The sequence below is a fragment of the Ursus arctos genome, unplaced genomic scaffold (genome assembly GCF_023065955.2).
Source record: "Ursus arctos isolate Adak ecotype North America unplaced genomic scaffold, UrsArc2.0 scaffold_2, whole genome shotgun sequence".
Taxonomy (NCBI): Eukaryota; Metazoa; Chordata; class Mammalia; order Carnivora; family Ursidae; genus Ursus; species Ursus arctos.
Window position 1 is genome coordinate 69,628,053 of NW_026622874.1, and position 230,700 is coordinate 69,858,752.

The following is a 230,700-nucleotide window of genomic DNA, read 5'->3' on the forward strand; positions in this document are numbered from 1 at the left end:
CCCCTCGCGCGCCCGGCGCTCGCTCACGTCTCCTTGGCTCACACCCAGGTGGGTCCCCTCAGACAGGTGTGGCAGAGACCAGACGGGTCTCTGTGCCTTGGCTAGCTGGTGAATTACACTCAGGTGGTAGCAGTGCCAATGGCAATTGAGAAAAGAGGTTGTGGAGCGCGCCTGCCTGATTCAGATCCCCCGACCTCAGCCACAAATGGTCAGCTGACACCTGGCAAGAAGTCTTACCGCTCCCAGCCTCAGTTTCCTTATTTGTCAAACAGTGATAACTGCCCACAGCCCCAAGTGTTAGGAGGAGAGTTCTGTTGAGAATTTACACGAAGTACTTAGCACAGTGTCTGGACCAAATGTGCAGGAACTGGCCATCTAGGGCAGACAAAAAATCCTTTGAAACTAGTAACTCCAGGCCCTGGCACGGTAGAAATACTTCATGGCTGGTCATAAAAGCGGCTGGATTCTGGTTCAGAATAGCCATGTTACAGATTTCTGCCAGCATGTGCCCAGGTTAAATTGCGTGCCATGGGGTGCCTGGGTTAGACAGTGGCCCACCGTGCTCCCTGGTTAGGTGAGTGCCAGTCAAGAAGGCTGCATTTGAACGGACAGTAAACCGAGTCTGGCAGTGACCCAAATGGGGCCCCGACAGCTGGGAAGCTTCCGAGCCGCTTTAGAGGGTGGTGGGGGTGGGGCTGAACCCAGCCAGAAAGGAAGAGCAATGAGGTCTGAAGGGCAGGGAGGCAGGACCCCCCGCGGAGGACCCCAGTCCTCAGGCCAGTCCCTTCCCCACATGTTTTTATTTATAAAATAAGGACGCTGCTGTGAAGTTGATTCCCAAAGTCTTTTACTGCCCCTGGAACCCGGAGCATCTGCGAAACACAGCATCCTTTTGACCATCTCTTGTCTCTGCCACCAAAGGACTTCAGTTTCAAAGTGTTACAGGGACTCTAGGAAAATCTTATTCTTAACGAGGCATCATTAAGAATAAGGGGTGGGCTTAAGGGGGTCTGTGAATCCTCATAGCTTCTTTTCAAAATGTATGTGCATGTATGAATTTTTCTTTGGGAGGGCCTATTGCTTTCAGGGGGTTCCTGCATTCACTCATTCAGCAGATATTAACGTTCTCCCAGCTTTGGACGCCTGGTTCCGCTACAGTGATAAGAAAAGGGAAAAAACAAAATACAGCAAAGGTGCCTTTCTCTTAAGAGATGGGTCCTGGGGGGCACCAGGGACTCAAGTCCAGCCAGCTGACATTGGGAATAGGTATCAGGTGTGTGTGGGGGGGGGGCAGGGGTAGGGAACCCAAGGCCTGCAGAAACCGAACTCAGCACAGAGCTTACCCACCCACAACCCCTTCCCCGCAGCCCAAATGGGTCAAGGGCTCAGGAGGGGACCTTGTTGATCTCTCTGCTTTTGCCTGTTTGGGAACTCTGCCTGGAAGCCCTTTCCTTACTTCTCCCTATTACCTATCCCGACAGGGGGCTCTTACATGGGAGCTAAGCATGTTTTAGGGAATGTTCATGGCAGCATTTTTGCTATGGAGACAGCCCTAGAGACAACCTAATGGCCATGGGGAGACAGTGGTAAATAACCCATAGGGCATCCACACTAGGAGACCATGAAGCTGGAGACAAACGAGGGGCAGATGTGGACACACGTGGTCAGGCACCAGAAGTGCAAGGGAGAGAATATACGTGTATATGCATAGAAAGCTTCTGGAAGGATCCACAAGAAACTGTTAGCTGTGAGCCCCCTCAGGAGGGACAAGACAAAAATCTGAATTTTCATTGTATTCCCTTTTACAGTATTTGGATTTTATTTTTTTACCTATTTTTATATTTAAAAATCTCTTGATTTTATTTTTTACACATGCGTGAATTGCCTTTTTAGTTGCTTTTTAAAAACTTGTTTAAAAATGACCGAAGTCTGGCATTCCCTCTTCCCAGAGCCATCCCTGCTGTCCCGTCCTCTGCCGGCCCCCCAATCCAGGCTACATGCCCCTCTATCAGCACCCACCACACTCTATGGTAACTACCTCCTTTCTCTTCAGACTTTCTTACTGGACTGGGAAATACTGGTGGGTAAAGATTATGAAAGTCACGGAACTCGGGGACTAGAAGAACTTATGCTGAAGCAGGAAGCTGCTCTACCTTCAAGCTGCTGATTGTCTAAGAGCTGAGACAAAGATAAAACTATAAAGCCCACCTGGATGAGTCTGGGAAGAAGAGCCTTATCAGGGCTCCAACGATGGGGAGGAGCAGCCTGGGAGACCTGAGTTGGAGTCCTTGCTTGATCCCTTTCCCCTTTGTGCACGTGGGCAAATCATCTTGCCACTCTCAGACTCAGTTGTCCTCATCTGTGAAATGGGCACACAGCATTAGCATCAACCACAGAGGCTAAGCCTCCCATGTGTGAAGCACTTAGCACACCCCTGCAGTTAGTGATGGCTCAGCAAATGGGAGGGGGTTACATCTGTCACTGGGGGCTCCATGCTTGTGGGCCTGAGGGGTACAAGCAGTCACGGGAACTCCAAACTGTGTCAAAACTCTGGACTTCTCCTAATTGCCAAATCTTCTTTCCCACGCCTCTTAGAAAGGTGATGGTGGGGGGGGGGGGTCTGCGTGGCACAGTCAGTTGAGGGTCTGGCTCTTGGTTTAGGCTCAGGTCGTGATTTCATGGGTTGTGGGATAGAGCCCCATGCCGGGCTCCAAGTCTGGTGCAGAGTCTGCTTGGAATTCTCTCTTTCCCTCTCCCTCTGCCCCCGCCCTGCTCTCTCTCGCTCTCAAATCAATAAATAAAAAGAAAAAAAAAAAAAAAGAAAGAAAGGTGATGGCTCGCTTTGGGAAGGAAACCAGGCTAGGGACCTCCAGGTTAGCCTGCTTGCAGCTCAGTGGCTGATAACAGTCACGAAACTGCTGATATTCATGCCATTTCTCATTTATGGAGGACGGACTCCGTGCCAGGCAACATGGCATGTGCCCAACATGCCTCAGCTGATTAGTTCTCCCCAAGGACCCCCACTGGGCGAAGCAGGCCAGCCCTCCCCACCAGGGGCAAAGCTCTCTTAAAGCTCACTGAGGCCCTGAGAGGCCCAGTGCCCAGCAGGGCTGGTTCCTGGGTTCGCCTGCTCCAGCACCGAGCTTGGACCCCCACCCACCTCAACCCTCCCAGCCTCTCGCTGACTCAGCTGGGGAGAATTAGCAGATTCAGGGAGGAATTTGGGCTGTGCTTCACCATCCCTTCCTGCTCTGTGCTCTAAAATCTGGACTCGGAGCTGGTGCGGCTGTGTGTGCATACACACGTGTGCACGACACTCGTCTGTGGGCAGCCCGGATGGGGTGGGAGCTGTGTTCTGGCCCCGTGCATCCTCCTCTGGGCAGATGGGATTTGTTTGGTTCCGCGGAGCCCTCTTATGCCAAGTGACTCATCCCCTGGTCTACTGGGGGTGGGGGTTCGGGGGAGGGTGTTTGCTTTCCTGGGGTTTGCTTGATGGTTAGACCCACGGAGATGGCACCTGCAGGGCTCTCCAGTGCCCTGGCAACCAGGCCACCCTCGGTCCCTGAACCCAGTCCCCTCTCTGCAGCGGGGCCAGGCTGCTGACTCCCAGGAGGCCACCGCCTTCTGAAGGATCACCCACACCCTCCTTGTTTGCTGTCATTGTTTCCCCAGCAGTTGGAGAGGTGCTCACTCACTCACTCACTGGCTTGGGGTGTTTCTGTGAACCAGTTTGAAACAAGAAGGGCAGCATTCCCCCAGCCCCAGAGAGAGGGGTGTGTGGGACCAGCAGCCTGTTCCTAACCACAGTGCCTTCTCCTCCCATCCTCCTGTGGACAGCCATCACTGGTCTGCAACTGTGTGACCTCACACCCCACCTGAGCAGCATTTAAAAATGCAGATTCTAGAGTCCCCGGGTTGGGTGGGTCTAGAAGGGCCCAGGAATCTACGTGTTAACAAGCACCTACTCCCTGATTGCTGGACCACCCTGAGAAACACAGCTGCCAATAGACAGACGCAGCACAGGGCCCTGTCTACACCCACCTGGGAAGAGCCCACGGGCTGTAGCTTGAAGCCCACCTGGGTATGAATCCTGGCTCAGCCACGCACCCACCTGTGTGCCCTTGCTGGGGAGGCTTAACCTTTTGGGATCTCGGTCTCCCCATCTGTAAAATGGGAGCATGATGTGCACCAAGCACCTGGCATGGAGGCCCCCTCCTCACCACTCTTCAAGGGGACAGGAGGGGACTGGCCCAGCTTCACCCTGTGTTTTGTAACATGTATTTACTTTTCTTGCAGAACAATGCAAGGGATGGAAAAATCATGCTGGCTCTCCAGCCCAGCTGGGCTGACTCACACTCAGTCCTGGGCTGGGGGCCTGGTGAGCTCCCCACAACACCCCTGGGGCCAGAAGGGAGGCTGGACCCTAGCAGCAGGGGGAGGAAAGGGTCCATGGTGAGTCACCCACTCTGCCTGCCCCTGAGTCATCCCCCAAGAATGTGCCCCAGAGCCCTACCCGCTGGGGGGCCCCTGGCAGGCTGCCCCATCCCGGCCACCTCCCCACTGCCTGCCAAGCAGCCCCACCCTGCTGCTCTCCCAGAGAGCCGCTGCTCAGAGGACCCTCCTGCCAGCTCCCTCTGGATGCAGGTGTGTATCTGTGACAGCTGTGTCTGTTGTCAAAATATTGAAACAGCTCCTGACAGCGGCTGAACAGCGGCCACTCTGAAGCCCTGGTGCCCCTGGCAGCCCTGGCCCTTCCCCCAGTCCCAGCCACTGAGGGGTTAACCCTCGGCTCTGCAGGGGGACTCTCAGACCCTGCCTCACCCACTCTGACCCAGCCATACTAGCCCATCAGTCCATCTGGCAGATCCAGGCCTCATCTTGAACCCTGGATTGCTTTCCGGTACAACCTGCTCCCTCTCTCTGGACACCTCATTTTTTAAGCCCATCCCTCGGTCTGTCAGCCAGGTCAGAAGGGCCTCCCAGTGAGGAGGTCATGCTGTCAGGGCAGAGAGTGGAGCTGGGTGGGACCGGACAGGCTCTGCCAGGACTGGGATCCCCGCAGGACAGGCTGCCCAACCCTACCCCAAAACTCTTGTCCTCCCCTAAACGCCCAACCTTTCTTCCTCCCACCCCGCCTTGTGGGGCCCTGCCAGGGCTCACGCTTCCCTGACCGGTAGGGCTGCATTTCTGGGGCCAGTGTCCAGGGTGTGGCCGCCCCTGGGGCTGGCCCAGGTCAGAAGGTCAGAACCCCATTCCCTCCAGAGCCTGGAGGCCTGAGTGATGGGCAAGCTAGGCCACAAGGGGCAGAATCAAATCAGGTTTTAGTCTGAAGCCAACCTGGGTTTGAATTCTGATTCTGCCATGTACCCAGCTGTGTGACCTTAGGCTAGTGGCTTAACCTCTCTGAACCTCAGTTTCTCCATCTGTAAAATGAGGAAGAACCAGTAAGTTAAGATGTCAAATCCTAGCTCCTTTGTTTCCTAGCTATGTGACCCTGGGGAAATGTTTTCACTTCTCTGAACCTCAGCGTCTCCACCTGCAAAATGGGAATACTCTGACACCTGCTCCACAGGGTCTTGAAAGGATTCTGTGAAGTAAGACATGTAGTAATGACAATCACAACTTCTGCTGAGCAATTACTATATGCTAGGCCCTGTGCTAAGTGCTTGGCCTATGGATTCCAGCTTGATTGAGGTGTGATGGACGTACAACAAAGGGGACATATTTAAAATGTACCATCCAGGGTCACCTGGGTGGCTCAGTCGGTTAAGTGCCTGCCTTTGGCTCAGGTCATGATCCCAGGGTCCTGGGATCTAGCCCTGTGTTGGGCTCCAGGCCCAGTGGGGAGCCTGCTTCTCCCTCTCCTCCCTGCTTGTGCTTTCTCTCACTATCTCTGTCTCTCTCTCTCAAATAAATAAATAACATCTTTTTTTAAAAATTAAAAAAAAAAGTGTACCATCCAATGAGTTTCAACATCAGGACCCAACAGTGAAACCATGACCACAACAAAGATGACGAACTGGCCCTCCAACTCTCCCCACTTATCAGGTGTGGAAACCGAGGCTCCAAGATGTTAAGTGTCTGCTCAAGGTAGTCAGGAGAGGACTCAGGATTTAAACCCTGCAATCTGGGGTGCCTGGGTGGCTCAGACGGTCGAGCGTCCAACTCTTGATTTCAGCTCAGGTCATGATCTCAGGGTCCTGGGATCGAGCTCTGAGTTGGGCTCCCCGCTTAGTGGGGAGTCCGCTTGTCTCCCTCTCCCTCTGCCCCTACCTCCACTAGCCCTCTCTTATTCTCTAAAGTAAATCAATAAATCTTTAAAATATTAAAAAAAAAAAAAACCAAACTAACAACTGTGCAATCTGAGCCCTTGTCCCCACGTCTGCCACCATTCAGCAGGGTGCTCGACACAGAGTAGGCGCTCAATGTCACTACTGAACGAATGAACATGGGGGTCAATGCACGATAACAGTCTCGGGGAAGGTCCACAGAGGAGGACTGACCAAAGGTTAGTAAGTCCTGACTCAGAACTATGGTGAAGAGAAGGTGTTCATTCATTGATTCATTCATCCATTCATTCATTCATCAAATATTTATTGAGCACCTACTATGTGACAAGGCCTGTTGTAGGCACTCAGGATACAAGGTTGAGCACAACAGACAGGACTTCCTGCCCACAGGAAGCTTGCTGCAGAGGGCTGGGGACGGGGGATTGTGAGTTTAATGCCACCTGTGGGTGGAAGATGGCACCTGTCCTGGGTCCCCAGCGATGGAGCACCCCAGGCAAAGTCGTGGAGCAGGGGTCTGGAGACAACTGTGAGGAAGGCAGTCAGACCCGAGGCTGAGCGTGGTCGAGGCCCTGGCAAGGAAGGGGTGGGAGGCAAGTGAGGGACCCCAGTTCCCTCATCACACTCCCAAGCATCACTGGCATTTCCACAGGAATCAGGCTCCCCCTAACCCTTTGGGGGAGGATTTCCTTGCCTCCGCAGTGCCTCCCACACATTTACTCATCCATTTATCGGGCACCTACTGTGTGCCCAGCCCTGAGGATATAGCAGCTAACAAGATACAACCCACGTATTCTCAACCTGAGAAGGGAAAGAGAAAAGCAGACAGACAACACATTTTAAAGAAATGAAATAACCTAAATGCCCACCAAGGGCGCGGGGCGTGGCTGACAAATACTGAGGGAGACATTGGACAACGGGTGGAAGGGGACGGACACATGGGGGGTCTACAGGCCTCACAAGGAAGGAAGCGCTGGCTGTATTAAGTGAAAAAAGGAAGTGACCCACCACTGCATGTAGCCTCTTTTGCCATTTGTGATGTAAAATAGAGCTGCCCCCGCTGTATCCCTCCTGCCAGCCTAGGTCTGGGTCTGCCTGAGCCTTTTGTCCACTCTCTCTGCTGAGGTCGAACATTCCTGCCAGGGACCTGGGTGGCCAAGCCCCCATGCGCTGCCCTCCCAGGCCATTCTCTGGTCACCGGCTCAGGCTTAATCCCTCGCCTGGGCCCAGGCCCCGGGACCGATGAGTCAACACCAGTTGGCTCTGGACAAACACCCCCTCCTTCACCCCCGCCCCCGTTCAGTCCATCCTGTTCTCCGGAAAGGGCCCAGCCTCTGCTGGTCTAGGGGCGAATCTGGAGAAGCCCTGTCCAACGGCACTTCCTGAGATGATGGAAATATTCTGTGTACATGGGAGGCACAAGCCACATGTGTCTGTTGAGCACTTGAAATGAGTCCAAGTGAATTTTAAATTTTATTGTTTGTATTTATTATTTATATAAATATATGATATGTTAATATCCATGTAATTAATTTAAATTTAAACAGCTGCATGTGGTTGGTGGTTATTGCTTTGAGTGGCTCTGGAAAATAGATTGGACCCAGGCATAGAGGAGAAGCGGACAGCCCAGGACCCTGGCTTCTCCCCCAGGCAGGGGCAGCTGAGGCCTTAGAGACCGAGCTGGGTATGGGGGGGGGGACTCCCTTGGGAATCCCTTAATGTCTGCTCTGTTAATGGGACCAAGTGTAGGTTTTGGTGCCCGTGGCCAACCTCCTACCTGCCCGGCATCTTGGTCTGACCCCAGTGTGGTGGGCGGAATCATGACCTGGGCTGACCTCTTAATATTGGAGTGCCCAGGTCCAGCACCATAGTCCAACCTCTCTCAGATACCATTTTTCCCTCTGCCTATCCCTGCTGCCACCTGCACTGTTCTAGAGGAACCTAGGATGAGGGGTTGGTGTCACAGCTAACTTGCTGAAGGGCAATGGCAATGGCAATGCATCCTCCTTCCAACCCGGAGGAGTCAGAGTCCATAGCAGTCCTGGTCCTGGTCCCCCTAAGCACCGAGCTTGGGTGCAGGAAATTTGCTTTTGCAATGACAGGGGCAAGAGGGAGAATGTACCAGGAGGAGGCAAACCAACCCAAGGTACAACCACAGGTGGGCCCTGCAGTGGGCTAATGGTGGCCCCCCAAAAAAGGTAAGTCCAAGTCCTAACCCCCTGCAATCTAGGAATGTGACCTTATTTGGAAAAAGTTTCTTTCTAGAGGCAATTAAGTTAAGGATCTCAAGATGAGATTGTCCTGGATTTAGGGCGGGCCCTGCAGCCAATGACAACTGTCCTTATAAGAGAAAGGCAGAAGGAGATTTTCAACATGGAGACCCACTGTGAAAAGAAGGCCGCGCAGTGACCAGCGCAGCTAGAGATGGAGAGATGAGATCTGACGATACAGGCAGGAGCCACAAGCCAAGGAATGCCAACAGGCTCTAGGAGCTGAAAAGGCACGGAAATGGATTCTCCCTTCAGAGGTTCCAGAAGGAGCGAACCCTGCTGACACTCTGATGTTAGCCCAGTGAGAGTGATTTCACATTTATGATCTCCAGAATTGTCAGATAATAACTTTGTGAGTTGTTGGGTTTTTTTAAAGCAGCAGTAGGAAATTGATACACGAGGTTCCTTCTTCCCTTCCCCAAAGAGGGACTCTGTGTTGCCATCACCGTAACTTGGGGCCTGAGAAAGGTCATGGGTGAAAGCAGGAGAGTAGGGACTGGGGGAACACGGAGGAACCTCGGAGACACGATGCTCAGTGAGAGAAGCTAATCATGAGAGGCCACGTTGCATGTGATTCATTGATATGAAATGTCCAGAACAGGTAAATCCATAGAGACAGAAAGCAAACCAGTGGTTGCCAGGGGTTGGGGGATACATGGGGAGGGACTGCTAAAGGTTACAGGGTTTCTTTTTGGGGTGATGAAAATGTTCTAAAAACTGGTGGCGGTGGTTGAACCATTCTGCGGACATACTAAAAACCCCTGGCTCGTATACTGTATGTGGGTGTACTGTATGGTGTGAGAATTACGTCTTAATAAGCACAGTTATCACTTTCCTTCACTGCACCATCTCAAATGCCACCCTCTCCCAGAAGTCCCCTGGAAAACGGTCCTTCTCTCCTAGCTCACACTATTTACCCCTAACTTTTTTTTTTAATTTTCCCAACGTGATTTCTTGAATTGTTATGGTCAGATATACATAATATAAAACTTACATTTTACTAACTGGAATTAAGATTAAAACTTGAAAAAAAACCACCTTACCATTTTAACCATTTTAAAGTGCACAGTTCAGTGGGATCAGGTACATTCACGTTGTTGTGCAATCATCACCACCATCAAGCCCTACAACCTTCTCTCTCATCTTGCAAAACTGAAACCTGCCCCATTAAACATTAACTCCCCATTTCCCCTCCCCCCCGCACCCACCCTTTCACTTTCTGTCTCAATGAATTTGACCACTCTATGTCCTTCGTATAATTGGAATCAAACAGTATTTGTCCTTTTGTGACTGGCTTCTTTCACTGAGCTCAATGTCTTCAAGATTCATCCACGTTGTAGCATGTGACAGAATCCTCTTCCTTTTTAAGGCTGGACAATGTCCATGTTATCCCCACTTCAAAGGAGGGGACACTGTAGCCATATGCGCTGCAGGGACACCACAAGGTGGCAGGGCCAGAATTCACACCCAGGCCAACCTGACTCTAGCACCCACTGCTCCCCACTCTGCCACCCAGCCCCCTTCCAAGTGCCACACTGACCCCTGGTGCACCCTACCTTTGCTCCCTCTCTCTTTCCTCCTGACTGAGAGCTCCTGGGGCTCGAACAGCCTTTTACTCAACTTTGGACCCTGACCCCACCTGCAGCGCCTGGAGAAGTCCCAAAGCTTGTGTGGCAGCGACTAGACCTGGGGGTGGACTGGGGGTCTAAGTGCGCAGTGCCTGGCTGTGCAGCCTCCAGGATCAGGCCCCTCCAGACTCAGCCTCTTATTCCATCAAAGCTGCCCAATGACAGGGACCCTTGCATAGAGTTGCGCAGGTTACAGCCTGCACACCTGTACGTGGCCACCCTGCCAAGGACCCCTATGGCCCTCGAGATTCCCAAATCCAGGAGGTTCCTGAGACCTGTTCTGAGAAGGGAGAGGAAATAGAGGCAGCTCTGGGACAAATGAGATGTGGTGCAGAAAACAGATTGGGGATTGCTAGGGGCTGGGGGAGGGAGAAAGGAGGAGGGACTGCTTGATGGATACAGGTTTCCTTTTGGGGTGATGAAAATGTTCTGGGACTGGATAGTGGTGGATAGTTGCACAACCTTGTGAATGTACAAAAAACCACTGAATTGTACACTTAAAAATGGCTAAGATGATAACTTTTATGTATATTAACCACAATTTTAAAAATGCCCCAACCTCTCCAGCTTCAGCATCGTCCCAGGGCCCTCATGTATTCCAGGGCCCACATCAAGGGCCACTTGTGTCCCCACAAGGGTCTGGACTTTGGATCCTCTTACTCTCAACCCCCTCTTCACCCCATCAGTTCTTGGTGTCATACAAAGCTATCCAACTGAGGACATCTCCCCGCAGGACGCATTCTGAGGATATCTACATTTGGGCCCGGTGCTTTTTACTCAAATAAATGCATTACTAATGGTTGAATTTCCTGTGACAGGGGCCCATCTGTGGGGGAGATATTCAGAGATTTAGGGTGGGGTTTCTAGAGTTTTCAAAAATTACCTCGCCACAAGACAGCTTTGGCTTGGTCATTCCCGCAGGCCAAGTAGGAAGCAGCAGTTAGAGGTCGAAGGTCCCACCCCTGGGACTGACCTCTCACCTTCCCCGCCCGCCAGACCGCATGGAACCAGCCCATCCTTGGAGTACCTCCTTAGCCCAGAACAAGATGCCTGGATATCTTTACAGTCGAGGCTGGAAAATCATATCTTCTGGGTAATTCAGCTATAGTCCCAGGCAGAAGAAGGCACTGGAGAACTAGAGTCCTGGGTTTGAGTTTCTTAGTAGCTGTGTGACCTTGGGCAAGTTACTCAATCTCTCTGTGCCATAGTTTCCTTATCTTTAAAATGAAGATTAAAATAGTTTTGATCTTAAAAGTTCTTTTTAAAAAATTTAGATACTAATCATATAACATAACCACTAACCGTTTTAATATTAACCATTTCGATGTGTATAATTCAGTGGCATTGAGCGCATTCATAATGTTGGGCAACGACCACTCTACGGAGTTCCGAAACACTTCCATCACTGCAGGGGTTGATTTTGAGGATTAAATGTTTGTAAGGCCTTAGAACGGTGCCTGGAACAGCACGTGCCAAATAAATGCTCAATAGATGGTGGGAATAATTAGTAACAGAATGGTGCTCATAATAGGTAACACGTGCTGGGCTCTGCTATTATTAATTCGTTTCCCTCGAGCTGGAGGAGGAGGGAGTTAGGGTCTCCACTTTGGGCCGCATTTTCCACTTTGAGGTTTCCGAACCCACCCGGCAGTCGCCCCCCCTCCCCGCCGCGTGTCTCATTCCCACCGGTTGGGGGCGGGGGAGGCGCGGAAACTTGAGGCCTCCCCCGCAGTCTCAGGGCCTCTCCTCTCCTCCTGGGGCTCTTCCTGTCCCGCTCCCTGCAACTCCCACGCCCGCTCCTGCTCCCCCAAGCTGTCACCTTCTGTGGCAAAGGAGACACGTGTGTGGGTGGGTAGCCAAGATTCTGCCAGAACCGAAAGGGAGTGAATTGGAGTGGAAGCACACCCACATCTGGGAGGAGCTCTGGCGAGCGGACCTCCCCCGCGTATGAGCACGCCGCCTCCGGCTCGGGGCTGGCCTTTAGTCCGAGCACTCCAGGATCCCCAAGCGCTTGGAAGGACCCCCCACGATCTGTCAGCCAGCACCACACCTGTCCACTTAAAGAAGAATCACTTGGGGAACTTGTTAAACAGGAAGATTCCTAGACTCCTCTGAGCGGTGCCCGGGAATCTGCATTTTAACATGCACTCTGCTGAAAGGAGTCGGAGGAGCTGAAGGGTTTGGGACAGACTGCTCCGCCCCATCTTTCTAGGTGTAAACATCCCGCTCTGCGGTTACTTAATGCTAATTTAGCGCCTTCCGTGCTGTAACAACAGCTAAGTGTTAGTGCTCACTACGCGCACGGCACGGACGCCTAGGACAAGCATGCTAGTTTCCTTGCTCAGCTCCGGGTACCGCGAAACATCCGTGGACCCGGTCGCCTGCAACAACTCCCCTTGGTGTGAGGACCCTGGAGTCGTGGACTGTCGTTTGCTGCCACCTTGTGGCAGGGATGGCAACTTTGCGCTCCATTTCCATTGTTGGTAACTTTAATTGAAAAAAAGGCACTGAGCACCTACTGTGCGCCCGGTACCCAGTAAGGTCCTGCGGACCTGGGGGCAGATGAATAAGACAGACATGGTCCCTGACTTACGGAGCTCACAGTCTCCCGGGACAGTCAATAACGCACAAATAAATAAAATGAATGAATAAATGATTAGAGTGTGACACATGCTAGAAAGGAAACGAACAAGGGCTGATTACCATAGGATGCAAAGGCGTTTGTATTTGCTAAACAGAGCATTGTCACACCCTTTTCATGTCCAGGACTGTGGGCCACGCGAGGGCAGGCGCGTCTGCCTGATTCCCCCTTGTGAATGGGTGAAGTCCTCCAGTGCTGGCACATAGTAGGTGCTCAGTAAATGTCCAGTGAATGAATACACGAATGATAGGGTTGTCCAGAGCCAGCATGTTGGCTCTTCCAGGCCGGATAGGTGGGGAGTGGAAAGAGAGGGCTTTGGAAGGGAGGCTGGTTCCCTGGGGATCGTGAGAGGGCTAGATGGTTTGGATATGAGCTAAAAGGAGATGATGGCCAAATGTCACCCTCCCAGGGAGGCCCCAGTCCGTTCTGTTTTAAACTGTACCCTCGCTTCATTCACTTCTTGAAACTTTCCCTGCCTGCTTTTTTCTCCTTGGTATTTTTCTCCATCTTACATACTATTTGCCTTATTTATTTAATGTATGATCCCCCAGGAGTGTAAGCTCCAGGAGGGCAGGATTTTTGTGTTTTGTTCACTTAATGACTCTCCAGTACCTGGAAGGGCCTGACATTTAGTAGGTGCTCTGTAAGCCTACGCAGATGAATGAATGATGCATGAAGGGGCGGGGCTTGGGGCAGAGCCTGTAGGGCTCTAGAAGTAGCGCATGGGAGGGGCGGGGCTCAGAGACTAGGCGACCAGGGTAATCAGAGTATGAAAGTAAACCTTACTAAGAAGGGAGGGGGTGGGCGGGGCAAAGGTCCGCGTGGGGGCAGAGCTTGACTGGAGGTGGAGCCGTGGGGCGGGGTCTTCCCGGGGCTGGGCCATTTTCGAGGCTGGGAGTCTTCCGGGAGGGACCAGTGTGGGGGCGGGGCCTACCTGAGGCGTGGCCAATCTTGAGAAGGGGCCGGGCTGGGCTGAAGGCAAACGGGGGATAAATAAAGGAAGGGAGGGGCTAAGACTAGGGCGAGGCTAGGACAGGACCATTCACGGGCCCTGGAAATCTGGGCGGGACCGAAGCAGGGCGGCATGGGCGGGGCCAGGCCAGGGGCGGGGCCAGGCCGGATTCTCCGCTGTCCCAGGTCCTGGAGCACTCCCGCCAGGCAGGTCTCGCTCCCGCCCTGCAGGCCCCTCCCAGGCTGGCCGGGCCCCAGGAAGAGCAAGGCAGGACGCCCCAGACTGGGCGGCCGCGGTCGGGCCTCGCCCCAGACGCTGCGCTCCGGGCCAGGCGTCCGCGGGGCGCCCCGGCGGACTCAGCTCCGTACTGCCCCCGGGGCTACGTCCCCGGAGACTCGGAGGGCGAGGGTGAGTAGGGCTGCGGGAGCCTGCGAGTGCATACGTGTGTGCGTGCATGTGCATACCTGGTACGTGCGTGGAGTTAGGTAGGAGTGAGCTCCAAGGAGCTGAGTGTATGTGCAAAGTTGCATGTGTGTGAAGGGCAGTCCCGTGTGGGAGGTGGGTCGTGCATGTGTGCCCGTGTGTGTGTGTGTGACAGAGACAGTGCATGTGAAATTTAGTGAAGGCTGTGTGTTTATGTCAGGGTATCTTGGAGGAAAATGGGAAGGCAGATGCAATGATACTTGGGGATCTATAGGGTCATGACGTTTTTGGCGAGCTGTGGGGTGCGTGGGTGGGTGATGAATTGTGGGAGTATAAGAGTTGCAAATGTGTGTTTCCATGTGCTTGGCAGTGAGGGGTGCTGCTGGGGGCCTTGGTGTGAAGGGGTGGGGACTAAGGAAAGTTTGGGTACTTATTGCTCTTTGAGGGATGAGTGTGATCTGGAGCAGTGGGTAATGGACAGGGCAGGTGTTTGGGGCCTGGCTCAGAGTAATTTGGTGATCACATCAGCCCCTTTGCTTTAAGGGCTGGGGAAATGTGTGGGTGGAGACTGAGGGGGCTGGGCTTGCCCCTTGCTTGGGGAAGCAGTGGGCAGGGTTCTTGTTTCAGGTGGAGGGAGCTGCTAACTTACCAGTCACCTGTCACCCAGGCTCCGTGCTCACTCCTGCTTGGGTGGCCTCTGTTGGCGCTCCTGCAAGAACATGGTGCAGAAGTACCAGTCTCCTGTCCGCATCTACAAGTACCCATTTGAGCTGGTCATGGCGGTGAGTGACCCCTGATTCTGTGTGACTTTCCCTCATTTGTAATGAGGGTGGGACACCAGGGGATGATGAAGAGTCAGAAGCGATGGGTCCTTGCTGCAGCTCTGCTGTGCTCTGGCTGTGTCCTGTTGCAAAATTACTGAATTTCTCTGAGCCTTGGTTTCTTCATTTGTGAAATGGGGGATGATTATGTGCACTTCACACGGTTGTCATGAGGAATAAAGATTTTGTATATATAGGTTATAAATATATATATTATAATATATATTATAACGTAGGGGGATTGGAGGGTGGGGGGCAGGTGTACTACACAGAGCTTGGTCCATACCAAATAGACAATAATTGGCAGCTTAATAGAAATACTTGTCCTCCATCTAAGCCTCTAGCAGCTCACATATTCTAAGACCCTAGGACTCGTTCATTCATTCATTTAAAATAAGAAAGACACCGTCCCCACTTTCTGGGACAATCCAGAACCCTGTGGTTCTCTACCATGAAACTGAGACAAATACCTGTAAAATGGAAAACTAATACTCTTTCATTATTGCATGAGTTTAATAAGTGTAAATTTAATTTAGCATATTTAGGATTCTCAAAAATATTTGCAATTATTGCACTTTAAAACATGCCGGCTAAAGTAGCACTTAATTCTGTATTAATAAGACTAGTATCTTCCTTTCCCACTCCCCCTTCTTGCGTTCCCTCTCTCACTGGCTGTCTCTCTCTCTAATAAATAAATAAAATCTTTAAAAAAAAAAAGACTAGTAAAGTATTCACATTGATTTTACCAGAGTATGTTAAGCATATTTTGTACGCTTCCTGTTTCATAAATGAAGGCAGGACTCCCTTTACTCCCCTAGCTGTTAACAATCCCTAGGTATGGATGCATAGAGGCTTATGGGTACAGTAGGAAACAAAGGTTTTCAGATACTTATTATATGTATCTCCATTAATTTATTTGTATTTCTCAAAGGGACAGCCTTGCCCATGTTTCCTTATCTTCCATACAATCCTTGTTGGTGAAAGGGCCCCAAACCTCTGCAACTTACTGACAAAGTCATTTGCCGACTGTTTACAAAACATTATTGTCCCCAAAATAGCTGCATAACTCAACATAACTTGCATGCTGTGTGGGCACAAAAGTGTTTTTCTGCACTTAATGTCCGTCTTTGTTTCTCAGCTGAACACTTGCCCTTAGTCTGGGTCAGATGCCAGGGAAGTTTCAGATGGACTCAGCTATTCTCAGTGCATCCGAGTGACCAGCTGAGCTGGCCTTTGGTTTTTCTGTTTAACAAAACTGACTTGAGAATTGAAGCATTCCTTGCTGCAGAAGTCCACCAGCCACAAACACAAAAATGACTAAAACTGGGCTCAAGGAATTGGTTATAAAATAGCACTGAGCCAACCTTTCTAGACTGAGCTTAAAAAATTACCAAAAAAAGTTTTTTTTTCCTCTTTCATTTCAAAAATGTAACTAATCCAGTGAAGGGGTGTCTCTCTCCTTGGGCCAAATCCCCTGATGTGAATTCTGTTTCTGAAGGGTGGGATCCCAAGGACGTTTGCTTTCTTCTTTCTTGATTGTATTCTGTATTATTTGGTTCAAAACAGTGAGCTTGTATTATCTCGGTAAAATGAAGACAATGGAGGTAGCTGTGTATCCAAGGTTGGGGAGGTCTTTGGTCCCTTTGTATGTGGGGTCCCAGAAGGTGGTGGTGGGGTCTTCGCGCATAGAACACAAAGGCCATGTCTTGGACTTCAGACGGTGGTCCCTTGAGCACCGAAGTCACCACAAGACGGTGGTCCTCTGACCACTCTCTGGTCAGCCTACAGCCTGTTGTGAATGGATTCCGGGTTATCTGGGCTCTCCTCCCAGGCGGATGGTGGTGAAGAGCCAGATCCTTCAGCTGGGTCCCTGTTCCAGTTTCTCAGCTGTAAGATGGAGGATAATTAAGCCTCCTGCTCCTCTGAGAGTAGAAGTGAGGATTAAATGAAGGGACAAGGCCTAGTGCATTGTTCATGCTGGTGAAATATTGTTTAGGTTTATTGTTATTATTTATTGTTCTAACAGCTTTATTGAGCTATAACTTACACACCCAATTAAAAGGTACAAGTCAGGGGTTTTTAGTATTCATAGAGTTGTATAGTCATCACCACCGTCAGTTTTAGAACATTTTCATCGCCCCAAAAAGAAACCCTGTGCCCATTTGCTGTCCTCTCCAATCCCTACACCCTCAGCGCCTGACAACCACTAGTCTACTTTCTGTCTCTGTGCACTTGCCTGTTTTGGACGTTTCATGTAAGTGGAATCATAGAACATGTGGCCCTTGGTGATGGGCTTCTCTCACTCAGCATCATGTTTTCAAGGTTCATCCAAGGTTCCTTTTAATGGCTGAGTCATATTCCGTTGCCTGGATAGACCACATTTGTTTTCCACTCATCAGTGGATGGATGCTTTCCAATGTTGGGCTATTACGAATAACGCTGCTATGATCACTGCGGCCCAAGTTTTTGTGTGGACATACTCTTTCCGAAGAAATCCCTGCCATGAATGGTAGTGATCGTTTGTGGGTTTAGGCATATACTATTTTAAATGTTATTTAATAAACGTGTTCACAGTGCTTATGACGTCCCAGGCACTGTTCTGGGCCCCTTCAAATATTAAGTCATGTACTTCTCCTAAGCACCCCAAGAGATAGGTTCTGTGGGTAGCACCATTCTACTAGAGGAGGAAACTGAGGCATGGGAAGGATGAATGGATTGCCCGAGGCCACAAAGCAAACATGAGGCAGGTGGGGACTTAACTGCAGGCAGTTCAGCTCCAGAATTTACATTCCCAATCAGGAACTCTGTCATTTCTTAGAGCTGAGGATCTCAACTCCTTAGGGTGATATCTGGGCCCAGTGAGTGGTCTGGCTGGGATTGTTACCACCAGGACTGTGTCCTGAATGCCTGCACTCCATCAGGACCCCACAGAGGGGAGCACAGGCAGAACCCACAGACCCTGGCCTCCTGGGGGTGGGGGCAGCCGATGATGATGGAGCTCGGCAGCAGTTACCCACCAAACTCTGTGTGCCCAGCCCTTGAGGCCCGCTCAGAGGCAGGAACTTTCATGACAGCCTTGGCTGTAGTGGGAAGAAAAACTAAGGTTTACAGAGGGTACGGAGACTATCGCATAGGCAGTATATTCATTGGCTAGGGTTATGTAACAAAGCACCATGACTGGGTGGCTTAGAATGACAGAAATCTAGAGGCCAGCCATTGGAGATCAAGGTGTCAGCAGGACTGGGCTTCCTCTGAAGTGCTTTGGAAGGATCTGTTCCAGGATTCTCTCCTGGCTTCTGGTAGTTCTTGGCCTGTGGTGGCCTAACTCCTAACTTCACACGGCATATTTCCTGTGTGTGTGTGCCTCTGGGCACACAAATTTCCTTTTTCATAAGGAAGGACATCAGTCATATCGGATTTATAAGTACACTCTAGTGACCTCATTTTAGCTTGATTACCTCTGTAAAGACCCTCTTTCTCAATAAGTTCACATCCTGAGGTGCCTGGGGCTAGGACTCCAACATACCTTTTCTGGGGGGACATAATTCAGCCCATTAGGCTCAGTAAATGGCATCATCAGTAAATGACAGAGATTTGAATTTAGGGAAATCTGACCCGATAGCCTGTGCTCAGAGCCAGACTTTCCAGATGCTGGCGCCAATGTTCCGTAAACACCTGTGCACCAGCGGCCACAGCAGCTTCAGGAATGATCTGGCTGCCTCTTGTCCAGGCACTGCCCCGGGATCCCAGTGGGGCTCCCAAGCCCCGTGACTTCAGCTTGTCTCAGATTCTGCAAATCCAAAGAAGGAAGATGGCTGGGAGGAGAATTTCCTTAGCAGTAGGCTTTTCACACAGAGGAAGGGTTACGGAGGTGAGAGCTGTCGTCAGCAATTAAGTGTTAAAATATTTAAAGACCTGGCCTTTTGTATTGGTAAACAGCTTGTAATTTAGCAAATGGGTTATTAATAAGGAGCAGCATCTAGAGGTAAATCCTTGCAGGTCAGGCCAGAGCAGTTACAGTTGGACCCGTTGTTATGGACATAGTTTTAACAAAGCAGCAGGGGCCTTATTTAAATGAGTTTAAATTAGTTCCCTGGAGCCCATCATCTGATCCTGTTGCTAACAGATTAAGGGAAGCGACATTTTCCATCCTGGATTGCTTACAGGGACCTGGATTTGGGCTGGGAGAACACAGGCGATCCACTGCCCAGCAAAGTGATCTTAGGATTTCAGAAGCAAATTTTAGGTCCTCATTCATTCCTTTATGCAAATATTATTTCACACACATGTTCGTGTATGCAACCTACAGATATTTATTAAGTTTCACTGTGTGCTAAGCAGCATGCTAGGTGTAGGGGCTACAACATAGTGGATTCCTAGCCCTTTTTGAAATGCATCATGATTCCGTTCGTTTGTTTCCTTGCTTGTTTATATATGGGCCTTTCTCATTCAAGTAAGCTTCAGAAAGGTGGCGACTATGTCTATCTTGTTCTGGTTCTCCTGACACCATCCCTTCCTGCCCACACAGGGCTTGCAGTGTGTGTGTGTGTGTGTGTGTGTGTGTGTGTGTGTGTGTGTGTGTGTTTGACAGAGAAAGAGAGAGACAGGAACCAGGCAAATGCCATGTAGAATGATTCCTAATAGGGAATGCACAGGGTGCTGTAGGAACATGGGGAAGGGCCCATTGATCACCAGCCAAAGGTCTTTTAGGTCATTCAGGCTGAGCCTTGCCAAGGGCAGATGCGCCCACTGTCTGCAGAGAAGGAGGAGACCTTTCTGAAGAAATAAATGTGGCTCATTTGGGCTCCAGTGTGAATTAGAAAGTGATTGGCAGGCTCAATTTGTCTGTTCAAGGACCTTGGGAGCTTTGGAAGGCTTTAAGCATGAGTGACATGATCAGATTTAGGCTTTAAGTGGATTGGAGGGGGTTTTCCATCCCAGAAGCCAGGAGAACGTGGGGAAGCAGAGGTGACAGAGGCTGGGCACATTCCTGAGACACTTGAAAAATCTCAAATAGTGTTACCCTCCCATCAAGATCCTGACATACTGCTAAATGTCAAGATGCTCTGGGCTTGGCCTCTCTGTCTCCCAGCCCCTCCCTGAACTATCAAGGGCACCAGCTGATCCTGGAAGTTTGTGGGCACAGAGTGTGTTCAGAGGAGGAGAGTTTCCTCCAGCCTGCTCCCCATGCGTGGGTGAGGATCCAGGTTTGTGTGCAGTTGCTGGGCGGGGCGGCCAGGCTGCGTGTTCCACCCCGCAGTGCCGGAGAGGCCAGGCGTTCTGATGGGGTGACCTCACCAGGCAGAGACACAGTCCTGGCCTGGGCAGAGGGACATCCAAATCCGATTCTTGCAAAGAAGGGATAGAATAGGAACGAATACTACCTAGGCTCCACTAATGGCGCCCCATGCTACAGCCTCAGGACCGGGAAACTGAAAAGCAGGCAGAAGTATTCTCTGGCACCTTGTTTGGGGCTGATTGATCGGCCAAGAGGGGCGGCTGCACGCCTCTCATGACCACAGATGGGAACTACTCAGGCATTTATTCACCTGTGCCGTAGGCACCTGCAAGGACTCAGCTCTGGGGAGGTGGAGCATAAATGGCAATACACGGGCACAGGTTACCCGCTGGGCCTGCCACCGCGGACTGGCAGGTGCAGACGGAGCCCACTCATGGGGGATGGGGGTTCTGTGCTGCTCCACCTGCTCTTCCAGGCAGATCTATGTCAACGGTTCCAACTTCCTGCTTTCTTTCCCCAACACCTGCTCCTCCCTCCCTTCCTCCCCCCCTCCCTCCCTTCCTCCCTCTCTCCCTTTCCTTCCTTCCTTCCTTCCTTCCTTCCTTCCTTCCTTCCTTCCTTCCTTCCTTCCTTCCTTCCTTCCTCCCTCCCTCCCTCCCTCCCTCCCTTCAGCAAATATTGGCCAGGTGTCTAGAGCACCAGGTGTTGTACAAGGGCACTGGGGAATCCAGTGGCGAAGAAAACAGACATAGAGCCAGAGGTGCTGACTAGAAACAAACACACAGATACAACATTCTACTCCAAATCACAGTCGATGCTCCCAGCAGGGCTGTTAACCACACAGGAGATGGCTTACTCTTTTTTTCCAAAAACAACCAAATGTGATAAAATATACATAATGCAAAATTTCCCATCGTGACCATTTTTAGGTGTATGGTTCAGTTGAGCATTAAGCACATTCATCGTGTTGTGCAGCCCTCACCACCATCCATCCCCAGAACTCTTTCGTCTTCCCACACTGACACTGTGCCCCCATTAAACACCAACTCCCCGTCCCTCCTGCCCCTCCCAGCCCCTGGCATCCACCCTTCTAGTCTCTGCCAGCGAGTCTGACTATTCCAGGGACCTCATACAAGCGGAGCCTGGCAGTACGTGTCCTTTTGAGTCTGGTGCTTTCACTGAGCGCGATGTTTTTGAGGTTTGTCCGTCCTGTAGCAGGTGTCTGGGCTGCCTTCCTTTTTATGGCTGAATCATATTCCACCGTATGGACAGGCCACATTTCGTTTATGCATGCCTCCGTCCAAGGACACTTGGGATGTTTCTACAGTTTGGCCACTGTGAATGAATCTGTACAAATATCTGTTCAAGTCCCTGTTGGTTTCCTCTTGTCCATTTAAAAATGTCTACGATGTCATGTCTGGCCCTGTGCTTAGTGCCTTAAATGTATTACCTACCTTTAATCTTTACTGTAGTCCTTACGAAGTAGGTATCACCATCATTCTATCTTTCTCTCTCTTTTTCTTTTTTTTTTTTTGAGGGGACTGAGTCTCAGAGAGGTTAAGTCAAGGTCACCCAGCCGGCAAGTGGCAGAGGCAGCATCTAAACCTCATGCTTTGCTTCTGCCTGGCCACCCACACCTGAGCCTTGTCCCCTCACTGCGTCCAGGTGCCCTGGCTGCAGGGTCCTTCTGCCCCTTCGTCTCCATCTTTTGTGTCTGCGAGCCGGCTTTGACCTAGAATAGCAGCAGGTTGTCCAGCTACGGGACCCTGCAGCACACCCGTTTTTATAGATTGTATACAGCAGTCAAAAGGCTCCAGTGGTGTGTTGCCCTGGTTCTACCACAACCGCTACCCTTCATCAGCTGGGGTGACACTGCTGCCATCAGATGTTTGATGTGTCATCCCCCAAGCTCTAGCTAAGCAACTTGGCCAAAACTGGGGGGAATCCTACAGTAGAATATGATTCAACCATGAAAAGGAATGGAGCACTGACACCTGCCACAATGTGGATGAGCCTTGAAAACACGATGCTCAGTGAGAGAGGCCAGACGCAAAAGGCCACATACTGTATTGTTCCACTCCTATGGAATGTGCAGAAAAAGCAAATCTGCAGAGATGGAAGGTGAATTAGTGGTTGCCTAGGGCCGGGGTGGGGTACTAAGGGGTTGACTATAATGGATAGGGAATTTTTTTGGGGGGTGATGACATGTTCTGGAATTAGATGGTGGTGATGGACGCACAACTTTGTGAATGTGCTAAAACCCACTGAATCGAACACTTTAAAAGTGTGCATATTAGGGGCACCTGGGTGGCTCAATCGGTTAAGTGTCTGCCTTCTGCTCGGGTCATGAGCTCAGGGTCCTGGGATCGACTCTTACATTGGGCTCCCTGCTTAACAAGGAAGGCTGCTTCTCCCTCTGCCACTCCCCCTGCTTGTGCTCTCTCTCTCTCAAGTAAATAGCAAAATCTTAAAAAAAAAAAAGGGGGGGGTGCATTTTATGGTATGAGAATTCTATCTCAATTTAAAAAAAAAAGTTGGGGGAGCTGAGAGAATCGATACTCATCTGTCCTGGGGTCTCCCAAGCTTGCAGGGGGCAGGTGCGGGTCATCCAGGAAGGCTCCTGAGGAGCGTGACAGGAGGCGTGTGCCTTGTGGGAGGTCACACGGTGCTCAGTGTCCTGAATCCCGCCTGCAGCATGGAAAGGGAAGGCAAAGTACTGGGCCAGTTTGGATCTTCTTTCCACACTCTTGGTGGAAGGTTTGGGGTAAGCGGCTTCCAGCTTTTTTTGAATTTGCATGAGGAAGAGCAGGAAGGATGGAGGGGTTGGGGGAGGAGGCAGCAGCTGTCAAGTGATTAGCAGAAATAGCTTTTCTGTACTTTATAGAATCTCACTCTTTTTTAAAATTTAAATTTATTTAACAAATGCTTATGTAGAACGAACGCTGTGCCAGGCACTGTTCTCAGCGCTTTACAAAAACGGACTCCTTTATTCCCCCTCCACACATCCCACAACTCAGCAAGGTAGCTACTTTTCTCATTCTCCCTTTAACAAATGAGTACATTAAGGAACTGAGAGTTCGATAACTCGTTCAAGGCCACACATTTGCTAAGAAGCAGAGCAGAGATTTAGACCCAAGCCCCAGAGTCCGTGCCCTTAATGAGTATGGAATGCTGTCATTCACTCACTCATCATGTAAATGCCTACTGAGTGTTGACTGTGTCCTTTTGACAAGCCCCAGGGATTTGGTGGGAGGGGGAAAACTCACTGCCAGGGGCCGATGACTTCTTGTCAGCAGTTGTGATGCACTTGTGATGCACAAATGAAGGAAACGGAAACGGGAAACGGGTACAACCAGGTGCTCGTTGGGAATGAATTACTCTGCTTTACAGATGAGCCTAAAGGGAGAGAGCGGGACATGCCCATGCTCAAGGTTACCCAGCTGGAGGTAGGCAGGTCTGGCTAGGAGTCCAGCTGCCCATCTCCGCATGCTAAGTGTGTCACTGTGGATTTTTACAGGATGGAGGCCCAAGGGAGGCAGTCAGAGGAAGTTTCCACTGGTCTCTGCCTACCCCAGCTGTGGCCCTGCATGGGCGGGTTCTGGGCCTTGGACCAGCTTCCTTTCTGAGTGAGGAGGCTTGGGTGTCCCTCTCTAGCCACCTGGCAGAAAGGCTGTAACCGAATCCTTCTGCTACCTTGTGTTCTTGGGGGGGAGGCGGGCAAACCATGTGCTTGTTCAGCACAGAGCAGTTCAGGCCTGATTTGTGGGGACAGGAGCTCATCGGGAGTTTGCTGTAGACTGTTTGGTCCTATAAGACCCTGTGATGTGCCAAAGGCAAAGATGCCCCTGACTCACAGGTTTTAGGCCAGCAGGACTCAGCATTTCCAGATTATTGACACTTGTGATGTAGCCAAGTTCCCTGAGGAGCAGGACAGGGTGGTTCAGGGCTGGGGTCTAGGTCAGATGGGCCTGCACTCCAGCCCCAGCACTTACTGACTGTGTGATGCCTTCCCAAGCCTCAACTTGCCTATCTGTAAAATGGGGAAGTACTAGTTTCCATCTTGGGGCACTGTACAAAGAAATGATGTGGTTAATGCCCCATAAATATCGGTCTGGGCCTCACAACCCCAGGGACTCTCCAGCAGGAGATACAACACCAGGATGGGCTCTTTATTTAGGGGCCCCTGGCTTCCAGATGGGACCTGAGCTCTGACCGCTCCCTGCCCTAATGCCTGGCATAGCTCTGTCGTTGCTACTTGAGGAAGGTAGCACTTTCCCTTTCAGGGTCAGGGAAAACTATGCCAAAGCAGCCTCTGCTGCTGACCAGCTCTCCGCCCTCCACCGTTATCTGGCGGCTCCAGATGGAGCTCTTCTAACTAGAGGTTTGTTAAAACAGGAAGTCAGCCTGGTAAAGCTCAGTTGAACGCTCTGGCTCCCCAGCCTGTCATTCCCCTCCCGGGACACATTTTTTGGGGGCTTTTTGGATCATCGACAAGTTGAAATTATTTTTTTCTTTGCTTGTGGGCATTTATTAGTCCTACTGTGTGCCAAGAACCGAGACAGACACGTATGGGGTTAGTGCTACGGAAAAGCATGCAGCCCACGCCTTCGGCACGCCACATGCAAGCTAGGATATGGCTAAAGGATGTGATAAATGGTATCAAGGAAATGAATAGGCTTAAAGGACAGAATAGGGAAGGAGGCAGCCTTACAAGGGTGAAGGTGGGGGAAGATGTCCAAGGAAGAGGGACCAGCACGGATGAGTCCCTCAAGCCAGAGCATCTCCTCAACCCCCCATCCAGATCTCTTAACCCTCTGGAAGCCCCAGTTACTCAGGCCTCCCTCCTCCTTTACTGTCAGGTAAACTGCTTAGTGGTCCAAGGAGAGGGGACACCTCATGCAAAGGCCCTGTGGTGGGAACAGATGGTAGGTGCATTAGTGTCCTGGGGCTGACATTAGAAAGACCGCAAACTGGGTGGCTTAAACAGCAGAAACTTTTTACCTCACAGTCTGAAGGCTAGAAGGCTGAAATCAAGGTGTTGGCGGGATTGGTTCCTTCTGAGGGCTTGAGGGAGAGTCTGTTCCGTGCCTTTCAACTAGTTTCTGGCGTTGCTGGTAATCTTTGGCATTCCTTGGCTTGTACAGGAATCACCCAGACCTGTGCCTTTATCTTCACATGGTGTTTTCCCTGTATGAGTGTCTGTGATCAAATTTCCCCTTTTTGTAAGGACATCAGCCATATTGGATTAGAGGTCTCCGCCCCCCTCCAGTATGACCTCATCTTAACGAATGACATTTACAAGGACCTATTTCCAGATAAGGTCACATGCACAGATACTAGGTAAGACACATGAATTTTGTTGGTGGTGGAGGGAGAGGGGTTGGTGCATAACTGAACCCATAAGAATGTGTTCCCAAAACAGCAAGGCTGGTGTGGCTGGAGCAGAGTGAAGGTGTCTGGTGGGAAAGACTGCTTGGGGCCTGGTGGGCCACAGTATGGAGTGTGGGACATGTTCCAGGCATCCAGGCCTGTTCTGAGTATGTCATTTCATCTGGGAAGCAGGAGAGACTGTAGAATAGTTAGAGGGAGTGCAGAAATTCAGGGGAGGTGTGGCCACAGGAGAGTAGGAGTTGAAGTACTAAGGGTACAGAAGGGGGAAATACTGACCACTCGGCCCTGGGGACAATGCCTGGCTGTTGCCCAGGTGCCTAGAAGAACAGGCTGACTAATGAGCAAAGCCTTCCTGAGGGAATGGGGACTGGACCACGCTGAGATTTAAATTCAGGTTTACCAGTTTTCTCTGTGTGACCTTGGGTAAGTTACTTAGCCTCTCTGTGTTCCAGTTCTTTCATTTGTCAAATGGGAATCCACCCCATTTTACAGATGAGCAAACAGAGGCTCAGAAGGCCACTCAGTGAGAAAGTAGCAGAGACATGAACTGAGCCTGTCCAATTCTGGAACATGCACCCTACATTTGGTGACAAGGGAGTACTCAGATATGGCTGGTAGGGAGCTGTCTGCCATTCTTGCAAACCTGTGTTCTGCTGTTGTTTGAGTCTCGTTGCCTAGAGAATGAAAATTCTGGTTGCTTTAAATGAGCCGGGCTCTGCATAGGTAGCCAAGCTGGTTTCATACTCTGGGAGGCAAACTTGGTAGATACCCATTTTCCAGGTGGTGAAAGAGGCTTAGAGGAGGAAAGGACTTGCCTGTGTTGGGAGGAGGTGGAGCTGGGCCTCCCACCCCCGCAGCTGGCCACCGCCACAGGATCTGCCCACTTTGCTACACAGCTCCCTCCTCAGGGGGCAGATGCTTGCTGGGGGTGCACTCTCCGCTAGGGAACAAGGGCTCCTTATTCCAACCCTGCTGTGTCTGCTGTGTCTGTACAAGGCAACCAGGCTCTCCATATGGCAGGAAGACACACTGGGCTGGCCTTGTGGGGCCTGGGGTGACACCAAGGGCACCGGGCACCGTTCCCATTTCTCCCCCCCACCCTTCTGAGCTGAGCTGGGAGGAGCCCTGAGCGATGGGGGAGGAGGTGCTGTCCTCAGATGCCGGCACTATTTTTAGAGCTGCTTTGATCCCTATTGCCTGGCACGTGGGCTGTGACAGGCGCTTGGAGCAGACCCCACTTGGATACAGTCAGCCATGGATGCGGGCTTACCCCACAGTGGCTTTGCCCTATTACTTTTACTTCTGGAACTCGGCACAGACTCCTGTCCTCCAGTCTGGATGCTTTTTATTTCTTTTACTTTTCTAACTGCCAGAGCTATGTTGAGCACACATTGCCGAGTGGACATCCTTGGCTTGTTCCTGCTCTCGGAGGGAAAGTATTCCATCTTTCAGCATTGAGTATGATATTGACTGTGATTTATCAGACTGAGGAAGTTCCCTTCTATTGTTCATTTGTTCAGTGTTTTTGTCATGAAGAGGTGTTGGATTATGTCAAGTGTTTTTTTTCTGAAAGATGCCTTCTTTTAAAATGCCCCAGGCAGGCCCACTCTTCCTTCTGAGGATGAAATCTCAAATGCAGAGCCAATGAGTGACTTGTCAAATCATTGCTCATGCACTCGTGTGTCACGACTCTGAAACAGGTGTTAAAATGATGTCTTGTTGGTAAAACAGCAGTGGTCACTGCTCTTATTTTAGGCCAGGAATACACGTTTCTGCTCTTGTAAGTGAGACAACAGCCCAGCAGCAGGAGGGAGGAGGGTTGAACTTCAGGCTCCAGTAGCAGTGGACCCCTCTAGGGCCACCAGCCCCCTTGGCACTCATTCCTGCTCTGCCCCCCAGGCCTACGAGAAGCGCTTCCCCACCTGCCCACAGATCCCTGTCTTCCTGGGCAGCGAGGTCCTGCGTGAGTCCCGCAGCCCCGACGGGGCCGTGCACGTGGTGGAGCGAAGCTGCAGGCTGCGGGTCGAGGCCCCACGGCTGCTGCGGAAGGTGGGCAGGGAGGAGTGTCCCAGGGGCTGGGGGTGGGGAAGGCCCGCGGAGGAGGGGACTGGGAGGAGTGGTGGGAGGCCTGGGGACCTGGGGGCAGGTTCAGGTGGTGGACGGAGTGTGTGTGAGTGTAGGTGCCCGGATGGCACTGGGGTTGGGGGCGGCGGGGTCTGGGTCAAGGGCTGGAATGGGAAGGACCAAGGCCTACAGGCTGACTGATGGGCTGGGGACTAGGGCCAGGGCTAGTGGGCAGGTGCCGGGGGTCTCAGGGTCTGGGGGTGGAGAAGGGATCTGGGCCAGCTGGTGAGCAGGCCCGGGGTCTCGGTGAATCCCCATGTCCTGAAGCCCCCCCCCCCCCCACACACTGTTCTTCCCTTGCAGATTGCGGGCGTTGAGCATGTAGTCTTCATGCAGAGAAACGTGTTGAACTGGAGGGAGAGGACCCTCCTCATCGAAGCCCACAACGAGACCTTCGCCAGCCGCGTAGTGGTCAATGAGAACTGCAGCTACACTGTGAGCCTGCGCCCCCCCCCCCCCCATGCATCAGCCTAGCATCCCCCTCGTCTGGCCCCAGGGCCTTGTCTGATAAGATGCAGGACACTGGCTCACGTCTCCAATCAGATACACAGCTGATACTTTTTTAAGTGTTCTCAAATACTGCTTGGGACATACTTCACAAAATATTAGTCATTGTTTATCTGAAATTCAAATGTGGCATCCTGTGTTTTGTTGGTGAAACCTGGCAACCTGCCTCCCCCTTTCTCTTCTCTCTCTCCTTTCCTTCCTCCATGAAACGCACCCTCATTTAGTTTCTTCAGCTGTTTTAAAATGAGATTAATGATCGCACCTACCACATAGCTTGTGCTAAGGATTAAAGGAAATAAACTATCCAAACCCCTTAGAAGAGTGCCTGGCACATACTTAAAGCCCTGTAGGTGTGTTACCTTTTAATATAATTAAGGGTCATCATTATTGTTCTCCAGTACACACTGATGGAGCACCTACTATGTGCCAGGCACCCTGCCAGGGCACCCAGTGGTGGACGAGTTCGCCTGGCTATTGTGCTCACAAGAACTCCCATTCCAGTGGGAGACAGATAAGGAAAAAAAGTCCACATATACTTACAACTTTGTCCCAAGTGCTAAGAAGGGATCCAGCAGGCAGGATGTGGGAAGGGAAGGGGAGAGGCACTCTTAGGTAACAGTGTCCCTCAGGCCTCTCTGAGGAGGAACCGCTGAAGCTGAGAGCTGACAGGTGAGGTGAGAGGTGAGAGGTGAGAGGGCTGGGAACAGAGTTCTGGGGTGGGAACAGCATGTGTGAAGACCCTGAAGTGGATGAGTGGAGTCTGAGGATGGGGGCTGCAAGAGCAGGGTCCTGCTGGCCCAGGGGCTGGAGTGAGGGAGGAGTCTGGAGGCCTTTGCTGGGATGCAGCCCATCTCTGCCACTTTCTTGCTGAGTGATGTTGGGCAAGTTGCTTCCCCTCCCCAGGCCACCACTTACATATCTGCCAGCGGAACCTGCTTCATCAGGTGCCGGCAGGAGCAAACGTGATAATGTAGGTAAAGCCCCCTTAGCCTGTGCTAGATCCCAAGTGGTAGTTTTCATGATGATAAGTCCAACATCCTAACTATAGTGCATTAGAGGTATTCTGGGGGGAGCCTTCTCCATAGGGGGGCATTACCTTATTCATCTGGCCGGTCCCCAGCACTTGGCATGGTGCCTAGTATACAGCAGGTATCCAGTAAATGCCCATCGTTTTTTCTTTCCACATCTCCAACTCCTCTTGGGACCTTCTAGAAACTGGGCCCAGGATGTTCAGTTCTTACCTGTAGGAAAGAGTGGGTGGCAGTGTTTTATAAATCATTTTTAGTGCAGTATTTCTCAGAGTGAGTTTGGCCAACAGCTGCCCCAGCATCACCAAGGCTGCTTGGGAAATGCAGGTTTCCAGGCCCCGCCCTGGACCCATTCGGCCCAGGCATATGCATATTTAACAGACTCCCTGGTCTTGTTTCTGCCCATGGAAGTTCGAGAAGTACTAAGCCTGGGTCTGCATAGTAGTTGTGTCAACAAAGTTTGTCCTTGCTTATATCTGTTTTTTTAATAATAAATATATATTATATATAAATATAGAACATATATAAATACTTTAAAATATTTCTAAAATATATACTAGTTAGGTATAACTTGCTTATATATAATTATATATTAAATATATTACTCATTTAAATATATCATTATATAATAGTTTTTAAGGGAGAGGCCTGCAGATACCAGACCCACTTTCTTGGGTCCCTTCATAAGAAGGCTCTTTGTTCTCTAACACTTTGCATTGTTCTCTGGGCGAGGCTGCTGCACCCCCCCCCCCGGCTCCCCCCCAGGGTGCTGTCTGCTGTCTGCTCTGGCTGGGCCCACATCACGAAGAGAGCCCCAGGGGAGGGGGCATTGCATCCCCCACACTGAGACCTTGTCATCACCCCTGCCTGGCTTTCAGGTCCACCCCGAGAATGAAGAGTGGACTTGTTTTGAGCAGTCTGCCTCGCTTGACATCCGGTCCTTCTTTGGCTTTGAAAGTGCCTTGGAGAAGATTGCCATGAAGCAGTACACAGCCAACGTCAAGAGGGTAAGGGGTGGGCTCCTGTGTCAGTCACAAGGAGGAAGGTACACAAAACCCACTCTGCCACCTGACAACCCAAGTGACATGGGGCAAGATCAATCCTTAACCTTCCTTGGCTTCAGTCTTCTCATCCACAGAATGGGTATCCTCATAATGACCATAACACACAAGATAATGAGTGGAAACCACCTGGCCCATAATGGAGGTACCATAATCATTACCTTGAGGGTCCCTGATGTTTGGGGCTTGTGTAGTGAACTCTGGACAAAGGAAGGGCTTTCTGTGGGGCTTTGTCCTGGTTAAAATGGTTGCTGTGTAAAGATCTCAGACCCATCACTGAGGAGAGAAGCCTTTTCCTGTAATTCATTTTAATGATATATTTTATCCAACGTGTTATCCATAGAAAACTTATTAATGAACTATTTTACATTTTTTTGTTCTGTACAACTCTTGGAAATCCAGTTTGTATTTGACACTCACAGCACTTCTCCATTCGGACCGGCCACATTTCAACTGCTCAATAGCCACATGTCAGGGCTGGGACTGCAGCCAGGTGGGGTGACGCCCAGGCTGACGTGCTTACCCCTGCACTCCTGCCCTGGTGCTCATGTGCCGCTGATCTCTCTGGCTTCCAGGGGAAGGAGGTGATTGAGCATTACCTGAACGAGCTCATCTCCCAGGGCACCTCTCACATTCCCCGGTGGACGCCTGCCCCCGTCCGAGAGGAGGACGCCCGCTCTCAGGCTGGCCCAAGGGATCCTGGCTCCCTGGAGGCTGACAGGCCCGGCAGCGTCCCAGGCCCTGCTCCTGAGACAGTCCTTACAGAAGGTAGGTCCCTCGGGCGGAGGCCAGCTGGCCGGGTCTGTGCCCTTGGCCTCCCCCCAGCCACCCAGTCCCCCGAAGCCTGCTTAGGGTTTGCTCACTCTGTGGGGAAAGAATTGCTTCGGGTCCCCTTGGGAACAGGTCTGGGACTTGGAATGACTCAGCTTCCTCTCTTTCCTGCTGCTTCACCCTCTCTTCCTTCTGACCCAAGAGCCAGAACTGATTTATTTCTAAATCAGGAATTGACCTGATCTGGTGCCTCAGGGCTGCCCTTTTCTCTGTGTGGTTTTTTTTTTTTTTTTTTTTTTTTACTATTTTTAATTATATGAGTAATGCATGATGATGAAAAATTCAAATTTCTCGGAAGATGTAAATTAGGAAGTAAGACTCCTTTCTTCTCCCTCGAGGCCCTAATAGTTTTGTGTTTGTATTTCCTGAAACTATCTAGGCATATATATATATATATATATATATATATATATATATATATATACACACACACGTATATACAGGTATGCATATGTGTATAACTTACGTTGAATCAATGAGAGCATATTATACGTCCTACTGGATGTTTTGATTATTTTCACTTCCTAATGTTGCTTGAACAGCTTTCTGTATCATTGCTTCTGTCTCAGCACTTTGCAGTATTTCATGGTGTGGTTGTACCATAACTTGCTAATAAACATTTATTGATTATTGATTATTTTTAGTTAACTTAGCTAATCTTCTATTGATGGACATTTAGGTTTCTGGGTTTTTTTTATTTTAATTTTTCCCCATTTAAAAAATATAGTATATCTTTCTAATTAAGGTTGTTTTTATATTTGTATGAGCATATACATAGCATACATTTTTTTTAAGATTTTATTTATTTGACAGAGAGAGCGAGAGAGCACAAGCAGGGACATCAGTAGAGGGAGAGGGAGAAGCAGGCTCCCTGCCAAACAGGGAGCTCGATGTGGGGCTCAATCCCAGGACCCTGGGATCATGACCTGAGCTGAAGGCAGATGCTCAACCATCTGAGCCACCCAGGCGCCCTGTAGCATAAAATTTTTTAAGTTGAACTGTTGGGTCAAAGGTTATATGCAGCTGAAATTTTGGCAGATTTACCAATTAGGCATGCAAAGAGGTTGTACTAGTCAATGTTCCCTCCAAAAGTGCATAGCTATGTCTATTCCTCATTTCACTCCGGCTCCCCATGAGACTATTCAATGTTTTAAACAGAGGTGCCTGGGTGGCTCGGTTGGTTAAGCATCTGCCTTTGACTCAGGTCATGATCCCGGGGTCCTGGGATCAAGCCCTGAGTTGGGCTCCCTGCTCAGTGGGGAGTCTGCTTCTCCCTCTCCGTTTGTCTCTCTCCCTAACCCCCTTTGCCCCGCTTGTGCACTCTCTCTCTCTCAAATAAATAAATAAAATATTTTTTAAAAAATGAACTGAAAGCAAAAAGTGACCACTGGTAGATGAATGGAGCCAAATACTATTTTCTTGTGCTTAGTGACTCTGTGTTGCTTTTCTGCAAATCTCTGTTCTTGTACTTTATTTTCCTATTTGCCCATTGATTTCTCACTGGTTTGTAAGAGCTCTTTGTACTGAAGGCAATTAGCCCTTTGTCATATTTTAAACTTTTGTTGACATGGGAAATGTCCACAATATAATGTTAAAATTAAAAAAAAAGAACCCTAGGACACAAAACTACACATATCCCATGAATTCAGTTTCAAACATATGCTTGTGCTCACGATGATTCGGTCTTTCCTTTGGGGCCACTGAAGTGTAGGGCATAGGCCATGTAACCAATAATACATCTGGGGCAGTGTTTAAGAACAGAATTCATTCATTCAACAAATATTTATTCTGTACCAACTGTATATGCACTAGTTGGCTGCCGGGGTATGTGCACTCTTAAAATATTTTATAAAAATTAAAACTTCTGCCCCTTCTTGTGCATATTGTCCAGTGTTCATGCCCTGTGCCCTCCTCATTTTGCACCAGGCTTTTCCTTCCTTGTCCATCTGTGCTGTCCACCGGCAGGGCTGGTGCTCGGGATGGCTGGCGAGAGGCAGAGTCATGCCCCTTCCACCCTGCCCTGAATCACTGAGCCTTTGTGCTCAGGAGAAAGGGGCCTTCACAGCCGCATAGAGGCCGGAAGGATGCTGGTATCTCCTGCCTCCCTTGTGCTTTCTCCCTCATCCTCTCCACGCCCCCTTCCCATCTCCAGCATCTCCACTTCGGACCACTCTGAGGCTCCCCTCCCCCACCGCGAGCATCTCTCCTGCCTCTGTTTACCCAGATGCCTACTGACCTCCAGCCCTGGACTTTTTTTGTTTTAGAGGGAACCACTGGGGCCTGCTGCTGTCTGTGCACACATTCAATTTGTTTTCTTACTGTGCACACAGAGAACGAGCTGTGCCCATGGGGGCTGCTCTTTGTGGCCCACCTACCCACCGCTGTGATGCTCACATGCTGAGGTACCTCACCATGCCAGCATCTGCCACCCCAGCAGTTACGAGTGGGCATGGGGACCTCAGGTTGGAGCCCAGCCTCTAAATGTCACACATGCTGACCCCAAACAGCTCAATCGTGCAGCTGGATGGGACTGAACCCTGGGAATGATCCGTGCAGCTCCCAGGCTGTATTTTGGGGTCAAGGCTCTGTCTACAAAAAGCCTCAAACCCACAAGGGGGCTGGGAGGCAGGAAGGCAGGAAAGCAAAAGGAACTGTATCTACAGACCATCTCTTTTATGCTGGGTGCACCGCATGCCTTCACTTGCTACTTAACCTCTCTTGGCCTCAGTTTTGTCTTCCGAGAAGTTGGGACAGTAGTGTGCCCGCCTCACAGGGGTGTTGGAACAGTTCACTGAGATGATGCTTGACTAGAAACAATGAGCACATATTGTTAATAATCTTCAGAGGGCAGGACAGCTGCAGGGTCAAAGGACGTGTCACTTGCCACAGTGAGATCCAGGCTGGCCCCACTATGAGTTTTCAGAACCACCTTGGAAATGGGTTGGCAAGACCAGAGGACGTGGAACCCATGTGGCTGTTCTTCGGTGAAAGGGCCACTGTACTCGATGTTTCAGATCCAAGGCGGCCAGTAAGGCGAGCGTTCCAGAAAGGGTAGACCACGTGGAGAAGGGAGTGGCATTGCCTTCTGGTCCTGAACTCCCCCATCTTCTCCTGCAGGGGACAAGCTGGATGCAGACTACATTGAGAGGTACCTGGGCCATCTCACGCCCGTGCAGGAGAGCTGCCTGATCCAGCTTCGGCACTGGCTGCAGGAGACCCACAAAGGCAAGGTGGGTGCAGAGCTGGGGTCTACCAGGGCATGTTCAATGACAGCTACTCACTTCAGGCACTGGGGGAGGACAGGCCAGGTAAATACGCTGGAAACTTATATTTTGCCTTTCTTTTTTCTTTTTTAATTTCACTTCAATTTAATTAATATATACTGTATTATTAGTTTCCGAGGTAGAATTCGGTGACTCATCAGTTGCATACAACAGCCAGTGCTCATTATTTTAAGCGCCCTCCTTAATGCCCATCACCCAATTATCCCATCCCCCCACCCACCTCCCCTGTTTTGCCTTCTTTTTGTTATGTATTGTCTCATGCATCTATAACGCATGCTGTGCATACCACTGACCGCTGACATTTGAGGCTGGACAGTTCTTTACGGGCTGGGGCTGTCCTGCGCCCGGCATGGGTGCTGAGCAGCGTCCTGGCCTCCATCAGCAGATGCTAGGAGCTCTTCTCCCCAAGTTGTAAGAACCAAAAATGGCTCCAGACGCTAAGCCCCATCACATGAATGTCCATCGTGCATGTAGGTCCCAAGCATGGACTTGACCTTCAGCTTTGTTGACTAAGACTTTGAGCCCTCCCTTCCTTTCCGTCCTCTCCCCACGCTGGGGTTGGGGGCAGACAAGGGAGTTACTTTCACGTTGGGCTGTGCTTTAACCTGTCTGCCCCTGTTTTCTCATCTGTGAAAGGGGGATAATGCTGGCATATGCCATCTGGACTGAATTACAAGGGACAATGCACGTGAAGTGTCTAGAGTCGTGTGTCTGGTTCAGGATGAGCACTGATGGAAGGGGAGCTTTCGCTGGGGCTGAATTTCCCCTGCCTGTTGATACCTGCCTGAGGGAAGGAAGGAGAGCTGGCAGGTTCTTAGCTTGTCACCTCGGCATATTAGTTAGACTCTGAGTTCTGTGTGGTAGGAATGCAGCTTGAGTCGAGGCAAAAAATAAGGAGAGGAGTACTTATTGGCTCACATAACTGTTGAGTGGGGTGTATTAATTTTCTAGGGCTGCTGAAAGAAAATGCTACAAACTGAGTGGCTCAAAACAACAGAAACTTAGTCTCACAGTTCCAGAGGCCAGAAGTCTGAAGTCAAGGTGTGGGCAGGTTGGGTACTTCTGAAGGCTCTCAGGGAAGATCTGTGCCAAGCCTCCTCCCTCCTGGCTTCTGGCGGCTGCCACCAATCCTTGGCTTGTAGAAGCGGCGCTCCAGTCTCTGCCTCCATCATCATCTCGTGGGCTTCATCTCCCTGTGTGTCCTGTGTCCGTGTCCCAATTCCCCTCCTGGAGTAGGGCCCACCTACTCCAGTGTGACCTCATTTTAGCTAATTATATCAGTATAGACTCATTTACAAATAAGGTACCATGCTAAGGTTTTGGGTGGACAAGCATTTTGAAGGGATATCATTCAGCCTCGCACGGGGGCCATGCAACCTGTCTCGAACCAGGACTCACATGCAGCCAGGACCCCTGAGCTCTTGTATCTGTTTACTTCTGCTTCATCCCCGTCAGACTTACTTTCCTGTTGAGCTTGGAGCTGTGGCTGCCCGTGGCTTGCAGGCTCACCTTTGCCACTGCAGAGAAAGGAGTTCATGACCCGTCTTCTGATTTAAATTGCCCACGTGCTCTGATTGGGTTGTGCCACCCCTGAGGCCATGGGAGTGGAGTGCTGATTGGCAACACCAGCTAAAACCAGGATTGGTGCTGGGGAGTGGGGAAGAAAAGCAGCTCCCCCAAAGAAAAGAGGTACATGGAGGAACGTCAGGCAGCCAGAACTCACAGATTTTCCCCACAGCCCACCCCTAGACTATGTCATGGTTAAGCGTACGGTCCTTTTCCCAGCTAAGTATTTTGCAGATAAGGCAGGAAACTCATTCTCCATAATTTTGTCCACTGGGTTAGGAATACCATTCCACGGGCTTTCTCCTTCTTTCCTCAGATTCCCAAAGATGAGCACATCCTCCGGTTCCTGCGGGCTCGTGACTTCCACCTGGACAAGGCCCGGGAGATGCTGTGCCAGTCCTTGAGCTGGAGAAAGCAGCACCAGGTGGATCTCCTCCTTCAGACGTGGCGACCCCCTGCCCTCCTGGAGGAATTCTATGCAGGGGGCTGGCACTACCAGGACATAGGTGTGTCCCTTTACCTACGTAATGCAGAGCATACACTTTGGTCACTGCCAAAGGTGCTTTGAAGGCCACTCTTCATGTTGGCATCTTATTATTTTTCCTTTTGACTCTTCTGGACACCTGGATATGCCCTTGGGGTTCACCCAGCCATGAGGAAAGTAGGGCCGGAATCGACATTTGGGCTCGAAGCAACATTTCTCACTCAGTGGCAGCGTTAGCCCAGCCTTGCTTCTGATCTTTGGGACCCCACACATGATGGCTACATGAGTACGCATTAGTGCCCTGAGGCTGCCATAGCAAATCACCACAAACTGGGTGGCTTAAGGCCATAGAGATGTGTCTTCTCATCGCTCTGGAGGCAGAAGCCCAAACTCAAGGTGTGGGCAGGGCCATGTTCCCTGCAACGTCTCTAGGGGAGCATCTCTCCCTGCATCCTCCGGCTCCTGGGGGCTCCAGGCGTTCCGTGGCTTGTGGTCATGTCACCCCAATCTCTGCCTGTCTTTACATGACTTCCCTCTGGGTGTCTCTCTGTGTCCTCTCCTCTTCTTATAAAGACACCAGGTCATTGGATTTAGGGGCCACCCTGATCCAGTAGGATTTTATCTGGAGGTCCTTCACTAATTCCATCTGCAGTCTATTTCCAAATAAGGTCACATTCAGAGGTTCTGGGTGCACGTGAATTTTTGGAGGACACTAGTTAACCCACAACGAATAACTTCTCTCGGTTTCTTAAGCAGCCCCTGACGCCAGTGCCCATTATGCTTTTCAATGCCCTTTATGTAAAAACTCATATATACTGATTAGGGTGAGTGCTTGACTCTCCTGAAGAACCGGTTGGAGCACATTAATAACAGTCAATCCTCATTATTCATGGATTCCATATTTGTGAATTTGCCCACTCACCAAAATTTATTTGTAACCCCCAAATCAATACTGGGGGTGCTCTGCGGTCAGTTATGACCATGGGCAGAGTGGCAAAAAAATCAGTTGTCTGACCTGCGTGTCCCCAGGATGTCCTTCTGCTCTTGCTTCGGCTCTCATATTGTTAACAAGAGTCCTTTTTAAAGTCCACCTCATACTACTTTTTTTTTTTTTTTTTGCAATTTTGTGCCGTGTGTGTGTGTGTGTGTGTGTGTGTGTGTGATTTTTGCTGTTTAAAACAGCCCCCAGGCAAAGTGCACAAGTGCTGGCTAGTGTTCTGGAGCACAAGCAGGCTGCGATGTGCCTCACAGAGAAAATGTGTGTGTGATAAACTTCGTCCAGGTTTGAGTGTGGTGCTGCTGGCCGTGAGTTTGATGTTGATGAATCAACAACATAGCCCCCAAAAAGTGCCTTAATGACATGGCCTCTAAGGCTAGTGCACCTGAATTCAAGAAATTCAGGACAAGGTTACGTATCGACCAGTTAACAAAAATGTTATGTCTAGAGGTTCCCAGGGACCTCACCCCATAGTTTTCGGGGAAGTGATGCTTCACTGTTCCCTAAGTCAGTGTTCAAGGTGACTTTAGAAAACATCACTACCATGATAACAAGAATTCAGTGTATTCGTATTTACTTCCTTATTTTTCCTATTCACTTTGGTTTTCCTATTCACTTAAAGCTAAGAATCAACATTTTCCACTCTCTCCATATTCCTTCCTTACATGGTTTGTCCCTCCTTTTTAAAAAACCTTTAAAATAAGTGTTTAATTTTAGGACAGGTTTTCAGAAAAGTTGCTGAGGTCATAGAGAGAGTTGCCGCACCCCCTCACCCAGTTTCCTGTATGATGTAAATCCGTCTCTTTGACACTTGGACACTTTGCTTCTTCCACCATAACTAGTGTCAACCCCTCTTGGGAGCAGGCAGAGCGTTTGCAAATAAATGGACAGGAGGGGCAGGCTGAGTCACAGCCTGGCACAGCCTTCTCTGAGGAGAAGTTTGGGCCTGCCTTCTCACCAGCACCCCTGAAATAATGTCCCTTCTCTTTGCTCGGCCTGCCTCGCCTACAAAGACGGCCGCCCCCTCTATATCCTGCGCCTGGGCCACATGGACACCAAAGGTTTGATGAAGGCCGTGGGGGAGGAGGCGCTGCTGAAGCACGTGAGTCGGGGTCCCCACTCCCTGGATCCTGGGGTTGCCTGTGGGTGGAGCAGCCAAGTGAACGTTTGCCAGCACATTCTCTACTTTCCAGGTTCTTTCCGTCAACGAGGAAGGACAGAAGAGATGTGAAGGGAACACAAAGCAGTTTGGCCGTCCCATCAGGCAAGAACCCCTGCCAGGAGCAAATTCCCCCAAAATAGTAAAAACAGCAAAGGTTCATTGGGCATAGATGCTGGGCCAGGAAGCATGCTAGGTACTTTACAGAAATGTCCTCTCTTAATTCTTACAACGATCCTGTGAGGCAGGGACTGTTATAGTCCCTGTTCTTTGTGGAGGGGGAAACTGAGGCTCAGAGGGGCAATTTTCATCCAAGATTGTTGCTAAGTGGGTAAGTGGCAGAGCTGAGATTTGAACCTGGTCCTGTCTGCTTTGGGCTCAAGGACATGAACCCCTGTGCCACATCACCCCCTGGACCTTGCTTTGTGAGGCCAGCTCTGCCCGCCCTCAAGTGCCACCTTGACTCTGTCTCCCAGGCAGGGGTCACGGCACATCCAGTAAACCCTGTCCCTCTCTGACTTCCCCAAATTCCTCTGCCTGAACTCAGTTTCCCACATGACTACTTACAGTGGCACTGAACCTTTCTGAACTGTAGCTTGCTCGTCTGTAACGTGGGAATAATATCACCAGTCCCAGCGTTTCTTTATGCATCATCAAAAACAACGACCGTTGAGGGATAACGCAAATGCATGTGGAACACTCACTCTGCAGCAGGTGCTCTCCGAAGCACCTGATTTGTGTTGCCCTTATTACAGCCCGGGGGAAGGGGCAGGCAGCACCTGCCACTGTGGCTTTTTATCCTGAAGTAGCCTGATTTTGGGGAAAATTAAGTCCCTTTGTTGTTTGGGGCTTTCCTGAGGAGACATACATTGGTTGGGGTGGGGAACTGCTCAGTCAGGGTTCTGATCAGAAGTGGAATTCACCTGAGATGGCTCAGATGACAGGGTGTCACGAGGGACTCCTTGCAGTGGTGTGGGCTGGATGAAGGGAACAAAGGCAGGATGGAGAGGCTCCTGAGAACTAGCTGCTGCAGTAAAACAGTCATTTCCCTAATGAGTTAGTACCAATGAAATGGAGGCCCAGAGAGGTTAAGGAACTTGGCCAAGGCCACACAGCAGACGGCAAAGCTGGGATTTGAATCCGGGCTCTGGAGCATGTGCTCTTAGCAGTCAGCACCTTTTCAACAATTGGTAGCAATAACTGGCTTTTACTGCGTGCGTGCTATGGCCTGTCCCTGCAGAAAGCTTTACACATACCATCTCATTTAATCCTAACAACCGCTTGAGATGGGGACTCTTACTGTCACTGCCACTGTCTTGATGAGGAAGTTGCCCACATCACACAGCTCTCAGGGGTGGAGGTGACACCTGAATTCAGGTGCCTAGCCTCAGAGGTCTGAACCTCCTCACCACATGGCCTCCCCAGCCGAGGGTCAGGGGTGATAGGATCCACGAGAGTGTCCTGCCCCTCTACTCCCAGCCCTGCCTTCCTGAGCCTTTCCATCCATTCCTGTCTGCCAGCCCCCGAGGCCCCCTGAGGGTGTCAGGGGTCCTGGGAGGTGGCAGAGCAAGGTGGAGTGAGCAGTGCATGTTTTCTGAAGCTCTTGGACCTGCCTGGTGGACCTGGAGGGTCTCAACATGCGTCACCTATGGCGACCGGGGGTGAAGGCCCTGCTGCGGATGATTGAGGTGGTGGAGGACAATTACCCCGAGACCCTGGGCCGGCTGCTCATCGTGCGAGCCCCTCGTGTCTTCCCTGTGCTCTGGACGCTGGTGAGAGCGGGCGCCTGGGCCAGGCCCCTGCCCAGTGGAGACGGCTGAGAAGGGAGGGGGGGTTTCCTCGGCCTGTTTGTTCCGTGTCGTTTCTTCTAAGTCACAGCTTTATTGAGATAGAACTCATTTACCTTAAGGTTCACTCTCTCAAAGTGAAGAATTTGGTCGTTTTTAGTAGATTCACAGAGCTGTGCAACCATCCCACCATCTAGTTCCAGAACATGATCAGCACCCCAAAAGGAAGCCCCGTAGCCATCAGCAGCCCCCATCCTCCCCGCTCCCCAGCTCCTGGCAGCCGTCAATCTATTTTCTGTCTCTATGGATTTGCCTATTTGAGATATTTCATGTAAGTGGGATCATACGAGGCTTTTTGCATCTGATTACTCTCATGGAGTGTAATGATTTCAGATCCATCCATGGTGTAGCACAGATCAGTACTTCATTCCTTTATATATCTGAATACGATTCCACTGTATGGATAGACCATGATTTATGTATCTGTTGTTCTGCTTTGTCGATACTAGAGTCACACTCAGGACTGTACAGTGTTCCCGGGGCTCCTGGGAGTCGGCTCCGAGGAGTGTTGGGATCCTGTGCTGTAGGGATTTTAAAACTTTTTGCCCAAGACCCAGAGTAAGAAATACACGTTATGTTGCAACCCAACACATACACACACGTGCGTGCTCACACACACACACGCACACACTGAAACAGATCCACAAGTGATGGTCACCTTAACTCCATACAATACCCCTCTTCGCTCTTCTATTTCATTCCATTAAAAATAGGCTAGTCACAGTGTGCTGAATCAATCTCACGACCATGAGCAGGTTAGGTTGTCCCTGGCAGTTAAAAATCACTGCCCTGGGGCCTTGCTACTGGTCCACAGGCCCCTCTGAGGATTCAGTGCCCCCAGAAAACCAGAGAACTGCTGCTATAAATTGAGGTTCAATCAGGATAGACATTTGAGAGTTAAGTGGGTTCAGTGTTTCACTAAGCACTTACTATGTGCCAGACACCTTCCAGGCGCTGGGGATTAGGAGTAAACAAGCCAGCCACTGTGTCTCCCCACCCCTGTCCTGGGCCAGAGAGAGATAAAGCAGACAACCCCACACAAGCAAACGCTTCATATTTCCCTGTGACAAGGGTGTGAGGACAGTCAGGTTCTTGAAGAGGCTAAGTCAGGCAGCAGGTGACGCAGGGGGGTAATTTAGACTGGAAGTGAACTGAGGAAGGTCCCTCAGAGAAGGTGACTTGTGGCTGAGACCCTAGGAAGGAGCAGGAGTCATGCAGGGAAGGGTGGGGAGGAAGGATGGGCCAGGCAACCCACACAGCATGGGCAAAAGCCTAGAGGCAGGATTGTACTTGATGCTTTTGAGAAACTGAAAACCCAGTCCAGAATGGTTGGAGCAAAAAGGAGCAAAAGGGCCGATGGCCCTGGCAGAGGCTGGGAAAATGCTCAGGGACCAGTGTCTGCCAAGTCCAGGCTGTGGTGAAGGTGGGACTTTGTCCTGGGGCAGTAGGGAGCCATGGAGGATTGTCAGCAGGAGAGGATGTGAGCAGACTTCTGGGGCAGAACGTTCTCTGGCTCCTGTGGCTACTTCAAGGTTCTGTTGGGGCTGGACTTGGGAGCAGGAGCTGCAGGAAGGACAGGCAGGACCTGCTCCTGAAGCTTTTTATCTTTAAATATCCCGATCTTTGTGAAAATGAAGTTCCTTTGCTATTTGGAAACTTCTAAGAAGCTGTATATTGGGTGGCGGTGGGAGCCAGTCATTTAGGGTTTTGGCCAGAAGTGGGATTCACCCCAGTGGCTTGATGGGGATGTAACATGAAAGAACTCCTTGCAGAGGTATGGGCAGGATGGAGAGGCCCCAGGGGCTAGCCATTGCAGTGATCCCTGACCACCCCCGGGGGTTGGAGGGACAAGCGGAGGGGATGACATTGTTACCGAGCCCCATGAGAGCTGGAACGGGGTGGGACTGGGGGTGTCCAGGGGCACTGAGGTGGGAGGGACTGGGGGAAGAAGTACCCTGGCCTCTTTCTCTGTTTCCACCTCCCATCTCCTGCTGCTACCCCCCACCCCCCACCCAGTGGCCACACCAGATGGAAGCCAGTGGCACGGAGCCAGGCTGCCGAGGCCCGCAGGTGACCGCTTCCCGGGGTGGAGGCTGAAGGACAGTGACCACACAGGTGGGATTCCCAGTTCCCTGTTGATCCTTTGCCTGTGGCATTCCTCATTGAATTGGCTCGTGCCCTGACAATATCAAGTCCTTCCTTCCCGCCCCAACTATGTATTGAGTCAGCTACCACACCAGCACTGGGTGAGGGTGCTGTGAAAAACAATGGATCAACAAGCAGCTTAGCGTTCAGGGTTGAAATACTTTCCATCTGGGGTAAACCAAACAGGATCCATACAGTGGAATATTATTCAACCATAGAAAGGAACAAAGTAGTGACCCAGGCTACGATGTGGATGAACGTGGAAACCATGATGCTGAGTGAGAGAAGCCAGACACAAAAGGCCACGTATCACGTGATTCCATGTCTATGAAGGGTCCAGAACAGGCAAATTCATACAGACAGAAAGCAGATCGGTGGTAGCCAGGGGCTGGGCGAGGGGCACGGCGAGGGACTGCTGATGTGTATGAATGTGTAAAAGGAATGGGGTTCCTTCTGGGGTGATGAGAAAGTCTTAGAATTATGGGAAAGTGGTAGTTATACATCATAGTAAATGAACTAAAACCCACTGACCTGTTCACTTTATTTTTTTTTTTTTAAGATTTTATTTATTCGACAGAGATAGAGACAGCCAGAGAGAGAGGGAACACAAGCAGGGGGAGTGGGAGAGGAAGCAGCAGGCTCACAGCGGAAGAGCCTGATGTGGGGCTCGATCCCACAACACCGGGATCAGGCCCTGAGCCGAAGGCAGACGCTTAACCGCTGTGCCACCCAGGTGCCCCTGACCTGTTCACTTTAAAATGATTAGTTCTGGGCATCTGGCCAGCTCAATCAGAAGAGCATGCGATGTTGGGGCACCTGGGTGAGCATCTGACTTCGGCTCAGGTCATGATCCCGGGGTCCTGGGATTGAGCCCTGTGTCAGGCTCCCTGCTCATCGGGGAGTCTGCTTCTCCTTCTCCCTCTGTTGCTGCCCTCCTCCAGTCATTGAGTGTGCTCTCTCTTTCTCAAATAAATAAATAAAATCTTAAAAAAAAAAAAAAAAAGAACAGAAGACCATGTGAGGCTTGATCTCAGGATCATGAATTCAAAACCCACACTGGGTATAGAGATTACTTAAATTAATAAAAAATTAAACAATAATAAAATGCTTAATTCTTTATGAATTACATCTCAATATAAAACAAACAAAAACACCATGCCATCTTGTCTCCTCTCCCTCACTTCAGATCAGCCCCTTCATCAATGAGAACACCAGGCAGAAGTTCCTCATCTATAGTGGCAGCAATTACCAGGGCCCCGGAGGTCTTGTGGATTACCTGGATAAAGAAGTGATCCCTGACTTCCTCGGGGGAGAGTGTGTGGTGAGTGTGTGGCTGCAGGCCCTGGGCTGTGGCCTTGGAAGGAGCCAGAGATTGCTGGGGCACGGCTGCAGAGGCCAAAGGAGGCTGGAGTGGGGCCCTCCACTGTGTGTGTGAGGTGCTGGGAGCTGGAGAGGTCATGCTTTCTCTTTTGGGGGACAGGGCTTGTTTTCGAAGCTGCCCCAAAGTGAGGTGCATCCTCTCCAAAGGAAGGGCCTTACTTTGGTTCTTTCAAACATAGTGATCCAGATGGAAGTTTCTGGAAGCCCAGAGACCAGGCCAGTCAAAGGTTTACCTTGGTATTTCCCATTCAGTATGTTGCTAGGTAGCAGTCAGAGTTTACCTGCTGACTTTGCGCCCTCTGCTGTCGGGAGAGGTGACTCAAACATCCCAGTGGTCTGGACTCTGGAGCTGGTGTATCCAAAGGTACACCAAGGGTATTCCCAACCCACAGCCCCATAGAGTGGGAAGATCGGCCAAGGGGAGGGAGACACAGACCCCTTCTACTGCCTCCCCCTGGGGGTGAGATGACACAGGAAGGGGTGACCCTGGGTCACGACGGTCTTATCTCACCTGGCTGTGGGAGGGCAGGCCCCTCTCTCTTCTTTAACAGAATACCAAACTCCGAGCTTACATGATTTCTGAGTAAAAAAAAGGCATTTCCTAGGAATTCTGCCACGCTTGCCCATTTTCTCCACTTGTTGAGATACGTATGCAAGATTTATGTTTAGCAAATGGGCCTGTAAGACCAGCATGGTAATAAGAGACAAGAGCCTGGGGGGCCTGATAAACATGGGTTTGTGCCCAGGCTCAGCCACTTTCTGCTGTGTGATCTCAGGCAAGTGGCCTGACCTCTCTGAGCTTCCATCTTCCTCCTCTGTGAAACGGAAAGAATAACAGCTCCTACTGCATTGTGGTTCTGGAGAGTAAATGAGGTCATGGAAGCCCTGTACCCTACTCCCTAAGGAGTCGCTGTGACAAGTGCAGTTTCAGGGTGCATGGAGCACCCTTCTGTGGGTCAGCCACAGTGTCTTTTGTCTTTGTCCCCCAGTGTAATGTCCCTGAAGGAGGGCTGGTCCCCAAGTCCCTCTATCTGACGGAAGAGGAACAGGAGCACACGGACCAGCTGCGGCAGTGGAGAGAGACCTACCAGTCGGCCAGCGTGCTCCGAGGGGCCCCCCACGAGGTGCTGGGACCTGGCCTGGGAGGGCCCACTGGGCTGGGGTGCTGTCTTAGGCCAGGGTCCCCTGAAGCAGAGCCTGAGACCAGGGTTCTTGTGCCAGCGATTTGTTGAGGGTGAGCTCGAGGGAGAAACCTATAAGGAGAGGTGGGACAGGGTGGGTGTGGGGATGGATGTAAGCACAGGGGCGATGTAGCCGAGTCTTGCCCAGCCTGATCCAAGGGGAGCACTGGGCTGTGCAGAGCATGACAGATGGACAAGCCTTTTGTACTCTCGCATCCATCCTTGGCTGTGGGTCACCCACCCCATGACAGGGTGGGACCTCCCAGCCATTTCAGACACAGGCAGGTCCATTTGCCCAGAGCAGTTCTTAGACAGTGGAGGCTGGGGGCCTCAGCAGCCCATCCTCCCCACAGCGGGGACTGGAGACCCAGGTAGGTACCCCACAGCTGCTACTGCAGCTGACCTCCCCATCCCACCTCCCCACTCCCAGTGGGGTCCCCGACCCGACTCTCAGACTATCCCCTCCTCCCCTCGACCCATGCAGGTTGTGGTGGAGATTCTGGAGGGGGAGTCAGTCATCACCTGGGACTTTGACATCCTGAGAGGGGACGTGGTGTTCAGCCTGTACCACAGCAAGCAGATGCCCAAGCCTGGCCCCCAGGAGCCCGGGGCCAGGGCTGGCGGGCAGCTGACAGACAAAGGCTGGGTCCTAGGTGTGGATTATAGCCGTGTGGAAGCCCCTCTTGTCTGCCGGGAAGGGGAGAGCATCCAGGTTTGAACTCCTTTGTTCATGTATTCATTCATCATACAGGATTGAGTGTTCGCTGTGTGCCAGGGTTCTGGCCCTTGACCTCGGGGACCCTGTAGGACAGTCAGGGAGAAAGAACCGGGCAGATCTAGGACTCTGGGGACCCCAGGACCCCAGCCTCAGAATCCCCTGGGACTCTTGTCAAAGATGCAGACTGCCAGGCCCCATGCCAGGGGCGTAACTCAGAACCCCTGGGCACGAGGCCTGGACTCTGCATCCCTCACCCTCTCCCAGTGATTTCTGATGTGTTAATTTCAGAACCTATGCAGCAGAGACGCTCTAAGTCTGGGGACAGAACTCAGATGCGTTTTGCAACATGAACCCTCCTGCTACTCACATGCTCCTCGAGGCCAGTGCTCGCAAGTCTTAGATCCCCAGCTCTACTCACTCACTCACACTGCACAGACTCCAGGGAGCATGGCGGATCTCACCCAGGGTCCCTGAGCAGCAGGCTGTCTTGCACCTCACACACCAGCACCCCTAGCCCTCCCTGAAGTTGCTCTTATTCCAACACCTCCATGCTCACTGTCCAGGCCCTCCACTAATTCTAACCAACCTGCCAGCTCCCTGCCAGATCCCTCCTGGGGCAACAGAATAAAAGCCCAACAAAATCCAGGCATTTCACCAACTGCACCTGTTCTCCTGCAACCACAGCCGCTTCCCAGGCCTCCACTTCCACCAGATCAGAGGGAGGCTCTCAGCGCCCACAGATACGGGGCTAATGGCAGAAGGGTCAAGGAGGACTTTGGGAGGCCCTGCGAGGAAGACTTGCTGGTGCATTGGTTTGGCAAGGGGCTCCTGTCTGTCGCCAGGCGGACCAGAGCCTCAGGCAGGGCTGCTGTGTTTCAGGGCTCCCATGTGACTCGGTGGCCTGGCATTTACTTGCTCCAGTGGCAAATGCACAGCCCCCCTGGCAATGTGGCCTGCAGCCTCCCAGGTGTAGAGGACGTCCTGACGGCCCTGCACAGCCCTGGCCCCAAGTGCAAACTCCTCTACTACTACGAGGTGCTGGCGTCTGAGGACTTCAGGTAGGAGCTGAAGTAGGGAGCCTGGGCAGGAAGGGCCCCCTACTGCCCTCCAGGCCACGCCCATAGCACTTCTGAGGCCCCTTCCTTCTGGGCGGGAGGACACTGGATTCATCTCCCCTACTTGCCTTTGAGCTTATCCAAGGGTGGAGCCCCAGCGCTGTTATGGTTAAAATTCTCCAGTGGTTCAGCACCTGCGTGAGCAGTTGGATCCAACACTATGTCCAAATGCTGCGTTAGCTACAGAACCTCCCCTTCAAAAGAAATTCTGGACAGAAGCCTAACATACCAGATCAATGGCTGGGAGCCCAAAGCCCTCCTATTTGGACCTCCTCTCACTCCTAGAAACCCATAAAACAGGGTTGGACTGTTCTAGAATATTCTAGAATAGTGTCTCACAGACCCCTCTCCCCAAATGTTGCTTTCGGAGAGGCAGGAAGTGTAGTGGTTAAGGGACCTCAAGCACTTCCTGGTGGCTGTGAGACCTCAGGCAAGTCACTTAAGGTGTCTGAGCCTCCACCGCCCCATCTGTTAAACGCGGACTGCTGAAGCCCTTACATCATGGGGTTGTCATCAGAAAGAAATGGTTGGGGGAAGCCTGCCCTTCACTGAGACATACAGTAAGCACTTGATAGCAAAAATGAAGCAGAGGGTGAGGAGATGGAGCAGATGGTTTCTTCAAGGCTTTACATTTTATCTTTTAAAAACAAATGCAATTTTGCATCCTGCTTCATGACATATCTGTGGTAGTTTCCTTTTTTTTTTTTTAAGTAGGCTCCACACCCAGTGTGGAGACCAACATGGGGCTTGAACTCACAACCCTGAGATCCAGATCTGAGCTGAGATTCAGAGTCGGACACTTAACCAACTGAGCCACCAAGAGCCCCTGTTAGTTTCCTTCTAAAAATGATGCTTTATATTCTTTATATTCAATGCCCTCCTGGGTTTTGCCTCTGTATCCATATGCCAGGGGGAGCTCCAAGTCCCCTAAGGGCACAAGTAGGCCCGTGTGAGAGATACTGGGCCAGTCCCTTACTCCAAAGACAGCCCCACAGCACGGGAGGGCTGGTGATTTCCTCTTTGGGAAACAGCTTGTTTTGCCCACTGGGCACCAGTGCAGGGAACAGACACCGTAGACACCAGCATCTGGGGCTGCTGCCTCTAGGAGGGCAGGTGGAGGCTGAAGGGTGGGCCAGAAACTGCTTGCCAGCCTGTCGGGTCTGGTCCGTGTGGGGGAACCTTGCTGCTCTGACCTTCAACAGCTCACAGAGAACCAGTTCAAGGGCCAGTTCCTGGCTGTCCTCAGTAGGCAGGGGTTGGGCTGGGCCCTGGGGAACCAGACACACAGGGTCCCCCATCCCGCGATCACACCTGTACAAAATTATGATCAGCAGTGGATGCCGCGACGGTATTCCAGCCTGGGGTCCTTGCCCAAGGTCACAGAGCCAGGAGGTGCCAGAGGTCTCAGCAGTTGTCAGAGCACAGGACACGGGGCCTGGCACAGGGTAAGGGGGAGGTACCTGGGAAGTGACACTGGAGTTGGACCTAGGTGGGCTGCACACACATCACCTGGAGGGGGGTGGGGGGCTGTTCTCAGAAAGCAGACTGTGGCTCTGGTGCAGCGGAAACTCTTCAGCTCTAACGAGCTGCAGGAGGCTGCCGTGCCGGTCCCCACACCACACTTCCAGTAGCCAGACCCTAAAGCTGCACTGGCCAGCCAGGTAGCTACTAGCCACATGGAGCAATTTAAACTTAGTTATTACAGCTAAATAAAAGTAAAAAATCAATTCCTCAGCCGCACAAGCCACAGTTTGAGTGCCCAGTAGCCCCACGTGGCTGATGGCTGCCACACTAGATAGCACAAAGGTGGAATGCACCCGTCATCACAGAAGGTTCTCCTGGCAAAGTTAACAGGCGGGAGAGACCGGCACAGGTTCCAAGACAGGGGAGGAGAGTTTCAGAGAAGCTCAAAGGAGGCTACAGGGGTGGGGTGGGGTGAGGCTAGAGATAGGACCAGGGACTGCCCAGTTTGTGGGGCACCCTCTGGGCCAGGCTAGGTCCCCAGCTCAAGGAAGCCCCTGAATGGTGTGTGGCAGGCTGGGATCGTGGGGGTGGGGCAGGAAAATGGGTGGAGCCTGCTTTCTCACGGTAACTTCACTTGCTTTTCCCTCTGTACTTGCCCTCTGTGCCTGGGGTGGTTACCAGCCTTGTGGAAAGAGCCCTGGGGCCTCATTTGCAGCATCACCAGCTTTTCCACTGCTGTATGTGGGCCCCAGGGCTGTGTCACCACCAGAAGGTAATGTGCGTGCGACGCCCTTCCTCTCCAGGGGCTCCATGTCCAGCCTGGAATCCTGCACCAGCGGCTTCTCCCAGCTCAGCGCCACCACCTCCTCCTCTTCTGGCCAGTCCCACAGCAGCCCCCTGGTCTCCAGATAGCTGGGACTGAGCCCTGTGGGGCAGCCTGCTTGCCTCCCACGTCTGCAAGTGTCCATGGGGTCTGGGACCATGTGGGCTGCAGCCCTGGGTCTGGACACTGACTAAATTGGGGCATCTGGAGCCAATGGCAATGATCAGCTCATGCACTCTCGAGGATGCAAGGACAGAATGATCTCCTTTGAGCTTCATGTAAGGAAAAGCCAAGGAGTGGGTGGGCCACCTTTGGGTTGGCCTGGTCTGGGAGCTCAGGGATGTCATCAGGCTCAGCATCCCCTCTCCACCTCTGGCTCTGCTTTCCCTGGGGTAGCCTCCTCAGGTGCCCTCCCCACTCAGGGGACCCCATCACCATTAGGCTCCCTCCCTTCCCCCAGCTCAGCTTCGGAAGAAAACCTCTCTCCCTCAAAGTTCCACGCAAGCTCCCAGAATGGAGTCTAATCAGCCTGCCAGGGTCCCACGCTGGTCCCTGAACCAATCACAGTTTCCAGGGGAAGAGAGAACACTGATTGTCCGATCTGGACCAATCACCATAGGGGGATGGGGTTTCAGTGATTGGTCCACCTGGACCACATGCCTGTTCCTGAAGCCAACCACCTGGCTTGAAAAGCCTAAGGAGTTTGCCTCTAGGAATACCGGGGTACCCCACAAGAAGAGGGAAAGAACACTGGGTTGGCAGAAATGACCGTTTTCACATCTGATTCCATAACGATGCCCTGTGTTCCAAGACATGCATGGTGCGCAATTATATGAGTTACAGGCTCCACTTTCTGTGGGGAGCAGCCCACCTGGACCTGAAATCCATTCTCCCAGCACTTGCCTAGGAAGTCAACCTGACCACCACTGACTTGAGGAGGGTGGAGAGGCCCAGGCAAGTGATGAAGTGGTTCTGGCTGTCTTTAAACTCCTCTGGAGGTCCTGTCCCCCCCTGCCCCTTGGAGCTGTTTAATTATGACTTTTTTGGTTGTAAGTCACAGAGACCTACAGAGACAGTAACCAGTCATCATCACATGCAAGTGGCCAGTCCAGGAGTCCTTGCTTCAGGTAAGGCTAGATCCAGGATCTCTACATGGCATCAGGACCCCCCTGTGGGGAGGAGGAGGTTGTGACTTTGTTGTGTCTGCCCTAGGGCAAATCTTACCCCTGGAACCGGCCTCAATAATGACAGAGTTCCTGCATAGGAAAGTTTTGGGTATCCTTGGGGCTTGAGGACACTTCTCCTTTCCTTTCCTGGGCTTCCAAAAAAGGCAGCAAGGCAGAGGTTACTAACTGGCAGCCTGCAGACTGATCTGACTTTTGTTTTTTGCCTATAGAGGGATTTAAAAGTTGGGGCATTTCACACAGAAATCAGGCTGTCCTGCTTCCCTTAGGCATTTGGGACTGCTGGCAAAATGGACCATTACTGCCATGTAAAGGCAATACCACTGTGCCCCTTCATAGGGCCACCCCAGTTCTCACCCCTCTATCAACCTGGTCCATGTCACTCACTCCCATTATCTGCCTGGGAGGGACCTCACGGATATGGCTCAGTCAACAGCTGGGGGGCCAATCTGGGGCCAAATGGCTCAATGGTACTCTTCTCTTGTAGCCGTGCTTACAGCTGGGGGTCATATCTGGTCAACACCCAGTCACTGGGCCTTGCCGGAGGGGTAGGCTTACAACCATGGGGTTCATGCTTCCATGTAGTCTCAGCATGATGCAGCAAGGAGAGCAAGGACTTCCTTGCATACCAACCTCACCCCCAAACCTGGAGCAGAGGGAAGGAGACACCTTCTAAGAGACATCCTTCTCCCTGCAGGGAGGGATTCTCATCCCTCACCTTTTGCTCCTTAGGTATAGGAACAAAATCCAAAACCACATCCTGCATGAAGGTGTGTGAGCACATGAGGGAGAGAGGTAGGGGGAGACTGGAGACATTCTCAAAGCTAATATTCCCATGTCACCAGGCATTTAGGTGAGGAATTTGAGATCTTTTCACCAGTCTTTCGATGAGTTTCTAGCCTGTCTCTAAAACCCAGGTGCACTCTAGAAGCATTCTGGGGTAAGCTGCCCTAACACTCCCCACACATTAGTTGTCTAGGACTAGCACCAGGGAAAGATGAAGAAGCCTTTCCTTGACTTGGGGTTATACTTGGCTTGACAACTGGAACCTGGATCTGCTGTGAACAGTCCAGCCTGGACAAAAGGGATGAGCTTCAGGCCCTCTCAGTTCTCCCCTTGAGAGCTCATTCTTTCTCCGTTGGGAAAACTCCAGCTCAAACTGGCTTACAAAGGGAATTCCCTGGGTTCTCTAACTGGGATGGCTAAGGGCTTGCTTGCTTCAGGTACAGCTGGATCCAGGAGTGCAGTGTCCTCAGCCTCATGTGCTCATCCTCTCAACCTCACCCAGACCTCCTGGCTCTGTGTCTCTTCTCACACTGGTCTCATCCTCTCCTCCACCTGGAGGGAAAGGTGGCTGCCAGCAGCCCCAAGCCTACAACCACAGGGCTCACAATCTCTAAGGTTGAGAGAATTCTCCATCTCAGATCCCACAGAAGGTCTGACTGGCCCTGTTTGAGTTGAGCGCTCGCTCCTACAGATGTACTGGCCAAGGGGCTGTGGGTCCTGTGATTGCCATTTCCTCCAGAAGCAACGGTGGGATAGGAGAGAGCAGATCACCCCAGGACAAGGGAAGCTCGGACACAGAAGCAGCAGGCAGCCATGGTGGCATCTGCTGCAGTCCACCCCCCCTTGCTGGAGGTCTCTGGGGTCCAAGCTGGAGCTTTATCAATCAATAGGTCTTTCCTGACTTTGGGAGGCATGAGATTAAAAATCCAAGGAAGGGCTGCCAAGTTCCTGGCTTCTGTATTTCCCTAGACCCCAGGGTTGGAAGCTCCTTGGCTTGGTTTCTTTCTCCCTCTTGCTCATGAACCTGTTGTGACCAGGACATAAACAACCCACTAGCAAAAGGATCCTGCCTACACACTGTGTTTAGGAGCTTACGTCTTAAAATTTAGATGGGGCAGGGTTTAAACCCCAGCCACCTTTTCACTAGCTGTGTAACTTCCAGCAGGTGACTTAACTCCCTTGTGCCTCAGTTTCCTCATCTGTAAAATGGGGATGTGCCTACCTCATTCACTGGGTTGTCGTGGGACAAGTGAGAGCAGCTATAGAGTCCACAACCCCAGTGCCCAGCACAAAGAAAGCACATGATAAATGTCAGAGGTGATCCTGATGATTTAAGGCTTCTCAACCAAACACTCCAGACTCCTTCCTAAGGATGCCTGCCTGTCACTGTTTCTCCTGGGACAGAAGGCTCAGCACCACGTACATATGGAGGAAAGTGGGTAGCAGGATATAACTTCCCTCTTACCTTCCCATTTAGAAACTGCTTGTGTTTTCTGAGCAAATCCACTAATCTGGAAGAGCATCATTCGGAGTGGTATTCCCAAAACTAGCTAGAGAATGTTCTTTCTACAGGCTGAAATACAGGGATTCTGAGAATTTTTTCTCCCACCCTGCACTCTGGAATTCCTCCTCCTGTAAAACCAAGTGTTCAATGAGAATACTGTAATTCTGTTCCGCACACTCTATTTCAGCCAGTAAAACACGATGTTCCTTGTTTGCCTGGTCATTTGCTCCCACCAAAAGCATTAAACGTTTTAGATTTGGATATACCTCAATTTGTCTACCTCCTAAAACCCTGGAGGTCTCCCTGGGCTTGTTCAAGAGTGACTCTGCTGTTGTTTATAAGACTCAGAAGCATTTTCAGCAGGGGTGGTATCACCCTCAAGGGGTTGTGAGTTGGTTCTTGGGGGAAAGGGAGCACATTAAAAAATCACATTTTTGTATATAAAGCACAGATATATGGGAGTAGTTCTTTAGGGCTGCCATAACAAAATCCCACAAACTTGGTAACTTAAAACAACAGGAACGGATTCCCTCACAGTTCTGGAAGTCAGAAGTCTGAGATCAAGGTGTTTCCTGACACTAGGGGAGGATCCTTCCTGCCTCTTGGAGCTTTTGGTGTCTCCCAGAACTCCTTGGCTTGTGGCTGCATTGCTCCTATCCTGCCTGTCTTCACATGGCTTCTTCTGTGTCTCCTGTCTTGTAATGACACCAGTCACTGGATTTAGGGTCCACTCTAAATCTAGTATGATTTTAGCTTGAGCTCCTTAACTCATTACATGTGCAAAGACTACTTTCAAAGACAGTCACATTCTAAGGTTCTGTGTGTCTGGATGTTAATTCTGGGGGGCGGGGATGGTATTCAAACCACTGCATATGCATAGGGTGCATAAACAGAGGTATACTTAGTTTGTCAGTGGTATTAAATGCAGATCCCCAGGCCCACTCGGCACTGCTGACTGGGAATCTTGAGGGTGGCTTCCTGGGATTCTACTTGCCAGGTATCCAGGTGAAGGTGAGGGCCCTGCCATCTATCTCTCTGGGCCACTCTGCCCTGCTCCCTGGGGTTTGACTTAAGTCCTAACGTTATGTCCAAGGACAGCCACAGTCCTGAGGTTGGGGGTCGGGTGGGGGGCCTGTCCAGGGCACCCCTGGTCCTTTATCGCAAGCTTCCTTGGGACACGGAGCAGGGGTGCTGGCTGCCACACACATCATGGGGTTCTGGAAAAGCTCTCTTGTTTTGGAGCAGAAGCCCAAGGACTGTCGCTTGGGGAGCAGAGGAGCTGTGGTTCTTTTGTGTAACTGCTCTAGGGCCCCCTGTCTATACCGGCTTTGGTTACCCAGCCCCACCCAACACATCCAACTGAGGGAGAGGAAGCAGCCCTTGTCTGCTTTGGTACAGTGCATGTATTCATTCTCTGGGACTTTTCCATGGATTTCTCTGCAACTGTGGGTAAGAGCTCTCAAAGGACCAGCCAGCTGACTCCTGCATGTGGCGGGGGTTGAGAAAGACAGAAGTCCCTGGGGCAGGCCAGCTGGGATCAGGTCTGAGCCATGAGTCACTGCTGACGTCTGTCCTGGGCAGAATCGTCTCCCCAGAAGCCCCCTGGGGTTTGAGGGGCCCAGAGAGGGCAGGTCACACCAGGGCTCCCTTATGACCCAGAGGCTGCCTCTGGGACCAATTCTTCCTCTGAGGCCAGGGGCCAGGTCCAAAGCAGACCACTGTGGCCTCCATGGAGGCAGGTCTCAGGGCACTAGCAACTGCTGGAGTTGGGGTAGGGCCTGGAAAGAGCTGGAAGGAAAAGTGCCAGGAAGCTCTCAGGGACATGAAAGGCGACTGTGGCTTTCAAACTTCTCTTCAATCCATTTCCCCTCTCCTCCCTTCAAGTGTAACTTGAAACCTCTGACTTCAGAGTTTCCTGGAGCCCAAGGTTTCTGAGACACCGACCCCTTTGCAAATCCAATGAAAGCTTGGGGCATCACACTTGAATTGTTCCCATATCAGGGCTCCTAAGAGCCTTTGAAAGCCCACCCCTTAAGCCCAGGATTGAACTTTTTTCTGGGGACCCTCCTGATGCTCAAATTTTATAAAGAGCATCCCAGCAGCCATATGTTACCATGGCAACAGGACTCTGGGGGTTCCAAGTCAGGCCACCAAGACATCTGGTCCACATTCTGTGCCCAGGGGTCTGCCATCACTACCATGAGGAGGGGAGGGGATCTTTGCACTGCCATAACTAGTCCATGTTAATCCCTGGCTAGCAATCCCAAAGCTTGATGACTTGAGCTCTTGTATTATTTGTCAACACGTGTCCCTACCCACCACCAAAGGGAATTGTCAGAATCTCAAAACACCTTCCTGCCTCTGCTCCATGTCCTACCTAAGCTCCGCAATGCCTGATTCCAAAATGTGCCTCTCCTCAAACAGTATGAGTGTTAGACTCTGTGGGTTGCCAGAGACCCCCAAATCCAACACAAAGTGCCTCAAGCAAAAATGGGGATTTACTGGTCCATGTAATTAGTCCAAGAAGGATACAGGCTTCAGGTATAGCTGGATCTAGGAGCTTAAATGATTGTCCCCCTTTCTCTTGATTTGGTTCTCCTTCACATTGGCTTCACTGTCCTTTTCCAAGTAGCCCACACCCTGACAATCTCAGCAAAGTGTTTTTCCCCAAATTCTAGCAGAAGTTCCAGGGTGGGCTCTGGTGAGCCAACTGGGACAGGGGACTACCTCTGATCCATTTATTCATGCCATCTGGGACTTGAAGGGATGGTACTAGCCAAACCAGAGGGATGGAGAATGGGTGAGAGGTAGTGCCCTAAAGGCAATGGGAGGGAGGCTCGTGGCCATGGTTCTCACTGTCCTGACCACCTTCACTGGGCATTCTCATTACCACTGGGAGGCGTCTGGATACAAGAAACTGCAAATTTTGGATGGCTACCTCTGGGTGCTGAAGCATACTCAGCCCCTGTGTAGGGCAGGCTGGACGTGCCAGGGAGTTAACCCCCCAAAGCATGATGAGAGTGTGTTGGCTGACCAACACCCCACCAGAGGCACAACCCCAAGACGTTCTCTGCATTCTCCCAGAGACCCCAGGTGATCAAGCCTGGCTGCCCACAGTGGGGAGCTGCTCACTAACGCACTGTGTACTGGCTGCCTTTCCTTCCTCACTTCCCTGTCCCCCACCAGGGCTTCTTCGGTCACCTCCCAAATAAACTACTTACCCCTCCATCCTTATCTCAGGTTCTGCTGCTGGGAGGGATCCAGCTGAAGACAGGGCATTTATTAAAAGAAGAGGGACTGGGTGTTGGGCAGGCACAATAGATACCCCTCTACAAAGAAGGGAGGGTGAATGTATCCTAGTCGCTGAACCAGGGACCCCTCCAGCACGTCATGATGGACCCTCTTCAGCTCCCTCTGGCCTAAAATCCACCAAGTCCATGCACAGCACCGTAACCTCCCAGCTCAGCTACCAGCCCAGCCAGGGACAGAGATGTCCTCTGCAGAGGTCAGAGCTTCCAGGACAAGGGTTTCTACAGCCTGTTGCCTCAGAACCCCTAAAGGTGCTCTCTGTAGATTCCCAGACCCCCTGCCCCTGACATTTTGATTCGACAGGCCTGGGACAGGATCTGAACATGTGCAATCATACAACATTCCTGGGGAATACACTCTGACCTGCAGCCAGCTCAGGAACTGTGTCTCAGGAACATGCCAACGTGATTCAAAGGTGTCTGGGAACTCCTCCAAGCTCTTGTCACTACTTCCTACCCTTGAACACTGGGAGCAAAACATCAAAGCAGCCCAGGGACCAGTTGTGCACTAAAAGAGAGCAAAACACAGGATGAGACTTCCAGGTAGAGTTGAAACACAAGGTCCCTGGAGGAACATGTGAACTTGGTTGTTTCCATTTCTGGAAGGAGGAATTACAACTTGAAGCATTTGCCTAGTTCGTTGGATGAGCAGCTGTCCTCAAGTTCCTCCTGGACATGCTGTGAATGCCCCCCGCCCCAAACCTGGGTCACAAGCCCAGAAAACAGGCTCAGTTAGGATGTAGGAATGACAGCAGCCTGGCCGTGGCTAGTGTGGGCTTCGGGTGATGGTTCACTAGGTGTAGGATCAACCATGCCCAAGGATACCGACAACTTGGCCTGTGGCTCCCACTGCAGGACCAAAACACAGCACTCCGGAGGGAGTATCACAGGCTGGCTCAGCAGCTCTCAACTTCAGGGGGAGACAGGAAGACACGCAGTCACATAGACCCATTCCTGCAGGAACTTGGGAGTCTGGGAAACTGGCCTGTGATATTTCACTTCTCAGAACCAAATTCTTCCTTTCTGAAGAGAAACTATATCATCAGGACAGCAGATGGACTGCAGGATGGGCTCAATGAGCCTCCTGGACTCAGGTCTCTTCGCAGCTCTTCTCACTACAGAGTGGGGTCTGTCTCCTTTCACCTTGAATCTGGGAGTCCTGGGGAACCAGCTGACAGAACATGGTGGAAACAAGGTCACGCCAGTTCTGAGCCGAAGCTTCTAAAGCCCCTGCATGCTTCTCTTCCAGGATGCCCGTCCCCACCTGGACCCCAAGACTGAACCAGCCTCCTGGAGGATGAGGCACTAGGTGGAGCTACGTCATCAGCTGCGGCCATCCCAGGCCAGACCCCAGTGGGCCCATTAGCTGTTGCAGACATACCAGTGAGCCCAGCTGAGATCAGTGACCCCAGCAAACATCAACAGATTCACCCAGTTGACCCCAGAATCATGAAAAATAATCGTTTTTCAGAAGAAGCAGTAACTGGTTGTTGTTTTAAGCCACCAAGTTTTGGACTGGTTACGCAGTACTAGATAGCTACTAGTTACATGACGTCTTAGTCTGCTCAAGCTGCTATGACAAACACCATACACTGGACAGCTTATAAACAGACACGTATTTCTCCTAGTTCTGGAGGCTGGAAGTCCAAGATCAAAGTGCGGCAAATTCAGTTCTTGGTGAGGACCCACATCTTGGCTTGCAGACAGCTGCCAGCTTGCTGTGTGTTCACACAGCCTCTTCTCTGTGCTTTTGTGGAAAGGGGGCCCTCCTGTCCCTTCCCCTCATAAGAGCACTAATCCCACCATGAGGGAACCACCCTCATGACCTTATCGAAAACTAATTAAACCAAAGGCCCCACCTCCAAATACTATCACATGGGTGGGGGAAGGGGAGAGGGTTAGGGCTTCAACATAGGAATCTTGGGGAGACACATTCAGTTCATAATGTGCATGAGTCTCTTTGAGGACCTCCGTCATCTCTCATCCCAAAAGATCTGCTGAGCACAGTGTAATATCCATTCATGGAAGGGGGGGTGCTACCAGGCACTTCCTGAATACCCTTCACGGCCACACGGTACAAACTCAGATACTCACGGGGCTGGCAGGCCATGGACTGCTGGGGCTGCGATGACCTGGAGAAGGCAGGCCCAGATGGGGACTGCGGATTCTCATTTCTGACAAGTCACTGCCCTGGAGGGACGTCGGCAGGGGCTGCAGGCTCACCCTCTTTTAAAAAGAAATATGAAACCTGAAATTGTTTATCTCTTGGCTTTTATACGCTGGTAACTAATTTAAATTCCATTAAGTCATGGTGCAGACTAAACCTTTTCCCTTCGAAACATGGTCCAGACAACCCCCCCCCCCCAAGTCTCAGCTTCACCTGGGAGCTTGTTAGAGATTCAGACTCCTGTACCCGACCCCGGGTCAGAATCTGCATTTTAACAGGATCTCTGGGTGACTCGCGTGCACCATAAAGTGAGAAGCCCTGGATTCAACAAACAGCTCAGGGAGCTGGGTGTGCTCTGGGCTGCCTGTTTATGACCCCGGAATTCAGATGAAGTAATCCCACCTATACCTAGGTACATCCAGAAATCCACAATTCAGGCTTTAGATGCCACCCAGGGAATCCTTTTATTACATCAATTTATTCAAGTGATAAAAAACCTCTCCTGGTGGCAGGATACCAAAATAGAAAGCTTGTAAACATGATTTCATCCCCCGCCCCTTCTAAGGAGCTTCCTGTGACAGAAAGTAGAATTCAAATTGGCAAATTCTGTGATGAGGTCTGTAGAAAAGGGTCCCATGACATGGCCATCGTCTCTGTAATCCATCCCTGTCCAGAGGGGCTGGCTGGACCCTGCCACTCAGTCACGGTGCGGTCATGGTCGTTCCATCGCTAGCAGCCCCTGCCTCAGGAGGCCAGAGGCTCTTTGCCAGCAGAGCAGGTCCTCGGAGGACAGGCGTCACAGGCAGCAGACACAGGCAGGCAGGGAAGGAGGAGTCTATCTCTGGGGAGCACAGTATTGCTAGGGTTGCATGTGTCACGGCAGGTGACCAGGTGAGGGCCCAGGGCCAGGTAAGGGGTTGAGGCACAGGTGCTATCAGAAGCTTGGCTTGGCACCGGGGCTGAGATCACCCAGACGGTCAGCGGCCTTGAAATTTCCCTTGCAGAAATCAGACCGTGTCGAAATGAGCCTTCAGAGCAGGCCACGACGGGCAGCTGGAGGCTTCAGTCCTTAAAGGGGTTGTGGGCATCACCCGGCTGTTCCTTCTCCGAGGCCAGGAGCTCCCCATTCATCTCCTGCAGTGGGTGGTAAACGTAGGCCCCATCCAGGTGCCGGCTCCGCTCCGCTCTTGAGCCAAGGAGCAAGGACACGTTCGCCACCATGCTGATCAGCAGAAGGAAAACTAGGGCCAGGGTGAGGGCCAGCCAGGTGGTCCTGGGTGCAGAAGAGAAAGCCTAAACAGGGGGTTGTTGGGCAGTGCTGGAGGGGTTTCCCTCCCTCCCCTCCACCAGAGCAGAGGCAGAGTCAGGGGCCTCCAGGGAAAACACAAATACTGTCCAGGAGCAAAATGGGCCTGGCAAGGCTGGACACACTCCAGACACACGTTCGGGGTGCAGTAATGACAGTCACTATGTGGCATGCAGGCCAGCCCTGCCACAACTCCTGAGACTTCAAGAGAAACCACAAAATTTTATGTGAACGTTACTGATTCTCAGATGTTGCCAATAAATCTTAAAATTTTTAAAAATTATGCAGGCGAAATAAAATACAGTTGGGGATCTAACGATGATGCCTGAAGATGCATCAGTTTGCATCCTGTGCTCCCGGGGGATGTTCCAGAAACCTCAAAGCAAATAGAGCAGGGAGAACTGCACCCCTTCCTCCCTCCTGTAGAGCTGGCGGGGTCTTTCAATGATCCTTGTTTTCCTCCTTCATGTGAATCTTTGGCTGAAGCCCTCAATGCAAAAGCAGACACAAACACACTGCTACGGGCAGGGGCATGCTTGTCAGCGCCTCCATGGCTCCCCTTCCCTTGCCGGCAACTGTCAATGGGTTCCAGGTCTGCACTGGGGAAGGAGGGGCTCAAAGTCTCACACCTGAGGAGCCTGAACTTAAGACCGGGGGCATGGAGCACCCAGGAGCCACTGTCACTGCTCTGGGTGCATTTTCAAAGCACATTTCCAGGGGTTTTCTTCAGGTGTGGTTCTGGGCCTTCAGAGCCTCACCCCAGGCTCACTGAGTCAGGACCTCCAGGAGGGACCTGGGATCTGTATTATTAATGATGAGACTGTCCTCTAGGACATCGCCAGGAGCTTTTCATTCATACCCATACCTGATCCCCACCTCCAACGTGGGTGGGGCTGGGCCGGCACCCAGAGCTGGGCCATGAGGTGAGAACTACAAGAAAAGAAGTTCTCAGAGTGGGGTCTCCATAGCAACAACATGAGCATCACCTGGGATAGCACTGGGAATGCAGATTCTCAGGCCCCACCCCAGACCTACTGATGCAGAAACTCCAGAGATGGGACCCAGCAATCTCTTCCAGCAGCCCCTCCCAGAGGTCAAGTTTGAGACCCACTGCACTAGAAAAGAGAGAGAAAGCCCACCACAAGGAGCACACAGAGGTGCTTGAGAAATGATGCGAGTTCCCTGGGGCTTGGCACTTCTGTACTGGGCACCAGGCACTGAGAAAGTCGCGAGTCTCACAGGGAAAGGAGCCCGCTGCCCTGCCCCCTCGACTCCCACTGGGGTGGTGACCAGGGTCCTTCTCAACATCTCCCAGGACCACTTTGGTGGTTGTGAGCATCAGCTGTGACTCTCCCTGTGCTTACATTGGAGAAACGTCACCTGGCTGCCCCGCTGACACCTAGCGTTACTGAGTCCCTGAGCAGAGGCCATGACTCACAGGTGGAGAGAGGGGGGATTTCCTCCCATCCCTGCCCCAAGTCCCACCAAATCTCCTACCCAGTGAGAAGGGAGACTTCTCCTGTTCTCAGGGTGGTCTCGGATGACAGGAGACACTGCTTCACTGCAAGACACCAGAGAAAAGCTGACATGCTGGGAGAGGAGGGGTGTGCCCCCTCTTGCCCCCAGGGGACTGGGAGGAGCCATACCTTGGGAGAGGATGCTGTTAAGGGCTGGTGCCTGGGCCAGGCTGCAGTTGCCAGTCTGGGGGTCACAGGGACACTGGTGCTCACACTTGCAAGGCCTCCGGCAGCCTGGCCCGTGCCAGCCGAGGGGGCACTCTGTGGAGAGGAGGCAGAAGTGGAGGCCTCAGTGGCAAGGCCTCTCTCTGCACGGACAGGATGGGCCCCAGATGTGTGCAGAGCTGGGCTGAAGCAGAAGTGCCCCCCCGGATCCCTCAGGCTAGACGTTGGAGATGCCCCGGGTGGCACTTCCTCCCAGCTGACTTGGGGCCCATCTATCTTACCGTGCTCACAGGTGTCCCCAATGAAGCCAGGAGGACAGGTGCAGGTCCCCCGGACCGGGTCACAGGCAGCTCCGTTCTGACACCAGCACTTCATGGCACAGTCCTCCCCAAAGGAGCCGTTGCTGCAAGCTGGCATGGGGAAAGGGGAGTCATTTCAAAATCCAACCCTGCCTCTCCTAGGTGAGGGCCAACAACACTGCAAACAGATCTCAGTCACCCCAAGTGGCCCTGTAGGTTCCCAAATTCTTCCAACAGAAAGTGAGGGAGAACCCACTTGAAGGCAGGCCCTGAGGCTGAGCCCTCCTGGAGCTTCCTGTCTAGATGGGGAGGTGGCCAGTGAGCCAGAAAGCAGATGTGATGTGCAGGTGGGGACAAGTGCAGCAGCAGCAGACCGCTGGAGGGGGTGGGGCGGGCAGGCCCCTGAGGACAGGGCAGTTAAGCTGGGGTTTGGAGGAGCAGAGCTGGGTCAGTGAGTCGGGGAGGGGCTGTAGCACCTGGCAGGTCAGGCTGAGGAGTCCATTTCTTTCACTTACTCAAAAGAAAGCCCTGAAGGCTTTGAAACTGTGGATGGCTACAGTGGGTTGAATTGTGTCCCCCCAAAAGATATTGTGTCCTAAACCTCAGAATCTGGGAACACGACTGCATTTGGACACAGAGCCTTTGCAGATACAATTAAGTGAAGATCTTAAGAGATGCGGACGCCTGGATTTAGAGTGGGCCCTAAATCCAATGATCTGGGGCCCGTGGAAGGGGATGGAGAGACAGACACGGGAGAAGGCGTGTGAAGATGGAGGCGGAGACCAGAGCGACGTGGCCACGAGCCAAGGAATGCCTGGAGCCACCAGGAGCTGGAAGGGGCAGGAAGGAGGCTCCCCTAGACCTTTCAGGAGTATGGGCCCTGCAGACACCTTGATTTTACAGTTCTGGCCTCCTGAGCTGTGACAGTGTAAGTTTCTGCTGTTTTAAGCCACCCCGTTTGTGGAATTTGCTGTGGCTGCTGCAGGACACTAACGCAGTGATTTACAGTCAGGCGAGAGCAGCGAACAGGAGGGAGATAAAGGCAGCTGCCACGCTCACCCTCTCCCCAGGTGGCCAGGGGTGGGGAGGCACCTGGCCTGGTGGCTTTTACCTTCACTGCAGTTGGACCCTGTCCATCCAGCTTCACAGCGGCAGCCAGCTGCCAAGACAAGACCAAGAGGGCCAGGTGAGGGCCTGGGCAGGGCCAGGGCAGTGAGAGCTGGGAGCCCCAGTCACAACTGCCGCCCCAGAGACCCCACTCACTCTCTGTGCAAAGCCCGTGCTGGCTGCAGTTGGCGGGGCCACAGTCCAGCTCGTTGCAGGCCACGCCCTGCCAGAAGTGCCCCGTGCACTGGCATCGCCCCTCCACACAGGTCCCGTGGCCACTGCAGTCAGGTGGCTGGCAGCGGGGCTCGTGCACACACACCACAGTAGCCACATGGCGTGGACAGCGCCACATGTTGTCCTGGCTGCGGGGCGACATGGCGTGTGAAGAGAGGCCAAGGCACTGACCATCCCCAGCGCACCCTTTCTACCCCCTACTATAGCCCCTGACGGCTGCCTCTCTCTCCACTCTCCCTTCTCTAACCTTTTATAGGTTCTTCCCACCCTGACAATTTCTTCCAACCCCAGGGCCTTTCCACATGCTGTTCTCACTGCCCAGAAGGTTCTCCAGGTCCTGCCTTGCTACCTCGACCTTCAGATCTCAGCTCAGGTTCCACTATGCTCAGAGAGGTCTTTGCTGACCTATTAACCCCCTTTCGTTGGCGTGGGTGGTACTGGTACAACGTGTATAGTTCAACTCTCTTCCTGTAAGCAATGAGAGGCAGGGATCCCGGCTCAAGGCTGAATCCTCAGGGCCTGGCACATAGTACGTGCTCAATATTTGTTGAATTAGATAGCTAGGGATAGGCCTGGACTTAGACCTCAAGAAGAGGGCTCTGGCATGCTTACCAGTGATCTGATGGGTAACTGGCCAAGGTACCATTGAGCACGAAGGTGGCGGAGCCCCCTCCATCCAGGTTGATGGCGTTGACCACGTCCTGTTTCAGCAAGAACTCTGCCATCTCCCATAGGTTAATGCTGTAGGACAAGAGCATTAATGCTGACCGTGTCCACTGCCTTTCCAAGGTGGACAGTATCACGCCCACTGTGGCAGACAAATTTCTAAATGGGCTTCCCCCAAAAATGTCCCATCTTAATCCCTGGAAGCTGTGTATATAATGAGAGATCACTCCCATGACTGTTATTTTATATGGCTCAGCTGTCCACAAGTGGGGACACCATCCTGGATTATCTGGGTGGGCCCAGTGGAATCACAAGAGCTCTTAAAAGCAGACCTTTCCCTGGCTGGTGGCAGAATGTGAAACGAGGGAGACTGGAAATACAAACGGAATAAAGGGACTGGACACATGTTTGCTGGCTTGAAGATGGGGAGGGTAACATGCACAAGAAGGAATGTGGGCAGCCTGAAGGAGCCAGGGTCCCCTGGCCAACAACCAGCAAGGAAACCCAGACTTCAGTCCTATAACCACGAGGAAGTGCACCCTGCCGGCAACCTGAATGAGCTGAGAGGATTCTTTTTCTGAAGCTCCAGATGACAGCCCAACTGGCACACGGCTTGATTTTGTCCATGGGAAAGCTCCAACATGGAACTCAGCTGAGCCCTCCAGACTTCTGACTGACAGAACTGTGAGCTAACAAATGGGTGCTGTTTGTGCTTGTTTGTTACACAGCTATAGCAGACTAACACGCTCTTTAGAAAGGAAGAAATTGGCTCAGAGAGGGTGAGAGACTTGTCTGTGGCCACAGAGCTAGCAGGTGGCAGAGCTGGGACTGGAACAGAGGTCTTCTCCCTGCTGACTTTGTAATTTCTTCCTATCACCCTATCCCGGACTCAGGAGAGCGGAGGCCTAAGCTGGGGAGACTGAGAGGGAGTGTGTAGAGGACAATGAGTTCTCAGACATGAGACAGATCTAGGGACTCTTTCTTGTGGGAAGGCAGTGAACATCCCCAGGGAACAAGTGGGAGTCCGAAGGGCAGCTATCAGTGGGCTGAAGTTCCTCAAAGCAGGACTCAGCCCAGGCCTGCTGTTCCCAGATCCTGGCACTCACCCCCGCTGCTCCGTCTGCCCGTCTGCATGGAAGAGCACCAGCTGCCCTTTCCGGTCATGTCCCACAGCTGTCCTGGCTGACATCACATTCACAAATTTGCTAAACGAACCTAAAAGAGAAGAAGCCTGGCTGATCACCTGGCCCTCTGGGAAGCCTCCTGGGCTCTGCCTGTTATTTTTGGCCAGTCCAATGCCACTCTCCACCTCCGGTCCATGCCATCCAGTGTCTCACTCAGACGTGTATTATCCTGCCTCTCCTCTGCCCCATCCCACTCAGTCTCCACATAGAGGTCAGATGGCCCTTCTTAGGTGTAAATTAAGTGACAGCAGCCTCCAGGGGAAAACCCTCTAATGGCTTCCACTGTTCTCAGCTCAAAATCCAAGGCCCAACATGGCCACTCTGGCCTGCTTCTCTCTCTCTCTCTTTTTTTTTAAATTTTCTTCTTTATTTATTTGAGAGAGACAGAGAGCGAGTGAGAGCACGAGCGGGGTTGAGGGGCAAAGGGAGAAGCAGACTCCCGGCCAAGCAGGGAGCCCAATGTGGGACTCAGTCCCTAGACTCCAGGATCATGACCTGAACCGAAGGCAGACACTTAACTGACTGAGCCACCCAGATGCCCCGGGTCTGCTTCTCCTACCTCATCTCTGGAGGCTCCCCTCTCACCACCCTGCAGCCACTTTTTGCTTTAGGGCTTCTACACCTTCTGTTCCTTCTGACTGGACTGTGCTTCTCCTCAGCCCTTCCTGTGGTTTGTTCTTTCCAATCTAAGGCAACTCCTCAGTGAGGCCTCCCTTGACTGCTCAGTCTAAAACAGCCATTTCCACATCAGGGCCATAACATCCTTTCCTACGCCAGTACTCCACATCCCAGAGGTTTTCAAACTGAATTACTCAAGGGGTTTGTTAAAACACACAGGTTTGGGTCTTACCCCCAGGGATTCAGGATTCTGATTCACAGCTCCTTTCCTCTACCTATTTCCTTTCCCCCAACTTTATTTTTCTTTCTTAGCACTTACCACTTACTTTCAGCAAATTACAAATCTATTTTCTTTGTTATGTATTCCCCAAGAGCAGGGACCTTATTTGTCATAATCCCCATGGATCCCCTGTACCTTGAATAGTACATACTCAAAGACTTAAGAATAGCTTCCCCCACCAGCCCAGCGGTCCTGGTTCTCAACAAGACTATGCCACACCCCGCCCCCAAACCTGTCTCCTGCGTCTCATCACACTCGGCCGCCTGGCTTTCGTTGATGTACACACTTCCATTGCGGATCAGCCACACGACCCCACTCAGCAGCTGCACAAATGGATTCTCATTGTCCAGCACCTCCTCCTCAGACAGGTACCTGGACACAGAAAAGGCATTAGATTCACTCACCAGCAGGGGCAACTGCAGGTTGTAGAGCTCCCTCCTACTTCCCCTCCTCAGGTTGGCTGCTTAATTCCTCCTGGTGTCCCAGGAACCATCCTGGTCCTGAGTGCAGCCTTTGTAAACAGTCTATGCATCCCAGTTACTACTTCATCTAATATAAACAACGATTCTCAACAGATTTCAAGTTCATCTCTGGTCTTCAACCTCCTAGGCCATCACTGTAGTGAAACCACCGTCTGATGCCTACTGACAACTCATAATTGGTCTCCTTACTTCTTTTTTTTTTTTTTTTAAAGATTTTATTTATTTATGTGACAGAGAGACAGCCAGCGAGAGAGGGAACACAAGCAGGGGGAGTGGGAGAGGAAGAAGCAGGCTCCCAGCGGAGGAGCCTGATGTGGGGCTCGATCCCATAACGCCAGGATCACGCCCTGAGCCGAAGGCAGACGCTTAACCGCTGTGCCACCCAGGCGCCCCCGTCTCCTTACTTCTACTCTGGTCCCTCCAACCCAGCCTTCTGCCAGGATTAGAGCTTGTTTTTATTTTCATTTTTTTAAAAAGATTTTATTTCTTTATTTGAGAGAGTGAGATGGAGAGAGAACACAAGCAGGAACAGAAGGAGAGGGAGAAGCAGACTCCCCTACTGAGCAGGAAGCCTGACACAGGGCTCGATCCCAGGACCCTGAGGTCACCACCGGAGCCAAAGGCAGACACTTAAGCAACCGAGCCACCCAGGTGCCCCTAGAGCATGTTTTTAAATAACCAAAGTCAGTCCTGTCATCCTCTGATACTCTGCTCCTTCCTTCAGTGCCTCACACACACCAAACCCTTGTGCACCTCTAAGCCTAGCACCTGCTGTTCCTTCTGACTGTAGTGCTCTTCCTCTAGTTCTGACCTTGGCTAATTTAGGATTAATCTTCAGGTTTCAACCCAGAGGTCACCTTCTCAGACAGGCCCTTCCCGTTCACCTTCCCTAAAATCCACATTCCTTTTTTTTTTTTCTTTTTTTAAGATTTATTTATTTATTTATTTGACACAGAGAGAGAGCCAGCGAGAGAGGGAACACAAGAAGGGGGAGTGGGAGAGGAAGAAGCTGACTCCCAGCGGAGAAGCCTGATGTGGGGCTGGATCCCAGGACTCTGGGACCACGCCCTGAGCCGAAGGCAGACGCTTAACGACTGAGCCACCCAGGCGCCCCTAAAATCCACATTCCATTTACATTGGTTTACCCTGTTCCTTGCTTCTTTTCTTTACATGCATGCAATCTAAATTTATCTTAATTATTTCCTGGCTTTTATTTATTTTTCCTAGTAATGGGAGAATTCCGTGAAGACAAAGGCTGTCTGTTTGTTCACTGCTATATCCCCAGTGCGCAGCATATTGCCTGACACAAAGCAAGCGCTCGTTGATACTGGGAGATGAACAAACACTGCAAGGAAAAGTATTACTATCCCCATTCTACAGAACGGAAACGGAGGTTCAGCTTTGTCAGGTGACTTGAACCCAGCACCACTGCTACAACCCAAATCTCAGGTCGTCTGCCCTCGATAGTCACGAGGCTCCCTGCCTCCTCACCCGGTGACCAGGGTCCCGTCGCGGCGGATCCCGAACTGCGCGTTCTGCAGCCCCCCGGCGCTGCTCACCCGGCGCCCGTCGCTCACCACGTTTCCCAGGCACTCGCCCGAGTCCATGCGGAAGAAGCCGCCGTTCTGGGCGACTCTGCAGCCGGCCGCCCGCGCCGTTTCCTCCACGGTGGCGCGGCGCCTGGAAGCGCAGCCGCCGGACCCACCGGGCTCCAGCACCGAGAAGGTGCGCAGGGGCTCTGCCACTCGCGTCAGGTGGCCAGACACCGCGCGGTCCGCGAAATGCGACACGAAGGTGCGTACCGCTGGGCCGCGGGTGCCGGGGGTCGCCGGGGTAGGTGGCCAGCTTTCGTGCTCGAGGCTGCCGGCGCGCACCCTTGAGCAGTCCCGCGCGGAGCGCGCGCGTGCGCGGGAGTAGGGCAACAGCAAGTCGTCGTCGCGGGAGGCCCTGCGTAGACACGGCGGCCGTGAGCTCGGAGAGCTGTGTCCCGGGCGGTGTACCCCCGAACCAGGCTCACCCCTCCAGACCTTTACTCACCCCCAGTCAACGCCGCTGGTCGCCTCCCGGAGGAAGCCGAGCAGCGCAAGGAGGAAGATAAGCCAGCGACCCATGGAGGCCGCCATGTTGGAACCGGGCCTCCGATCACGTGGGGTCGCCCCACGTGACTCACGATTTTTGGGGGGCCGATTTCGACCGGGACAGATAGTTTAGGCTTCTTTGAATATCGCGAGATCTTCTGTAATTCACTGTTTTTTTCCAGATGGTGCGTGGTGCTGGGGTAGTGGTGGGAACGTTTCGTGTTGATGTAATTTCAAGCATACCGGAGCTTCTAAGAGTAATGTAAAGAACTCCCACATACGTTCTATCTATACTTACTAGTTGTTAACTTTTATCCCATTTAGTTTATCATTTCAACTTCATTCGCATACTGCACCCCCCCCCAACCATTTGCAACCAAGTTGCAGACATGGGACCCGTCGCTTCACTACTTCACGTGTCTTTTAAGAACAAGGACATCTTCCTACATAACCACAGGCTAAGTAAAATTAAGACATTTTACATTAACAGCATTTAACTAATCCACAGTTTACATTCAAATTTGCCAATTTTCTGTATAATGTCCTTTAGAGCTGTTTCCCCCACATCCAGGGTCCAATCAGGAGTTGCATTACTTGTCACGTCTCTTCCGGTCTCCCTTATTCTGTAAGTTTCTCAGCCTTGGTCTCTTATGACTTTTGATGTAGTTTTGAATGTAGGTGAGGTCTGGAGCCCTACGGCCAAGAAAGAATTCTTGAGACATCTTTGGTGTAAAAAGGTGGTGTTATTGAAGCATGGGGACAGGACCAGTGGGCAGAAAGAGCTGGTGCACTGGGGTTGAGAGGAATGGCTGATTATATTCTGGGGAGTTGAGGGAGGTAAGGACAAAGGGAGGTGTCCAAAAGCACTTTCATATGCTAAAGAAGACTTTCGGGATAGTGGAGTTTGCTATTGTCAAGCTAAGGTTGTTTTTCCCTGTAGCAGAGCATTAACATTAAGATAGTTGGGAGATGCCAAAAGTCTTTAGCAATCAAGCCCAGACCTCCCACTGCCTCCGGAAGTCCTCTTTTCTCTACGCAAGTCACCTGGGAGATATAGATACAGGCAGTCTCTAGAAGAGTTCTGCCCTTTGGTCTCCTCCCAACTTTCTCATTCCTTTGACAAACACATAACAAGCACATAATATCTAAGCATATATGTCCCATGGAAATTCTCCATTTGCTGAGCAGCCTATTACATTAATTAAACAAGGAGGCCATTAGATTGATGTGGCTTTATGCCATGGCCGCTGTTAAAAGACAAAAGTCAACTGAGTAAATTTAAAGATCAAATTGACTTTATTCAACGATTCAAGAATTAGGCAGCATCCCATCTAGCAAATAGAAGCTCCGAAGAGCTGTGCAAAATGAAAGGCTTTTATAGGCAGAAAGGGAGTGAGACAAAGAGTGGATTGTTTCAGGCAAGGTCACCTTCCTTTGAGGGAAAGACAGGGGCCTATTGTGCAGATAGATGAGGTTGTGGGATATAGGTGAGGTTCAGTGGGGTGGAGTCCGGAGCTGCCGACCAAGAAAGAATTCTAGAGACGTCTTTTGCGCAAAATGGTGGTTTATTAAAGCACCGGGACAGGACCCATGGGCGGAAAGAGCTGCTCCGAAGTCATGAGAACTGGCCCATTATATACCCTCAAGTTGGGAGAGGGTTAGGGATAGCGTAAGCTTAAGGAATTTTGGAAGCAAGGTTTCCAGGACCTTGAGGGGGCTAGCTATTGTTGGGAAAAGGTCATTTATTACCGTCTAATAAAATCTTAGTCATGAGACCCTTCAGATGTATATCGGTGGGCCATATGCTTGGGGGATGACTGCTAACACATAACTTGGGGGGGGGGTAGAGATAAACGAAGTCTCCAAAGGAATTTTTATACGTTAAAGTAGACTTCCAGGATCCTGGTGGAGGGAAGGGGGTTAGGCTAGGACTGCCTTTGGCCTTTAGCAAAGTATTAACATCGAGGCTGCTGAGTTCCTAGAGGAATGTCACCGTGCTTGTTTCAAGGACTTATCAATGGGCGGTAGGTAGTAAGGAAATTTAATTGTGTCTACATACATTCCCTTCTAGAAGCTAGGTTACTGATAGCTTTGTTCTTGTAAACTGCTAAGACATTTGTAAACTGAGGGAGACTCAAGTCTTGCAAGATTGTGTTATCTATAGGTTAACTGTTTCTTTGTCCTTTAGGGCAGCCAGGAGTGCCTGAGGAATGTTGCATACATCCCAGGGGGAAGGGGTTGCAGGGTATCAGCTTCTGCTTTGTCCTCAGCTTGCCTTCCTTTCCCTCATCACAGATGACTTCACTAGGTGCTGACCAGGTCACTGACTGGTTAAAGGTTTCTTTCCTGAAAGAGGTTGAAACTATAGTTAAGTCAGATATTAAGTGTTGGTTGGCTGACATGGGGCTTGGCAAATGTTACTCTATTTTGGGCCTGTTGTCTCTCTTTTTTACTTTTTTTTTTTTAAGATTTTATTTATTTATTTGACAGAGAGAGACAGTGAGAGAGGGGACACAAGCAGGGGGAGTGGGAGAGGAAGAAGCAGGCTCCCAGCAGAGGAGCCTGATGTGGGGCTCGATCCCAGAACGCCGGGATCATGCCCTGAGCTGAAGGCAGACGCTTAATGACTGCGCTACCCAGGCGCCCCTCTCTTTTTTACTTTTTAAAAAACTAATCTCTCCATACAAGGTGGGACTCGAACTCACGACCCTGAGATCAAGCGGTGCGTGCTCTGTGACTAAGCCAGTCAGGCACTGTCTTTTTTTTTTTTTTTTTTTTTTCCCCTTTAACACTGCCTACAGAAGCAAACCAAGATGGGCATTAAGGAGGGCACTTGATGTAATGAGCACTGGGTATTATATGCAAATGATGAATCACTAAATTCTACCCCTGAATTAACACAGTATATGTTAACTAAGTTGAATTTAAATAATTAAAAAAAAAAAGAAGCAAACCAAAATCTAAGGCTGTAAATGCCTCAAGGTTATGAAATCAAAACCTAAGGATGACCAGTTGCAAACAGCTTTAACTAACACCCAACTAGGCATCAAGCTATAGGCAATCAATTTCTTTTCTTTGCTTTCTCACTTTCTTATTAGAAGTCTTTCCCCTGGCTCATATCCACTTCAATTTGGTACTGGCCAGTTCGAATTGATTTTTGCTCAAACTCTTAGTTAAAATTTTTAACTTTAAAAAAATTTTTAGTTTATCTTTCTAAGCCCAAACCCACAGTTCTAGCCATGCCAGCTAACTAACTCAGAGCTTTCTACTCTGCTCACATTCACCCTTCGTTAGGTACCTTTGTCTTCTCTCAGCTTCCTCATCTGGGTTCCACAGTCATTTGTAGATTGAACAGATTGAGCTCCTCCTATGTGCTAGATGCTGATGAAACCAACAGACCAGTCCTGCCCTTGTGGAGAGAGACACCAAATAACCCAAGTGTGGTGGGAAGAAGCAGGACGGAGAAAGAACAGGAGTGGCAGGGAAGGCCTCTCTAAGCCCATTTAGGCTGAGACGAGGGATAGGAGAAGGGGTAGCTGTGGGAGCTCAGGGGCCAGAGCCTTACAGGCAGAGGGCACCGTAGACCCTGGAGATGGCTGCAGCGCATTGACAGGGACCTGAGGCAGGCAGAGTATTAACATTTCTCCAGGAAGCCCCCAACTGTCTTCATGTTAACGCCTTACTGGAAGGAAAAACAACCTTAACTCAACAATATCCAGGCCTCCAGTGTCCTGTAATCTTTTTAGCATATGAAAGTGCTTTTGGATACCTCCTCCTGTCCTTACCTCCCCCAACTCCCAAGTATATATAATCAGCCATTCCTCACAGCTCCAGTGCAGCAGAGCTTTCTGTCCACGGGTCCTGTCCCCATCCTTTAATAAAACCACCTTTTTGCACCAAAGATGTCTCAAAAATTCTTTCTTGGCCAATGACTCTGGACCTCACCAACTTCCAAAATGACATCACTGTCAGATTATGGGTTAAGGGAAAGAATACCATGTCTAGGCAGTGCACCCAGTCTTGCCCATCACAATTGCAATCTGCATGATTATAACTGTTTATTTTTTTAAATTTATTTTATTTTTAAGTAATCTCTTCACCCAATATGGGGCTCAAACTCACAACCCCAAGATAAGAGTTACATGCTCCACTGACTGAGCCAGTCAGCTACCCTCTGATTAAAGCTGTTTCTTAAACGACCGAGCCACCCAGGTGGCCCCCCCTTTTCTTAATGTCTCTCCCACCTTGACTGTCATCTCTGAGGACAGAGACCATGTCTGCTTTTCATTACTTTACCCTGGCACATTGCACAGTCCTTGGCACACAGGCACTTCATGGATATTTCTTAAATGATGGGAACAGGGTTCTTGTTTGTTCTCAGCTGCATCTCGCATACCCAGAGCACAGCTTAGCACACTGTAGGTTCGCAACCGCTATTTACTGAAGGAATGGATGGGGTATTTGCCTGGGAATGACATCCTTTGCTCATAAATAATAGGTGACTGATAAAACCTCAGAGGCGGAAGTGGTGTGGATGCTGGGTTTTCTGAGAAACTCAACAGCTAACACCCACTGAGCTCATTTAAACCTCAGACACTATGTGAGGGGCTTACCCTGCAACATTTTATCTCAGGAATCCTAGAAGGTGGGTGTTATTGTGCTACCCTTTATACAGAAAAGGAAATGGAGGCACAGAGAGGACAAGCTACTGACCTAGGGTCACACAGCTGTTAGCAGCCGAGGCAGCTGGTTCTGAAGTTTGAGCTTACAACTTTTTTTAAATCTTAAAGGGAAATACTTTAAAAACACAATGATTCATTTAATGGAAATACTGTTTTACAGTGGACATTTTTATCTTCAGCGAGGGGCCTATCAGGAACACACTTTTGACAGGAACATTGCTGGAACACCTAAGATCACAGTGGGGTGAGTGTGAGCACCGAGGAGGGCATAGGGGAGCAAATTTTGCCACCCCAAGATATGCCTTTTTGGCATACTGATAAGCTGGTTATTTTTAAGAAATTGCAGACACAAGGAAAGCTCTGAAAACAGAATTTACCTTTTTGTAAGTGTGTTTTCATCTCATTACCAGAAAGAGGGGGACGGATGACTCTAAATCTCTAGAAACTGTTATCAGTAGAGACAGCATGGACTTAAATCTACTCTTGTTTACTGTGCTTTCCCCAGTAACCTCCCTTAACTGACTCCCCACCCCCAACATCTTCTCTCCTCTTTAGCTGGAGATGGTATTTAGGGAGAAGGCTTAGGCCATTGCAGGGAGTTACTCAGTTTTCCTGGGTCTCTCTCACATAGATAGTCAGTATGCATGTTATTAAACTTTTTTGTTGTTGTTGTTTTTCTCCTGATAATCTGTCTAATGTCAACTTAATTTCCAGACCAGCCAAAAGAATCTTGCAGGGTAGAGGAGCACGTGCTGGAGGGACATTACTTAGAGCCCTGGATGTACACAACCAAGGCCACTGCCCAATGTCAACTGTAGAAGTTCCCTTTATCTACCACTGGATGTCATACAGGTCCAGGCCTTGGGGACCCCACACTTCTCAGCCTTGGTGAACATCAGCATCCCTTGGGAGCTTGCCAGGGAGGCATGTCCCCAGGCCCCCCCTCCTGAGGGCTAAATGAGAATCTCTAGGGGCAGGGCTAGAGAATCTGCATGTTTGTTTGTTTAAAGATTGTATTTATTTATTTATTTATTTATTTATTTATTTATTTATTTGAGAGAGAGAGAGAGAAAGCGCAAGAGTGGGGAGGGTCAGAGGGAGAAGCGGACTCCCTGCTGGGCAGGGAGCCCAAGGCAGCACTCTGGGATTGTGACCTGAGCAGAAGGCAGCCGCTTAACTGACTGAGCCACCCAGGCATCTGAGAATCTGCATATGTAACAAGATTCCCCAAGCTGGTACTGATGTCGGCAGCCACAGGCCACACATTGAGAAACTCCTCTAGGAGGGTAGGGAGCCAGTGCTCAGTGTTTAGAACACAGGAAGTGAAGGCCCACCTCCACATCATATTAAATGCTCATGGGATTCATCTTCAGTGAGAGGCTGAGGTCTGGGGTGGAGGAGCGGTGAAGAGACTCATCCGTTGGTGTTTTTACCTCTTCTCAGTGCCCTACAGCAATCGTAACCCAAAGGCGTGACAATTCAGGTGGGTTCATCTTGCAAAATTTTCTTCCCATGTCCCAGTTTGTATTAGGATTCCCTTTTCCTGAGAGTGGCTTATAAACCCAGATTTCTGCTAGAGGCATTGCCCCCCCACCCCGCCCCCAGTTTGGTCACTTAAACCTTCTAAAAATGTATCAATGTCAGGCTCCAGTGACTAATCCATCCCAAATGCAGGAAGGACAGGGGGTGAGGCATAATCCCCCCTAATCCGGTTATGTGCCACCCACCCCTCTCTAGGCTGCGTGCCTGTCTTGGTAAACTTCGGTTTGTGACGCAGTGTGGAAGAAATCCTTGAAGCATATGGAGTGCCAAGTAGGTATTAAATTCTGGCCCTTGGTTGCTCAAGAAAACTAGCAACTCAAAAGCAAGTCAAACTTGTCAGCGAGATCCAGGACCATTTCTGTGTGCCTGACAACTGAAGAGCACTTTCAGGAACGCATTCAGGGGCACCAACAAAGAGGATCAGACAGAGGAGACTTAACTCCCCAGAGAAAGATTTAGAAGAACCACTGCCCCCACCAGATTATTGAGCTGATCACAGAAGGAGCTCGGAGCTTGAATTCAGATTGTCAAATACAACTCAATTGTCACCTAAGGATGATCTATTTTTCACTTCGAAGCAAAGCAAGATGATGGACTTAAAGAAACTTCCAGTCCAAAGGACTGGGTTTTTAGCTGAGTTTTCTACCCCACTCTCCTTTTGACATGCATCTGTCCATAGCCTGAAATCTGCACCACAGACAGTGCCTGGACCCATAAATTAATTAAAAACAAAAACAAAAAAAGAACTCTCATTGACATGTTCAGATATACTCACACTGAAGCAGAACACGAGGGAGGAAGTTGTTACAAGCTGGGCATAAGAGAAAAGTTGACAAGTCAGCTCTCCGTGCCCACTGCTTCAGGACAACCCCCCAGGTAATGTGACATCATCCCTCCTGTGGGGGGATAAGTGCCACTCACCTGGCACTTACTATGTTATAGGAATGGTTCTCAGTACCCTACAAAGATGATGGTCACAGCACTGCAAGTAATCCTGAGGCAGGTGCTGTAATTGTCCCAATTGTACTGATGAGGAAACAGAGTCGCAGAGACGCTAAATGACCTTGCCCGGGGACACAGAGCTAATTAGCAGGACAGCTGGGATTCGGACTCAGGGAGCCTAGGCACAGAGCCACACCATTAACCATGATGCCACACTGCCTTTCTGTAAAATGATGTGGCCATGAAAGGACGCGACATGGGACTGTAGAGTTCCTCGCACGGATATAAACATTTTACGAGCTGATCTTTTGTGACCATATCTCAAGTTCGGTCAGGACTTGAACTGTTACATTCAGAGACCCTTATTTCTCCCACCGGGAAGGGTGCAACAGTTGGGCATCTGAACAAACTGCCTTTAAGACTCAAGTTATGGGTCTCCTTGGAATTTGTGTCGTGACTTGAAACAGAGCCCTAGAAGTTGTCCCCACGGCTGAGAAACACGACTCAACTGCACTCTAAATTTATTCATCTGCTTCCACGCCTGGATCCCACGCCTGGATCCACCCCTACATCACCTTCCCTGGCCCTGCTCCCTGAGGGGATGAAGCTGGGTTGCTTTGCTAGTCTTTCTTCTGCCGCCTCCTTGTTGGCATTGCCCGGGCACCCAGGATTTAAGGGAGGAAGGACTGACTAAGGGCGTCTGGCTTCTGTTTCATCTTCCAGTGGCAGGTGTAGAAACATGTGTCTCAGTGACTGCGGGTGGCATCAGTGTGGACAGCCACAGTTCTCCATTTGCGGGGGGGTATTCCGCCAGGACGTAGAGGAAGCCCCCGAGGGCTGCCACAGCCATGGCTGTGTTGTGGGAGGAACAGCCATCTGCAGAGAGAGAGTCCGCCCTGTGAACACTGTGTGGTGGCCATAGTTCCGTAGTGAGTGCTTTTCAGATACTTCCCGGGCCAGCCAGATCCTGGGCCAGGCACCCATCCAGCAGTGCTGGCCATGAATGGCTCCCTTCTCCAGAGAAATGACCTCAGCCAGTTGGAGCCTCCTCATCGGACAGGTTATGCTTCATCCCAATGACTTACTAATACAGGACACAAATGCCCAGCCTCCCATCTCAGGAGGGTGACTCAGGTGCGATTTCCACTCCAGAGCTCCCTTCCCCTGGGATCTGACCTGAGGCCATACCCTTGTCCAGCTCCTTTCCACCTCCCCTTGCTCTCAGGCCCTGTGTGAGACCTTCTAGAACAACAGCCTATTGCCCGTTTTTGCAGATAGGGAAACTGAGGCTCAGGTAGCAGAGCTGAGCTCCCCAGCCCTGGGGACTCCACGGCTCATTTCTTGACCTTGATAGCCTCCCTCATTGCTGCATTAGTCTTGCCCTATCCCAGGTGACCCTGGGCACCTGCCTGACAGGAACCGCTTGGATGTTACTTAGTTCCCTAAACTCAAACTGGGCCACCTACCTTCTGTTTCTGAGCAGGTAGGAGGGAGCCAGGACTTTCCTCTCCCCTCACAGTCTTGGAGGAGGGAAGGACCCCAGCTAGGGCCTTTAGAGGGAGGGAGAATGCAGGTTTTAAGGAGCCCAATTAGCAACCCTAGCAGCTCACGCTATCCTGTGCCAAATACCGTGGGGAGTGCTTTGCACAGTGATCTGATACTAATCCCCAACATCTCTATGAAGGAGGCACTGTTAGGTCCCTATCTTACAGATAAAGAAACTGAGGCTCAGAGAGGTTGAGTGACCCCCCCCAGTGAGGAAGAAGCAGAAGCAGAGTCGAACTCTGACAGCATGATTTCAAATCCTGTGCTCTAAATCTCCATGCTGGCTGCCCCCTGCTCCACAGGTGTGCAGGGGGTGCGCGCCAGAAGGAAACAAAGCACCACTCCCTCCTGGGCAGTTTCCTAGACTGTCATCAATCTGCAGAGGCCCAGGAAGGACCTTGGGTCTTTTTGCAGCTCCGTCTCCAGCCCTCTGGTCTGTCCTAGGGTCCAGCTGTCTACCTCTAGGGAGCAGCCAGCTCTCCAGTGTGTGCACAGCAGACCCCCGACCGGCTGGCCATGGGTAGCCACAGCCCCCCATGTCAGGCAGGTCTACCCAGGGCCTCTGGAAGTCTCCTGAGAACTTCTCTCCCCTCCCCAGCCTAGCCTTTGGATTTGTGCTTCCACTCCCTTCTCTTGTCTACCTGCAGGCAGATGACGAGGCTACAGTGGGGCTCACTGGCAGACGCTTAGTTACTGGGATCATTCACCAACATATGCTGGGCACCTACTCTGGAGCTTTCCGGCTTCTGTTTTGCAGTTATTTATTTTGTACTAATAAAAAAAATGAATCAGGTCTTCTCTTCCTTCTTACTCCCTCTATCCCTCCCATATTAAATCTTGCCTTTCTTCCCTTCTCAATATAACTATATCTGATTCTCAGTTTCTCTGCACTGGTGAACTGACCACATAATTTATCATCTCAACCAGGACACTTTGGGAGTGAAAGCGGGCATTATTCATAATGGCTCCAGGACAACAGGTGTAAGCTGGGGACATCTGGACATGTGGCCATGGGGATTGCACTGGCCACTTGCCTGTTGGCTTGAAGATTCCCTCCTGCTCTTTTTTGCTCCAAACCACAGTGCACTGACCCTTCCAAACTACATTTCCCAGGATGCCTTGCCCATCACCTGATTAGGTTTGAACAACAGCAGACACAGGCCGAAGGAGGGCAGAAGACAGGGTATTTCTCCCCATTTTTGCTTCCTCCATGTCCAGCCCCTGCAGGCTCTGCTAACCCCACCTTGCTCCACAGTCCCTCCAGTTCTGCCTCCAGGGAGGGGAGTGGCTTCCTGCAGTGGTTAATCTCTGGGTTGTCTCACTTTTCTGGGTTCGTCTCTTGCAACACCCCTGAGAAGAGTTCCCTACATTAAATTCCCTCTGCCTCAAGTTCCTAGTGCTGGTTCTGTTTGCCTGACTTGACTTTGATGGAGAAGGGGTGATCTCTGTGATTTTCAGTAACACGCTGAAACTTCTTTTATGTTCCTTTCGCTGGAGACAAGATCTCTGGACTCCCACTTCCTACCCTGCCCTCCACCTCCTAGACCCAGCCCTGAAAGGGATGGCAAGGCACATTTCCACTGAGGTCAGTCTGTGTGCAGCCTTTCTGGGGTGTCTTGGTTTCACGCCCAGAAGGCCCCCGGGTATTTTCATTACCTGTAAATTGTTTTTCTCGCCTCTTCACTCTTCTCAAAACATGCTGTTGGCGTTGAATGGCTTTCGATAATTCTTCATCTTCAGCAGCTGGGAGGAGAGTTGAAAGGTGACCTTCTCGAGATGGATTTTCACACATTACTCACCAAACCTCCTCCCTCTCACGACACCTGAAGCAACTCAGGTCTTCTCTTGAATCCGGAGGTCCTTCCAGAAGGTTCCTTGAGCACCTGTCTGCAGATTCTCTCTACACACTGCCTAAATTTATCATCTACTGATGTTTCTCCAGTTGTGGTCCCCCAAACACCCACATCAGAACAGCAGGAGGAGCTTCTCAAAAATGCAAATTCCACAGGCCCACCTTCTACCTGCTGAATCTCTGTAGGTCTGGGGGCCTGAGAATCTTCATTTTATCAACTCCTTTATTTTAAAAATAGACTCTCTTACTCCAAAAGCTTTGCCTCCTTGAGCATCCCAAGCTTCAGCATTTACTGGGAGCCTCGTCTGTACCCTGCACAGGACAGGTGGTTTCCCACGTATTACATCTGCTCCTCATAGCTCAGGGAGGAGATTATTATACTCATTTATTTACAGATGAGGAAGTCAAGGCTCAGTAAGGTGAAGTGACTTACTGCGACGAGGACCAGCTGCCCAGTATCACACAGCTGGACAGGGGTTGTGTCCTCTCCCCCTCTGCTTCTATGTCATCCGCTCCAGCCATCTCCCCTGAATTTCCCACCCAAAGAACTTTCTTCCATATTCTTTTCTCAGCCTGTTGTCTCCTCCACAGCTCTTATCTGAACTTGCAATTATCTCGCTTATTGGTTAATTTAGGTGGTTTCTGCCTCTTTTCTTCAGGGCCCCAGTATTCCCCAGAGCCTAGAACAGTGCTCTGGCACAGAGCAGGTGCTCAGGGAACACTCACTGAAGCAATGGATTTGTTCATGCAGGTGCAGGGGGCCAACACCTTCCAACAAGACTGTCTCCCATCCTGCAAAGTTTTGGCTCCCAAAGGTCCAAGTCTATTTCCATGTGTGTGTGTTCACATGTGGGTTTGCATGTATATATGTGTGGCAAATCTCTGTCTGAGCCACTAGGACCACTGTATCACCTTTCTTCACTTGGCCTAGAAACCCAGCCCCCCACCAGCCTCCTGCTCCCAGCCAGGGTGAAAGTGCAGCTCACCTGGCCTCCCGAAGCATCCTTCCTGTGGCTTCTGCCAGTTGAGAATGGCCTCCAGCCACTGGAGCTTGTAGAAGTCCAAGAAGCCACTGATTCCACAAAACATAACTGGAAGCAAAGACAGAGGAACTTCTACAGGCCTGCCGCCCAGGCCCACCTGCTTCCACTGCCCAAGGCTGCACGGTGCCACCTGCCTCCTCCCGCTAGGGTGAGGCAGCACCAGGAGATGGGTGCTCAGGGCAGTGTCTGGAAGAAGGCAGCTCCCAGGCTGGGTGCTGCCTCCCATTTAGGGCCCTCATGGGAGTCACTGAAGAGTTAGGGTCAGTAGAGGGATCTAGACACTCAAGCCAAGGAGCAGCCACTCAGAGACCCCTTTTCTGCCTCATCTCAGAGGCTTCAAAGTCTGTTTGCCAGTCAGCTAGTTGGTCAGTTCAGAGCTCCATCGCTGGGTCAGCCTTTGGGGCAGGAAGCAGTTACATCGTGGCAGAGAAAATATAGGATGCCCAGTTAAATATGAATTTCCAAAAAACACAAATGCAAATTTTAAAGCATAAGCATATCCCAGGGGATGTTTAGGATATACTTATACTAAAAACATATTCCGTTTATCTGAATTTCAAATTTACTTGGGCGCCCTGTATTTTGATTTGCTAAATCTGGCAGCCCTACTGTGTGTGTGTGTGTGTGTGTACGCACCCTGCATTAGGCACACCCCTCTGCTTTGTCCCTACAGAGTAATGCCAGGGCTCACTGTTTTCCATGAAGATGTCCCGGGTGGGGTAAGCGTATCCGATGGCCTCAGCTCTCTGGTTCAGGTCCATCATGTTGGCACAAAAGAGGTTCATGTAGTGTTGGCTCTGGCGGAACAGTCCGCCTGTGCATCCCTTCTGAGGGGAAGAAACAGCCGGGAGGATGGGTGACAGACCCGCATGCTGCCACAGGGAAAGACTTGTAGTTCTGAGATGGTCTGGCAGGTGGTTGCCTTTGGGGCAGGTCTTTTCCCTTTTCCCAGAATTTCTTCCCCATCTACACCCCTGGACTGCTGGGGGCTCTGTCACTGGGGAGGATCATAAAGAGCTGAGTTTAAGTCCCACTCAGGAGCTGTGTGACCTTAGCCAGCTAAGTTAACCTTTCTGAGCCTTGAGGGTCTCAGCTACAGGGAAAGGGCGATGTGTCTGGGAGCCGCACCAGAGGTGCTCACTTGGATGGGTGGTACCATAGCTAGGAAGTGCCTGACACAGGCCTCACACTATAGCGACTTAGCCATTAGCTGCTGTCGTATTCAGATTCCAGGCTAACCCAGCTGGCTAGCTTCAGTGCTGCTCAAAAGTGTGGGCCATGGATTGGTCTCAGGGACAGGACAGGAGATGAGAAGGGGATGTGGCAATTTCTGTAACACTGTGTCAGAGTAGCTTTCTACCTGTCAAATCTAATAATCAAAATAATTTTCCTTGTAATTTGATTTTTATTGTATTTATAGAAACACTAGAAAGTGACAGCATGCAAATAAATAAAAAAAATTTTTTTTAAACCTAACTAAAACATTAAGTACCTTCTCAGCTAAGAATTTATGCACATGGATGAACATCTTTCAACAGAGATAATGAGCCTTATCTTTATCCATGAGGAAATATATGTGTTCAAAAATTATTATCGTTATTTATCGAAGTTTGAGCTCTTGGCTTGGAAGAGCATTGGGTGCTGCAGAGGTGGGTGTGGGGCTGGTTTGTCTTGGTTTGGTTTTCTGGAAGCTGCTACGGACCAAATGTTCTAAATCCTTTTCTATTTGTTATTGTTTACTGAGTTCTAGAAACCCAGTCCCCCACCAGCCTGAGTTCTTTCTGCTGCTTCTCTTTTACTCTTTCTCTTTGTTTTCCTGATGCCTCAGATCCAGTTCAGGACACAAAGCTCTCTGTCCAACTAGAATCCCAAATTCTCCCTAGTTTGGTTCAATGCGATAGCAGACAGATGGCAGGCTACTCTTACTTCTCCCTCCTGATGTCCAAAACGCAAGCCCAAAAACCCGCTTATTTTCCTGGTGTGTAGCATAAAAACCACACTGCCACAAGCCCCTTTGTGTCTTTCTCTCTCCTCTGTGTCTGTAGCTGGCCCACGTGGGGCACTTACCATTCTGGCCGAGAGGAAGAAGAGCAGCTGGTGGGACAGGCAGTAGCCGGAGCAGCCAGGCTTGGTCATGAGGGTCCTGCAGGAGTCCGAGAGCCTGCAGGGCTGACTGTTGTCTGTCCTGGGGAAGAAGGTGTTTGGGCCCGAGAGAAGGGTGCGCTAAAGGAAGCCTGAGGACATGGAGCCTTCCCTGGTCCCCGTTCCCCCACTAGTTATTAGAACTCCAGTAAGTTCCAGGCACCCAGCTGTGCTGGATAGAACACAGGTGTACTATGTCTTGATTTGCTAAATAATACCCCAGCACAGGGGAGGTGACCCTGGAGTTATCCTGGGTGGGCAAGCTCCAGGGGGCTGTGACATGCTATTGCTCCGTGGGAACCCCAAGTACAGTCTTTTCCAGCACTGCCCTACACAGCAGTTCTCTGAACCTAGAGCTGATTCAGGGCTTGCTGCAAGCCCACTGCATAGGAAGATGAAATGGTGAGCTTAACTAGGCTCTACTCCTGCTTGCAGAGACCTACAGCCCAGTGAGCATGGCAGAACCCTAGACAAATGTAAATTGTACCTATGGCTACCAGTGGTGCTAGGAGAGTCAGCCTACGATGGGAGGTCAGCCTTGTGCAGTGGGGTCAGGGAAGGTTCTGGAGGAAGGATGCTGGAGGTGGCCCTGAAGTGTAAGCAGAGTTACTTCAGCAAGGGGTGGGGTGGGGCAGCCTGGGAGGAGGCCCACAACTGCCTGCCGGGCACAGGCAAAGGTTTAGAAGTGGGACAGAGTAGGTCCTTTTGAGAGTCTGACAAGAGCCCCAGGGGCTGGACTAGAGGGGCCTGGAGACCTGGAAGGACAGCAGGAGCTGGGGCTTTGTTCTGAGAACAACAGGAAGCTTCACACTGAGGGTGGAATGCTCAGATATGGTTTTTGAAAGGATCCCTCTGATGTGAGAGACCAATGGGGTGGGGTGGGGGATTGCAGGAAGTGGGGTGGATGTCTGGATCCAGCTGGAAGTCTCCAATGGAGGTGGGGGCAGCTTAGGTGCAATGGAGGTGGGAGAGTTTGGTGTCAGGGTGCCTGGGAGGGGGGTGGCTGTCCCTGGTTTCACACAGATCCTTGGAGATTTGGAGAGTGAGTGGGACACGAGGACAACAGAAAACAAGTGGTTTTGGGTTTTTGGGAAGGGGGGCAAGTGCAGGGGGCCCACCCTGTTCCCAGCAGCTGCACAAGACACGAGTCACTGCGTTCCTCTGAGAAGGAGTCCTGTGGCTCAAACGTGGGGTAGACCATGGAGGCATCTGTGCTGGTCCAGGCATGTGGAAGCTTCCAGAACCCAGGCTGGATGGTCGGCTGGAATTCTGGCAGAGAGGTGGGGTGAGGGGAAAACATCCAGGAGCAGTGGGCCATGCCTTGCCTAACTGCACCCAGGCTCCTGCAGCCCAAGCCCAGGAACTGGGTGTCCCTTCCCCGGGTAGCCCTGACCATACACAAGCCTGCTCAGGGCTCTGAGCTTTGCCTGAGGGTTGCACATTATGTTTGAAACACATAGAAGAGGAAGCTCCTCTTCTAAAAAGAGTTCGTTTTATTTTTTCATTTTTTTTTTAAAAGATTTTTTTATTTATTTGACAGAGAGAGAGAGACAGCCAGCTAGAGAGGGAACACAAACAGGGGGAGTGGGAGAGGGAGAAGCAGGCTCCCAGAGAGGAGGGAGCCTGATGCGGGGCTTGATCCCAGGGTGCTGGGATCATGACCTGAGCCAAAGGCAGACGCTTAACGACTGAGCCACCCAGACGCCCCAAGAATTTGTTTTAAATCAATAGGAATTGGGGTGCCTGGGTGGCTCAGTTGGTTGGGTGTCTGCCTTGGCTCAGGTCATGGTCCTGGAATCCAGCCTCCCATTGGGCTCCCTGCCCAGCAGGGAGTCTGCTTTTCCCTGTCTCCGCTCATGCTCTCTCTCGCTCTTTCTCTCTCTCTCTCAAATAAATAAATAAAATCTTAAAAAAAAAAATCAATAGAAATAGTGTTGGGACAGGCTTTTGACCAAATTCACTGCAACCCATGAAAGCATGAGATATACAAAAAGGGTTAGTTGACTCCTTCGGTTTGGTTAGAAAGTGGAGCTCTTACAAAACAGATGCCAAGCAGGGTACCTGGGTGTCTCAGTTGGTGAAACGTCTGCCTTCAGCTCGGGTCATGATCTTAGGGTTCTGGGACGGAACCCGTTATCGGGCTCCCTGCTTGGTGGGGAGTCTGCTTCTCCTCTCCCTTTGCCCCTTCCCAGAGCTGTGCTCTCTGCCTCTCTCAAATAAATAAATAAATAAATACATACATACATACATACATACATACATAAAATCTTAAAACAAACAAACAAACCCAAAACCAGATACTAAGGGACTTTTTTAGGGTGACACAGGTTGGGATGGTCTTAAGGGCCAGGCCTGGGAGAAGATAGGGGACCTGGAGATCAGAGGTAGGGAGGGTTGGGGTGCAGTTAGGCGCAGCCAGGCTGTTGTCTGAGAAGGAAGGGTGTACTGGCTAACCATCTCCCCATTCACTCCCACACACCTGACTGGGAGCTGGGAGTCTAGGAGGCTGGACAGGCATGAGGGGATGGTTTTATAAGTCGTCTCCCTCTACCACCTCCAGGAATGATTCACACCAGGCTTACAGGGTGGGTCAGAGAGATATTGGCAGGATGCTAATATGTGGTGCACAAAGGGCTGAATTACTTTTGAGATATCCCACTCTCTGGGATAGACCAGACCCTCCCCTCTGGTCTAGGATGAAGGCTCTCAAGCCTGGGGTAAGCCGAACAAGGGGAGGCATGTTCCCTACTCCCAGACCACTGCCCCCTCCACTCCACCACTCCCTGTGTGGGTGGGAGAGGTCATCTCAACCTGGTCAAGGATGACCAAACATTCCCCAGAGTCAGCCTGTGGTGTGCTTGGCCCACAGGACTCAGTTGTTTACAGATTGTCCCAGAACCTCCCACACCCCAGGAGGAGTGCCCCCAGATGCTATGTTCCTGAAGAAATGGGATTCTACACCCTGCTGTTACCTCTTAAGTACTTGGGGTCACTCAGCCTGAGATAGAAGATGGATCTGTGAAGGAGAGGTGCCAGCTTTTCTGCCAGCTTCCCCACGCGCAGGCTCAGCCGTTGCAGCTGGGGGTCCCGGGCCCACTTTTCCTGAACACCTTTTAGCTGCACTGCAAAGGAAAAGACTTCATTCATTCCATCTCTTGACAAACCATTTGGACAGGAAAAATTATCCTAACTTAGAATGTTTATTGAGCCTCTCTGCCTCCTCCAGTTCCTGAGAGGAAAGAATTGGCTGAGCTTATTGGAAATTAGGCCTTGTGGGGCTCAGCTTGGTGACAGGGGGTCAGTTTGCTGGAAGTTGGCAGCTTAGAGTTTGATTTCTGGAAGTGGGCCTGAGTTCAGATCCTGACTCTAATACTTTCTTGTGGGTGACCAGAGAAAGATGTTTAATTTCTTTCCATTTTACTTTCTTCATCTATAAAATGGGGGTAATGATGGTCCTTATTTCTTGGAGTTGGGGGCTGTAAGGATTAAATGAACTAATGCATAGAGAGGACTTAGCATTGTCCACAGTGCAAAGTAAGCACTTAATAAAGTTTAGCTATAAGTATTAATCAGGGAGATCTAAGGTTTGCTCTACAGGAATGAGGAAGGGATTCAGATGCTGGGTGGAGAGCTGCTATGTACAGTTGAGCAGGTTGTACACTGCACAAGGGCAGCATCTATTCCTATCATGGGTTTCTTTTTTTTTCTTTCTTTTTTTTTAAATTTCATTCATTTTTTTAAAGATTTTATTTATTTATTTGAGACAGAGAGAGAGAGCACGAGCAGAGGGAAGGGCAGAGGGTGAAAGAGAAGCAGGCTCCCCGCTGAGCAAGGAGCCTGATGTGGGACTTGATCCCTTGACCCTGGGATCATGACCTGAGCCGAAAGCAGACGCTCAACTGACTGAGCCATGCAGGTGCCCCCTATCATGGGTTTCTATATGTATTAAGACAATTTTCCAGCAGATGGCAGGCAAGCGACTTGAGGAAGAACACATCTTTTTCTAATTTTCACACAGGTGCATTTTGGACTAGCAGTGGCTCTGCAGGGTTGGGAGAAAATGGTGATGGTGGGGAGATAAGAGGTGGTCGAGAGAGCAGATGTGAAAGAAAGCCTCAGCACAGGGCTGAGAGGGTGAGAGTTGTTTTTTGCTTCAGGTAGAACTTTGATGGGGAGGGCAGATGAGGTTTAGAGGGTGCTAAGCAAGTCTTGTTGGGGTGATGGGCTCTGTAGTGGTCTTCTTCAGGCTTCGCTCTCTCTCTGCACTTGAACCTAGGCTGTCTGCTTCTGAAGCCTTGTTCCAGACTGCCTGGCTTCACAGCAGATGGAGAGTACTGTGCTGGCACCCAGAAAGGGTAGCCAAGTAAGCAGTGAGGTGCACCCAAGCTGGCCTCATGGTGCTATTTCTCCCTGCCTGTGTGGCTGCTGCTGCCACCTTCTGGATCACCCTCCTGGCTGGCAGAGGCAGCTGGAGGGACCCTTTGTCTCTTAGGGTCAATGTCCACTTGTCTACCCCACGCAGAAAGGATCTGGGAGATCAGTGGGTATCTTGTTGCGACCGTACGCCCCAGAATGAGAACCTCTTCTCTCTGTCCCAGGAGGTTGAGAATAAAGATAGGACCCTCACAGCGAGTGCTGTGGCAGCCAGCCGGTTTTCACACCCTTTCAAGCCCCTCCTGCATTGTATGGGGCTGACCCTCGAAACCAATAAGAAATTGGGGAAATGATGGTGTGTGACCTCCAAAGCTTGGTTGTAAAAGACGTTGAGACTTCTACCTTGCTCTCTCTGAGGTCACTTGCTTTGGGGGAAGCTGGCTGCCATGTTGCAAGGGCACACAAGTAGCCGTATGGCGAGGTCACATGGTAAGTAGCTGAGGCCTCTACGCATTTGCCAGCACTAACTTGCCAGGTCTGGGAATGAACGGGCTCCCCTGGCCCCAGTCAAGCCTTCAGATGATCACAGCCCTGGCCGACATCTTGACTCCAACCCCATGTGAGACCCTGAGCCAGAACCACCCAGCCCACTTGTTCCCCCTGACAAACAGAAACTGTGAGATGGTAACTATTTTGTTGTTTTATGCAGCTAAATTCAGGGATAAGTTGTTATGCATCAGTAGGTTATTGCCAAGGGATAGGGCAGAGCTGTGGAGAGGAAAGAAGGGGGTGGCCCTGGTCTAAGGCTGTTGTGTGGTGTCGGCTTGGGCCACCGCTTCCCTCCTTCCCAGCCACCTTGACCCTGTAGTGATTCAGGCAACGGGCGCTGAGTCAGACAGAGCAGGGTTCTAAGCCCACCGCCTCGCTTGCTGTGTGACCTCGGACATTCTCTAAAGCCTGTCCCTCCATTGGTAAAAAGGGGATCATCATAATGAACTTACTTCAAGGATTGTGGGGGAAGTCGGCGAAATACCCCACGTGAGCGTTTACATTGTGCCAGTGCTTAGCAGGTACTTAGCGAACCTTATCTTTTATTATCTCACAGACCCCAGAAAGCACACAGCCAAGGGAACCACCTGCCTTTCCTTTTTCTCTCCATAAGGAAACAACAGGTCCGTGGGATGGCTGCTGACAAAAGCCTGTTGCCTTGTTCCAGGCCTTGTTTATTCAGCTGCTGCATGGATGGAGCCCAGTGCTGTGGCTGACATCTAGGGTGGTCAGGAAAGTCAATGCAATGCCCACCCTGCCCTCAAGGGCTGTTAGAGCAGGTGGATTTCAATACTAGACCCCTGCCTGTCAGCTGTGAGGCCGAGGGAGGTTACTGAACCTCTCTGTGCCTCAGAGCCCCACCTGCAAAGAGAGCAAAACAGAGCACTTCCCCCTCTGGGCTGTTCAGGGATTACACGCAGCCGGTACCCAGGTAACATCAAAAGGCACAGTTGCCAGGCCACATGCTGTGGCATTGTGGGCCCCTTCCTTTATTATAAAAATAGATTAAAGAGTATGTCCTACGACTGGTTTAAAATAAAGATGGATATGTTGATATTATATATTAGAGCATTCTCTTTGACTTTAAAGTTCATTTTTATTCCTTCTGACTTTAACAGAAATCAAAACAGGGAGCCTGGGTGGCTCAGTTAGTTAAATGTCTGCCTTTGGCTCAGGTCATGATCCCAGGGTCTTGGGATTGATCCCCGCATGGGGCTCCCCACTCAGTGGGGAGTCTGCTTCTCCCTCTCCCTCTGCCACTCTCCCCTTGCTCGTGGTCTCTCTCTCTCTCTCAAATAAATAAAAATAAAATTTTAAAAAGAGAGAAATCAAAACATCAAAACAATCAAAACATTTTCATGGGCCTCTGAAAGTGACCTGTGCCTAATGGCCTGTGTTTACTACTATTACTCATTTCTAGAGACATTATAGGAGAGGGCTGGGGTTAAATGGAGACCCGGGTCCTAGCCTGAGTGGATCTTGGATCTTGGATCTTGGGGGTCTCCAGGATGCCGCCTGGGGGCTCCGGAGTGTGGGGAGGACACCGGGAGGCCAGCCACGGAAGCAGACCTATCCCAGAGCCCCTCCCCTTGATAGGACCTGGAGTCTAGGTAGGCAGTGGGTGGCAAGCTGCACTGGCCACCCAGAGTGGGTGATGTGAAAGGGGGGGCCAGCCAGAGCCCCAGGCTGATACCAAGTCAGCCCTTTGTCACTATGGTCAAGGTGGCCTTCGGTGAGGGGCTCCTTGCAACCTAAAGTGTGCGTTGGGTGGTTCCGTGTTTGCCTTGGCCTATTGCCAGCTCCTTCTAGAGGATCTTATATCCCTGAAAGCTGAACAAACACTTGGCTCTTTTCTTGGAGCCATCAGGTGGCTTTGGCTGGAAGTGGGGGGAGTGGAGTTGGAGCCTGATCTTGAGGGTTCCTGGTTTTGTCCATAGCCACCCTCCCATCAATGCCCCTTGAAAGGGCACACTCCCTCTGCCCATCTTGTTCATGACACATCGGGACTGGCAGTGTCAAATGAATCATTTCCTCCCAGGAAAATAATAATTTCCAAATCTTTTTCTATGTGGTTTCTTTTCTTTTCTTTTCTTTTCTTTTCTTTTCTTTTCTTTTCTTTTCTTTTTTTTTCTTTTTCTTTCTTTCTTTCTTTTTTTTTTTTAAAGATTTTATTTATTTATTTGACAGAGAGAGAGACAGCCAGAGAGAGAGAGGGAACACAAGCAGGGGGAGTGGGAGAGGAAGAAGCAGGCTCCCAGCGGAGGAGCCTGATGTGGGGCTTGATCCCAGAACGCCGGGATCACGCCCTGAGCTGAAGGCAGATGCTTAACGACTGAGCCACCCAGGCGCCCCTCCCATGTGGTTTCTGAATCCTTTTTGCTTCTAAAATAATTGAGTATAGCAGGGCCCCAAGACACCCAAAAGGAGCAAGCTTTCCAGTAGAGCAGGGAGGGGACTGGCTAAGAACTGGTTTTACGGTGGCCAGTCCAGTGGATTGAGAGTGCACCCACCTTCCAGCACCCGGAACCCCACCACGCCGTCCAGGTTGATTTCAGGCAGCCTCTTCTTTAGGAAGGAAGTGGCTCTCTCCAGCGCCGAGAGGATGAGGCCCATGATGGTGGCCTTGCCCTCTGGGGTGTCCGGTGGTGCCAGAGAGGAAGGCTGCAGAGGTGGTGGTGTTGCCAGCAGCAAGAGCAGGAGCAGGAGCCCTGGGCTGGACATGGCTGGGCCTCTGCTTGAGGCTGGTCGAGTGTTTCAGCCCCGGGCAGCCCGCCCCCACATACCCTCCTCCTGTCCCTTCCTCCTTGCCCCTCCCCTGCAGAGCTGGAGACAATTGGTGGGCAGGGCTGACCCAGCAGCCTGGGGTGGCCTGGGCAGAGGGCCATGGGAAGGGCAGCTGGAGGGGTCCGCCTGTGGGGGGGGGGGAGGGGAGGGGCAGTGGTCAGGCCAGCCCTGGAGTGGAGCCAGCTGGCTGCAACCTCCCACTCTTTCCTTCTCATTCCTGATTCTCCAGGCCAATGGGCTACATCTTGGATCTACTAATTGCAATTATACTCCAGAAATCTAAAAGCACGGAAATGTAAAGGGTTTTGCTTTCTTGTTTGTTTTTTTTTTAAAGATTTTATTTATTTATTCGACAGAGATACAGACAGCCAGCGAGAGAGGGAACACAAGCAGGGGGAGTGGGAGAGGAAGAAGCAGGCTCATAGCGGAGGAGCCCGATGTGGGGCTCGATCCCATAATGCCGGGATCACACCCTGAGCCGAAGGCAGACGCCCAACCTCTGTGCCACCCAGGCGCCCCTCCCTGCAGAAATTTTTAAAAAACATTTATGCATTTATTTTAGAGAGCGAGCTTAAGCGGGGGGAGGGGTGGAGGGAGAGGGAAAGGAGGAGAGAGAGAGAGAGAGAGGGAGAGAGAGAAGCAGACTCCCCACTGAGTGGGGAGCCCCACGCGGGGGTTTGATCCCATGACCCTGAGATCACAACCTGAGCCAAAACCAAGAGCTGGATGCTCAACCAACTGAGCCACCCAAAAGTGCACCCCCTGCAGAAATTTTAATGTTGGGGGTGCCTGGGTGGCTCAGTCATTAAGCATCTGTCTTCAGCTCAGGGCATGATCCCAGGGTCCTGGGATCGAGCCCCACATCGGGCTCCTCCACTGGGAGCCTGCTTCTTCCTCTCCCACTCCCCCTGCTTGTGTTCCCTCTCTCGCTGGCTGTCTCTTTGTCAAATAAATAAATAAATAAAATCTTAAAAAAAAAAAAAGAAATTTTAATGTTGGTTTACTGGGTGCTGCCCTGAACTTTGCTGGACGGTTTAACGTGTACATGCGCCATATTGCCTTTCTTAAAATCCAAAACGTTCTGAATGTAGAAACATCTGGCCCCAAGGGCTTCAATTAACAGATTACAGATCTGTAAAAAAAATAATAATAAAAATACCACCACCAAAATGTGCATCTTGACGCTCCTTATGGGCATGCTGTAGGTCAACCATTTAATTTCATTCTTGTCCCTCCCTCCCCCACCCCAGCCAGTCTTTTTATACATTTTTTTCCTGAACATTTAAAAATGACAGCTTTACTGAGATATAATTCACATACCATAAAATTCGCCCTTTTAAAGTGTACAATTCAGCAGTGTCTTTCAAAGTAGATTCACAACGTTGCTCAGCCATCACCATTGTCTGATTCTGAAACATTTTCGTTCCCCCCAAAAGAAACCCATCCCCATTAGCAGTCACTCCCCACCCCCACCCCTGCCTCCTCAACTGCCCAGCCCCTGGCAACCATGAATCTACTTTCAGTTTCTAGGGACTTGCCCATTTTGGACATTTCACAGAAATGGGGAATTAATCCGTATGTGACCTTTTGGTCTGACTGCCTTCATTCAGCATAACGTTTTCCAGGTTTGTCTATGTTGTAGCATGAATCAGGACTTCATCCCTTTTAATGGCTGAACAACATCCCATTGTGTGGCTAGATCACATTATATCCTATCCATTCATCAGCTGATGGACATATGAGTTGTTTCTACCTTTCTGCTATTGTGAATAATGCTATATAATAAACATCTGTTTACAAGTTTTTGTTTCAAAACCTGCCTTCAGTTTTCTTGGGCATATACCTAGGACGCAGTTGCTGGATTCTATGGTGACTCTATGTTTAACTTCTTGAGGAACCACCAAAATATTTTCCGCATGGGCTGCACCATTTTACATTCCTATCCGTGATTATGAGGGTTCCTTCCCCATGCATATGTTTTTGTGTGTCATTTTAATATTGCAGTTATACCATATATTTGTGTACTGTATCTATATCTGTGCCTTTTACATAGAGCTAAGTTTCTTTCCCCCCCCAACAACCATTTTTTACCCCCTTGGTTGCGCCATTGAGAATGAAATGTTCCAGGTGAAGCTTGTCACTATTGTCACTTCAGTTAATCCTTACAACAGCCTCTGAAGTGGGTCCTATTCTTTTTTTTTTTTTTAAGATTTTATGTATTTACCTGAGAAAAACCAAGAGAGTAAGCACAGAGGGAGAGTGACAGGAAGAAGCAGACTCCCCACCGAGCAGAGAGCCCAACGTGGGACTCGATCCCAGGACCCTGAGATCATGACCACAGCCGAAGGCAGACGCTTAACCCGACTGAGCCATCCAGGCGCCCAAGTGGGTCCTATTCTTATCCCCTTTTATAACTTAAAATCTGAGGCTCTAGGGGACAGGGTAAGTGACTTCTTGTGACCCAGTGTCTCACAGCTAGTATGAGGTGGTGTAGGAATTCCAACTCTGAGTCCACATCTTAACCATCAGGTGATCCTGCTAGGGTTCAACCTCCGGTCTCTGGAAGGGGTAACAATACCCTCCTGACCTCTGAAAGGACTGACTTTCACATGTGATGTATGTCAAGTGGGCAGGCAGGACAAGCAGGGCTGGCTGAGCTCTGACACACCCCTGGGTGGTGATGCATCTTGCTCCTTTCTCCCTAGAGAAACAATCCCAACTCCTTTGCCAACCAGGGTTTCATCTTCTAGACCGTGGCATTTACTCTTGGTTTGTCATAACCATGGCACCTGGTCCTTAGCCTCTCAGAGCAGGAGGGGCTGTCTGAGATGGGAAGTCCCCTCTTTTAATTACAGGTCAGAAAAGCCAACTGACAGAGAGCTACTTGCTCAAGATCATGAAACCCACAAGGCTGAGGTCTCCAGATCCCAGCCGCATCCCACCACAAGAGGGCAGACAGAGTGGGCAGGGTGTGTACTCCAGCCTCCCAGCCTCCCAGCCCCCGCACCTGCAACTGAGGGACTAAGGAGGCTGCCCTCGGTGTCCGTCTGGCTATCCCTCCCATCCCTCCTTACCCTCTTTAGCTAAATTTTCAAGCCCTGCCTCTGTCACATACTCACTAATGGTGTGATCTTCAATGTCCTTATTGGTAAAAAAGGACTCACAAGGCTATTGCGAGAAGCAAATGAGACACGTGCCAAGTCTTGAGCTGGGCTCTAGGGACACCGTAACCACATCTGCAAGGGGCTGCCCTGTCTAGGCTCTTATCAAAGGAGGAGGTGCTGTTTTGTTTCTTTGTCCAGTGCATGAGTGAGTGAAGCAGCTTGAGGGCAGTGAGGGTGGCTTCACCAAGATGCTCTCAATGTTTCTCAGCAAGAGGACTCCTTTCAAAGTTAAAGGGCTATCACCCGCACAAACACTAAACTCTTAAGTGTGACTACTTTAGGAGGTAAAATGAGAAGGTCAGTGGGAAAAATTTTCCTTCTTAACCACATATACTTGAAATCATTGTGTTTTTTACTTCCTTCTTTGTCCTTTCTCCTTTCTCTTTATAAATGTTTTATTCAAGTACAACATACATCCTGAAAAATGAACAAGTCTTCTGTTTAATGAATTTTCTCAAAAGGCCCACACCCACCTCATCAGCACCCAGATCCAGAAAGACAACACAACCAGCCCTATTCCACCAGCTCCACACTGGCCCCCTCCCACTCACACCCCATCGTCCAAGGCAGGTCACTCTCTTGACTTCTAAAAGCAAAGGGTAGTTTTTTGTATTTTTAATATTTATGTATTAGAGAGAGAGAGAGAGAGAGAGAGACCAAGCACACAAGTGGGGAGACAGGCAGAGGGAGGGGGAGAGAGAGCATCTCAAGCAGACTCCCTGCTGAGCACTGAGCCCCATTCCAGGCTCCACCTCCCGACCTCACCCAAAATCAAGAGTCCACGCTTAAGGGACCGGACTAATCAGAAAGAACGATTACTCAACATTTGCAGCAACATGGATGGACTGGAGGAGATTATGCTAAGTGAAATAAGTCAAATAGAGAAAAACAATTATCATATGGTTTCACTCATTTATGGAACATAAGAAATAGCAGGGAGATCGGTAGGAGAAAGAAGGGAAGAATGAAGGGGGGGTAAACAGAAGGGGGAATGAACCACAAGAGACTTTGGACTCTGGGAAACAAACTGAGGGCTTCAGAGGGGAGGGGGGTGGGGGACTGGGATAGACCGGTGATGGGTAGTAAGGAGGGCACATATTGCATGGAGCACTGGGTGTTATACGCAAACAATGACTCATGGAACACTACATCAAAAACTAAGGATATACTGTATGGTGACATGTTAACATAACATAAGAAGAAGAAAAAAAAAAAAAAAAGGACTGGACTAAGCCATCCCAAAGGGTAGTTTTGATTTTATATAAATGGAACCAGCCAGTATGTATTCTGGCATCTGGCCTCTTCTCTCAACATTATGCTTACGAGATTCCTACAAATTATTGTTTCACTGTATTTTGAAGTTATCTTAGAATTTTGAGGATATTGAGGGGCGCCTGGGTGGCTCAGTCGTTCAGCGTCTGCCTTCGGCTCAGGGCGTGATCCCAGTGTCCTGGGATCGAGCCCCGCATTGCGCTCCCTGCTCTGCCGGAAGCCTGCTCCCACCCCCCCTTGTGTTCCCTCTCTCACTGGCTGTCTTTCTCCTTCTGTCAAAGAAATAAATAAAATCTTTAAAAAAATTAAAATAAAATAAAATAAAATAATTTTGAGAAAAAGCATTCCTAGATCCTCACATGGTAAAAACTTTACCTTAATACGCTAATTTTTGGCCCGCAGGTACTCCTCCGAAGTTCCCCGGGCTGCCACATAGGGAACCACTACCCCGCCTTCCTTCTCTCCGCCCACCTCGGGGCTGTGTCTGGGGCTGCGCATTGCGAAGCCGCCCAGGGAGGGTGGTCACGTGACTGCTGTCGGCCCGCCAAGATGGCGGTCTCCTACGTGGCTGTGGTGGCGGTGGCCGTATCACTATTGCTACTGCGGCTGGTCTCGTGGAAGCGCTGGCGTCAGGGGCGCGCGAAGTGGCACGTGATCATCGTGGTGCTTGGGGACGTAGGCCGCAGCCCCCGCATGCAGTACCACGCGCTGTCGTTTCTCAAGAGCGGCTTCTCCGTGACCCTTCTGGGCTTCTGCAGTGAGTGCCCGGGGAACTGGGAGGAAGGCTGCGCTCTCAGCTTTTAACCGGCGGCTTTGACCTGCCCAGGGGAGCTGGGGCGGGGAAGCCCCTTTCCTCCCTCCTCCCTCGGGCAGCTCTCTGAGATTGGACGTCCTCGGTAGTGGCCGAGCCGGCCAGGTTTCTGCCCAGCCTTTGCTGGTGGGTCTCTAGGAACAGCCAGCGTTAATGGAGTGCCTGCCGTATGTCAGGACTGTGCTAAATTAAGTGAACTCATTGCATAGTCTCGCTTAATCCTCCTAATGAATGAAAAGACGGACTGGGACCCAGGTGTGTGTGACTCCAGGGCCAGTGACGGTAACCATACTTCTTGTGGCTACTTTTGTCAGGCTGTGTCTCAGAGGACTTGTCTCCTCTCCATTCCACACCCTTAGTGCAGAGGTCTGCAGGCAGGAGATGTTTCATTTGTGCTGCGTGTCCAGCTTTTACTCTCAGTGTGCGGAAACAGGGGTGTCTGCTCTTTCATCTTCCTCCAGGATGACATCTTTAGAGGGTACCTCAACCATGTATCAAGGAAAAGGGGGAGTAGCACTGGTTGCCTTTGGCCCCTGTTTGGAGCGTTCTGTCAGAGGGTGGAGTGGAGTGGAACTTCCTTGGGGTCTGCCTATGGTGGGATAATTCCATCATCCAGGGAGTCTAGATTATCTGGAGTGCCTACTATGTGCCACGCATTGTGTTAAGTAAATAAAAGTGGATAAGATTCAGGCCCTCCCTCTGTGGTGAGAATCTGGGCAAGAAGTGTCCTCATGCTCTGTTCTGGCTATGGAGGAACAGAGAAGAAAGTCTTATTTTCCAAAACATTCTTCACTATTTAGTCTGAGCTGGTGGATCATCTGATTTTATATTGCCCTGTCCACTGCATTAAAGGGGACATTCTTTTCAGACTCCAGACCCTATGATGAGCTCTTGCAGAACAACAGAATTCAGATTGTGAGTTTGACAGAACTTCAGAAACTTCCAGGTAGGATGCAGTGAACTCCAGATTCCTTTGAGTCTGTATCTGTGTTGGGCAGGTTGGGGGGGTGGTCTACACATTACTAAGAATTCCTTTGGGAGTAACACCTGTTTTTTGACTTGTAGTTGGGCCCTACATTTTCCAGTATGGAGTCAAAGTTGTATTTCAGTCCGTGCACTTGCTGTGGAAGTTGATATGCAGGGAGCCAGCAGCCTACATCTTTCTCCAGGTAAACATCAGCCTTGCGTCGTTCTGTGAGAACCACTGTTAAGTTTCCTTTACTTCCCAGCCTTTTAAAATGTGCAAATTATGGGGCACCTGGGTGGCTCAGTTAGTTGAGCGTCTGCCGTCCGCTTGGGTCATGATCTCAGGGTCCTGGGATCCAGCCCCACGTTGGGCTCCCCACTCAGTGGGGAGTCTGCTTGTCCCTCTCCCGTTGCCCCTCCCTCCCACTTGTGCGTCCGCACGCGCTCTCTCTCTCTCAGATAAATAATAAAATTAAAAAAAAAAAAAAAAAGAGTTACATGCTCTATCGACTTAGCCAGTCAGGTGCTCCAGAGTTCATGCACTTTTAAAATATTGTGGCTGTTACTGGATAGTTCTAGAATAAGGTTGGGCCAATTTATACCCCACCCAATGGGGATGCCCCTTCTCCCATGGCCAAATCACCACTATCTATTGTTAGGTGTTTTAGAGTTTGCATTCCGATAGGTGAAAAATGCACCTCTTTGGCCATTTTTTATCTCCTTGATTATTGGTGGTCTTGGACTTTTCAGGTTGGTCAATTTTATTTCCTTTATGAGTTTTTATACCTTTTTTGGTGAGGAAGAGGGTCTTTCTTCTGCTTATTAATTACTAAGAGCTTTGGGGCGCCTGGGTGGTGCAGTCGTTAAGCGTCTGCCTTTGGCTCAGGGCGTGATCCTGGCGTTCTGGGATCGAGCCCCACATCAGGCTCCTCTGCTGGGAGCCTGCTTCTTCCTCTCCCACTCCCCCTGCTTGTGTTCCCTCTCTCGCTGGCTGTCTGTCTCTCTCTGTCAAATAAATAAAATCTTTAAAAAAAAAATTACTAAGAGCTTTGTAAAGATAATGGACTCTTTGCCATGTATGTTGTAAGTAAGTGTTTTCCCTCAGTTTATTGTTGACCACGTCTGGGTTTCCTTCTCTTCATTCAAGTATCTCTTTCCCAGAACCCCCCGGGCTTGCCTGCCATTGCTGTCTGCTGGTTTGTGGGCTGCCTCTGTGGGAGCAAGCTCGTCATCGACTGGCACAACTATGGCTACTCCATTATGGGTCTAGTGCATGGCCCCAGCCACGGCCTTGTCGTGCTGGCCAAGTGGTGAGTGTCTGGGAAGAGGGTGCAGGCACCTTCCCTGAACTGGGTAGGAAGAAGGGCTAGTGCAGAGACCCCGTGTGCTCTGTGGGGGTAAGGGTTATTACCCTGGGAATATGCTCTGGGAAATTAGGCTGACTCTGGTTACAAGTGATAGAAACGGGCCTAAGCCAAGGAAGACGTTTGTTGGTCCCTGAAACTGCAAAGTTCAGAGACATGGCTGACTTTGAGCTCCAAAAGCTGTTGTCAGGACCCGCTCTAATTTCTCCTTTGGCACTCCCTCCTGGAGTGGAGGTGTTTTTCGCGCTGGGAGCTCCCCTGGTGCTCATCCCTACCCTGACAGGCTCAGTGGAGAAAGGGAGCCTCTCTGATTGGCTTGTGCTCATCTGCCAGGCTCTGACATCCCACTGAGGTGGGGGTGGGTGCAGTAGCCCAATGTCTCAAGCTTAGGGAAGTGCTCCACTGTCAGACTTGGGGTCCCAGGTGCACCCAGACCAGATCCCCAAATAAAAACCATTGGACGATGGGGATACAGGCCACAGTCTGCTGCAACCAGGAGAGGGAAGAAGGGCCTGTGGGAGCAGTTTGGGCACAGAGCAGGAAGAGTCGTATTCTGAGCCCGAGTGGGCAATATCGCCGCCTCTCCCTAATGGGTCATTCACTGAGGACTGTAATAGCTGTGGCAGCAGCAGCAGCAAGTGATCATCGAATACTTGCTGCAGGCCAGGCCAGGCCCTTTATCCCATTCAGTCTACGCTGCCCCTGGTGAGGATGTCTTTGCTCACTCTTCTTGTATAAGTCGGGAAACCGAGGTCGAGCGCCATTTTGCTGCTTGCCACACAGCTAATAAGCGTGAGGACCACAGTTCAGTCCCAGGCTGTCCAACTCTCATGCCTTCTCTGCATCCTGAGTGAGGAGCATGCTGTGGCACACCAGCGGCATTCAGCCACCTGGAGTGCTCCTTCCCCTTTCTGGTCCTCTTTCACTTCTGCCCTGGGATCAGGGCTCAGGTCTCTGTTGGGAGCTAATATGTTGCTAACGCTTCTCTAACGTTACCCCTGGTAACCCGCAAGCCTTAGCCCCACAGCCTTTGCAGCAAGAGCACAGTGTGGCTAAGATTTAATAATGAGGCCTTTATTATATTTCTTCCTTTGGTGGCGAGAGAGCGTGGATTTTCCCTTTTGTAGAGATAAGGTTTCTAACTGTATTCAAGCTGAAAAGCGATATGACTTAAAGGTGTGAAAGAAATATTAGTACAGATGGAGCTCACCGCAGACTCTGAGAAGGTGCCTCACCAGCAACCTGATTTGGGAGACCCCAGCTCTGTGCTCTTCAGTATCAGAAGGTGTCAAGGCATGTGGGGGTGGTGGCAGTTGTGCCAAATGGTGATATGTCTTTTCAGGTACGAGAAGCTCTGCGGGCGCCTGTCCCACCTGAACTTGTGTGTGACCAACTCGATGCGGGAAGATCTGGCAGAGAACTGGGGCATCAAGTAGGGGCCTAGGGAGGCGAGGGGTCCCAGCATGGTTTGTCCCATGACAGTGCCTGCTGTGTCATGTTGGCGAAGCATCCAGAAAAGCCCAGGGGTCTGGGAAGATGGTTACTGGTTTTGGGAAGCCAAGAGAAGAGGAGACCAGACAGCCCATGTGATTTTGGTCTTAGAACATGTCTCTGTGTTTCTCCAAATAATTCTGAAGCTGTTTATTGTCCTTGTCTGAGACTTGGATCCTCTGAATGCCCTTATTTTTTGGATCCCCCTGATCCTTGTTTTCCTTAGGCCTTTCTTTGGCTCTCTCTAGAGCCCACAGTGATCTCATTGCAGAGCTGTGACCGTCTATGACAAGCCAGCATCTTTCTTTAAAGAGACACCCTTGGACCTGCAACACCAGCTGTTTATGAAGCTGGGCTGCACCTACTCTGCATTTAAGGCCCGGTAGGTCTCCTATCTTCAGACTTCATCTGCCTTCTCCTGTGCTTCCTGCTGTCCCACCTCTCCCCCATCTCCAAGCTGCTGTTCCGTCTCTCCCCTGGGTCCTCACTGCTGTTGTGACCTTTGTCATCTTCAGGCTGCAGACCTCTAGTCCAGGGGTTGGCAAACTATGACCATGGGACTGCCAACTGTTTTGGTAAATAAAGTTGTATTACAGTGCAGCACTTTCATCCATTTGTGCATTGTCCATGGCTGCTTTTATAACGGCAACAGCAGAGCTGAGTTTTGCAATGGAGACTGGATGGTGGTTCTGACATGGCCACATCCTGACCTTTGGGAGCCTGTGGGCCTCACTCCTTACTCTGGCAGGAGATGGCCATCCTGGGGCCCGAGGCCTTGCTCTGCGGCATCTCATGGGCTCTGTTTCTGTTCCTTCAGCTCAGAACCCGTGGACCCAGCAACAGAGAGGTCGGCCTTCACAGAGCGGGATGCTCAGAGTGGGCTGGTGACGCATCTTCGTGGGCGGCCGGCCCTGTTGGTCAGCAGCACCAGCTGGACAGGTCTCAGGACTCTTCCGGGCACTTGGGGCTTGTGTGAGCACCTGGCTGTGCAAGCAACCCATGCGTATTTGAGGACACCGGGGCCCTGATGAGAAAGGGGAGGGTCTTGAGCTGGGAGGGGAGGCATCTAGAAACCAGCCGATGACATTTAGGTCTCTTTTCTTACAGAGGATGAGGACTTTTCCATCTTGCTGGCAGCGTTAGAAAGTAGGTGTGTGGCTGTGATCGGGAGCTTGTCAGGGGCTGTTGAGCTGTGAGGCTTGCGTGGTGTCCTCTGCAGCTTGTTCTTGCCCTCGGGGCCACTGAGTGGGTCAGCCTAAGGACATGGGTGTTGGAGGTGGTGGCTCTGAGTCCCCATTTGGGTCACTGAGTGACCAGGCCTTAGATCTGAAATGCCACCTCTGGGAGAGTGATCTTGTGGTTGGGAGAGGCTCCCTCCCCCCGCCATCCCGCCTGCCCCCCAACCCCTACTTACCTGATTAGATAATAATCCTGGTTATCATTTCATTTTTAAACACAGAGTTTGAACAGCTGATCCTAGATGGAGAGAGCCTTCCTTCTCTGGTCTGTGTGATAACAGGTATTGCCAGGACCTTCCATGTTCCCATATGAAATGGGGGCAGTGGGGGGTGGTACGGAAGGCATCTGCTTTTACTGTGTGCCTTCCCCACACCAGGCGTGTGATGCTGGTTGTCTCGTCAATCCTGACTACAGCTCTCTGATGTAGCGTTTTCTACACTAGCTTGGCAGAGGAGGAAACTGAGGCTCAGAGGGCCTTACAGCAGGGTGCGGCTTCTAGTTGAATCTTGGATAGCATGGCCTCAGAGATACTGAGTTTTACTTGTGTGCAGTGGTTTCCAGACATTTTTTTTTTTTTTTTTAATTGAAAGAGTCCACTTTAAACTAAAGGGATCAACATAAAATTGCTTCCAGAGTTGCCCAGTGTGGGGAGAGAGAAGCAGAGAGCTGTGGTTGGAGCAGAGTGCTGGGCTAGCTGCCCCACCTTGTGTATTCCCCTCCTCCTGGCCAGAGCTCCCAGGGGCAGCTAGGAGCCCACTGCACACACAGTGCCACCTGGGGCATCAGGCAAGACACAGGCCAGTCTAGGTGAGAAGTTGTATCGGTTGGCACTCTGGTGCGTGGCCAGAGTTTATCCTGGCCACCTTCCCAGCCTGAGGTCCTCTGGATGCAGGTTGCTGAGGGGGAAAGGCCATGGCCTCAGTGGTCAGGGTGCATTCACCTTGGGGGTCTGGAAGGGGCCAGATGGGGACCTGATCACAGCTGCAGAGTGTGGGCCTTCTGCTCACACCTGTGCAGGGTTCTGAGGCTTAAGGCCATGGGGTGGGGCCAGAGATGGGCCCAGTGCAGTGACTCAGATTTTCTCTGCAAGGCAAAGGGCCTCTGAAGGAGTATTATAGTGGCCTCATCAGCCAGAAGTGTTTCCAGCACATCCAGGTCTGTACTCCGTGGCTGGAGGCTGAGGACTACCCCCTGCTTCTAGGTAAGGGCATCCAGCAGGAGGCCTACAGGGAGAGAGCTGGGGTTTAAAAGGGAATATTCTAGGACAGGGCAGATACAGAGTTTTCCTGAGAAGGGCCAGATCATAAACGTTTTATCTGCTTCTATTGCATAGTCTTTGTTTTTATAATGCTTTAAAAATTAAAAGCCATTCTTAGCTCCAGGGCCATACACACACAGTCTTCAGGCTGGGTCAGGCCCTGCCTAGGGGCTATGTGGGGCAGGGAGATACCACCTGCCAGGAGTCTGTTGAGGAGCTCTTGGCTGTACTCCAGAAAACGAGGCTGCTCCCTGATGTGGCAGCTTCTCCTGCCTGCGGGGCCCCGGATCTGTTTGTCAGGGTTCTGTCCTCTCAGCCTCCGAGCCCTCCATTCAGTCCTGCTCTTGCATCTGGACAGAAGGACTGGGCCTGACCTTGGGTTGGGGTTCCCCATTCCCTAAGTCTGGGAGGGCAGTGGCTTGGGAGGTGCAGAAATAATGTGTTAAACAGCATTGACTCCCCTAGGTCCCTCCATCCTCCTTGCCCCGGGAGAGGTGTGCTGGCCTAGTGCTGACGTATCTCTAAGGCCTCATCTTCCCGCAGCCAGTGAGCAGTCTCAAGTGGAAAGCCTTTGGTTGGCAGGAGTTTTCAGCCAGTATTTAGTGATGCAAAGTTGTTTATTTGGCTTTATTTTCACAGTGACAGCTGGTTTTCTGTTGGATCTGCTATGGGTTTTTTTCCCTAATTACTATGGTAAAACACATACAGTAAAAATTTGCTATTTTGACTATTTTTCCATTTTTAAGTATACATAAAACTCAGTAGCATTAATTATATGCACAGTGTTGTACAATCATCACCACTGTCTATTTCCAAAACATCATTATCACCCCAAGCAGAAACTCTGAACCCATTAAGCAATAAGTGCTACAGGTTCTTTTAAAATACATTGTGGTTAAGTAGACAAAGGGAGTCTGTTTGAGTAAAACTATCTGTGATGGGCAGGTCATTTTCAAACAGGACTGAGTGGCCGGGAGTGGCGGTTGGGGAGCCCTGCTGTGTGTTTTCCCTTCTTCAGGCTGCTTGGCCAACCCAGCCAGTTTTATGTAGGGCTGGGGGCATTATTACCCTGCTTTCCATTCCCCACCCCGAGGTGTCAATCCACAGTCCTTTCAGGATTTGTGTTCCAGGGGCGCATGGGTCAGTGCCCTGACTGCCCCCCTTGCCCCAACCCTGCAGGGTCCGCAGACCTGGGTGTGTGCCTGCACAAGTCCTCCAGCGGCCTGGACCTGCCCATGAAGGTGGTGGACATGTTTGGGTGCTGTCTGCCCGTGTGCGCCGTGAGCTTCCGGTGGTAGGAGCAGAAACCGAATCTTCCTGGAGTTAGCTTCTCAAATTAGCTGTGGGGGTGGTGGGGGTTGCCAGCGAGGTCAGAATTGCTCAAGGAATTCCCCTGAAAAATCGTGCAGCATTGCCAGGTGGTCCTTGGGAGCAGGGCCCTTGAGGTTTCTGTGGGTGGGCTGCACCCTATTGAAGGAGTGGGCTTCCACTTAGAGCTGACGTTGAATAAAAAACACGAGTCTTAAATACTCTACTTAAGGGGCCTTTGCTCACGGATAGAGCGGTGGCTGGAATTGCCCGCACAGTTCACATAGTTTTATTTATCTCTGTCCCTTTTGTCTGGGCTTATAGAGTCGAATTGGAATCAGTTAAATGACTGTAATTCTGTCTCCACTCTGCCTGGCAAAGATGGGTGTTTGAAGAGGGGGGTGTTAGGAGAGGTTCTAGAAATAGTAGCCCCTCTCCTGGCTCAGGAGCCAGTCTCTGAATGGGAAATATAGGATGTTCTACCCTGAGCTCTGGGCACATTGGGATTAACTCCCAACTTTTCTGGTGACCCAGAAAAGTCACCCTTAATGTGCCAAGTCTACCTCCAGTGTGGTTGCCTTTTACCTTTTTTCTCTGCTGTGCAATTAAGAAAAAAACGGAGAGCTCATTGGGCACGTTGTCACGGAAAAGAGCACATAGCAGAAAAGGTCAAAGTGTGTGCTCACTGCACCTCCTTCTTGGAATCAGTTTGGATTTTTAATGTGTATCCATCCCTCTAGGCCTTTTTTTCTATTCAGATGCCAAATCTAAGAACAGACTCACTGCAAGCAGGCTGACTGTGGGAGGGGTGGAGTGGGAGTCCGGGTGGGCACCGCGGGGTTTCTCCAGGCAGCTCTCAGGTCTGTGGTTCTCTCTGCAGCTTACACGAGCTTGTGAAACATGAGGAAAACGGCCTGGTCTTCAAGGACTCCGAGGAGCTGGCAGCTCAGCTGCAGGTAGCCATGTCTGCCCTGACGCCAGGGTGCTGAGCTCTGCCCCCTGAGTCTTCACTCCTGTGTGGCCGGGCGGGCCTGTGCTGGGTCTGGGTGAAAGCTGAGGCGGGGAGCAGTGGTCTCAGGCTGGGCCTCCGTGGGCTTGGTGTGGGGGGAACCCTGACTGCCCTCTGGGTTTGTGGAGCTTATACCACACAGATGATGCTAGTCTTGGTGGACCGTGTGCACCGTCTCGGGAGCGAGCAACTGGTTCTGTGGGAGAGTGAATGAAGGGAGCTTCTTGAACCAGTCTTGTCGGGTGGCGAGTGGGATTCTTCAAAGGGTACTTAGACTTATTAACAAAAGTAGCACATCATCATTCTTGGCAGTTGAGACCAGGGATAGCAAAGTTTCTGGAAAGGCCCAGATAGAAAATGTTTTCGCTTTGCCATAGTCTCTGTTACAAGTACTCAACTCTGCTGTAACATGAAGGGAGCCACAGTCCATGAGTGAAGGGATGTGTCTGTGTTCCAGTAAAACCGTACTTGCAAAGACAGGTGGAGGCCGAATTGGCCCATGGGCTTAGTTAGCAAACACCTGATGTAGTTTAGCGAAGCTGGAAAGAACATGGAGTGCCTAGTTCCAGCACTTGGGCTGGACAGTGGTGGGCAGAGGCTGAGGGTGGGTGCTCTTGGTGGATAGAGCAGGGCATGGTGTGTGGATGGAAAACGCTGCCGTCTAGTCCCAGTGTCAGGTAGGAACAGAGTAGGGGATGGAGCATGGCTGGGACCCAAGGGCTCTTCTATGCCCCGTGAGGAAGGGGCTTGCTGGGTCGGGGACAGCGGGGTCAGAGCTGTGTTTGAGAACGCTTAGCCAAGCTTGCTGTGGAAGCTCGCCAGAGTGGGAGCTCGGGGGCTCCAGGACACTGGTAGTGGTTCTTGAAGTACAGTGACAGAGGGTTTCAGTAGGACTGATTACTGGCCTGGCTGCCTGTGTTTGGAGGGGGACAGGAGTCTAGGCTGCTGGGAAGGAGGGACAGCCCTCAGGTGGGACCTGGGATAGGGGTGGGAAGCAGTGATGAGGTAAGTTCTGGTCTTTATTCTTCTTCTAGATGCTTTTCTCAAAGTTTCCTGATCCTGCTGGCAAACTAAGCCAGTTCCGGAAGAACCTTCGGGAGTCAGAGCAGCTTCGTTGGGATGAGAGCTGGAAGCAGACCGTGCTGCCTTTGGTTATGGAAACGTGACCCCTTGAGCCAAAGACTGAGCGCTCCTGAGGGAGGCCCAGTTCCTCTCAACCCTGTGCAAACGCTTTAGAACAGCGCCTCCCCGTGGACAGCAGCAGGAAGGACGGTTGTGGAATAAAATTTTTTAACGACCTGGAGTTTGTGGCTCCTGGAAACTGGTTCAGCCTGGTTTCCTCCCTGGAGGCTCTCAATCTGAGACGTTCTGATCTGAGTTCTCTCTCCCCACTGCATTACTTTCCTGTTACTCGTGTGTGGTATCTTCAACATCTCTTTGACCTGTTTTTGTCTTATGGTGTCTGCTTTTCCCAGCATCTGCCCCATTGTGTCCCTAATATTTTCATTCCTGCCTTAAGGACGGGCACTGCAGCCTGCTGCATTGTAATGTGTACAATGGGCTTGCCTTCGTGAGGGACCGTGGGTACAGGCTTGGGGGTGGGGTGGGGTAGGGAAACATACTTGATATATGTTTTTATTTGCACAAAAGAAATGCTTATTTCTGAGCCAAAATTTTCATTTTTGATTTACAGAGATTTACTTAAGAACCAGAACTAGTGACAGAAAGGGGCATCCATGTGAATAGTTTATATTTTATTAGAACAGTTTTCGGTTCCTCATTCTGAATTTAACATTCTTCAAGCATTCAGGTCCACTGAAAATTTTATCAGCTTTGCCACATGAAAATTCTTTCCAGGATGGTGATTTAATTTTCATGTTAATCCTTAAAAATGTTTGCAAATCTACAGCGTTAGTTTCAAAATTGCCATGTCTGAGTGCTCTTCATAGGGAAATAGCTTCTGGTCATGATGAGGCACTGCTTCCCATGGGATCCCAGCTTGGCCTGGAAATACAACATAGGTGTCTCAGGATGGTGGGGCTTGGGGAGACGACACCACCCGATATAGTTTGGGGCTGCAGGACAGGCTGGGGGGTATATACAAACCACAGACTTCTGGGCCCCATCCAGAATCAGCCTTCAGGGATGGGACCAAGAATTGAGTTTTTATTTTATTTTTTTAAAGATTTTATTTATTCATTTGAGGGGGAGAGAGAAGTACAAGCAAAGGGAGCAGCAGGCAGAAGGAGAGAGAGAAGCGGGCCCTGAGATCATGACCTGAGCCATCATGACCTGAGCCAAAGGCAGACACTTAACCACCCAGGCATCCCCAAAAACTGAATTTTTAAGTAGCCCATGGCAGCCAGGTTTGCTGCCCCTGCCTTCTGGGCCATGCATGTCCCTGGAAGGTCACAGACCTGTCTGGGTTTTCTGACCACACAGTCTGGCACTTCTTGGCAAAGGCCGGACATGTATCAGAAGGGCTTACATCTTCATAAGCACAGAGATCTGAAGAGCCCTTGGCAAGGATCATTTTGTTACCAGTTTTTTATGAGTGAAAATAATTACAAAAACGAAATATCAGGCATAAAAGTATAGAAGTGTTGGGGTGCCTGGCTGGCTCAGTCGGTGGAACATGCGAATCTTGACCTTGGGTTCATGAGTTCAAGTCCCACACTAGACCTAGAGCTTACTAAAAACAAACAAACAAACCCGTGTGTGTGTGTGTGTTATCCTGCCACCAAGTATAACAACTGTTAACTGGTGTATGTTCTTTCAGATTTTCCCCTATATGCATATTAACATGAAGATGATTATTTTTAAAAATACAGATGGGCTTGGAGCGCCTGAGCAGCTCAGCTGGTTAAGAGTCCATCTCCTGGGGTGCCTGGGTGGCACAGTCATCAGGCATCTGCCTTCGGCTCAGGGTGTGATCCCGGCGTTCCGGGATCAAGTCCCACATCGGGCTCCTCTGCTGGGAGCCTGCTTCTTCCTCTCCCACTCCCCCTGCTTGTGTTCCCTCTCTTGCTGGCTGTCTCTCTCTGTCAAATAAAGAAATAAAATCTTAAAAAAAAAAGTCCATGCCCTGATTTCACCTCAGGTCATGACCTCAGGGTTGTGAGATCAAGCTCCATGTTGGGCTCCCCACTGGGTATGGAGCCTGCTTAAGATTCTCCCTCTCAAAAAAAAAGAAAAAAAAAGATTCTCCCTCTTTTTCTCTAAAAAAAAATTAAATACAAATCGGCATATGTATTTATATAGATATCTATATAGTTTGGTACTTTGCTTTCTTCACTTAAAACTACAGTGTAGATATTTTTCACATAGTCCTATGCGGGGTCCAGGTGGCCTCTCGGAGACAGCAGCCCCTCCCAGGGCCCAGGGCTCACCCAGCTCGCTAGTGAACAGCTGGCAGGTCTCTGGGTTGCGGACGGTGAAGGCAATGTAGGCATCAGGAGCCTGCTGGTCCTTCAGGCTAGCAGAGAGCCTCTGTAGGACTCTGACCAGGGAGAGGACAGTTTCTGGGCAATACAGCACATCTGCAATGAAAATCCTCAGGTTACTGAAAGGGGCTCACTCTAGGATTCAGGATCCAGAAAAGAGGGTGCCTGGTTGTGCTGACCTCAGCAGGAGGGCCGGGGCCTGGAAACCAGCAGCTTTATTAGACTCATGCTATTGGACACAAAGAAGATGATGTAGTTAAAAAGGAAAACTCTTAGGAGAAAAAAAGCTGCTGAAAGACCCTGTAAGAAATAGAAAATATCCAGGACTGGTGTTCTTTAAAAAAAAAAAAAATCGATTCTTTGCCTATGGTCTATTTAGAAGATGCTTAATGAAACAAACCCCAACCAGCTCTCTGTCTCAGACTTCTTGCTTCCAGCGGCCTGCTGCTTTGTGAGCTGCATTGGGGGGTGGGGGGACAAACTCGCTCCCTTCAGTGTGCTTACATGGGAGGGTGCTGCTCAGGCTCTGAGTTCTGGCCACTGTGGGCCTGTGGGTCTCAGGGCTGCGGTCCAGGATCAGAGGCACAGCACTGTTAGCTGGATAGGGGACTGGGTGAGCTTGGTGGAGCACAAGGGGGCTGTTGGCCAAACACCCCTTGTCTCAAGGACCCTGTCCTTGCACTCGAAGTGGCTGGTCCCTTCCCTGTGGGGCTCATCTCTGAAAGACATGAGGGCATGGACCTAGGACAGAGACGTACAGGCAGAGCCCTTGGGGTCAGATGTGTAGAATCAGACAACAGAGCCATGCGCAGAGATAGAAGCAGAGCTCAGAGGGTGTGGGTATTCAGAGCTCCTTCTCGGACTTGGACACCACTGTGTTTTGACCCTAGGTCTGGCCCAGGGCTGGGTGTCTGTGACATGCATAGGAATCAGACATGGTCCTGGGAGAATCATGCTTGTCCCTCACAGCGCCGAAAAGATAGGGCTGCCAAGGCTGTTTTGGTCCCACATCCGAAGACTGGGTGGTGGTGGAGGTGGGGCTGGCGTTCAGCTCCCTTGGTTCATGGGGCTGCTCTGGCCATTTCATTCAGGTTCTAGAGAGGGACATAAAAATCTCTCTACTCGGCTGCAGCTTGGCTAATAGGTCAGATGGCTTTGGTGACCTGGGGCCTGTTCTCTTCATCTCAGGCTCTGCTGAGAAAAGCTGGGTTCATTTATCTGATGGAATCATTTTAACAGGAGTACATGTGACCACTGTGTCAAATGGGAGGGCTGTGACTTTAGGGCATCGAAGAGGCATGCCCTGTAGTTTGACGTCACCCTGAAGGCCCACCACGGCCCTTCTAGAAATCTCATCATTCCTCTGCCCTGGCAGTGTGCACTGTCCCCTTCCTAGAGCTGAGAGCTGGGTGGAGCTCTTCTAGTCGCCCGGGGGTGGGGGGCAGTACCTGCTGCTATGATTACATCTGGCCGTAAGGCAGCGAGCTCAGGGGCTGTCACAACGTCCCAGTCCAGCTGGGCCACAATCACCCTGGGGCTCTCTGAGTTGTAGGCATTACGTCCTGGGTGCCTTGCAGGGTCAGCGGTATCTGGTTCCAACGAGAGGCCATTGAGAAGGATGTTTCCTCGGAGCTGCTCAAGGACACAGGTGTGACAGTCGCTGAAGACATATGCACTGGGACAGCACGTCTTGCAAATGGCCAGGCCCGTGAGGCCAGCTCCACTGCCGAGCTCTAAGACAGTCCTGGGTGGGAGAAGGGGGCCTGTGTCTGTGACCATGCTGGGGAAAACCAGCCTCCCTGCCCTGCACGCTGAGGTCACCTGTGAGCAAAGGCGGCCGGGTTCTCTATGGCCCATTCTGCGAGGTAGAGCGCGGCGTCCCACGTGACCAGGCCGGTGGTGCCATGGGAAATGATGGCTGTGCTCTCAGAGAGTGTGACCGAGTCTCCAGAAGGCTAAGCCAAGACAGGGAGAGAATTAATCCAGCTACCAGGAGACAAGGAGCTGATTTAAAAAAGGAAAACATCACAATAGGTGGATGGCTAGATAAGACTGAAACATTCTGCCACAGAATACTACACAGCAATGGAAAGGAACAGGTTATCACTGTACGCGCCACCTGGATGGGTCTCGAGGGTGCTAATGCTGCACGAAGGAAGCCAATCTCAGAAGGCCACACACTGTGTGATTCCATCCATCTGACCTTCTCAAAATGACAGGATTGTGGAGAGGGAGAACAGATCAGTGGCTGCCAGGGTGGGGTTGGCCGGGACCAGGGACAGGGGAAGCCCGAGGGACAGAGTAGGTCAGTATCTTGATTGTGGTGGTGCCCACACGGACCTGCACGTGTGATAAATGAGGTACACTGACACAGGCACCGTGTGTACACCCGTGTCCTGGTTGTGATGCCATACAAGTTAGGTCCCATGTTTCCAATGGGGGAATCTGGAGAAAGGGCACCTCTCTGTACTGTTTTTGCAATTTCTGTGATTCTGTAATTATTAACAACAACAAAAAGTCACAACTCCCTGGCATCATGAGCTATATGTGAAAAGTCTCAGTGTGTGGGGCCTTCCTCAATTCAACCTCTTATTTGGGTCTTGGGAATTCTCTGGCCTTTGAACTTTCCTGTTGCCCTCAAAGCAGGTGGTTTGCTGGCAAGTGCTTCATGGAAGAGGTGGTTCCGAAATGTGTTCTCCAAAGCGGGGCTTCTGAGCATGGCAACTCCAACATGCTGTTACCCGGGGGTGGTTTCTGGCAATCTCTGAGCTCACAAAACTCATATAGGAGACCCCAGTCTCTGGAGTACTATGAGCAGTCATTTGTTCATTCATTCATCCACACATTTTCCCTGAGCACCTACTATGGTGCTGCGGATTCAGATATGACAAGATGAAGTCATTCCCTGTTCTTATGGAACTTCCATGCCAATGGGGGAGAAAACCATATTAGACAAAGTGATTTCTCAGTTTTCATTGCTATGAAGAAAATAAAAAGGTATACCTGATAACAGAGACTGGGGGTCTATTCCACATAGATTGGTCAGACACAGCCTCTTTGAGGAGGTGTCATGTGACCTGGGATGGGAGTATAAAGTAGAAGTGAGGCATGTGAGGTTCTAGGAGGAGAGCATTCCAGGCAGAGCAGTTGCAAAGGCCCTGAGGCAGCATTTCAGTTGGTGAATTCAAGGAAGGCAAAGAATGCCAGGGGTCTGGAGTGCAGGGAGAGCAAGAGGAACTAGATGAGAAGGCAGGCTAGGACAGGGCACACAGGGCCTGGCAGGCCACGTGAGAAACTAGGATTTGAGTCTGAGTATGAAGGGAAGCCACTGGCAGGTTCTGGGTGGTCGAGTGACATGCTCTGATATACCTCTTATATCAAGGGGAGCACTCTGGGGGTTCTGGGAGTATAGTTTTGAATCTTCCTTAATACCTACATACAAATAGAGTAGGGAGATACGGACAACATTAAACAAAACCAGGTGGAACCAAAATATCAACAAGTGGGGGCAAACCACCAATAGACACAAGACCTGTGTGTTCCATGTGTCTGAGCAATGGGGCACACAACAGGCCTGAGGACAGAACCCCAGTAGTCAAGTGTTCACTGGAAATGCAGGTGCCAGCTGTGAACCACAGCCCACGGAGGAGAGAACTTGCTGCTCTAGTCATCGGGGGTGTGAGGGACCCGAGGTGAGACCTAATGGCACCCAGAAACACTATGAAATGTGTGACAAGAACAGAAAACATTTCAGACATCAAGGTACATGAGAGGAACATGAGAATGAAAACAAAACAAAAAAACAGATCAACCCATTAGAGAATCAGGAGGTGAAAAGAGTGAAATTTAAAACATCAAAAAGAAATTAAAGAGATTGTTAGGGGCTGACTGTGCCCTCCCCCCAAACTCATATGGTGAAGTCCTAACCCCCAGCACCTCAGGACGGGGACCTCATTTGGAGATAGGGTCTTTTCAGAGGGAATCAAGTTAAGATGAGGTCATTAGGTGGGCCCTAACCCAGTAAGACTGATGTCCTTGTAAGAAGATATTAGGACACAGGCACAGAGGGAAGATGATGTGAAGACACAAGGAGAAGACAGCCGTCGACAAGCCAGGGAGAGAGGATGGGAGCACATCCTTTCCTCACAGCCCTCAGAAGGAACGAGCCCGGCCAGTACCCTGATCTTGGACCTCTGGCCTCCTGAACTGTGAGATGATAAATTTCTATTGTTTAAGATGCCCATTTTTAGATACTTTGTCACGGAAAATGAAAGCAAAGAACAAATACTAAAAATTGTAATTCGGGAAAACATTCCTGAAAAAAACAAAAAGATTTGAAATAAACGTTGAAGGAGTACACAATGCATCGGAGATCACTGACCCAGAGCAATCAACCTCAAGATATATTCTACTAAAGTTCTGGACTTTAAAGGGAAAAGTCCTTTGGCCATTTAAGAGTAAAGGGCACGGGGCACACACAGGAAAGACTACTAGGTTATTACCAAGCTTTTCTACAGCAACACTTCATGCCAAGGAAGATGGAGGAACATATTTAAAAAATTCAAGGAGAGAGAAAAGGGCACATTTTAGAGCTTTGATAAGGACACAGTTTGCAATGGACTGTATCCCTTCTGGGTATGGTAAGAAACCAATTTACCGTGTTGACAAAGCATCAAGTCTGTAGCCTGCTTTTCCTCTATGGGCTCAATCAGTGGGTAACAAACAGTGGATAAAGGGAGGCATCTCATAAAATTTCTCTAGCCAATGAATGAAAACAAAGTGACAGAATTAGAAAACCACCCGTTTGTATTCTCCAATGAATTAAAGAAAATAAGCTTTGAGCATCCATAACTGCTATCATAACAGATAGGATGTGCCTCCTATAGCCTCATGTTGTATTCTTGCCAAAGGGATCAAGCAGATGTATGTCTGTCTGGGCCTCTGAATCCAGCCACCCAGTCAGCACGAAAGAGGATGGAAAAACCAGCTGAGCAGCACCACACACAGGGGACTGAATCCAGCCTGTGGAAAGCAACACAGGCACTGCCAGGGAAGAAATAGCTGGAGGGGGACCTGCACATGAAGGGAGACTTCAAACCAGACCAAGTTGATGGGCCAGACAAAAGGCTGGTGTCCAGAGGTGCACAAGGGCGGGAGAAAACCACAGAGTGACTACTCCAAAGGCATTGGCAGTTACTTTCGCAGAGATGGACGGCTTGTGGGCTGGCTGCCAAAGTTCTGTCCCTTGACTGGAGTAGTGGTTACCAGGGTGGCCACCTTGCAACAATTCGGTAAGCTGTACATTTTTTTGTGTGTGGCTTCCTATATCTATGTTTTATTTTATAATAAAAGGTCAGAAACAAAACCCAAGATCCCTCTAACTGTTGTGTGCTGAATGGATTTTTTTGTGGGCCAAGAAGCTGGAAGACCAGTCCAAGGGCCGTGGGATTTCCCAGGCCAGTGAGGATGGTGGCAGTGGGCAGCAGACAGAGACTGCTCTCCTGTAACACCTATCCATCAAGTATTTACTAAGGATTGAGCACCAGGTCTCTACTATGCAATTATGTGCATTACCTGACTTAACCCCCAGCCACCCCATAAAATAGGCACTATTATGTGTTGAAATGCTTGGTTTACTGAAGGGGAAACCAAGGCTGAGGTGGTTAACTGACTTCCTCTAAGACCTCAGAGCTGATGGGTCAGGATTTGCACCCACTTGAGACTGACTGGCGTCTGAGTTTCAACTCTGTGTGCAGGGGTGGATGTCTGGATCGTGCGGGGAGGGTGCCTGTCTCCTACCAGCAGATAGCTCCGGTGACACTGGGTGGGCTCCTCAGCCATCAGGACCTCTGCCAACGCCTCGTACACCTCGTCCAAAGGCTCCGTGTGGACAGCCTCGTGCTGGGGGTGGGCAGAGGAAGAGCTTCAGCCAAGATGTTTAAGTTGACCCTCAGGAATCAAAAAAACATTCCATGTGCTCGCTTTCACTCTGACGTGCTAAAAAGGCTGGAAGAGTTTTACCAAATGTGAATGGGAGATTTGGGATGGATTGACTTAATCCAAGCCACCTGGCATATAAAAAGTTCATTTTGCATGGGAGCTGGAGGGTATCTTGGTGTAGAGAGGGTGAGGGTGAGGTGTAGTCTAGGGCAGCAGAAATGGGACTGCATGAGCTGTCATATGACGGTGACAGAGAGTTCTGCCCTTCCATCATGATGCCATGGATGGATCAAACAACTGGTGCTTTTCAGTAAGCCCGGGCAAAAGCCACAAGGATGGGCACTCTACATGGTGCGGTTGGCTTCATCACTGGGCAAGCCTCTGTCATGCACCTCACAGGGGCAGCAGCAGGGTGGCCATGCTTCTGGTGGTTCTGGGGAGACCTACGGGCCACGACTAGATGCACATGTTGGTAAGAATCAGGTGGGGAAGCAACGGAGAAGCCAGGATTGTTTCACGTGCTAAGCTTGGGTGAGACATGGCCTGTGCATTCAGTGGCTGAACACAGCGGGTCTGATGCTGATCACTAAGGAATAACCTCTCTGAGGTCCAGTCTAATGTGAAACCCAGCAAGCTTAGGCTCATTTTTAAAATACATCCTGTATCAGTCAGGAAAAGAGCCCACATGAGGTAGTTCACTGGGGAGAAGAGGGTAAAGGGAGCTAATTACAAAGGTACTGCAAGACCTGAAACACCCAAAAAAGGGCAGTGTGGCAATCCAGAGACTGGCAACAGCAGGAACAGGTCAAGACCCTGTGGGCTAGCGGGCTGGTGGAGAAAGGTCGGGGGAGCTGGGACCACAGAGGAAATGCAGCTGCTGCTGGAGACCTCTTGAAGCACAGAGGGAGAGATACCCTGGCCTTTCTTCCTCCTGTCCCCCCGTAGCCTCTGACTGGTTGAACCCAGCCAGGAACAGTTACATAGGGAGTGCCCTGACATATTGGGGTGTGCAGAGCAGGTAAATGGCATGGGACAAATCCACGCTCCAACAGGCAAAGAGAGGCAGAGTCTACTTCTGGAGAGCCAGCCAAGTCCCCGGTGCTGTCTGGCTACTAGACAGTGCCCATTACTGACCTTTCTGATGAGCTCCGAGAGAAAGCACCGGGCATACTTCACTGATGGCGGATGCTTCACACACAGAGGATGTTTCACAGTCTGTGACAAAGGACACAATGTGAGTTGCTGGAAAGACCCCGACGTAAGTCTCCCATGAGCTTCAAGTGAATACAGGGCAACCGCCGTTACTCAATCCCTCAGAAAAGATGTGTACAGACAGAAGGGTTCTGGGTTCAGGTGACCCTCATGCATCTGAAACAGTCAGTCTTAAGATACAATTCCTTTCCTAAAAAAATTTCTCCACTACAGTGGCATAGGCTGACAGAACATTCTGGGCAGAACATGGGACACATGGACCCAAGCTAACACCCTGCTATAGACTGAATGTTTGTGTCCCCCGAGTTCATATGTTGAAGTCTAAACCCCAGTGTGATAGTATTAGGAGGCAGGGCCTTTGGGAGTGATTAGGTCATGAAGGTGAAGCTCCCATGAATGGGATTAGTGCCCTTATAAGAGACCCCAGAGAGTTCCCCCGGCCCTTCCACAGTGAGGACAGAGTTGTCTGTGAACCAAGAAGTGGGCCCCTACCAGACACCAAGTCTTCGGGCACCTTGATCTTGGCCTTCCCAGCCTCTAGAACTGTGATAAATAAATTGCTGTTGTTTACAAGTTACCCAGTCAATGGCATTTTGTTATAGCAGCTTGAATGGGCTGTGCCACCCCTTCCCAGGGCAGGCAGCATGAACTAGTTTTTAGTGGGGACAATTGTGGGATTGTCTGGCTCTGTGGAAAAGGTGAGAGCCAAACAGTGGGAACAGGCAGACTGTTCTTGCTTTCCTGGAGCTCACACACCAGGCTGAGGATGAGTGCTATGATGGCTGGGACAGAGGAAGATGGGCGCTCTGCCTGGGATATGGTGGAGGGGAAGGGCACTCTTAGGGGTGACACTTCAGCTGATGTCTAGAGAAGCAAAGAGGGGATAGTCTTTGGAGGCTCAGAGGCAGGCATGGCCTGGCATTTTGGGAAGGAGGGCAGGGCAACAGGGGCAGAGAGAGTAGGGGCCAGGTCACGTGGACTGACATGACTTTACTCAAGGGCAACAAAATACCCACACAACCCTTCAGAGGCTTTCTAGTTGGCTGGTGTTAGGTTTTAGCCTCAGGGTGAAAATCAGAGTGGGCTGCCCCACAAGGACCTCAGAATCTCTGAGCTCACAGTCCTGAATGACTTGGTTGCCCTAGCCATGGCTGCATCTTTCCCGTGTGGTGGTCAGACAATCTTGGTTCACCTTCCACACAGGAATTCTTAATCTAGGCTTCTTGAATGGGCTTGGTGGTTGGAGGGGTGTCTATAACTCCCTTGAATTTGTACACCAAATGTATTCTTCTGGTCCTCTTTTTTATGGGGCTGGGGTGAGAACAGGAGAGTCCAGAGCTTTGGGTTTTCAGAAGGGTTCACAATCCTTAAGAGGGTTCACAGCCAGGATGCAATGTGATCTCCACTTGATCCACACGGCTAGGGTCAGGGTGGGGCAAGGCCAGGCAGAGCGGTGGTCTTACCTCTACCCTTGCCCAGATGTACCTTAGAATTCAAACCCTATCTCAGAAAAGCAGAGCATATTTACATCTAGAAGAGACACGAGTGGGCAAGACTTGCCTCCTTATTTTTTCCTTAAATGTAAATGTAAAGAAGAAAATCTTTGAGCAGCTACCAAATGCTAGAAGATGTTCCCATAGCTGTCATCTTGGTTTTCATTGTGGATGCTTTCAAAAACATCTCCCAGATTCCCTCCTCTCATGCAGATTTTTGTATATTTTAATGTCTTCATCTAAGAAAACAACAGAGCCAGAGCTGCCTGAGGTGCTGCCACCCAAATACAGTGTCTTTCTTTTTAAAGGATACGAGTGCGCCCACTGTGTTTCTGTCATGTCTTCATGGGCAAGTCAGGAGGATGGTGATGCGACCCAGTGATGCTGATTCTTACCTTCTGCAAAATATTCAGCAGCAGCTCAGGACCTGATGAGTCCCTTAATTTCTCTTCTAGGCTCTATTCAGAGAGAGAGAGCAGAGGGGAGAGAGAGAGAAATCTCAAGGGCATTTTCACGGGAACATTAAACATGTAATAGGACATGTTAGCAAAGTGCTAAGTGATCTCTCCCCAGGGACCTGGGGCCAATTGGAATGGAAGCCACAGGCTGGCTGAAAGCCTGAACTTGAGAAGTCCTGGGTTACACCTGGATGACTCAAAGAAAGAACATGAGAAGACAGACTTGGTTTGCATTAGCTCTGGCTGCTGAGGCTCACCCAGGTCACAGAGCAGCTCTGTGGCTGAAATGCTCAACCGGGAATTACAGGAGGAGCCATGACATTGACACCTGATGGGCTCACCTTGGACTTGGCAGCTGAGTTAAAATGGACATACAGGCCAGGACAGGCCAGGTTATGCTGTCCTCTCTGACAGGAACTCCAGCCCAGCAGTGAGGCCAGGCTCTAGAAGTAGGCAGACTGGTCCTGGCTGGTATGTGGTATCAGGCAAATCACTTTATTTCTCCACAGTGAGTTAGGCTCTAAAAGGCCTTTAAGCCCTGGCCTAGCCCCTCTCTCTGACCTTGTCTGCCACCACCCCTGGCCTCCTTGCCATTCCTCAACTGCACCAGCCTGTTCTCATTGGAAGGGCCTTCCCACAGCTGGCTGCTTTACTTTTCAGGTTCTGGCTCAAATGTCACCTCTTGGGGGAGGCCTTCCTGACTCCCCTACTTTGATGATACATTTCCCTGTTTTATTGACTTTACAGCCACCGTCATCTCCTGGTGTTTTCTTGCTTATTCATTTACCTGTTTATTCTCTGGCTCTCCCACCCAAGCAGGGCCTCATCTGTAATATGTACTGCTGATTCCTGGTGCCTGGCTCATGGAAGGCATTCAGTAAATATTTCATGATGGACTTACCATGAGTTAGGCACTGCCTCAGGTCCTTCAATCTTCTGTAATTCTGACAGCAGCACCATCATATCCCCCACTTCATAAGAAAACTAAGGTATAGGAGAGTTGTAGTCACCTGCCCAAGGTCACACAGCTTGTATGGGATTTGACCAGGATTCAAAACAGGCAGGCTGGATCCCAGGCCTGAGCTACCCACTGTTGCACTCTACTTCTTCACTGATCAAGCAATCTTTCTGGTCAAATGTGAATGGTAATAATAGTACCCACTGCATGACTGTTGTGGGCCACTCTACGTAAGCATTTATTATGGTCCTGGTACAGAGTAAGCACTCATTTCATGTGAATAATTATAGTCGATCTTGAATTGGGACCCATAGATGCTGTTATGAAGGTTTACATTTTGGGTTAAAAAATGAACACAATCCTTTCTGACCGGAAAGATCTCTCAGAATGCTAAATGGGTTAGGTCGATGAGACACAAATGACTAACCACCACCCCTTAAGATGGGGCAGACTTGGGGGAGGAATATGTACCCAATCTGAGTCATCCCAGTGAGCTCATTGCACATGAATTATGAAGGAGGCAGCATCATTAAGGCCCCTGCATTGGCAGAAGGAAGCTGCTGCCATGGTCATTTGCCTGTGCAAGAAGGGCAGGTCTCCAGGGCGGAGGGTGGGGGGTGGGGGGTGGTGTGGTGAGACTGCTTTCGTCTCTCTTCTGGCCTGTTTTGTACCTCCCTGTCTCTTCCATCACAGGCATAAGGGCCTCAAACTGCCTCTGAGAGGATTTTGTCCAATGCTGATGGTACAGATGAGAACATCGAGGGGAGGGGCGTGTGGCGTCTGTGACTTGGTCACTGCTCTCATGGCAACTGGTCTTCCAGTGTCCTGAGGACGCTGACTGTTTAAATGGGCAGGCAGCCATGGCTAGATTAACAACTGGCTAAACAAAAAAAGTAATGAAATTTATCGTGAATTGTCCCTGACCTAGCACCCGAGTGACAAAGGGAGTTAGGAGGAAACCCCGCATTCCTTGAATTCGTGGACTCAGTGTGCAAAGGCAGCCGAGGACGGGAAGGGCCAGGAGGGAGCAGAAGGCCGAGTGCAGGCTGGGCTCCCCAAGCGCGCGCAGGTGTGCCGCCTGCTGCCCGCCGCCACCCCGCGTGTCCCCGGCGGAGCCCCGGGTACAAGGACCGGACGCGAGGCCCCTCACGCGAGGGAGCCGACAACATCACGTGGCGAGGGGAAGGAGACTGGCGCCGGAGCCCGCCCCTCCCCCACCCCGTCACAGCCGCCCCCCACCCCGCTCTCCACGCGACCCGCCTCCCACCTGCCAGGGGAAGGAGCGCAGTGTGCGCGCTGCCAGGAAGCGGCGCTCGAAACTCGGTAGCAGGCGCGCGGCGTCCGCGCTCTCCTCGGACGCCATGGCGGGGCGGGGCCACGGCGTTGCCCGGGAGACAGGGCGGCAGAGGGGCGGGGCCCGGATGGCCTCAGGCGGGGCTGAGGCCGTGCGCGGGGTTGGGGGCGGGGCCAGGTGCCGCTGAGCGTGTGAGAGGCGGGGCCAGGATTGGCTCGGGGCGGGGCCTGAGGCTTGGGGGCGGAGTCAGGGCTTTGGCGCCAAGAGAGGGCAGGAGGCGACGGCTCTCTGGTAGCTTCCAGTCAGGCAAAGGGCAAGGTAATCATTCTCGCTGTTCCCGCGCCATCACGAGGGTCTTTTTGGCGGGGGCTGAGAGGATGGACGCGTAGCTCCATCCCTGTTGAGCTCCTGGGAGCGAAGGAGGGAGCGCAGGAGCCTGACTGCCCTCACGTTCCAAGGCTGTGTCCTCAGGCCCCGGGGTTGGACGCCTCAGGCCTTCGCCGCCCCTTCAAGTCAAGGTGCGGGTTCGCGCTTCCGGGTGGGTAGGTGGCGCGGTTAATGGGCGAGGGAACGTAGGTTCTCAGACCCGACCCACTAGGGCGCAGCAAGATGAATGGAGGGCTGTGAGGTGCGCCCCCCTGCCAGAATCTTAAACGGTCTGGTGGAGGCCGTGGTGGGGTTTAGTCCCCTCTGTGGTCCGCGTGCTCTCCACAGCGCGGTGCTCTGTCAGGGCAGCGACCTCGAACGGCCTCCGCCCTGGGAGCCATGCACTGAGGTGCGGTCCAGGGCAGGGGTGGGGGTGGGGTGGGCGACGAGCTTGGTGGGGTCAGCCTGAGGTCACGTCCTCTCCATGATCTCCTCAACAGAGGCAGGACCCTCCACTCCTCCGGCCTTTGGGTCTGCCCCTAACCCATCCAATCTTGCCTTCAGACACTTATTAAGCACCTACTGCGTGCCCAGTGCTGTCAGGCGCTGGGGATGCAAACGTGAGGAAAACCAGGAGGCGTCTCTGCCCTTCAGCGGCTCAGGGGTTTGCGCGGAAGTAGGCACAGAACCAATTATCAGACAGATATGTGTAGACGTACATGGCAATACCTGCCGTGCAGGTGAGCTCCCGGAACTAGGAGGACTTAACAGTAAAAGTTTGACTTTGTAGGGAAAGGAATGTGAAAGGAGAGTAAGAGGGCTGCTGGGGGTGGTGGGGATGGGGAAGAAAAGAAAAAAAAAATTATTTCTGTTAGCCATTATTGTATCTCGAGTGAAAAGCAGGATAGACAGCAACCCACCGGTGCTGCCTCTGGAGTTTGAGCTGTGTTCAAAGTCTAACGTTTACTTTAGCACATCTCTCATAAAACTCCATTTGGAAAAGTCCAGAGCTAATTTGCTAAATATAGTTGCAGAAGGTAGATGAGGGGGCAGATTAAATCTTATTACCCCTTTCACATGAGAAACACTGAGCTCTGCTCAGCTACGAGAACAAGAGAGGAGAATTAATTCTAACTGAATGCATTTATTCTCATATCTGTTGTTCTAACACCAGCACCAAGTGAGCTCAGGATCCAACATAAGAATGATTTGTCTTTTATTCCCTTGACACTGTTGATTTAAATAAAGAGGGTGGACTGTGATTATTGCTGTTTTTACACAGAATTAATGGTTTCTGGGTGTGATGTTGCAGAAATCCTCTTAGTCACAATATCCTGAGGTAGAATCACCTGAGATATAACAATGAGTCTCAACCAGAGCTGAGTCTTGGTCCTAAGGGAATGATGTTTCAGAACTGGGCCAGGTGGATTGGTCCACTTTTGCTGTTTTGATCAGCTCTCTGCCTGCAATAGACAATGAAAACCAATGGGAAAGGGTCAAACTCATAAATACTAGGCTTGTTCTGTTAACACATATAATAGCTATTAATTGCCTTTCTTCTGAGGAGCAAAAGGGCATGTTCAGTCAATGCCATAAGTAATACTGTATGATGTTATACTAAGATATTAATAAATCTAGCCTGGTTCAGGCTTTCCTGATGCCATAGATGGGATGTAGATTGGGAAAGGACCCCAAGTGGGCCATAACACTGACTTGCACACGGAAGATTACTTTGGTGTGTGGACTCTGTGGAGGGACAAAGGTCATAAAGTCATATATTTCAGATCTGAATCTGGAAGAATCAAGGCACTCAAGGCATTTTTAACATCCCAGGGACCTCATAGGTGTGTGTTCAGGCGTAAGTGAAGATTAGGACTGCCGTTTAACACAAAAACTAAAAATTCCAGGGGGTGTTTATATGAAGAGAAGCTTTAGGACACATCCCACGGCCCTGACAGCAGCAAGAGGGGATGTGTATATACACATGCTATATTAAAGATTCGGCTTCTGGATTTGAGGCTTTTTTTTTTTTAATTTTATTTATTTATTTGACAGAGATAGAGACAGCCAGAGAGAGAGGGAACACAAGCAGGGGGAGTGGGAGAGGAAGAAGCAGGCTCATAGCAGAGGAGCCTGATGTGGGGCTCGATCCCATAACGCCGGGATCACGCCCTGAGCCGAAGACAGCTGCTTAACCGCTGTGCCACCCAGGCGCCCCTGGATTTGATGCTTTTAACAACCACCACCACCACCACCACCACTACCACCACCACCACCACCACCACCTCCTCCTCCTCCTCCTCCTCCTCCTCCTCCTCCTCCTCCTCCTAATACATTTTAACTGTATAGAATGGTTGCTCTTTAGAAATTATGCTGTGGGCATGGTAGTTTAATCAGTACCTTGAAGTTTTTCCTTTATCTTTCCTATAGCTAATGGTTTCTGTAGAAAAAGACCAATTGATTTCTTTTTAAAATGTTGCTTCAGGGTGCAGAGACCTTTATAGGTCATGTTTCAACTTATAGGAAATTTTTATAGTTCAAATATAAATTACATTAAACGTGGGCTTTGTAATGGAGTTAAGGTTAAGTAAAGTTCTGACTTTCCTTAGGCTGTTTATAGTGTTCAGGAGGCTCCTGTTCTGTTGAGATAGGAGCTATGTTAAAGCAGAAGAATGGTCAGGGTTGGGTATAATAAGGAATGCAGGAGGCTCAGTCTAATTATTGTAATTCTTGAGATGTAGAAAGAGATGCACCAGGGCTCTATAATGCTTTGTTGGTGGCAGAACCAGTGTTACGAATTAGATTGTGCCCCCCCCCCCTGGAAAATAATTTGAAAGTCCTAACCCCTGGTACTTAGGAACTTATGGTACTGGTGACCTTATTTGGAAATAGAGTCTGCTGATATAATTAAGATCAGGTCATCCTGGCTACAGAGGGCCCTAAATACCATGACTGGTGTCATGGTGTCATATAAGAGAAGAGAACACCATGTAAAGAGAGAGACACAGGGAGAAGATGGCCATGTGTTGATGGAGGCAGAGACTAGAATGATGCATCTATAAACCAAGGAATACCAAGGATTGCCAGCAACCACCAGAAGCTAGAAGAGGCAAGGAAGGATTCTGCCCTACAGGTTTCAGAGGGAGCCTGGCCCTGCTGACACCTGGATTTTGGCCTTTTACCCTCCAGGTCTGTGAGACAATAAATATCTCTTGTCTTAAGCCAGCTAGTTTGTGGTACTTTGTTATGGCAGACCTGGAAAACTAATACATCTGTTATGTCATTTGGGAGGCCCAGTACAAAATGAAAATGCAGGGTCCTTGTTAAAAAAATCAAGAATTCTTAAATGGTGACAGTAGATTATTGAACCAAGTTGGGGGCTTTTCTGAGCCCTGGGCCTTGAGTGATTGCTCAGGTCACAAGTCATGAAGCTGGCCTTGGTTGCTGGGTTCTCAAAGTGCTGGATCCCCTTTGGCATGCAGGAAGTGGTTGAAGTGGATTATTACAGTGTGCACTGATTAACCACGGGAAAACCAAAGAACAAAAGAACACTCACTTCTTTTTCCTACGAATGGCTGTGTATGTCACACTAGCAACAAACAGAACTGCAAGAACTCCTGTGACAATCGCGAGACCAAACGCTGTCTTTTGGAGAGCCAATGTCCTCTGTGTCTCTGCTCCTGATAAAATATCAGATGGATTTTAATAGTCTGATTATTAAGAGGCTATTCTGGCTGCTCCTGGGTCCCTGGGAAGTTTTCCATCCAGGCTCTGGTGACTATTAATTATGGAAATGTACGTTTAACCCAAGAAAGTGCTCACTGTAGAGAAACCTTGTAGGGCAAGTCGTTGAAAGCCGATTTACTAAACGACCTATTCGCCAAATGACCCATTTTCCTAATGACCACTTTGCCAAGTGACCAATTTGCTAAAAGCTGATTTACTAAAAATCGGTTGGTGGGACATTTTGCTTGTCAATAACTGACGACAGTCAAAGACCTTACCCCAGGCTCCCAATGGGCTATGGGACAAGGGTAAGGGCCAAATAGTTGCAGCAAAACTCTAAAGCTTAAAAAAAAAAAAAGAAGCCTCAATAATTTGGTGAATTGTCATTCATTTAATTAGATTCCTACAAAATGGCCTGCTTCCTGTAAGTTCTCAAGAAGATCGTGGGCAGTGGCTTAGAAGAAGGGAAAGGGGTGTCCTTTGTACTCCGTTCTAATTGAGCATAGTTGTTTTAAGTATAATAAATCACCGAGCAGCATCTAGTTCTCTCTCTGCAGAACAAAAGCTGGCCAGTGTTTGCAAACAACTGAATTCTCAGAGATGATTCCGTTCTTTCTTTATATCACCCAGATTTAAGATTTCGAAGTCTTAAGAATTAGCAAACTTATTTACAGGAACCACCTCCTTCCCCCTTTTTTCAGCAGTGAGTGGAATGGTGAGGCTTCATTCCTCCCCTGTGAGCAGATTTCTTCCAGGCACCAGCAAGGACTGAGTTGCTGAAGGAAGGCTGCTTTTCTGTGTCTAGAAGGGGCATCAGGGGGCAGACTGCATGTGATTTCTGAGGATCAGAAGGATTATTGCTTGACGTTTTCTATGGAGAGCCTTCCTTTTGCCACAGGCACTATATGAAGTACCACCAACACGTGGAGGAATTCCCTACTTCCTCTACTATCTGTTTAGAGCTGCTGCTATCTTGCACTGGGGGCACCGAAGCTGCCAGGGAAACAGGATTATTCTGCTTGATTCTGCCACCAACCCCCCACTTCCTTTTCTGATTCTTTTCTCAGGACAGAACAAACCACACTATCAATTTTATGTTGGTTGTTTTTGTATCTCACCTGGCTGCTGGTTGTATGAGTCTACAAGCATTTCCTGGGTGACTGCCAGGGAGCCATTGTGGGGTTCTGGGGTAACCCCCAGGAGCTTACACATGAGTGGGTAGATGTGGATGCTGTCAAAAGGCTCAGCTAGGTGATTCTTCTTGAAATTTGGCCCAAAAGCTCTGAAGATAGTCTTCATGTCCATGTGGATGTTATCAAAGCCATGATCTCCTTTGTTGAAATATATTATAAGTTGCTGAAAAATAATAACAAAAAAGCCATTTTAGATTCCAATCCCCTGAAAGAAAACTGTCCCTTATTGTCATGCTATTCAGATCCAGGAAATCTTTAAAAATTTAAATAACAAGGAAGGACACTGCTCTGCAGTGCCAAGGAGAAGAGCGAGGAATGAAAGATCTTTAAGAAAGAGAATAAAGAAACCATACCCATTGGACACAGCAAGAAGATAATACTGACAATAATAAGAAGCTCAAACATAGTGCCTCTGGTGATGCCCTCATGTACTTTGCAAGCTCCTTAATCCTGAAGAGAGAAGAGTAATAACACCTACTTCACTGCACACCAAAGCAGGCAGGTGGATGGGGATCTGAGAAGTGAGCTCAGTGAGAGTCACTGAGACTCAAAGGATTTTCTGCCTAATGGTCAGTTCAGAAGGTTCCCTATTCCCTCAAACCTGGTTGGTTATGTTGGGAATGTGACTATTGCATTAAATCCCTTCATATCACTCTCAACTTGTTACGTCATGAACCAGGCTTACAAAGAGGCCAGTGACCGTAGATCTCTCCTTGGCAAGACCTTAGCTTTGGGCACACATCGTCAGTGTTCTGGCCTGTGTGAGGGATTGCAAAATATCAATAAATTGTTGCATTTTACTGTGACTATTTTCACCAACATTAAACAATAACCTTATGAGTTTTCCCATATCTGTTATACTCTGAACTTGTAGCAATACAAGAGTATATAGATTGCAGACATGCTTATAATGTTCAGCTCCTGTTTGTAGCCTAGGACAAGTGTTCTTCAAGTTATACCTGGGATGGTCTTCTGTCATGTACTGTTTAGATATCACCTACACTTTGTTCTGCCATGAATTATTGGTTGGTAAGTTACAAAAACCAGACCACCTCACTTATGTCTCACAGTTAGCCTCGATTTTGGTATTTTCTTCTTTAGATTTGCTTATTTTTTCATAACGGCTTTGTTGAGATATAATTTGTATACCATACAATGTACCCATTTAAAATGTACAGTCTGATGATTTTTTAATTTTTCTCAGAGTTGTGCAACTATCACAACAATCAATTTTGGAACATTCATCACCCCAAAAAGAAACCCTGTACCTTTCAGCAGTCACTCCCCTTTCCCCCCCCCGACATCTCCCCTTGCTCTAGACAACCACCAATCTATGTTCTGTCTCTATAGATTTGCCTATTCTGAACATTTCATTTAAATAGAATCATACAAGATGTAGTCCTTTGTATCTAATTTCTTTCAGTGATCACAGTATTCTCAGGGTTCATTCAAGTTATAACATGTATCAGTACTTTGTTCCTTTTAATGGCAACATAATATTCCATTGTATGGATATACCATATTTCATTCATCTGTTTATCAACTGATGGACAATTGGGTTGTTTTTACTTCTTGGTTATGAATAATGCTGCTATGAGCATTTGTGTATAATTTTGTTTGTGAACAGGGTTACTTATTATTCTTATCATTATTATTTTTGATACGTGCAAAGAGGAACCAGCAGGTGGGTTTTTTTTTGGTGAATCTACTAGTGATCTGTGCATAATGATCAAGCACACAGGCTTGGGTTCAAACTTCAGCCTTATACTTCTAATCCAAATCACTTCTCTCTAGCTTTGGTTTATTCCTCATTAAAATGGGGGAGATAAGAGTATCTTTAGGGGCTGGGAAAACAGAAATGAAATAACTCATGTTAAAATTTTAGTACAGTTCTGGACAGGGCCTTGGTCAGGGAGGGATGTTTGTCATTATTATTGCATAGTGGTGACATGGGACAGGGTTGGTTGGGTGTGATATGGGTTTGGGGATGGGGAACACTTAGTGGATTACAACTTATGTTTTAATTTTTTTCAGAACTGTTTCTTTCTAGAGGCTGTCTCCCAGACCCAAGATGACTTTATTCATTTTAGAATCAACTCACCCCATTGATGTTATAACCAGAGTCAGCATACATCACGATTGGCAGGACCCGCTTGTGTTTAGCAAAATGGAAACGTTCTGGGAATTCCTCCTTCTTGTACACATTGAGATGAGGGTGTGCATTCTTCAGCGCTTGGTAAACAGCTTCTTCTTGTCCTGGTTTCGGCAGAAGCATCCCAAAGCCACCATAGTCCACGATATCAAACTTGACCAAGTCCCAGAACTTGATGTAGTTAGTCAAGAGGATCTCAGTGACGTTGGGCTTCTTTTTTACTGTGGTCATGCCATGGTCTGATGTGATGATGACATTGAGGTGCTTGGTCAAGCCGTGCCTCTCAATGGCTTCCACCAGGTACCCGATGGTTCTGTCGATTTGCTGAATGATCACCCTTCTGTTCTCCGTCTCAGGCCCAAATTTGTGTCCCATGTTATCTGGCTCTCCATAGTACAGAGTCACGAAGTCAAAGTCTTCCTTAGTGAACCAGTTCATGACAATATCGATGTTCTCCCTCCACTCTGTCTCGTTGCTGTCTGGGTGAGTGTAAGACTCCACCAGGGACCGCTGGACAGCCTCCCCTTGGTACTTCGCACCTCCCCCAGGATAGTGAAATGATGCCGTCTTCCTCCCCTGCAAACACAAGAAGAAAATTCTATCAGCGCTGTTTCTCATATCTTTTCCATAATAAGTGAAGCCTGACTTGTTGATGTCCCTTAGTCCAGAGGCGTAGAGAACATGTAAGCTTTGGAGTCAGATGGGATTGGACTTCATTCCTGGCTTCACCAGGATCTCATCGAATCTGTAACACCATTGATTGCAAGACATGTTATTATTTTATGTGGTACTAGAAGAAAAATGCTGCCAGTTAAACCATGACACTCCACTGATTATAAGATGCACTCCAACTTCAGAGATGGCAAAATGAAAAAAAAGTTCCTGGAATGGAGGAAAAATGGTACTTTCTATGTTGGTGATGGTGAGTACATTCCTTAATCTCTTATGCTTCAGTGTTTCTACATGTAAAATGCCAAAAAGTTGATGTTATTTTTGTGAGGATTAAGCCTGATAACTTTAAGATAAACTGTTGGGGACTGTGTTTTGGCATATGGTAGGCACTCTTTTCTTTGCCTCCAGATATAGCATACCACCATAAAGCCTTCCCCGATGTGTATAGTGGACAGTTAACATTTTTGCTTGCCCAGCACCCACTCCCCCTCCACTAGTTCAGAGAACCCTGACTTCCCCTAGAGACTCTGCCCTTGCTTCACAGCTGGTTTGGGATGTGTTGTTTTCACATCAGGCTCCAGAGGTGGGATGTAGTTGTGGCCTGGCCAATCAGAGGACACTGCATCCACTGGCCACAGCAGTTGGTTCAGCCTTGGGCCCTGTCCCCATCAGAGCCAATGAGATTTGGTTTTGGGACTTCTGGGGAGGAGGAGTAAGGGCTAGAGGAAAGCTTTGGACCAGAAATGAGGTTGTTTTAAAAACACACATGATTGCAAAGTAAAAAAAAAAAAAAAATTCTTAAGTGATCTCTCCAGCAGAAAGGTGGTTGTTGACAAAGCTTGGTAAAATTGTTAGGAAAAAAAATAATTTTATGTTTGCTCACCAGTGGGTTAACAATGAGATGGACACATCTCACTAAATAAGTCCTGTTGTTGCAAAGCAACTCCGCAACCAGGACATGGCACACAGTTGGGGCTCAATTAATTTTTGGTTTAATGAATGAATGACCTGCTTATTTGGGGAGCAAGTACTTTCCTTTGCCTCAGCAAAGCTATTAACTTGAAGGCTGTACTGTGACACTTCCTCTATCACCCATGGTTTGGATGTCCTGAAAAACTCAAAAGTTTATCAGTTTTAGTAGAACCAAGGATGGTGGTGGTGTCACTATGTTGATTTGGTATGGAGAATAAATGACCAGGAAGAATTTTGGGATAATGGCACCTGGGTTGTGGCTATTTGGTTAACAAATGAGCAGAAAAGTATAACTGAGAGTATTGACAAAACTTCCAATGTACCGTTTGAGAGAGAGAAGCAGGAAAGCAATTTGGAGGTTGTAGGGGATGCTGTTGGTTTTCTACCCACATCCCCTTATGGGGCCAGTGCACTTACATTCGCTTCAGCTGCTCCATGTTCTGGAAAATTACCTTCAGCCAAGTGGCCAAATCTTGCCTCACCTGGGAAGGTATTCTATCCTGCTTCTTCACTCCCAGCTGCCTATGGCCAGTGATTCACTGATGGGAGGACAAAAGACCAGCTTCCTTGCCTCAGGTTGGGATAGCATGGGGGTTCAGTTCATGCTCCAGAGCTCTCTGTGGGATTAAGCTGAAGCTGGTCTCTAACTGCAACCACAACTCACTTACCTTCTTTCAAACCCTGCCCTGTCAGTTTACCTCACTCCCATCTGCAGAGAACCCTTCCTCAATGCCTTATATGCACCAAATCCCTGCCTCAGGAGCAGCTTTTTGGAAGCTTGAAATAAGATAGAAGTCTTTTTTTTTTTTTTTTAAAGATTTTTATTTATTTATTTAAGAGAGAGAGATAGAGATCAAGAGAGAGCAAGCACAAGCAGGCAGAGGGGCAGAGGAAGAGGGAGAAACAGACTCCTTGCTGAGCAGGGAGCCCAAGGTAGGGCTCAATCCCAGGACCCTGGGGTCATGATCTGAGCCAATGGCAGATGCTCAACTGATGGAACCACGTAAGCGGCCCAAGATAGAAGTCTTAATACTAAATGTTTTGCAAGGCTCCAGAAGCTCTGCTATCCGTTGCTATAGGTGAAATATTGTACCCTCTGCCCTCCAGCCTTCATTTTCTATCATGTGATTTAGTTTTATATTCTCAAAACACTTTACCCATTCTGAAATTATCTTAATGTGTTTCTTGTTTACTGTCTATTTCCCTCCCTTAGAATGTGAGTTCCATGGGATCAGGGGCTATGTTGATTTTATTGACCACTCTTTTCCTGGGACCTAGAACAGGCCTGGCTCAGAGTAGGTGGTAATTGTTGGTTAAATGCATATTGAATGAATGCATGAATCACATCTCCTTTTGTGAGTGCAAAACCCATCCTATTTCTTACTCCTTTTTTTTTTTTTTTTTAAAGATTCTATTTATTTATTTGACAGAGATAGAGACAGCCAGCGAGAGAGGGAACACAAGCAGGGGGAGTGGGAGAGGAAGAAGCAGGCTCATAGCGGAGGAGCCTGATGTGGGGCTCGATCCCACAACGCCAGGATCACGCCCTGAGCCGAAGGCAGACGCCTAACCACTGTGCCACCCAGGCGCCCCCTATTTCTTACTCCTGATTAACTTATGGAAATAGTTACAGAAGCTCTTTCTTTTTTGGGTTCTAGCATCTTATTTGTAATCTCTTCAGGCAACACATTTTCATTTCTGATAATAGAATTTCTATGGTTGCTTTAACTTGCAAATCCTCTAATATTTATTTATTGCATTTCTGATTGGCATTACTCATAATTCTCAGTTTTTAGCGATGGTACTTTGTTTAACTTACATATAAATTGACTTTGCTCTGAAGTATGGAATTGGCTGGAAGGATAAAACTTTCAACATTTTGTAGAACATAGTTTGACTAGCAATTTTATTGTCTAGAATAAGCCGACATTGACATTATGTGGGACTTAGGCAGCTCTGCGTATCCAGTTGACTTCTTGATGTTTGCATGTGAAATCTCAGATGTTCCCAGCTTGAAATTGTCTTCTTGTGCTGTGTTCTCAACATATACCTTCTTTAAAGATATCTCAAGCTGTAGTCTTAGGAAACTCTGATTTTTTTTCACTTTGGCCCATAGGGATTTTAAGAGTTATACTGCTCCATGAAACAAGCTTCAGAGAGAAATGTATGTTTGAGTGTGTACACACACACACACACAAACACACAGGCACACACGACTCTGTTTATTTGGGACCCGTGATAATCAAAAGTGCTATTTTCAACAAATACTTCTGAGAAATAATCTGAGCACTTAATTGGATGCAAAAGAGTGGGTATTTACTATTCTACCCTTTAATTAGCATAATCAGTGTTTCCAGTAGCAATAGCAATTGGAAAATCGCTGGTTTTATTAGGTTCATTATTCTCCCTTAGTGTAGTGTTGCATCAATGTGGCTATTACTCTTAAGTTGCTTTTTTAAAACAAGAGTTGGTACTTCCTATAGGCAAAATCCTTTGGTTTTGTACAGAGTTTATTAGAACTAATCATTAGAACAGAAGTTTCAGTTTGGTTTTGCATTTTGTCTTGTCTCTTCCTTTAGGACAGAGTGAATGGCACAAGGTGCACATGTTTTAGGAAGGCCCTTGAACATTTCATCATGGTTGTGCTTTGTTGGGGAACATGAGTGGTTTAGGGAAAAGAGTTAGTTCCTCCTTCTAGGAAGTGATTTGGTGGAAAGAGATAGATTCCATGTATGTGAAATTCAGAAGTCAAGGTTGATTCTGAGTGTTTTCATTGCTTTTCTGTGCTCCAGAAGAGTCACTGAACAGAAGGAGCCAGACAGCCAAGATTCTGTTTTCTCCCCCTCCCACACCCTTTTGGAGGTCAGATTATTATTCTTAGAACCTTCATGATGCATAATAAAGATGTGGTTTGGGCCAATATTGGGATGAATGATCTTGTTATTAATGCTCTAGGCAGAAGCAGCTGGCACCATCTTGCTCATAGCTCTTCCAAGTTTGGAAGCTATTGTCTAGGAGACTTGGCTTACAGTGAAAATCTTAGCTGCCCTCCCCACCCTCTCTCCAAATCCCCTCCTGGTTGTAGCCTACCATGGTCCTGGTACAGACTCTTGGCAGCCATGAGGATCTCACTCAGATCATCCCCTGCCATTTCACTCCTTAATACGCTCTATAGCTCCTCTATGGAGAGGTGAAACATGCCTCTAGGTTTTCATGGTTTTCCTAGGTCTTGAAGTCATGGCTGCCTGCCTTTCTCTGAGGATTAGGACTTCTGAACTTGGTGAACCACTTCGGCATGCTCAGTTAAAATCTGAGCTTGCTCTAAATGGAGCCTCTCCATTCATACCCTGACCATTAGTGAAATTCTGCTGGAGTGTGGATACATTCTTGGACTGTGAGTAATGGACGCAAAGGTGGCCAGGAATCCCATCTTTTAGGCATCATCCACAAGGCATGTCAATTCTTATATATCTTGATGGACTCTGGCAGTGTTAGTGTCATGGAAGGAAAACATTCTAGTCCCATTAAAGGTGATTGCATCAATCTCCACAAAGCCCTCCTGGAAGAGACTCAGGAGAAGGATGGATTTTCCCAGTGATGGATACAGGTCAGGCCACTCCCCTATAGTCCTGCCTGGTAATAGAGATGGGCCCCTGAATGACATTTAGGGCCAGTTGGTATGCTGTTACTGGGGGGCTGACCTGGGGCCACAGGTTTGCTCTGATTGCAGCAGCTTTCCTGCCAGCTCCTCGGGGAGCTGACCAGTGGCCCTGTCCCATGGCAGGAGATGTCAGTGGTAGAATGAGATATACCAGATTGACTTTCACTTGCCAAATGCATGGCATCTTGTCAGTCGTCTGGCCTTGCACCAGATTCTGTTTTTGCACAACCACTTATGAATTCAGCAAAGAGGAAGAACACTCTGATTATGAATTGAACAGAAGGAAACAAAGTCCTGAAAATAAATGATAATGAGATAAGAACCATGAATAAGAAAAACTACAGGAAAGAATGCTACCAGAAGCCTCATGCCAATGAACAAATACTGTAGCAAGAGACTAGAGAGGCCCTGGGTTTTGAACAGAGAATTAATGAAGACTGCCCAGACCTCCCTAGCAGCAAGGCAAATACGTGATTCACTATGAAATCCACAGCTAAATGTTTTGGCCAGGGAAGTAATATAATGTTATGGTTAAGAGTTAAGAGTTACTGAACCCAGAGTGAGTTCAAATCTCAGCTTTGCCTCTTGCTAGTTTTGTGACTTTGAGAAGTTATGGCACTGCTCTGTGCTTCAGTTTACTCACCTGTTAAGTGGGCATGATAGTAACACCCACCTAAGAACTGGTATAAATTAATAAATTTAAAACACTTAAATCACTACTAGGCACATAGAAGGTGTTATGAATGTTATTTCCTTGAGGGGACAGAATTTATTTGCATGGTTTCTGCCTCAAAGTTAAAAATAATGTGACAGAAGAGGAAGGAATCTAGAGCCCAACAGTCAAGGGAAAAACGAAGCTGAGGTAGAGTCATTGACAACCCCCTGTGATTCATTTAAAGTTATGCTGTCCAATATGGTAGCCCTTAACCACATGTGATATTTAGATTTAAATTGAAATTAATAAAAATTAGATGCAATTAAAATTTTGGTTCCTTAGTCTCACTAGTCACATTTCAAGGGCTCAATAACCACATGTGGCTAGTGGTATTCATGTTGGACAGTGCACAGTAGAACATGTCCATCATCAAAGAAAGTTCCATTGAATAGTTCTGACTTAGAGCTGTAGTGACTAGCTGAAGTGCTAAATGATTCAGTCTCCTTTAAAGACTAATAGTTTTTGAATATTTAGTTTCAGCATGTTACATGCATTATCTCAGTTAAGAAGTAGGGACTCTGATAATCCTCATTTTATGGGTGAGGCAAATCAAGCACAGAAAGGAGTGTTTTGCCCAAGGTAAAGCAACTGGAGAAAGGTGGAGCTGGCCAGATTCTGCTCCAGGAGTCTAAGTCCACAGCCTGCATTCTGAGCTGCAGCAGCACCACCTTGCAGCATGATACACCCAGTATATGTTGGAGCACAGAGATGAAGCTCCAGTGCCCAGGGGATCTTTGGAGCAAAGGTTGGTGTCTTGGGGAAGACAAGGAGAAGGTTCTACTCTGAAGTGATGACTGTGAAAGTTGATTAAGAAAATACAAAGCTGGGGGGCGCCTGGGTGGCACAGCGGTTAAGCGTCTGCCTTCGGCTCAGGGCGTGATCCCGGCGTTATGGGATCGAGCCCCACATCAGGCTCCTCAGCTATGAGCCTGCTTCTTCCTCTCCCACTTCCCCTGCTTGTGTTCCCTCTCTTGCTGGCTGTCTCTGTCTCTGTTGAATAAATAAATAAAATCTTAAAAAAAAAAAAAAGAAAAAAAAAAAAGAAAATACAAAGCTGGGTGCCTGGGTGGCTCAGTCGTTAAGTGTCTGCCTTCGGCCCAGGGAGTGATCCCGGGGTCCTGGGATCGAGTCCCACGTCAGGCTCCCTGTTCTGCTGGGAGCCTGCTTCTTCCTCTCCCACTCCCCCTGCTTGTGTTCCCTCTCTTGCTGACTGTGTCTCTCTCTCTGTCAAAGAAATAAATAAAATCTTAAAAAAGAATAGAAAAGAAAATACAAAGCTGACAGCAGTTTTGGGGCTGGGACTTAAACCTGCAGCTCTGATTTCTGCCTTTTTGAAGCAATAATAAGTGGCCACTGGAATCCTTTCAAGTGAATGTTCTTAGAGCTTTTCATGGTCTGAAGATTCATTAAATGGTCAACTTCATTCTTAAGGGCTTTTATGCTTAAGTCTGAGGCAAGTGTATAAGCAAATATTTGTGAAAGAGCTGCTCAGTTCAGACCCTATGGTGAACCCTGGAGGTACAATCATGATTAAGCCAGACTCTGCCCTCATAGAGACTCATCCATCGATAATGGCTAAATGCATATTTCATTTAATACTTACATCAAATCTGTTACATAGCACATTATCATTATTCCCATTACACATTTAGGGAAACATGTTTACAGAAGTTAAGTCACTTTCTCAAGGTCACAGCTTCTAACCCCCATCCCACATGCTTAGGAAAGAGAGGCGATGTCCTGGAAGCTAACCCAGGGTTTCTGATAGTACCTGTCTCTGGGCTGTGATCCAGAGGGGGAGAACACCATTGTCCCACCACTCAGTCTTGTTCTGTGTAGTTTTGAAGGAGAACTTCCATTTAGTCTCTGTGTCAAACATCATGTTGTGAATGACTCCGTGATCTTCAATCCAGCGACCTGGGGAATGAAGGAGGGAAGGTATTGATAAGTTATATGAATGGAAACTGCCAGGGGTATCAAAGTGATCTTAAGACCTCCCCCAATATCCTTCTGGTTGGCCTACTTCTTCTGGAGGATTGTTGCCCTGGGTGGCTACCCTGGGGCTTCATTCAGACTTGGTTTTCTGGAGGTACAAACACTGGTAGGCATAACGGAAGGGCTAATTACATCTCACAACTGCCAGATTGGATCTGCTCCCTGGAAGAGTCCTCACAGTCCTGGAGGAAGCTGGGGTTGGCTGTAGAATCTGATATGGGAGAGAAGGCAGGGCATGGGGAGGCCAGGTTACTTGGGTTATTCTGTGTCCAGAAGGTAAGAGCCCAGAATTTGAATATTTCCTGTGGGATGATTTTCCTACTGTTCTGCTTGTGATGATCTGATTCAATATTGAATTTCCAGTGGGCCCAATTCTTGGCAAATATCCCACGGTTTTTCCTAGGACTCCCATGCTGTTTGAGGAAAACAATGAAATCAGGAAGGATTTCTAGACATAAATGGGTATAGACTTATTTCTCCCTACTTAAAGAAGGAAGGCAGATGTTGGGGAATGTGATTAAGCTAGATTGTTCTTGAAAACGTAAGAATTGAACCAGACATGGAAAAAACCTGTGATCTTACATTGTACCAGGGAAAAGGGGAGTGCGTATTGGGGGGAAGTCTAAAGAGTGAACCAAAGATCCAAGGGGACAACTGAGTCCACTTCCTTACCTGCTGGGACAGAATCCTCTGGGTAACCCTACTGATTATAATAAGATAGTGGTGATTTCTCCTGTTTCCAAGTTAAATCAAGGCAGGACGTTCTGTGACTAGAACTGGACGGTTACGGGAACCAAGAAGGGAAAGCTCTCCACTGGCTCAGAGTCATTGCTGGTGGGTAAAGTCCCCCTAGGATGGCCAAGGCTTTCAGCTGGGAAGAAGCAAAAACAGTTGTTGCTTTTTTGTTTCTGCCTTGTAGGTAGACCACGCTTGGGGGCACTGGAAAGAAGTTGTGCTGCTGTCAGAGATTGGGGCTTTGGGGTCAAGATTCCTGGTCAGGGATCAAATTGGGTGGTCATCAGGGGAAGCATGGACCTAGAGTCCAAGAGATCTGGGTGCCAACCCCGACTTGGCTTTTGAACATGCCGTATGAACTTGAACAAACCCCTAACCTGCCTGGCCTTGGTTGCCTGAATAATAGCAGGTAGGGTTTGTGCGATGAAATCATGGCACATATTTACTGTCATGTCATAAGCCAACACCTTTCCTAAGTTTGTAGGGACATTAACTTATCTAATGCTCCCAACAATCCTGCAAGTGGCTACTATAATAGCCCCTCTTCTAGAGATTTCCCCCTTTAAGGAAACAGGCACAAAGTTTGCTCAAGATCATGTACCAAAACTGGGCTTTGAACCCAGGAGGCTTTGTTACAGCCCATGCTTTTTTTTTTGAATAGGTGAAATTCACATAACATAAAATTAACCATTAACATTTTAAAGTGTACAATTCAGTAGCATTTAGTATAGTCACAATGTTGTGCAATAATCAGCTCTTTCTAGTTCCAGGGCATATTCATCACCCCAAAAGGAGACTATACCCATTAGCAGTCACTTCCAAGTCCTCCATTCCCCCATCTCCTACTGACATCTAATCTGCTTTCTGTCTCTATAGTTTTACCTGTTCTGGACATTTCATAGAAATGAAATCTTACAATATGTGACCTTTTGTGTCTGGTTTCTTTTACTCAGCTTCATGTTTTCCAGGTTCATCTATGTTGTAGCATGTATCTGTACTTCATTCCTTTTTATGGCTGAATAATATTCATTGTACAAACAGACCAGAATTTGTTTATCATCCATCAGTTGGTGGACATTTAGGTTGTTTCTAGGTTGTTTGGCTACTGTGAATAATGCTGCTATGAGCATTCATGTATAAGTGTCAGTTTTCGGTTCTTTTGGGTATACACCTCAGAGTAGAATTGCTGGGTCATATGATGACTCTGTGTTTAAGTTTTTGAGGAACTGCCAGACTATTTTCCATAGTGGCTGTGCCATTTTGCAGTCCCATCAGCAGTGTCCAGGAGTTCCAGTTTCTCTACGTCCTCACCAACACTTGTTATCTTCCTGTTTTTGATTATAGCCATGGCAATGGTATCTCATTGGGTTTGACATGCATTTCCGGAATGACTGATGGTGTTGAGCATTACAACCTGGGCTCTTAATCTCTCTACTATACTGTATGTCGTGGGTGTGTGTGTCAAATGCCACAAGTGAGAGTACTTTGTTACAGGTAGGTAGGGGCTAAGTGGGCAAGAACTTTTCAAGCCTCAAGAATGAGTAACAGAAGCCTTTTGAAATCTATAACAAATTGTCTCCTTGTTATAGTGTCTGAGCTTTCTCATGGCTGAGCCATGCCATATCACAGTAGATGAAATGGAAACACAGAGACAATTCACCCAGGGAGTAGCTTGCTTTTGCCTTGGCTTTTTGATTTTGTTTTTGCCTGTAAATCCTGGATTCTGTTCTATGTGATTCTTCCTGTCCAGTAAAGAGCAACTCACCCTGGAATTACAAACACCTTCCACTTCATCTGGTCTAGTATTTATCCGTGGTATTTTATACCACCAACCTCAGAATCAGTTGAACTGCTTGTTAAAAAACACAAATTCCTGGGGTGCCTGGATGGCTCAGTCGGTTAAGCATCTGCCTTTGGCTCAGGTCATGATCTCAGGGTCCTGGGATGGAGCCCTGCATCCAGTTCTCTGCTTAGCAGGAAGTCTGCTTCTCCCTCTCACTCTCCCTCTGTGCTCTCTCTGTCTCTCTCTCAAATAAATAAAAAAATCTTAACCCCCCCCAAATTCCCAGGGAACCTGGGCGGCTCATTTGGTTAAACATCTGCCTTCGGGGGTGCCTGGGTTGCTCAGTCTTTAAGCGTCTGCCTTCGGCTCAGGTCATGATCCCGGGGTGCTGGGATCGAGCCCTGCGTCGGGCTCCCTGCTCAGCGGGAAGCCTGCTTCTCCCTCTCCCTCTGCTTGTGTCCCCTCTCTCTCTGTGTATCTCTCTGTCAAATAAATAAAATCTTAAAAAAAACCCCCAAAAAACCAAACATCTGCCTTTGGCTCAGGTCATGATCCCAGAGAGCTGGGATCGAGCCTGAGTGGGGCTCCCTGCTCAGCAGGGAGTCTGCTTCTCCCTCTGCCCCTCCCCCCTGTTCATGCTTGCTCTCTCTCTCGCTCTCTCTCTCTCAAATAAATTAAAAAAAGAAAAAGCAACCAAACAAAAAACCGTCACAAATTCCCTGGTGTCCACTCCAGCCTTTGCTGAATCCACACCTCTAGGGTGGGGTTTGGGAGCCTACATTTTCATAAGCTCTCCTGGTGGTTCTAGTGCCCACTGAGATGTCCCACTGACATGTCAGAACCACTAGCTCAGGGGCTGTTAGTCATTTACACTTGCATGTGGATTAGTTCTAGCAGAGTGCCCATTACTCCAAAATCTGGGTTGATAGCAGCTTCCGTGAGGGACCAAAGGGAGGGCAGGCAGCTGTCAAAACCTGGAGCGCTCCATTATCTGGGGAAGCTCGGGGGCCCAAAGCCACTGGGAGGATGTGGAGGAGGGATTGGAGGAAGCAGAGGATGCCACGGACACAGAAACTTCCCCCTCCTGGACTTTAATGATTCTGGCTTCCAGGCTCTGGGACCCAGAGGTCAATTATAGTATCAGTTAAGTAGACTAGCCTGGGAACCAATCATGGAATCCATTTTCCCCTCGAAGAGATATTACCCAAGTTTCAAACACCTAACCTAAAATGAGTTCAGGGAGCATGGCCCTTCTATTCTGTGGCATGGCTAGTCCCAGTAATTGCACAAAGGAAACTGTCTCCACGGTGTTTGGGTTATTTCCACCCTGACACTTAAAGGTATGTTCTAAATCCAGCCAGCAGCTGGGGACCACTAATGACCCAGCAGAAATTTCCACTGCCCCTTCGGTTCCTCTTTCCTGCTGCTCAAGTCTCTTGATCCTGCTTAAGGGCCAGTTCTGGAATATGGGCAGAACAAGGCAGAGGAGGAGGAAAGCTAAGAAATGAACAGCTACAGTGAGTGGCAATCAGTTTTACTAAAATTGCATTTTCAACTCTGGACACAATCAGGGACTGGGCTGGAAAAGCTGCGTGAGGGCAACACTGTTGACCATGCCTGGAGTTCCAGTAGATGCAAAGGAACTGGTTTCACTTGGGTCAGATGACGCTGTCTTCACTATGGTATGATGCTACAGAAGAGGGGCTGCTTTCAGAGGCGGGACATCTGGGTTTAGTTTTGGCTCTTGTAAGCACTTTCTCTTTCCCTGGGACTCAGTTTTCCCCTCTGTAAAGTGAGAGGTTTTTTTTTTTTTTTTAATTTATTTATTATACAGAGAGAGAGAGAAAGAGAGCACACAAGCAGGGGGAGCAACAGCCCGAGGGAGAAGCAGGCTTCTACCTGAGGAGGGAGTCTGACGCGGGACTCAATCCCAGGACTCTGGGATCATGACCTGAGCCGAAGGCAGATGCTTAACTGACTGAGCCACCCAGGCGCCCTAAAATGAGAGGCTTAATGATTTCCAAGGGCGTTTCTGGCTTTATCCATTCTGAGAGTCTGTCATCCATGTCATTTCAATGTCTGCGATGTGGGTAATTATACAAGTTAAACAGGAAGTAGGATGAGGTCTCCTAGAGAACGTGATTCGTGCTGCTTGCTAATTATGCTTTAATCTGGGTACGATGCCTACTCCTACACCATGCCACTTATGGCAAGGTGCAGGTAAATTCACCCAACCGAGCCTTTCAGGTGTGGGAACCAACCCAGCTAGCTTCGGCTCCTTTCTCTTGATTCTCAGAGACTGACATTTATTTATTTCTCAAATACTTGCAGGGTGAATTGAGGAAACCAAGTCCAGTGTTTGATCCAAATCCTCTCTTTCTCAAACATTTTGAGCTGAGTATTATCCTTGATTGTGCCATGGCATTTACAGTCTAGGGGACAGGGGAGAGAGAGTTAAAGAGAGAGCAATGTTCACAGGCACCTTCTCTTAGAGTTCCCCTACTTGTAGGCCTTGATAAGAGGCAGGTCTAGGCACCATATTTGTACCATGTGGCATCTCCTCCCCACATTTAGTTGGTTGGTGAGAAACCCAATTCTCTCTCTCAAGACGTAAACCAGGAGATGCTGTAACTAGTCAGCTGGTGGTGGGCTCTGAGCAGCCTACCATGATGGGCCATGAGCAAAAAGAGAGAGCTGGTTGTGAGTGAGTAAAGCAGAGACGGGAGAGTTCCTGGGGCTGATTAGAAGGACACTAGGCTTCTGAGAGCCAGAAACATAAGGTCTGGTCTCTCTAATTCCATTTTCCATTTTCTCTGATTGTCTCTCATTTGGTTCCCTTGGCTGACTTTGCCTGTTAGAGCCTTGCAGGGCAGTCCTTTCCCTTGAGCTAGCGTGAAAGGATTTCTGTGTTTTACACCTATTGCTCCCTGACATAGCTGGTGATCAACGCTCCAATATATGCAACAACAAAGTGAAGTGGGAACACAGAAAAGAGGAGATCAGGGAAGGCTGCATGGAGGAAGTGATACTGGAGCCTGGTAGAAGGCAAGAGCAAATACAGTCCAACCTTGAACAACATGGTCTTGAATTGTGTGGGTCCACTTATACAACAGATTGTTTTTGATAAATACACTACAGTACTGTTAATGTATTTTCTCTTCCTTATGATTTTCTTAGTAACATTTTCTTTTGTCTGGTTTACTTTATTGTAAGATTATAAACTATAATACATAAAATATGTATAAATTGTCCATGTTATCAGTAAGGCTGCTGGGCAATGATAGGCTATCAGTGGTTAAATTTCTGGGGAGTCAAAAGTTATATATGGATTTTCAACTGTGTGGGGCTTCACCACCATTAACTCCCATATTGTTCAGGTGTCAACTGTATCTGCCATGATTTTTAACTATTAAAACTAAGCAGTTCACTGCCTGGGCAGAAGTAGATAGAGGTGGTTTTATAATGTCCTGTCCCAGTTGTATCCATTGTCAGTTACCTCGCTGAAAGGATTATGTAGCCTGAGTTTGCTTAGTGTTTTTTTGTTAATGACCTAAACTTCTCACGTGATATGCACTTGGAAATAAGTGAACGGTATTGTTCAGTTATGTTGTTGTGGACAAACCACTATTTTGCCCATTGTTAGATGGCTTGAGAGACTAGTTCGAAAATTTGAACTAAAATAGGGTCTGGCGTCTACCCGGTAAGACTGCTGAAGGTCTTTCCTTTTTTGATTATGATGATGAAAAAATGGCTGAGACGGTTCATGACTTGCTTTTTCTCCTCATCTCAGTCCTGGATTCTTGGCCCAGAAACCCTGCTCTAGAACTTGCAAATTTTTCAGTTTTTGCCAGTGTTCTGGGCTATTCCTTGGCTTCTAATAGATGAAAACCACTCCTTTTATTCCCTGATCCTAAGGTCAGGACTGACCTGACTTAGACTCTAGACCTAGATTAGACCTCTCTAGAGGCAAACCTTCATGGGCCTACAGATCATACAAGAAGTGCCTGTGCAGCATTGCTGCGGGCTGTCAGGGAGTGTCTTTGGAACTGGGCACACATGGCGCTCATGCCATTCCATCCTGCTTATACTTTCCACTTAGCATCCATTTCATTTCCTCTTGAATTTCAGATGATTGCCTACAAATACGTTTTTTCCATTAGTTTATAAGCTTCCTAAGAGTAGGGCTATGCCTCATTTATTCTGGTATCTCCCTGGCACAAAGCATAGGGCTTTACCCTTATTAGACATTCAACAAATGTTTGTTGAATTTAATTGAACAAACTCCGTCTTACCTCTGCCCCCTTTGCAGATGGCCAGATATGATCTGAACAAGTAGGAAACAGAACCCGATTTAGTCCAAAGTCAATTTGGGAAAAATGATATTTTAGTGGATTAAGAGAAACCATGACTTACCTTAATAACTCAATAAGGGCATTCTTTCCCCTCTGCTCCAAACATTTGCTCTATTCCTACCTACTAATTTTCAGGTGTAACACTGTATATTTACAGATAGTCCATTTGGGCATAGACACACTTTAATGCATTTATTTATTTAACAATAATTTGAGGAACGGCTATGTCACTAATTCCTTTAAACTAATCTACCATATAAATTATAAGCGTTTCTTCATTTCCCTCCTGATTTGTGATTCATTAAGTTCATATTCCCAAAGCCAAAGAAGAAAATGTCTTGTTAACCAGCTAGTATGAAATCAGTGAGGAATAACAGTTGCCAAATTAAGTCAACCAACCACCTTAAATCAACCCAGTGTTCCATTCTTGAGCTGACAAGCTCACTGAGAACCACAGCCAAGACACTGATAGGAAACAGCCCCCACTGGTGCTCAAAACCACACTTACCCAAGCTTACACACCCAGGGTGCCACCCATTGATAATCCACTGGACCCATAACAAAAGTACTTGAAATGAGGACAGGTGAACCAATCAAAATTTAAAACCTTATCAACTCCTGCTATAGAATTGAGGCTTGTCTCCAACACTAGCACTCATGATGGCAGCCCTTTTTTGGACAGAGAATATTAAAAAACCCTAGCATGCCCATTTTACTAAACTGCTCTTGTTCATGTGTAAATGCAAATGAAAAATGCTGATGCTGCTTCTTTTTGACATTGCTTTTTAATTATGGCCATCCATAAATCATTTTATTCTTGAACAAGACTTGAGAATGGCCCTCAGGCAGAGGCATGATTCCTTAGGAACTAGGCCAACAGAGAATGGGTTTTCACACTCTCCACCTCTTCCTTTAATCTGCTGTCAAAAACAGGAACTTTCTCTCTTTGAGTACCTGGAAGCAGCAGGCTCACTTGAGTTTCATCTGGGAACTCTGTTAACACATAGTTCTACCATTGTCCTGCCTTACTGACCACTGTCACAGAAGTGGAATCTGTCCCCTGCATTTTTTTTTTCTCACTTCATTTTCTCCTCTTACCAATATAGTAGGCTGAGTGATGCCCCCCACCAAATTGTATGTCCATATTCTTATTCCCAGAACCTGTGAATGTTGCCTTATTTGGAAACTAGGTCTTCACAGATGTAATTAAGTTAAGGATCTGGACATGAAGAGATCATCCTGAAAATCATCACATGAAGAGATTATCCATGTTGGCACTAAATCCAAAGGCAAACGTCTTTATAAGAGGCAGAAGAAGAGAGGACACAGAAAAGGAGGAGGCAACATGACCATGGAGACAGATATTGAAATGGTGTGGCCACAAATCAGGGAATGCTGGCAGCTACCAGAAGCCAAAGAGGCAAGGAAAGATTCTCCCTTAGAACCTGTAGAGGGAGCATGGCCCACTGATACCTTGATTTTGGGCTTCTGGCATTTAGACTTTCTGTTGCTTTAAGCCATCCAGCTTATGGTACTTTGTTACAGCAGCCATGGGAAACTAATATACTCATCCTGTCAGTCTCAAATGGTTCCAGCTTCTCTTAAGGCCTTGGGATTTGGAGCAGTCATGATTTTTTTGCTCAGTTGCTGTGGTGTTTTGGGCTGACACTTTCTCCTGTGTAATCTGTAGACCTGAAACATCAGCATCTGATTTTTCTACATGTTGGAAATTAGCGTAATGACAAGTTAGGAAATAATCTTGGTTTTCCAGCCTTCCCTATTTTCAGTTGTTTTCATGACTTCCTTTTTTCCCTCCTTGTGGAAATGACTGGTATTGGAAGCACATCTTTTCTGTCTGCATCTGTGATTTTCTTTGCTTGGTTCATCTATGTTTTGAGGGTTTTGTTGACTTCCAGGACTTTTTCAGTGGAGAGTTATTTCTGGGGAAGCAGGATGGGAACTGATTCAGGTTTATAGCATCTTCTAACTACGTTTCCAGCAACATCTGCTGGGCTTGTATTGTTATCAGCAGCAGGGATTTAATTTCCTTTCCCTACCTCACTCTTTCAGAGTCTGTGTTTTTCACTGGTTAGAGTGTCATATGAGTAGCCTTTGGCTCTCTGATATACATGTGATTTGTGTATTATACATCTAGTCCAAAGGTTCTCAACTAGGGGGTGATTTTACCCCTCCAAGGAATATTTGGCCATGTCTGGAGACATTTTTGGTTGTCACAACTAGGGGAGCTGCTGGTATCTAGTGAGTAGAGGCCAGGGATACTGCTAAACACTCTACAACACACAGGACAGCCACCCTAAGACAAAGAATGATTTGGCCCAAAATGTCAGTGGTGAGACATTGAGAAACATGACCTAGTCTTAAAGATTATCCAAGTACATTTGGCCATGCTTCCTTTGTTCCTGTCTCAGGTAGAAGGAGAGGTGAGGGGCGCCTGGGTCACGCAGTCGTTAAGCGTCTGCCTTGGGCTTAGGGCGTGATCCCGGCGTTCCGGGATCGACTCCCACATCGGCTTCTCCGCTGGGAGCCTGCTTCTTCCTCTCCCACTCCCCTGCTGTGTTCCCTCTCTCGCTGACTGTCTCTCTGCCACATAAATAAATAAAATCTTAAAAAAAAAAAAAAAAGGAGAGGTGAATTCACGACTAGTTAAGACATCTATGAGGTATTTTTACGTCTTATAGATTGATTTTAGGATAGAATGTAAGCAACTGATCATTTGTGCAAATTGTGCCCTGTGCACCTCTAGGGGATACCACGCACATAGAATTCATGAAAATAACCTCCCTAGAATTGTGCTGTACACAATCTATACAGTTACAAGTGATGGCTTTGGTTTTGGGGTTGCCCTGGTGGGATTCTGGAATTGGGAGAGACTTAATTTCTGGCTGGTAGGGAGCTTGAGCCTATCATTGAGTACCCTTTCAAGAAAGGAGAAAATGTTGAGCAGAGATGATCTCACTTTTATTATTCTTGACCATCCTCTAGTTACCAGAGTCCCCTTTTCACCTCTGATCTATATCTATTTTACTAGATTTAACATTGTCAAATTATAATATCACAGCTTACATTTTCCATAGCCTTTGTCTGAAACATGGTGGTGATAGCTTCTTATTTTCAGTAGGTTCCTTTGGGGGAGAAAAATATATGCTGCTGCCATAAGACTTCCTATCCACCCACCACTTGCTTGGCGGGATTTCCTTAGTTTCAGCAGCATAAGTTATTCTCCCTGGTCCTCAATCACTTTGCAGTAAAAACTGAGATTGCAAAAATGTTCACTGTCATTACCAGTGATGGAGCAATAAGTACAGACTTCTGGAGAGGGAGAAGGAATCGAGTGATTTAAAGTAGCAGAATGAGCTGCTAACCCTCAGAGAATGGCTTTTCATTCTGGTGAGATCTGAGGGGAATTGGGACAGTTCAGGGAGACTGGGGGACCATGCTGGAAGGTGGCTGTTTGCATGTGTGGTTACTGAATCCACAGGGAGCGCAGGCCTTGTGAGCAGCACCACAGATGAAGGTGTGATTTCTTGGGACTGAGTACTGGACCATTGGACTGCACACCCCCATCCCCACATCAGAAGCCCCATCAGGCTAGTGAGGTAGACCTCAGCCCTCCCTGCCAGACCTTCCTCCATTGTTCTTTTCTCTGATAACAGACCTTGATTTTCCACTGAGAACCCACCAGTCTCTGACTTGTAGTCTACTTGGTTTGTGTGGTGCTTGCCACCCCCCTTAACCCTGCCCTGGTGGTGGACCTGTAGTTTTAGCTTGGGTGTTCAGCATTGTTCCACCCCCCATCCCAGGCCACAGTGATTGGTTTTGAGAAGTAAATTGGTCCAATGAGAGCCAATATTGGGAATTTTGTGGTTACTCTTAGAAATAGAGAAGGAGAGGGAGAGGGAAAGGAGAGATCGATTATTCTGATGATATAATTTGAGGACCTGGATTATTAATACCTATAGTTATCAATTAATTATGTCTTATAGTACTGTTGTGGGCTGAATTGTGTTCCTCAAAAAAGATACTTGAAGTCCTAAGCCCCAGGACCTCAGAATGGGATCTTATTTGGAAATAGGGCCACTATAGAGATGAAGTCATGCTGCAGCAGGGTGGGCCCCTAATCCAAATGACTGTGCCCTTATAAGAAGATGGTCTTGTAAAACAGAGACACAGGGAGAATTCTGTGGAATTGGATGGAGGATGGGAGTGTGACCTCTACAAGCCATGGAATGCCGGAGATTGCCAACAAACTACAAGAAGCGAGGAAGACAGAAGGAAGGATTCCCTGCAGATTTGAGAGGGAGTGCAGCTCTATTAACACCTTGATTTTAGACTTCTGGACTCCAGAACTGTGAAACAACGTATTTCTGTTTTTTTAAAAAGATTTTTAAAAATTTTTTATTTTTAAGTAATCTCTACACCCCACGTAAGGCTTGGACTCACAATCCTGAGCTCAAGACTCAAGTTCCACTGACTGAGCCAGGCCAGAACTCCATAAATTTCTGTTGTTTTAAGCTGCCCAGTTTGTGGTATTTTGTTATGGCAGCCCTAGGAAATACTATAAATACTTTCAAATTAATGATCTTCCTCCCCCTCCCTCTTCTTCACCTCCTTCTCTGTGTCCTCCTCCTGCTCATTTTTTCCTTCCTCCTCATTTTTGCCTAAGTAACAGAAAGGGCCTAATACTGATGTGGTGACACACTGTGACTGGAGAGCCCAGCCTCCATGGACATTCATTGCCCCCTAGGGTTCAGGGGTTAGTCATAATTCTGCAGGCTTTCTGGAGCTTCACTCTGGGGCATGTCCCCTGTTACCTTTTGCCTTTATACAAAGACTGATGCTCACTCCCTGTTTATATGAGCCCCATCAAGGATCTGTTTGTGCTAGGCAGAATTCCAAAATGGCCCCCAGGGTTCTTGTCCCTGATATATATGCCTGCTATAATTCTTTTCCCTTGAGCATGGGTGGAACCTGTGGCTTGCTTCTAACCAACAGAAAGTAGAAAGGTTGAAGAGATTTTGCAGATCTCTTGAACCCTAATCAGTTCATTTTGAGTTAATCAAAAGGTATATTTCCCAGGGTGGGCCTGACTTAATCAGGTGAGCTTTTTTTTTTTTTTTTAAGATTTTTTATTTATTTACTCGACAGAGATAGAGATAGCCAGTGAGAGAGGGAACACAAGCAGGGGGAATGGGAAAGGAAGAAGCAGGCTCACAGTGGAGGAGCCTGATGTGGGGCTCGATCCCACAACACTGGGACCACGCCCTGAGCCCAAGGCAGATGCTTAACTGCTGTGCCACCCAGGCGCCCCAATCAGGTGAGCTCTTAAAAGAGGATCTAGTACTGTATGGTGACTAACATAATATAATAAAAAATCATTAAAAAAAAAAAAAGAGGATCTAGAGCAGAAAGACCCCCTCTTGCAGCCTCAAAGGAGCAAGCTTCCCTGAGTTCTACAGCTGCAGGGAAATGGATTCTTCCAACAACCGCATGAGCTTGGGAGAGAACCCCATCCCAGCTGACATTTTGACTGCAGCTTTGTGACACACTGAGCAGAGGCCCCAGCTCAGTGGTGCTGACTCCTGTCCCATGGAAACTGAGAAATAATACATGGGTGTTGTTCTAAGTTGTTAAGTTTGTGGTAATTTGTTCTGCAGCCATAGAAAACTAATACATCATTCTATTTTAAGAAGCTTCCAGGTGCTGTGTCCAAGCCCCTGTGTGTGTGTGTGTGTGTGTGTGTGTGTGTGAGTGTGTGTGTGTGTGTGTGTGTGTGTGAGTGTGATGGATGTTGGGCATGGGGGTGATGAAGCCAGGTGGGAAGAAGAAAACTATCTTAGAGGAAGTAATGGCTCATTTGATGGGGGAGGGGATGAATCTGATTAATATGCAGGCCTGCCCAGTGCCCAGTTTTGGGGAGCTGGAGGGAAAATGTTTCCCCAGAGCCAGTGCTTGCTTTGCACTTGGGAGCTTTGATCCAAGATAGGGGCCCCACTTCCACCTCTTGCAGGTGGTGCGGGGAGGGCCTATACTTGGAGGAAAAATACACATTCTTTGTAAGGATTCGAAGATTGTCTCACATAGAGAGGTGATAAGATAGGATATTTTGAATAAATAGCCAGTTTTTAAGAAATCCTCCCTTCCTGAGTCTTTTGCTCAAGACTTCTGTCCTCCCTGCTTCAAGGAAAGAGTGCCATGGGAGAAAGCATGGAAAGCGGGTATTTTTCCTAAGCTCTGCCCATTATGGGAGCCATAGAGGAGGTGGGGTACAGAAGAAGGTTTGGGGGGGGGACATAGCCGAGTGAGAACACATTCCCCTGTCTGATTCCCTGAGCTGTCAGAGAAAGGAAACAAAAAGGCAGAAGGATCTACAGGAAAGGGCTCTTCATCTTTCTCCCTGGCAGAGCTACAGAGAAAGGGAAACAACGCCCCCAAAAGATCTGTGGGATCTGGGAACAGAGGAGACATGGGCCTGTGTTTGGGGCAATCCCTGGGAAGTGGCAAGACTTTGGAGACACTGAAGTGTAGTTGGCCACTGTTCCCACTGCCAGGCCCAACGGAGACGCTAAAACAATAATTGTTGAATGAAGGAATGAATACATTGGAAACCGTCCAAAAAAACTTCTCCGGGAACACTTTCTTTACCAGCAGCAGGGAAAGCTGATGAAGGTCATGTGACCTTGGCTGTGGGGTGAGGGCTGAGATATCCGCACACCTGACAGCACACAGCCATGAGGAGGCTCCGCTGCCCAGATGAGGGCAGCAGATGCTCTTGGAGGCCCAGAGTCCTGACCCTGGGTGGCTAAGTCAGCTGTCTTAGGGAGGCTTGCTCATGGGTCCTTGTGTCTGGGACATGGCTTCTCCTGGCCTTGATCCTTGCCTGAAACCACTTGGCCCTTGCCCCTTGAACTCTGTCTAGAAAGCTCAGGGGAGTGGCCACATGGTTTCTTGGAGCCTGTGTTGGAGCTGTGTGTCATATTGCAGCTGAGATGTGAAGCAGTGCAGCAGATTCCTCCTCATCACCTCTCTTCCCCGTTAAATTGCCCAGAGGCGTTCGTAAGAACACCAATTAATTAGTTGTTGAGCTAAGAGAGCCCCCTTTATCATATTTTGTGTTGGGCCTACACCTTGGAATCTGATGAGGTCTTTGGGTGCTGGCAGCACGAATTTTATCCATTATTTTTTCTATTATGGATGATTCTTTCCTACATTGGAGTTGGACAGAGGTCTGCTTGAACCCAGCTCATGAAGACAAATGCTGGGGGTTTTATTGGGCCTGGGGTGGCCTCTGTTTCATTAATACAACATATTCAGGATATATTTTGTTTCCTAGAAGCTCTGAGGATGGACAGCATTCAGAGGGGTTTGGAATGATTGCTTAATTAGAATCAAAGACACTGGTGGGTCGTAGTCATGCTGGAGGGCAGGGATTGAGGAGTCAGTGTCTGTAACCATCCAGGGCTGAATTTGAATCCCACCTCTGGGGGCGCCTGGGTGGCGCAGTCGTTAAGCGTCTGCCTTCGGCTCAGAGCATGATCCCAGCGTTCTGGGATCGAGCCCCACATCAGGCTCCTCTGCTGGGAGCCTGCTTCTTCCTCTCCCACTCCCCCTGCTTGTGTTCCCTCTCTCGCTGGCTGTCTCTCTCTGTGTCAAATAAATAAATAAATAAAATCTTAAAAAAAAAAAATATATATATATATGAATCCCACCTCTGTCCCAGAAAAGATTTGTACATCTTTGAACCTCAGATATCTCACCAGTTACCCACCTAAAGAGGGTAACTGTCCTGACTTCATACCACCATTACAAGATTTGAAGGATCTGATGATGATGATACCTGCTTAGCATTTTCATAAGCCAGGTATTAGGTTCTACAATTCAAGGCAGGGGTTTTCAGCTGGGGGCCAGTTTGCTCCCCCAGCAGACTTTGGGCAATGTCTGGAGACATTTTTTTTTAATAATTTTTTTTTTAAAGATTTAATTTATTTATTCAACAGAGATAGAGACAGCCAGCGAGAGAGGGAACACAAGTAGGGGGAGTGGGAGAGGAAGAAGCAGGCTCATAGTGGAGGAGCCTGATGTGGGGCTCGCTCCCATAACGCCGGGATCACGCCCTGAGCCGAAGGCAGACGCTTAACCGCTGTGCCACTCAGGCGCCCCCTGGAGACATTTTTGATTGTCACATGGGGGGGGGGGAGCACCTGGCATCTAGTGGGTATACAGGCCAGGGATGCTGCTCAGCATTCCACAGTGCACATGATGTCCCCCCTACCCCATGAGAGAAAAGTCTGGTCCCAAATGTCAGTAGTGCTGGGGTTGAAAAACATTTTTTTAAAGTTGAAGCAGAGTGAATATTCACCTGCTCAATAAATGGCAGGTCTGTTTATAAATAGAGGGTTCAAAGGAACATGTTTTTTCCACAGTGGGTGAATTAAAAAGATTATTTGGTATATAGCATTTTGTTATTTATAGGCAATACATTTCACATGGTCTAAGATCTAAAAAGTACACAGAGGGTACAGTTCAAAGTCTCCCACCCCCTGTCCTCCCTGGAGGAACCAGTATCACCAATTTCTTGTTTATTTATCCAGAGGTCCTCTATACATCTGTAAGTAATTGTATGCACATATATATACATTTATATTATATGAACACATACATACACACATTCTTTATATCTTGCTTTTGTCACTTAATCTATTTTGGAGATAGCTTCCTATCAGGGCACAAAGAACTACCTCATTTTTCCTTTTAAAAGTAACAGATTATGCCATTCTATGGCTGTCTGGTATTTTATTTAGCCATTCCCCTCTGGGTGGATAATTAGGTTGTTTCTATTTTTCCTGTGGTTACAAATGCCCACACAATGAATAACTTCGTATGTAAACTGTACATCGTTTTCCGCCCAGCAGATATGTATCTGTAGGATTAAATCCTACAAGTGGAATTGCCAAATAAGAAAATTTGTATGGTCCTGATTGTATTGGTTGTTGCCAAGTTACCCTGCATTGAAACTGTACCCATTTCCATTCCCCATTGGCAATGAATGTAGGAGAGGAGTTGCAGTGATTTTATAATTTTTAAAATTTGCTCTTACTGGTTATGTCTTCTCATTGAAAACCTTCTGGGAATAAATAAAAGGTGGGCACGCCTTATAATATTTTGTGCCCATCGTATTCTCAGTGTTCAGGGACCCAGAATCTGCCCATGGGAGATCTTTTAAGTGTTATGAAGTTAATGCCACTGGGAAGTAGCATTCACTTTCTCCAGAAAAGGGCTGTTTAGTTCCTGTTTTCCAGCACTAATAGTTCCCAAATGACTTGTGTCTCAAAGAGTTTACATGCAGGAAAATCTCTCTCAGCAAATCTCTCTCTGAGTGGTTGTTCAGCTTTATTTTTTAAGTTTCTGATTCAAGGGCCCCTTTGAGAGTCTGATGGAAGTGATAAAACCCTTTCCCCGAGAAAGGTACCAGCAGTTTGTGTATCATTTCAGAGGCTTCTGGAGCTGCCTTGGACCCCAAGGGAGTGTTTCTCTGGGTAGGGGCGAGGCTCATGCTGTCAGGCACCACGCCCTACCCCATGAGAAGGGTCTGTGGATTCCAGGTCTATAGCTGGGCGGAACGAGTTCTGTGTGGTCAGGAACACACTTGATTCCAAACCTGGCTTTCCCAATGCCCACTTCTTGGCCAAGTGACTGATGAGTTATTCAGCTTTTCTGAGCTTTAGTTTTCTCATCTGTGAAATGCGGTCAACACTTGCTTTGCAGTCTTGTTGTACTGGAGACATCGAAGCCAAAGCACCTAGCACATGCTGCCCGGCTTCAGGCCTATGTTGGAGGAATGGAAACTATTCTTATTCTTACTATAGTGAAATCCTTTGCATTTTGGCAACTGGGATTCTGGAACGACCATGTTCCTTCCTCTCACAGAGACCTAGAACATGCCCTTCTGTCTGCCTGGAATACTTTTCCTTCCTCTTTGTCTCCTGAGGTCTCTTTCAGTTCTCAGTTCAACTGTCCCATTGCAGCCTTTCCCTGCCTCCAATTTCAAGTCAATTTGCCCTAGCTGTCTTCTCCTGGAGAAACTCTCCTCTTCCTTCTCGGTGCCTCTCCAAGTTGTAATGAGATCTGTTAGTGTATTTACTTGTCTAATGTGTGTCTTCCCCATTTGGACTACATGCTCCAGGTGATCTGGGGAGACTGGCAGGGGCAAGGCCCTGAGGCAGGTGGGGGCTGGGTGGAGACACCGGCAGGTGGCCTTTATGATCTGGAAAGAACCGTGTGAGGGGAAGAGAGATGAGTGAGGCCAGGAGAGCGCGGGTCAGGGGCCAGGTCATGGGACTTTCTGGGCCACAGAAAGATAAGATTTTAATTCTTTTCAAAGAACACATTGATGGGGCACCTGGGTGGCTCAGTTGGTTAATTGCCTACCTTCAGCTCAGGTCATGATCCCGGGGTCCTGGGATCAAGCCCCATGCCGGGTTCCCTGCTCAGCAGGGAGTCTGCTTCTCCCTCTCCCTCTGCCCCTCTACTCTGCTCATGCTTCTCCCCCTCAAATAAATAAATATAATCTTTAAAAACCAAGGGCGCCTGCGTGGCTCAGTTGTTAAGCGTCTGCCTTCGGCTCAGGGCGTGATCCCGGCGTTATGGGATCGAGCCCCACATCAGGCTCCTCCGCTATGAGCCTGCTTCTTCCTCTCCCACTCCCCCTGCTTGTGTTTCCTCTCTCACTGGCTGTCTCTCTCTGTCAAATAAATAAAATCTTTTAAAAAAATCTTTAAAAACCAAAAAACCCCAAAAAAGACCCAAAGAGCATTGGTGTCCCTCCAATTCTTCAGTGATAAGACAGGGAGTCATCTAATCTAATATAGTTCTTTAAAGTTTAATGTTTTATTATTTTTATAAAGTTCTTTTAATGATTTAGTTTTGGAAAAGATCACCAGCCACTGTGTGTAAGGCAGGGTGGAAGGTGGGTGGGCCTGGGGAGCAGGGAACAGGGGCTGGAGAGGCTGCAGCTGTGGTCCTGATTCTGTCTGCAGGCTGGTGCCCTGTAGCTAGTGGGGTTTTAAAAACCAGAATATTTTAAGCTAGTGCTTCTCCCCGTTGCATGAACTGCCTCAGTCTCTGCAGAGGTGACTGAGAATGGTCTCTATTTCAGGGAATGGCAGACACTGGGGCTTCCATTAGTATTGGTGGACTGGCTGCAGGGCAGAACTTACCAGAGATGGTGGTGAAGTGGGATGGGGAGGTCATTGTCACGAAGGGTGGTGTGAGGTACTTGGCCTTCACGCCCTCCCGGGCCAGGCGGTCCATGTTGGGGGTGTCCACATCCTGGTCGTAGTTCCAGCGGAAGCCATCGAAGGAGATCAGCAACAGCTTGTTGAAGTTCTTCCTCCCTGGGACAGGATGGCAGCTGGCCCAGCCCAGCAGGACGGGCAGCAGCAGTGTGAGGACCCCGAGCCCCGTCATGCCGTGAGCACCACACATCACAGAGTTCATGGGCCTGCTCCCGTTTTCTCCTGTTTTTATCTGTGGTTGAACAAAGTCCAAATTGATAATTGTGCCTGAGCTCTGTTGTGGATTGAAACACCTGGAGTGTAACAAGATGTCATGTTTCACATGATGAAAAGTTCTGGGAGTGGATGGTGGTGATGGTTGCACAACATTGTGAATGCATTTATTGCTACTGAACTGTACACTATAAAATGGCAAAAATGGTAAATTTTATGTTATGCATACTTTACCATGATAAAAAAAGTCAAACCGTGTGAAATATTTTGGAATTTTATAATATCAATTCCACTCTTGTGAAGATTTGAGGAACAAATTAGACTGGTGCTTTCCTTTGCTCAGTATATTCTGTTTTTATAGCAAGAACAAATTATTGTTCATTATGACCCTGAAAGCAGGCACCATGGATTGAGGGTCTTAGAGGGTCAGGAACTATATATTCATTATCTATTACATTTAATTTTTTTAAAAAATCCTAGGTAGGTTATTGGTTGGAAATTTCCCATAAGAATTTTAAAAAGTTACTGTGGTTAGATATACATAAGATAAGATTTACCATTTTAAACATTCAGAAGTGTACAGGTTCAGGGACATTTAGTGCAGTCACAGTGTTACACAACTATTACCTCTATCTAGTTCCAGAACTTTTTCATTCCATCAAAAGGAAGCCCTATACCCATTAACAGTCACTCCTCATCCTTCCCTCACCCAGTCCCTGGCAACCACTAATCTGCTTTTCGTCTGCTTAGATTTACCTCCTCTGGACATTTCATATACATGGAATCATAAAGTGTGTGGCCTTTTGTGTTTGGCTTCTTTCACTGAGCATAATGTTTTCAAGGTTCATCCATGTTGTAGTATGCATCAACATTTTATCCTTTTCATGGCTTATTAATATTCTACTGTGTGGATATGCCACATTTTATATATCCATTGACCAGCTGCTCAACATTTGTTTTTTCCCATCTTTTGGCTCTTGTGAATCGTGCTGCTATGAATATTTGTTTGAATACCTTCTGCTTTCCACTTAATTTTTTTTAAAATATTTTATTTATTTATTCAACAGAGATAGAGACAGTCAGCGAGAGAGGGAACACAAGCAGGGGGAGTGGGAGAGGAAGAAGCAGGCTCATAGCCGAGGAGCCTGATGTGGGGCTCGATCCCGTAACGCTGGGATCACGCCCTGAGCCGAAGGCAGACGCTTAACCGCTGTGCCACCCAGGCGCCCCTCCACTTAATTTTTGCAACATATCTATGAGGTGGTTTTTACTTAGTAGCTAAGTAAACAGCTCAGAGGCTATGGAACCACTTCAAGGTAAATTGCAGGTGTGAGGCTGGGACTGTAGTTTTCATTCTTGGCCACATGTTTGCTGGCATGGGAGGGGTGTGTTAAATTCCCCAAGGGCACAAATTGCTTCGAATACTCTTAAGCATCTGCCCATCCACCCCACATTTTTTGAGCACATACTATGTCCTAGGTGTAAGACATACAGAAATATAAATGCAGAGGTTGTCTGTGGGTGGCTCAGAGTCTAGGGGACAGGCAGACAAGTAAAGTGTTACATGCAATGGAAAGGCCCCTCTGGAGGTGTGCATGAGAAGTGATGTGGGAGCAGAAGTAGAGGGTCCCAACCTGGAGAAGCTGGGTAGGGGAGGATTCTTTGGAGGAGGTGGTACTAGACTTGAGTTTTGTAGGCTGGGAGGAGTTAAGCTCTTGGAAGCACTGTCACTCAGCCACTTGTCTGGATATGACAACGTCTGCCTCTGGCCCCTTCCTGCAGGCACATGGATGACATTTACCTTTGCACTTTTAGAAAGATGCCTTGTATAAAGATGTCTTCAATGGACAGGAGTTGAAGGTCTGCTCAGGTATTCAGAGGAAGTTTTGGAAGACTTTTGTCTTGACATGGGTGGGCTGAAGGCTGGGTATCCGACCCAGATGGATAACCTCTTTCCCTCTTGCTGGGATTGCCTGGAAATCTGTTTCAGGTTTTTGCTTAGGTTGAATCTTTGGGGTGAAGAAGTGGTGTGTCAGGGGAGCTCTATTTTGTATTTGTATAACTTGGCTTCTCCTATTAATTAGCATGTGTTTTGCTATTTGAGGTATTTTCATAGAATTTTGTGATGAGTGTGCAGCATTGTGGTTGAGTGTGTTTTAAAGCTTTCCAGGTTGAGCATCTTTTGAAGCTTGGATTCACATCTTGACTCTGCCACTTACTATCTATGACACCTTGGCGCAAGTCCCTTAACCTCTCTATGTCTCTGTTTTCTCTTCTGTAAAAAGGAATAATGATATATTTTCTAAGGTTGTAAGACTTTGATGAGATATTGTACATTGGTAAGAATGTTTACTGCTCATGGGATATCCACGTTCTCCCCCTCATATCCCAGCCCCTTTGTAATTACAGCCAATGTGCTGTGAGTGGAAGCTGCATGCATCACTTCCAGCCTACAGCTGTCTAAGGCTGGTACCTAACCATCTCACTCTCTCATCCCCTACCACCCCATTAACTGGAAGTCTTGTGTTAAGATGGTAATGTTTCCATCATTCTGGGTCTCTGAGTGATCATATGGAGCATAGTCCCCAGCCAGTCCATGGTGGCGTGGAGTGTGGGAAGTCAACCTTTGTTGCTGAGCTATTGAGATTTTGGGGTTCATTTGTTACTGTGGCATAACCCAGTTTATCCTGGCTAATGCAGCAGGTAAAGTATTTACGTTGGTCCCTAGCAGTGTAAGTGCTCAACAGTTGTTGGTTGCTTGAAGTATGACAATAAAGTGCCACTGACAGTTTTGTTATTTGATCTGATGATGCCAATGATGCTGTTTTGTATTTGGACAAATTTGACTTGGTATTCCTTGACAGTCCAGCATGTGGGAGGGAAAGATGATTGAGGTGCAATAAAGCATTATTATCTTTAGTTTGTGTCCCTGGATACCCTTGGTGGCAATGAACAATGTGTATTCTGGAGACACAGAAAAAATAGCTAGCAGTCACGCAACAAACAGTCCGCCATGTCCACTGAAACATCCCCGAAGTGCCACATTTGGTGTAATCCGCAGAATTTGGTGGAGATGGTTGGCTAGAGAAAATTCTCATTATGATCACTGTGATGATCATGGTTGCAGCATTGTAGTGTGCCTTGGTTTCTTTTTGGTAAGTTTTGGTTTGGAAGGCATAAATTCCTCATTTGTTTATTTATTGAGCACTTCGGATGGGGTAGAGGATGAAATATGGAGGAAAGAGCAACTCTCTTCCTGCCACTATGTTTTCAAGCTGTCCTAGTACTCAGCTGTGGGACATGAGGCTCGAGGGTCTCAGTTCCAGAAACATCTTCCAACCATGCCGTCTTGACTGTGCCATTCTTCCTTTCAAGTCCAGCCATCTCTGGCTCTTACCTTCTTTTGCATGGTTACTGTTACAGAATTGGAGTGTGTTGTGTCAAACTTAAGGATACCATTAAACTTTGTTAAGTTTCAAGAATACCATTAAACTTTTTGGGGCGCCTGGGTGGCTCAGTCGGTTAAGTGTCTGACTCTTGATTTTGGCTAAGGTCATGACCTCAGGGTCGTGAGATGGAGCCCCATATTGGGCTCCATGCTGGGTGTGGAGCCTGCTTAAGTTTCTCTTCCTCTGTCCCTCCCCCCTCCCTCTCTAGAAAGAAAAGAAAAGAAAAGAAAAGAATACCATTAAATTTTTTAGAGAAATCTGTATATTTATGACATAGTCACTGGAGTGGAGATGAGGAATTCCAAACAGATTTTGGGAATCATCCCAGAATGAGGTAATAGGTAGAACTCTTGGTTGCAAGTAACAAAAACCTGCATCTTATTAGTCTAGGTAAAAAGAGGGACCATATTTTAGTCTGGTTTTGCTCTGAAGCAGACCCTGAAACAAGGATGAGGGTGCAAGTGTTTTATTTGGAAGTGATTCCAGGGAGCATCAATAGGGGGGTGGGGAAATGATTCAAGAAAGGGAAGGAGGCCAACATGGGGTGTTTCAGTCTTGAGTGTATGCAGTGCTAGAATGATGAGTACTATGGGCTATGGGCATGGCATCTGCTACAGGTTTTTTAGGGCATGATTTCCCATATCACTGAAATCATTCTGCAGAAAGGCAGGGATGCAGCTGAGTTCCACAAGCAGGGACTCATATACCACCAGATCTCTCTTTCTGTCTCTGTGTCTGCCTTTGTTTGCATATCACCTTAATTCTCTTTCACTCAGGACTGGTTTTCTCCTTAAGGTGAGGAACATGACCACAAAAGCTCCTGTTTTGCCTCATTCCAGAGTTCTTGTTGTCACAGAGAATGACTATATTTTCCAGTTCTAGTTACGAAAATTAATCCAAGGGAAGAACTCTGACTGGCCTATTTAGATCTCTGGACCAATCATCTGTGACCAGAGGGCAGGGTCATATAAACTCATGGCAGTCTCCACTAGAGCCACATGGCTGGAGTAGGAAGAGGTACAAGTCTCAGTAGAAAAGAGGGGTGGTAGACTGAAAAAACAAAAGATATCTGTGATGTAAGAATCAGGAATGCATCCTGTTAAGCCTAGTAATTATTGGGACTTAAAGAAACTTTTTAAATACAGAGTTTCACTGTAGTTCTCCCAGGATGATTCGGCAGAATTGAAAAACCTATTTGAACTGAACACTTCCTGTGCACAGGCTGTTGCTGTGGATTCAAATCCTTATTGATGGATTCAAAGATCAATTGAAATGTTTCTCAAGAGATGTAAACTCTGGTAGGGACTGCTTATGATGAGGCTGAAGTTAAGCAAGAAAAGATTTGGCACGTAAGAATTCTAATTTCTTCCTTCCACTGAGTACTGTCAAGTTTAGGTTCTGGCTGGCAGGTATGCACCTCAGGGGAGGGTTGCATATAAAGGGGTGTGTGTATGTGTGTCCATGTGTATGTGTATGTGTGTGTGGTAGGTAGTTTCCAAAGATGATTGCAACATCCCACAAATGCTCTTTTGCAGTGTGATTGGGAACCCTTCCATTAAGAAGTGGAGGCATTTCCTTGCTCTTGAACCTGGGCTGGCCTGTGACTTGCTTTGACCACTAGAATGTGGCTGATGTGATGGTCTCTGACTTTTCGTTCTAGGCCTTGAAAGTCCTTGTAGCTTCCCTTATTTTTGCTCTCTTGGAAGCCCTGGCTCTCCTGCTCAAGGGGCTGTGTGGAGAGGGGCTGTGGAGGATAAGAGGCCATGTAGAGGAAAACCAAGTTCCCTAACCAATAGCCAGCATCATCTGCCAGGCATGTGTGTGAGGCCATTGTCAGCCTTCTAGTGCAGTTGGGCCTCCAGGTGCATGCAGCCACACAAGTGCGCCCAGGTGAGACCAGCAGAGGAGATGACCAGCCAACTCATAGAATCATGAGAAATAATAAATTGATGTGGCTTAAAGCTACTTAGTTTTGGGTGCAGTAGGAATAGTCCATGAGGGTGTGAGCATGTGGGATCCGCATTTCCCATCTGCTGAAGATCCATGAGTTCATAGGATTCAATCCAGAGCTGACTTATTTCCTTAATGTCCTCTTGTTTGAAACTTCTATGAAAATTTTTTTAGAGACTTAAATTTTTAGAGCAATTTCAGATTTACAGCAAAATTGAGAGGAAGGTATGGAGATTTCCCACACATTCCCTGCCCTCACACATGCACAGCCTCCCCCACTATCAACATCCCCCACCAGGGTGGGGCATTTGTTACAACTAATGAACATGTCATAGTCACCCAAAATTCATAGTTTATATTATAGGTCATTCCTGGTATTGTACATTCTGTGGGTTTAGACAACTTCCATGAAATTTTCACAGATTTGGACCATCTCAGGGAAATCTCAAGGCTCAGAAATTATTTTGCCTCCTACCATGTGGTTGAGCCTTACGAATTCTTAAGAAGGATCTGACATAAAAGAAAAATTTTCTTTTCTTTTATTTTTTTATGTTTTAAAAGATTTTATTTATTTAATTGACAGAGAGAGACAGCGAGAGAGGGACACAAGCAAGGGGAGCGTGAGAGGGAGAAGCAGGCTTCCCACCGAGCAAGGAGCCTGATGCGGGGCTTGATCCCAGGACCCTGGGATCACAACCTGAGCCGAAGGCAGGTTGGCTGAGCCACCCAGGCGCCCCAAAAGAAAAAATTTAAAAACATATTCTTGTGGCTTCACTTCAGCAAGATTCGCGTCAAGTGTTGAAATAAGTGCTAGTGTTATTCTAGATCATGTTTTCGAAGACTCACATGGCCTCAGGGTTAGTAGGATCAGAATGGCCTCCTAGCATCTGTGACATACCCAGAAGGGTTGGTTCAACTAGAGTGGACCCAGGTCTCTGGGGGCTTATGTACTATTTCTTTAAGAAAATGCCACCACCCTCCTCTAAATCTCCACAAATAAATTCCAGAAGCATTGACAAAATACTGCTTTAACTGAAGACTGTACTGAAGAACCGAACTTTTGTAGATTTCCCTACTATACAGCCACTTCACTTTCTCCTTCCTCCCCATAATTTCTCCTCTCCACTCTCTCTGGCCACAGCCCTTTCTCCAACCTCACCCTGCCTTTCAAAACTCTTCAGCTTGCATGGTTCCTTTAACAAAATCTCCATCTAAACCTGCATACCCCTGGGGGGCACAGTCCACTTGCCACATGTGGACATGAACCAGCATCATCTTCACTACTCCAGGCAGGCATTCTGGTGTGAATTCTATGCCTGTTGGAGAGTTTGTTTTCACACTCAGCTGATTCCTCGTCCTGTACGTTCAATCTCCTGGAGAGTTTGTTCTCATACTTCGCTGATCTCTCATCCTATGCCTTCCTTCTCCTGCCCCTTGTTTGACACCTTGGGCCACAGTGAGCAAGTTGAATTCCTATTTCTTATAGCACATGTTTGAATGTGGCCACATTTCCACTTCTCTTTTCTCCCTTTCTCCCTCCCTTTCTCATTCCCTTCCTTTTCCAGACCTGGGTTGGCACACTTTTTCTGTAATGAACCAGTGAGTAAATATTTTAGACCTTGCAGGCCTTACCATCTCTGTCACAACTGCTTACCTTTGCCACTAGCGTACAAAACATTAAAAGCAGCCAGACAATACATAAATAAATGGACGTGGCTGAGTTCCAATAAGACTGTATTTGCAAAAACACACATCAAGTTGGATTTGACCCATGAGCCATAGATCCCTGACCCCTGCACCGGAATATTCTCTTTAGCCTGAACATCTCTAAATCTTTTGACTATTGCTTACTTGGTGTGGCTTTGACTTTTTCCCCATTGTGGTAACTGTTTTCTGAATGCTTGTTAGTTTGTCCATGTCTCTTAAAATATGGCCCCTAGAACAAGATGCATCATTCTGCAAACGCAACAATGTAATACATGCCACATTCTGAGCAGGAGAAAGAGAGCAGCAGTACCATCGCCCTTGGGAACTCAACCTTGTGACCATTTGGTGACCTTCTCAGTGAATGTTATAAACCTGTTAATCCACAGGGTGGAAGGAAAGAAACTGGAAGCATGATCTGTCCAGCTTGAGTTTAACATTTTATTGCAGAGATCTCTAACTTTTTTGATAGAGATTTGAAGGGGAGACTTGTGCATAGAAAACAGCTTCTATGCTCAGATGAGGATCCAGCAGATAATCTTGTGAGCAGAACTCCCAGAGAACTGAGAGGAGGAGAAGAGGTGGTGTTAGGAGAGTGAAAAGGTCAATAATTAAGGCTATGACCATGCTGGGAGAGGCGAAAGAAGAAAATTAGACTGCCAGGCATGAATAATGAGAAATCTTTGATGGAATTAGCAGTGCAGAACAGATACTAAAGGCTTCTTTATTCCTCATATAGTCAAAAGTTTTTGCTTAGGCTGGATGGGGGAAGAAAAAGCAAGTATGTTGAGTATCCCCTTTCACTAAATATGGAAGGAGGATTTTGGAAAAGGTCTCAGAAGAAAGAGAGACATGTAGGTGTTCCTTGAAAGTACTCAGAGGCTGAGCCCCCTCTTTTTTTTTTTTTTTTTAAGATTTTATTTATTTATTTGACAGAGATAGAGACAGCCAGCTAGAGAGGGAACACAAGCAGGGGGAGCGGGAGAGGAAGAAGCAGGCTCATAGCGGAGGAGCCTGATGTGGGGCTCGATCCCATAACGCTGGGATCACGCCCTGAGCCGAAGGCAGACGCTTTAACCACTGTGCCACCCAGGCGCCCCAGGCTGAGCCCCCTCTTAGCATAATGCAGGAATTGGGAAGTAGGGGATGGCATTCAATCAGGTCTTCGCTTGTCCGGCAATATCACCTTTTAAATGTTGCCTGTTCTCATAGCCTAGTCCTGACACACTTCTCTGTTCTCTCTAGACTTGCTCGCTAGGTGAGCCCCCCCATTCCCATAGCTTTAGCTGACATTTCTGGGCTGGTGACTCCCAAATGTCTATCTCTGGCTCAGACTTCTCTTTTGAACACCAGACTTACACATCCAGCATTTTTTCTTGTTCTTTCCACTTGTCAACAAAATCGGCATGTTACATTTAACACATTCAAAGCCACCAAAGCCGAACTCTTGCTTCTCATTCTCTTCTTTCCTTGTACCCAACCCAGGTCTCTCCCATTCCTTAAATGGCACCACCATCTACCCAGCTGTTTAAAGTAGTAAGCTAGGCATTGTCCTCTTTTGTCCTTTACCCCCATCATCAAGTCCTTTGATTCTAAACTTTATCTCAAGTTATCTATTCTCTTCATCTTTTCGGTTCCTGTCTTAGCCAAGGCACCACCATATCTCAGCTGGGGTATGGCAGCTCCTAACTGGTGTTCCTGCTCCTGCCACAGCTTTCAGCAATCTATTTCCCACCTGGCAGGAGCTCAAGTGATCTTAGGGCCCCTGGTTTGGCTTCCCATTGCATGGAGAATAAAAAAGAGAACTTGAGTCTCTTGTAGGCTCCTGCCCACCTCCATACCTCCTTCCTGCCGTCCTCCCTTTTGCCTCCTCTTCTCCTGTCACCCTAGTCGCCTTTCAGTCTTCAAACCCAACAAGTCCCTTCCCATCTTAGGACCTGTTCTTCTCGGGGAATGATTTTCCTCAGCTTCTCCCCAAACTAGCCTCTTATCCTTTACATCTTAGCTTAAATGGTGTCTCCACAGAGAGGTCTTTTCTGACTCCCTTTACAAAGTGGACTTCCTGTTATTCTCCACCTCAGCCTCTTGCTTCTGCCTTCATGGATTTTCTTATTTTTTTCTTTTTATATGCTTTTTATTATTTTTTATTTTTGTCTCCCCAGTAGCCCATATGTAGCTTGTTCATCATTGAATTGCCAGCACCCAGCACAATGCCCAGCACATATGAGAGTTGCTCAATAAATAAATCCATTTTGAATGGTTAAATAAATGGAGAGTTACTTCTTTGAACTACAGACAATAAGCTTGAACACTGTGCTTTTCTTAGTCAGACATTATGTGCAATTAGACATAGAATAAATGATGATGGGACAACATCTGTATCTTGCCTGATGTTCATCACCAATCACTAAATTAGTCAGTTGTGCCTCTTTTGACAGTTCTGTTTTCAACCTAATGATTTGTTTCTTTTAACTTATGGCTGTTGGCTTTTTTGGGTCTGTTTGCCTGACAAGGTACAGATTATGTTGGTATTTGCTCTTTTATTTATAATGTCATTAACTTTAAAAATGCTTTTGCTTTCGGTAAAAAGCCCTATTTAGGGCAATGTATTAGTCAGGATGGTTTGGGCTATGCTGTGGTAACAACAATCCCTATATCTCAGCTATGCAATGCAACAAGGTTTATTCTTGGTCACTTACATGTCCAATGTGTGTCTGGGCACTGTGGGGATGGTCTGTCCATTCTACTCACTTAGGGATACAGGCTGAGGAAAGCTCCATCTGTATATGTCTGCTTGATAACCATTGCAGAGGGAAGGGAATGTGTGAATCACAGTCTCTTAATTCTTCCACCTGGCAGTGACATAAGTTACTTCTGCTAATGTTTCACTGGACGAAATAGATCACACGGTCATGCTCAACTTCTGTGTGCCTGAAAGGTGAACCAAATAATTGTGAACAGCCTTGTTGCCTACTCCCATCATTTACACAGAAGACCTCATTTAAGTGTGCTTATTTGTGATTCCCCTGAAATTGAAATCCATTAGCCTTCAGAAGATATGTGCATTTTCAAGCTATTATTGGGTACTGTTTAGTTTCAGAATGTCAGACTTAAGGCCTTTGTTAGAGGACAGTATGGTGTAATGGTTAAATGCAGGGCTTTGATGTTAGTTTGCTTGTGTTCAGGTGCTGTTTCTACTGCTTCTTGACTGTGTGACCTCTGGCAACTTTCTTTACTTCTTCATGCTTCTGTTTCTTCATTAACAGAATGGAGGAGATAATTAAAATAATAATAATAATAATAATAATAATAATAATAATAATAATCACCTATCCCTATGGGGATAGCTCAGTATTTGAAACATACGGGTTCAAAAATAGTATTTATTATTATTAATTTTGGTAGGTATTTGCAAAATTTTCTCAAAATCAAAAGTTCAATAGCTTTGAATACTTGGTTGAGATCCATCATTGAAAGAAGTGGTTTCTGAAGAGCAATTTTTGGGGAGGGGGCAAAATTTAGTGGGTGTTTTTAAAGATTGTAGACTTCAGTTGTATGGACGTGGGGCTGAGTTCTAGCTTGTGCACCTTTGCTAAGTTCTATCATTTCTATTCACTAACTTTGCTAAATTCTGTCATTTCTCTGGGCCTCAACCTCATCTGTAACAAATGGAATTAATAGCATCATTTTTCAGATCTGAGATAAAGATTATTATGTAAGAGAGAATGGAAACTTCCCTCAGTGATCAAAAGTGGTAGCTTACTTCTATATTAAATTTCTATTGCTGTATAACAGATTATTAGTGGCTTAAAACAACACTGGTTTATTATCCCATGTTTTCCATGGGTCATGAGTCTGGTCAGGGCTTAACTGGGTCTCAGAAGGCTGCAATCAAGGTGTCAAAAGGGGCTGGGGTTTCATCTGAGGCTTGGTGTCTTCATCCAAGCTTATCCAATTTGTTGGCTGAATTCAGTTTCTTGTGGGTGTTGGGCTGAGGACCTCAGCTCCTAGAGGCTTTCCCTCTCCACAGGCAGATCCTAGCATGGTTGTCTGCTTCCTCTTGAAGGCCAAGAAGTGAATCTCTCTGAAACTTCACCTTCTTTAAAGGGCTCGACTGATTAGGTCAGGCCCACCCAGGATGATCTCCCTTTTGATTAACTCCAAGTCAACAATCAGTTAAGGACCTTAATCATATTTGAAAACCTCTTTCCATTTTCTAGGTAACTTAATCACAGACTCTGCCCATACTCAAGAATGGGGGGGTTATAGAGGACATGGACACCAGGGAGTGGGGATCTTGGGGCCATCTTAGAGTTTTGCCTACCACACTTTCCTTCCTCTGTGAAGAACAGATGTTGGAGGAGGAATTATCACGGACAAGCACATCCCAGAGGTCAAGAGAGCCTGATGTTGGGCTCAGATGGAGGAGGGTGGGAAGTAAGTGTGTAAAACTTTGTCCATTTTGTGCTTCTGTTGGGGCTGTGCCTTCCCAAGCCAAGACCAAGGTTGAGACCAGGTTGTTTAGATTCATCTTCCTTCCTCCCCAGGTACTGCCTGTACTCTCCCAGACCTCCCCTTCCCAACCTGAGACTGTTCAGCTGTGAGTTAGAATCACCAGGTGCCATGATCAGAGATGCAATAGGTGGGATCAGGACAGAGAAATACCCACAATACTTCTTCCCAATGGCTTTGCAGACTGAAGACAAAGGAAAACAAACCTCAAGTGAAAAAAACAAAAAAACAAAACCCAGAGAGAAAATGAATTTTAAGTGGTGATGTTTTTTTTGGAATCTGCCAGATGTCAGAGGCTCTTTGAAACAAAACAAATGTCTCAGTTCTGCAAAAGAAGGCCTGTAGAATCTGGTGTGATGTGCTGAGAACCAAACTGCCAACCACCTGTGCAGGAAAATAGTCTCTTCTTGCTCATGGGGCCACGGGGCACACTTGATAACAAGCAAAATACAAGTCAAGGTCAGCTAGAAACAAAAAGCCACTAACCCTGAGGTCTTTAAGTTCCCCTCAGCAAAGCCTTGAGCATGACAGGATCACTCCCACGGAGTGAGCTGACAGGGTCACTGTGAGAGCTCTTTCAGAGGGCCTGTGACAGATGCCCACAGCTTCCCTAATGGGACTGCAGTGGAGCAAATAAATACCGAGGGAGGTCTTGAGCTGGCCTGAGAGCCCCCTTCACTCCCTCTGCAAATCCAGCTCTGTTCTGCACTTTGAAATTGCTCTTAGTACTTGTCAACATCTGCCCTACAGAATGGATGGAAATTGCTTGCTTGTACATCACTGCCAGGCAAGATGGAGAAGGACCCTCCTCTGTCAACAAAAAAGGTGGCATGATAGAGTAAGATGGAGCGTCAGTTTGGATTATGAAGGATTCTTAGAATTGATATAATTCCAACCGGGGAGGGAGAGCCTCAGCCAGCCTGGGTTTGGAATGACATTGATAAAGCTGGTGGTGCTCATTGGGATACAGATTAGAAGAAGCCTTTGTCCTCGCCCGATGCTAAATGGGCTGCCTGTAAGATGAACTAAAATTCAGAGTTGGAAAACAATTGCAAAAGACCACATATCATTGAGCGTTGTTGATAAATGTTAATGAGACAGGAGCAAGCACTGAGATTGGGCACCATTGATTAAGAGAGGAAATAAAATGCACCGAACGGTTCTTGACAATCTCAGGCAGTGACTGCATTTTGTTTAAAGCATCTCTTGCCACAGCATACATCCTTGTAAATCTGGGGTGTGATATATGTTGTTGTCTCCTCCCCTTCTTCCCTATTTTCTCCATTTTGTTCATTGTTGCTCATTCATTCATTCAACGAATATTTGAGTCCCTACCACATATCCACATAGCACCAGGTACTAGAGTTATAAAGGTGGGCAAATAGACACAGTTTTTTCTCTCGGAGTTTACCTACAGTGGTAGGAGGAATGTTTTAAAAGGGGCACCTGGATGGCTTAGTCGGTTAAGCTGATTTCTGCTCAGGTCATGATTTCAGGGTCAGGAGATGGAGCCCTGTGTCTGGCTCTATGCTCAGCGGGGAGTCTGCTTGAGGGTTCTCTCTCTCTCTCCCTCTCCCTCTGCCCCTCCCCTTGCTGGCTTTCTCTGTCTCTGTCACTCTCTAAAATAAATAAATAAGTCTTTTAAAAAAATCGGACTTCTAACTTCTACTAAAAGCTCAGAATATGTGGCACAGTCAGCCAAAGCTGAGGAGTGGCTGTCCTCTAGATGGGGACTCTGTTTGCCCTTATCCCCATCCAGTCCCTGAGGGCAACTGATTCAACAACCCCAGTTGTCACCATAATTCTGGTGTTTATGCAGCTTTCCTCCTCTGGGAAAACTGAAGGAGCAGGTATGCCCCTCCCACATTTTCCACCTCTCTGTGTTTGGTTTCCCCCATGGCTGCTGTAATAAAGTACCACAAACCAGGTGGCTTAAGACCACAGAAATCTATTCTCTCACAGTTCTGGAGACAAAATGAAGGTATCAGCAGGGCACTGCTCCTGAAGGCACTAGAGAAGCCTCCTTCCTTCCTCTCCCAGCTTCTGGTGGCCCCCTCAGCTGCACCCCACCAGTTGCCTCCATCGCACAAGGCCTTCTCCCATAACTCTGTGTCTCTGTGTCTGAATCTCCCTCTTCTTTTTCTTGTGAAGACACCAGTCATTGGATTAGCCCTCCCCCACCAATCCAGTATGACCTAATCTTAATTTAATGGCATCTGCAAAGATCCCATTTCCAAATAAGGTCACATTCATAGGTACCGGGGTTGGGGTTGGGGCATATCTTTTTAAGGGGACACTGCACCATTAACTGCACTCACTGCTAGCTCCCCTTTCTCATTCCTGTCCATTCCAACTGCCCACCCCCTAACCCTCGGAAATTCCACTCTATCCTCAATGACTTTGCCTTTGCCCGATGCTTTTTTTTTTTAAGATTTTATTTATTTGACAGACAGACAGCACAAGCAGGAGGAGTGGCAGGCAGAGGGAGAGGAAGAGGCAGGCTCCCTGCTGAGCTGGAGCTCGATGCAGGGCTTGATCCGAGGACCCGAGATGATGACCCTGAGCTGAAGGCAGAAGCTTAACCAGCTGAGCCACCCAGGTGCCCCCACTGGATGCTTTTTTAGCACTCTTCCTTCTGGCCCTGCCCCATTCTTACTCCTCCTTCAATCTCAAACCAAGGCTTTCCCCGCCCCCCGGCCACCCATAAAGGGCCCTTCCACCCCCCAAATTATACCCCATTCCTTGAAACTGCCTTTTAAAGATTTATTTTATTTATTTTAGAGAGAGAGAGAGAGAGAGAGAGAGAGTGAGAACATGATTGGGGTGGGGGAGGTCCAGAAGCAGAGGGAGAGAATCTCAAGCAGACCCTGCCCTGATGCACAGAGCCTGATGCAGAGCTTAAGCTCATAACCCTGAGATCAGTACCTGAGCCGAACTCAAAAGTGGGTGCTTCACTAACTGTACCACCCAGGTGCCCCTAGAAAAGGGATTTTTAAAAAAATGCAGAAAGCCCTCACTTTTGAATATTGGCAACTAATTAACAAAGATTTAAAAACACTGTGCAGGTAAACCCAAACAGGTCTACAGTGCTGATTTGGACGGTGGCCTAACCGTCTGAGACTTCATGAGAGAAGTTTAAAAATAGGTGAAATCATCTAAGTAGCCAAACACAATTATGTTTTTTAAGGGACAGTATAAAAATGACCAATTTCCCATTAATATTGAAAAAATACACTGAAGAAAGACTCTGAGTATTGTCTAGGACGATCTAGAATGACTGTCTCAGAGACAGCTGAGGTCTGTAATTGCCCCACTCCCAAACTTTCTAAGGTATGTGTCCCTACAACATAGAGAAAACTTGAGGTCCTATTCAGAGGACACTGGGAACTTCAGACTTAATGTGTACATACACGTTGGGATCTTTTTTAAAGATTTATTTATTTGAGGGGGGGCAGAGGGAGAGAATCTTCAAGCAGACTCCCCACTGAGCACAGAGCCTGACACAGGGCTCAATCCCAAAACCCTTGAGATCATGACCTGAGTTGAAACCAAGAGTGGGATGCCTAACCAACTAAGCCACCCAGGCATCACTAGTGATCTTAATAAAATGCTGATTCTGATTCAGCAGGTCTTGGGAGGGGGCTGAGGTTGGACATTTCTGACGAGCTTCTGAGTTGGTGCCAATGCCAATGCTGGCTGGTTCGAGAACCTCATTTTGAGCAATCAAGTTTTCAAGGATCTGTGCTGCTGCTGTGTACATCAGAAGAGAAATTCCCCAGCTGTGACACTCACCTCCCCTAGCCTGTCTGCCCACTGTCTGGGGTTGGATGGGGGGCTAAGCAGGAGGGGTGGGAACCGCAGGTACCTTTGCCTTTAGAAGCAGGGAGTAGGGAACATTGCTCAAGGTGACAGAAAGGTTTGGGGGAGATTCCTCTTGCTGCTTGTGGCTCAGTGGATGGAATGGGAAAAGAGCAAGTTTGAAAGTGGGGAAACAAAGGAATTTGGAGAACCAGCTGCCCTCCCTGGACCAAATTCCAAGTTTGGCCTGGTAGAACCCTGTCGTCTCTATCTCACCCAGGCCTGCGGCATCTGGCCTCTCTTCCTGTGCAAACATTTTTCTTTGCACTCTTGGAAAAATTGGACCCATAAATTGAATCCACCTTCAGGCAGTTTAACTTGCATGGCCCATACTTACTCAGCAGATAACTACCAGCCTCATTAACCTTGGCTCATTCTCAAGTGGTTTTTTGGGGGTGGGGGGAGGTGGTGGTGGTGATGGTCGTAGAGCTTATGAATTATTCTTTGATAATTTCTGGAGTATGTTGGGGAGCAGAGTCGTTTATTTTGTTGAGTAAACACAGTTTGTATTCCAAGCCCTAGTTGTTGGTATTGTTGATTTGTGCCTACATATGTATTGTGTGAGTGTTGATGTGCATACACTCATTTTAAATGCTGAATAATGACCTCTTCCTGGAGGTGTCTCTTACCCACCTGGTATTGCCAGGAGATCTGAAAAACCAATGCCCCGGGTTCCGTGAGCACCATGTTTCTCAAAACGTGGTCCTTTGCCCGTCTGTGTCAAATTACCTGGAGAGCTCGCTAACATGCAGAATCCTGGGTCCTGCCAGGGACCTGCTGTATTAGAATCCTGGCACTGGATCCCAGGAATCTACTTTTTTATCAACTCACCCTGGTGACCATGATGCACAAGAATATGGAGAATCACTGCCATAGACGAGACTTAGAAGGTTCTTTCTGCATGTCGGCTGGGCAAATCCACCTATCTTTGGGTGGTTGTCTTGCTTTTGTGATATACTTATATTTTATATTACAAAGTACTTGTATTTCTCAGGGATCACTGGGTTGACTTTTTAAATGATCACTGTGGCCCAGTGTAGTGACATTTGCTGCTCACCTTCATTTCCCCATGTTCTGTCAACAGCTCTGGGGACTCTTGCCTCCTCTATTCACCCAAGGTCCTACAGCTGCTAGGTAGTGGAATTGGAATGCAAGCCCAGGCCGCCTGGCTTCAAAGTCTGCTCTCTTATTCACTGTGGCATGTAGCTATAACAGTTACTGCTGGGGGCCCTGCCTAATTGTTCAGCACTCACACTCCTTTGTACGCAGAGCTTCTTTTTGCACCCATGTCCTGCTTGCTCAGCCAGTGCATGGGGTAGAGCAGATGTACCAGTGAGTTACCATGCCAGGGGCAGTCCTCAGGCAACCACAGGCATGGGTTCATTGTCAGCCTCCCAGCTTCCTCCCCCTTCAGGAGACAGGGTTCAGAGACATACTACATATAGTTTCCCTGAGTTTCCCAGTGCAACTGAGCCCCACTTGCCCACAGCAGGGCCTGCTTATCACACCTCTAGTATTGGCTTCTTCCTGTCAGCGTCTCATGTCCCCACTCCCCTATCAGTGCTTCTCTTGGGATCACCTCCCAAATCAACTACTTGTACCCAAACCCTTATCTCAAGGGGTCTGCTTCTGGGACATCATGTGCTTAAACTGCCTTAAGCATATCATTTTATTTAATCTTTGCATCATCCTTGCATGGTAGGAACCATGTAAAGAATTTTACATGTAAAGAAAATGAGGCTTGGAGAATGAAAGCCACTTAGCCAAGCTTAGGAGCTGAGCCAGGACTGGAGCCCAGGTCTGTTGGCACCGATGTTCAGTTCTGAGTCTGCACTTCGTACTGTGGAATTTATGGGTAACTGGTGGGTAGTGTGTGGCATGTGTTGCACTGGGCTTCCAATATGTTCTTGCCATGGTTCCCCCTCCTAGCTGAGAGGGGCATCGTTGTGCCTGTCTTTAAATTTACAGTATGGGTTGAGAAGGTGAGAACCTGACCCCAGGCGTGGCTGCCATACTCCCTGTTGAGCCAATGTGCCCACCTCAGGCCTGGCTCATTTGTGTACCAGCCTTTTGATAGCGACTTGAACTGAATTCGGCAGAGTGAACCTCAGCCAAGACAGATCCTTTCTTGTGGAGTGCTCCCCAATCCTCACTGCCCCTGGCCTATGTAGAACCCCTCCCCCCCCCCCGCCCCCCGCCCCATGAGCCGACCTCTGGAGTCCAGTGAAATGCTTCTTTCAAAACGGAGTTTTCCTGGTGGGAAGCCCTTCCAGGGTTTTTGTGTTGATCAATGTCAAGCCTATGATCTTGTTTGAGGCTGCCTGGGTTGTTCCCAAGCTCTGCCTTCATGTTATAATTTTGCAGTTGAAACCCACAGGCTATTCTGCCAAGAGTAGAATTTCTATTTTTAAAAGAATAAATAATAAACTGCTCTGGAATGGTAATAACTTCCAGAGCCTTAGGTCCAGTCTCTCACTTGTTCATTTGGTGAATTCAGTGAGTTCTCAGGCTCTACAGATATGAGGAAGTGAAGTCAAATGCCCACTCAACAAATATCCATGGAGTGATTAATATGTGCAGGCCTGTGAATGTGTAATCTCAAACACGAGAAGACATATTATGGAAAAGAAATAGTGATATAAGAGAAAAAAACAGTGGGCCAAATTTTAAAACCATTATTGGGTTTGTTGTATTGATTATTATAGAATTTACAGATTTTATAATTAAATCGTTATAGATCTTATAATTATTATCTATAGTAATAATTATAGATTATTCACCATATGTTCATATAAAGTGTGCACATGCACACACATATACACACACACAGACATAAGTGAGATTATTCACCAACTAGCTGTTTTTTTACTTTAGAATATATCATGGACCCCTTTCAAGAATGTACATAAGGACTGCTTCATTTAAAAAAATTTCTTATCAAAGTATAATTGACACACAATGTGAGATTAGAATTGTTGAAGACTGACTCATTTAAAAGATTCTTCATGATAGAAACTTTCAAACATATATAAAAGTTGTTAGAATAATGAAATGAATCCCCCTCACCCAGACTTAACAATTATCAACACCTCCCCAAACATATTTCATCTAGACTTATCCCCTCCAATTCCCTCATTCCCACATTATTTTGAAGAAAATCCCAAACATATCACTGCATTTATATATTTCTCAGACCTCAATCCTTTTTAACTACTGTGTAATATTCCACTGATAAATATTCCATAAGTTATTTATCCTGTCTCCTATTGGTGGGCATTTCAGCTCTGTTTAATCTAGATAAAGACACATTTTCTAGTTGTAAATGTGGAATTAAATGAAACTTTTTTCCCCCTCTTCTGAGGGGACCCTTATACTGAGGATATAAATTCTTTAGACTTGAGTAAAACAGAAGTGTGTTTCATGGCTGCTTCCTGCCACTTCCATACCTAGTGGGGAGGCAGGAAGGGGTCTCTGAGCCAGGCAGTAAAGAGTTCATTTTGCTGGCCATGGGGTGGGGATTGGGTGGTCATCCCTACAGCCTGAGAGGCCCCATGAAAGGTGTGAGTCAGGCCATCTGGTCAGGGAGACACAGTAGTGTCACCAATGGATCTCAGCAGAACACAGAACAGACTTGAGTGAATGCTGTAGTTTCCTAGGGCTTCCACAACAAATCACCACAAACTTGGTGGCTTGAACGACAGAAACTTCTTTCACAGTTCTGGCACCCAGAAGTCTGAAATCAGGGTGCTGGCAGCATCACACTTCCTGGTAAGGCTCAAGGGGAGGATCCTTCCTTGCTTCTTCTAGTTTTTTGTGGCTCCTGGTGTTCTTTGGTTTGTGACTGCATCCTTCCAGTCTCTGCCTCTGTATTCACATGGCCTTCTTTCCTGCATATGTGTGTGTCCTTTTCTGTCTCTTACAAGGACAGTCTCATCAGATTTAGGGCCTGCCCTAATGATGTCGTCTTAATTCTTACCTTAGTTACATCTGCAAAGAACCTGTTTCCAAATAAGGTCATATTCTGAGGCTTGGGGTAGACACAATTTGGGGGTAGAGGGAGGGATGCTATTTAACTCACTACAGGGAGTGTCCTGGTATACTTGCAGTTGCCCGAGGCAAAAGGCTAGGACTTTTCTGAGGCTTAATGGGTGTTACTGTGGCAGCCAGGCCGTCACAGGCTAGGACTATTCACCTGCTAGTAACTAAGAACCAACTCTTAGCAGGTGAGTGGGAAGGTCCATAAGGAGCCTGGAGGTGGATGACTCTGGAACACCTTCATATTGGGGCTCTGGGCTGCTGATTCTGCAATTCTCTTGGATTTTCTCCCTTGGTTGCAAGATGGCTTCTGTGAACCGAGCAGGAAATCTTTACACAGCTCCATCCAAAGTTGTGAAATGTAAGTGAGTGAGGGAGTGCTGGGGATGGCCAGGTGTGTGTGTGTGTGTGTGTGTGTGTGTGTGTGTGTGTGTGAGAGAGAGAGAGAGAGAGAGAGAGAGAGAGAGAAAGAGAGAGAGAGGTTTTTCTTATGAAGGAGGAGATGTCTTTCCCAGGAGATGTTCCTTTTACATCTCACTGGTCAAGACTGGGTCACATGGCCACCCCAGCTGCAAGGGAGGCTGGGAAAGCAAGCATCTCTTTTCAGCCTCTGTAGACAGAGGCAAGAGAGAAAGAAAGAGCTGTGGAGGGGTCTCTACCCATGGACAGACAACCCTCCAACTCTTCCAAATAAATAACCAATAAATCCATTATGCTCTTCCATGCTCTTCCCATTGCAACAAGTCATATCTTGTTGATCACTTAAGATCTGTGTGTGTCAGCTCATGTCAGGGACAGTCTCCTTACAAGGCAGCTTTTGTTTGAAGGGCTCATGCTCCAAGAGGGAGACTTTCCGGAGAAACCCTCTTATATCAGTAGCTTTAGTTATTTTCCTCACAAGTAGAACAATGCTGAAACAAACATGCTTGTCTGTAAATATTTGTACATTCACGATTGTATTTTGGGATGTGGGATTGCTATGTTCGAATACCCTGTATGTTCCTTTTGGGAGCTTTCTCCAGGCCTGAATGTGGATCTTGCTTGCTCATCTTCAAGCCGACCATAGCACACGGTTTTCAGGGACAACTGAGCAGGAGTATGCATTTCTTTTGCTTCCCCTTCGAATCCATTATCTCGACCCGCCGTCCCTTGCCTGTTTTGGCAGTGAGGTTCTCTGATGACTCTGGAGCTGTTGTATACATTATTCATACATCTTTTTATATCACCTACTGTGGCTCCAGCTGGGGACAGCAAATACTACAAACATGGCACCAATAAAAAAGAATGTGTAATCAGTCTTTAAAAATTCCTTCTTGTCTGCCAAGGGCGGCACGTGAGGGCGGAAAGTGAGCAGCTGGCTGGTTCTGCTAATTTTGAGGCGGCTTTACGCTGAAAATGATGGTTGCTTCACCGTCAGTCTCTCTCTGACCTCTGGAAGAGGCAGATCGCAGGGGCCTGAGCAAATTTGATGGGGAGGGAGAGCATATCCGATGCCACAAGTGAAGGGGAAAAAGTAAAACATATCTTCTCCAGAAGTGGGGGGTATTATTACCAGCTTTATCTCTCAGATGCTGACAGAGAGGTAGGGCTTATTGGTTATTGCTTATTTATTGTTTTCCTTCCATTTTGTTTTATTGAGACACAATATTTATATAGTAAAGTGTACTCATCTTAAATTTGCAATTTGATGATTTTTTACATATATATACACCCATTGTTGTGGTTTCAGTTGTGTCTTCACAAAAGGTATGTGGAAGGTCTTAACCCCCGGGACCTCAGAATGTGACCTGATTTGGAAACAGGGTTGTTGCGGATATAATTAAGATGAGATCATGCTGTATTGGGGTGGGCTCTTAGTCCAATATAGCAGGTGTCCTTTTTTTTTAATTAAAAAAATTTTTATTTATTTGAGAGAGAGAGTGAGCAAGCAAGAGAAAGAGAGAGAGAGAGCACAAGCAAGGGGAGAGGGAGAAGAAAACTCCCCACCGAGCAGGGAGCCCGATGTGGGGCTTGATCCCAGGACCTGGGATCATAACCTGAGCTGAAGGCAGATGCTTAACTGACTGAGCCACCCAGGCACCCCTCACAGGTGTCTTTATAAGAAGAGGGAAATTTGGACACAGGCACACACACAGGGAGAAGGCCATGTGAAGGTGGAGGCACAGATTGAAATGATGCCTCTACAAGCTGAGGAAGGCAGGGATTGCTGGCAGCCCCCAGAAGCTGGAAGACGCCAGGAAGGATTTCTCTCCTAGAGCCTTCAGAGAGAGAGCATGGCCATGATGACACATTCTTATCTCAGACTTTTGGCCTCCAGAACTGTGAAACAACAAATTTCTATTGTGTTAAGCCACCCACGTTGTGGTCCTTTCCTAATGGAAGCGTAGCAAACTGATATACCCATGTGACCACCACCGAAATGCAGATATAGAACCTATTTAGCCCCAGAAGTTTCCCTTGGGCCCCTTCCCAGATTATAACCTCTTTCTCCACCTGAGCTAACCATCTGTTCTGATTTCTATCACCATTGGTGTGTTTTGCCTATTCTTGAACTTTGTGTAACTGAAATTGTGTGGTAGGAACTCTTCTGTGTCTGGCTGCTTTCAGTCAGCATCGTATCTTCATTGTGTTGTGTGTGAAGATTACTGCTGATTTTTTCCCATAAATATTTATTCATCACCTGTGATGTGTTGTGGTAGGCCCTGAGGTTATAAGGACTACAGGGGTTCTCTGTCCAGTTTGGAAGGGAGAATTGTAAACTGCTCACCATGAGATGATGTAGACATGTGTTGATAAGGATTTGGACTTTGGGAGCCTGGAGAGCATGGGGAATCCAGGATAGTCTCCACAAGAGAGGTGAAGGTTCATACTGGACATTTTGGGGAGGTAGACTAGTTTGAGTGGAGGCATGGAGAGGGATACAGGGATGTGTGCAGGGAACTGTGAAGAGTCCTGTATGGCTCAGGAATAAGACATCCTAGGCAAATGAGAGATATTTATTTTTTTTATTTTTTAATTTTTTAAAAAAGATTTTATTTATTTATTTGACACAGAGACAACCAGTGAGAGAGACAGCCAGTGAGAGAGAGACAAGCAGGGGGAGTGGGAGAGGAAGAAGCAGGCTCCCAGCAGAGGAGCCTGATGTGGGGCTCGATCCCAGAACGCTGGGATCACGCCCTGAGCCGAAGGCAGACGCTTAATGACTGAGCCACTCAGGTGCCCCGAGAGATATTTATTTACTAGTGCAGGGATTGGCAAACTACAGCCCTTAGGCCAAAACTTGCCCACCACCTGCTTTTGTAAATAAAGTTTTATGGAATATAGCCACTCCCATTTCTTTACATATGATGTATGGTTGCTTTAACATTATGACTGCAGCCTTGAGTAATCATGACAGAGGCCATATGGCCCCCAAAACCTAAAATATTTACTATCTGGCCCTTTACAAAAAAAAAAAAAAAAAAAAAAAGGTGATACCTGGTCTAGTGTATGCCAGAAGCTGGGCTTAAGTGCTCTTTAGTTATATTTCTGTTTAATAACTACAATGACCCTGCAAGAGAGCCGTTATCAACCCTACTTTAAAGATGAGGATCTTTAGGCTCAGAGAGGTAAAGTGATTTTTCAAGGTTGCAGCCAGCAAGAGGAGGAACCAGATCTGTCTGAGTTCAAAGGAGCTTCTCCAGAGTAACTGGAATCTATTCAACAATTAGCAATCATTGTAGGAAATAGTTTGAGGCCAGATTGTGGAGAGTCACTCATGCAGTTTCATCTTTGGGCAATGGGGAGACAGTGAAGGTTCTTAAGAAAGGGAATAGTGTGATTAAGCCAGTTTGAAATCGTCATATCCAACTGCTTTGCTGGGTGTGGGGTCTTGGACTCATCAAGTAGGGTTTGCACTCATCCACAAAATTTTTCTCAGAAGAATCATTCATTTAGCAAAGGAAAAGTGCTGACCAATATCCTGCATTGCTGAGTTATGTCTTGAAGCTGGGGTCTCTCTTGACACAGCGGTAAGGATGGTGAGTAGAGAGGAGGGGAGTCTCAGTCCAGTATCTAGATTAGATCTAAATCTAGATTCAGATTTGAGCATACACTTGCCAGTCTCTGTACTACAGGTTTCTACACATACACATGATCTCATCTTATCCTCACTACTGTCCAAGAAGCAGGTGCTATTATCTGCCCTCCTGTACAGATGGAGAGCATAAGAGTCTTATCCCTTCGAAGGTAGACTAGTAGTTTCAGGGCCTACAGGGAGAGGGAAATGGAGAGTGACTGCTAATAGGTATGGGGTTTCTTTTGGGGGTAAAGCAAATGTTCTGGAATTAGTTCATGGTGATAGTTGCACAACTTTGTGAATATTCTCCAAAATTCTGAATTGTACACTTTAAAAGGGTGAATTTCATGATATGTGAATTATATCTCAATGGGATGCCGCTTTACACCCATGAGGATGGCTATCATAAAAAAGACATAATAACGGGTTGACGAGGATTTGGAGAAATTGGAACACTCATGCACTGCTGGTGGGAAAGTAAAACAGTGCAGCTGCTATCGAAAACAGGTTCTCAAAGTGTTAACGTAGAGTTACCATATGATCCAGCAATTCCATTTCTAGGTATATACCCAAGAGAATTGTCCACACAAAAACTTGTATATAAATGTTCATAGCAAATTTGTTCATAATATCCAAAAAGTAGAAGCACCCCAAAATGCCCATCAACCGATGATCAGTATTAAATAAAATATGGTCCACTCATACAGTGGAATATTATTCTGTTATAAACAGGACACATGCTGGGGCACCTGGGAAAAAAGAAAAAGGACGTATGCTACAATATACGTGAATCTCAAAAACATGATGTTAAGTGAAAGAAGCCAGAAACAAAAGGCCACATGTTGTATGATTTTATTTATATGAGATGTCCAGAATAGGCAAATCCATAGAGATAGAAAGTAGGTTAGCAATTGCTTGCAGGGAAGGGGACTGGGGAGCGAGTACTAATAGGTATGGGGTTTCTGTTTGGGGTGAAGAACACCACTGCTAATAACGGTGATGGTTGCATAACTTTGTGAATATACTGAATATTACTGAACTGTGCACTTTAAGATGTCTGAGTCATATGTTAACAACAACAAGAACAAGAAAGACCATCATCTGCGATGACACAAGGAGCATTGTCAGGGCCAAGGTTGAACTCAGGTTTTCTATTTCCAGGCCCAAGCCTGGTTCCCATTCTGTCCAGACCCTTGTCCATCCATTTCCATGGATGTCCATGTCATACTAAGAAATCTCAAATTACTAGTTTTATATGCTTTAGAGGGGGAAACATACATTAATCCAGGAGACAGTGTGGTAGAATGGTTGAATTGCTGGATGGAATCCCTTCTCTGCCACTCATCAGCTGTGTCTGTTTCCTCATTTGTCAAATGTGTTTGGTAGTACCAGTATGGATCTCAGACGGTTGCTGGAGGAGTCCATGTGTTCATACAAGTGATCTATTTTGAAATATGTCTGGTTGGTAGCAAGTGCTCAGTAAATGTCTCCTGTCTATTTCTGAGTTGTTGGGGACCTCAATCTGGACCTTAGCTCAAAGTCTTTGAGCTTGGGTGTGTCTGCAGCTGCCTCATCTTGGTTGTCCAAGAGTTAAGTGGTAAGATCAGACTGATGCTATGGTCCAGGTACAAAGGTGAGGGGAGAGAAAACCCCCAGGAATTGATGATACCAGACCAACCTTTGTTCTTTTGAATTATTACTATTTTCAGTTCTCCACAGCCCTGATTTTGAGCGTGATCTCTGTAAAGCTTAAAAATACCTGATGGTACAGGAGCCACATAGTAATCATAGCAAGCTTTAATATTCATATTAGAATTTGAGTGAGTGTGGATAATCAAAAACTTTTGAATTCTACTTCCCATTCTCTGCTAGGTCTCCTCAAGGCTGAATAGCTTTGAAATGGCCATAAATTTACATAATGGCTTCCATAAAGCTAATCACTTTAGGTCTGGAAGCATTTTTGCCTGGGGCTATTATAGTCTTTCACTGTTTCCCTAGCCGACATATAAAATCAAAGGAATTGAAGATTTTTTAGTAGAGCAAGGGATGTTGCAGAGTCTAGCTGTGGCCTACATGGAGCATGGAAGGACAGACCAGGCTCCAGGATAAGTGGCATCTGAGCTTGTTTTTCTTGCCATTTTGAGGCATGTTGCAGGAGAGGCAGGATCCAGAGGAGATGGGAGAAGGTCTGTAATAGGGGCTTATGTATTATTTGATAGAAATTACTTCTTTAAGTCAGTCTTGAAAGGGGCCACTGGCTGACTCCTTCTGGGTTGGTGAGTGCCACATAGCTAATGAAATCTGGTTAAGATATTCCTCCCATTTTTGTCTCTCCTCAGGTACTCCAGGTCTCCCAGGAACCCCAACCACTGGGTAGTGATCACTTTGTTTCCATGATTCTTGAGTTTGTACGTTTTAAATCTGAACCTTGAAAATATATATGTTGTGGTAATGGAGGGAGGTTTACTTTAACTGAAATTTTATTGTTTCACTAGCCAATAAATTCAAATGGTACAAAATTCAAAAGGTACAAAGGGGTTGCTATAGATTGAATATTTGTGTCCCCCCCCAACCCCCAAATTCATGTGTTGAAATCCTACCCAATGTGATGGTATTAGGAGGTGGGACCTTTGGGAGGTGATTAGGTTATGAGGGTGGAGCTGTCATGAATGAGATTAGTGCTTTTATGAAAGAGACCCCAAAAAGCTCCCTCACCCTTTCTGCAATGGACACAGAGAGAAGATGGCCATTTTTAAACCAAGAGACACTAAATCTGCTAGCAGCTTGATCTTGGACTTCCCAGCTGACTGAACTGTGAGAAATAAATTTCTGTTGTTTATAAGCCACCCAGTCTGTGGTATTTTGTTATAGCAGCCTGAATGGACTAAGACGGGGTACACACTGAAAAGTCAGCCTTTCATCACTCTCCCCCTGCTACCATTCCCGCCCCTGCCCCTGACAGGCAACCAGTGTTATCAGTTTCTGGTCTCCTTCCACATATCTCTGTCATCTACCTCTATACTGATACCTACTCATCTCCTATAAATGATAGCTTGCTATAAATACTATTTTGCACCTTTTCCCCTATAAATTATGTATTGGTTTCCTATTGTTGCTATAACAAATTACCACAAATTTCGTGCTTAAAACAACACAAATTTATTTTTGCAGAGTCTGGAGGCCAGAAATTCCAAATGGATCTCAGTGGACTAAAATTAAGTTGTTCCCTTGCCTTTTTTAGCTTCTAGAGGCTGCCTGCATTCCTTGGCTCGTGACCCCTTCTTCCATCTTTGAAGCCAGCAGCATAATGTCTTCAAATCCCTCTCTTACTCTGACCCTCCTTCTTTCGTATTATAAGGGCCCTTTTGATTGCATTGGATTCATCTGGATAATCCAGAAGAGTGTATCTATCTCAAAATCCTTATGTTAATCACATCTGCAAAGCCCCTTTTGCCATGTAGGGTAACATATTCTTAGGTTCTGGGGATAAGAATGTGGACTTCTTTGGGGACCATCATTCTACCCATCACAATACATCTTGGAGATTGTCCCATGTTAGAGCATAGAGTGTTCTTTCCCTTTTATCAGCCTCACAGATACTGTTCCATTGTTTGTATATGCCATAATTTCCTTGATCAACTCCCTCTTGATGAACACTTAGCTTGTTTCTAGCCTCTTGTTATTCCAACCAGTGCTACAAGGAATAACACTTTATCTGGCACCTTTGCTAGTATATTTGATGAATTTCAAGAAGTGGAATTGCTGAGTTAAAGATATGCATCTCTCTAATTTTATTAGATATTGCCAAATTGCTCTAAGGGTGGCTAAAAAATTCTTTATAGAAAATGTCAAATATATAAAAGTAGAATAGTTTAATGCATACTGCATACCCATCATGCAGTTCAACAATAACAATTATCAACTCATGGCCAATTCTGTTTAATCTGTACCTCCCATATACTTCCTCCCCCAGTGCCTTGGTTATTTAAAAGTAAAACCCAGACATCACATATTCCAAAGGAAAGATTTAAAAGTTTAAAACACAGTAGCATGGGTTAATGAGATTGTTGTGGCAGGACTGAACCAAGAGGAGAATCCTTCTCAGATGTTACATTCCAAACACCTGTGTTCCTAGGAGAGTGACCCTCCACCTGGGAGAGCTTGGATATCTGCCGTCTGCCACTATTATCACTGTTCTTGTGGAGATAGTGGCTGACCCATCCCACCCTCTGAGATGGTTCTGTTTCACCCAGAGGATGATCTTAGAAATCAGCATTGCACTGCAGATTTGCACAGATGATGTTCTCGGGAAGGTTGAGTGGCTGGGAATGAGCTGACTCAGCCAGCTGCTTTGGAACTCTGATACTGAGTGAGCACCCTGAAGCAATAAAAAAGTACTTTTTGACCTGCCATATCTGCACATTATCAGTAAGTGAGAGCCCTTTCTGTAACAATACCAGAACTTTGATATCTTGCCATATCAAATTTTCACACTACTTTTCCAAGAATAATAAAAAAGGGTCCAAGCGAGGACAGGCTTTTGGGGAGACTGGCTTTCTGTGGGGAGGGGGTCGTTTTCTCCACCACCGATATCTTGACAGAAGACAGACTCTCTCTTACAAATTTGAGGACATGGTGTTTATGACAGTGTGACCAGGGTGGTGAGTTATCCTCCCTTCAACATCATGAGAGCCAGCTCCTGCTCTGAGTTTTGGCAACGTTTTAGGTCACTGAATCTAATGGAACATCCCAAAGGAGCAGGCAAGGTGATATTGTGCCCAATTTCAAAATAGAGAAGAAGGCGGCACAGGAATCTCAAAGGACATAGAAAAAAAAGTCTTTCCTTGGATTTACATCATCCTGGCAATCCTAGTAGTGAGCCAGCAATTCCCAAGCACTTCTCCCTACCTTTACCTCCACAGCTACCTCCTGCTCCAGGCCTACCTCATCCCTCCTCTCAGTTATTATAGCACCTTCTGACTGGCCCTTCTGCTTCTGTCCTCCCCCATATGCAGCAGCCAGGATGTATCACTCCTGTGCTCACAAGGCCTCCAGTGGCTCCATCTCATTAGACCAAAGCGGTCTCCCATCTCCTACTTCTCTACCCTCCCACTCCTGTTCCTGGTCATTCCTGCAACAAACCAAACCTCAGGGCACTCAGTCTTGCTGTTCTTTCCACTTCCACTTGGAATTCTCTTCCCATAGGAGAACTGCAGGGTTTGACCCTGGTCTTAAGGGTCATCTTTAAATATAACTATAACGTCTATAATTATTAAGTTAACTACAAGCTTTCCCTGGCCATGCAGCTGAGGCTGCAACGTACCCCTGGCACTTTTTATTCCTTTTCTTGCTTTACTTTCCCCTTTAGCACTTAAAACTAACTAACTAACTAACTAACTAACTAACTAACTAACAACTATATGTAATGTATGTACTACATATGTAATATCAATATATACTTATATGTACATTATATTATTACATTACTATATATTAATTAGCCATGACTGTGTAGTAATATATTACATACATAAGTTAATAACATGTTACTATATTAACTTGTTTATTGTCTATCTGCCTTAACTAGACTGTAGGCCCTATGAAACCCATGATTTTTGTCTCTCTTGCTCACTGCTATATCGTCAGTGCTTAAAGTAGGTACCTGGCACATAGCAAGTGCTCAGTAACAATTTTTTGAGTGATAACTGGATCAAGGAACTCTGATTACAGCACCTCCATATTGGAGTGGATAGGCCAACCATTATTCTGAGAGCGGTAGCTTAGGCAACTTATTTTTGTTTATTTGATTTTTTAAAAAAAGAGTATCACAGAGTAGTCGTATCACAGAATTTAGAGGGATTTTTGTTTCCTTGATTAACATGATTTTCCTGGTTGTTGCATCCAGCGCACTATCAGTGGCCTCAGCCTTAAACTTTTGTTTTTATTCCCACCCCTTCAGCCTTAGGCAGCATGGGAAGAGTTTGGCTACCTCCTACCTGGCCCTGAACCAGACACCATGACTGTAACGAAGCTGCATCAGAAATTCAACTGGTTCCAAATAGACAGAAAAAAAAAAGTGTTAGGAAGTGAATGATCAGTTTTAAGCTAGAATTATAAAACCTGCATAGAAATATTCTAATTCAGGTTGAAATTTATTATGAAGTTTGGTGTTTCACATGTGGGAAGGGAGAGTGCTCTACCACCTGGGCTTTTCTGGTGTCCAAGATGAATCCAAAAATGTTCCAAACTCATTCCCAGATCCCTGAAAGATTTGATACAAGACAGGGGCTATAGGCACCCTCTCCCCAAAGCAGGATGGGGCAGGAGTAGGTTAAGGAGTATAAGGGGCCTCCCTCGGGGTGCTGTCATTCGAGGGCATGTGGATGTGCTCTGGCATCCCTCAGAGGGGGAAGCAGGGCTGCTGATCTGCTCCTTCCAGAGCCATATTTTATCTCCCTCCCACCCACTGTAACATGTGTGGTTGTAACATCAACCATGGAGTTCACAAATGCACTTCAAACCAGATACTCTAGGATTAAACTCCATTGTAGAATTAAACTCTTGCCAGTTGTAGGACTTCTGGGCGCTGGTTGCACCTGCAGCAGGATGGGTGGGACCACATAAGATGTCTTCCCGGGAGCCCCTCCTTGAAGATGTTCTTAGATGAATTCTCAGTCACATTCCCAGCTGGGCCTGCTTCAAAGTCAGTTTGGATGTTGCTCCAAAAGAACTTTAGGTATTTCTTTAAGTTCGTTTTTCTTGTAATTTATTAATTTCCTTTTAAATTGTACAATATTTCAAACCAGAAAAGAAGATAAGGAAATATAATACAACAGACCCCCATTAACAACATAACTTTGCAATATTTGCTTCAGATCTTTTTTGTTTCTTAAGAAGTGACATCACACATATAGCTAAACCACCCCACCCCATCTCATTTCCCTCTTCTCAGAGGAAACCACCGTCCAGAGTTCTTTCCTGCACATGCTTTCCCAAGCACATAGGACTTACGGGCATGGTGGCTCCTAGAAAGGGCCTGGTCTGTCTGGGACACATGAGCAAGGACCAAGAAGTAGATACAGGAGCAAGTTGTCCTTTGCCCCTTGGTGTATTCTAAGACAATGGCCTGAGGAGCTAAAGAGAGATAAATATACAATCTGGTCTCACCAGTTTCTTTTACACATGTGTGTATATTACGTTACACTCTCATCACTGTATTTTCTTCCTCTCAATTGCAACCTGCTGCCAAAAGTTACAATAAAATGAAAGTATTGAGATGGCTCAGTGATTGACTTTTAGTTTCTGTCTGAATGCTTGCTGTAGCAAAAGAGCTGTGCCAGCAATCCCTTGTCTCTATCATTGCACAAGTTTGCAAGTGTGTGCACACTTACCCCCTACCCTGGCCGCCCCCACCTCTAACACACAATTGTTCCTTCCGTGGTTGTGCTGCAGCAGCAAATTCAGGTCAGTGTTTAGCTCTCTGGAAGAGGTATGTTCTTATCAATTACAGGTTGCAATAAAAGTAGGTGTGGAATGAGCAACCACTGCCCCTAGAATAACATGATGAAAGCAAAAGGCAAGCAGCTGAACAAATTCATACAAAAAGAGGTATATATGTATAAATTTCTATTGTGATTTTCCCTTTAACTCATGGATTATACAGAGGGATATTTTTAATTTTCCAAATGTATGCTTATGTTTAGCTATCTTTTTGCTGTCAATTTCTTTTTTTTTTCTTTTTTTTTTTAATAATGATTTTTTATTATATTATGTTAGTCACCATACAGTACATCCCCGGTTTTCGATGTAAGGCTTGATGATTCATTAGTTGTGTATAACACCCAGTGCACCATGCAATACGTGCCCTCCCCACTACCCATCACCGGTCTATCCCACTCCCCCACCCCCCTCCCCTCTGTAGCCCTCAGTTTGTTTCTCATAGTCCACAGTCTCTCATGTTTCATTCCCCCTTCTGATTACCCCCCCTTTCTTTATCCCTTTCTTCCCCTACTGATCATTCTAGTTCTTATGTTCCATAGATGAGAGAAATCATATGATAGTTGTCTTTCTCTGCTTGACTTATTTCACTAAGCATTATCTCCTCCAGTGCCGTCCATGTTGTAGCAAATGTTGAGAACTCATTCTTTCTGATTGCTGAGTAATATTCCATTGTATATATGGACCACAACTTCTTAATCCAGTCATCTGTTGAAGGGCATCTCGGCTCCTTCCACGATTTAGCTATTGTGGACATTGCTGCTATGAACATTGGGGTGCATATGGCCCTTCTCTTCACTACGTCTGTATCTTTGGGGTAAACACCCAGTAGTGCAATGGCTGGATCATAGGGTAGCTCAATTTTTAACTTTTTAAGGGACCTCCACACTGTTTTCCAGAGTGGCTGTACCAACTTGCATTCCCACCAACAATGTAGGAGGGATCCCCTTTCTCCACATCCTCTCCAGCAATTGTTGTTTCTTGCCTTGTCTATTTTTGCCATTCTAACTGGCGTAAGGTGGTATCTCAGTGTGGTTTTGATTTGAATTTCCTTGATGGCTAATGATTTTGAACATTTTTTCATGTGTCTGTTAGCCATTTGTATGTCTTCATTGGAAAAGTGTCTGTTCATATCTTCTGCCCATTTTTTGATTTGTTTATTTGTTTCTCGTGTATTGAGTTTGAGAAGTTCTTTGTAGATCTTGGATACCAGTCCTTTATCTGTAGTGTCATTTGCAAATATATTCTCCCATTCCGTGGGCTGCCTCTTAGTTTTTCTGACTGTTTCCTTGGCTGTGCAGAAACTTTTAATCTTGATGAAGTCCCATAAATTCATTTTATCTTTTGTTTCTCTTGCCTTTGGGGATGTATCATGAAAAAGGTTGCTTTGGCCGATGTCGTAGAGGTTGCTGCCTATGTTCTCCTCTAGAATTTTGATGGATTCCTGTCTCACATCGAGGTCTTTCATCCATTTGGAGTTTATTTTTGTGTATGGTGTGAGATAGTGGTCAAGTTTCATTCTTTTGCATGTAGCTGTCCAATTTTCCCAGCACCATTTATTGAAGAGACTGTCTTTTTCCCACCGGATGTTTTTTCCTGCTTTATCAAATATTAGTTGCCCAAAGAGCTGAGGGTCCATTTCTGGGCTCTCTATTCTGTTCCATTGGTCTATGTGTCTGTTTTTGTGCCAGTACCATGCTGTCTTTGTGATCACAGCTTTGTAGTACAGCTCGAAATCCGGCATTGTGATGCCCCCAGCTTTGTTTTTCCTTTTCAACAGTTCCTTGGAGATTCGGGGTCTTTTCTGGTTCCATACAAATTTAAGGACTATTTGTTCCAGTTCTTTGAAAAACGTTCTCGGTATTTTGATCGGGATAGCATTGAAAGTGTAGATTGCTCTGGGTAGCATGGACATTTTAACTATGTTAATTCTTCCGATCCATGAGCATGGAATATCTTTCCATCTTTTTATGTCTTCCTCAATGTCTTTTAAGAGTGATTTATAGTTTCTAGAATAAAGGTCCTTTACGTCTCTGGTTAAGTTAATTCCAAGGTAACGTATGGTTTTTGGTGCTATTGTAAATGGGATGGATTCCCTGATTTCTCTTTCTTCGTTCTCGTTATTCGTGTACAGAAATGCAACTGATTTCTGAGCATTGATTTTGTATCCCGCCACGTTACTGAATTGCTCTATAACTTCTAATAGTTTGGGAGTGGCTTCTTTTGGGTTTTCCATATAGAGTATCACGTCGTCTGCGAAGAGAGACATTTTGACTTCTTCTTTGCCGATTTGAATACCTTTGATCCCTTTTTGTTGTCTGATTGCTGTTGCAAGGACTTCTAGTACTATGTTGAATAATAGTGGCGAGAGTGGGCATCCTTGTCGTGTTCCTGATCTTAAGGGAAAGGCTTCCAGCTTTTCCCCATTGAGAATAATATTTGCAGTAGGCTTTTCATAGATGGCTTTTATGAGATTGAGAAATGTACCTTCTATTCCTACACTCTGAAGGGTTTTAATCAGGAAAGGATGCTGTATTTTGTCAAATGCTTTTTCGGCATCGATTGAGAGGATCATATGGTTCTTGAGTCTTTTCTTGTTGATATGATGTATCACGCTGATTGATTTGCGAATATTGAACCACGCTTGCATCCCAGGTATGAATCCCACTTGATCGTGGTGGATAATCCTTTTAATGAACTGTTGGATTCTATTAGCAAGTATCTTGTTGAGGATTTTGGCGTCCATATTCATTAGGGAAATCGGTCTGTAATTCTCCTTTTTGAGGGGGTCTTTGCCTGGTTTGGGGATCAAGGTAATATTGGCCTCATAGAATGAGTTTGGTAGCTTTCCTTCTGTTTCTATTTTTTGAAATAGCTTTAGGAGAATAGGTATTATTTCTTCTTTGAATGTTTGGTAGAATTCCCCAGGAAAACCGTCCGGGCCTGGAGTTTTGTTATTTGGAAGGTTGTTTATCACTGACTCAATTTCTTCATAATTAATTGGCCTGTTTAAGGAATCAATTTCTTCCGGTTTCAATCTTGGTAGTTTATAGGTTTCCAGGAAGGATTCCATCTCTTCCAGATTGCTTAGTTTATTGGCATATAGCTGTTGATAAAAATTTCTAATAATCCTTCCAATTTCAATGGTGTTCATCGTGACCTCTCCTTTTTCATTCATAATTTTAATAATCTGGGTCCTTTCTCTTTTCTTTTGGATAAGTCTTGCCAGTGGTCTGTCAATTTTATTGATTCTCTCCAAGAACCAGCTTCTAGTCCTGTTGATCTGCTCTACTGTACTTCTGGTTTCTGCTTGATTGATTTCAGCTCTAATTTTGGTCAGCTGCTTCCTCGTGCGTGGATTAGGCCTGTCCCTCTGTTGCTGTTCCAGCTTCTTGAGGTGAGAATATAAAAACTGCATTTTAGATTTTTCTATTCTTTTGAGTGACGCTTGGATGGCTATGTATTTCCCCCTTAGGACTGCCTTTGCAGTATCCCATAGGTTTTGGACTGTTGTATTTTCATTCTCATTGGTCTCCATAAATTGTTTAATTTGATTTTTGATTTCCTGGTTTATCGAGTCATTCCTGAGCAGGGTGGTTCTTAGTCTCCAAGTGTTTGAGTTTCTTCCAAATTTTTCCTTGTGGTTGAGTTCCAATTTCAGAGCGTTGTGGTCTGAGAATATGCAGGGGATAATTTCAATCTATGGTATCGGCTGAGACCTGTTTTGTGTCCCAGAACATGGTCTATTCTTGAGAATGTTCCATGGGCATTAGAATAGAATGAGTATTCTTTGGTTCTGGGGTGTAGTGTTCTATATATATCTAAGAGGTCCAACTCGTCGAGTATGGCATTCAAAGCCTTTGATTCTTTGCTTAGTTTTTGCCAGGGTGTTCTGTCTATTTCTGAGAGTGGAGTGTTGAGGTCCCCTACTATTAATGTATTTTTATCTATATGTCTCTTTATTCTGGTTAAGAGTTGGCTTGTGTATCTTGCTGCTCCCCTGTTGGGGGCATATATATTTATAATTGTCATATCCACTTGTTGAATACTTCCTTTAAGAATAATATAGTGCCCTTCTGCATCTCTAAATATAGTCTGTAGTTTAAAATCCAATTTATCTGATATGAGAATTGCTACCCCAGCTTTCTTTTGAGGTCCATTTGCGTGAAAGATGGTACCCATCCCCTTACTCTCAGTCTGAATGCATCTTTGGGTTCGAAATGAGTCTCTTGTAGACAGCAAATGGATGGGTCATTTCTTTTTATCCAATCTGCAACCCTGTGGCATTTAAAGCAAGAATTTAAACCATTAATGTTAAGGCTGAGTACTGAGAGATATGCTTTTAATTCTGCCATGTTGTCAGTAAAGTCTTTGTTTGTATTGGCTGTGACTTTCTGTTTTGTGTCCCTCTTGGGGCCTTTTTACTTTTATAGAACCCCCCGTAATACCTCCTGTAGGGCTGGTTTCGTGGTTACGAAATTGGCTAGTGACTGTCGATTCTGAAATGTCTTTATTTCTCCATCAATTCTGAATGACGGCCTTGCTGGATAAAGGATCCTTGGCTGCATGTTTTTCTCTGAAAGAGCTTTAAAAATGCTCCCCCAACCCTTTCTCTCATTCCAGGTCTGTGTAGACAGGTCTGACGTAATTCTGATGCCTTTGCCTTGGTACGTGAGAAATTTCTTTGCCCTGGCCGCTTTCAATACTGTATCCTTGGATCTCATATTTGCGAATTGCACTATGACGTGACGTGGTGTAGGTCTGTCATGGTTGAGCTTGGGAGGGGTCCTCTCTGCCTCTTGGACACGAATTTTTGTTTCCCTTGCTAGATTAGGGAAGTTTTCAGCTACAGTTTGTTCAAATATCTCTTCTAGACCTCTGTTTTTCTCCACCCCCTCGGGGATGCCGATGATTCTAACATTGGATCGTTTCGTTGAGTCAGTAATCTCCCGTAGCCAACATTCGTGGGCGTGGATTTTTTTAAGACCATCTTCTATTTTTATTTTTTCCTCTATTAACCCATCCTCCAATTCACTAACCCTTTCCTCCGCTTCGGTGACCCTGGCCATCAGAGCCTCTAGTTTTGCCTGCATTTGGCTCATAGAATTTTTAATTTCTGTCAAATTCGCTCTCATTTCCGCCCTTAGGGATTCTATATTCTCAGTAATATTTTCCTGAATACTTTTTTCAAGTCTACTCATTATCTTGACCATTGTTACTCTGAATTCCATTTCTGATAATTTGGTTACATCCATATCCGTTACTTCTGTGGCAGAGGCCACTGACTCACTGTCTTTTCTTTGCTGGGGGGGGGGGCTTCTCCTTCTTGTCATTTTAATGAGGGGAGGTTGCGGGGTTGTCCAGAGCCCAAGATTATTGACTGGGTCCCACGCCGTGCCCCTTGTTTTATAGGGATCTTAGAGATGTGGGCTTCTTCTTTAAATATTTTATTTATTTACTTATCTGAGAGAGGGAGACAGACAGTCAGCAAGAACGGAACAGAAGCAGGGGAGTGAGAGAGGAAGACGCAGGCTCCCAGCGGAGGAACCCGATGAGGGACTCCTTTCCGAACGCTGGGATCACGTCCTAAGCCGGAGACAGGCGCTCAATGACTGCGCCACCCAGGCGCCTCGGGTTGTGGGCTTCTTGATTTTTCAGCCTGCCTTCTGTGTTCTGGGGGAGGGGCCTGCCGCGCCGATACTCAGGCAACCCTGTTTGGTTAGAGTCTCCGTGTCCCCTGCGAGGGGGGTTGGGGATGGGCACTCTCTGAGCCGGTATTTCCAGGCTTTTGTTCTCTGGCGTCTTTCCCTGGCGGCCGGCTATGCCTCTTCTGAGGTTCAGAGCAGCAGAGGCTGCATTGTCTCAGAACAGAGGGATTGCGGCCCGTTCTCCACTGATGTTCTGGCCACTTTAACTCTATTACTGTTGGTGCTGCTCAACCCTGCAGCGTCCCGGGATGTGTGCACCAACTCGGCGACCCTGCCCTCACTTCCAGGGCCGCCCCGTCTCTGTCCTTTGTGTTTCTAATACCGCCAGCCACCGGCCAGAGCGTCTCTGTCCTTTGTGTTTCTAATACCGCCAGCCACCGGCCGCCCCGCGCGCTCCCGGGTCTCCCGGTCTCAGTCTATGCCCGGTGAGCACACCTCGATTCCGGAGTTTCGTGAGAAGCCTGGTGGCACGCGCACCCGGTTCAGGGTCTCAGTCTGCTGTTTCGCGGGTGCCAACCGCGAGTCCGCCCGCTCCCCCGTGCAGGTGGCCCGCCAGCCGCCAGCCGCCCCACTTGCGCTCCGGGAGTTCCCGGTCTCAGTCTGGATCCCGTGAGCACACCGGGATTCCGGTGTTCCGGGAGATGCCTGGTGGCGCGCGCGTTCACGGCTCACCGGTCTCAGTCCGTTCACGGCTCACCGGTCTCAGTCCGCTCTCTCGCGGGTGCCCTCTGTGAGTCCGCCCGCTCCCCTGTGCAGGTGGCTGCCGCTTCCCGGCGCCCAAACGCGGCGGCTCCCTCCCCCTTCCGTTTATCTTCCGATATCCGTGCACGGTTTACAGCTCCCCTCTTCGTACCTCAATACTCAGCGCTGGAGATGTTCATTTGTACAGATCCAGATGCATCATCCTGCGTCTCAGGCTGATTCCGTGGTTATTTAGGCTGGTCTGGTACCTATCCAGCTCGACTCAGGGGCTTGCTGTCAATTTCTAATTTTGCTGCATTATGGTCAGAAAATGTGGCCTGTAAAATACAAGTTATGTAGTAGATTTTGTTGTGACTTCTTTTATGGTCTCATATGTGGTCAACTTTTCACAAACGTGTCATGTATACTTCAAAGGCATGTGGATGATCTGTCTTTTTAGGAGAGAGTTTTAATTTTTAAATACATAATCAAGGCTAGCAGTATAATTGAAGTCTACTTTCTTTCTCTGTCTGCTAGATCCCTCAGAACCTTATATGTCAGTCAGGGTAACATTGGACAATGTTGCTCTGACAAATAAGCCCTGAAACCTCTGAGCTTTCACACAACAATCCTCTGTCACCCACATCACAGTCCAGTGCAAGTCAGTGTTTCAGAGATCTTGGTGTCTGGCACACAAAGAGTGTGGTAAACATATTTTTAAAAAGAGATTTTATTTATTTACTTGAGAGAGAGAGCACACAAGTGAGGGAACACAAGCAGGGGGAGCAGCAGAGGGAGAGGGAGAAGCAGACTCCCCACTGAGCAGGAAGCCCGATGTGGGGCTCAATCTCATAACCCTTAGATCATGACCTGAGCTGAAGACAGCTGCTTAACCAACTGAGCCATCCAGGCACCCCAACATTTCTTACTCTTATTGGGGATTTGTCTGTCTTGCCATGTAACTTTCACAGTTTTTGCTTAGGTAGTTCCAGGCTATGTTGTTTGGTGTAGTCAGCTGGATGATTATTGTATCTTCTTGGCAAAGTAGTCAAGATCCCTACTAGTGTGAATGGAAAGTATTTTATAGATAGATGGAGTCATGGAATGGTAGTACTTTCTGGGGGTCTTGAACATCCTCCTACTCCTCCATTTTGCAGACAAGAACAACTGAGTTCTGGAGAGGGAAGTCATTGGTCTCGCTAATTAGTGGAAGGATTGAGACCAACACTGCAATAGTTTTGCCTTTCTGCCATCATGTTGTTTTTCTTCTATCTTCGCTCAACTGATTTCTTCAGTTTCTCCCTATGAACCTCCCATTGTTAAGTTCATAAAGATAGTGATTAATTTGTGCTTCTCAAGAAAGTCCTTTTCTGGTTGGCATTGGGAACAAGAAATCTCAGTGGATAAAAAACATCAAGTAGTAGCACTTCTGTGAATGGTTCCCAAATTAGTCCTTACTTTTTTTTTTTTTTTTCCTATGAAGCACAGTTGCAGGAAACACACTTAACCTGAGATGAAACACATATTAGAGAAAGGTTCTCTCCATAGCATTATCTATTACTCTAATGAGCATGAGAAAGGGGAGAGGGGATGCTCTCTCTCTAGCTATTATTACCTCCACCATAGAGTTGACATACACAAGCTCATTATTGCGTTATGTTTTATTCAACAAAATAACTTTAATGTGGTAGCTTAAATTGAATTCGCTAAAACATCTTCATCTCCAGCATAATGTGCCTCAAGTGTCTTCTTGGTGCCTGCGTTTTCTCCAGAATTATAGTGCTGAAGCTATGGAAATGGCGAAATTATATGCAATCTGCAAAACAATGTGGCTATAACGTGGTAATTGGACTTCCACATAATTAAAGGAACATTTCCTCATCAGAGCTGTTCCATCAGAGACCCAAAGGCTATCGTTGTACAAATCATCCACTTAGGAAAACCTTTATTCCCAGTAGCCTATAAAAATCTGGTTATGCAAACAGATTTGCTTATTCAGTAACATTAATGGCGCCTCACAGTTAAAAAATAATCAAGGTGATTGACCTATAATCTGCCTCCTTCATGACTGAGTGTCATTTTTATCTTGATGGTCGGGAGCTTTTCGACTCTGAAAATTATTCACAGCTGGCATCAAGACCCAGGGAAGGGAATCTCAAAAACCAACAACCTGTGCATTCCCAGCCTGTTAATCAATAGAAAATCACTTCAACTGGATTAGGGTCTTGTACCTGGCAGAAAGGCTTGTACAGACAATGGAATTGGATTCTTACACTTGATGTGACACCCTCTTGAGTCAGATAAGATTCTTGTTTGATAGACGCTAGCTGGAAAATTGCTTCAAGGTCTGTGCAATAGCTGAACTCCTGTGTTTTTTTTTTTTTTTAGTTTTTATTTAAAAAAATTGTTTTAAGCAGCATTACATTTTGAGAACTTTCCAGCAGTTATTTTGAATATGATCTTAAATATGGTCCTGAATAACTCATACTGAGGAAACCTCCAATCTGTGTTTTCTGGAAAGTGTCTGATGTGTTTTTTTTTTAATTTTAAAAATTTCTATTTTTTAAGTAATCTCTACACCCAACATTGGGCTCAACTCACAGCCCCAAGATCAAGAGTCACATGCTCCACTGACTGAGCCAACCAGATGCCTCTGGCTCATTGGTTTTAATCATGAATCTCTCCCCTTCATCTGTCCCATAGGTTCTATGCTTATTTCTCTGCACCTTCTTTGAGGGGATCACCTACTCTGAAGTCCCTTTAATCTTTATTTACATTCCGGAACTCTGTGTATGGCTCTGCTCTGGCATATCCAGCTGTGCACTGGGTATTCATCTCCATTTGGATGTCCCTCTTACACTGACCTCAGTTTACCTCTCCTCTCCTGATTTCCTCTTCTGCCTGGGTTCAACTGGTTCAACTCATTCCACCATCCATGAAGTTTCCAGAAAAACTTAGATGCCATCCTGCATTTCTCCCCACTCCTCTATCAAGTTAATCCATCCTCTCCTCTCCAACTACATCACCACAGGTTTGGTGCAGCCAACACCTTGTCTCATTTGGTTCTTGTAGCCTCTTACCTGGTCTCCTTCCCTCCCATCTATCTTCCAGCCAGACTTCTCTTTTCATAGCACAAAGAGGATCGTTACCCTCTGCTTAAAGACATCTCTTGGCTCCCTTTGGCCACAGGATAAACATGACTGGAGCTATTATGATTGGCTCTAACTTCTATATTCTCAGCTTTTACTCTTAAAATTATATGAACTTCTTTCATTTCTCAGTCCTTGCATGTCTTTGTCCCTCTGCTTGGAACAATCTTCCACTGTCCTCCTTATTCACCTGGACAACTCTTACTACCTTCTAGTCTTCAACTTAGAGTGGTCTGATGGGAGAAATATTTCTGACCACCTGATGCTAGATTAGGTGCCCCTTGCATGTACTCCCACTTCCCCATGTGAATTCTTATCATAGCATTTTATACTCTAAGTTGCAAGTGATTTTTTTTTATTGTTTATTTCCCTCATGATAAGCAAGGATCATGGAGGAAAAGACCCATGGTTGTTCACTGTTATACTCGCATCACCTAACATTCTACTAAAAGCTTGTGTTTTCTCTCTCATGCCATGAGGTCTGCTCTAGGGCTGTGCACACAAGTTCAGATGTTGTTGAATGTCCTTCTAGAATCTATTCTGAATTGGCTTGGAGAAAATCCAGAAGGTTCTTCCCAAAATATGAAACAGAAGGTAGCTTAAACCTGAAGTTTGTCAACTTCAGGCTGAATTAGAATCCCCTAGGAAGTTTACTACAAAAGTTGACTCCTGGGGCCCACTTTTAAAAAGTCAATGAGTTGCTCCATCTTCAAAATATATCCAGGATCCAGGCCTCTCTTCAGCACCAGCCTGGACTGAGCCATCACTGACTCCCACCTGGATCACAACTCTATCTCCTTGCTGGTCTGTCTACTTCTGCCTTTGCCCTCCCAGAGTCTATTCTCCACAGAGTAGCTGGAATGATCCTTTTAAAACAGAAGTCAGGTTGTATTAGCCCTCTGTTTCAAACCCTCTGGTGCCTCCCATCTCACTCATGGTTGAAGCTGAAGCCCTGACTATAACCTACAAGGCCCTGTATGACTTGGCCCTTAATTGCTGCCTCTCCATTCTCATCTGCTACCACTCTCCCTTCATTGCCTCTGTTGCAGCCACAGTGGCCTCTTCTCTGTTCCATGATTATGCTGATCCTGCTCCTGCCTCAGAGCCTTTGCACTTGCTGTGCTCTGCCTGGAATGTCATTCCCTAGACATCTACATGACTTACTCCATCTCTCCCTTCAGCTCTCTGCTCAAATGTCACTTCTCAGTGAGCTTTTCCTAGTCTCCTTGTCTAAAATTGTGATACCCACGATTCCTCCAACAATGCCTATCCTCATCCCTACTTTGTTTCCCCCTCACTTTCATCTCTAATGCATAAACATTTAAAGCATTTATCTTACTTACTTTCCTTTCCTCCCACTAGAATGTCAACACTACGAGAGCAGAATTTTTGTCTTTTTTGTTCACTGCTGTGTCTCCAGCACCCAGAATAGTGCTTGGCATGTGGTGAGCTACCATTAGTATTTGTTAAATGAGTGATGAATCCCCGAAAGCTGCATTTTTAATTGTGGTAAAATGCACATAACATAGAATTAACCTTTTTAACCGTTTGAAAGTATACAGTTCAGTGGTATTTAACACATTCAATGTTGTGTAGCCATCACCCCTGTCTGGTTTCAGAGCTTTTCCATTCCCCCCAAAAGGAACCCCACATTCATTCCTTGTCATTCTCCACCTCCTCGCTCAGTCCCTGACACCTGCTAATCTGCTTTTTGTCCCTATGGATTTGCCTGTTCTGGACAGTTCGTATTAATGGAATCACATAATATGTGGCCTTTTGTGTTTGATTTCTTTCACCTAGCAAAATGTTTTTAAGATTCATCCATAAATACGAACCTTCATTTTTAAAAAAAAGATTTTATTTATTTATTTGAGAGAGAGGGAGAGGGAGCACGAGTACGGGGAGGGGCAGAGGGAGAAACATCCTCCCCACCTGAACAGGGAACCTGCAACAAGGCTCGACGTCAGGCCTCTGAGCCACTCAGACACCCTAGAACCTGCATTTTTATGAAGTCTCCCTCCTAGAGATTCTAATACAAATAATCTGAGCACCTCATCCCCGCCACCCCCCCCCCCACCCCCCGCTGCCTTCAGGTGCCCTGAGTACAAGACTCCCGCCTTAGGCATACCGTGATCCCCCTCTGCGTCCACACTGTGGTTCCCTCAAGTTGCCTCTTGATTTGAGTCCTTGGGTTTCTGTACACGTGGTTTGTCTTTGGAGGAAAGGCCATGCTGCTTTTCAGGGACTGGCTGTAACTCTCCCCACTTCCTCACCTGTTTTTATGCTCCCACCTGCTTTATTTCTCCTCTAAGACCACCAACGTCTATTTCTTCCCTTCCACCCCAACATGGAGAGGGTGATTTCTCTGTGCATCCCAGGAGCAGAATGATTTCAAACATAGCCTTCAGAAGGATGATTTTGAATCCTAGCTCACTAGCTATGTGACTTTGGATTAGTTACTCTACCTTTTTGAGATCTGTTTCTGCTTCTATAAAGTGGGCATTGCAAGGGTGTCCACCTTGCAGGGCTCCTAGGAGGATGAAATGAGCTAGTGCTCAGCTTAGGTTTCAACCCTTGGTAACATTAATGGCAAACCTCATTGCTAGACCCAAGTCCATGACATTACTCTTGCTGATTCCATGGGAAATCAGTTTCCAAGTTTCCAACAACCAAAGCAGATTATAAACAAGGGTTTAGCCCACAGTTTGGGAAAAAAGATTCCATCTCTAAGCGGAGACTCTAGGATGCTCAGTTGGAATCCACCCTGAAACCCGCTTTCTCATTGAAGTTTAACATCACCTGGAGGCTTGTGGGGTGGGGCTGGTGACCACCTAGAGAGAAGTGCTGCTCTGAAAAGTCTCCTGGATAACAATGGCATTGACAGATGGCCCCTCAGAGCACAAATTAACTGAAAGAGAAGCTCACCTTGCTGGGGAAAATGTGCCCAGCCTAGCAGCAACACTGGGATGGAGGGCTTTTCCTGTGGGCTCTCATAGGTGCATACAGCCAGAGGTTTTGCTTTCTGAGCTAAACGGAACCATGTTCCTCACTGCATATTGCCACTCTGCAGCAAATGTTTATTCCTGTTACATTGATTAAAAGTGCTTACAGAAGAGGTTTGAGGGGAGTAGTGACAGCGTGAGTTATGGCTCTGCCGGCTGCCAGTGGAGCCGGCCGCTCTGCACGGCTGTGCAAGGGTGTTTTGAAAAGTGGCTGGGCCTGCTAGGAGTGACTGAGTGTAAATGTTGCTGCCACAACATCTTGTAGCCTGATTGGGGCTGTATTTGCGGAGCCCCAAACCAGGACGCTTGTTCAGACTTCTCTGGTGAATTCCATTTGTCTCTTTACCCCACCTCTCTATCCAGAAGTGCTTTAAGCAGCAGTTACCCATTGCCCTCCCCCCAGTCTCTCCTTCCAAAAAGGCCTCTCAGCAGTGGGTAGGAGGAAATCCTTGATGAAACCAATTTACAGGACTGTTTGGAGGACTCTAGCTAGCCCCTGAGGTGTTTGCATTTTTAAATTGGTTACTAGTTATCTCAAATGAGTTTCTAATTAGTAGAGCTTCAGGCATTGTAAGGAAATGAAGTGAAAATATGTAAATATTGTGGGGGAAGATTCCCTTCCCCATGCCTGCCCCACGAGTGGTTTTTACTTCTCCTAGCTTCTTTTCTGAGTGTAGTGATTTTCTGAACTCTTACTTGGGGTCCCCTGGGGTGGATTCTTGGGGGTAGGAGGTTATTTTAACATTTGTAAGTTAGGACAGCCTGGTGAAGTTATGCAGTAGTATGCTGTTTGCTGTGGCAGATTGTATTCTCTGAAGATGGCCATGATAATCTCTTCCATATTATGGGTTCTTCTAGAAACTTGTCTCACCCCCACAGAGAGGGGAGTACAGTTCCCCTCCCTTTGAATCTGTTTCTACAGATAGGTTGTGGTGGCAGTGCCTCTGTGATTTTAGAGGTTGAGTTAAAAAAAGGCTGTCTAGCTTCCTCCTGGTTCTGTTCTCATGCTCACTCCTGGAACTCAGGCATCATGCTTCAAGGAGCCCAAGGAGCCCATGGTAAGACCCACATGGAGGAATTGATGTCTCTGGCTCACAGCCCTGGCTGAGCTCTTAGAGGACACTGTCATCAACTTTCCAGCCATGGATTGAGCTATTTGAGAGTGGTTCCTCCAACCTCCCTCAAGAAACCCCAGCTGATAGCATGGAGAGCAGAAATGAGCCTTTCCTGTGGAGCCCTGCCTAAACACAGATTTGTTAGCAGAACAAATGATGTATTTTTTTTTTTAATAATGATTTTTTATTATATTATGTTAGTCACCATACAGTACATCCCCGGTTTTCGATGCAAGGCTCGATGATCAAATGATGTATTTTTTAAGCCATTAAAAATTGGGGTGGTTTCTTATGCAGCAAACGTAATCAGAACATCTACTTTGCATGAAGTCCCTGTTCTAGGCAATTAAGAGGACTCTGGAGTCAACATGCCTGGGTTCAAATCCCCTTTTATCTTGTATCCTCTTGGTGACTTGCAACAAATTCCTATTCTTCTTGTTTCTCAGATTCCTCACCTATAAAATAGGGATGTTGACAGCATCTACCTCATGCATGTCAGGAAGGTTAAATTACAACAACAGCAACAACAACAACAACAACGACAACAACAACTTGGATGGTTGATTCTATCCTATGAATGTGAATTCCTTCACAAATATTTTTGGTATTAGATGCCAGGCTAGGATGGGCACTGGGAGAGAGTGGTGAGAAAAATAGCCCTGGTCCCTCCCTTCTGGAGCTTATAGTCTAGTGGGGTGCATGGATGTTAAATAAAGTCAACATGTGATGACCTATTATGATAGCTTTCTTGAGGAAATGACATTTGGCTGAGACTTGGATGACCTGTGGGCATTAGCCAGAAGGCAAGCCCCGGGAAAAAGCATGTGCAAAAGTCCTGAGGTATAAAACAGAGGACCCCATATTTGGCCTCACTCAATATACCATTATAGTAAACCTTTCCTTCAAACATCTGTAAGTGCTTCTTTCTGACAAGCATCTAAATAGTTTCTGGCTCCTTTTTATAGAATTGTAGGTATGCCCACAGTTTGAAATATCCTCAGGGCTCCTGGCTTTGAAAACAAAACACAATGAACACAATGAAGTGTACATCAGTTAAGATTCTTGGCTGCAAGCAACAGCAAACAACCCTGTTTACGAAGCAAAAAGGGAGTTCACTGCAAGGTTCTTGGGGGCTCGAAGAATCCATAGGCAGCTTCAGGACCAGGCTTGGGGAATGGGCAAAAATGTGGGTGTGTGGGGGGTTGGGGGACAGTGGTTGGAGCCAGCCAGCTGGAGCTATCTATTGGGATAGAACTGATTCCTGTCTTTGCAAGCCTTTCTCAAGATTCAAAGCCCTGGTAGCAAGCATCATGGGTATTTGGGAAGGAGGTTGGTGGTAGGAAATAGGTTTGGGATTTAACACCTGCCCAAGTTGTATATATTGAGGATTTCTCTCTAAAGACAGATCAGGGTGCTAATGGGGCTGTCAGCCATAGACTGACAAATGTCCACTATCACATCTTTCTTGGAATGCCTTTGATAGAGAATGGGGGGGGGTAAGCTGTGTTCTCTGACCACCCTGGCTTCCTTGAGAGAAGTAGTGACTCCAGAATTCATTTCTGCCTTTTCTCTACCTTCTCCTGATGGGTGTCACCATCAAGGTCTGAGAACTTTGTCTGACCAGGAGGTAAGTGACAGCCTTGTTGCAAGGCAGTGATGCTACACAAAGATGTTCTCACATGACATCACTGCTTTGGACTCCTTCCTAATTCATTTGTGGCTTTTATGGCCTTAGTTTCCTTTTTTTTTTTTTTTTAAATGATTTTTTATTATATTATGTTAGTCACCATACAGTACATCCCCGGTTTCCGATGTAAGGCTCGATGATTCATTAGTTGTGTATAACACCCAGTGCACCATGCAATACGTGCCCTCCTTACTACCCATCACCGGTCTATCCCATTCCCCCACCCCCCTCCCCTCTGAAGTCCTCAGTTTGTTTCTCATAGTCCATAGTCTCTCATGTTTCATTCCCCCTTCTGATAACCCCCCCTTTCTTTATCCCTTTCTTCCCGTACCGATCATCCTAGTTCTTATGTTCCATAGATGAGAGAAATCATATGATAGTTGTCTTTCTCTGCTTGACTTATTTCACTTAGCATTATTTCCTCCAGTGCCGTCCATGTTGTAGCAAATGTTGAGAACTCGTTCTTTCTGATAGCTGAGTAATATTCCATTGTATATATGGACCACAACTTCTTAATCCAGTCATCTGTTGAAGGGCATCTCGGCTCCTTCCACGATTTAGCTATTGTGGACATTGCTGCTATGAACATTAGGGTGCATATGGCCCTTCTCTTCACTACGTCTGTATCTTTGGGGTAAATACCCAGTAGTGCAATGGCTGGATCATAGGGTAGCTCAATTTTTAACTTTTTAAGGGACCTCCACACTGTTTTCCAGAGTGGCTGTACCAACTTGCATTCCCACCAACAATGTAGGAGGGATCCCCTTTCTCCACATCTTCTCCAACAATTGTTGTTTCTTATGGCCTTAGTTTCCTGACATGAGTGTACAGCATTTGTCATTTATGAAACTTCGTGTAGTCTTAGGGCTGGTCTTCCTTATATCTTCTCTGTTCTATACTTTCATTTTTATTGAATATAAGCCAAAGCATTCTCTCTTTTGTGTCCAGAGCACAGACCTTTACTCTGAACTTGAGATGGAAAATTATGACCCTTTGTCAATATATGAGTGGATTTGACCATGAGGTATTCTGGACCTCCCTGAGGTGGGCTGATGGAAAAGGGCAGGGAGACTGAGCAGAGTGGGATTGGCAAAACCAAGTTGGCTTTAATAAGGGGATAGTGAACCCCAGCATTCTCAATTACTGTGTATGGAAAGGTGTGGAGAATGTAAGAAGACTTTGGGCTGGTGATGCTGTCCAAGGCTGTCAAGCATGGAGGTGAGGCCAGCAGCTGCAATTTTTTTTTTTGAATTATTTATTTATTTATTTGACACAGAGAGAGAGACAGCCAGCAAGAGAGGGAACACAAGCAGGGGAAGTGGAAGAGGAAGAAGCAGGCTCCCAGCAGAGCAGGGAGCCCAATGTGGGGCTTGATCCCAGGACACTGGGATCATGCCCTGAGCCAAATGCAGATGGCTTAGTGACTGAGCCACCCAGGCGCCCCAAGCAGCCACAATTTTGAACCAGTGCTGATGCTTGATCCAATTTTGGTGGTGTGAGAATTGGGAAAAAAAAATCTATCCAGTCCCTGAAGGTGTGAATGTGGGCAATAGAATCCAGTGTTTGTTGGGGAGTTGTGAGAGTCTGCAGAGGTACTCTCTGGCATTGTGGCTTTGGAGTCGGAAAGAATGCATTTCGACTGGCTGTGCCACTGACTTGGTAAAAGTGACTTAATTCCCTGAATCTTATAGTCTCCTCATATGTAATATGGATATAAAAATGGAATCCATATCTCTTAGGGCTATTGCAAGAATTAATTTATTTAATGCCTGGTAAGCTCTTGTCACAGTTCCTGGCACCTAGGAAGTGCTCAAAACATGGCAGCTATTGTTAGTAAAGACTGGGGAGATTGTGGCTTGTTGGGCATTCAGGTTGATCCCCTAGGCTTATCTCAACACCATACAAATCATTCTACAGCAGCAAGGTGGCTTTTAGGAACAGCTAATAGAACCCAAATGGTGCTGACATCTTCAAATCCTGTGCCTGAGGCTGCAGGCATCCTCTAAGATGTCTGCAGCCATGACCTCATCTCAGTCCCCTCAGACGACCCCCACCTGTTCTTCTTTGAAACCCCCTCCCCTGGGATCCTCAGACGCTTTCCTTCTGCCTAGATTCTTTGGATACCCACATTGTTTCCCTGCCTCCCAGGATGCTGCTTCTCTTTAGGTAGCCCATTGGCTAATGGTACTCATCAAGTGCCACCCCCATGTTCCCAGACCCTAACCCCAGGAAGTCCAAGAGGAATGATCAGATGCCTCTGATTGCCTGGTTTCCTGGATAAGGGTTGGGTTACAGATAGGAGTGGAGTCTTCTGCAATGCTTTCAACTGAGGAGGATGGAGCGGCAGGAACCAGCAGCCTTTGCTTTTGGCTGGTAGGATTTTTGGGTTTGGGATTCTGTCAGCTAAGTTGGGTGTCAAGGGTCAGATAAAATATGTGAACATTGACTTCAGTAAAGGCCAGAGGTATGAGTATTTGTCTTCATCACTTCATGGGGTTTCTTGCAGGGTTCTGCATCTAACTCATTGAAGCAGAAAAGGGAAAGTATTGGTTGACATAACCAGACCACGGAACAACTCTCTCTTGCCCATTTTCTCCCCCTCTCACCTCTGAATCTGATTTCTTTCCTTCTACTGTAGATGGAATTTTTGTATATGGTGGGATCTTGGCAGAAGTGTCTTGGCCATTCACCCTATGCCTTGGTTGCGAGGAAGAAAATTGATTTCCCTTTCTCAGATCCAATGTGAAAAGTCCCAGGAAAGGTTTGTAATGGATCCCACATTGACCACTTGTCAGCCTGTAGAGCAGGGGTTTGTAATACTATGGTCCAACTTGGGTCCAAGGGTAGGGCTGGTGTACCTGTTAGCAGAAGAAAGTTTGGGGAGGCATAGAGAAGGCCATTAGGAGAAATCACTGTGAATTGAGTCTACCACAATGGATGACTCTGACAAAGCTATTTTCAATGCACTGTTTTCTTAGCCACTTCAGCTCCTCTTTGGAATAAGGCAGAGCACTGATACATTTATCAATAAAATATATGATTTTGTTATGGCAGAAATGAATGTGAAGTTAAAACAAAGAAACCCACAAAAAGTTACCAGTAACCAGGAAATAACAGATAAATCATTCTGCCTTATTGTTCATGATTATTTGTAGTTTTGAAGGTGTGAGTGAATATGAGATCAGGGCGAGTTCTTAGGTTCTCAGCCTGGAGATAGCTTGAAAATGGAAACCCGGTACTTCAAATTACCATGGGAGCATCTTCACAAACCATGAATATGCAGAGGATATGGGCTGCATGGCCAGATGAGGAAATGATTCCAAGACTTGGGAAGCTTTGCAACCAAATGAGGCAGCTTGTAAGGGATGCCCCAAGCACAGTCAAAATATTACATCTGAGGTTCCTGTGTAGAAATATTTTGGAAATACATTTTTTCTCTTGCCCATAAAATTCTACACTGCCCTAGAGGGTGGCCTCCATGGCTTTTAGCTTAATAATATACAAGGTGGGTAGTGTTTGCAGAGAGATGAGGTAATTATGGAGGCAGTGCCACATTTTTAATTAACTATTGATTTGTAGGATTTGTGTATTGAGGTTAATCAGGTACAACAAGAACAGATAACTTTACTTGGCTTCCTTTAAACTCAAGTGTATAAATCTGATGTGGGGTGACTGTATATTAGAAATGGAACTCTTTTTTTTTTGTCTAAAAGTAATCAATGCAGCCTCGAAGCTGAGAATAACAAACACAATTCAACCGTCTTCTATTTGTGAGAATCTGTGTTTTATTTTCTTCTTGGGTTATGGAGCAAAGGGGACATATTTCTCTTTCTTGGGTTTGGAAAAACCTCACTACATATGGTGAGCAACAACCCTTACTATGGAAGGGACAAATTCAGTATTTTCCCAACAAGGAGTCACATTGTATTCCCACAGATAGTTGGAGCTGAAGTACATGGATTTGTCATGGAAAAAAAATATTGTTGAACTTCCTACTTACTCAGAAGTATCTTAGGGTTAACTTTGAAGGTCTAGTGACAAGGTTGAGAAAAATACACCAAGTGAAATTTCAAACTTACTGAAAGATTACTGTTTCTTGATGTCAAAGATGTATAAAGCCATGATTGTATTTGTCTTGATGGTGGGATCCAAGAGTGAATTTTAGCTGCATGGTTCTTTATTTGGAAGCCTCCCAAGAGATCCTGGAGCTCACACCTTTATTTATTAAATCAAAACCAACTAAAAACAAGCAACTCACCTTGGAATTTGGGAAGGGCTGTAGTTCTTCAAGCCTGGGTAGAGAAAAGCTAAGGGGAGGAAACTCAAGGTATCAAATATTCTTTTCTTTACCGGTCCCCTAGAAGTTTTGGGGTCCTAGAGCATCAGTGTTTGCCGCCTTAGAATTTCCTGGATTCTTCAGATGTGTTTGTTGACCACTATGTACAAAGGATAGATCTACCCCTCTTCCTTTGGTGAACCATTCCTTCCCACTTTAGAGCAATCTTGTTTAGTTCATGTCGTTCAGGGTATTCCTGTGGCTCAAGCTGGTCCAATCAGAGGGCTTGATCCTGCTGGCTATTGATTGGTTCTGAGTGAGCATATCGTAAGAATGGGGCCAATCATGGTTTTCCACAAGTCTTCTCTTAGAGGTTTTGGGAAAGATGCTTTTCTGGTAAGCTGGCACTGAGAACTGTGTGTAGGACATAGGCCTGGGGCTGTGAACTGCCATGTTATGTCCACCTGGGTCAAGCTTGTCTGATAATAAAGCAGAGCCGAGCTGAGGGATATAAGGAGAGACATACACAGAGCCCTGATGACATTATTTGAACCTGGATTCAGCTGAGCCTGAAGCTAGGACTATCCTTCAAACTTCCTGGGTACATAAGTCAATAGCATTTTAATATAAGCTAGTTTGCATTGTATTTTTGTTATTTCCTAGTCAACGAGTCTTAATGAATGTTTTGGCTGAGTCTGGAAAGTTATACATGTGCTATTCCATCCAGAAAAGGAGGGTGGTTTCAATAGGTAAGGCAAAAACATGGTGCTGAATTGTTTTTGTTAGAACAAGAATATGCAATAGCTCCAGTTAAAATGTTTCTCAACCCCCCACCGAGAGATGGGGTCTAAGTTCCCTCCCTCGAACATGGGCACATAAGTATGCTGGGAATGGCACTTTGTCACTTCTGAGGCTAGGCCATAAAAAGTGATACAGCTTTCTCCTTCCTCCTTGCTATTGGGACTGTTGATCATGGAACATAGCCTCCATATCATGAGGAAGCCCAGGCAGCTCATGGAGAGGACAATATGGAAAGGAACTGAAGTCCATTGCTCATAGCTTTGCTGAGCTCCCAACCAGCAGCTAGCACTGATTTGCCATCCATGTGAATGAGCCATCTTGAAAGTAAATTTTCCATTAACCAGGTTGAGGTTTATGGAGCAGAGATTACTTGCTGCTGAGCCTTGCCAAGACCACAGATTTGTGGTAAAATAAATTGTTGTTGTTTTAAGTCACTAAGTTTTGGGGTGGTCTGATATGTAACTATATATACACTATAGGCAATGGATACAGGACATAAAGGAAAAGTGGGGTGACCATACCAAGAGAAGGGGGAATGGATGCTTGGTGGGCAGTAGCATCAAATGTCCACCACAATGCCACCACTTGGCTGTTGGCTTGGCTACTCACTCCATAGTCTGTGTGCGTCCCACTGTATCAGGTGGCTTATACACACGTACTCACCTAATCTGGGATTGAGAGAACTAAATGATACGCCTTGAAGTTTAGAAAGAGAGAAACTAGAGCAAACAAAAGGAAGTGATTTTTTTTTTAACCAAGTGGGTGATAAACTAAGAGAACTTTGTTATAGTCTAAGGGGTAATATTGGCTGAAAATAATAAACAGGTCTGTGGTGGGCATTAGGCTTGACTGCCCAACATCTATTATGTCCCATATGCCCCATATGACCAGTTAAGCCAGAGGCCAGCAAACTTTTTTTTGTAAAGGGCCAGACAGTGACTATTTTAGTCTTTGCGGGTTATATGGTGTCTGTAGCAACTACTCAATTGTGCCATTGTAGGGAGAAAGCAGCCGTGAGTAATATATGAATGAATGGGCATATCTGTGTTCCAATGAAACTTGGTGGGCCAGATTTGACCTGTGAACTATAGTTTGCTGGCTCTTGAGTTGATACATGTCATTACACTGGTAACTATTATCTGTCTGGTCAATGTGTCCTAAAGTTCACGTGAGTGTGCTGAAGGGAGTTTACATTTCATGCATGGAGGAGAGGGATTTTCCTCAATCTTCCTGGGCATGAAAGTGGAGCATGAAGCCCTAAATGCCATCACAGCCATCCTGTGATCAGCGGGGGAACCAGCCTCAGGATGCAGTGCAAATTGAGGTTGGTAGAGGAGAGAGATGGAAAGAGACTGGGATCTTAATGAAATTACTCAGATGCATAGGGCACCTGGGCCCTGCCCTACCTCTGACCTGCCTCTTGTGTGAGGAAATAAATTTCCTTTTAGGGTGAGCCAGCTTGAGTCCAGATTTTCTGTTACGTGACTCCAAGACCATCCAAACCAATACAGAGTTCAAATAGATTTGGTTGAATCTGTGGATCATCAGTCACTGAGTCAAACCAAGTGGTTTGGGGACCCAGTCTTAAGCTTTTGAGGGTGATATAGTGAGGGGAAGCCATACGTCCTTCAAACCACCCCAAACCAGAACTGTATGCCAGAGTGGAAATGCCTACTATGTGGAAAATGTGCTTGGAACAGAAGAATGTGAATTTGGAACCCATGAGTGTTGTCACAAGGCCACTGTCTGGTCTTTTGCATAAATTTGAGAGTAATTTATAATTGCCACAGATCCATTGATTTACGATGATATGTTTTCTCAAAGAAAATAGTCTGAAACAAAAGAGTTTCAACCAACTGCTTTAGGTTCAAGTAAGGGGGTAGGGTGAGGGGTGGGAGAGTGGTACCCATAGCCGAGCCTCTTTTTTCTCCAACACTAATCCCACCCATCTCCCTCAGGTTCTTTCTCCATGGATTTCCATGGATTTTCCATGGGGTTTAGGAAACTAGAACATTTTAAAACTTTTTTTTTGGTGGTAAAATACATAGATCATAAGCTGTACCATTTTAGCCATTTTTTTAAAGATTTTATTTATTTATTTGACAGAGAGAGAGAGACAGCCAGCGAGAGAGGGAGCACAAGTAGGGGTAGTGGGAGAGGAAGAAGCAGGCTCCCAGCAGAGGAGCCTGATGTGGGGCTCGATCCCAGAACGCCGGGATCACGCTCTGTGCCGAAGGCAGACGCTTAATGACTGAGCCACCCAGGCGACCCTGTTTTAGCCATTTTAAAGTATACAGTTCAGTGGTATTAAGTATATTTACATTGTTGTGCAAGCATCACCACCGTCCATCTCTAGGACTTTTTCACCTTCTCAAACTGAAACTCCTTGCCCGTCAAACACTAACTCCCATTTTCCCCTGTCCCAGCCGCTATTCTCCTTTCTGTCTCTGTGAATTTGATGACGATAGGTACCTCACATAAGCGGATTTATGCACTATCTGGCTTATTTCACTAAGCATAGTCTTCAAGGTTCATTCATGTTCTAGTATGGAACAGAACTACCTTTTTAAGACTGAAAAAATGTTACATTGTATGCATATACTCCATTTTCTTTATTTTTTTATCTTTTTATTAGTTTTTTGGAAAATGACACATTTTTAGGAAGTGTTATCTAAATGCTGAGTTCAGAAAGAGAGAGCCACAATAAGACATTAGAACGTGTGCAGAAAAAAGAGCCAGTTCATACCCCTAGCCTCTGCCTGATGCCAGCACTTTTGGCTGTTTCAGTTTCTCCTTATCTGTTACCAGAATTGCTCCTTGAAAGTGCTCTGATCTCCAATGTGTCTCTCTGTGCTGAGACCCTGTTATGAGGCAGAGTGGATAAGAGTGTAGGTTATTATTTCCTAGCCATGGGACGTTAGGGTTCTTAGTCTGTTTTATCGTCTGTAAAATGTGGACAAGGAGTGTGGTGCGTGTGTGTGTGTGTGTGTGTGTGTGTGTGTGTGTGTTTTGAAGTACAAATGGAGTCATGCTCTTTATAACATTCTGCAACATTTTTCATAAACAATATGTCTTGGAGATATTTCCATGTCAATGCATAAAACTTTGCTCCATTTTTTAGTAGCTACATATATTCTGTTTTATGGCTATGCCATAAATTCATTTAGGCAATCTTCCATGCATGGACATGTAGGTTGTTTCCAGTTGTTTGCTTTTCCAAATGATGTTGCAGTGAATTTCCTTGCACATCATCTTGACTCACTCATGTGAGCACATCTCTAGGATCAGTCCCTAGAAGTAAGATTTCTGGGGCAGAGGGTATGAGCATTTAACATTTTGAAAGATATTACCAAATTAGACAGTTTAATTTGCAAGTGTGTCTTATTAGGAGAAAATCTGTTAGATTAAGTCCACCCTGTAAATGTTATATTTGAGTAGTTCATTTATTAAATTGATTTGTGTTCTGCCTCTTTCCCAAAAGGGCTCAAGGAAGCTTATAGCAAGAGGCAAATCAAATAAGGCTGAAATAATAAACTTGGAGAGAAAAGCCAGTATGGTAACAGTAACAGCTAAGACTAATTTTGAGTACTTCCTGCATGGCAGGCAGTGTTCCAAGTGCTTTATGTGTTTGAACTCATCAAAACCTCACAGTCTCATTAGGGAGGGATTATTAACACTCTCATTTGACAGATGGGAAAACTGAGGCACAGAGGGGCTAGATAACTTGTTCAGTTTCACACGGTAAATGGTGGAGCTGGGATTTGAACTCAGGCAGTCTGTCTTCAAAGTCTGCCCTCTTAGCCATTATGTTGCCCTACCTTCTTGAATTAGGAGTTAGAGAAAGGAAGGAAGAAGCTGGACAAATAAGGGTTATCATTACTGCTGCAATTCATTCATCCAACCATCAGTTTATTCATTCACTCATTCAACAAATAATTACCAAAGGCAGCTCTTTGGCAAGAGTGCTGGGCATAACAGTGAATGAAAGAATATGTGGTCCCTACCTCTGCTTGATTATAAAGGTCAAACTGCTTCCTGAGAGGCATTCTGGTTGGCATGTTCATATGAGAGTAAGGATCCTCTGAACCCCTGCGTCGTCAGCCTCAGTAGCACTGCCTTGGTCCCTCTCTTGCACCATCAGCTTGATCCCTTGGACTGATTTTGTAGCTCATCAGGATCGCCTGGGAGGGACTGGGGTGGCAAATTTGTAGGCAGCCCTGTAAACCTCATTCCCTGAGCCCTGAATAGAGCTATTACATCATTATTGCTGAGGTGTGGTAGCCTCAGTCCCAGAAGGAGAGAGGGCAGCCCCGAGTTTCTCTGTTTTTTTTTTAAAGATTTATTTGTTATTTTATTTTATTTACTATGTTATGTTAGTTATCATACAGTACTTCATTAGTTTTTGGTGTTGTGTTCCATGCCTCATTGTTTGTGTATAACACCCAGTGCTCATTGCATATTTATTAGAGCAAGCAAGAGGGGCAAAGGGAGAGGGAGAGAATCTCAAGCCGACTCCATGCTGAGCGTGGAGCCCGAGATGGGGCTGGATCTCACAACCCTGAGATCACGACCTGAGCTGAAACCAAGAGTCAGACACTTAACCAACTGTGGCACCCAGGCACCCCAGGTTTCTGTGTTCTGTCTTCTAGTGGAAATGGTGCTGACCACATGGGCTCTCACTTGCTTGAACACCTGATTGGCCAGGTCAGATAAATCAATATTTTCAGCCTTAGTTTTTCTATCTGTAAAATCGTAAAAATCAGTGCCATTTCTGCTTTGTCTTTTTATACTATGTAGTGAATGTGATAAACAAACAAAATTTCTTTTCATTCAACAAGTTTTTTTTTTTTTTTTTTTTTTTTTTTTTTTTTTTTTTTTTTTTTAGTACCTAAGTGTGCCAGGCACTGAACTCGGCCCTGAGCTATCATGAACAGGATGACCATGCTGTACGTTTTTGGAGTACATAGGCTTGGCTGCGGGGGCCCCGGGGGTGGGGAGAGACAGACATGAATCAAATAGTCATGGCGCAAATAATAGGAAATGTTTATGGAGTACTTACTACATGCCAGGCACATTTCTAAACACCTTATGGATGTTGCTCAGTTAATCTTTATAGCAGCTCTAAGAGGTGGACACTTTTATAACCCTCACATTATAGGTGAGGAAACTGAGGCACAGAGTGATTAAGTAACTTGCCCAAAGTCAACATATAATGAGAGAAGTGAGGATTAATTCACAGATCCCAAACCCGCATCCCTAAACAAGACACAGTCTTGCTGCTATGCTGTGGAGATGCTATGATATGGAGAAATAAAAGAACAGGATTGTCCATGAAAGAATAATGGTGAAGATCTAATTTATATTGGGGTGTTTAGGGAAGACCCTGAGGAGGAAGTGACATTGGAAAGAGATATAGAGGAAGAAAAGGAGCAAGCTTTGCAGAACTGGGTGTCTGTTGGGAATTGGAAAGAGGCAGCGGGAGCAGCACATGCAAAGGTCCTGAGGTAGGCAAGACTTTGGGGGCATTTGCAGAATAGAAAGCCTGGTCACTGGGAATTGTTGAATTGGAGATGCCTTTGAGACTCAGAACAGTGCTTGGCACATTGGCAGAACTCAATGGATATTAGCTCTTGCTGTGTCCTTTTTGAGAGATGAGAAATCAGAGGAACCAGAGAAACAGGGTTTCAGGGAAGGCTTGCTTCCTCAAGCCTCTAAGTGAACATAGCAGGTAGCATCTTAAGGCATTAGTGTTAGGAGCAGATATATCCCATTTAGTCACTTCCTGGCCTCCTTCTCCAAGAGTGAGTCCTGTATGGAACCCCTTTGCTGGGGAAACCTGGGAGGGCTTCAGGTCTCCACCTTTCACGAGGAATACCCCGTTGTCAAATTCACTATGCATGTTTCTTTTTTTCCCCATCAGCCCTGGAATGGGAAAAAGTCAGCTCCAACCTGCTTTCAAAGCTGAGCAAATAAAGCTCTTTTACAATTGGTTCCATTGTAGAGAGAGCATTAGACTGATTTATTCAAATCAATTCTGGATAAAAGCCATAAAAGAGAGCTTAAGAATGAGTTCTGTTTCCCCAGGAAACCCAGCTGATGGATTAACACCTGAAAGGGGGCAGATGCGTGACTGGCTTCAGAGGGGACTGGCGGGGGGGGTGGGGTGGGGGCATTTGGCACTCTGGACAGCCTCAGTGAGTATTTTCCTGGGGGACTGAAGCCAGACATGACCCCCGTTGGTTGCTGGGGACACTGTGCTCCTTAAGCTCCTGGATAGGGAGAGAAGGTCCAATGCTTTTTTTTTTTTTTGCTCTTGAAGGGAAGGGGGCTTTGTTATGAAGCAGCTTTTGGGAACATCAACTGCTATAATTGGAAGAATCATCAAATCATCAGATGACTTGGTTGGTACCCCTTCTTTTTGACAGCTGGAGGGTTGGTGGAGTGGAGGGAGACTAAGACCCAGAGAACTGAAGCAAGTTATCAAGAATTCAAATTCAAGTCTCCTAACTCCCTTGTCCAGCACTGTTTGCATCACAGCATCAATGATTTGCCTTAAAATATGCACACTGATGGTAAAGTCTATCATTTATCAAACTAAAAACACTTATGCTTCGATTTAAGTTGCTTTCCTTTTTCTTGGTACTCCATACACACAGGGAAGAACTCATCAGCATTGTCTTTTTGAAATTTTTTTGTTGAGATTGGAAGATATGGGAAAAAATAATGTCTAAGCTTGCTAAACCCTAACTCATTGAACTTCTCTGCGTAGGACTAGTTTTTGCCTTAAACCTAGTTGCTCTTTCCTTTTTTATGCTCATGTTTGTGTCTGTCACTTTCTAGCTGTGTGATTCTGGTGAAGTTATTCAATGTCTTTAAGGCTCAGTCTTCCTATCTGTTTAATGGGAATGGTACCTACCTCATAGAATTGTCATGACTGGATGGCATGATGCATATAAAGCAATTGGCAGTACCTGGCTATATCAATTGGTAAAAAATGTTAGCTCTTTTAAAATTATTTGCACAGGGTGATGATCCTCTTCCCAGGTGGATAACATCTGCTGGTTTGTTTGTTTATTTGTTTATTTATTTATTTATTTATTTATTTATTTTTTCCTCTCAGACTGATCTGGCCTGCATCCCATCCTATTGCTAGGGTTATTCACAGACACTGTGCTCTTTTCCTAACCCTCCCTGCCTCTCCTACAGCATATATGTACACATAAAGCCTGTTACAACACAGTTGGATATGCACAACACAGACTCTCCTTTCTTAGCAGCAAGTAAGAGATGGTAGCAAGTGTGGGTGGTGAGAAAGAATCCGAGTCTTTACTTCTTAGCTCATTTATTCCCCCAATATTTTCCCTGCTCTGAACTAGGATTAAAATGTCATTTTTGGAGTTTTAGCGCATCCTGGGATGGGTAAGTGTAGTGTGGACCTCAGTATTTAACCCTCTTTATCTCTTGTCCCTTTTAGAGGGCTCAGTGCCCAAATCAGTCAGATGTCAGAGCTGAGACAAGGTATCTCCAGGTGGTGCTTGTGCCTGGGACCTGGACAAGCTGTGTTTTCTCCGCCAGCTGGATTGTGTCCCTGTATCTGTCATAGAAACTACTCTCCTTGGGCACAACTTTGACATCATCACAGGTGTGCTCAAACACCATTAGGTAGAAGGGTAGAGAAGGAGAAGGAAAGGGGGGGAGTGAGAGATGGAGGGAAGGTAGAGTAGAGAAAAGAGGAGCAAGAGGAAGTGAGAGGGATGGATGGGGAGAGAGGGTGAGTCAGAATTCCCGTCATCCGCTGGTCTGAAGGAAAAAGGGAGCTTTGCTCTGGCCATGGTGCTGAAGTACAAGTCCTGCTGTGAGGGATTGGCTGGGGGTCTGTCCAGAAGCTTCTGAGCTTGGGACCGCTGCCTACTCTAGGACTCATTGTACTCACTCCCATCACTGCCCTGTGGCCCTGTTTGGGGCAGTCTCATGGCTCAAGATGATGGTGTTGGGCATGGGGGTGCGTCCTGCCTTCCTCCTCTCCCAGTGCTGTCTCTTGTGCACACAGGCTGTGTGGGCGCTGCCTTTAATGCTGTCTTCTCTAAACTCTGCAATTTATGGTGCAGTTGTGCCAAGGAGAAGGCAGGGATTTTTCTTTGTTGTAAGTGTTGTGTGTATATTAAAAGGCTTTTGCAACAATCAGCACTTCGTGGCAGAAACAATGGGACACAGTGGGTACCCACTTAGTAAGAACAAGAGGAGGGGAGATTTGGATAATCAAGACAAATATTCATATACCCAAGATGCCTCAAGGAAGGGCTGGCAGGAATGGTTTAGATAAACACTGATGTCTGATGTTTATACTCTTGTCCTGGCAGATGCCTGCTTACCAGTTTGGTTCAGAACTGAGGAGGGAAAAATTTGGGTGCTGGGGAGTGCAGGAGACACCCTCAGAAGCCCTGTGTATGGATTGTTTAAGTAGTTGAAGTATTGCAATGATTCTTGGGAGGAGGAGAAAAAAACCCACAAGAGATGGGCAAAAAGTCACGTTTTGGAATCTAGTGACTTGTTGGAATGTCATTTGCATCTTGATACTATAAAAAGATAATTTAAAAGTAAGAATAAACCACCAGCAGGATTATGCCCTTATAGTGGGGCAGATGGAAAGCTTGTTAATGGCCCTGGTCACTATGGGTCCCTGTGTAACTTACAGGTGCAAGACACACAGATACACACATGTTCCAAATGAAGTAGAAGCTGAGACAGTATAAGCAAGGATACGTGGCCACCTGAGAGTACAGTTTGGGAGGAGAAAGCCACTCTGTCCCTAGTGATCCTGATGGGAAGTAAGATAGCATTTGTGGGATTCTCAGCAGTAAGTGCAGAGCAGCACAAATCCTTACTCTTTGGTTCAGTACATTGGAAATCATGGCTGACTCTGGGGGTTATAGCTAATAGCCAGTGGTTATACTGTAAGTGGTGTGTAGGTGGCACAAGGAGTTACATGGCTTGTGGGGAAGTTGCCTGAAAAAGTTATAGGTTTGGAGGGGTCGGTACCTCCTGTTGGGGTTTCTCATTGGAGAGGAAGCAGCAGTACCTTGGAACCAGGGATCTGTCCTTATGGGGGTTGGTGCCTGGATAGCTTAGATGGGTGAGACTTAGGGAGTTGCTTGTCTTACCTTGATAGAGTTCTGGCCCTCAGCTATTAACTCAAGGTGGGCATTAGTGGGAAGGTGGTGGTCCTAACCACTGAATTCCTCCCTATACCTCCCAAATGGTTAGAAGTTTACAAGAGGGGTTTTAGTAGGGTAACTATGGGACTTATGCTCTTCATGCCCTAATTCATGACTAGCTTAAGATATCAGAGTCTGAGCTTCTTTGGCCAACCTGGCTCAAGTGTGGGAGGTGGCTGTCCCCCTGCCCCCTTGCTCTTGCCTTTGACTTTCTGACTTTGGTTGTCAGTCTCATCCTTATTCAGTCTCCCTTTTTTCAACCATCACATCTGAAGCCTTAGGACCCTCCAACTTCAGGGCCAGACTTGCCTTCCCTATAAGAAAAGCTTTTAATGATAGTTAAAAGTAGATACACTTTATTTTCTTTAGAAATGTTTTTGAGTATAGTTGATATATAATGTTACATTAGTTTCAGATGATATACTTTCTTTTTGAGCCCTTATTGTGTTTCATGCTAAGAGCTTTGTAGGCACAATTTTGTTCAATTCACAATAAACCCCATGAGGTACTGTTAATGCCCATTTTACAGATGAGGAAACCAAAGCCCCCAAAGGGCAATTTCCCTGCATACGGTTATGCAGCTAAGAGTGAAGGCAGAACACCAATCAAACTCTGTCCCCAGAGTCCCAGCTGAGCTAACTTGCCCTCTAAACCCCGCTGTGGAAGGGTGAGAATCTGGGCATCTTTGAGATCTACCACAGGAGCTTCCCCATTACCACCCTGCTTACCTTTGGCTGGCTGGAGCTGGCTGACCACAGCAGGCTTAGGTTCCATAGCCAGTGATGTTGGGGACCTTGCCCACATCCCTTGCCCTCACCACTTCTGCAGTGCTGACTTGCCTTTGAGGCCAGCTACTTTCCCAGGTGAGTGTAAATGGATTTACCTTTGTTCTGGCCTTTCCCTCACCTTGATCAACAGCTGATCTAGTCAATTTGCTGGAAAGTTGAAGAGTGGTCCCTGGGGGATCTAGCTCCACTGGCTTGGTAAACTCATGCCCTTTCTTTTGATGTCAGGCCCTGTAACCTTTTGATTATTGTCCCTAATTTAGAAATTGTCCCTAATTTTTCTGCATAGTTTCAAATGCTGCAGAACATGGGGTTGACACTATAACGTTGGGCCAAGCTGGAAGTGTGGAGACCAGAATCATAAATTATACTTTCTTCCTAGAAGTGTTCAGACTCTTTTGTGGTTAAGAGCACAGTCTCTCAGTTGGACACCCTAGGTTTGAATCCCAGCTCTATCGCTGTATAATAACCACAGAATGGGTTTGGAGTCCCATTGGGCCCACAGTGAGACAGTGGAGCTAAAACTCTATTGGTCATGTGACCTATATAAGCCCTACTCTGGTGGACCCCACTGATGTTTTGGGTATCCTGGAATTAGTGTTGTTTTAGAGCCCATGTCCAGTGATCCTGTGAATGTCTGATTGTTTTCCTTTTCCTCAATGCAGTCACTCAGGGAAAAGGCCATAGGTACCTTTGGAGAAGGCTGGAAAAAAGATTAACATTATAAAATTTTCGGCAGTGTACCAAGATCCTTCCTCAAGGGAACCCAGCCTCCCTGGGTCTGTAAACTGGCTCAAGTCTGGGACCTGATTGAGGGGTCGTGACTCTGCTTTTATGGTTCAAGTTAGATTTTGTTCACTTGACCTAGAATTCTTCTGCTCATTCAGATCAGTAGGAATTCAGTAGTATTCCCATCTATTTTACTTCTAGGGATACCATGACCAGCTTGCCAGTGTCATAGTTCTGTGCACATCAGACTATCCTGATTTCTGCTTTGACTGTATTGTCCATGCTAACCATGCCCACTTTGCCTTTGGCTGTTGAGTGCTGCCACTTGGCTTCTGCCACCCTGGGATCCAATGACCCTAATGCATTTAAGTTTCTCAGTTCAGTGGCAGCAGTTCCCATTATAATGTGCCTTGGGCATGTTGTTTACCCTCTTTATACCTCTGTCTCCACCTCTGTACATTGGGGATAATAATAGGGTTGTTATGAGACTTAGATATAAGTAATATAAGAAGGCCTCAAAGCCCATGTTTATTAGAATTATTTGTACTGGTGGGAAGGGAAGAGATGGAGGAAAGAGGAAGGGGCTGGATCAAGAAGGGGAAGATGTAGGGTGCACAGAACTCTGGGCAGGAGCAGATCCATTTACTCATGCAACAAATGTTTCTTGAACACTTACTATGGGCCGCCCACCTTGATAGCTTTTCAGAATAAAATCATGAACAAGGCAGAAATAGTGACTGCCTAAAGGAGCTTAGTGGGGGAAAAATTGAAGAAGCAAATTGTGGCATGATGGCAGTGCTTGGTTGAGGAAGCTCAGGGAACATAGGAGCCTGGCGCTCATTCAGCCTTCCCTGGACATGGTGTTAACACTTAAATATCCAGAAAATACCTTCTGGTTCAACTAACACAGCTGAGGAGGGAATCCCACATTGATGTTAAGGGCATGTTGGGCACACTTAGATTTATCAATCCATCATTGCAAAATATTTCTCAAAGTTTCTTCCCTTTGTCCATCAGCACTGCTGCTGTGCTGGGTCCCTGCAGTGGTCTTCTTCCTGGCCCAGCCTTGCATGCCTGGTCCCCGGCAACCTCTCTACCCACCACACCTCTTCCCTCACCCATCCTGCTGCAGCCACACAGGCTTCTTGCTGCCTTCCTCCCAGCCTCTCTGGACTTTCGCACATGCTATTCCCTTTGCTGGAACATGGTTTATTTGGCTTAGAGCTGTTCATCTTATCTGTTTCCAGTCAGTGTTCATTTGCTCTGCCCATTTCCCAGCCCCAGGCCTTCTGAGGCTCTTTTGTTTTAGGTTCCCTTGTTCCCTGTAGTTCTCTGTTGCAGCCCTTTGACCCGTTGACAATGTCAATCAATCAACACTTTACCCACCAGGTACTGGGCTCCACCTGCGAAGAGATAATGCCTGCCGTGACCACTGTTATAATCTTCTCCCCCAGGGCAGTGGTTGGCCCATAGTGATGCTAAATAAATATCCTTGATAGGTAGGTAAGCCTAGCTTTGAAAGGTGGTGTCTTTGCGTTAAGCCCATCACCCTCCCGGCCAAATTCTCGATCTGTTCTGAGCAGCCTCTAAGTCATTCAAAGATGCAGAATAGTACCAAAGACCAAGATGTCCGTTCTTGTGGGGCATTAGAGAAGTGGACCTCCGTCCCTTCTTTCTCCCTTCCCTGGTCAGGGAGACCATAGGGGTGCAAACGGGGGGGGGGGGGGGCACAGGGCTTTGCCAGAGCAGGCCTGGCCCCTGGCAGGTGAGAGGAGCGCAGGCCTCTTCCACGCGTGCCTGCGGTATGCGTGAGCAGCCAGAAGGGGGCGGCAGAGAGACAGGAGTGGTCCACGGAGGAGCCCAGCTCCGAGCCGAGCCGCGCGAACCCACCGAGCCCGCGCTCAGAAGCCCCATCTCCCACCGACAGGCCGCTGGGTTCGGGAGACTGCGGAGTCCTTTCTCTTCCCCAAGTGCAGGCAGAGCCCCCTGGAGCCATGGTCAGCCCTTCTGGCAGCCCCGAAGACTCGGGCAAGCTCAGAGGCAGGGATGGCCGGCAGAGGCGGGAGGAGGAGGATGCCCCTCCGGAGGAGAAGAGATTGAAGCTGGGGCTGGAGGGAGGAAGCGCAGCGCAGGAGGAAGGAGAAGACGCGCCACGTCTGGGCAGGGAAGAGACCGGCACCCAGACAGGTGGCGAAGGCGGAGGTGTAAGTGAGCGGGGTGCAGGAGGGACGGGGGTTAGAGGTGGGGTGGGGTGGGCACGATGCTCCCCGTCGGCCGTCAGGTCCAAGTTGATAATAGGGCAGCAACTCCTGCGGGCAGGCGCGGTGTGACAGCTCGTGGGGACCTCCTGAGAAACTAGGTGCTTGGTTGTTGGTGGCAACCCCCTCTTGTTTATGTAGCATTAACTCGCTGATTCTCCCACGACGTCGTCGTCGTATCTGGCTGGGAGACCCGTGGGTTCTGCGGTTAGCCAAAAAGGTGGAGGGGAAGCTCTGTGTCCTGGGGGCCCCCAGAAGGGGAAGGAGGTGAGGGGAAGGAGGGCTCTGAGCAGCCCTCAACCTTCAGCTCCCTCCTGGGCAGTGCTGTTTTAGGTATATCTCTGGGACTTTACTGGTTGTGTGTTTCTCTCACCTGGTAAGGGGCTTGGGTGGGAAGTACCCTAGCACAGGTTCTGCCAAACCCTGCCCTGCCAGCATGTGGGCTGGCAGCAGCTCACCCCATGCCCTCACCTGCCCTGCGTCTTCCTGTCATTGCTCCCCATTGTGGTTGGGCAGTGAGAGTTGAGAGAGAAGGCAGGTGGCTTCCATCCCCGAAGTCACTCTCCTCTCCTTATTCTTTCTGAGAGGGACAATGAGGCAAAGTTCTGTGCATCCCCTCAGGTGCTACCTGGCTGTGGTCCCTGCTGGCTGAGGGTACGTGTGAGGGTGTTTTGTTGCATATGTGCGTGGTTAGGTGAGTCACTAGGCGTATGTGGGATGGAGCTCAGTGGCCAGCTTGACCCCTTGGTTCCCGCTGTTTCCTCTCTTGAATCTTCCAGTTGTGACCTGGCTGACCTTATATCTGGGGAGCACATGAGTGTGGAGGACAGATGAGGGCTGACTGGATAGCCGTCCTCATGGCAAGGGCTGCTACCTTGAGAGTTTTTAATGGATAATGGCATTGACCTTTTTGTTTCTTCCAAATGTTTTTATTCTTGCCCATTTGCTTGGCTGAGCTTGTCTTAAAAATTTGATTAGTGGCTAGTGAGCCCCATGAGAGAGTTCCCATTCTTTCTTCCAAATCCACATAGGCAGCTGCAGCCTGCCTCTGTTCACCAGGCTGCATCAAAGCCCAGCTGACCCAGAATGGGGCTGCTCTCAGGCGTTGCTTCAGAGATTTCACCTCCCTGTGGTTGTGATTGTGTTCAGACTGTGGGCCACCTGGACACCAGAACCAGGTGAATTTCTCTCTGAGCTGCCAGGAGAAGGATAATCCTTATGGAAGGTTTATTGGGACACATCATGGAACAAGTGAGAGGGATGTGTCGCAGTGTGGTGAGAGGAGAGGCCCTGGGTCAGAAACATGATTATGGGGGCAGTGCCGTGCTGTGAAACTTTACTGTTAGAAACCCCTCTCTCTAACTATCACTTCCCTCATTACTTGGGACTGTGCCAAAGACCACGATATGAGAATACAAGGAAGTGACCAAGTGTAGTGGGATGTAGGAATGTGGGTTTGAATCTTGGCTCTGGCCTTCCTTTGCTGGGTGACTCAGAGCAAGTTACTTAACCTCTCCGAGACTTAGTGTCCTCATTGGTGAAGTGTATATGTCAATAGGCCTTGTTTCATAGGGTTATTGTCCTTGAGATTAAGTAAAGTTTATCCGTGGAACTTAGCATTGAGCCCGGCATATAGTATGTGCTCAATAAATGTGATTTAGGACTGAAATTCACTCCATGCAGCTCACTTGCTGTCATCTTTGGTTCTGGGGGTGCATCACAAGAAATGAAGGGCTTAGGCCAGAATCTCTATATTAAATGCTTTCCGAAGGTTAACGGATTATGGGCAGGTGATGAAATTTTTAAAAGGCGGAAACCCCATTGAACTTTCTGGTTCACAAGGGGAAATGGGGATCTCATGGTTTGAAGGACTAAGTCATAACTGGACAGAAACTGTCCTTCTTTCCTGAATCTGAATCCAATTTTCTCCTTTTGGGGCACCTGGATTTTCTGGGGGAAGTGACCCTTCATAGTGATGGTGTCTTGGTTTTTAAGTTTAAAGGTTGGCCAAGCTTGTGCTGCCCAGAATGCCCATCAGATAGATTTCTCCTCCTTTGTAGTTTCTGTAGGAATATTCTCTTTAAAGAACCCAGGAAGCAGTTTCGGGCTGGTGTCAGGAGCAGCAGCTATTTCTTTGAGGAGAGCCCATTTCTTTACTCAGAGACTATGATCCATTCCAAATGGATCAAGAAGAATGGAGTGCTTTTTCGTGAAATTTTTGTCTGTGTAGACCATTAGCTTGGCTAAAATGTTAAAAACATCCTTGTTCTTTAATAGCAGATTATTTTTAGGTGCAGATCATTTTGGGCTTTTCTCTGCAGAAGTTACATGGGCATCACGTCCCTGTCCATGTTGTATCTAGACATTTTTAAAGGATAAAATGCCCTTTCCCATCACTGGGTTTGGTGCTTTGGATGGCTGAGATTTACATGTGACTGGTTGTCCCTCCAAGTGGCTCCCAGGCTTGGCTTTTGCCTTGAAGGGGAAGGGGATTGCTTCCTCTGGTGGTTGCTGTGGGTTGTTTTAGGAGGTAAAATGAGGCCCCAGGAGCTATCTCAGTGCAGAGTTCTGTTGGAGGTGTGGCTGGAGGAGGGTATGTGCCTAGTGAGGACTGATCCAGGGCTACTGAGAAGTTATCAAAGAACCAATTCTCCCAGAGTCTTTATTGACACCTTTAAAGTGACCCCAGAGTGAATCTGGCCTGCAGCTCTTCCTGGGGGGAGAGAAGAATCTCTTCTAGGTAATTGGTTATCAATATTAGCTGGTTGTTCAGTTTCTCTCAAGATCAGGAAACTCAGCATAGACTTCTAGGTGTGCTGGGCAGAGCTGAAATCCCCTGATGGAATCCCCATTCAAAAGTCCCCAGGGTTGATACCAGAATAGGGAGGTTATCATCAGCAGGGGGCCCCCTATAGAGGGGAGTCCAGACTGCAGGTCTTTCCCTTCTCACTAGTGAAGGTCTGTACTGGGTGTCTCAACTTTGCCACTAGTGACATTTGGGGCCAGATCATTTCTGTTGTGGGGGGCTGTCCTTAGTAGCATCCCTGGCCTATAGCCATTGGATACTATTTTTTTTTTAAAGATTTTATTTATTTATTTGACAGAGATAGAGACAGCCAGCGAGAGAGGGAACACAAGCAGGGGGAGTGGGAGAGGAAGAAGCAGGCTCATAGCGGAGGAGCCTGATGTGGGGCTCGATCCCATAACGCCGGGATCACGCCCTGAGCCGAAAGCAGACGCTTAACCGCTGTGCCACCCAAGCGCCTCAGCCATTGGATACTATTAATACTGCCTCTCCATCACCAGTGTGACAACTGAATATGTCCCCAGACATTGCCAAATGTCTAGGGCTTGGGAAGGACGCAGATGAAATCACCTTGTCTGAAAGCCACTGGTTTATACTTGCAAAAATGTTTCAGAGAGTAGGTGTTAAGTTTGGGTCCTTGCTATGCCACTTATGAGCTATGTAGCTTTGGGAAATTTATACAACCTCCATGGGCCTCAGTTTCCTCATCTATAAAATGGAGATAGTGAGATAAACCTCAGTGGAAGGTTATGTGGGCATTCAATACAATTCCAAGATAATAAATGGAAAAGGCTTAGCATAGCATTTAGACACAGAAAAGCACAAAACAAATGGTCAATTCCATTTTTACTTATTTGGGTGGGTCAGATTCTGTCTTCCATCCCCTTATCCATTTGGTGAGGTACAAGGAAGGAATATCATCCCCCTGAACCTTAGATTGGATTCGGGTAGCATCTTAGCTTTCCTCATGGAACTCACTGGTTTCCCTCCAGTTTCCTCCTTGGTTCTCTGGTTCCCGGATTCTGGGAGGCAGGGGTGTGGGTAATCAGAGCAGGTGGCACTCAGTTTACTCCCACGCTGGAGAATTCCAAAGCTGTCTTGCCATGACAGGGCTTTTGGATCAACATCTGGGTTTCTGGATTCCCATTTGAACACAGCTGGACTCCACAGGGCTGAAGCTCTTTCTGCCGAGATATAGATATTTCCCTGGCAACGATCTCTCAAGCTGACATGAAGACATGGCCACCCACCGGAACACGGTGCTGCATGGGCTCTCCTATAATTTGTGAGGCAAGCTTCTGAGGATTACAGTGTGCAAGTGAGAAACTGTAGGAGGTTCCCTCATCCTCTAAGGGCCAAAAGTGGGGTGCAGTTTGGTGAAGGGTCCTCCAAGAAGGAGGAAGTCTTGGAGGGCATTTCTTTCAGTGAGAACAGAGAGGTATAGGACACATACTGAATGATTCAGACCATCCTGGGGAGACAAGTTATCTCTGTGCCTGCAGTAGTTTTGGATTGTGAGCTGTGTAGCCCTTAGCTTTAATCATTTCAGAAATATTTAACCCCAGTGCTGGCACACCAGAGTGTGGTTTGGGCTTCTCAGCTGGAAAGACACAGACTGCGAGCCAATGTCCTCCTGATTCTTTTCATTTCATTGAGATGGTTGTTGTTCCTTTGTGTCCTCTGGAACATGATTTGGAGCTGAAGGAGCAGGAGGGAGACCAGTTTGGGGGCTGGGACAGGGGTCTCTGACAGGGATGTGGTGGCTGGGATAGTGGTGATGGTAGTGGGTAGAGTTGAATGCCTGAACAGAGGAAAGCTTATGAGATACAGTAAGGACTTAAGTATCTATTTGGTTTGGCAGTGAGAAAGAGGCAGGGTCAGGTTGACCTCCAGAATGGCAGGGAAGACTATGAATTTGATTTTGGACTCTGGCTGAGTTTGCTCTCAGACCGAGGTGACAATGTCTAACAGGATAGACAGGTCTGGGGCTGGAGATTCAGATTTGAGAGTCATCAATGTAGATGGTACTTGGGGCCATGGGGACACTTGAGGTTGACTGGGGAAAACAGTGGAGGGGCAGGAGGAGGGGCTTTGGTATAAGCCCAAGGAAATCTTAATGATGATAGAAGAATCCATGAGAGGGATCAGAGGAGAATCAAGCAGAGGACATGTGGCTCCACAGACAGGAGGAGAGAAGGGAGAAGGTTGGTTGTGTTGAAGAGAGCCTGTTATATCATGCACATGGGCTTTTGCTGGAATTTTAATGGAGGCTGGTTGTGGGGGGAGGTACCAAGATTCTTCCTAAGTCTGGGCATTTCAGCACCCAACTGGAGTGTGTGCAATGAAAGATGGGACACTCATGGTCTTGACTGTCTTGCAAAACTATGGTTTGTGCGCATGACTCCAGAGCTTTCTGTCCTCCTCACAACAAGCAGCTGTCACTTTTCCATATTACCTTGGGAAAAAACCCAGCTTGGTGGAGAGCCCTGCCCTGGCAGTGTTTCTTGGCACAAGATGGTGCCATTAGGAGACCTTCACCTCTCAATACTGAGGGCTCTTTTCATTCCTTCTCCAAGTATTTCAGCAGCTCCTCTGTGCCAGGTGCTGGTCTAGGTGCTGGTCTACAAGATGGTTCAGTTCCTGTTCTCTTGGAGACCCTACTGTAGTGGTAGAGACAGACTCTGGTCCATGGGTCTGCTTGTGATTGTAAATAAAGTTTTATTGGCACCCAGCTGCACCCATTCATGTACATATTGTCTATGGCTCTTTTCCTGCTCTAATGGGAGAGTTGAGTAGTTGGGAGAGACTGCATAGCTCACAAAGCCAAAAATACTTATCCTGAGAGTCTCAGGTTAAGGGGCCTTGCACCTACATGGTATCCCATGAGGGTGTGAGTACAGCCGCCCTTGAAATATGTACAACTCTGAGGAGGGGTTGTATTAAATGTGCTCAACTTGCAGGACTCCGAAGGAGAGGGCAACAGGTCCCCCACTCTCAACTTTATGGGTCTTTGGTGTCAGGGGCAGACTGGGGTTCTGAGTGGGCTTTCCTCATCTCTGTGACAGGGCACCAGGCTAACATCATGCAGTTTTTGGATGGGGGAGACAAAAAAGGGGGGGTGGGGAATAGCGACTTGTTCCCTTCCTAAGAATTTCCCTGAGATGGGTCCCTGTCAAGTGTTTGGGGTCCCACTTTGCACAACTGCCCAAATCCAGTAAGGTCAGCCATCTTGGTGCTGAGTCTGGGGTACAGAGCTTCCAAATCACCAAGAAGAGAGAGAAAAAAGATGTTTTTTGCAAGACAAGAACTCAGGTTATTAAAATTAACATTTCCCCCAGAAGTTTTATAATGTCTGGGCATGCATATTTAAGTGTCTGCCTCAAAAGCTCTTACTAATAAGCAGATGGTGCATTTAATTTCCTTTTTTTGTTCTCTGAGCAACACAGCTTCCTGCATGGCCCTCCTTGCAGGCAACTGCATGTCGAGGTGACAGGACTTCTGACCATCAGCACAGGTCTCCAGAGGCTGCTGAGAGTCCTGTATTCATGGGGCTGTTCCACGGAGGAACTGGTCTTTTCCCTTCTTTTCAGCCCCAGCAGGAAGTTGTCAGGTTACTCAGAGCCCACAGGGCTCCTGCCTTTGCTTCTCCAAAGAATCTTGGCTGCATCTGACACCCTGTACCTCATCAGCTGGAAAGTGGGAGTCCCAGGCAGGCTAGAGGTCTGAGAGTGCAGCCCCAGAGCGTGAGGGGGCCTGGGAAAAGCTGCTGGGAAGAGGCTCCAAAAGGATGGTAGAGGCAAACAGGAGAAAAGGAGAGCTGGAGTGCAGAGCAAGGACCTTGAAGGCACAAAGGAGAAAGCTGGAATTTCCAAAAACAGAGAAGAGCAGACACCTTTAGCATAGTCCAGGTGTGTCTGGGCTTTTTGGATTTTGCTTGTTTTCCTTCTCTCTGACTCCTCTCACTGTGTTCCAGGGTGTCATAGAAACAGACTTTTGGGGCCTTTGTGAAGCTCCACGTCTGGCGGTCTTTGGGGAATGCAGAGGCTACCCTGAGGGTCTCCTTGGCTCTGTGCCTCCTCCTGTCCAGGACTCTATTATCCCTGACTGTGTACAGATCTGCCTTGCATCTCAGACCTCTGCCCTGGAGAAACCTGGACAGGGCTTGTGCCTTTGCTTTGGGGCTTGTGTTTTGTGTGTCTGGAGAAGGAAGACTTTGTGACTTGGAAACCTGTTCACTTGAATTGGAAGGTACCTGGGAGGGAAAATCTACTGCGTTCTTCATTTTTCTTTTTGGTTCTGTGTTCTAAGTCGACCTGATGGAGTTGTAAGCCCTGGTGTGTAGGAATCAGACTGGGTGAAAGAGTCTACATGGTATGAGTATAATTTTTTGGCTTTTGTTCTGCTTATTAAAAATACGAATTATTATTTGCTCATTGTAAAGGAATTAAACAATACCACTATATAGAAAACTAAAGACAGAACTCTTCCTTTATCTGTTTCTCTTCAATCTTGCTTCTTAGGAGTAACACTGGGAAAGGCTGAGGTATATCCTTCCACGCCTTTCTCTGTGTGTGTGCAAGCATGTATATCTGCACATAAATTGTTTAATTTTAATCTTTTTAAAAATAAAAATCGGATAATGCTATATTTATTGTTTGGAAAAGCCTCCTTTTAACTCAGTGATGTATATCTTTGACATCATTTCATGTTGGAACCTGGACTCCACCTTCCTTTCAGGACAGTTATTCTGCTGTGTGGATGCACTGTACTTTCTTTAGGCCAACCGTATACTGATAGATCTCCGAATGGTTTCTGCTTCTTCCCTTTTGCAAATGGTGTTGTAATGAATATTCCAGCACTTATTACTTGATGCTCTGTGCCTGTATTTTTTGTAAGATGTTCCTAGGAACAGGATATCCAGGTCAGAGGGTGAGCAGTGCTGCATCTGCGTCCTGGTTAAGTATATTCCCCTGATGCCAGCTCCCTAAGGCTCTACATGGTGCCATCCTCTACAGGGGTCATCCCCCAAAGCCTAAAGGCATTGGCCAGAGTGGCATTCTCTGTCTCACTTTCACCTAGGTCAGTCCACAACCTGGTGCCACCCCCAGCAGGAACTCTGGCTTCCAGATCTGGCAGGTGGCCTCACACTGGAGGGAAAGTTTGCTTTCCCAAACATTCTTGGTGATATTACTGCAAGTTCCAAAGTTGGCATTTGCCTCCTTCAGGCTTTGCCACTCCCTACCTGTGTGTCCTTGAGCAAGCTGTTTTAGCTCTCTGGCCTCAGTTTCCTCAAAGGTAAGTCGTGATAATAATATAATAAAAACGGCTGCCACCCTGGGCTGCTAGGAGGCCTCAGTGAAGTAACCATCACTTCCACACACTTGGCTTATTGTGCACATTCAGGCAATTGCTGGTGGTCATTGCTGAGTGTTGAATAAGCCAGACTGTGGTTTGACCAGGGACTGTGTCTTCAGTACCAAGTCTAGCACCAGGCCTTTAGTAGCTGCTCAGAAAATGCTCAGCCAGTGACTGAATGGCAGGGACAGAGATTGGGGCAGAGGCAGTGAGAGCAGACCAAAGGAGACAGAACTCCCAATAGGTCCCCAGGTGGAGGACTCCAAGGTGACTCTCTAGTCTTAGAGCCCCCTGCCCCTTTCCCATACTTCCCAAGGCCCATAGGAGTTTGCTATGTTTTTCAGTCCAGAGTCCAGAAACTGGGGCTTGGGCAGGTGCTGGTCAGCATCCTGCTGTATCAGGGCACCTCCATTCCCAACTTGGACCTGGATGCCAAGTGGCCCCAAGTTGGCAGGGACTTGGCTTGTTCTGAGCCCAGGGACAGAGGATAGGGAGGCATGGAGGGGTGGGGACCCCCATTTTGGCTCTTGATTTTTCTCCTTCACTTTGAACACTGCAAGGCGTGTGCATCTGTGTGTATTTCTCTGTAAGTTTCCAAGTCTTAGGTTGTGTTTGTGTGAGACTAGTTTTGCCAGTTAAACTTGACTTTCAATTAACAAATTTTTAGTATAGTTATATCCCAGTGCAACATTTGGGATGTAAAAACAATTTGTTGTTTATCTGAAATTCAAGTTGAACTGGTGTGCTGTCTTTTTACTTGCTACATCTGGCAATTCTGTGTGGGGTTGTCAGTGTGTGTTGATGTGTCTCCATCTGAGGGACTGTCTGTAGGCACAAGGATGGGGACCAATTGAGAAGACCCTCCTGGGCTGCTTTAGTGGCCTAGAGGCTGGTGGGTTGGATACTCAACCCCTCAGGTCTGGGCAGTTCTCCCTAGCATCTGTCTCCCTGTTACCTCTGTTGGTTTCCTTCCCATCTCTCCCCAAACATAGGGGCAAAAGCTGCCCCATCCACCCTTGTTTGGAGCACAGCTGCCCAGCCAGACGAGATGCAAACACTGTGCAGATGGCTGCAAAGCTTTCCCCAGCTCCCTCTGCAAGGGGCTGCAGATGAAACGGAAGCCCTCATCCTCACTACCTCCCCCTTCTAGAAAACCCTGGCCAACAGCCGCTTTGTTGCCGCTTTAGACACTCCTCCCTCCTGGCGATTAAACCACATTGTGTTTTGCCAAACAAATAAAGCCCTTCATTTCCACCATAAACTTGTTCACATACGCGGGCTGATTGATCCGCCAGTGTGCCTGATTCATCAGCTTTTTCTCTCAGGCGGCAAGAGGCTCTTCTCTCCAGCGCTGGTGAAGAGCTGCTTAATTTCCATCTGAAAGACTCTCAGTAGAAACCAACCATAGTTTTGGAAGCGACTTCTGACCCTTTTGCAGATTCTGTGTGGTTCTTGGTATTTGATCCACTGAAATCATCCTGGGCCCTGCCCCAGGTATCACAAACCTGAGGGTGCATTTGTGTCCAGCTGGCTGAGTGGCTGTCAAGGAGGATGTTCAGTGTGGCCTCTGAGTCCACAGCAGCCTTTCATGGGAAATACACCAAGGAAACTTGTCCTTCCTGTTTTAGAAGAAATTACTGTTTAGTCATTTATTGAATTTGTTATAGACAGTCTCAGTTTCCTTGCAACTTCTCTATGAGCCTGGTGCTATGATTATCTGCATGTTTATTTGCTCTTGCTAGTCTCTTTCAAGCTCCTGTAGTTGTGATACTCTTTTCTGCCACAGGGGCTTTGCACATCCTGCTCTCTCTGCCTGGAAAACTCTTTCTACCCCCCTCCTTCACCTGGTAAACATCTCATCTGCAGGCTGACTTACCACTGTTTCAGGGGAAGCCTGGCTACACTGACTCAGTCACAGCCAATTCCCGATATCTGTTCTCATAGTATCATGTGTCTTTCTCTTGTAGGTCCAGGCCCGACTATAGCCACCTATTTTTTGGGCATGATTTTTTGATGAATAATTGACCCCTTCTGTACTAATCACCATAGGGAGCAGGGGCCATGCTTGGTTTTGATTCCCTTTGTCTCTGGTGTTTAGCATATGCTCAGATAGAATTTGATTAATGAATGAAGCATACCCATTTTATAGATGTGGAAACGGAGGATCAGGAAAATTGCATAATTTGCCTGGTGTTATATAGTCACTTAGAGGTGGGGCTGGATTTGAACCCACTGGGTTGCTCTCTGGGCACATAATATTAACTACTTCACTGTGGCAGCTCTCCAACAGCATAAATGAGAAAGAACACATAGAACACATGTAACCAAAATCCCAGGAGTCCTCCAGTAGATGGTGTCAGGAATGTACCTGTCTATGAGCCTTCTTTCCTGTATTGCATAAAACTCCCCATTTTTTTGACTTGTCCTTAGCAACGGCCTTATTAGTATTTGAAGCACAGTTATCAGTATGGGAGAATGGATGTTTACAATTTTGTAAAAAACAGTTTATGTCATATTTAGCTTGTGGTCTGCCATGGCCCCGTGATCTTCTCCAGCTTCAGTTATGTAAAGTCCACACTGCCTCTCTTGATAGCTGTTCTTTTCCCTCTTTAAGTTGGCTTAGAACTTGATTCCATAACTGAGGCCTGATTCCTATACCCGTTCCTTACCTAGGAATGACTTGGATTTTGTCAACAATGATTCTAGTCTTTGGTGAAGGCCAGGCTGAAGGAAAGCCTTGAAAGGTGAAGATACCTGACGGGCAGGTAGTCACTTGGGTCAATCCAAAGGCTGAAATAAGGGCTGACCTGGAGGACTGAAGCAGTCTCAGAACTGAGGGTCAGGCCCAGGTAGAGAAAGGGATTGAGCCTGCCAGGGTGAACTGTGAGTATTTGATAAGCCCCTCCTTCTCCTCATATTTGGGGAAGACTTGGTGAGCCTGCTTAATTTGATGGAGGGATTAAAATGCCCTTCCGTGGAACTTGCCTGGAATGGCAGCAGTGTGACACAGCCAAGTTATTGATTATTGATTGCCCAGTTGTCATCAGCTCAACAACCTTCAGTTATTGCTGTAATTTGCATTAATAATCAATGCAAGTTTTGAGTTTCCTAGTCAATAAAGGGAGTGTTCAGAGAGCAGTAACTGAGGCTGGGCACTATCCAAAATGAGGGGTATTTCATGGGCAAGCCCCCTCACCCACCCACCTGCAGGTGAAGAGAACTCCTTTGGTTTTTTAGGGGACCCTGAATAACTGGCAAACAATGCTGCTCAAGTCTCTCCCTCCCACTGTCCATCTACCCACACATCCATTCATCTATCCATCTGTCCACCAATATCCACCCATTCCTATCCACCTATCTGTCCACCCACCCACCTATCCATCCATCTGTCTATCCATCCAACCGTCTGTCCGCCCATCCATCCATCCATCCATCCATCCATCCATCCATCCATCCATCCACCCACCCACTTGTACCTTCATTCATTTATTCAACAAAGACTTATTAACTATCTAGTAGATTCTGGGAAGCCACCAACTCTAGGGATTAAGAACACAGGCTCTGAAATCTGACTCCGTGGCTCAAACTGAGTTTCACCATGTCCTAGCTGGCTTCTTTGGAAAATTATATAATTTCTCTGTGGCTCAGTTTTCTCATTTGACAATTGATTTTTAATAGCTCCTACTATTGTAGATATAGTAAGGATTAAATAAGAGGCCACATAAAAAGTGTATCATTTACACAAAACAGACATTAAGTTTTACCATTTATTATTAATCTTTGTATTTGCTGCAGATGACATGGTGAGCATAAGGCAGGTATGTATTTCAATACCATGCAACCTGTAGGTGATAAATTCTGTAGTAGGGGAAGGCCAGACAGTTATGAGGGACCCTGGCCCAATCTTGGAGGTTCAGGGAAATGTTCTGTGAGGATTTGTTATGTCAGCTGAGACATGCAGGGTAGGTAGGAGTTTGCATCTCACATGGAGATACCAGACAGCGTGTGACCAAGTAACCAGGGCTTGCAGTGTTAGGTCCTGTTCCCCACTGGCAGAGATATGTGACCCAGCCCTCCTGTACCCTCTGATGGAAGTCCACAAGATCTGGGAGTGGTTATTAGGTAGGGGAAGGGGCTGGCAATGACAGTGGCCTTCACCCATCATCACACTCCCTCTATGACATCTGGGAGGGCTGTGCCTCGTCTCCTGTCTATGGAGTGGGGTCAGGAATACCAAGCCTGCTTCTCTCCTGGGACTGCCATGAGGATAAGATTAGCTGGCAATAGAGGGCCTTTTGAAAATGAAAACATTCTATTTGAATGCAGAGTGTTCTGTGACTGTTATATTTTCTATCCTGTGAAATCATCGTTGACCCTGAAACCATCTATTCAAAATACCAATGGAGTTAACCGTTCCTCTGTGTCTCTGCTGGGGGAGGGAATTTGTCAAAGATCGTTGCTGCTATTTTACAGGGAAAACTAAGGCAGTTGCAGAAACAGGACTCCTGGCTCCCTGACTATGTAAGGTCTTAAATGGCAGAACAACTTCAGGTTCTTTCAGAAACAGCGCTTATCTAAATGTTTGTAGAGCTTCCTTTGACAATCTCTAAAAACAAATGTGGTTGCGTGGATTCTGTCATCTCCACAGCCATGATGGCTCCAGGGTTGAAGCAAGTGGAAACATTTTTGGAATCAGGCAGATTTGGGTTTGAACCCCAGGTTTTGTCAGTTACAAACTTTGAGAATCTGAGCAGGTTATTTAACATTTCCAGGTGATGTTAGAAAATAGGACACATTGTACTAAAACTTGGAAGAGGACTCTTACCTGGCTCCTGTGTGGGGAGGGTGACCAGCAGAGCAGGATTCCAGTATCCTAGGTGCTTGGTTCTGATACCAACAAAGCCCACAGTCAAGTCCCACAAGTGTTTCCCTTGCAGAGTTACTCTAAGTATTGGGATCATACACCCAAGATGCTAACACTGTAGTCAACACAGTAGTCAGCATTTATGGGTTCATTTTAGTGCCTTCTTTGGTGTTTTCCATAGTTCTGTATTGCCCCAACCCTTAGAGCATCAGAATCACGTGCAGGAGGGTATTTATTAAATATATCAATTTCTGGGGCTCTTTTCCAGAAATACTGGTGTTTAGGGGCTCAGCTGGCATCTATGTTTACAAAAGCTCCCAGGTGAGTCTCATGTAGCTGGCCTGGCTCTGGCCCAGGGACCCAGTTTGGGAAACAGTCCTCAGTGCATAATTTGCTCAAATTTTAAGTTTGTCTCTTTTCCTCTATCTCGTATTACCCTTGCGCTGAAGTCTGTTTCTTCCCAGTGGTCTGTAAGCTCCTTGATGTTAGGGTCGTCTCTTGCTCATGTTTGCATCAGTGAACCAAGATTTCCAGGTGCGTAATGGAGGGGCACTGCTTGCTGAATGGGGTCAGCCTTAAGGGAGGGGTGTGTGTGTGTGTGTGTGTGTGTGTGTGTGTGTGAAAGGGAGAGAGAGAGAGAGAGGTGAATCTTTGTCAGAAGAACCTTTTTGTCCTTCATCTGCATTTGTTGTGAGTCAATGTGATTTACTCTAATGGAAGCCCAGTTCAGCTTAAGCAGGGGCCTTGCCCTGAAATGCAGCAAGGTTATGGATGGGCAGAGCTGCCGACAGCTTTCCTGGGAAATGCTTCAGTGTCATCCTCAGCTAATTGAACTCAAGCTTTCTCTTCCCGTTTAACACTGCCATGGAGGCCATTTTGATTTCTCCTGTGGATTGGGTACTATCTGATCCCCTGTAAAAGTGTATGTGAATAACTAGGATTGAGTTTGGGGATGGGGGTACTTCATCTACTGA

General features: G+C 47.7%; 6 protein-coding genes and 1 long non-coding RNA gene across 14 annotated transcripts; 2 read left to right on the top strand and 5 right to left on the bottom strand.

Moving 5' to 3' along the window:
• The first annotated feature begins 14,094 nt into the window (after window positions 1-14,094).
• Window positions 14,095-58,405, top strand: SEC14L5 (SEC14 like lipid binding 5). Of its 3 annotated transcripts, XM_057315092.1 has the most exons (17): window positions 14,098-14,186; window positions 14,869-14,983; window positions 27,552-27,701; window positions 28,080-28,211; window positions 30,190-30,318; window positions 30,948-31,140; window positions 34,321-34,433; window positions 36,370-36,559; window positions 38,548-38,636; window positions 38,728-38,798; window positions 40,294-40,465; window positions 43,872-44,006; window positions 45,055-45,189; window positions 45,731-45,958; window positions 46,844-47,022; window positions 49,347-50,493; window positions 56,081-58,405. In XM_057315092.1, the coding sequence occupies exons 2-16, from the start codon at window positions 14,921-14,923 to the stop codon at window positions 49,453-49,455; spliced, it is 2,088 nt and encodes a 695-aa protein (XP_057171075.1). In that variant the 5' UTR covers window positions 14,098-14,186; window positions 14,869-14,920; the 3' UTR covers window positions 49,456-50,493; window positions 56,081-58,405. The 3 variants fall into 3 exon arrangements, with proteins under 3 accessions (XP_026376161.1, XP_057171075.1, XP_044247452.1); XM_026520376.4 differs by lacking the exon at window positions 56,081-58,405 and having other exon boundaries at window positions 14,095-14,186; window positions 49,347-53,101; XM_044391517.3 differs by lacking the exons at window positions 45,731-45,958; window positions 56,081-58,405 and having other exon boundaries at window positions 49,347-53,101.
• LOC130544228 (uncharacterized) lies at window positions 17,003-25,517 on the bottom strand. The gene is made up of 3 exons (XR_008960378.1): window positions 25,263-25,517; window positions 23,528-23,657; window positions 17,003-18,812 (listed from the first exon to the last, which is right to left on the bottom strand). It is a non-coding gene; the product is annotated as an uncharacterized LOC130544228 (long non-coding RNA).
• Window positions 58,406-58,760: 355 nt separating the features above from the next.
• Window positions 58,761-68,335, bottom strand: NAGPA (N-acetylglucosamine-1-phosphodiester alpha-N-acetylglucosaminidase). 2 transcript variants are annotated; one of them, XM_026520373.4, is made up of 11 exons: window positions 68,211-68,335; window positions 67,665-68,120; window positions 65,924-66,063; window positions 64,716-64,824; window positions 63,556-63,684; window positions 62,866-63,071; window positions 62,714-62,761; window positions 61,585-61,713; window positions 61,268-61,399; window positions 61,119-61,182; window positions 58,761-59,588 (listed from the first exon to the last, which is right to left on the bottom strand). In XM_026520373.4, the coding sequence occupies exons 1-11, from the start codon at window positions 68,294-68,296 to the stop codon at window positions 59,378-59,380; spliced, it is 1,710 nt and encodes a 569-aa protein (XP_026376158.2). In that variant the 5' UTR covers window positions 68,297-68,335; the 3' UTR covers window positions 58,761-59,377. The 2 variants fall into 2 exon arrangements, with proteins under 2 accessions (XP_026376158.2, XP_057171077.1); XM_057315094.1 differs by having other exon boundaries at window positions 58,761-60,551.
• Window positions 68,336-75,880: 7,545 nt separating this feature from the next.
• Window positions 75,881-89,686, bottom strand: CUNH16orf89 (chromosome unknown C16orf89 homolog). Its single transcript, XM_026520371.4, has 8 exons — window positions 89,433-89,686; window positions 84,972-85,121; window positions 83,118-83,268; window positions 81,925-82,042; window positions 80,549-80,684; window positions 79,801-79,905; window positions 78,619-78,705; window positions 75,881-76,293 (listed from the first exon to the last, which is right to left on the bottom strand). The coding sequence occupies exons 1-8, from the start codon at window positions 89,641-89,643 to the stop codon at window positions 76,130-76,132; spliced, it is 1,122 nt and encodes a 373-aa protein (XP_026376156.2). The 5' UTR covers window positions 89,644-89,686; the 3' UTR covers window positions 75,881-76,129.
• Window positions 89,687-94,658: 4,972 nt separating this feature from the next.
• Window positions 94,659-104,891, top strand: ALG1 (ALG1 chitobiosyldiphosphodolichol beta-mannosyltransferase). Of its 3 annotated transcripts, none has more exons than XM_026520366.4 (13): window positions 94,659-94,899; window positions 95,822-95,899; window positions 96,019-96,122; window positions 97,081-97,229; window positions 98,626-98,715; window positions 99,046-99,156; window positions 99,592-99,713; window positions 99,882-99,920; window positions 100,234-100,293; window positions 101,104-101,214; window positions 102,451-102,565; window positions 103,460-103,535; window positions 104,623-104,891. In XM_026520366.4, exons 1-13 carry the CDS (start codon window positions 94,692-94,694, stop codon window positions 104,752-104,754), a joined length of 1,395 nt encoding a protein of 464 aa, XP_026376151.2. In that variant the 5' UTR covers window positions 94,659-94,691; the 3' UTR covers window positions 104,755-104,891. The 3 variants fall into 3 exon arrangements, with proteins under 3 accessions (XP_026376151.2, XP_026376152.2, XP_057171293.1); XM_057315310.1 differs by having other exon boundaries at window positions 94,803-95,208; XM_026520367.4 differs by lacking the exon at window positions 101,104-101,214 and having other exon boundaries at window positions 94,666-94,899.
• Window positions 104,892-105,325: 434 nt separating this feature from the next.
• On the bottom strand, window positions 105,326-118,471 carry EEF2KMT (eukaryotic elongation factor 2 lysine methyltransferase). 3 transcript variants are annotated; one of them, XM_026520370.4, is made up of 9 exons: window positions 118,360-118,447; window positions 117,036-117,118; window positions 116,072-116,134; window positions 114,106-114,186; window positions 112,831-112,932; window positions 108,853-108,986; window positions 108,480-108,775; window positions 106,978-107,127; window positions 105,326-105,592 (listed from the first exon to the last, which is right to left on the bottom strand). In XM_026520370.4, exons 2-9 carry the CDS (start codon window positions 117,036-117,038, stop codon window positions 105,492-105,494), a joined length of 930 nt encoding a protein of 309 aa, XP_026376155.1. In that variant the 5' UTR covers window positions 117,039-117,118; window positions 118,360-118,447; the 3' UTR covers window positions 105,326-105,491. The 3 variants fall into 3 exon arrangements, with proteins under 3 accessions (XP_026376155.1, XP_026376153.2, XP_057171294.1); XM_026520368.4 differs by lacking the exon at window positions 117,036-117,118 and having other exon boundaries at window positions 118,360-118,469; XM_057315311.1 differs by lacking the exons at window positions 105,326-105,592; window positions 117,036-117,118 and adding an exon at window positions 105,747-106,629 and having other exon boundaries at window positions 118,360-118,471.
• A 237-nt stretch (window positions 118,472-118,708) lies between these two features.
• LOC113270880 (ectonucleotide pyrophosphatase/phosphodiesterase family member 7-like) lies at window positions 118,709-152,192 on the bottom strand. Its single transcript, XM_026520489.1, has 5 exons — window positions 151,943-152,192; window positions 133,615-133,760; window positions 125,773-126,399; window positions 123,597-123,834; window positions 118,709-118,794 (listed from the first exon to the last, which is right to left on the bottom strand). Exons 1-5 carry the CDS (start codon window positions 152,190-152,192, stop codon window positions 118,709-118,711), a joined length of 1,347 nt encoding a protein of 448 aa, XP_026376274.1.
• Window positions 152,193-230,700: the final 78,508 nt, after the last annotated feature.

Bases quoted from the DNA above. Each gene is read 5' to 3' on its own strand.
- LOC113270880 (XM_026520489.1), bottom strand. From the start codon at position 152,192: ATGACGGGGCTCGGGGTCCTCACACTGCTGCTGCCCGTCCTGCTGGGC. The intron at 133,761-151,942 runs GTAAGTTCTGCC...TTCATTCCCCAG, and splicing joins CCACTTCACCACCATCTCTG to GTCGCTGGATTGAAGATCAC. The intron at 118,795-123,596 runs GTGAGATACAAA...CTTCGCTCCCAG, and splicing joins CTCATACAACCAGCAGCCAG to GAGCTCAACAGGGATGGAGC.
- ALG1 (XM_026520366.4), top strand. From the start codon at position 94,692: ATGGCGGTCTCCTACGTGGCTGTGGTGGCGGTGGCCGTATCACTATTG. The intron at 99,157-99,591 runs GTAGGTCTCCTA...CTGTTCCTTCAG, and splicing joins TACTCTGCATTTAAGGCCCG to CTCAGAACCCGTGGACCCAG. The intron at 100,294-101,103 runs GTATTGCCAGGA...TTTCTCTGCAAG, and splicing joins TCTGGTCTGTGTGATAACAG to GCAAAGGGCCTCTGAAGGAG.
- EEF2KMT (XM_026520368.4), bottom strand. From the start codon at position 118,455: ATGGCGTCCGAGGAGAGCGCGGACGCCGCGCGCCTGCTACCGAGTTTC. The intron at 116,135-118,359 runs GTGGGAGGCGGG...CTCTCTGAATAG, and splicing joins TGCGCTCCTTCCCCTGGCAG to AGCCTAGAAGAGAAATTAAG. The intron at 105,593-106,977 runs GTGAGCCCTGGG...TTGTATTTCCAG, and splicing joins GCTGTTCACTAGCGAGCTGG to GCCAAGCTGGGATCCCATGG.
- NAGPA (XM_026520373.4), bottom strand. From the start codon at position 68,296: ATGGCGGCCTCCATGGGTCGCTGGCTTATCTTCCTCCTTGCGCTGCTC. The intron at 68,121-68,210 runs GTGAGTAAAGGT...GTGTCTACGCAG, and splicing joins ACCAGCGGCGTTGACTGGGG to GGCCTCCCGCGACGACGACT. The intron at 61,714-62,713 runs GTAAAAGCCACC...TCCCCATGCCAG, and splicing joins AGGGTCCAACTGCAGTGAAG to CTTGCAGCAACGGCTCCTTT.
- CUNH16orf89 (XM_026520371.4), bottom strand. From the start codon at position 89,643: ATGTCCAGCCCAGGGCTCCTGCTCCTGCTCTTGCTGCTGGCAACACCA. The intron at 85,122-89,432 runs GTGGGTGCACTC...TTTCCTTTGCAG, and splicing joins GGGGTTCCGGGTGCTGGAAG to TGCAGCTAAAAGGTGTTCAG. The intron at 76,294-78,618 runs GTAATGAAAATA...CTCTCTCTGCAG, and splicing joins GCGAGAAAAACAATTTACAG to ATGGCTGTTCCTCCCACAAC.
- SEC14L5 (XM_026520376.4), top strand. From the start codon at position 14,921: ATGGTGCAGAAGTACCAGTCTCCTGTCCGCATCTACAAGTACCCATTT. The intron at 28,212-30,189 runs GTGAGCCTGCGC...CCTGGCTTTCAG, and splicing joins ATGAGAACTGCAGCTACACT to GTCCACCCCGAGAATGAAGA. The intron at 31,141-34,320 runs GTAGGTCCCTCG...CTTCTCCTGCAG, and splicing joins TGAGACAGTCCTTACAGAAG to GGGACAAGCTGGATGCAGAC.